This window comes from Lontra canadensis, unplaced genomic scaffold, assembly GCF_010015895.1.
Source record: "Lontra canadensis isolate GAN:19392208 unplaced genomic scaffold, GSC_riverotter_1.0 scaffold13, whole genome shotgun sequence".
Classification (NCBI taxonomy): domain Eukaryota; kingdom Metazoa; phylum Chordata; class Mammalia; order Carnivora; family Mustelidae; genus Lontra; species Lontra canadensis.
Window position 1 is genome coordinate 28,207,836 of NW_022631007.1, and position 246,184 is coordinate 28,454,019.

At 37.1% G+C, this 246,184-nt stretch overlaps 2 protein-coding genes and 2 long non-coding RNA genes across 21 annotated transcripts; 2 read left to right on the forward strand and 2 right to left on the reverse strand.

The window, feature by feature from the left end:
• The first annotated feature begins 27,983 nt into the window (after positions 1–27,983).
• Positions 27,984–75,828, forward strand: MARCHF7 (membrane associated ring-CH-type finger 7). 16 transcript variants are annotated; one of them, XR_004382682.1, is made up of 10 exons: positions 45,422–45,586; positions 53,800–53,995; positions 55,629–55,796; positions 58,398–59,505; positions 61,812–61,981; positions 68,190–68,299; positions 71,378–71,491; positions 73,077–73,125; positions 73,612–73,789; positions 75,664–75,695. XR_004382682.1 is itself a non-coding variant. In XM_032857910.1 (10 exons), the coding sequence occupies exons 1-10, from the start codon at positions 45,434–45,436 to the stop codon at positions 75,674–75,676; spliced, it is 2,106 nt and encodes a 701-aa protein (XP_032713801.1). In that variant the 5' UTR covers positions 45,422–45,433; the 3' UTR covers positions 75,677–75,792. The 16 variants fall into 16 exon arrangements, 13 of the variants coding, with proteins under 13 accessions (XP_032713795.1, XP_032713796.1, XP_032713801.1 ...); XM_032857910.1 differs by lacking the exon at positions 73,612–73,789 and adding an exon at positions 75,293–75,317 and having other exon boundaries at positions 75,664–75,792; XM_032857913.1 differs by having other exon boundaries at positions 73,735–73,789; positions 75,664–75,768.
• LOC116867901 lies at positions 56,145–78,489 on the reverse strand. The gene is made up of 3 exons (XR_004382685.1): positions 78,211–78,489; positions 68,611–68,614; positions 56,145–56,180 (listed from the first exon to the last, which is right to left on the reverse strand). It is a non-coding gene; the product is annotated as an uncharacterized LOC116867901 (long non-coding RNA).
• A 211-nt stretch (positions 78,490–78,700) lies between these two features.
• Positions 78,701–209,955, reverse strand: LOC116867898 (CD302 antigen). 3 transcript variants are annotated; one of them, XM_032857903.1, is made up of 39 exons: positions 209,797–209,954; positions 204,013–204,384; positions 197,836–198,006; positions 194,529–194,693; positions 186,923–187,033; positions 185,632–185,775; positions 183,029–183,220; positions 181,815–181,972; positions 180,091–180,201; positions 179,448–179,536; positions 179,135–179,304; positions 176,850–177,049; positions 175,036–175,178; positions 163,736–163,817; positions 162,618–162,686; positions 160,285–160,399; positions 155,545–155,580; positions 154,988–155,163; positions 154,403–154,470; positions 154,053–154,132; positions 153,296–153,435; positions 150,972–151,077; positions 150,582–150,742; positions 143,442–143,571; positions 142,103–142,329; positions 138,315–138,480; positions 136,651–136,815; positions 134,504–134,620; positions 129,146–129,340; positions 126,700–126,926; positions 125,136–125,304; positions 122,642–122,791; positions 119,733–119,855; positions 117,018–117,185; positions 93,502–93,612; positions 87,229–87,345; positions 85,996–86,169; positions 84,600–84,626; positions 78,701–79,990 (listed from the first exon to the last, which is right to left on the reverse strand). In XM_032857903.1, the coding sequence occupies exons 1-39, from the start codon at positions 209,888–209,890 to the stop codon at positions 79,788–79,790; spliced, it is 5,622 nt and encodes a 1,873-aa protein (XP_032713794.1). In that variant the 5' UTR covers positions 209,891–209,954; the 3' UTR covers positions 78,701–79,787. The 3 variants fall into 3 exon arrangements, with proteins under 3 accessions (XP_032713794.1, XP_032713793.1, XP_032713792.1); XM_032857901.1 differs by lacking the exons at positions 78,701–79,990; positions 84,600–84,626; positions 85,996–86,169; positions 87,229–87,345; positions 93,502–93,612 and adding an exon at positions 113,263–114,978 and having other exon boundaries at positions 209,797–209,955; XM_032857902.1 differs by lacking the exons at positions 117,018–117,185; positions 119,733–119,855; positions 122,642–122,791; ... (29 more) ...; positions 204,013–204,384; positions 209,797–209,954 and adding an exon at positions 106,649–106,777.
• Positions 209,956–223,138: 13,183 nt separating this feature from the next.
• LOC116867982 lies at positions 223,139–229,212 on the forward strand. Its single transcript, XR_004382707.1, has 3 exons — positions 223,139–223,149; positions 225,605–225,607; positions 229,009–229,212. It is a non-coding gene; the product is annotated as an uncharacterized LOC116867982 (long non-coding RNA).
• The last annotated feature ends 16,972 nt before the right edge of the window (positions 229,213–246,184 follow it).

A 246,184-nucleotide genomic window follows, 5' to 3' on the forward strand; every position in this document is an offset into this window, starting at 1 on the left:
TTATTGTCACATCTCTTTAATCTTTGATATGAAACAACTTCCTTATTCTTTTTCTTGACCTTGACATTTTTTAAGAGAACATCCATTTTTTGACAAATTGTCCCTCAGTCTGGGTTTGACTGATATTTCTTCATGTTTAAATTCAGGTTACATTTTTTTTTTAATAAGTTGGCTTGCATTTTATTTTCTCCTTAAAAATAACACACATATACACACAGAAGAAAGCAGATTCACTGAAGATGAGAGTGACATCCAGTCAATGCTCTTAGTAGGATGGGCCAGGGTTTCCACTTCTGTGGCCTGAATGAGAAATGTTTTGCATTTGTCTGGCTGTATCAATTTCACCATTTGGTGTTCCAGGTGAGTTGTTTAGTTTTGGTTTCCCTCAAAGAGCCCCCTTTGGAGTTCACTGTAAGGCCCACATGTGTTTGTTTCTGCTGCTGAGCTGGTCTGCTCAGATGACAATATGGCAAAGGCTTCCACATTTCCAGCTGCCCAGAGTTTCTTTTTTTGTTGTTGCTTGTTTTTATTTTAATTCCAGTATAGCTAACATACAGTACTATAGAAGTTTCAGATGTACAGTGCAGAGATTCAACAATTCTATACATAACTAAGTGCTCATCATGGTAAGTGTACTCTTTAATGCCCATCACCTACTTTCCCCATTCTCCCATACACCAGCCATCTGGGAATATCAGTTAGTTCTCCATAGTTAAGAGTTTGTTTCTTGGTTTGTCTCACTCTCTTTCCCTTGTTTGTTTTGCTTTTTAAATTCCATAAATAAGTGAAATCATATGGTATTTGCTTTTCTCTGACTGACTTATTTCACTTAGCACTGTACTCTCTAGCTCCATCCATGTAGGTACAAATGGCAAGATCTCATTCTTTTTTATGGCTGACTAATATTCTATGGTATGTACATACCACTTCTTTTTTCATCGATTGATGGCTACTTCCAAATTTTGGCTGTTGTAAGTAGTGCTGCAAAAAACATAGGTGTGCATATATCCCTTTGAATTGGTGTTTTTGTATATTTTGGGCAAGTATTTAGTAGTGTGATTACTGGATAATACAGTAGTTCCATTTTTAACTTTTTGAAAAACCTCCATACCATTTGCCACGGTGGCTATACCAGTTTACATTCTCACCAAGAGGGCAAGAAGATTCCTTTTTTCCCATATCCTCACCAAGACTTGCTGTTTCTCGTTTTTGATTCCACCCATTCTGACACGTGTGAGGTGATACCTCATTGTAGTTTTGATATGCATTTCTGTGATGATGAGTAATGTTGAGCATCTTTTCTTGTGTCTGATGGCCATCTGTACATCTTCTTTGGAGAAATGTCTCTTTGTATCTTTTTTGAAAAATTTCATTTAAATTCCAGTTAGTTAACATACAGTGTAATATTAGTTTCAGTTGTACAATTTAGTGATTCAACACTTACATACAACATCCAGTGCTCATCAAAAGTGCCCTCCTTAATCCCCATCATCCGTTTAACCCTTCCCCCAACCCCTCCCCTCTGGTAACCATCAGTTTGTGCTCTATAGTTAGGAGTCTCTTTCTTAGTTTGTCTTTCTCCCTTTTTCCTCATGATCATTTGTTTTGTTTCTTAAACTCCACGTATGCGCAAACTCATATGGTATTTTGTCTTCCTCTGATGTATTCTGCTTAGCATAATACTCTCTAGCTCCCTCAATGTCAATGCAAATGGCAAGATTTCATTCTTTTTTATGGCTAAATAATATTCTTGTGTGTGTGTGTGTGTGTGTATACTGCTCTATTTTTTTTTACAGATTTATTTACTTTAGAGAGAGAGAGAGAGAGCAAGTGAGCATGAGTGGGGGCAGGAGTAGAAGGAGAGAGAGAATCTCAAGCCCAATGCCCAATACAGAACTCGATCTCATGACTCTGGGATCATAACCTGAGCCGAAATCAAGACTCGATGCTTAACCAAATGAGCTGCCCAGGTGCCTCTGTACCATTTCTTTATCCATTCATCAGTGGATGGACATTTGGGATCTTTCCATAATCTGGCTATTGATGATAATGCTGCTATAAACATCAGGGTGCATATATCCCTTTGAATTAGTACTTTTGTATTCTCTGGGTAAGTAGTACAAGTGCCCAATCACAGGGTGGTTTTATTCTTAACTTTTTAAGGAACCTCCATACTGTTTACCAGAGTGGTTGTATCAGTTTACATTCCTATCAACAGTGTTAAGGGGGTTCCCCTTTCTCCACATCCTTGCCAACACTCGTGTTTCTTATGCTATTAATTTTAGCTATTCTGACCAGTGTGAGGCAATATCTCATTGTTGTTTTAATTTCTATTTCTCTGATGATGAGTGATGTTGAGCATCTTTTCATATATCTGTTGGTCATCTGTATGTCTTCTTTGGAGAAATGTCTCTTCATGTCATCTGTCCATTTTTTAATGGAATTATTTGTTTTTTGGGTGTTGAGCTGGGTAAGTTCTTTATATACTTTAGAAATTAAGCCTTTATCAGATATGTCATTTGCAAATCTTTTCCTGTTCTGTAGGTTATCTTTTAGTTTTGTTGATTGTTCCCTTCATTGTGCAGAAGATTTTTATTCTGATGTAGTCCCAATAGCTTATTTTTGCTTTTGTTTCCCTTGTCTTAGGAGACAATATCAGGCCTCAGAATAAAATCAACCCTGCTGACACCTTCAACTCACACTTCTAGCCTCCAGAAGTGTGAGAAATGAATTCCATTGTTTAAGTCACTCAGTCTGTGGTATTTATGATGGCAGCCCTAGTAAACTACTACATAAAATATACAATTAAATGGTTTTAGGTATATTCACATGTTTATGCAACCATCACCACTGTGTAATTCCAAAGCATTTTCATCACTCCAAAAATAAACCCTGTATCCGTCAGCTATCACTCCCAATTTCTGCTTTCCTCAGTCGCTGGCAACCACTAAATCTATTTTCTATCTCCTTACATGTTGATATCCATTTGTCCTAGCACCCATTCTTAAAAATACTTTTCTTTCCCTATTGAATTGTCTTGACATCCTTGGTGAAAATAAACTGACCATAAAGATGTTTTTGTTTTTTTGAGAGAGAGGCGGCAACTGTGCATGTGCACAAGTGGAGAGTGGGGAGGGGCAGAGAGAGAGGGAGAGGCTCCATAAGCAGGACGGAGTCCAACATGGGGCTTGATCTCATGACCCTGAGCCAAAATCAAGAGTTGGATGCTTAACTGATTGAGCCACCCAGGAACCTCTATTTTCTGTAGTTTCAATTCTTTTCTATGCATGTGATGTATTTCATGTCTATCTTTATGTTTGGGTTTTTTGCTTGTTTTTCTTTTTTGTGTGTGTTTTGTTTTGTTTTTGTGGAGGGTGAGGGGTAAAAGACATTTTCATTAACTCAAACAATTTTTATTCTCATTTCCTGTTTTCTTTTGAAATTAGTTTTATGTAAAGTTCACATTGCTGTCACCTCTATATTTCTGTGACTAGGACTGACCAGAGCAGTTTATAAGATTCCTGTATCTTATACCAGATAGAATGTTCTCTGCTTCTAGTAAAAAATTACTTCTTTACTGATTGGATTTGGAGGGCAGGCAATGTGAACATGTAAGGAGATAGAAAATAGATTTGTCCTTCTGTTTTTAAAAATAATCTTCTGGGGATGCTTGGGTGGCTCAGTCAGTTAAGCACCTGCCTTTCACTCGGGTCATGATCCCAAGGTGTTGGGATCAAGTGCTGCATCATTCTCCTTGTTCAAGGGGGAGCCTGTTTCTTCATCTGCCGGCCATTCCTCCCTGCTGTGTGCTAACAAGTAAATAAATAAAATCTTTAAAAAATTTTTTAAATAAAAATATTCTTCTGTCTGGGGTGCCTGGGTGGCTCAGTTGGTAAAGCATCCAACTCTCAGTTTTGTCTCAGGTCCTCCATCATGGCTCCTGAGATGGAGCCCCTCGTTGAGTTCTGTGCTCAGCAGGAAGTCTACTTAAGATTCTCTCCCTATGCCCCTTCCCCCACTGTGTTCTTTATCTCTCTCTAAATAAATGAATCTTAAAATACATTAAATATAAATGTAAATACATATGTGTGTGTGTGTGTGTGTGTGTATATATATATGCATATATATATCTCTTCTGTCTTACAGGATCATACATTTTTCTCTCATGCTTTATTTTTTTCCTTTTAACTGTTTACTTCCAAAAGGCATGTTTCCCTTCCTTTTTTACCATCCCCCCCCCCCAACTGCCTTTCTAATTGCTTCTGTGGGTCCTTAACAAACATGTCAGTCCCTTTCCTATAGTGTGCTCTGATCTATAAGCAAGCTTTTTTCAGAACTATAGTATTTAGGGAGGAACTCCTTTTCCTGAAAGTGATTTTAATCACTCTTATGCCTGTCACTAGCTCCTTCTCCTCTGCAATTTTATGCAGACCACCCTTGCTCCCTATCATGGCTTGCATAGGGGCGTGAATGATGGCTTGTTATGATTTGGTATACATTTTTCTATTTACAGATAACATGTAGTTTGAACACTCTCTTTGTTCTAGTTACGTTACAATGTGGGCTATGTCTAGTTTTATTTGTTCATCTTTATTGTTTTTTGGAGGATACATGGGAGATTCATTTGTTGTTGCATTTGTTGTTACTCCAGTTTTCTAGTTTTCAATATTTTTGCAAATATATTATTTGTTTTTCCTGGATGAAGAACTATCAAGCTCTTAATGGTTTGAGATAATGTTTACTCTAGTATCACAATAATACTGCTTGGAAGCAATACTACAACTGACTAATCACTGACTCAGTGGTATAGTATAAGGAGAATTATAATAAGATACTGTGCTCTTAACATGGCATTCAAATAATTCAGAAACCATGTGGTATGTAATTGGTAATGACAACTGTAGAAGAAACATTATTAACTAAAAGCAAAATAACGCAAGTCTTACATTCAAAAGGAGATACTTTCTTTTTTTTTAAGGTTCTCTTTCCACCAGGAAAATTATTTTTCTTTAAACAGTCAAGTTCAAAAATTAGTAGTTTATCATAATTTCTATATGAGAGTATCTTATTCATAGTCCATATTACTTCTGGCTTTTCTTTTCTTACTTATCAGAACATAGCCCATGTGAAAAATCTAATGACCATAATATTAAAAATAAAATGTCAAATGAAATTACTCTTCCCTTATATTTTAACGAATGTTTACCTATACTTAATAGAAATTAACCTAGAATTAGCTTTAGTAAAATACATTTTGTTTTAGTTGTTTCTTTAATTCTGTGACTTAGTATTTTGATTCTTGGAGCTACAATAGCATTCCTTAAGTGTTACTGCACTGATTTTATTTTATATGGAGCTAGAACTGACCACTGGGAATTTGGTGCTATTGGAATATAGGTTCTATCAGTTAAATAGTACATGATCTTAGGTAAATAACTTTGCCTTTTTCAGCTGCTGTTTTTTCATATGAAACATGTAATTAATTTGATAATATCTATTATGAAAGGTTGTGAAAGTTTTAGTCTTTCCAAAATACTTCTAAATATTTGAATGAAAAGACTCAATGCAAATTAACCAATAATTATCATTTGAGCTAGTGTCTACTCTGCTAACCACTGTTGCCAGAGCATGCATTGTGGTATCTTATGAAACTAAGTGTATAAAAAATCTACTATTCCCCTCAATATAAAACCATTTTACTAATAGGTATGGCTATATCTTATATATATATAAAATACATATTATATATACATATACATATACATACATTTCTTTCTATCAAATATCATGTACTACATAGTATTATAAAGTCTTCTCTTTTTATTATTTTTAAGATTTTATTTTTATTTATTTGACAGATAGAGATCACAAGTAGTCAGAGAGGCAGGCAGAGAGAGAGGAGGAAGCAGGCCCCTTGCCGAGGGGAAGATGGGGTGGGGGGGATCCCTGGGATCATGACCCGAGCCGAAGGCAGAGGCTTTAACCCACTGAGCCACCCAGGCGCCCCAGTCTTCTTTTAAAAAAAAAAACAAACTTTATTTTTGAGAGAGAGAGAGAAAGAGAGAACGAGCGCACAAGCGGGGGTGGGGGTGGGGAGGGGGCAGAGGAGAGGCAGACTCCCCTGCTGAGCAGGGAGCCTGATGCAGGACTGGATTCCAGGATCTTGGGATCATGGCTTGAGCCAAAGGCAGACACTTAACTGACTGAGCCACCCAGGCACCCAACAGTCTCTTTCTTCTTCTTTTTTTTTTTTTTTTAAAGATATTATTTATTTATTTGACAGATAGAGATCACAAGTAGGCAGAGAGGCAGACAGAGAGAGAGGAAGAGAAGCAGGCCTCCTGCTGAGCAGAGAGCCCGATGCGGGACTCGATCCCAGGACTCTGGGATCATGACCTGAGCCGAAAGCAGAGGCTTTAACCCACTGAGCCACCCAGGCGCCCCAGTCTCTTTCTTCTTAACATAAAAATATTTTAATAGGAGCTACTGCTACTTCATGTAATAAAAAGGTTTAGCCCTTCCTACCATATTTCTATATGATGGTGAGTTGACTTTTAATACTGCCCTGAATCAATGCTTTCTTTCTTCACAGTCCTCAGAGTTAAAATTTGTCTATTCGTTTTATAATACTATCCAAAAGCACTAACAATAATTTTAAAATTTCTATTGAGTATAATCATGTCTTATATAATTAAGTAGTACCTTTCAAATTTTTTACTTTAAATTCAATTTAATTAAGATATACTATATTATTAATTTCAAAGGTAGAATTTAGTGATTCATCAGTTGCATACAACACTCAGCACTTACTACTTCAAGTGCCCCATCACCCAGTCACTCCGTCCCCCCACCCATCTCCCTTCCAGTAACCCAATTTCTTTCCTATAGTTAAGAGTCAATAGTATCTTGGGTGCCTCGGTGGCTCAGTGGGTTAAGCCTCTGCCTTCGGCTCAAGTCATGATCTCAGGGTCCTGGGATCGAGGCCCGCATAGGGTTCTCCGCTCAGCGGGGAGTCTGCTTCTCCCTCTCTCTGCCTGCCTCTCTGCCTACTTGTGATCTCTATTTCAAATAAATAAATAAAATCTTAAAAAAAAAAGTCAATAGTATCTTAAACTAAAGATTTCTCAGCAACAATATTTATCCATCCAAAACGTATTTAGTGAATATGCACTACTACTAGATAGTTACTACTTAACTTCTTTAAGCAACTTACAAAAAACAAAATCCCTAAACTTTCCTGTTAGCTCATTTAACATTTTCTGAGTGCCCATAGTTTGCAAGGACTGTCTCCAATTATTCCAGATATTAGAAATAGCATGTGGTGACAAAGCAAGGAATATAGGATGGAGTTAGACATACCCAGTATACTCAGAAGGGACAAAGACACACAACCGAGTAACAATCTCCAGTATCCCTTATTAAACTGAGCATGCCATTCCAATGGACATTTTTGGATCATATAGATTAAATCAGTATTTCAGTTGTCTCAAGCATATCAAAGCTATTATTTAAAAAAAAAAAAAAAGCCATGGTTATGGGACACCTGGATGGCTCAGTCAGTTAAGGGTCTTTGTTCGACTCAGGTTCTGATTCCAGGGTTCTGGGATTGAGCCCCATATTGTGCTCCCTGCTCAGCAGAGAACCTGCTTCTCCCTCTCCCTGTGTCTCTCCCCCACAACCATGTGCTTAAAAAAAATCCATTGTTAGAAACAAACCCTGAATTTTCAGAGTCTATTCTTCATGGAGCATAGAATAGATGTCAGTGGATGAAAGAATAATATTTTGTTTTCGTGCTTTGATTAATCAGTCACCACAACTGCTTCTCACTTCTATTCGAATTCTATCCCTACTGCTGGGTCCAGTTGTAACACCACATCCACAAAGTCTACAATGGATTTTATTCATCCTGTATTGCAATGCATCCTATCAATTCAAAATCCTAGAACCTATGTATTGATCTTAGCTACTTCTCTCAACTATAGGAATCAAGAGTCCTGGGACTTTTACTCATATGGCATTACAATACAAACTCCTTACTGGTATAGAAAGTTAAACATGTAAAAAGCCTAAGAAATTGCTAAAAAAATTAAAATGTGAAGTAAAGAAAATGTGAACACCTTCAAATTTTTGAGTCTGAAATATATGAGTTGTCAATACTATTTTTCATTGCTAGTATAAATCACTTAATCAAGTTATCCTACAAAATTTTCAAAGTGTTTAAAATAGGAAACTATTTTAAGATACTTTTAAAATGTTAATGAAAAGCATACTGAATATGTATGTTAAATTGTGAAACCACAATGCAGCATAGGATATGAGCATAAAGTTTTCCGATACTGTGTCTTACCAACTGCCTTACCAACTGCCTCAAAATAATGAATTTATTTTAAATAGACCATAAATATAAGTAATCCCAGAGAGCTGTCTGTTCACCTTTTAGATAAATGTTCTTTTAAAAAGCTCTGAGAATTTGGCATTAATATTGTATTTCTATGTCATATCTTTAACATCTATGATAATTTGACATGTAGAAAGTTTTATTCATATATTTTGAAAAAAATTGTATTTTGCATTTAAATACAAGGAGTGGACATGCAGGTTTCCAGTTAAGGGAATATAGTCAATAGGATTATAATAGGGTTGTATGGTGACAAATAGTAGATACACTTGTGGTGAGCATAGCATAACATACAGAGCTATTGAATCATTATGTTGTACACCTGAAAGTAATGTAACATTGTGTGTCAACTATATTTCAATAAATAAATAATGAAAAATACTGTATTGTACAGTTCTCCCAGGAAGAAAGGAAAAGAAGCAATAGGGCTCTGAAAAAGATCAGTCTATAAGAATGGCTTTTTATATGAAATTTAGAGTATGAACTACATATTCAACGTAACTATTTAAAAGTCTTTTTCAAACCAGGTCCCTTTAAAATTTTAAATGTCAATTTCTTCCTTTTAAATTATAGCAAGATACTATAACTCGATGAGTTGTTATTCAAACACATAGACAATAAATATTTGAATAATGATTTGCTATGAAACTCAACAGTTTATTTGTAAATGGCAGTTTCTACCACAAACACAATCATTTAAATAATAAAGTCTGTTTGCAACAACATGGATGGAGCTAGAGACTATAATGCTAAGTAAAATAAATCAGTCAGAGAAAGAAAGTGATTTCACTCCTATGTGGAATTTAAGAAACAAAACAAAAAACAAAAAACAAACAAACAAAAAAGGCAGAGGAAAAAAGAGACAAGCCAAAAACCATTCTTAACTATAGAGAACAAACTGATGTTAACAGAAGGTTGGTGGGTGGGAGGATGAGTGAAATAGGTGAAGGGGATTAAGAGTACACTTGTCATGATGAGCACTGAGCAATGTATAGAATTGCTGAATCATTATATTGTACACCTGAAACGTCTATAACACTATGTTAATTATACCGGAATTAAAATGAAAAAAAAAATAACAAGTAATAAAGTCTGGCAACTCAAAGATTCTACTTGTGTTCCTAATTATCAGGCAACAATTCACAAAGTAATCATAAAAGAGTAAATTTTGTTAATGGTAAATTCCACTTAGAATGTTTTCATACTATTTATTTTCTATTACTATTATTCATTACTACTTATCTATACCATTTTATTTAGTTAGCTGGAGTTGCTATAACAAAAATACCATAGACTGGGTGCCTTAAACAACATACATTTCTCATAGTTCTGGAGGCTGGGAAGTGCAAGATGAACGTGCCTGGTGAAGCTCCGCTTCCTGGATTATAGACTGCTGCCTTGTCATCATGCATTCCATGGTTCCCTCCCTTCTTCTTCTTCTAAGGGCACTAATCCCATTATGAGGGTTCCACCATCATAACAGTCTAAACCTAATTATTTCCTGAAGTTTCTACCTCTTAATACCATCACATTAAAGATTAGGGTTTCAACAAATGATTTGGGAGGGAGGGCATGTTTATCTCAAGTCATAACACTAATGGACAGGATGAAAAATTTCTCAATCTCATAAGCGGGTGTAGTCTAATTTTTTTAGAAAAAGGATGTTCAGGAGCGCCTAGCTGGCTCAGTTGGTTAAGTCTCTACCTACAGCTCAGGTCATGATCCTGGAGTCCCTGGATTGAGCCCTGTGAAGGGCTCCCTGCTCTGCGCTAAGTCTGCTTTTGCCTCCCCTCCCCACTACCTACTCCTGCTGTCTCACTCTCTCTCTCCGTGTCAAATAAATAAATAAAAATTTTTTTAAAAAGATTGTATTTATTTATTTGACACGGAGAGAGAGAGAGATCTTTTTTAAAAAAGATTTTATTGTCTTACTGTTTCTCTACTAAGAACTCTTTTTAAATGTGTTTTGTTATTGTAGCACTTTTTACAACAAAACTCTACTTGACCAGTTCCAAACTGTAAAAACTGTATGAAGCTTCTCCTCCCAGTGGGTTTCTTATGTCTATGTGGACTCTCCTCTCTTGCAGTGTCCTGTAAATAAAGATTAAATTCCACCCTTTTCTTTAAAAAAAAAAAAGATTTTATTTATTTACTTGACATGGAGAGAGAGAGAGAGAAAGACAGTGAGAGAGTTCGGAACGCAAGCAGGGGGAGTGAGAGAGGGAGAAGCATGCTTTCCCACGGAGCAGGGAGCCTGATGGGGGGCTGGATTCCAGGACCCCGGGATCATGACCCAAGCTGAAGGCAGACACCCAATGACTGAGCCACCCAGGCATCCTAATAAATATAATATTAAAAAAAATGTTCAAATAGAATTTATATTATGTATACATATTGTGTTATGTAGACTTCGTGGTTAAATTAAACATGATCTAATTATGAAAAAAGTTAGAGCAAATTTAACTAGCAAACAAATTTTGATTAAGGCAGCACCTGGGTGGCTCTGTCACTTGGGAGATCAGATTCTTGATTTTGGCTCAGGTCATGATCTCAGGGTCATGAGATCGAGCCCTGCATCAGGCTCTGTGCATAGTGCAGAGTCTGCTTGAGATTCTCTCTCTTCCTTTCTCTCTGCCCTTCCCCTTGCTTGCACTCTCTCTCTGTAAAATAAATAAAATCTTAAAAAATAATGAAAAATACCAGAAAACTTCATTTTGATGTGAATAGACCAATGCTTAATTTTTTTTAAAAAAAGATTTTATTTATTTGAGAGAGTGAGAGAGAGGGCACAAGTAGGCAGAGCAGCAGAGAGAGAGGAAGAAGCAGGCTCCCCACCAAGCAAGGAGCCCAATATGGTACACAATCCCAAGACCCTGGGATCATGACCTGAGCTACAGGCAGATGCTTAACCAACCGAGCCCACAATACTTTATTTTTAATAAGAACTACAGATATCAAAAATTTCTAATCAATGGCAATCCAAAATATTATAAAGTATTCTATAAGTTAAATCTAAATGTGATTAATGTCATAATCAGCCACCAAAAGGCCAAAATTTATATATACATCCCACAGTGCAAATACTGTTTTTAAAAGATTTTCTTTATTTATTTGACAGAGAGAGATCACAAGTGGCTGAGAGGCAGGCAGAGAGAGAGGAAGGGAAGCAGGCTCCCCGCTGAGCAGAGAGCCCAATGTAGGACTCGATCCCAGGACCCTGAGATCATGACCTGAGCCGAAGGCAGCGGCTTAACCCACTGAGCCACGCAGACGCCCCCCACAGTGCAAATATTAAAAGAGAATGCATTCAGTTATAGAGACAATTCTACTAATCTTTAAAATCTACTAATTTTAAAAAATCATTTATTTAGTTATTTGAGAGTGAGTGAGAGTGAAAGAGATTAAAGAGGGAGAGGGAGAAGAAGACTGGCTGCTGAGCAGGGAGCCCGATGTGGGACTCGATCCCAGGACCTTGAGATCATGACCTGAGCCGAAGGCAGCAGCTTACCCAACTGTGCCACCCAGGTGTTCCAAGATTTTATTTTTAAGTAATTTCTACACCCATTGTGGGGTTTGAACTCACAACCTGGAGATCAAGAGTCACATGCTCTACCAGCTGAGCCAGCCCAGTGCCCCTGATTATGCCTTTTTAAATAAAACACCAAAGACATGGTCCATGAGAGAAATAATTGATAAGCTCAACATCATTAAAATTAAAAACTTTGGCTCTGTGAAAGATAGTGTCAAGACAGTGAGAAAGTCAAGCTACAGACTGGGAGAAAATATTTGCCAAAGACGTGTCTGATAAAGAGTTAGAGTCCTGCATTGGGCTCCTTGCTCAGCAGGGAGCATGCTTTTCTCTCTGCCTCTGCCTGCTTGTGCTCTCTGATGAATAAACCAACCAACAAACAAATAAATAAATAAATAAAAATAGATAGATAGATAGATAGATAGATAAAATCAATCTTAAAAAATAAAGGCAAAAAAAAAGAAAGGCATAACCATATCCATGGTCTCTAGGTTTTTTCCTGTTTTGTCTTCTATAGTTGTAGAGTCTTGCCATTTTATATTAGGCCTATGATCCATTTTTTTTTTAAAGAAGAGATTTTTTAAAAAGATTTTATTTATTTATTTGAGAGAGAGAGAATGAGAGAGAGAGAAAGCATGAGAAGTGGAGGGTAAGAGGGAGAAGGAAGCTCCTGCTCAACAGGGAGCCTGATGTGGGCCTCTAGGATCATGACCTGAGCCAAAGGCAGTCGCTTAACTAATGGAGCCACACAGGCGCCCAGTAAAGTGTGTATCTAGTTCCATTTTTTTTTTTTTTTTGGCATGTGGATATGGAGTCGTTCCAGCACTATTTTTGAGGCAACTATCTTTGTTCATTATATTGCCTTTGCAACTTTGTCAAAGATCAGTTGACTTATTTATGAGAATCTATTTCTGGGCTCTCTATTCTGTTCCACTGATCTATGTTTATTCCTTTGCTAATAAAACACTGCTCTGATTACTGTAGTTATATAGTAAGTCTAAAATTTTGCTTTTCTTCTCCAATACTACATTGGTTATTCTGAATTTTCTTTTTTTTTTTTTTTAAGATTTATTTGACAGAGAAAGACTGTGAGAGATAGAGGGAGAGAGCCTAAGCAGGGGAGAGGGGTAGAGGGAGAAGTAGGCTCTCCACTGGGCATGGAGCCCAATGCAGGGCTCAATCCCACGACCCAGAGATCATGACCTGAGCTGAAGACAGATGCTTAACCGACTGAGCCACCCAGGCACACTGTTCTGAATTTTCTGAATAAACTTCAGAATTAGTTTGTCAATGCCCATGAAATGACTTGCTGGAAATTTGGGGGGACAGCACTGAATTTATAGATCAAGTTGGAAAGAACTAACCTCTTGACAATACTGAATATTCCTATCTATCAACATGAGATCTTTCTCCATTTATTTAGTTCTTTGTTGATTTGTTGATCAGAATTTTAAAATATTCCTCATATAGAGCTTATATGTATTTTGTTAGAATTATATCCAAATATTTCTTTTGGAGAGTATTTCTTTTTGGAGATAATGTCAATGGCACTGAATTTTTAATTTTAAACTCCACGTTTTCAGTTATACTGGAAAGCAATAGACTCTTGTATAATAATCTTATATCCTGCAACCTTACTATAATCACGTATTAGCACCAGGAGGTTTTTTTGGTTCTTTCAGATTTTTTACATAGACAGCCATATCATCTGCAAATGAAGACAGTTTTATGTCTTTCTTAATCTATATACCTTTCCTTTTTTTTTTTTTTTTTCAAATTTCAGCTTTATTAAGGTATAACTGGCATATCATTGTAAAATATTTAAAGGATACATCTTGTTGACTTCGCATACATATACAGCATGAATCACTCTGTAAACCTTTTATTGCCTTACCACATTAGCAAGGAGTTCCAGAACAATGTTGAAAAGGAGAGGTAAGATGAGAAATCTTTGCATTGTATCTGTTCTTTGTGGGAGAGCTTCAAATTTCGCACCATTAAGAATGACATAAGCCGCAGATTTTTTGTATACTCTTTATCAAGTTGAGAATGTTCCTCTCTATTCCTAGTTTGTTGAGTCACAAATGGGTGTTGGATCTGGTTGAATGCTGCTTCTATATTCGATACATTCATGTGATTTTCTATTTTTAGCCTGTTGGTATGATGGATTGTATTAATTGATCTTTTATTTTTTTATTTTTTTAAAGATTTTATTTATTTATTTGACAAACAGATCACAAGTAGGCAGAGAGGCAGGCAGAGAGAGGGAGGGGGAAGCAGGCTCCCTGCTGAGCAGAGAGCCCGATGTAGGGCTTGATCCCAGGACCCTGAGATCATGACCTAAGCCGAAGTCAGAGGCTTTAACCCACTGAGCCACCCAGGTGCCCCTTAATTGATTTTTTAATGTTGAAACAGCCTTACATACCTGAGATAAACCCCACTTGATATATAATTCTTTTTATACATTTCTGGATTTGATTTAATATTTTGTCAAGGAGGGGCGCCTGGGTGGCTCAGTGGGTTAAAGCCTCTGCCTTCAGCTCAGGTCATGATCTCAGGGTCCTGGGATCGAGCCCCGCGTCGGGCTCTCTGCTCAGCGGGGAGCCTGCTTCCTCCTCTCTCTCTGCCTGCCTGTGATGCCTGCTTGTGATCTCTGTCTGTCAAGTAAATTAAAAAAAAAAAAAAATCTTTAAAAAAAAAATATTTTGTCAAGGATTTTGGCATTTATGCTCATAAAAAATACTGGTCTCATGTTTTATTTTCTTGTAAGTCTTTGTCTGGTTTTGGGTAGTGCTGGTTTCACAGAGCAAGTTAAGAAGTATTCCCTCTGCTTCTATCCTCTGAGACTGTAGACAACTGGTATAATTTCTCCTTTAGATATTTGGTACAATTCAATAGCGAACCCATTTGGGCCTGCTACTTACTCTTTTGGAAGGTTATGAATTATTGATTCAATTTCTCTAATAGATATAGGCCTATTCAAATCTATTTCCTTGTGTGTGTCTTAACAAATTGGGTCTTTAAAGGAATTGGTCCATTTCATCTAGGTCATCAAATCTGTGGGCATAGAGATCTTTATAGTATTCCTTTGCAATCCTTTCAATTTCCATGGAATCTGTAGTGATGTTCTCTCTTTCGTTTCTGACATTATTAATTTGTATCCTCTTTTTTTCCTTAGTTAACCTTAGCTAGAGATTTAGTGATTTTATTGAACTTCTCGAAGAACTGGCTTTTAGTTTTATTTTTTCTGTTGATTTCCTGGTTTCAGTTTCATTGATTTCTGTTCTAATACTTCTGCTTACTTTGGACTTAATTTTCTTTTTTTCCTAGTTTCCTAAGGTGGAAACTTATTGAATTTAGATCTTTTTTTTCCTAACATAGGTATTCAATACTATAATCTAAGCATTGCCTTGCTACTTCCCACAAATTTTGATTAAGCTGTATTTTCATATAGTTTAAAATTTTTTAAAAGGTTTTTTTTTTTTTTTTAAGATTTTTATTTATTTATTTGACAGAGAGAGAGACAGTGAGAGAGGGAACACAAGTGGGGGAGTGGGAGAGGGAGAAGCAGGCTTTCCTGCAGGGCAGGGAGCCTGATATGGCGCTCAATCCCAGAATCCTGGGATTATGATATGAGCTGCAGGCAGACGCTTAACAACTGAGCCACCCAGGCACCCCGTAAAATATTTAAAACTTTCTTTTGAGATTTCTTCTTCATTTTCTATGTTTAGAAGTATACTGCTTGATCTCCGTGTATTTCAAGATTTTCTAGTTATCTTTTTGTGGTTGATTGCTAGGTTAATTCTATTGTATCAGAGCAGACATTGTATTTCTATTTTAAAATTTGTTACTGTGTGTTTTATGTCCTAGAATGTGGTTTATCTTGGTGAATGTTCCATGTGAGTTTGAGAAAATATTCATTTTCCTGTTTTGGATAGAGTCTATATATGTCAATTATACCCTGTTGATTAAAAATGCTGCTGAGAATGTCCACAATAGCCAAACTATGGAAAGAAACTAGATGTCCATCAACAGATGAATGGATAAAGATGTGGTGTATATATATACAAAGGAATACTATGCAGCCATCAAAAGAAATGAAATCTTGCCATTTGTGTCAACATAGATGGAACTAGAAGGTATTATGCTTAGCGAAATGTCAATCAGAGAAAGGCAATTATCATATGATCTCCCTGATATGAGGAATTTGAGAGGCAATGTGAGGGGTTTGGGGGGGTAGGGAAGGAAAAAATGAAACAAGATGGGATCGGGAGGGAGACAAACCATAAGAGACTCTTAATCTCACAAAACAAACTCAGGGTTGCTGGGGGAAAAGGAGTTGGGGGAGGGTGGTTGGGTTATGGACACTGGGGAGGATATGTGCTATGGTGAGTGCTGTGAAGTGTGTAAACCTGGCAATTTACAGACCTATACCCCTGGGGCTAAAAAAAATTATATGTTAATTAAAAATTAAAAATTAAAGGGGCGCCTGGGTGGCTCAGTGGGTTGAGCTGCTGCCTTCGGCTCGGGTCATGGTCTCAAGTTCCTGGGATCGAGTCCTGCATCGGGCTCTCTGCTCAGCAGGGAGCCTGCTTCCCTCTCTCTCTCTCTGCCTGCCTCTCTGTCTAGTTGTGATCTCTCTCTGTCAAATAAATAAATAAATAAATCTTAAAAAAAAAAATTAAAAATTAAAAAAAAATGCTGCTGAGTTCAAATATGTCCTTACTGATTTTCTATCTGCTGGATCTATCCATTTTTGAGAGAGGAGTATGGAAGTCTCCAACTATGATAATGAATTCATTTAATTCTCTTTGCCTCATGTAGTTTGATGCTCTCTTGTTAGATGCACACATATTAAAAACTATTATGTCTTCTTGGAGAATTGACCCCTTTATCATCATGTAATCCTCCTCTTTATCCCCAGTAGCTTTCTTTACTTTGAAGTCTGCTTATAAATATAATACACATATATTTAAAATGAGTGTCTTGTCAAAAACATACAGTTGGATCTTGTTTTTCTATCCATTCTGATGATATCCTTTAACTGGTGCACTCAGACCACAGACATTCAACATTTGGATTAATATCTATTACATTTGTTACTATTTTCTATTTATTTCCCTTGTTCTCTGTTCTTATTGTCTTTCGCTGTTTTCTGCCTCTTTTAACTGAATGTTTTAACTGAATGTTTTACATAATTCTATTTTCTCTTTCTTAGCATATCAATTATTCTTTTGTTTTTGCTTTTTTTACTGGTTACCCCTAAAGTTTTCTTTTTTTTTTAGATTTTTATTTATTTATTTGACAGGCAGAGATCACAAGTAGGCAGAGAAACAGGCAGAGAGAGAAGAGGAAGCAGGCTCCCTGCTGAGCAGAGAGCCCAATGTGGGACTCGATCCCAGGACCCTGGGATCATGACCTGAGCCGAAGGCAGCGTTAACCCACTGAGCCACCCAGGTGCCCCTACCCCTACAGTTTTCAATATACATTTACAACTAACTTACTTTCATGTAACAATATACAACTTTAAAAGTAGTGTATCTCATCATAACAAAATAATCCTAATTCCTTCCTTCCAGCTCTTATACCATTGTTGTTATTCATTTTGCTTACATATAAGTACACAGAAGCACTTATTTACACATAGATAGATACATACATAAGTACACATAACAATATATTGTTGTTATTATTTTGAACAAATTGCTATTAGATTAAAAAGAAAAATAAAATTTCATATTTTACCTTCATTTTTCCTTCTTTGATGCTCTTTCTTTCTTCACATAGATATGAATTTCTGAACTATATTATTTTCCTTCTCTATAATGAATTCCTTTTAACATTTTTTGTAAGGCAGATCTATTATCAACAAATTTCTTCAACTTCTGTTTGTCAATTTCTCCTTCAGGTCTTGAAGGTAATTTTACATGGTATAGAATTCTGCATTAGTGGGTTTTTTTCTCTCAGTACTTTAAATATTTCAGTTGACACTCTTGCTTGCTGGTTTCTGAGGAGAAATTTGGTGTGATTCTTATCTTTGTTTCTTATCTTTGCCTCTGTGTTGTTCCTTTGGTTCCTATAAGGTGTTGTTTAACTCTGGCCTCTTTCAGGATTCTTTTATCTTTGATTTTCTTCAATTAGAAAGTGATCTGCTAAGTTGTAGTTTCCTTGGGCCTTTATCCTGCTTGGTGTTCTCTGAATTTCCTGGGTATCTTGTTTGGTGTCAATTTGGGGGAAATTTTCAGTCATTGCTTCAAATATTTCTTCTTTTCTTTTTGAGATGGTCCCATTATACCTATTTTGCACCGTTTCTAGTTGTTCCACAGTCCTTGGATATTGTGTTCTGGTTTTTTTTATACTTTTTGTTCTCTTTGATCTTTGGTTTTTAAGAGTTCTATTGTCATACACTCTAATTCAGAGATGCTTTCCTCAGCCATGTCCAGTGTACTAATAAACCCATCAGGGATGTTTTTCTTTTCTGTTACAGTGTTTTTTTTTCCTATCTAGCATTGTTTTTGTTGCTGTTCTTTCTTACTATTTCTATGTCTCTGCTTATTTTCCTTAGCCGCTTTTGTGTGTTGTCTAGTTTATTCATCAGAGCTTTTAGCATATTAATCAATCATAGTTGGGTTTTTGTTTTTTTTTTTTAAGAATTATAGTTGTTTTAGGTTCCTATTCTGTGAAGAACACAGGTTAAGAATCTCAAACTTCAGAAAATGTGCATGATGTGAAATCAGGTTGCTATGTTTAAAAAAATATATATATATATACGTATATATATACGTATATATATATATACGTATATATATACAACAACAAAATTCCACCCAACTCTGCTATGTCTGGTTCTGATGCTCTCTTTAAATTGTGTGGTTTTTGTTTTTTGTTGTTTGGAATGCCTTGTAATTTTTTCTTAACAGTCAGACATAATATGCTGGGGTAAAAGGAACTACTATAAATAAATCTTTAGTAACGTAATGGTGAGAGCAGGGAGGGGAAGCATTGTATAACGCCATGACTAGGTCTCAGTGTTTTAGTGAGCCAATGCCTATGGGCTGTGAACTTCAAAAGAGCTTTTCAGTTTTGTTTTGTTTTGTTTTGTTTTCTATTGCCTTAGGTGGGACAGGATGACTAGAGTTGGCTGGAGTGGGTATTTCTCTTCTTCTGCAAGTAAGGCTAAAGCTGGCTATAATGGGGTATTTCTCCTACTCAGATTAGTTAGGCTCTGATAATACCTCAGCAGGTTAGGTTTTGGTTAACTAGCTTTTCCTGAAGGCAGGGTTTGTTAGGAACACAGTGATCCGGTGTGTTTTCAAAATGGTTCCTTTTCCCCTTGCCAGAAGTCCAAGAGTTATTTATTTTGGGAATCTGTTCTAGCTCCTGAAGGTGAATCTTACAATATTGTCCAGCCTATGATTGGGTCTTCCTGGAGCTGTTATGTCTCAGAATTGTCTGCACTGAGCCTCCAGCAATTGCAACAATTACAGTTCAGGTTTTCCTACCCAGGCACCTGTTCCTGTGGTGGTTTCAGCTCCTGAGTCTTTACTCCTACAAGTCACAACTCATTATATTTGTCTAGTATCTCCCATCTTAGGGGTAGTGTTTGCCTTGTATCCTTCTCTCTCTTAAAAAAATTTAAGAAGAGCTGCTGATTTTTCAGTCTGTTCAGCCTTTTATTTGTTACAATGGAGTAGGGACTTCCAAATTCCTTCCACATGTAACCAAAAACTGGAACCATACTATTCCTTGATTTTTAACAGGAATACACGGTCCCATTCTTCAAGACTAAGGACCTGTGTCATTTGTTTTTTTCATAAATAAAGGTAATTTATTCATTTATCTATATGAGTTGACAGAATGCTAAGTTAAAAATGTTTTTTTTCAATTCAGGAAAAAAGGGAAATGCTCCCTTACTATGAGTTTAAAAATAAGAATGTAATGTTTAAAAGTTGAATCTGTATTTAAAAATTTATTTATATTTTATTCTTAAAATCATTTTTTCATCTACCTTATATTAATAAGGTTTTGTTCTTTTCCAAAACATTTTTCTGAATAAAATAAGTTAGAAACATTGCAAAGACAGTCTGTGCCAATTTTGTTATGGACAAAGCTTAAATTCTATACACGGTTTGGCTAGTAAGAAAACAAAAGTCTTCTAAATAGGGTGTAAAAACTTCCACTCAATATCTAAGAGTTGCTTTTTTCTCCCTTTAGCTGATTTAGAAGCAAATTCTGTTGCAGTAGTATATTTAGGTCGTTCCATACATTTTTTTTTCCATTAAATTAAATAAATGCTAGTAGCTTCCATGTGGCTTGATTCCAAGCATAGGTAAGACGAAACACTAAGAGTTTTTATTTCTGAACATTATCAGGAAAAATTATTAAATTTAAAGTCTTTATCAATTAGATACAATTTTCATCTGTCCAATTAATTTCTTAATGCTGTAATCTGATTAATGGCTTATTTATGCAGATTAAGGATTGATAATAAGTCCTATTAAAATCCTGATATATGACTTCATGAAAAAATTATATTTTAGAAATACTCCAGCAATTTGTAACATGATGACTAGTAGCAAAATTGACATACCAAGAAAACATTTGGTTATCAACCTAAAGAAATAATGTCTAAAACAAAACAGTCACATCAATATATTTATAAAACCATGAAGGGAAACCAAATATTCATTGAAGTTGTAGTTCATATTTTCATTCATATCTTAGGACCCTAATATGAAAACACATGTTCAAAACTTTCAATTGAAGAACTATTTGAGATGAAGTTCATAAGATTAAAAAATAACCCTAATAAATGGACTTTAAAACAATAAAATAATTACTTTTCCTGAAAAAAGCCTTTCCATAATTTAAGCACAATTAACCGTCTACAAACAAAAAAGTACTGAATTAGCATCTCCAAGAACTGAATTAAAATATGTTTTTAAAGTAGAGTGTTCTTTGGTTTAAAGAGAATAACATTCAAGCCACAACAAAAAACAACCACCACCAACAAAATGAGTACTCTGCTAAAGCTAAGAATTACAAACATTAACTATAAATGAAATCTTTAAAGCACTGCACTGTTATCATAACATTTATGATGACATAATATAGAAAAATTTTGGAATCTTCTGTATTGTTTAGGATACAAATAGCCCACTTGCTGTCAAGAATGGCCAATGCTACCTGGTGAAAACTGAGACTGGACTCTGGGATGGGAAACAAGGTTAAAAAGCTAAGTAGTATAGGGGCGCCTGGGTGGCTCAGTGGATTAAAGCCTCTGCCTTCAGCTCAGGTCATGATCCCAGGATCCTGGGATGAAGCTCCACCTTGGGCTCTCTGCTCAGCAGGGAGCCTGCTTCCTCCTCTCTCTCTGCCTGCCTCTCTGTCTACTTGTGATCTCTGTCTGTCAAGTAAATAAATAAAATCTTTAAAAAAAAGAAAAAGAAGCTAAGTAGTATAAATGTGTTTATGTGTATAGTTTTTTAAAAAATTATTGTGAAATACAAAAATATTGATAAGGTGTTTTTATATAACGAAGTATATTCAATGGCTTTAGCAAGTTGCTGAAAAAAGGAAATGAATAGCGGAAAAATACTAAGGTAATTTCCAGGTAGGTTAGTAGTATAACATGCATTGTCTATAATACAAAGCTAGTTAGGTATATTATTGGGTGATTCTGGAGGAAATAGAGTTACCATTTCTTATTGAATACTTGGGTGACCAAAATGCAGAACAGTATCAATATGTGAAAAGGATTCAAAAGGGACCTAAGCGATAGTTCTCTGCACAGTTTATAGTTCTGAATAGTTCAGTTTTCACAATAGGAAATCCAGAAATAAATCTGGTATAAATTTGAAAATTCAATGTGTGACTAATTCATACATATAGAGGATTATTTAAGAAATGCAAAACTGGGGACACCTGGGTGGCTCAGTGGGTTAAAGCCTCTGCTTTTGGCTCAGGTCATGATCTCAGGGTGCTGGGATCGAGCCCCGCGTCTCCCGCGACCCCCGCGACCCCCGCGTTGGGCTCTCTGCTCAGTGGGGAGCCTGCTTCCCTTCCTCTCTCTCTGCCTGCCTCTCTGCCAACTTGTGATCTCTATCAAATAAATAAATAAATAAAATCTTAAAAAAAAAAAAAGAAATGCAAAACTGGCTATCCATTGAATAGAACATAAAATTGTATCCTTTATCTTATTGCATATATAAATATTAATTTAATTAAACATAGTCTAGAAAATCTAGGATACTACATGATACAATCCAGGGATAGGTATTATTTTAAAAATAAGCTAGAAACCCAAAAGTTACGAAAGAAATCAGAGACACATTTTATCATATGAATGTATCTTTGGCAAAAGATACTAAATAACAAGTCAAGAAAAAGATGAGAGAGCTGAAAAAAACACTATGAAGACAGGACAGAGTGGTAATAGCTACCACAATGGAAAAGAAAGGATAAACAATATAAATAGGGATGTAGAAAAGAGGTACTTTTGGTTGAAAAAAGCAAGATGAATATGCATATTGAAACGATGCTATTTTATAAACTAAATGGTTAAAAAAAACTATGAAAAGTTCTCTGTGTGGAGAGAGAGAGAGACGGAGAAAGAGAGCATACCCGTACATGTGGGTTATAAAACTATTCTTCTATTTATTTATTTATTTAGGAAAAAGACTGCACATGAAATGGGTGGAGAGGGGCAAAGGAAGAGGGCGAGACAGAATCCCAAGCAGGCTCCATGCCCAGTGCAGAGCCCATCACTGGGCTTAGTCTCAGGATCCCGAAATCATGACCTGAGCTAAAAGCAAGAGTCGCACACTTAATCAACTGTGCCTCTAAAACTATTCTTTTAAGACTGTGTGATCATGCAGAAAAAAGTGCAGAAAGACACTAATTTTGTAAGGATATTTGTAGAGTAGTAATTAAGGCAGGAGAGCCATATTATTAAGTAATGGGGGAAAAAGAAAGAGAAAAGGCATGTACTAAATAGCTAGTATGCATACTCACATACTTACATTGATATAAAATCATACACATGAAAAAAAAATTAAGAAGGGGATAGTGACCAAACTTGCCAGAGGAAATACCCAAGGAATTTATATAAGTATTTGGATGCTCTTCTGCTTATAGTCTCATTAAATGTAAACTGAAGTAGCCATAGAGGCCAAATATTATCATTCTGATGTGTATGTGTTTAGCTTGACTGTTATTAAAGGAACAGTCAGCTCAATATAGTTTCACAGTTTACTGGAGAGGTCAGCAAACTTTCTGTAAAAAAACAAATAGTAAATATGCTAGGCTTTCTGGGCCATATTGTCTCTATCACAACTAGTCAACTCTGCCACTGTAGGATAAAAGCAGTCATAGGTGGTGATGGTTATTTTTAGGAGTTAACTTAGTGAATACAGAGTATCAAGTTATTTAATCAAACATTGATTTAGGCATTGTTGTGAAGAGATTTTATAAATGTGCTTAACATTTACAATATGTTGACTTTAAGGAGATTATCCTTGATAATATGATGGCCTCATCTAATCAGCCTTGAGAGCAAAAATAGCTTTTCTGGAGAAAAAATTCTGCCTCAAGGCTATACTTATCCCTGCTTGTTGGAGTTTCTGGCCTTCTGGTCTACCCTACAACTGTGGTAGCCAATTCTCTAGATACAGAGATAGGTAGTACTATTATGTACTATTTGTTCTGTTTCTCTGGCCAACCCTAATACATAGACAATATGTAAACATAGCCGGCCTGTGTTCCAATAAAACTTTTTACAATAATAGGGAGTGAACCAGATTTGGCTTGTATACTATATTTTCCCAACCCCCAGTACTATTAATAATAAAAGATACTTGCTTTTGTTTAAAACCATGTTTCAGGCAGTGTGAAATGTGCTTCACATATTAATTCCAAGTGTCTAATAAATTGGTTATTGCTTCTTATCAGCTCATATATTTTGGAGTAGCTATATGAGCAAAAATGATATTCCTAGAACCAGTGAGCTCTTGATCATGAGCTTAGGTATAAGAAAGGGTTTCTCAGAGAGGTGGGTTGTATCCACCCCCCCATTTTTTTCAGTGAGGGTTTTAAAATGGTACTCTCTTTACTTGTTTTTGTATTGTTTCATCTATTAGCTTTGGGGATTGAAAATTATTGCAGCAGAAATCAACCAACAGAGTGTCTTGGATGTTTATTTACTAAATGTGGTACCTTTTGATCAAACTCAAATTTCTAAGATTACCTTCAATTTAGGGAAAAATTAAAATTCATTAAATCACTAAATCAGGGGTTTATCATTTTTGGAATGAAAGGGATTCCTCACATCAAAGATTTAAAGCACAGAATCTTTAAGTAAGAAGAAGAGTCCTACGGGCGCCTGGGTGGCTCATTCGTTTAAGCATCTGCCTTCAGCCATGATCTCAGGGTCTTAGGTTGAGCCCCCTGTGGGGAATCTGCTTCTTCCTTTCCCTCTGACCCTCCTCCCAGCTTATGCTCTCAAATAAATACATAAAATCTAAAAAAAAAAAAAAAAAAAAAAAAAAAGAGGATGAGTTCTCAATCTATGATTGAATAATATTACATATTTAAAATTATCTATACCTTGGGGCACTGGGTGGCTCAGTCAGTGAAGCACTCAACTCTTGCTTCCAGTTCAGATCATGACTCGGTCGTGAGATCAAGGCCTGTGTCAGCTTCACTCAGTGTGGTCAGCTTGGGATTTTCTCCTTCCCCAACCCCATGCATGCTTGGGTGTTCTCTCTCACTCAAATAAATAAATACAATCTTAAAAAAATAAAATTACTCATAACTTTTTTAAAAAAGATTTTATTTATTTAACAGAGACACAGCGAGAGAGGGAACATAAGAAGGGGAGGGGTACAGGGGGAAGGAAACAGGCTCCCCACTGAGCAGGAAGCCTGAAGTGGGGTTCAATCCCAGGACCCTGTGATCATGGCTTGAGCTGAATGTAGACGTTTAACCGACTGAGCCACCCAGGTGCCCCAAATTACCCATAACTTTAAATAGTTGATTCCCAAATTGGTTGATGCTACAAGGCTTCCTTTCCAGGGATTAAGATTTCCATTTAAGAAGAAATTGGCATCCTTTCTCTTCAACTCAGGGACCTGCCTATAACCACTCTTTTCTCATCCCCAGTATTACCTCCTGTAACTCAAAAGTTTAAGAAATAACCTACATTTAAAAATGATTTGATTTATAAAAAGCAAACATGACCACACTTTTTCAAGATCACATTGTTTATTCAAAGTGAAGAGTATCTATAAGATTGCCCTCACATAGAGAAACTTCTTAGAAGGTTAGGTTGTAGAATGACAAAAAATGAACACTGGAACTTTTTTTTTTTTAATTTTTTTAAGATTTTATTTGTTTATTTGACAGAGATCACAAGTAGGCAGGGAGGCAGGCAGAGAGAGATGGGGAAGAAGCAGACCCCTGCCGAGCAGAGAGCCCGATGCGGGACTCGATCCCAGGACCCTGAGATCATGACCTGAGCTGAAGGCAGAGGCCTAACCCACTGAACCACCCAGGCACCCGACACTGGAACTTTTACATTCAATATCTGAAAGAGAATTTTCTAAGCTATTAGATAGTTGAAGAAATGTTTAATCATAAGAGGAAAGGGCTCTTATAACCATGACCAAATGACAAATTTATAAAGTAGAAGGAGGAAATTCATAATAGTAAATAAGAGCCTAATTAGAGAAGAAGCCAAGTTCAGAAATGGGAACCAATATGAGTGGTGTGGGCAAGTGAACCAAGATCTTTAGATACAAAAACGTATGTCAGAGTTGGTCCAAGGACAAAAACTTTAGCAAAGGAAGGTCAATTAGGAGAATTTTCTGGGGAAAACAAAAAAAAAGACAATTATGGAGTCTAAATTGGTCAAACAGTTCTGAATTCAAAAATTTTGCCTGTCAAATCATTTTGTACTGATTTTTAGTTCAGAAAATATAGTCACCATTGTAACTCATCTGCATCCACAATTTCCATCAAATTGTCTTTAACACAGGAAAATCTCAATGATTATTTCTTAATAATGATAATTACGTGGAAACTCAAATCAGAGAAGGTATTTTAAAAAACAATATCTAACCATTCTTAAGGAATAAAAACATAGTTATCAGTGATCTTTATCCAGTTACTAGGGTCGCTAAGAAATTAGAGTCTGGAAGGTATGTTTTGCACAGAAAATTGGTGCCACACTCACCTCCGCTGATATCATCAGTTCTGGGTGGGGAGGAAGCCATAATCTGCCAAAATCTGAACCATTCTTGCCAGGTTTGGGGGTTCTGTAGAGAAGTTACTGCTACCAGGTCTGACTGCCATAGCTCAGGAAAATGGTACAGCCATTCCTCTTAGCGTAGAAAATACTTGAGATGATGTTTAAGGGACCTATAAAACATTAAGCCCCAGAAACACAGTATTAGCAGTGGTTTAGACATGGAATACAATAGGTAATAGTTACGGAGTGCTTACTATGTTCCAGGAATTGATGACTATCTCATTTAATCCTTTCAACAACCCTATGGGGTACGAGCATTGTTATCAACCCCATTTTACAGAAACAAGTTTCAGCAAGGTTAAGGAATTGCTCAAGACAAGAAAGGTAGTAAGATTAAGAGGCACAACTAGGATTTGTACTCATGCAGTCTGGTGCTTCAGGTGTGTGTATCAATCAACAGCCACAAAGCTAGAGGTATATTCAAACAGGCTGAGGAAAAAAATGTGTTTCCTAAAAAGGACAAATTAATTTCCTCTAAAGTAACATACAAGGTGCTCTTTAATTCACATCCTGAAAAGATAGACTGGCATTTACCTTCCAACTTTAAATGGTAATAAGCTTTAAATTTTTAAAATTTACATTTTACAATTTATTTATAATAGTGAAGCATGGACAATCTGTAATCTCCCAGAGTGAAATGGGATAAGTGATAGTGCATTCCCTTCAGATGAAATGACAAAAAACAAACAAACAAACAAAAAAAACATATAAAACTCATACGTCATTAATTAGAATTACTTGAATGCAATGCATTGCTTAAAACCTAATAAAATAAGTCACTTTAAAAAATCAGGTGCCCTGAGTAAGCCTACAAGTTTCAGTAGCTTATCTTTACCGGTAAAGAACTCTACGTTTGATAAATTATTCAAAATACGCACAATATCACCTGAATCCACGTAGTATCTAAATCCACATAAATTATGGCTTTCTTCTCTTACTCCCTTTTATTTTTTACTAATCCTTTATATATTAAGTTTACCACACTTAGAGGTTTTTGGAAGTTTCGCCTAATTTTAACCAGACCATTTACCTCACAATTTTCTTCCAAGTGAATTTTTACTGCAAAATCTGTAGCTACACTATCAAAGATAGGTACCAGGATTTTAAAAGACTAACTGCAAAAGTACATCACCACCAAGACTTAATGACCACCAACAAGGAACGGTCCCGGAGAAACCGGCTCCTACCCTGAAAGGGGAGGGCTCGCAGACCACAAGCAGGGCGGGAAGGGAGCGGGAGGAGGGGAGGTCGGATGAAGCAGTGCTTAAGTCAATAAACATTCGCTGCGCCACTTACCAAGAGCCAAAAAAAAAAAAAAGAAAAGAAAAAGAAAAAAATAGCTGGGCGGTACTTCAAGCAGTGGGTCCTGCAGCTTTGCGGGAGGAGGCAAGAGCCTGTAGCGGGGACTCGGGCGCCTGGGAGCGGTAGGGCTGGACCAGAACCTCCAGCCAAGCAGGCGAGGGCGGCCAACCAGGGACAGGCCTCTAGCGCCCAGCTCCCGGCGTCCGCACCCTTACTGGCCCAGCCGCCAGCCCGCCAGCCGACCCGCCGCAGCTGCTTACCAGTGGCGCCTCGCTGTCCCCCCGGGGGCAGCCCTTCAACGGTTGCCGCAGTCAGAGCACCACCCCGCGGTAGGGTACGTCGAGCCAGCCCGCAGCTCTCGGGTCCCCGCAGCACCGCCCCTCTCGCGAGAAGTCGGCGGAGCCTGTGAAGTTGGGGGCGGGGGAGAAGAAGGGAGGGGCTTTCAACGGTGGAGGCTGGTTCTGCGCCGGATCCGGGCGAGGGGCGGGCGCCATTGTGTTTCTCTGCGGAGTGCTCTGGTTTATTTAGGGGCCCTGATCTCCGAGGAAGACGGCGGTGGTCGCTTCGAGCAGGACGCGCCCTGTACAGTGCCAGCTCGGGAGCAGGGGTAATAAGCTGCGGCGCCCGGGCTTCTCCCTCTGGGGGAGTCGGTTCTAACCAAGGCCGCGTGGGGGAGGGGAGGAAACGAAGTGCAGGCCTGGGGACGCGGAGGCTGCTTCCCTCGTCTTTAGTTGGGGCGGAGGAGCGTGATCGGCGCCGCGGTTACGGAGGGCGGCCGGGCGCAGGCCTCGACCGGTGGCCTTTTCGTCTCGTGGTGGAGTTTGTGACGGGTAGAGGGGCAGATTGTACGTCTTCCTGATGAACGTGTGGTCGGCGAGGGCAAGGGGTTTGGGTACTGCTTTGGCCTTTGGCGGCCTCCTCTTGGATGGGGGTAAGGAGGATCCTCCGGAACCCTGCGGGCTGGGAGTGTCACGAGTGAGGTATTTAGTGAGCGCCGTGTGGAGGGCGGGGAGAGTTGGGACTCCGCCAACTCGGTCTCCAGTTGAAGGGACTTTGCCAGCCCTTAAGTTGCGGTGAAGATTTGGTCATTGATCGCTCCATTTCTTGACTGTCGTGTTACTTTGGGAGTTTTGTGTCGTGGGAAATTGTATGTCCTTCAAATTGAAATAGTTGATGGTATATATATAAAACGGACCTGTTGGCCTAAGAAGTGAAAATCTGGAAGGCATCAGTTGTAGATATTCTCTCATTTTGATGGAACTGCGTAGTGAAGATGAACACGTACGGAGAAGCACCATAAAATACTACAATTTTTTTTTTTCTACGTGCACATGTAGATAGTAATAAATGGGGAAAATCTGTCCCGGTAGTGGATTCGTCACCACTAGTGTCGTTTGGCACTACTGAGAGTAAATGTGTCAAAGTGAAATTGAATTTAGTAAGGTTTTTTTTTTTTTTTTTTTGTAGGACTTTTTAGAGTTTTTTTTTTTTTTGTAAATTATTTTAAACTTCCCGAACTCCTTTCTCACTTTTCTGTCAAGAGCTAAGGTAAGGTTAAAAATGAATTTTTGACTTAAAAACCAAACAGTATACTTTTGTTAACAAGGCAAACACATGGTGTAACTAGATTTTTCAAGAGGATAAACATTTTGTTTCAGGAATGGGGATCAGTATTTCATTTACAGCTCTACAGCCTCTTGTGAAACAGTTGTGGTGTCTGAGGGATTTAGAGTCAGAAGATCTGGGTTTGGGTCTTAATTTTGCCATAATTATTTAACCTGTGTTTTCTTAGAAACATAGCACTTTTCCTTGAGTTGAGGTGGGAATTAGATTAGGTGAGGTAGCTGATAGTAGTCGAACACCTAGGGGAAGTAATGCTCTGGGAATGAATTTTTAATGGATATAAAACAATTGGAATTGATATCTGAAGTCCAGTTGTTTATATTCTGGTCAGAATAACATTAAAATTTTACTCTGCCTGTGGTACCCTTTCCCTCCAATAATGTAAGTTCCATACTACAAATGTTTTTAGATAAGAACTTTTAAAACTTTTCCTTTGCTGTAAATTTATGCCACAGATGTAAGCTTGTGGGTATGCATGGTCTTGACTTTTTTTCCAAAGTTGCATGCGGGTTCAGATGTCTTGAATAAGAATGATTAAAAATTCCTACTTACTTAAATACAGGTGATTACTCTTTTGCTGCACTGGCAAGAGAGCTTATTGTCCAAGATAAAGCACATAGATTCCCTTATATAGACATACACCTATGTTCTACATGAAGATGTCAGATAATCAACTGACACGTCATCCATGGCTCTCATACAGCCAATTTTTAATGAGCTCCATATCCATTTCACACAACTCTTCATCTCCTGTATGTTTAGGAGTTGCCCATGTTTTAATATTTTAGGAAAATAATAGTGCAGAATTATCAAATTATGTGAAACATTTTTTGATAATTTGTTATTCATTGTATTCTGGCTACTAGACCAAGGCTTCATGTTACAAGAATGCGCTTGACACAACATCTGCCTTCCACAACTCACAGTTCAGTCATGAGACTAATGTATAAACAACTACCACTATTATCACAGTGTAAGAACATAGTAGTACTGTGGGAGCACAAAAATTGAACAAAGGCTCAATCTTTGGGGAAATTTTTTACAGGAAGTGTTGCTTGAACTGAGATGTTAAGGTGACTAGCAGTTTGATAGGAAACTGCAAAGTCATGGTACGGTATTTTGTTTTAGGAATGGACAGTTTGTTACCATAACTGCAACAAATTAGAAGGTGACATGAAAGACCTACTGTTTCAGAAAGTGCTCTGTGCTGTGGGAATGGAGAGTTATTGTGTCCCTAAGCCCAATAAAAATGATTTTTAGATTATCTTTACTGACAGCATCCTTCTGTTACTGCAGATAATTAAGTGCCAGTAATGAAGAACAGTGGGAAATGCATATGTGGAATGCAGACTGAAATGCTTGCGTTAAACCTTATTTTTTTAAAAAACAAATTTAACTTAACTAGTGAATGTTTTAACTCTTACATTTAACAGAATTAACTGATCACATTAGGATTACAACATAAAATAGATTTTGAATTACTTGTAAGATCTATTTTAAATCACTAAAGCAAAATTCTGTTGTAATGATTTGTAATAACAAATCATTATTTTATAGAGACTCTATCTTTAATACAATTGCTAATAGTAAGGTGAACCCAAGGGTGGGTACAAAATTCTAATTTGAGCGTGGCTGGGGTTTAATTTTCATTGATCTTAACTTTTCTATTCTGGTCTGAACTCATGTGGTCAAAACTGGTTTTTCTTGCTCTCAAATACATTTCTTTGTGGCTCTACCAGTTAAACTACATGTTGAACATCTGGTTTTGAAATCACCTACTGCTCTACACCCAGTTTTGTCAACAGGTTTAGAAGAGGGCAAATTTTGAACCTTAAAAGCTAGGTTCTCACCTTTTATTAGGATCTTTGCACTTCAGTGTAAAGTGTTTCTCCCCTTCCAGAAAAAAAAAACTGTAACATGGTGTCCACTCTGAATGAAGATTGAAACTTGACATTTACAGATTAAGTATACTTCAGATGAGAACAGATTGTTTTATAAAGTAGCATAGACTTAATAGTCATATTTTCTCGTGAAGACATTAAACCTTTTTCTGATTATTATTTCAGGCATGGGTATATCTTTGTTTTAAGTATCTGTCATCTAAAAACGCAGAGGCTTGGGGCTCCTGGGTGGCTTAGTGGGTTAAAGCCTCTGCCTTCAGCTCAGATCATGATCCCAGGGTCCTGGGATTGAGCCCCACATTGGGCTCTCTGCTCAGTGGGGAGCCTGCTTCCCCTCCAATCCCCCAGCCTCTCAGCCTACTTGTGATCTCTGTCAAATAAATAAAATCTTTAAAATAAAAAAGAAACAAAAATGCAGAGGCAGTTTTTAAGAAGACTTTCTGTCTTCTAACATAGCTTCCACATCTCCGTATTCACTAGGATCAATAAAACACTCGCATTTCCCATTTAAGTATATATCTGTTTTTTCCTCCAGAAGCAAATTTTTTAAAGAAAAGGCTATAACAAATAGAGGTAAATAATGGAATTATGTTTACAATTCTGAAAGACTAGTGGCTATTAGAATACATAAGTATTTTGTCTGGTAACTCTGGCCTTTCATGCCATGAATTTATTGTATAGTAGTATCGTGCTCTTGATAATTCACTAACTTCAACTCCCTTAGATGTTTGACAAATTCTGAAATAGAATCCGATTTTTCATAGAAACTGGGTACATAAAGCGAAAAATTAAAACTAGGATGAGTTATGAAACTTGATTGCTTCGTAGGAAACCACCTCAAAACCTAGTGGATCAAAACTGCTGTTTACTATTACAATTCTGTGTACCTATTAATCAGTTCTGTTGGTTTTGCCAGGGTTCACCCATGGACCAGCATTCATCTGTAGGATTTCTCAGACTGGAAAGTCCAAGATGGTGTTACTCACATGTCTCATTGTTGGTATTCGTTGACATTTAGGCTTTACTCCATGTGGCCTAATGACACCTGGGTCCCAAGACAGCATTCCAAGAGAGTGAAAGTGGAAGTTACAAGACTTTTACAGCCTTTCAGATTGTACAGTGTCACTTAACACTTCATTCTCTTAGTCAAAGTAAATGTCACAAGACTAGCCCATATTCAAGGGGTGGGAAAAAGTAAGATTTTACCTCCAGCCACATCACAGTATAAAGAGGAATGTGTACTTGGATGGGAGAAATTTGGAGCCCTGTTTTGTAATTTACCACAAGTTGCTTAGAACAGTTTTTAGTCCAGGCAGTCTTACAGACGTCCTGATTGGGATTTGCTTTAAAATGGAGGATGATAAAATAGATTATAATATAGGTCAGATGTTGATAATTGTTGGAGACTGTCGATTGGTACATGGAGGTTTATTACTGTTTCTAGCATATGTTTGAAATTTTTTATAGTAAATTTTTTAAGGCATACTTGGGTATTTGAAACATTTTTGTGAGTGATTTTAACCTACTTAATATTTACTAGAATAGTACCTCTTTGTTTAATATTTATTTCTTTTGTGGTATGTGGACACTAAAGAGGGTAGACCAGTAGTACTGCAATTTAGGGACTTACTAGAAGTTCTTTATAGATTTTATTAGAAGTTATTGAGAAAACACGTCTTTTCATTTGCAAATAACTGTTTCCCTTAATTATAAAAGAAAGACCAGGGGCACCTGGGTGGCTCAGTGGGTTAAAGCCTCTGCTTTCGGCTCAGGTCATGATCCCAGCATCCTGGGATCGAACCCCGCAATGGGCTCTCTGCTTCGCAGGGAGCCTGCTTCCTCCTCTCTCTGCCTGCCTCTCTGCCTACTTGTGGTCTTTGTCTGTCGAATAAATAAATAAAATCTAAAAAAAAAAAAAAAAGGAACACCAAGTACATTAATGAAATTTTGGAAAACTGAATATAAAGCAGAAAACAAAACCCAACCAGAGAGAACAGTAAAATATTAATAATGCTTATTTTTCCCAATTTTTTTCATACACTTAAGTAGGCAAGGTATTTTTTTAGATAATAATCCTCCCATAATAGATCTGAATGACTTAAAAAATCTTTTTACTATGTGTTAAAGACAATTTTTAAAAATATTTTATTTATTTTAGAAAGGGAGGGAGAGAGTGCGGGGATGGGAAGGTGGGGGAACAGAGGGAGAGGGACAAGCCAACTCTGTGCTTAGTGCAGAGCCCTATGTCAGGTTCAATCCCAGGACCCTGTGATCCACGCAAGCTGAAATCAAGAGTGGAATGCTTAACTGACCGAGCCACCCAGGCCCAGCAAGACAATGTCTACTAAACTGTATGAAAATCTTTAATGGTGATAGCATTGCTTAATAGTAGCGAGTATTTCCTGAATACAATACTGTGTGCCAGCAAAGTTCATATTACACCTTTGAAGTTGGTACTATCATTATCACCCATCTTGTAGGTGAATAGATATTAGAGAAATTAAGCCTAGAGTCATACCAAGTAAAGGACAGATCTCATAGCTTGCATTCTTAAGCGTCAGTTTTGCAGATAGAAATGGGCTGGTGTGCTAAAAATTGTGCAATGCTTAATTTATCTTTCCTGGCCTCGGTTTCATATTTATTTCTGCTAATTAAATTAATTAATTAAAGGGAAAGTCTTAAGTGTGGGCCATACTATTTGTTACTGTAGATGGGCCTGGGGCCTTTTTTGTTAGTCTGGTTATTTGGTTTATGAATACTGTGTGATTCTTGACAGATCCTGAACAACACTGTTTAATGGAAGAGAGTGGTCTAGAGAGTAACGGGAAAGGATACACGTTGTTTGAGAGATCCCCTTATAAGCAGAATTAGCAAAAAACTTAACATTGTGCTGTCATTTTTCTGATCTTAGGAATTAATAAGCTTTTTAAATTTGGTAACCAAAAATCCAAGTCATACTTCTTAATCTGTGGTAGTGCCTTAAGAAAGCTTTACTGTTATGTAGGGAAATATGTAGTACTCCTTTAGTCTTAAGCGTTTCCTTATACTGCCTGAAGCTTTTCAGTTCACTTTTTCTTAGTGCCCCAGATCTACTCATTAGGCATAATCAGGGGAGAGTGACCTCCTTAGGCTGACCATACAGAAAGGGACAGTGTAATCAGAAGGCATGGAGGTAGCATACGTGTATGGGTAGATAATGTAAGTGATTGAAAATCCATTATCACCTCATCTTGCTCTCTGTTTTCAAAACGGTTTCCACCATGCTTCTAGGCCTCTTCTGTGTACTTCAGACTGTTTGTTTCTTTAAAACTCATGCTTCTCTGTGTTCTATTCTGCGAATTCCCTGCCAAAAAAGAAAAAAATGTTTGGTTTTCATCAGTATTCTGAATAATTCCTCCGCACCCCCCCATAGAATTCTTTTGTATTTGACGTATTGAATCTGCTTTCTTTCTTTCTTTCCTTTTTTTTTTTTTAAATTTTATTTATTTGTTTTGGGGGGGGCTTTAAGGGAGAGGCAGAAAAAGCAGGCTCCCTGCTGAGCAGCAAGCCCTATGCAGAACTCTATCCCAGAATGCTGGGATTATGACCTGAGTGGAAGGCAGACGCTTAACCTACTGAACCACCCAGAATCTGCTTTCTGTTTACTTTTGGAACCTCATTAATTTGCCTCAGAGCCAGTATATTTCTTCCTAATAACCTGTCCTTAATTGGGGACAAACTCGGGATTTTTTTCTTTGTTTTTAGCTGTTGGTATCTCAAAATCTGAGTAGTTTCTGAGCCTTATAGCCTGTAACATTAGGTTGTTCCCCATTATTCCACAAAGGTAATTAAAATTAGTTACTAACTTTATGTATTCTAAGAGATGCAGGAATATGTATATGAATCTGTTATTAAGGTTAGGCAAAACTAGATAAATGTTTCATTTTCGAAAACACTGTTTGTCAGGAATATTATTTCTGGGGTCCTAAAGGAAAAAAATAATAGACAAATTAGTGGTGGTAAAAGCTTCAGAACCATTGCCTTGTTAAAGTATAAACTCCTGAGCAAAGGACCCGAGATTGGCTTTATAATATGGGTCTGATTTTATGTATTCATTCCCTTCAGAGACGTTTCTGTTTCTCTCTCCCCTTCTGTGCCTTCAGTTTTACTCTGACACTCAGATTGTTTTCTTTTTTCCAGTTCTTTAACATGCTTTAGCAAGTTTATGCCTTATTCCTTTTTCTATTTTTATTCTTCAAAGGTCATCTCAGATGTTCCTTCCCCTGAAGTCTTGCATCTGGAACTTTGGCTATTCCAGTCAGTGCTCCCATGGCATTTTCAGGTTTTGGTTGTTTATAAATAAAATTTTCATAGGATTAAGAAACAGGAAAAAATAAAATAAATACAGTGGTGTATCTGATGTAGAAATTGGTGTAATTGCTAATTCTCTTTGGTAATTATTTTAGTTGGGCTTTCGAACTCTGATCCTTTTGTCGGTTTTGAAAAAAATTTCAGGCTGTATCTCTTCAATTTTTTTCTCTGTCCTGGTCCTTTCCTTCTGTAAATCCAACTAAATGTACAGTAGACTTCCTTATTCTTCTCTGTGTCTCTTAAGCCCTCCCTTCTGTATTTATTGCCATCTGTTCTTCCATGCTTCATTCTGGATAATTTTCCTTTTAGCTTATTTACCCTAGTTCTTCAGTTTTGCTTACTTTATTGTTAAATGGGTCAGTTTTCCATTTTGCTAACATTGGGGCCATATTTATGTAGTTTTGTTGACTCTTGTCTCTTGGCAGTGGGTTCATTTTTTTCCTTATATTTTTGTGTGTCTGATAATTTTTGGTTAGTTTTTAAAAAAAAAAAGTAGAGGCTGAGGTAAATAATATTTAAGCCTGGATATAGACATACTCTGCTTCTGTCAAATTGTTACTGTGATGGGTTGAGTTGGTTTCGTCTGTAGTTGAGCCAGGCTTAAACTTTATCATCACTTTACCTTCAGAGTTAGACTGCCATTACTTAGTGCTTAGCATTAGGCTGGGGTACTGGAGGATATCTTACAGTAGTATTCTTTCACTATCCTCAACTTCCTGCGGGCCCTGCGCATCTGTACGATAAAGGTTTTTGTCTCTCTCTCTCTCTCCCCCTGTCTGTTGTAACTTCCTCAGCAGTAGGCTGTCTTTGTTTCTTATTTGAAGCAAAAGCTCATGGTAAAAGGGGGTGTTCTCAGTTCTGTATATCTTTCTCCGGTCTTAGGATGGCTCTCTGTGCCTGGTCCTCAGAGGTGAGGCTGTCTCAAATTTCTGTTCTTCTACCTGCCTCTTGGAGTCCAGAGTGCATGCAGTCCCCTGCCATCCCCACGCTCCCCCCTGCACCCCAAAAGCAGCTAATCTCTGCCTTGTATTGATGGAAGATATTGGGCAAGCATTGATAGCCCTTCCTCAGTGGCCACAGACCTTTGCCTTGTATTAGTGTAGAGTCTGTGCTGGAAGTGGATTTCATACCTTCTTTCCTACCACAGCCAATCCCACCTTGTACTCTTGCAGGTTCTGGAGCATGGCTAACCTTCTTCAAATTCCCTTTTCTTAAGCAGAGGCAGGCCCTGCATGATCATACTATAGAGAATGAAGTTTTCAGCTCTTCTGTTTGTCCTCATTCTTTCTTACGAGTTCTCAATGGAGGCCTTTGGAAAAGACTCAACCTTGTGTCGGGGCTCCCAGAGTTCCTAAACTGTCTCACACTAGCAAATATTTTTACCTTTCGGTATTTAAGAATTTGATCAGTTTTGGCTGTTTCTTATCAGCCTTTCTGTGACCACCTTTGTTTTATTTCTTCTTGTGGAGGGGCTTACCGTTCTTTGTTGTTCAACTCATCTGTTGCCTTGTAGCCTCCACTCTGGTGGACTCGAGAAAAGTGATTTAATAGATTATCTGGCTTACCGTTGTTATGTTAGGAGTTAGAGTGATGTTCTCTTATATTTTTCTATGCATTAAGCAGAGAGGGGAATATTTAAGCCCAATTTTTGTTTGTTTTGTTTTGCTTGAAAATTCTCAAGCAAAGTTGGGAGACTAGTAAAAATCAGTATGCACATAGCCATGCCTTATGCATGTCTTGGACTTTGATTTCTTATGCAAGACTGGTAAAATTAAAATTTAAACTTTCTAGAAATTACAAGTGCTTCCAGGGCAGAAGTGGCTTTTGTATTTTCATATCTCTTAGAATCCCGTTTTCCCTTCATTACTGACCTAGTAATTCTTTATTGTCACTAAGCCTTCATTGCTTTTAAGAGGATGCTCTTTATATTTTAATCCAACATTTTTCATTGTTTTGAGGAAGGATTGCTTTGAGTAATCTGCTTTCAAGAACTTCAGGTTCTTTTCCATAGCATTTTGTGTATCTCTGTTATTTGTATCACAGTTACTTACGTACTTGTTTATTTTTATTTCACTCCCTCTACCCCTGAAATACGAGTTTCAGGAGATAGGTTTTATTATTATATTTTTAGAATTTAGCACCCCACCTGGTATATTGAAAGTACTCAGTAACTTTTAAAAGTTTTGTTTTTATTTTTTTGTTCTTGTTCTTGTTTTTGTTTTTTTTGGTGGTAATTAGGTGGAAACAGTAGGTTAGAGTTTTGGATGCTGGGCCAAAGAATTTAGATTTTTTCTATAGGTAAATACTAGGAAAAAAAGTTTGATTGGACATGGCATCATTGCTAGTAGGATGAAATAAAAAAGATGAAAATGTGAGTTCAGTTTAGATAGAGCCTAGCATGGTATTATTAAAGACTAACTATGTTGGTTTACCCACAGTAGTTCTGGTATCCAAGTAAAGTCTTCCTGAAAGCATTGTAAAATTCAGCTTTAATTTGTTTGTATTCCAGTATAAGTTGTGATACAGTTTTTCAGTTGCATTTAATATGTGATTATGAGATATTAATAATTGCAGATAACATCAGGCACAGAATTAGAGAATTTTACATGTCAGTTGATGATATAGAATTCCTTTAGGCTTTTTATCTGAACTGAGAGGAGGCTGAAGGCAAAATTATTTCCACAGTATAGATTTGAATTGTGCTGTTTATAGGTAGAACACTTTTTTTGTCTAAAGATCCTTTATCATGTTCAGCAGGTCACTGGAAAACATGAACTTGTTTTTTTTGTTTTTTTGGGGGGGTTTTTTAAAGATTTTATTTATTTGATAGAGAGAGAGAGATCACAAGTAGAGAGAGAGAGATCACAAGTAGAGAGAGAGGAGGAAGCAGGCTCCCTGCCTAGCAGAGAGCCTGATGTGGGACTCAATCCCAGGACCCTGAGATCATGACCTGAGCTGAAGGCAGAGGCTTAACCCACTGAGCCACCCAGGCAGCCCCCATGAACTTGTTTTAAAGAGTGCTTCAGAGATTTTCAGGAAGCCCAGCAGAATGAAATTATCTTTAGGCGGGGAAGAAGTGCCAGTTTTCCTAGTAGGTAACAAGTCACAGGTTTATGAGATGAACAGACTACATAAATTGTAGAGTTGGTATGAATATCTCTTTTCCATTCCTATTGCTTATGACAGTCATAATTAAAATGCCTCAAGGTGAGGAAGGTATTCTTAACAGGCAGGGTAAAATCACAACCACTTAGGTAAACTAGTAGTTAAATATCTGCTGCAGAGAATTTTTACCCAAGTGACCTCATTTCCAAAGCTGAAAAGATCACTGGAAGTCTCAAAGATTGATCAAAAGATTTTTGTAGCTTATTTTCTTCTTCCCACGCTCAAACCAAGTCTGAAGAATGGAAAATCAGCCCCTGGGAGACATCAGTGCCTCAGTTTACTCAGTTAGATATGTTGATAAGGAATAAGAACACCTAATTCCATCAGGTGGACCCCTGATGCATGAGGCTTAAAGAGAATACAAATGGTGTTGTAGAAATTTCACAGCAATCATGAATGCTGTATACAACTTCAGTGAGAAGGCATGGCAGACAGTCCCATAATCCCTTCTGCTCAAGCTCATGTTGCACTGTCCTGTGTGACTTAGAAAACACAAGTGCAAGGGTGCGTACGTGGCTCTGTCGGTTAAGCATTCAACTCTTGGTTTCGACTCATGAGTTGAGTATGGAGGCTACTTAAGATTCTTGCTCTCCCTCTCCCTTCCCCCCTGACTCCCAAAATAAGAAAAATTTAAAAATAAACCACAAGTTCAAGGATTAAATTACCAAGAATTTCAAGATGTCAGGAGCAAGCTTTCAGTCAAGTCCAGGGTCTTGTCCTGCATATGTCACACACCTGTGAAGCCAGCCAGTTCATCTAATTACCAAATAGCTGTCTAACTCAAGAATCAAATCTTAAGAAATTTAGATTTAAAGGCATACAGTGTTAGAAAAACAAAGAGACTATTATACTAACCATTGAGGAAAGATTACTTAGGAACTGTTTTGTACTGTACTCTTTAAGTCTTGGTTAAAAGTATTAAGCTTCAAATACCTTTTTCTGATAGTTCTTATACCTTTCTTTTACAGCACTTAGAACAATTTAAGTTACATGGTTATTTGTGTGGTTTGTTTGTTCGCTGCCTGACTACAATATTTTCCTAGTCATTATCTCAGTGTTTACATTCAGCACTGTCCTCTCATCTCCTCATGTTCAGTATTAATGTGCCTAGTACACACTAAACATGCAGGCTTGAAAAGATGCCTCCATAGTACTCTGTAAGTCTGGTAGCAGTCTTTCAAGGACTGCACATTTTATTTTTTTTCTACAGTTTTTTGTGCTTTTGACCTACAACTTATGCAACCAAATTATATAAGTTTTCTGGTAACACCTACATTGTCAGAATTCAATCAGTTTATGTAGAGGAGTTTCCAAAAATAGTTTCATAGAGTATAAATTCTATATCTCAGAGGACTCTGCCTCTTTGCCTTCTCACAAGAGATTATTTTGGGCAGATTTCCTACTAGGTTAGTTTCATTCTGCAAGTAAGTCTGCAAGTAAAAATTGAGTATAAATACAAAGTAAACTACAAGGTATGATTAAGAAGCATAATTGTTATAGAACCATCTCTAGGCCTGTACCTCTTAAAAAACATTTTGTCTTTCTGTTAATACCCTCATCACAAATTGTCCCTCGTTTAGTATTTTTTTTACCATCCTTTATTTAGTATTTTTATAGCCATCTTAATAAAATGGTAAACCTGCTACTTGTTGAATCATTTATGGGTTTTTGCATGTCAGTATTTAACCATTGATATTCTTATAACTGATGTATATACCTTCTTTGAATGTCCAATTCATAATTATTTCTTTACAATGAAGTCCTGTATGGATGTAGTATAAATGGTTTATTAAAAGCTGAAGATGGCCGGCGGGGGTGGGGGGTGCCTGGGTGGCTCAATCTGTTAAACAAATGCCTTCTGCTCAGGTCATGATCCCAGGGTCCTGGGATCAAGCCCCTCGTTGGGCTCCCTGTTTCTTCCTCTCCCTATGCCTGTAGCTCTGTCTACTTGTGCTCTCTTTCTGTCAAATAAATAAAAGCCTTTAAAATAAAAATTTTAAAAAATAAGTTAAGAAAAATTAAAAGCTGAAGAAAAGGGTGACTGGATGGCTTGTAGTTTAGGTGGCTGACTATTGATTTTCAGTCAGATCCTGACCTAAGGGTCTTGGGATCGAGCCCTGCATCTGGCTCTGTGCTCAGCGGGGAGTCCCCTTTGGGATTTTCCCTCTGCCCCAACCCCGCTTGCTTGCTCTCTTTCTTTAAAATAAATCAATCTTTAAAAAAAAAAAAAAAGGCTAGAAGGTAGAAAAGATTTATGTTAGGCAACTGTGTATGTTTTATCATCCAAACCAGGCCACTTTTTTTTTTTTTTTTAAGATTTTATTTACTTATTTTGACAGAGATCGCAAGTAGGCAGAGAGGCCGACAGTGAGAGGGGGAGGGGAAGCAGGATCCCTGCTGAGCAGAGAGCTCGATCCCAGGACCCTGAGACCATGACCTGAGCCGGAGGCAGAGGCTTAACCCACTGAGCCACTCAGGCCCCCAAGGGCTATTAATAATTGTCCTGGGATAATGAGCACAAATTAGGACTTTTCTGGAGATACTAGACAAACCAGGAGATACAGTCATCATATTTTATTTATTTATTTATTTATTTATGATCATCATATTTTAAAAAGGAAAAGAGGAGTACTTTGCCCCACCCTTCATTCCCAGTGTCTTTCCAAAGGTACTGACCCTCAACTTTGTAGCTGTTCTGGGATTTACCTTCACATTTCTAGAGAATGTTTATACGGTTTCATGATTTTTTATACCTGTTTTCCTTATTCATGCTTGTTGTTACTTCCCTAATCATCTCCATCCCATAGCATGTTTGTGGCAAAATTGTTGATTCAATACCTTATATTTACATTATTGTAACTAGTAAATATTCACCCACGGTTCACCCAGACACCCTGTTTCTTGAACAATAACTGTTTCCTAACAGAAAATTTTCATTTGTTCTTTGTACTTAGCAATTTTTCTTCCCCAGTTGTATCATGGTCTCTGCCACATATGCCAAATAGTATCCATAGGAGTCTCCCCCAACCACCCTCTAAACTTTGCTTTCATTATTCAGTCCTGCTGCTGTCTGGATCTTATGCTTCCTACCAACCTTTGGAACTATTTCCTGGGTTCTGTGTCTGGACTTGTCTTTCTTAACTGTTTCCTGGGTTCCATGTCTGTTTCTTCCATTCTTTAGACTCTTAATTTTGTAGGACATATTCTTCATTTGTCTTCCTTTGATATTTGTCTTGTTTTTTGATCTTTTTAAAAGATCTTACATGTCTGAAAATGTGTCCTATTCTCCACCTCACGTTTAATTGTTAGATTGGAATTCAAGGGTAAACATTTTTCTTAGTACTATGGGCATTGCTTCGTTGTCTTAAGAGTTTTTACAGTTGTCATTAAGAAGCCAGGGCAAGATCTTCTCTTCATTTTTGGTGTTGTAAAATTTCAAGATGTTAAATTGTGTTTAGTGTTGGTCTTTTTTTTCTTTGATCCTGCTGGATTCTCTAGAGCCCTTTCAATGTGGAGATTTATATTCTTCAGTTCTGGAAAGGTTCTTTTATTTCTTTAGTAGTTTTCTTTCCATTTTCTTTCTTCTCTATTAACTATGGCTAAAGTAAGATGATAATTCCCCTGGTTAATTTTATTTTAAAGTTGTATTTTCTACTTCTGAGAGGTTTCCTCAGTTTATTCTCAATAATTATGTTGAATCTCATTGTATCACAGTTTTTAAAAAGAGTATCCCATTTTCAGTGTCCACAAGCTCTTTATTATACTCCAGTTGTTTTCTTAAGCACCCTGTTATTTTATGAATGGATGTCTGTGATCTCTGAGGGTAGTAGTTAGCTATTTTCCCCAAATTTTCTTTATATTCCCTTTTTTCCTTTTTTTTTAATCCTGGTCTTTCATATCAGAGGATTTGATTGGATACTTAGTGATCCTTAATTAGAAGTTTTGTTTTGTTTTGAACATATAATGTATTTCCTTCTGTTTGAAGGAAATCCTAAAAAACTGATTAGAAAGCTCTTGGTGACTAGTGGACTTTGCTGTGGGGGAGGATGTTCCTGTGGCAGTCTAGCTTGGTAATTGGGAGCAGGCCAAATACCAGTGTCCAGAAATCTTGATCCATGTTTTTGTTTGGTGATCCAAGAGTAAAATCCCTTAATTTTATGGCAGCATTGTAGAAATAGGGCTGGGAAAAAGTTCTCAGGTCTCAACATTGAACATACAGATTTTATTTTTCACACTTAGCCCTGCAGATTTGATTATATACTTGGGTGGGATGGGTTACATCTGAAATCCTTATTCTGGAGAGAATAAATACTTTTGGAAAATTGAAACTAGGGGAAGAATTCGGGGGTTTATTGTTTGAACTACATATTTGATTTCAACTCACTTTTAATGCCATGCATCTTCTCTTTTATGGTGGTATCTGGTACCTTCAGGTCATGCTGCTTTTTTGTGTCCTAAGGCCAAATGCTTTGCTTTTGGTTTCTACCTCTAAGGGCCTAGGGTGTTTTATCTTCTCTGTTTAACTGTTGTGCCTTTACTCTTACTTTGGATTTTCCAAATACACATTGAAATCTCTTGCCTTCTGTGACCCCCTTTGGATTCATTACCTATCGTTTTACCAGGGTTTTGGAAAGGGGCAAAACAGGTACATAAGGATAATCTCTCATGTTTTAACTGGAAGTTCCACACAGACCTTTTTTGATAAGCTTGCTTTGATTTAATCATACTCATTGTAACTTTTACTGTGGTTTGTCATTAGTTGGACATTTTTAGTGGAATAATTTTAATTGATAATGAGTTTGTGTTATATCTTTTTCATGTTTATTGTATATCTCCTGCTGCAATATAGACCATATGTTTTAGTGTTTTTTTCCTCTCTTCAGTCTCTTTTCTGTTATTGCCTGATACCATGTTTTTAAAGTAAATATCATAACGAAAGAAAATTCTTTTGTAGTAACTTTTAAGGTAGAAAGTTGTGATTGATCCGAAGTTGGCAAGTTAATGAGGTTCCATGCCAAAAATAGATTAGGTATTTTTACTTTAAATGTTTAAATTTGAAATTTTTTTTATTTTTTCCTTTTTCTTTTGTGGGGAGCAGGGGTGGATGGTTGGGGTGGGAGGGACAGAGGGAGAGGAACAGAGCGAATCTCAGCAGGCTCCATGCTCGGTGCAGGGCCTGATGCAGGGCTCCATCTCACAATCCTGAGTTCATGACCTGAGCATAAATCAAGACGCAGATGCCTAACTGACTGAGCCACTGAGCAGCCCCTGAGGTGCCGCTAAATTTGAATGTTTTAATAAGGAACATATGCCTTATCCAAGTGGCATATCAGATAAGTGCATCTGTTTGTAGTTACTTTAATGTCATCCACTACCAGAACAAGAAGGAAATTTTTGACCCTTCTTGAAAGTGGGTAGGGAGAAGTTGAAGAGATTATTGTGATTTAAAGTTTTTTGATTATAAAAGTAATGTCTTCATAGCAGCACTGTTTGTAATAGCCTAAAATTGGAAACAGTTCAGTGTCCATCTGCAATATAATGGACAAATAATTTATGTGTATTGATAACAATGAAATACTATATAAACCAGTTAGAGTGAACTTACTACAGCTACATGCTACAGTACAAATGAATCTCACAAATACAACGTTGAGCAAATAAAACCAGACATAAGAGAGTACATGTTATATCATTCCTTTCATATACACACAGGTGTCCACCCCTATCCAAAAGTAGAGTATTTCTTTGAAACCTTTTGTAGGCTAGAATGATGTAAAGTGAAGAAGCAGTTATTCGTTTATATGGGAAAACTTTTGAGTTTTCCCTGACCCAAAAAATATCCTCTCTCAGACTTTTCTGTTACTGTACACCACATTGTGCTAATGGATACACAGTACGCATTGAGATAAAGCACAGAAGCTTGCAGACAGAGTTTAAAGTTATGGCGGCTTGATGCTGAGATGCGGAGTGTAGTTCCTGGGGAAGGAGGTTAGTGTTGGCACTTGCTACTCAGGGTATACACTGCCTCAGTGCTGCAAAACAAATGTTGTATGCTGTTTTTTCACTTTCCGTTCCCTTTTTATAAAAGCAAAAATTCTCTTTGGATTTCTTTTGCTTAGCAAAAATAGGTACTATATATAGGTCTTTCATATAAGTGACAGGGCATAATGTGGACTTTTGAAAAGTGGGAGGTACCTGTATATTTAAAAGATTACACGTAGCTATTGTGACTCTTGGTCGAGGTTGAGGAATGTTTATTAAAGAAAACTTAGAAATTTTCACTTTTGAGAAAGGGAGAGAAACAGATTATAGCATAAGTTAGAGTGTCTTAAAGTATGTACAGAATAGAAGCACACAAAGAAAAATGATTAGTGTTTTCATACCATGACTAGGAATTGAATGGGGAATGTACAGAGTTTCCATGTATGTACAGAGTCTGTGAAAGTGTTTTGTGATAAGGGGAGTGCGAATAGTATAGCTAATGCTCATGGTATGAGTATAAAGCACTAATAATAGATAAGGATAGCAAGACAGTCAAGAACAAATTTGTGTTGGATTCTGTAGAGACAAAATTGAATAAGGAAAAGAGCCCAGGCTTTGGAAACAACCTCAGTTCCTCATCCCTCTTTTATCAGTTTGCTTCGTTTTATGGGCAGTGGGAAGCCTTTGATGGACTTGAGACTTCTGCCTTAGAGAAGACAGGGTGTTGATAGTCTCATAATTCACCATGTCTGATATAGTTAATTTGCATGGTTAATTCTTGATTCGAGCTAATGATTAAGGAGGATTAAGTATCTAAGGTTTGCGTGTTTTCCCAAAGGCAATTAATCAAAATTTGCATTTCACAGGAAACCTCAAGAATGGATTCTAAACCGTCAAGGATTCCAAGAAGAATTTCAGTCCAACCCCCCACCTCTTTAAGTGCTAGGATGATGTCTGGAAGCAGAGGGAATAATTTAAATGATACCTATCACTCAAGAGACTCTTCATTTAGACTGGATTCTGAATATCAGGTAACATCTTAATTTGGAATATATGTACATAGTTTCTTTGAAAATACGTGGGGCCACATGGTTTTTAGATTTTAGGAAAGTAATGAGTATAGTTAATAAGACACTCAGATGGATCTGAGGCATCCTGTAATAAAATATAATATATCCACAGGAAAATGAATGATTATTCACACCAAGTAGCAAAAAAAAATAGTCTTTGTGGACTTCAAAATTATGAAGGAGGCATTGTGGTCTTAATGTAAATCATTATGCTGTATTTCAAAGACTTGGAAACCCATTTACTTAAAAAACATAAGTATCAGTTTAAGTATAAATTTGACGACATTAAACAATGTGGATGACTTGGTCAAAGGATAGAAAGTGCATCCTTTCTTAACATTGTACATATTCATCTGACTTTTTCTCTGCATGTACAAAGCAGCAGTGGAGTAATGATTGTTAAGGGTTTTTTTTTAGTATGGCTTCCAAATATTTTGCTTTTAGTGGCAGGTGATTATTAAATCGACAGACTGTCTTTTGTGAAGATGTATTACTAACAATCTTAGACATATTTTGGGGCTTTATTTTCATGGTTAATCTAATGAGTTTGCAGATTCATAATCTACATAAGCTACTCATATATTAGTTTCCTTTGGATTGATAGTACTTAGGGTTTTGAAATGGTTTATTAGTTATAAACATAACAGTTGTAGTAAAAAAACAGTATAAATCTCAGAGGCATGATTTCTAGGTTTAATGCAATTCCTATTGTTCATCTTTCAAATTTCAGGTTATTGCATTATTGACTAAAAAGCTAATTAAATCATATGTGATGTGGACAGGTCTGATGTAGGTAACTTGAATCTAAGAATCCTTTAGTGAGAATTTTCATTTAGGCATTTATAAATGTATATAACTTGATATTCTACTTGACAGTCATTTTAAAATGTTTCTATGCAGTAATAAGCATATTACAAAATATTCAGAGAAAAAACATTCCCTAAAATGCATATATTACATACTTCCTCGTTTTCTATGAACTATTACTGAGTCATTTTTTTTAATTTTTAATTTTTTATTAACATATAATGTATTATTAGCCTCAGGGGTACAGGTCTGTGAATCGCCAGGTTTACACACTTCACAGCACTCACTATAGCACATACCTTTCCCAGTTTACTGAGTCATTTTAAATGTTGGTTGATAATGTATTTTTTTTTTAATTCTGTTGATTGACAAAAGGACACTTGCCAGAGGTACAGAATCACGAAACTATATCCTGTAGAAAAGTTCTGGGTTACATGATTATGACTTATTAAGAGCACAGATTGGTTTTTCCCCCTATATTGTCTCCATAAAAAATTTATCTGCAGATCTTTTTCTAATTTTTTCACAGAGCTTTTTAGTGAGGAGCAGACTCTGAAACCAGACTATACTGCCTGGAGTGGAGTCCTGTTCCACTGCTTACTGTGTGAATGTGGGCAAGTTTCTTTATTAAGTCTTTCTTATTTTCTGTATTAGGTTGTTAGTGTTAGATGAATTATTACACTGAATGAGAATAGTGCCTGTCACATGATAAATACTATATAAATGTTAGCTGCTACATTTGTTTTTATTATAATTAATTATATTAGCTGCTAAAGGTCTTAGCTGTATTTAGAAAATTTATTGACATTCACTTTAAAAGACAAGTATTTTCAAGACTATTCCGTCCAGCTTTTTCTTAAAGTCCTAGATTACTTTAAAAATCTCCGTTTTCATTGTGAAAGTTAAACAAGTGCAAGCATAAAAAACCACTTAATGTCTTTTACTGATTCTTAATAAGATAAATCAGCATTGGAGTTTTTCTTAATGTTTTTCAGTTGCTTTAAATGGCATCCAATTTTTTTTAATGGATTATAGGAACATTTCCAATCTTAAATCAGTTACTTCTAGCTTGCTTTGCTCTTTAGTTTTGATTTAAAAACAAACTTCTGTGTTCTTGCACAAATTATTTTATATCTGTGTTTCTTCTGTAAAATGGTGGTAACAGCTTTTTACGTGGTTTTATTAAGATTTACTGAAAGAAATAACACATTAAAGCACCTAAAACAACTCTGCCTGGAACTTAGTAAGATGTGTGTAATGATGATTGTAATTGCTATTGTTATCATTATTTCCCGACTTTGTATTGGTCTTAATAGGTATCTTTAAGGTATAGTGTAGTATGTTGTCAGGATATTAAAATTACATATTATGTATTTAGTTTTATATAATATTCTTAATACTACTTAACAAAATGTATGTTTAATGAATGAGAACTTTAAATATCAAAGGGAATATTAAAAAAAAAAAATCGCTGTTTTCTCACAGCTGTTTGCAATATAACACTCCCCTTCTCTCTGAAGCTTCAGAAATGAGGGTCAGGACTAGGCATGCTCAATTTCAGTTATGTTAAGGATTAAATAATAGGGAAATACTTTATATAGCGCTTAATATTTTATGGAACATTTTTTGCTTTTAATTTTAGTTAATCAAGGATAATACTTGTGTCATTTTGAAGATAGGATCTGAAATCTGGGAAGAGAAGTGGTTTCCTTCAGTCACATGATTAATATATAAGTACCTGAGTTTAAGAATCTAAGACTTACGGATAGCATTGTTTCTTTGGGAAAATACAGATTCTGAGTTCCGAACAATTGATTTTCTGAAAATCTTTTGGTTCTCAGCCATTTGTAAGCTGGGCTGCCTCTGTTATTAATCTTGCTGGTATTTCTGTTGTTTTATCTTGGAAGTTTTTGTTAAAATTTGAATGGTTGAATACTCTGATCTTCTTATCTCTTTGTTAGCAGTAAGTAGAATTTTAAATATGTTTTAAAAGAGAATTTAATTCCTTTAATTCATATTGTTAAAAGTAAAAATTTGGGAGCATTCTGTGAATATGTAATTGTGTATATAAGTTTCATGTATATTTCTGTAACTTAGTTTAAGAGCTGCTAATCCCATTACACTTTTCCTTTCTTGCTTTGAGATTAATCACTTTTAATAAGAAATAATGAGAAGCTTTTTATTTATGTGTTTTCTAGTTTGTAGATCAACTTACAGAGTTCAGTACCATTTGCATATTTTACGTACTATATTATGTCAAAAATTAAAAGAACCGTTAGTCATTAACATGTTTATCTACTACAAGGTTAGCTTCCAAGGAACTAAATACATGCATGCATACATATAAATAAAATTAGATAAGAAAATTAGAATAGTTTTAAAATGGTATCAAGACAAATACAGATAAAGTACTGAGTGGGTCAAATTTATAATACTGATAAGCATTTATAAGCCCTGCAGTGTTTTAGAGTTAACTTGGGACTTTTGTTTTGGGTATCAGGAACATCACAGGGAAATAGAACCAGATCTAGAAGATGTTTTGTTCATAAGAAAAACCCAGTTCCTCCAAGAAAGCAGTGCTTGACAGTTTGGTCTGAAAGGGGACAGGGAATGATACAGTGAATATTGTCTTCAGTGTAGTATTAAAATTATTAGTATATTGCTAGTTTACTCAACTTGTTTCTTGGTAAATCTCAGCGTAAGCAAAGGACATGATGCCAAAGTGTACAGCTCAGTGAAAAACAGTTCTTTCAAGGAACAGTAGAGTGATCTGAATACCAGTTTTCTGGTAGTCTTCATTTATGTATTGGGGAGTTTTGAGTAATAAATGGACTCCAAATCCTTCTCTCTTGTGTATGTATAAGGTTTCTTACCTGGATTTGGGCATGAGTGAATTCATAAATCTTAAAATCCACTAATGTCTTTTTCTTTTTTTTTTTTGTTTTAATGAGAATTGAAAAGACTACTCATTCTGAAGAGAAAGTAGAAAATAGGACTTCACATTAGTGTGGCAGTGGATGCTCTAGCATGTGAATATTTAGAAGAGGTCAAAGTTCCATGGTGTTGCCTATGGCTAAGATAATTTTGGTCTGGAAAATTTTTGAAGCTGGGATTAGCAGTCATCACAGTCACAGCATTGACTCATTGAAATGAGCCAAAGAATAGCATTTCATTCTGGATTTGCCTCTGTTACTGTGTATTAAATGATTTCCAAATGATTAAGCATTGTCCAGTGGGTAGCATTGGTTGTATTTGCAGTAATTGTTAAGGTTCTTTTTTTAAGAATAGCTTTATTGAGTTAAAGGTCACATACCACATGACTCACCCATTTAAAGTATACAGTTTGGTGGTTTTCAGTACATTCACAGAGTTGTGCAAATCACTACCACGGTCAATTTTACAACCTTTTTATCACCTCAGGAAAAAACTCCAGAATCGTTAGCTATCACTGCACTGCCCCTCCCTCTCAGCACTAAAGCCAGTAGTCTACTTTTTGTCTCCGTAGAATTCCCTGTGTTGGACTTTCATTTACATTGGTAGAAACATAAACTGCAGTCTTTTGTATTAGCTTTTTTCACTTAACATGCTTTCAAGGTTCATCTGTGTATAGCATATATCAGTACCTTATTCCTTTCTACAGATGAACATAGTCCATTTAATTGGGTATGCCTTTTTTATGGGTGCATAATCCATTTTTTGAATATATCACATTTTGTTTATCCATTCATCCACTGATAAGATATTTGTGTTTACATCCTTTGGCTATTATGACTAATGGTGCTGTAAATACTTACATGCAGTTTTTATATGCAGTCTTACATTTTCAGTTACTTCAGTTTTATACCTAAAAGTAGAATTGTTCAGTCACGTCATATAACTTTGTGTTCAATTAATTGAGGAGCTGCCAGACTATTTTCCAAAACTATCTGGGCCATTTTATATTCCTACCAGCAATTCTGTGAGGGGGTTCTGATCTTGCCACATCCTTGCTTACATTTATCTTTACATTTTGATTCTAGTCCTCCTGTCATGGGTGTGAAATGTCTCATTGCAGCTTTGATTTAGATTTCCATGATAACTTGTGATTTTGAGCATCTTTTCATGTGCTAATTAGCTACTTTTATATCTTTGAAGAAATGTCTATTCAGATCCTTTGCTTATCTTTAAATTGGGCTATTTGTTGCTTTATCATTGAGTTGTAAAAAATTTTCATTTTAAATTCCACTTTTTCATTACTGGTATATGGGAAAGTGATGGCCTTTTTTTTTTTTTTTTTTTAAATATATTAACCTTGTGTCCTGTAACATTACTCTGATCCTTTATTGGTTTACGATGGATTTTTTTGTTGTTGTTGTTATTGTTGATTCTGTGAGATTTTCTACATAGGGGGTCCTCTGCAAATAAAGATAGTTTTATGTCTTTCTTCCCAATCTGTGTACATTTTATTTCCTTTTCTTGCATTATGCATTACTTAGAACTTCCAGTGCAGTGTTATAATGGAGTGGTATAAATAAGAACCAAGTAAGCCCAAAGTTAGTAGAATAATGGAAATTAAAAAGATCAGAATGTAAATAAATAGACTAAAAGACAATAGAAAAGATAGGTAAAACTAAGAGCTGGTTTTTTTTGTTTTGTTTTGTTTTAAAGCTAAACAAAATAGACTAACCTTTAGCTGGGTTCACTGAGAGGAGAATTCAAAATCAGAAATGAAATACACAATACCATAAAAATACAAAGGATCCTAAGGGACTGCTATGAACAGTTATATTCCAAAAACTGGACAACCTATAGAAATAAATTCCTGGTAACACACAACCCACTAAACCTGAATCATGAAGAAATAGAAAATCTGAGCATACCACTAATAAGTAAGGAGATTAAATCAGTAGTAGATAATAATTTTTTTACTATTTAACCTGTAACCCATGATACCATGATCTGAGCTGAAACCAAGAGTCAGATGCTCAACTGACTGAGGCACCCTGGTGCCCCTTTTGGGATTTTATGGAAGCTTCCTTACACAGTCAAATTGACTAAGTCATTGGCCATTGTCTTCAGCCCTTCCCTTTCTGTTCCCTGGAGTTTGAGGAGTGAGGTAGGACTGAAATCTTTCTTTCCCTAGAAAAAAATGAAAAGAAAAGAAAAATTCTTAGTTTATTCAGTTGTTAAAATAATTTAGAATGGTAAAAAGTAAATGATTCAGACCAAAGATACTTGAACAGTGAACCAAATTGATAGAAGCCAAAAAAGATTTTGGTTTTGAACTTAAGCCAGCAGAAATACTGGTCAGAACCTTTATTTTTCCTTTCCATATATTGATATTAACAAGCATTTTGTTTCTGGGATGACATATAGGCTGCATTTTAGAATTATGAGTCATGAAAATTATTTCCTGAAGAGTGAGTGTATCTTTTTTCTCATCAATAGCCAATGCCTGAAAACTGGATTGACTTTAGACCTTTTGTTCATTTCTCACTGTGTCTCTAAATTTGATGAGTTTTTGTCTTACAGTTACTCTCTTCCCATTACTTGTATCACAAGGACTTATTTCCGGCTATTTCAGTGACTTCCTGGTTGATTTTCTTTCTGTTCATTCCATTTTTTTCATCTCCCACAATGCTCTAAGGATCTTTCTAAGAAGTAGTTGATCTGATGGTATTTCCTCATTCAGTTTTTCCCAAAGTTATATTTACACAGTTTGTCTGGTCCATGCAAAACAAGAAAAATAAGGAAAAGATTTTGTACAAGTGAAGTTTATTCACTTGAAAGTCTCTTTTATTTTGTTAAATCCATCATGTTTTGGGAGCATATGAAATGCCCCTCTTAAAAACTGGGGATGGGATTAGATGGCATTTGGTAATTTTGATTTACTTGTCAAAAGTGGCAATTCTTGGGGCACCTGGGTGGCTCATTGGGTTAAAGCCTTTGCCTTCGGCTCAGGTCATGATGCCAGGGTCCTGGGATCAAGCCCGCATTGGGCTCTCTGCTCGGCGGGGAGACTGCCTCTACCCCCCGCTGCCTGCCTCTCTGCCTACCTAAGATTTCTGTCAAATAAATAAATAAATCTTAAAAAAAAAAAGTGGCAGTTCTTTCTAAATTATACATTAAAACAGTTTTTATTTTGGTCTCCAAACTTCAGAGGTCTTAGAATCACTGGCCTGTATCATATGGTACCTAATACCTTATGGCACATGTGATGGTTTGGTTTTGAAATACTTAATGAATTTCATCTCTTATGCTACCCCAGTTGATTGATTGAGGCTCTGTGAGGACTTGATGTAGAAGTCTTGTGTGATCAAGTTTGTACTAAGCTGAAGACACATTCCGTTAGCAGAATACCCTCTGTGCAAGGGATGAATGATATCCTGATCTGGTCCACTCCTCCTTATTCAGCTTTGCAGCTTCTGCTTTTCCATGTGTGCAAGGTTCATTCTGTAGAATTACCATGAACTAATGTAGTTCCCTGAAAGCATGCTGTATGCTTCTTGTAATTGAAGCATAAAAGAAAAAGACACTTTCAGCAATTATGGTTGAAATACTATGTTCTTACAACCTACATTTTTAAGGTAATGAACTAATCCTTACCCTTTTTATGCCTTATATTGAATAAACTGCTTAACCAATTAAAGAAATTAGGGGGAAGTAAAATAGTTTGTACATTCTGAGTGATTTTTGTGTTATGGATTGTTTGTGTGTATATACTTACATGTTAATGGAGAAAAACTTGAGCTAAGAGTTTTAATATGTACTGTGTTTAATATGTACTCATTTATCTGTTTCTTGCTTCACTGATAAAAAAACTTTCAGGTCAGAATTTTTTTCTAAATACCGTTTATTAGTGATGTATGAAGCGGGGAACATACTTCCCCTTCTGCCTGCTGCTCCCGCATTTGCTCAGTCTCTTTCTCTCTCTGACAGATAAAAAAATAAAATCTTTAAAAAAGAAAACAGAAAAATCTTGTTTTTATAGTAGTTTTCCTAATAAGTTTATATAATAGTATTCTTCTGGTGTTCTGTTCACTTCTAGGACTAGGAAACCAGTTCCACAGGAGTTGGAAATAGTAAACCAAGATAACAAAATGATTATAAGATTTTTGTTTTGCTCTTCAGTTTTTCCTGACCAGCTGTTTTATATATACAGTTACATGGAAGAATTAATCTAAATCAGATTGATTACCCAGCAAAGTCCAATTACAGTATAAAGTAAAGGGACACATGGGTAGGAGGGAACAAAGACTACAAAAAACCTACATGGTAGAAAAATTTGTGCTTATGAGGAATGAGTGAAATTGGGGATTAAATTTAATAGACCAAAAGCAAGCATTCTGTTCTTCCATCAAAACACTTTTATTTTTTTAAACTTACAGTCTACATCAGCATCAGCATCTGCATCACCATTTCAGTCTACATGGTATAGTGAATCTGAGATAACTCAGGGAGCACGATCAAGATCACAAAACCAGCAACGGGATCATGATTCAAAAAGACCTAAACTTTCCTGCACAAACTGTACATCTACCTCAGTTGGGAGAAATATTGGACATGGTTTAAATGCAGTATCAGGTAAAAATTAAATCTGTTTAAGAGTCACTATATATGCATTTTGGATTAAAGCCCTTTTTCCAAGACGTAGTATTAAGCAAGTAAAATACATGTAAGATAGTGGGTCAGATGTAGTCAAGTTTCTTAGGTCTTACCTTAAGTTAGTGCTACAACTGAAATAAACTCTTTCATTCTGGATTTTTATTCTAAATTTGATGCAAATATCCTACACAAACAGGATTAGCATATTTTGGTTAATTAGAATAGCTGATATGTCTGGTAATCAAATTGGTAAAAGTGACCTATATTTTGCTGGTTATTATGAGAAGTCAGTTTTTTAATTGTTATACTAGGAAAGCCAATTTTACTGATAAATATATTAATATTTCCTAACCTAAGCTTATCTTTTGTAAATGTTGTGGTCTATACTTACTTTTCAAAAAACAGAAATTCTTTAAACAAAAATAGTTGGTATTCTAGTAGGAGTTCTGTATAAGGATTCTGAAAGAATTCTAGCCATCTAACTAGCTATATGGCTATATAAGCCAGTTAACCATTCTGAAATTTAGATGTCTTATTGATAAAGTTCCATATATGGTATTTTGTACTCACAGACACACATTTGTTGCACAAATTGAAAAGCACTTTCTTTTCTGTAAGAGGTCAGGAGGCTCCCTTCTCACTTACACTCCTCTTCAAATGAAACACCAGGGAATGCCTGACATAGTTTTAAGGTGAGACAGAATTTGTGATGACACAGTTGGAAGATAAAATTCCTGAAATGCTTATGTATTATCAATCGAATTAGTGTAAGGATTCCTTTCTATTTTGATAGGCAGGACCGCCTTGGGAAAGACAATGCCCATCTGAAGAATATTAAGAGTAGTGTGATGGGTAAGAGCAGACTGTCCTTAACACTGTAGAGAAACACCTTTGTGCACAGATATTTTTGGTCCCTTCTACTCTGTGAAGGCATAGCATTACATACTTTGGGCCATTTCCCTTAATGAGGAGGAATCAATAAGGCTATTGGGACTAGGAAAGGAAGAACCAAAATTTTCAGGGTAAATAAGGGGGAAAGTTTTGAGACTTAAACCTTTAATTTATTTTGTTAGATATGATTTCATTTAAAAATTTAGATTATGATTGCAACAGTACTTCTTAGAATGAGAGTGAACCAAGTGTGATGTCAGTGGTAATATTTCTGATAAAATATCGTCAATGTCTGTAGTAAAACATTTTCCATTTTGAGATGGCTTGATTTGGATTTTGGCTGTTCTCTCCAAGATCACTTTCATTGACTTCAGGAAATTCTGCATCTTTGGCAAACTTCACATTTTTGTTCTGTAATCATTTTACATTATGCTTACATTGTGTGGTCAGATGTTCTAGAAAGTAACTGAGACATTGACATCACAGATGGTGTTAGGTTTTAGTGTTAGAGAAGAATGTGTTTGAGTAGGAAATAATATATGAGTGATGAGTTCACTGATGAATAATTTTATGTTTTGCTGAATTTGGCTTCTGATTGCAACTATGTAACCTTGAAGATTCCTATAATGGATCACAATAACCTCCCTGTGTAATACTGAAGATTTGTCATCAGAAACCTTGAAAGCTTTCTCTGAATTAAAATGTCTTCGATTATTTTAAGATTCTTCATGGAGACATAATCAGGTTCCCAGATCTTCATCAATGGTACTTGGATCATTTGGAACTGACTTAATGAGAGAGAGAAGAGATTTAGAGAGAAGAGCAGATTCTTCCATTAGTAATCTTATGGATTATAGTCACCGAAGTGGTGATTTCACAGCTTCGTCCTGTAAGTGTAAATTGTATTGTTATGTATAACTTATCTAATAATGTTATATTTCTCTCTTCGTGTAAGTCATTAAAATCATAGTACAAATAAGTACATGAAGTGCATCTTACGGAGAATTCAAAATAGCTTAGTATGTATTCTGGTACCTTATTTGTTATATATATGTATATATATATATATATATATATTTTTTTTTTTTTAAAGATTTTATTTATTTATTTGACAGGCAGAGATCACAAGTAGGCAGAGAAGCAGGCAGAGAGAGAGGGGGAAGCAGGCTCCCTGCTGAGCAGAGAGCCCGATGCGGGGCTCTATCCCAGGACCCTGAGATCATGACCTGAGCTGAAGGCAGAGGCTTTAACCCACTGAGCCACCCAGGCACCCCTATTTGTTATATTTTAAAAAATAAAAAGTTTAGGGGCGCCTGGGTGGCTCAGTGGGTTAAGCCTCTGCCTTCGGCTCACATCATGATCCCAGGGTCCTGGGATCGAGCCCCACATCAGGCTCTCTGCTCAGCGGGGAGTCATCTTCCCTGCCCCCTGCTTGCCGCCTTCTTACTTGTGATCTCTGTCAAATAAATAAATTCTTTACAATTAAATAAATAAATAAATAAATAAAATAAAAAATTTAAAACAGATGTAAATTCGTATCTGGGTTCTGTCTCCCGGTAATTTTCTTACTTGTGCTTTTCCTTTTAAGAATGCATATATTCTAAAGTAAACTAAATAATTTTTATATGCCCCAATATCATTTGTCTTGTACAGTTGAGCCTTGAACAGTGCAGGGGTGAGGGAACTGACCCCTATTTCCACCCGTCCTCCAGTATTGGTACTTGAAAAATCTGTGTATAACTTTTGAATCCCCCAAAACTTTAGTACTCAAACTGTACTGCTGACTGGAAGCCTTACCAAAAACATGAGCAGTTGACACATTTTTTTTTAATGTTATATGTATTATGTATGCATTCTTAAAGCTAGAAAAAATGTTAAGAAAATCATAAGGAAGAGACAATACATACATAATACCTACTGTGTTTACTGAAAAAAATCCACAAGTAAGTGGACCTGTACAGATCAAACCCATGTTGTCCAGGGGTTAACTATGTAGTGTAGTAACTACTTATAGTTAAATTCTGACCTAATTAAAGCTTGAAATCAACATTTTTTTGAAATCAACATTTTAAGGCATAATTTAGAATTACTTTTGTTTAATGTGAATGTGCCTTTTTCATTCACTTAAAATAAAGACCCACACTAGTTCTGTCAGAGTACATTAAGCTTAAGTTTTTCAAAATTAAATACCATAAAACAAAAATACTAGAAAAACAAAGTGCTTATTGAAGTTGACAGATCTAGCAGGCAAAAGTAGAGTTTGATTTACATAGAAGAAAATACATTTGTTCTTAAAAGGTGTAGGTTTTAGGGGCGCCTGGGTGGCTCAGTGGGTTAAAGCCTCTGCCTTCGGCTCAGGTCATGTTCCCAGCGTCCTGGGATCGAGCCCCGCATTGGGCTCTCTGCTCAACAGGGAGCCTGCTTCCTCCTCTCTCTCTCTCTCTGCCTGCCTCTCTGCCTACTTGTGATCTCTGTCTGTCAAATAAATAAATAAAAATCTTCAAAAAAATAAAATCTAAAAAAAAAGTGTAGGTTTTATTAAATAAGCTTATTGTGGCAAGCCTTTGCTTAAGACCAGTGAAAACATCTTTTTATTTGCTTGGGTTCAAATAGAGGAGCTGTAGTGTATAGTATCAATACCATCTATGATTGGAGGTCTACAAGTATAGGATAGAATAGATTGAGCCACTAACAGTTTATTCCTTCATGAGGCTCCATGTGCTAGTGCAGCAGCATTTTTTACTCTTAAGCTAAGTGTATGCATAAGTATTCTTTTATAAAGGGATGCAAAAGTATTTCTCATCCCATTTCAAGATTTGAACCACCAGTGGTATAGTTTTCAGAACTGCAGCTACCAGGACCCTATTCTAACTTAGAGCTCCCAGCAAGTATTTAGAAGTAGAGGTGTGTCTGATGAGTAACCAGAGATAACATCCACTGCTCTTATTTTGAAAGAAAAAAGATTGGAGAAAGTTTAGCTGTTAGCGGTTTGCCATAAAATTATAAGGATGATAAATATTTGTGTGAAATAAGTTTTATGCTTATTGCAGAGTAAGAAGAATTTCCAAAAACACTGTCTCCCTAGGATTATTTTGCCTTTATTTGTTAGAATCATTTATGGTGAATTATTTGTCCCATTTAAAATTTCTTGTCCATTTAGATACTATTTTACCATATCAATTTCTGATTAACAAATTGTGACTGTTATACCTTCAACAAGTTAGTAGATTTAGATGTTTGTTTCATAAGCTGTGACACACTTCTTTCTTTTCAGTTTGCAGTGTTGACTTAGCAGTAATACTGTATTTTATCAAAGGTATAGAAAGAGAAATATATGTTTTTTCCTATAATAGTTAAGATGTATATTTATAATATAGCAGTATTTGGTTTGAATCCAGTGTTTCAGTTTGCAGTAATTAATAAATGCAAATTTAATAATACTCCAATTTTATTTCATGTAATTGGTATCTTTCTTTTCTTTCAAAAATAGATGTTCAAGACAGAGTTCCTTCTTCATATTCACAGGGAGCAAGACCAAAAGATCACTCCATGAGCACTTTACAGTTGAATACATCATCTACAAACCACCAAATGCCTTCTGAACATCAGACCATAACATGTTCTAGGGACTCCAGTAGAAATTCTCTAAGATCAAATTTTTCTCCAAGAGAATTGGAATCTCCCCAAAGCAGTACACAACCTGGATTTTCTTATATTTCAAATAGAGATGAAACCTCAACCATAAGCAGTTCAGATAGGGTTGGTTCATCTCAAAGATCATTTCAAGAATCTTCTGACAATGAAGGTAGACGTTCAACCAGGAGATTGCTGTCGCGTATAGCTTCTAGTATGTCATCTACCTTTTTTTCACGAAGATCTAGCCAGGATTCCTTGAATACAAGGTCGTTGAGTTCTGAAAATTCCTGTGTGTCTCCAAGAATCTTGACAGCTTCACAGTCTCGTAGCAATGCAGCATCATCTTCTGATGTCCCTGATAATAGGGCATCTGAAGCTTCTCAGGGATTTCGATTTCTTAGGCGAAGATGGGGTTTGTCCTCTCTTAGCCAAAATCATAGCTCTGAGCCAGATTCAGAAAATTTTAACCAGGAACCTGAAGGTAGAAATACAGGACCATGGTTATCTTCCTCACTTAGAAATAGATGCACACCTTTGTTCTCTAGAAGGAGACGAGAGGGACGAGATGAATCTTCAAGGATACCTACCTCTGATATACCACCTAGATCTCATCATATGTTTAGAAGAGAATCAAATGAAGTGGTTCACCTTGAAGCACAGAGTGATCCTGTTGGGGCTACTGCCAGCAGATCACAGGCATCTGCGGCTTCGAGTAATGCTGCTACTGGTGGCTCCACATCAGATTCAGCCCACAGTGGAAGAAATACAGGAATAACGGGGATCCTTCCTGGTTCCTTATTTCGATTTGCAGTCCCCCCAGCACTTGGAAATAATTTAACCGACAATGTCATGATCACTGTAGATATTATTCCTTCAGGTTGGAGTTCATCTGATGGAAAAAGTGATAAAACTAAAAGTGCACCTTCAAGGGACCCAGAAAGACTGCAGAAAATAAAAGAGAGGTAAATTTGAATACCTGTCATAAGTTGATAAAGCAAAGAGCAGATTAGAGGAAGGAGTCCTTTTCTAAAATGGCTTCTCATAACATTGGTATCTAAGATTTCTTCTCCTTAAAATTTATATCCACTGAGATGTTAGGTTCTCAAAGGAAATGGATGAGAATAATGAAGGTAGACACTGGGAGTATAGATTGCATCAAGAAATTGTCTAAAGATTATTTTTAACCAGCTTTTGATAAAGATGGACAAAAGACAAAACTCTTAATCTCTTATCCTCTTTCTTGATAGACTGCTGCTAAATGGGATTGGTAAAGGGGCCTCAGTGGTCATGGATTATCAAAACAATCTGTCTAGCCTTTAGTAAGATTTATTTACCATTTATCTGTATTATCTCAGACTCTTTTTTGGAATGAGGTAAAAATCATTTACACAAATTATTTTATTTTTGAAGTCCAGGTATATACTGAATATTCTTTGTATATTATGAATATTTGATGGAAATACTAGTTTAAATTCAGGACTTAAAATCTTCTTATGCAAATGTATCTTTGTAACGTTGAAGATTGCTAAAAAATCTCTGGTAAGAGAGTAAAGATGAAAAATCAGAAATTTTAGTCCCAACTTGATTATTTTGTCATGTTATGTACTTCGTTTTTCAATCTGTTAAGATAATTTTTATAAAAAATAATTTTCCTGATAAAAACAGATTAGGATAGTACATGTAAAACACACTTATAAGAAGAAAAGACTTAGGTAAAGTGAAGGCTGTGGGGTATTCTGCGTTTTTGTTTTTTCTTGTTCATAAAGGCCTAATGTAACGGCATTGTTGGGAATCATAGTTGTTACTGTCGTTTTAGATTTCTTTTTTTTTTTTTTTTAAAGAACAAATACATTCAAATCTAAACCTCTGGGGATAAGGGGAGCCTAAGATGTTGGACATTAGGCCACTATATTCCCTTTTTTCTTTAAGTAGGACAAATTGTACCATGGGACTCTTCTCTTCCTGCACTTAAAATTTGCTGTTTTTCCTTGGAGAAAGATTCACTCACTGCCCTGATAGTGTTAGCTTTAATGTCATTATAGCAACTTCCTCTCATTACAAGCTGGCTGCTGAGGAATTCAGTAACCAGTGATATAAACAGAGAGCAAAGCAATAGTTTAGTAATTTCCAGAGAGAAATTAAGCCAGCACCACTCTGTCTGATTAGATAGTTTATAAAGCAGCATTTGTTGGTTATTTTATCATAGAGACTGTGTGTATTCCTTTATTACATATTTTGCTCATACCTGAAGATTTTAAGACACTTCACAGGTAAATGAATAAGAATCTAAAAAATCGAACCCCCCTCCAAGTAAAAAAAAAAAAAAAAATTGAAACTGTAAGCCAAAGAAGGTTAAATCTGAAGGTAAAACATAAATATTTATGGTTGAGGTTATTTCTCTGGTCCAGTCAGAGCATGATAGTCACCTAATTGTTGTACATCTAATCCTCTTTCCACATATCTTTTTCTAAACTCATTAGGAACCTGTATAATCCACTTGTATTTCAGTAGCAGTTTAAGCATTCAGTTGTGAGTACTCTTTCATTCCAGCAATAGACTAAGGTAATGGGGATTTTAACAAAAAATTATATATATACACACAAAGCTATCATCTTGCATTAAATTAAGCAGTACATGTTGGCCTATTAAATAAAGAACATAGGTTAATGGAAAGTCTTCACACTTTAAAAGCCTGCCCTATAAAAATCAGGATAATTGAATAACATTGCTGTGGGTGGGGGAAATGGAGAATTTAAAAACCTGTTGTCTTTTACTGTGATTAAATACAGAAAGTTTTATCAGTTTAAATATATGTGGTTCTGATAGCATGTAAATGAAAAAAACAAGTCATTATTTATTGACTTTTTTTGGGAGGTGGGGGAGAAAAGTGTTAAGTATGTAAGTATATTCCTTTATACTGTTGGAATCGAAGGTAGTCTGTGATACTATAGAAATTAAAATCTCTTAGGTATGTTTGTAAAGTGATCATGAAAAATAAGAAACTTAAAGTGTGATATCAAAGAGAAAATTACTTAAAGCATTTGAAGATAGTAGGATATACCCTGTTCTGTTTATCTTTAAAATATAATTTTCATTCTTACTGAACTGTTTTTTTTATGGTGGTCGCTGTTTTTTAAGGTTTTTGCTTTTTTCTACTCAGAACATGAGTAGAAATAACAAAGATGTTGTTCGAGATAGGTATGTTTGGAAATGACCGACCAGGATGAGTTATCATAGCTGTGTTTATGAAATGTTCCTTCTTTTCTAGCCTCCTTTTAGAGGATTCTGAAGAAGAAGAAGGTGACTTATGTAGAATTTGTCAGATGGCAGCTGCATCATCATCTAACTTGTTGATAGAGCCATGCAAGTGCACAGGAAGTTTGCAGTATGTCCACCAAGAGTGTATGAAAAAGTGGTTACAGGCCAAAATTAACTCTGGTGAGATTTATCTTTTTATGTATTTTATTTTCCAGTTTTTCTAAGAGATGTACATACAAATGTATTTTAGTTAGCAAATCTGATTATAATTCATTGTCAGAGTTACACTCTTTTCAAAAGAATGTTTTTGAAGCAAAAGCGTTAAAGAGCACTCATTAGGGGATGTCTGGGTGGCTCAGTGGGTTAAGCTGCTGCCTTAGCTCAGGTCATGATCCCAAGGTTCTGGGATCCAGCCCCGCATCGGGCTCTCTGCTCAGCAGGGAGCCTGCTTCTCTCTCTCTCTCTCTCTCTCTGCCTGCTTGTGATCTCTATCAAATAAATAAATAAAATCTTAAAAAAAAAAAAAAGAAGCGCACTCATTAGTTTTGCTTCGTAAATTTTTCATAGTGTTTCTTGTATTTTATTAACCCAACAAACTACTTTTTCATAGATGTTTGGTAACTATAATTGATTATCACAGTTGATCCTTATGTCATGTAAGATCTTTCTGAAGGGGGCACCTGGGTGGCTCAGTGGGTTAAAGCCTCTGCCTTCAGCTCAGGTCATGATCCCAGGGTCCTGGGATCAAGCCCCGCATCAGGCTCTCCACTCAGCGAGGAGCCTGCTTCCTCCTCTCTGTCTCTTCCTGTCTGTCTACTTGTGATCTCTGTCTGTCAAATAAATAAAAAAAATCTTTAAAAAAAAAAGATCTTTCTGAAGAAGTCATGCTTACTGTTTACCAGCTATGTGGCCTTGAGAAATACTTGTTTCTAATGCTGTTGTGGAGTAGTAATAAGGTTACTATAGGGATTCATTGTTAATTGAGTACCCATTAGGGAGCCAGGCACAGTTCTAGGTGTGGGATCTAGAATGGTAAACAGGACAGACAAGGCACTTGCTTTTGTGGTGGTATGGGGCGTTAAAGGGATGCCTTGATGAGGTGAGAATATTTAAACTGAACAAAGAGGAGCTAGCTGTTCCAAAATGAGGGCAAGAGCATTCCAGTTGAGGAAACTTCTAGTGTGAAAACTTTCAGGTGGTAGGTAATATGACAGGTGTATTTGAGGAACTGAATGAAATGCAGTGTGGCAGGAGTATAATTAGTGGACAAGGAGAGGGGTGATAGTTGAGATTAGAGAGATTAGCAGAGGTTATGTCATTTAAGACTTTTTTAAAACTAATGTCTGAAATTTAGATTTTTGTCTAAGTGTGATGGGAAGCCACTGAAAGGCAGGGGAGTGAAATGATTTTATTTGGCTGCTTTGTGGAGAATGGATTTTAGGGGGACAAGAATAGAGGCGGGGAGTTCATCCAGGAATCTATCTTACAAGAGACGGTGAGTGGAAATGGTTGGATTCTGGTGTGTTGGGAGGTAGATTCTGTATGACTTGCCAATAGATTGGATGTGGTGAAGGAGAAGGAACAGTTTGAGAAGTTTGTATTTTTTGTATTTTTGTGTCGAACAACTAAGTACATGGTGGGGCCATTTCCTGAACTTAAAGAGTAGGAGTGGAATAAGTGTGGGGCAGGAAATAAAGAATTCTGTTTTAGATGTAAACTGCTTATTAGAAAACCATCTGAAAATGTGATCTAGGCAGTTAGCTAGACAAACCTGTTGTTTCAGGAAATCATTAGTGCTGAAAGTTACATTTTGGGGAATTAGAGCATGTAAGTAGTAATTTTAAGCTATGGGATTAAATAAAGTCCCTAGACCAAGAATAGGTATCAAAGGAGTAAGGCCAGGACAGAGGCCTGAGGCACCCACGTATTTAGTGGGAGCAGAGGAGATCTGAGAAGCAGCCTCAGTCTGGTAGGAAGAAAACCAAGAAAATGCAGTGTTGTGTAAGCCAGAAGAAGAAAGTGTTCTAAAGAGGGTATGATCAGACATACCAAGTATCACAAAGAGATTCGAACAAAGAAATGGCAATTGGTAGCATGAATGTCCTTGGTGGTTTCAGTTTTTGTGGAGTGATGGAATCATGAGCATGATTAATAGAAAACAAGGTAAGACAGGAAACAGCCACATAGACCCCTCTTCCGGTAAGCTTTATTGTTAAGGAGACTGGTGATAAGGTGGAGGAATTAGGGAGTAAAATGGGGTCATAGGGTATGTTTTTGTTTCAGTTTCAAGTGGGAGATTTTAGGGCATGTTTTATTTTAATGAAAGATAAAATGGAAGGAAAAAGATTTTAGCCTTTAATAGGAAAAAAAATTACTTTGTATCTACAAGGCTGGTGTAGATATGAATGTTGATCAGTTTGTTGCTTTAATGAGAGGATACTTGCTTGAATTCCTGTATAATTGCTTCTGTTTTCTTAATAAAAGGAGGTAAGGTCTTTAGCTGATTGGAGGACAGGTAAAGAGATTTTGATGTGTAGGGAAAATAATACTTAAAAACATTTTTAGGGTTCTGGAAGTACTAGTGTCCATAAAAATCTGTGGCTGTGAATATGATTTAAAAGTGAGATGTACATTTTTTAGAAGCAGTTTTCAGATGGTTGGATATAGACAGGGATTTGGGGTCGCTGGTGTTGGGACTTTTGCTAGGCAAATATGATGAAGGGAGTTAAGGATATTCGTAAGGACATAGTTGTGATGGCCATGGAAATTAAAATCAAGAGGGGGAGTAAGGACATCAGAAAGTGGTGTAGGGTTAGAAGTCTTTGAGTCTCATTGACATTGAAGACAATTTGCCAGAGTAGGTAAACTGGACTGATGAGAAATTTTAGGTACACTGGAGTAAATGCCTAAAATACAGATTTAGGGGTAGTGCAGTAAACTATGATGATACAGTCAAGGATATGACCATAGTGGGTGGTGGGGTGGGGAAGGGTGATACTTAGAAGCATGGATATTGAGGAAGTGTGTGTGGATATTGAAATAGCCAAGAAGTAAGTTGATAAAGATGGAAAGCCAGGTGCTAAAGTTATTAATGAAAGAGGAGGGACTTAGAGTTTCAAAATAGCAATAGGTATGGGGTTATTTATTTCTACTTCTTGGTCCTGAGGTATAAAGGGTTGTGGGAAAAAAGTATGTAACAGTCTAGAAGGGCACTGTGATTTAGGTGTGAAGTTGAAGAGATTAATCCAAAAAGAGACTGGTTATGAGAGAAGTTTAGACCATGAGTACCAGAGAACATAGTAAAAATAACTAGTAGAGTGAGTAGGGTGGGAAATTAGATCAGATTAATAAATGGACACAGTATGAGATTGACAGTCTTGCAGTTGGTGACTTAGGAAAATCATTTGTGAGGTATGATGGCATTAATACTAATTTTAATAATCTTTTGAAAGAGTTGGGAAACCTGTTCAAGCTAGAGATTATGAGGCTCTTGGGAAAATTTTGTTTCTGTGTAGCTAGGTAGCCAAGGCCTCCTTGGGGTAGGGGGTTTATGTTTTGTTTTAAGGTAGTCTGATTGCAAAGCTGTAGGACAGATGAGTCTGATTTAGTAGCAGCCTTTTCTTAGCTGTATGGTGTTACAACAGCCTCTTGGCTTTGTTATCACTGCCCTAGGGCCTTACTAAGATGAAATGAGTGCTTGTCATGGAAGCATTGCTTCTTGACAGTCAGGACCCAGGAATGTTAGCCGTTACCAGAATGAAAAACAGTGTGATTCACCTTCTGATAATATTTGCAGTTAGATTGTTAGTGTTGTGTAGGCAGAAAAACAGATAATACAGTGTTAAGAACATTGGCATTTTGGAATTAGATGAGATTGGCATAATGGCTCTAACACTTACCTGGAAGATCTCGAGTAGGTTTTTTAACATTGGTTCTCAATGCTGGCTGCTGGTCACAATTAACCTAGTAGAGTTTTTAGATACAAAGATGCCTAGATCTAGTTTTAGACACTCTTAAGTAGTTCTGGGATTGGGCCTCAGTTCCATTATGAGTAGAACTAGTAGTATTTACCACACAGGGTTGTTGTGAAAGTCAAATGAGATGATGTTTATAGTTTCTCACAGTACTGGGCATGTGGCAAATACTCAATTTGATGGGTTTTATCAGGTTATAATGGTACTTTCTAAGATACGGTCAAATGAATATAAAGATCTCAAGATCTGAACCTTCCTGACAAATTTTCACAAGCCTTTCTCATACTTACATAAAGACCCGTCTGGTAGAAGATTCATTCTGGTAGAGATTGATAAAAACATTTATTAAGCAGCTGCCATGTGTGTACTGTTAAATTCTGCAGGATGTGCAGAGATGTATAAAGCAAGTTTATAGACATAAGAGTTTAGACAAATGCAGTCAGGGCCTACTGAATGAGGTGGAGTATACGTGGAAAGAGTCACTAAACAATGTAGGTATAAATGGACTTTTCCCAGCTACATATGACCTTTTTGAATGTTCTAGAAGCCTCTTAATTCCTAGAAGAGAAGAAACGAATCCCTAAGATGTGTAACAATTTGTACTACATGGTGTGTCTCCAAGGTCCATATTATATAATAATACTTTGCTTCTGAATCAGAAGATAGTTTTAGGAAATGTCTGCTAAATTTTATCTTTCACATTCTTTATATTCTCCTTCAGATCCTAATACGAACTTTCCCTGAATTTAGTTCAGTTAGTGGTACAATATTAATTTTTTTATTAAAATATTCCAGATGGCATTTTAATTTCAAAATCTTTAAGTATGTTAGACTCCTAAAATAGCAGCAACTGTCACAACTAGTTTTTATTCATGCCTTGAAATACTGTGAATATCTTTTGTAGTTTGACTACAGGACATTTTGAGACAACATATTACCTCATAATAGCACTCACTTTCTGTTAGGTATTTTCAAAAGAAAATGCATATAAATTACAATTGCTGTCTTGGACTTCATGCCAGATTTACTGTTTTAAGAGGTATAAGAGCTCCTTGAAGACAACAGGGTTTACTACCTTTTCCTTCTAAATCTTAGCACATAACAAAGACAACAAATGTTAGTTGAATTGAATCTAAACCTCTACCCTGTTAATCACATGACTTCTTAAACTTTTAGGACATCTTTTTCAGTTTAAAGCTCTATCTAAAAATAAAAATGGTGGGGTGGAGGTGTGAAAATGGCTATGTTTAATTAGACTATCACCTATTAGACCCAGAAGCTGAGGAGTAACCAATAACTGAATGCATATGGGATAGAAGGAGCTTTTTTTTTTCCTTTTAATTTTGATAAACTATATATATATAATTTTCCTTTTGACCATTATTAAGTGTACAGCTCAGTAACATTGAATACATTCAGAATGCTGTGTGACCATCACCACTACCCGCTTGAAAAATTTTATCATCACCCCAAACAAAAACTGTATCCATTAAGTAGCAAGTTCCACCTCTCCCTTCTCCTCAGTCCCTGGTAATTTACTCATTTTCTCTCTGAATTTGCTTGTTCTACATAATTCATATAAATAGAATCATATTATAATATTTGTCCTTTTTGTATCTGCTTTATTTTACTTAGCAAGTTTTCAGGGTTCATCGGTGTTGTAGCATGTATCAGAACTTCGTTCCTTTTATGGTTGAAAGGACAGAAGTGGATTCCTTTTTTCCCCTCATTAGGGAAGGTACATTTCTTAGCGCTCAAAAGGTCTATGTTGTCATATCAAAGATACTGGCCTGAGTATAGGGTAACTCACTGTTTGGGATACTGTATTACTTAAAATTGTTTTCATGGCATCCTGTCAAGGTACTTGAGGAAGTGGGAAGTACAGATGACATTCCATTGTCAGCTTCCCACCATCACGGGTGGGGATGTATGTGCATTTCTGGGAGGCAAAAAACAATAGAAACCTAAATATTGGGCTGGGCCTAAATACCGTAGATGAGGACCTGACAAGCACATCAGTGTTACCAATGTAGTCTTACTTCCTTTCTATATATTGATTATATATATTGATACATAGAATATATATCTTAATATGTAGAATGTATATATATTTTGATTATATATTGATATATAGAGTATATACTTATATTCTAAGCTTAAAACTTAACAAGGAGGGGTGCCTGCGTTGTTCAGTTGGTTAAGCAGCTGCTTTTGGCTCAGGTCATGATCTCAGTGTCCTGGGATCAACCCCCACATTGGTCTCCCTGCTCCATGGGGAGTCTGCTTTTCTCTCCGCCTCTTTTCCACCTCCCACCCTGCTCAGGCTCGCTCTCTCAAATAAAATCCTTTTCAAAAAGAACTTTACAAAGAAAAATGTTTGTGGAGACATAAACTTTTACTTTTGATTTTACCAGGTTCTTCGTTAGAGGCCGTAACCACCTGTGAACTCTGTAAAGAGAAGTTGCAGCTTAACCTGGAGGATTTTGATATTCATGAACTACATAGAGCTCATGCAAATGAACAAGTTAGTATATTTTGCCTAATTTGGTAAGTGTCTATTCTATGCTTAAAGGACAACTCTTGAAGAAAAGATTAAATCATGGTCAGAAAACCGACATTGAAATAATAATAGTAATGGTTTTAATAAAATTCTCTGTTACTACATTAGGTATTATATGATTTTATAATTTTGTATTATTTTCCCCCTAAGTTTTTAAAGCAAAAGGCAAATAACCAAGTCACACATTCTGGGTTTAAAGTAAAATTCATCATACGTCTTTTAAATAAACCTGAAAATAATAAAAGCTTAGGAAGTTAGTTCCAAAGTAGTAATACCAACCTTCTCTCCCCATAGCTGTCTCAGTTGTGAATGCCTCTTGAGTACTGGAAAATAGTTAAAACACCAGTCCCCACATCTGCATCCTAGTTCTATACTTTTTATGTTAGGAATAATTTTTTTTATGAACCTATCTGATGCCCCTTGTTCTTACTCCTGTCTGGTTCCCTCTACCCTTCCTATTCCCCGCTTCCCCCGCCCTCTTCCTACTCCTACCTTTATGTTGAACGAGTTATCTTACATGAAGTCATTTATTCCAAGTTCACATTGTTTCTTTCCTTCAGTATTGTATCGTTACAGTCATGCTGTTAATTATATAATGAATAATGTTGGGATTTCTCTGATCATATTAAGATTTGATTTCAAATATTTTCCTCTCATTTCTCAGATTTTTTTGGTATGTATTGATTACTCCTCCCCACCCCCACCCTCCATTGATTTGATCAGTCTTTTTTCTTGAAGCTTAGAGCTCAGTTTTTTCCCCTTTTTAAAGGAAAATTCAGGGGAAGAGGGAAGATGTTGGAAGAGATTACAAAGGATGGCTCTAGGGCCATATTATCCAAGTGTGCTTAGCATAGTTTTGATAAAAAGAGAGATGATGATGAGAGAATGCATGAATGCTTGAAAAAGCACTTTTTAAATGAAGGAGTAATGAGCACCTTCCCTCCCCCCCCTTTTTTTAATTGAAGTGAAGTTTATGTAACATAACCATTTTAAGGTAAACAGTTTATTGGTACAAGTACATTTGCAGTGCTGTGCTACCATCACCTCCACCTAGTTCCAGGACATTTTCATCTCTAAAAGAAAATCCTATACCCATTAAGCAGTTGCTCCTTCCCCCTTCTCCCATCCCCTGGCAACCACCAATCTGTGTTCTGTCTCTATGGATTATCTGTTTTGGATATTTCATATAAATGGAAACATGCAATATATGATCTTTTGTGGGCATGCTTCACTTTTTTAAATGTGGGAATATGGATACCCTTTGAAAATCTGGATAAAACCAGAAACACACCTTGCAAAATATACATATACACAAAATCTGTATATAATTTTAGGGATTCCCAGATCTCTTGAAGCTAATTGCTTACATCCAGGTTAAGAGTCACTGATTTAATGAATGAAACATTAGGCAGTTGCTGTAGTACAGATATTACTCTAATGTTAATTAAATTGTTTTCCCCTTAGTGAAGCATACTCTAAAACGTACTCCAAAAGGAGTATCAGTCTGAGTAATGCATTGTCTTAAATTCTTAAGACGTCTCTGTAGATAGCTGGACATTGGTATTTTATAGAATTGGGGGGGGAGTATGGAAAGGTGGAGTAATGCAAAGAATTTTGTGATTTTTTTTTTTTTTTTGTATTTTTGTTCTTGTTTTTTTTTATCTTCTCAAAATTAGTGTAGGTTTCAAAGGATGGCTTTCTCCTGCCATTCTTTCTTAGGTGCTCCATCATGTCTCTTGAAGGTGGCTTTGACTTTCATCATAGCTAGGAATGTTTTTATTGTTCTTCAAGAATTTTAATGACCCACTTTTTAAATAATTTAGAGGTGTTAGGAAATACTGGGTGGAGTCATTATAAAAATGACAGTCGTGATTAAGTTTCCTGGCTTTAACATCTTTGTTCTTTGTGAATCATGGATTCTAGTGGCCTGACAACTACCTTCATTTTAAGTACAGTTTAGTTTTTCATTATCCAGTGCCTTCATCTTTTTCAAGGTGATAACCATTAAACTCTTTTTTTAAATCTCCTAGATAACATGATTACCTTTTAAGTTAAAAATAGGCAGTTTTTTTTAATGAATACTGAAGTATTTAGCGAAACTTTTAATCAAAATTTGAAATTTGTTGAGTATTCTGAAGAATCTGTAATCAGTAACTCGCTCAGGTTCGTACTAAGACCATACAGTTCTTAATTTCAGATAACTTTATTATGAGAAAATGATGCAATTTACAAATAGTTCACTGTTTAACAATTACATAACAGTTTAGATTTTTAATAATATTATATTCATGTTTTGTATTCTTAACTTCAAAACAGCAGAACAGCTTTAAACCAAAGAACTGTTTTTGCCCACTGCAAATTTCTATGCAAAGGATATCTGGAAGTTACTTTACTATGTTGTTGTTTTTTTTTTTTTTTCTTAAGATTTTATTTATTTATTCATGAGAGACAGAGGGAGAAGTGTGGACTCTCGATCTCAGGACTCTGGAATCATAACCTGAGCTGAAGACAGAGAGATGCTTAACTGACTTAGCCACCCAGGCGCCCTACTCCCTTTTTTCTTAAGTTCATTTTTGTATTTGCTGTTGCCTTGAAGTTAGTTAAATTACATAAGAAACACTTGACCTCAGAATAGGATTTTAGTTATGTAATATATTGATATAGCTATAGATGAAATGCTAATTTTTAAGTAAACAGTTACAGCCATCTGTGCAAAGAAATCTATTTTGAGCTTTATAGGGAACCAGAGCATTTATTTTACCATCACATGATTTTTTTCCCCACTTTTATATAAATAATTACATAAAGGAAAACTATATGAGAATAAAGAACACCCATTTGAACACATTATATAACATTAGTAAAATTTTTCGAAACTACGAGGGATAGCGTTTTATTTCTTTTTTAATAGATGGCACTGTATCTCTTCCTGGAAACTGATTACAAATACATTTCCTCTAGTTTATCAGTATACTGAGTATCAAATCTCATTCTACTAATTTTTCATTCTCCATATTTTTCTCGTTTGCTTCCCTGTTAAAGGCTGAGTATGAGTTTATCAGCTCTGGTCTCTACCTAGTTGTGTTATTGCACTTGTGCGAACAAAGCTTTTCTGATATGATGGGAAATACAAATGAGCCAAGCACGCGTGTCCGAGTAAGTAATATTGGAGTGGGGGGGAAGGGTGCGATGCTGCAAGTGTTTGCTTTGGAAAGCACATTGTTTTATATGTTCACATTCTATTTTGGGGGGGGAGCTCTTATATTAAAATGTATCTTAAAAATAAAGATATTATAGATTTAATAGAAATTGCTGTCTTCCTTACTTCTGTATCAAATAGTCTAATTTTTTTCATTAAGCTTTTTGTAGAAGTAATTTTCTAGCTCTTGAAGGTAATTGGAATATATTTCAGTGAAAAACGGGGATGAATTGAAAACACCTAGAGGAAATGCTCTTTTTAATTTGGAAAGGAACATCCAACTCATTATTACAACTTAGAAACCTGACATTGTGAAATTGAACTTCAAAAACCAGGAGTTTGGGAAATTAACTTCAATTTCATTTGTTAGTATCCTATAAAAGATTGCCAGTATACTAATTTTTAAGCATTCATATTACAAACTACTGAAGATACGGACTATTGTGTGTTTACGCTTAATTTAACACTTGAGCTAGCTGTCTTTTAGGTGCTTATAAGTAAAATGATACTAGTTACCTCAGTGTACCATAGGAAATTTATACTCTGCTGCCTGGCCCATTTAATGTGGCAGGGGCTAGGGTCTACATCTCATTACTCTAGCATTGTGAACACTTCATACCTTAAAACATTGTTCATAAAGATATATTTCAGACTTTTTAAAGTAAATGTTCACTCTGAGGATTAAAAATAGATCCGAGTTTTTGGTGAAATGTAAATCTGCTTGTGAATAGATTTGGTGAAATGTAAAATCTGTTTTATTTTGAAAATTATCAAATAACCAATACATATACTGTTTCTAATTGGTTAAAAAAAATATTTTTCCGTAATCATTATGTGAACATTATTGTGCCTTTTGGACAGATTAGTATCATTGAGAAAAAAAAGAATGAGCTATCAAGAGCATTCAGAATTTGAGCAGAGCTCTCTTGATTTCTAAGGCCTTAAGAAATCATAGAACCTAAATTTAGTAAGTGCTATAAAACTATTTCTTAAAAGGTGACTTGTCAAAATGAATAAACCTTATATAATGCATATAATAAGATCTGTTGGATGCCTTTGCGAAAGATACAAGTTATATTAAAGGGGAAGTTTTCACCAGATTAAAATACTTCTGGAGCTATCAAATTTAGGCAGGAAAATACTGGTTATTGTTCTTGTTTTATTCTGTTTTTTTTTTTTTTTAATTGACCACTAAAAGTGAATTCATTTGTGTCCAAATTGTAATGGTTTTAATTTTTTTCTCCACAATTTTTTGAGGTGTTGCAAGAAGACAGAGTGCCATTGGATTAATTTATTGTATCTGTTTTCAGTTTCTACATGATTCATGATATCTACATGGCCATTTATATAATGATTATATACAACATTTAAAAGATAATATCCTAAGCTTGTAATTTGTGATGTGGGGGTAGAAAGACCCCTATTTAAAGGCTTAAAATGGTGTTTGACTTTCTTAAGTAGAAATGAATCTCCTATACTAATCTCTTTTTAGATACATTTGCAACATTTAAACTACTGTATTTCTTTCTGCATTGTTTCTAGTTTATTAACCTTGCAAGAACTCTTCAGGCACATATGGAAGATCTCGAAAGTAGGTGGAATTTCCCCTTCCCAGACTTGTTGAATTTACTTTTGCAAATTAAACCCACAGAACAAAACCTAATCGTATATTCTTTCTACCAAATTAGAGCTTTATTTAAAGGCTTAATAATAGCAAAATAATTGATTTGGGAAAGATGGGTAGAGCAACTGACAGTTTTTTAAAAGCATGTATTTTTTTAAATTCTATTTTAAGGTATAGGATGTATTTTAAGTATTTTATTTTAAATAAAATTTTATTTTTGAATGTCTTAGTTTTAGAACTTTTAATCAAAAAGAAAACATTCACTGGTCAAACCACACTTCTAAATCTGTTCAATTTTTGTGTGTGTCTATGAAGTTTTACTTGTTACTCAGCTTTGTTAGATCACTAAAGGTTTTCCCTGGATTTGTTTGTAGTTCTAGGAAAATAAGGGTGAAAGATTCCTAATTCTGAGTCTATAACAGAAGCCATAGTTTTTTTTTGCTCCTTGTTCAGGTCCTCATGGACCTTTAATAGGCAGCCAGCTCCGCCAGCAGCTCCAATTTAAGATCACGTTCCAGCATTAGGACTTCTGCCTGGGCTCCTATGTGAAGGCACTTAATGCCCAAATCTTTACAGGCATCTGCACAGCTTAACCTCAAAGTCCTACAACCTCCAGGGTGCTTCATATCAGGTGGGCACAGATATCAGTAGCTCTGAAACAATCCCTGAGAATCCAAGATTACTGTACCTATTGTACTTTTTCACCCAAAGCAACTGGCTCCCCACGGTCAGATTCCATTACACTCTTTGAAGTGCTTTAAAATATGTATTCTCCACTGGATTATCTTCTGTACTCATCTTCAAAACACTTGGAGTGTTACCTGTAGTGTGCATAATTTTTTTACCTTTAGGGTAAGCTCAGCATCCTTTAAAGTTTGGGAAGGACTTGGTCTTCATGGGAACCTTTTAATGCCTTGAATATTCTAAGACACTGATTTTTGTCATTAAGTCTGTATTAAGTTTTGAGGGGATTAGAGGTTAGAGGTTCCACCAGATACTGCATTTTCACATTTCAGTATTTGTGAAAATGGTATATAAAGGAGTAAATGGTATATAAAATGTGAATTCATTGGGTATAAATACTTTTTCTTTTATACCTTCTTAGTTTAGATCCCTTGTGTTGTCTAACACAACAATATCTTTTTTGGTAAATTATAATTAATACTTTGCCAGATGTGATGATAGTGATTTGTTTCACTGTATATTTTCCTCAGATTGCTTGTTTCATTTTTTTTTTAATTAACATTCTCATTTAGAATTTAGTTTCTTAAACATAGCAGTGTCTACTCCCAGCGTGTGAGAAAGATGGAGGTGAAATACACCCAAATTCAGCTGTGAGTGACAGATGTGGGTGCTGCAGACTTAATCCTAAGTACCAGGATTTTCATATGTTCTAAGAGCTAGTTCTGACTGAATTTTCTTCTCCTATGGCTTTAATCAAATAGAAAACATGAGAATTTCCCTGAAGAGCTGTTTTATTTTTTAGTTTGATATTTTCTGTGATACAGCATAAAACAACTGCAGGATCTACTCATTTGTGAGCTAAGTACATGCTTGATAGCATTTATTAAAAATGGACTTAAGATTTCTGCAAGATAGGTAGACTAAGGGAACTTTAAGTTTCATCCATACATGTAGCATAATTTTTTTGTCGATTCCATTTGTTGGGTACTCTTAAATATTGGGTCCAGTATTAATACAAGAAGAGTCTATGTTTAACCTTTCTGCCCTTGATATTAGGGGAAATGCTAGTTGGGTGTTTATTTTAGTGAACTTCCATTTTTCTGAACACACAGAACAGTTTATAGAATACATAGTTTTTTACTTATGTCCTTCCTATTGACATTCCAGGATGTATATTTTAAACTTCTGAGCTACTTAATAATAAATTGATGTCAGAAACATTGCGCAAGTGATGTTTCTGACAATGTGGAGGCATAGGAATAATCTCAACAAAAGGTTTTTATTGAATCCAATTATTTTAACTTGGGCTGTGTCTATATAAAGCTTTTTTGGCTAAATAGAGCTTTTCTTGGCATTGTATAGACACAGCTTTGATGTAAATTGGAAGAACACCCATAACCTATTCTGTGTACATTTTTTTTCATTCTCATCGGATGCATCAAACATGCAGCAGTAATAAACCAGATTCTTCTCAGGTGTGTGAGAGCACTTGCCTTAAGTTCATTTTTTCTCTGGTGTCTGTATCATTAGCTACTATGAACACAGATTGATCTCAGTTGTTTAGAAGATGTTTCTTGAAGCGCATTTTTAAGCATTTTCATTTTTATAAAAACTAACCTAACAAAAAGATGTGGGGGTGGGAACATTGTGGATGGTCATCGCCCACAGACCACCCCTAACCCTGTCATTTACCATTTTGACCAAACAGTATACTAAATTGGGATTTTTATTTTACAAGTCATTGCTATTCTGGCTTCATATTTACACTTCCATTCTCATCCCCTTAAAATCATTCTTGATCATCCTGTTTTCTTTCAACAGCTTCAGAGGATGATTCCGAAGAAGATGGAGACCATAACAGAACATTTGATATTGCCTAACTTCATATAAGACAAATGGATGATCTGTGAACAAGTGTTTATTAAAAGTGGCAATTAAGTATGAATTAATTTTGTGGGGGAATGCCTATTGAATACATTGACTATATATATACACACGTGTGTATATATATTTATAATGAATATATATACACACACACAGATGTCCTGTGTGTGTGTATGTGTGTGTGTGTATATTCATTCTCAAGTATTGTTGAATTAAAATTTTGCTGGACCTTTTAACATGGCCAGTGAATCTGATGTTTGTAAACTGGTAATCAAAAAGTATTTTTCTTTTAGGTGAGTGGGAAAGTGTTACCCTTGTTTTAGATATCTAAGCAATGCTGACGACTCTTTTGTGTTCTGATTACTGTAGTCATATTTATTAAAAAAAAAAAAAGGTTCATGTTTTAGTCTCTTGCTAGTGAAAAAAAGTGGGACAAAATGGGCTTTTGAAATAAAATGGCAAATGGCACCTAATTATTTTTCCTTTCAAAATGCCTTCTGTTGCAGTCTCATTTTCATAATCATTTGCTTCCAGTGTTTCTAAAAAATCAATTGGTGGATAAGGTATGAAAGCATTATATTAGGTTTCCAAATTTAATATGAATTCTAAATTCATTTAGCAATAAAATCTAATTTTTAAAAAGTATATAAATATGAAATATAAATGATGGATAAATTTTTGTATTGATTTGCAAAATGCAGATTATATTTGATAGGCCATAGTATGTAGATATTCCTTTTAGGAATATTTCAGCTATAAAATATATCAGAATTGCCCATCAAATGTTATTTGGAAAAAATTATTGCACTCTAAAGTTAATGGAGTATTTTTAAATCCCACACTTAAAGTTCAAAACACTGGTTTTCGATGTGTTTTTTAGTGTTGTCACTTCTTTATAGAAAAATATATAAGTAACCTGTTTGGATCCTGGTCATTTTTAACTGTTCCTTGGTAATTCTGAGCTTTTATTTAGTGACTTAATGTTTTTCACTACTTTTGGAGAACAGATGAACATTACCTATTCACCATGAATAGCTCTACACTGTGGTCATGAGTTGTGTATACTTTCATAACACTGTATATTTCCTCTGTCAACAAGTGTATCTCTTAGGATACACTTCTGAACACCTTCAGGTGGTTTTCAAATTAAATAAAGTCTTATGTTATGGCAACGAACTACATTTTCAGAACCTAAGTAGAAACCATGTAATTTCTCAAACGTGAATCAACAGTTTGCCCACACATAGTTTGTTGGTCTTAATGTAAAACCTTGGCTGGAAATAAAGTGCATACTGATTGATTTACTTTATAGTTTGAAATGTTTCCTTTTAAATTGGTGCTCAAAGTAGACGTCAAACCCTAGAGCCAAGAACTTTATTAAAAAGTAAAATACGGTTTCATACAAAAATATATAACTCTTTCTAAAACATTGCTCAGCTCAGCAGTTACCTTTGCATTGCCTTAAAGAAAAAATACAAAATTTAATAATGCCAGTTTGAATATCTGTCATCTGGGTCTTTAAGGATGCTTTGAGTTTGAAACAGTTTCACTTTGAATAGAACTCAGCATGAAAATTTAAGTATCTTCTGCTTAACCCACAAAACTTTTTATTTAAAAAATTAAGTAGTAGAAAACACTCCATTGGCATGCAGTTTATAGTTTTGTAATGACAGAGATACGCAGTGGCTTGAGCTTTTATAGTATTCTTGTCGATCCTTAGTACCACTATTTCATATTTCAGTATTGTAAAAGCTTCCAGTAATTGTGAATTAGAGGGAATAAGGAAAGTCTTTTCATTTTCATTGGTTATTACTTTTAAACCCTAAACAGAGACCATATCCCATTCACTACAAGAATGCAAATTCCTAGGAAAATGAAGTTAAAAGTAATACTCTCTCTAGATACTTGCCAAATGTAAGAATTTATATTGTCCTTATTAGCTAGAACCAAGATGTTCAGAAAGGCCGTTTATACCTTCTGAATATAAACAAGCACGTTTATGTTATTCTTAATGTGAAAAATACAGATTTGAATGATCCAGTTAGCTGTTGACCACCGAATAGATACAAGGGCCTGTTAACAGATGTTCTGATATATGAAGAAAATTAAGATTTAACACTTCAATACCAGGGATCTCTAAGAACTTACTTGAAAGATGAAATAAAATATGGAAATCAGGTTAAAGAGGCCATTTTGGAAGAGCTGCCACTGGGTAGAAGTTATCAAAATGAACAGAAGAAAATCAGTTGTATGGGAGTTAAGTAGGAAGAGGAGATTCTAGAGCAGCACTGTCCGATAAAACTTTGTGATAATAGAAATGTTCTATAATTTGTTTTGCCCAATACAGTAGCTACAGTGACTGCATGTGTTTTGAGCATTTGAAGTGTGCCTAGTGCAACTAGGGAACAACACTTAAACATTATATTTATTTAAATAGCCACATGGAGCTTATTGCTACCATATTGGGCATTGTAGAAATTTGACTATTAGAGGAAGTTTTAAGGAAGAGTTAAGATCACTCCCAGTTCTTAAAGGACTGGTAGAACTTGAATAGAAAAAGTAGGACTGGAATTGTCTGTTCACCATTTATACCACTCTTAATAGCTTATCAATAATAAAATAAGACAGTATCCAAGATCTCAGAAATTTAAAGCTCTTATAGAGTGTAATTGTTTTGTGTACTACAACTAGTGTAACATCTGCTTGTTCAGTACCACAGAGCCATAGTGTATGGTCCTGTCATCACTTCGTTTTTTCCTGTGTCAGTAACTAATAATAGTGCCATTGGTTGTGATGAAGGATGTTATTCATAGTGCCAGTGGAAACAGATGGCACAAGCTGGGACTTTGTTGCCATTGGTCAAGCATGAGAGAGAGTGTATCTCCCCAAAGTACTCCCCATAACTGGTGGCATGTGGGTTAGGGAGCGAGAGGACGACTTGGAGCTTTCAAATTTACAAATACAGTAAATCTGATTTTATGTGAACTCTGTATATTTTTTATCTTTTCAAATTTTTTAAGCTGTAAAGGATACTAAGGAAAATCACTCTCTCTTCAGCTTCATTTTCATTTTTTATCCCCAAAATGATTTACTCTTTTCACCTTTGTCTTAAGACGTATATTTTACTGAAGACTTTGAGTATCACCACTACAGTTGTGTGTAGTGTTTTTCTACAATTTTTGCTTACGTAGTTTTCATGTCATTGAATGGCTAGTTCATAGTAGTGGAGAGCATAATATACCTTGTATAGGAACAGTTCTGGTAGTAGGAGAAAAATCCTTAAATGGGCTCTGTGGTGAAAGTTAGCCTCACTGCCAGCCTCCTCCACATCTTCCTAGTATGGCTGTAATCTTATTGTTTCAAAAAATGTATTTCATTGATGTTCTAACCATTTGTGATCAGTGCTAAATACTATTTCTGGTCCAAAGTGATGTTCTAAAAGTGATGAAACTGTAAAGTTATGTGGAATAGGGGCTCCTTAAAATCTACAGTATTTTCTACATTTAACTCAAAAAGGGAGATAAAAATATTAAAAGAATTAACTGCCATAGTAAATGGCATGTGTGACATCTGAATGTACAGGATCTATTTAACAGTCTTTTATTTCCCATATCTTGTTTATTAATAAAGGAGCAAGACCTAGAAATTGGTAAAGACGTGGTGATTGGTAAAACTACAGCGGTACGTAGTTTTTGTTTTTTAATTCAACTGTAACCTATGGTGGTTCAACTAAATGGGAAGGAAGATAGAGGAGTAGACTGGGTTTTTATCTGTTTTACTACTTTGGCCTTTATTTAAATTTTTTTCAAGTGAAAGATGCATTTTAAGGAAGTGGTTAAAACTACTAAATTATATCTATGATAATTTTTTTTAAATTTTGTTCTTAGAAGAACCTAAAGATCAATTTTTGTCACAGTGATTACATGAGAATAATGAATGCTACTGGAATAAGGAAATACATCATAAAAACTATAATTTTTCATTGTCAAGTTTTACATTAAAGTCCTACACAGGAATTACTGTCAAAGTACTTGATGTCTTAATCTGAGATTTCCAAAATCTTAGTCAAATTGAACAGCATACTCGTTTTCTTCTGCAACTACCAAAACACAGTCGTCATTATAAGGTGATTGGGGTGCAGTTGAAAAAACTGTGGTGAAACCGGCATCCGAATTTCTTTTGTACAGGAACCAAACGATTGCTCCCAAAACTGTTAAAATTACTGTGCTAGCAATCACCAAAGCTGATATTAAAATGTGGTTATCTGAAAAGAAAAAGACAAAAAATATATATGGAAATCACTTACCGCTATTGCACTCGGAGAAGCACAAATACAGTTTCGTCACGTACATATTGCCTATTTTAAGGATTTTCCCACATTGATAAAAATAAAAATGAATTTATTGTTTCTTAGCTTGAACAACTGTCATTTCAAGATTTCAACTAAGTTTTACAATTGCCACTCTACTGTAAGATTCTAAAATGGAAATTATCCCCACTTGGTATACTACAGTTCTTTTTGTCTCTTCGTTTTTTACTTTCTGGTCTAAGACTTTATATTTAATGCTCTTTTCAAGGCTAGTTGTCTTGTGAGGTTTGTTTACATTAGTGAAGCTTATTGGTTCATCTGGTGTTTGGCATTTAAAATTTGTTCCACTGAAAAAACCAGGAATGGCAATAGAATATCCACCCCCCCTTTTTTAAAGATTTTCTTACATTTGAAAGTGCTTGAGTTGGGGAAGGGGCAGAGAGGGAGAAGCAGACTCCACAGTAAGCAGGAGATAAGGGGCTGTATCCCAGGACTCTGAGGTCATGACCACAGCCACCCAGCCACCCATTTTTTGTTTTAATTTAGTCAAGTATCTGTGTGTATTCCTTAATGATGTATAACCTTAACAGTTCTTGGCTGTTCAATACACTTGTAATCTTTCAGTCAGTCCGTTCAGGGAAATGAACTCCGTTTAGGAGTTATAGGAGATCAAAGCTTCGGGGGACGAAGGTATTGGTATTTAGTAGCATCCAAAGACCTCAAGTTATTTTCTTCTTACCGATGAGTTTTTACATTATGGTTATCTGAATGTACCTATATCCTTCCTTTGAGCTGTGCTTATAAAATGTAAAGCTTAGCGAAGAAAATCTGGCCAAAAGCTACTTGTTAAAGGGAGGGAGAGCCATTGATATTTTTAAAATATTGACAGTCTTCTTTAAAAAATAACACAGGAGGAGTCAGGTAAATAGCCACAGCTGAGTTCTCTCCTTTTTGGTCCTAAAACAATAAAAAGTTTGTAGTGGTCACAGTTTGTTAAGGTGTGGGTTGTATTCTTACTGGAGACCATCAGATGAAAAAAAAAATGTGTATCAAGAAAGTGAGGCACATAGTGGTTACACATTTTTGAAATGTTTGTACTTGATATATTCAGAGACCACTCTGGATCAAATGCTGCCGGATTGTTCAGCGGTTCCTGATGGGGTTTTGAGAACCACTTAGACCTACTGACTCTTTCCTACACATTTCAATCTGCATAAATCCTTTCCCCCTCCAAGTATACGTGTGCCTAGCTTAAAATTCATAGTTCTACAAGATAACGTAACCAAAACTATTGTGCTGCTCTTGCTTTACCACTGCTACTCACCCTGCATTCCCAATGCTGTTAACTTGTACTTGCCTTCATGCTTGTAAATAACGTGCTTACACGGCTTTTCTTGATTCAGTTTTTGTTTTTGTTTTTTTTTTTTAAGATTTTTATTTGACAGAGATCACAAGTAGGCAGAGAGAGAAGGGAAAGCAGGCTTCCCACTGAGCAGTGAGCTCGATGTGGGGCTCAATCCCAGGACCCTGAGATCATGACCGAGAGAAGGCAGAGGCTTAACCCACTGAGCCACCCAGGCGCCCCTCTTGATTCAAATTTTTTTAATGTAAAATACACATAACAAAATGTACCATTTTAACCAGTTTTTAAGTTGACAGTTTTATAGTTGACATTGTTACAGAACAACAGTCCACATTGTGCTGTGTCACCATTTATCCACAGACCTCTTCATCTTTCAAACCTGAGACTCTGTATCTTAAACAATAATGCCCCCTTCTTCCCTCCCCTCATCCCTGTCAACCAGCATTTTACCTTGTGTCTATGAGGTCAACTACTCCAGGTACTTCATATAATTGGAATTGTCCTTTTGTGACCAGCTTATTTTACTTAGCATCTGATGTCTTCCATTTTCGTGCATGTTGCAGGATGCATCAGAACTGCCTTTTTTAAGGCTAAATAATGTTCTGTAGTGTATATACACCATGTTTTGCTTATCCATTCATCTGTTGATGGACACTTGGGTTGGCAACTTCCACCTGTGACTGTTGTGAATAATGCTGCTCTGAATGTGTGTACAAATCTCTCTTTGATACCTCTTTTCATTTCTGGGTATATACACAGAAGTGGATCATAGGTATTTCTATTTTTAGTTTCTTGAGAAGCTACCATACTGTTGTTGCCTATGCCATTTTACATTCTTACCAGTAATGCACAAGTATTCCACTTTCTCCATATCCTTGTGATCACTTGTTTTTTTTATTTTCTTGCTTTGTTTTTTGCACATAGACAACCTAATGGCTATGAAGTGGTGCCTGCCTTGATTTTTTTAGGCAAGCTCTACATCCAGTGTAGTGCTTGAATGCACTACCTCAAGGATCAGATCCACATAATCTGCCAGCTGAGCCAGACATGCCCCTTTGCTCTTTTTTTATTTTTTTGATATTTTTTCCTCCTATGGAAGAGTGAGAACTTGATTCTCCATTATCTACATGAACTCTCAAACACTTCCATCATAGTTCTAGCAAGCCCCCAACTAAGAGAAAAAATAACTACGATATATGTGACACCTCATATCCAGAATTTTACAAAACTACCAATCAGAAAGGCAAAGCAATTAGAAATAAGGACAAAAAACGTGGAGGTATATCAAAAGAACACACTGCAATGTAAGTGTGTAAAAATGCTCAACATTATTCATCAGGGAAATGAAAATTTAAAAATGACAGATCACTACACATACATCTGAATGACTAAAATCAGGTTGAGTATCATGGGATGGATGTGTACAGCGAATAGAACTTGGATACACTGACAGTGGGAATGTAACAGTTAAGCCAGTTTAAAAAATTATTTGATGGTTCTAATAAAGCTAAACATGTTAGCTACCCTATGACCTTGCAATTCTACTCTTTGGAAAATACTCCAGGAGAGTGACAAGATAGGTCCAAATGAGAATGTTCATAGGCAGCTCTTAACATAGTGTCAAACAAGAAATGATTCAAATATATGTAACTAGAGATTGGGCAAATTGTGATAGATTTATAAAATACTATGCAACAGTAAAATGGGTGCAGTAGATACTCAACTTGGGTGAATCACTGAAAAAAAACAAAAAGAAGCTAGTAGAATTATATTTATGTTAACGGCAAGCAACTCTATGGTGAGAGAACTCAATAGTGGTTAAGTAGGAGACATGATGGTAGGGGGTACATGTATTGGGAAAGAGCATGAGGGAAATTTTTAATGTAACAGAAATGTACTGTTATCTTTTTTTTAATTTATTTGACAGAGATCACAAGTAGGCAGAGCGAGGAGGAAGCAGGTTCCCTGCCGAGCAGAGAGCCTGATGTGGGGCTGGATCCCAGGACCCCAGGATCATGACCTGAGCCACCCAGGCGCCCCAACAAATGTACTCTATCTTGATTTGAGAGGTAGATAGCCAGGTGTATACAGAGGCAACCATCAACCTGTACACTTAAGATCTGCATCTTACACCTCAAAATAGATTAAATGGGGTGCTTGGGTGGCTCCGTTGTGTCCGATTCATTTCGGCTCAGGTCACAATCTCGGTCATGAGATCGTGCCGTTTCTGACTCCACAACGGCCATGGAGCCTGTTAAGATTGTCTACCTCTCCCTCTTCCCGTTGCCCCTACTCCCCACCCCTGGTGCATGCACACACACATTTAAAAAAAAGATAGATTAAAAATTACACTACCAGTTGCCAAAAATCCACAAGTTTTGTAACACGTTTTTCTGCAAATGCAAAATGGTGCAATTCCTCTTAATATATTGATCCAAGTTCTATATCCATTTTCCACCCATTTACAGGGAATCTTATCTTTAGATAACATCTATTTGTGCAAGATAGATTGATGCATTGCAGCACTGTAATAGCACATGTTTGGAAACAAAGAGGTAAAAAGGGTCTGGAGCAGGTTAAATACGCATATCCATACAATGGAAAAGTATTCAGTTGTAAAGAAGGAAGTTCAATCTATAGGTAATGATACAAAGAGATACCTAAAAATATATTAGTGAATAAAAGGGGCAAAATAAGTCCTCTATCTCAGTTTCCTTATTTTGGCAAAAGAAGCAGACATTTAAAGAAGAAACTGAATGGGAGCCCAGTAAGGATAAAGTTAGAATAGGGTAGATGGGGGCAAGATGGGAGACAGACTTTTCAGTGTTTGCCTTATTTTAATTATGCTTTTTGACATACGTTAATATATTACCTGTTTTTAAAAATGCATTTAGTAAACCCTTAAGACAGATGCTGAATGAATTACAACCATGAGGTCAAATTTTGTTAAATAAAAGATTGCAGAGTGACTGCCTACAAAAACAAAATGGAATTCAATGGGAAATATTTTGGGGTGTTTAAAAAATTTATAACTTGCAGTTATATTTAGAATGTCAAGTCTTATTACTAGGCTGAGACCTTTTTAAATTCTTACAAAAATTGTTCTACTTTATGTTATACAATTAATTTTTAGGGGGTCTCTAATATTTTAACAGAATCTTTCATTTTTGGGAAAAATTTTAATAGAAGACCATTACTTACCTGATAAATATTTCTTTTCATATGGGACTAAAATACAAAAGAAAATAAAAGTTAATATTCAAGTATGCTTTATTCTAAGTTCACCTTTAAACACCTCCAGAATAGTTAAAAATGAACCCCTTATTTAATAGTTTAATATTATCCATATTTCTCTTGGTCAGTTGTGCTTTACATTTGAATAGAGTTTTTTTGTTTGTTTTTTAAAGAAGATATAGAGGTCTAACGTAATGCATTAGCTTGGCTGGTGGAAAAGGATTAGGTAACTCAAGAAGTGAGGTGAACAAGAGAGAATTTTGGTAGAGTCTGTAGAAAACAAAGCTAGTAAAATTAAAGTGTACACCTGTGACCTCATTAGTATAAATTTGTAAACCTTCTGATGTTTCAAAGTTTTAAAAAAAATCTGGCTTATAATAATGGTGCCCTGAGACTTCATATATGAAAAGATCCAACTTTTTAAAAATCCAATAAATACTGGAGGTTGAATTCAACTACCATAAAACTATGAGGAATTTAATATAGTCACTATAAACTGTAGTTAAGAACCCTGCTGAGACAAAAAAAAGAAAAAAATGTAAACTAAGATGTGATGTAAAGGGAAAAATAGCTTTGGTTTACAGAAGTAGAAGGGGGGAAATCCTAAAGAGGCAAAATGGGGAAATGGCCAGTGTGTCTCAGGCATCCTGAAATCTTATTTTGAAGTTTTAAGTGTTTTTAATGAGAAAACAGTTCTAAAACTTAGAACACTGATGTTTAACAATAATATCAAAATACTGTGGGACACAATAATTATGTTCATTAGAAAGCATTCTGATGGGGAGGAGGGGACCGCTGGAGCCGGGGGCGGGGGGTGATGGGTGGGTAGAGGGGCAGGGGCCAGATTCAGAGTTCACCCTTTGGGGAAAAGGAAAAAAGAAAAGCATTCTGATGGGTCAGAAGAAAAACTACACATTCGTCCAGAACAAATTATAAACTACAATGTGGTTTTTCTTCATTTGTCTAAACAAAGGATGACAGTACTTGTACAGCGTCAAACAAATTCTTTGTAAAGAATTGGAGTCAGGAGTCCGTATTCTTCACCATTTCTGTTTAATCAAACCAAATGCAAGGACGCTATGGTAATTCAAACAACAAAAGAAATTTTTAACCTCTTGCAGGCTCTTAAGTTTAGCAGATAGAATAAAGGTATGCCTGGTTCACATGATCTGGTCATACCTCTGAAATTTAAGAGAAATACATTTGACTTCTGGGAGACCTGACAGCAAACCATCCTAATATGTTCTGAAGTCTTTCTTACTCCCTCTAATTTACTGAGGCATACCTGGCTCAAAATTATTTTAAAACCAGCCCTACCTTCCCCACCCTCCAGGAATGGAAAAAAGTCTTCAGTTATACTTACTAGCTGCTTTACAAAGGGTTCCTCCCATAGAAGAAATTTCACAATTTCCTTTTTTCCATTCACCTGTCTTGGTGTGCAAAAAGGCACAGGTGTCAACTAGGTCCTCGCCATCTTCTTGGTCTGTCCACTTATCAAATGTCATATTTGACTTATCAAACCACTTGAAACTTGCATCTGTCAGTTAAGAGTATTTTCATTATTATGATAGTTTTAAACTTAGAGCCATAGAAAAGGGTCTAGGATTAAAGGTGGGAAGTTACTATGGTATGTCTGGTCAAAACTTGGTTGGAGGATTTGAATTAGGAAGAGTGTATCTTGTGTACAAGCAAATCAAAGGTTTGGTTCAAGGAGTGCCTGGGTGGCTCAGTCAAACATCTGCCTTCAGTTCAGGTCATGACCTCGGGGTCCTGGGATAGAGATCTGCATCAGGCTCCTTGCTCAACAGGGAATCTGCCTCTTCCTCTCTCCCTACCCCTACCCCTCGACCCCACTCAGGCTCTCACTCTTCCTCTCTCTCCTCTCTTTCAAGTAAAATCTTAACCAAAAAAAAAAAAAAAGTATTGGTTGAAGAAGGTTCCATGGATGAGTGTCTGGGTGGCTCAGTTGGTTATACATTTGACTCTTGATTTCAGCTCAGGTCATGATCTCAGTGTTGTCAGATCAAGCCATGTGTTGGCTCTGTGAGGGGGATGGAGCCTGCTGGGTTTTCTCTCTCCCCCTTCACCTTCTCTTAAAAAAAAAAAAAAAAAAAAAAAAGTTCTTGAAAAGAAAATAATATAGTAACATTTTCATGCGGAAATAGCCAAGAAAATTAAAATATTAATAGTAAACTTAGTAGTTTCATTTTATTATCTCTGAGCTTTCTGTTTTCTACAGGGACACTAAATACATACTATAACTCTGATAGTTCAGTTTAGCTTTATCCTGTTGCTGACACAAGCACTAATATTTATGACTCTACCATATTACAAAAATTTGAGCCTAGAACCATATTTTACTGCAAACAAAAGAATCAACTTTGATTCTTCTGTGTGAAACACACTGAGCTGCTCAGGGAAAAGCTGCAGTCAGTGCAGGTCAAGTACTGGGTACAGGATGCGCACTGAACATACTATACCCGGACACCACAGAAAACACCAACTTGAACTAGAGAACTAAAGAATCTCAAAGTCATCAATTTTAGTACCATTTTTTAAAAAAAAGTAATTTCCTACAAGGGTAAATATTACTTACCATCTGTGTCAAAAAACATGCCTAGTAGGATATCGTCTGGACCCTTCCATTGCTTTTTCAAAGTATCCAGTATAAAAGCATTTTCTTCTTCATTATGTATGCTTACCATGTCTGCTCCTGGAATTATTTTTAAAAGGGAAAAACAAAGCATGTTTCCAGAATCAATGAAAATCACATGAAGTATATAAGAATTATGCATTGTAATAATGCATAATTATAATATAATGCTCTTGTAATAACTACACTTTTATACCATTTTAAAATTTAGCTTGAGAATATGCACATTTCTGAAAATATGAGAAAAGTTAAAATGATGGCATGAATTGGGCAGAATCATTCTGTACTCCTGTTTCATTCACACAGAGTTGGTAGGTATTTTACAGATAAGGGAACAAAACCTCATGCAAAACTTGAGCAATAAACACATGTTCTGCATCTCTCAACTTTGCTTTTTCCCATGACTACTTCCCCTAGCACCCATGGTTTCTCCTGTCCTCACTTCACTACAGTAGGGAAGACAAGCTCTGACCATACCCAGGAAAATTGAAAAGTTCAAGGGCAACTTGCCAGAACAACTCCATGACTCTGTGAAGCTCAAGCACCAGTCTCTCTGTCCTGCCTCATTTAACGGCCTTCCCATGCCTGCTGCCCAAAAAGCCTTGTGCCTTCCTGTATTTGTGTGGTCCTTAAAAAAGTCCTGGCTTTGGGAAATGGACTGATAGAAGAGGTCCTCGTTCTCATTGGTTAGCTGATTTTTCCTGGGACTCTCATGATTCCAGAGTAAAGAGCAGCAGCCATCTATACTGTATGTCTCACATACATTCGCTGTTGTCCTCACAGTCTGTAAGCTACCTATCCATATAAGCACGCTATAAATATCAGGAGTAACTACTTTTCCGAGAGACATTGAACCCTATTTCTTAACCTAGACAAAGATTCTCTTGCAAATTAAAAAGCATTCCACTTTAAAAAAAAAAAAAGATTATATTTATTTATTTGACAGATCACAAGTAGGCAGAGAGGCAGGCAGAGAGAGAGAGGAGGAAGCAGGCTCCCCGCTGACAGCCCGATGCAAGGCTCAATCCCAGGACCCTGAGACCATGACCTGAGCTGAAGGCAGAGGCTTTAACCCACTGAGCCACTCAGTTGCCCCAACACATTCTACTTTCTATACTCCAACCAATACAACTACATGGAGAAGTGAAAAAATCTTGCACACTCTTAAATTACATACTTCCAAAATCATCCTGACTTCACAAGGGCTCCTGAAAATATGAGACTCTTAGTTCACCGGGAGCAAGCATCAGCATCACCTGGAGGGCTTGTTAAAACCGCTCTGCCACATCCAAAGTTTCAGGTTCAGCCAGTGTGAGATGGGGCCCGAGAATTTACATTCCTAACAGATTCCAGGTGATGCTGATGCTGCTGATCCAAGGACCACATTCTGAGGATTACAGGAGCTGAAATCCTAGTCTACTATATTTATGACATCACACTAAAGTTGATAATATTTTCCTAAGTTAACAAATGGAAAAGACAGAGCTCCTGTTACATACTGATATGGTTTAAAAAAAAAATTGTATTAGGTGACCACTTCTATATCTTTTAAAAGAGGCAGACAGAAAAATTTAACTACAGGGGAAGGAAAATTACTACAGGGCCAAAAAAATCTCCCCAATGTCATACTGTATTATTAAGAAAATCACAAACCAGCAGACTAAAGCTCCATTATAAACAAAGAAGCAAACACTTTAATAGAAGAAAAAAAATGGTTTCAAGACTGTAAAAAAGACAACCTCACAGAAGCAAATATAACACAAGAAATGTGTAAAAATGCAATCTCACTGGTAAATGAAAATAAGCAGACTTCCACGTTTACAGATTAAACAGTGCTGGCCTTGGGTATAACAAAACAGGAATTCAAAAGTGGTTAGGTGGAGTAAAAGTACGGCCTTTTTGGAAACAATTTGGCAAATGTGTCAAAAGTCCTAAAAACACATTAGTAGAGCCAGAAATCCTTCTTATCTATAGTTAGACACGTCATCCATTTCACCACTGGCCCTCTTTGACCCAGCAATCCTTAACAATTATGCTAAAACAATCGTAAGCTCTGTGCTCATTCATTAAACACAATTATTAATGGTCATCACATATTTCTGACAAAGACTGAAAATAATAGCCAATATTAGAGGATTGATTAAATCAGTTATGGAATTTCTATATACCAGATTAATGTACAGTTGTTAGGAAACATGCATTGTATTTTTACTGCCACTGATATTTTTAAGGGAAAATGCAGATCATAGGGCAGTTTGCCAAATATGATCCCTTTTCTTATGTATATTTTTTTAAAAGTCATTTGATATAAATTTGCCTGGGGGGAAAAGTCTAGGATACTTACCAAAATGTTAACAGTCATTACATTTCCTTAGAGTGGTGCAATTTAGGGTGATTTTGGTTTATTTTTAAGATTTATTCATTTATTTTAGAGGAAGAGAGAGTGCTGTGGGGAGGGGCAAACAGGGAGAGAAAGAATCTCTGGCAGACACCCCGCTGAGCAAGGAGCCTGACAGGCAGCTTGATCCCACAACCCTAAGATCACGACCTGAGTCAAAATCAAGATTTAGATGCCCAACCGAGCTACCCAGGCACCCCTGATTTTGTTTTATTTTTAAAATATCTGCACATGTTTTTCTCATTTTTTTTAGTGACCATGCATAAATTGTGCGATTACCATAAATCTTTAAAAGAAGAAAAATAAGATTGACCTTTAAAACACTTAATACTTTAATCCAAAGTTAGGATTCAAGGAGGTTCCCTGAGTCATTGCTCCATTTTTAAAAACTCTGTGATGGTTTTCTTATCATTTCCAGCTGCCTGTCTGTTGAATGTCATACAGACTTTTAATCTGTTTCACCCTGATACTTACTTGTACTTACTTGTGAAATGTGACCAGAATGCCACTCTAGAAAAATTCTCAAGGGAAGTATTTAACTAGGTTATAGTTTAGGCTTAAGTGTTCAGAGATGAGTTTTTCATCCTTTTCTTTGACCTTGTGGCAGCCAATGGAACTTTAATGATTCTTAACACTGTAATCTAATTAAATACTGTATAAACTTAAATTACTGTGTCAGGCAAATAAGACACACTTTCATTTTCTTTAACAAATGACAGCATAAGTCCCTGAAGAATGCATGTGCTCTAGAAAATTTTTTTTACAATGCATTACCAGTGACAGTACCTGCTGAGATGTAATTTGGGTCTTTAATTCTTTTTATAGCTAGTGACATAGCTCACAAATCACAAAAAGGAAAGATTAAAAATATTTTTTCTATTATAATGATAACATTATAAATTAAAGGTAAATGTTGCAAAATAAGAAAAATTTTAGTTTCTTACAATTTTTTTCCTCATTATGAATAATGAGAGGGTAATGTCAAGTAAATTTGCAAAAGCCCTGGGAATATTTCTAAATATAGCTCTCTACAGCCCAAAAGGTTAACAAGTCATTTGTTTTCTAAACCCCTAATGATAGGTTTAAGGATTTTGTACAGCTGGGAAGATTTTATAAATCCAAATGTAAATATTCTAGTATTCCTTATGCTTTTTGTTCTTCATAGCAAATCCTGAATTCATGTCCACCTACTACTCTAAACCAAAACAGTACTCTAGCCAAAAATAAATATGAGCATTATTAATTAATTTTAGCTAATTGCCTAATTCATCAAAGAAATGGATATTTCCAGAGTGGAAACGAATACAGAGGATTATCAAATAAATGGTAAGGTTAACAGAAACGTATGAGAAAGCTTAAAAAAATCTAATTAGTAAGACGAACTGAATTTATAAATTTTAACTGGGGAAAAGAGAGAGGTATTTTTTTAGACACAAGATAAATTTTATAAGCAAATTTGTACATAACAATTTAAAACCTCCAAATGGCTATCTTGCTTGAACAAGCAGCATTAATGGACTCCAAAACAAGTCACAAAGTTCCTGGGTGTTTCCAATTTTGTTTTGCTTTGTTTGCTAAAGAAAAATGGCAAATATGAAACAAAAGAAAAACACCTCACTACACACTGAGTTGTAGAAGTCGGCCAACAAGTATTAATTATACCTGTATATTGTAAGCAGTTGCTTACCTGCTTAAAAGAAGTATTAAAGCCAGTAAACCTTGTGCTTCATACAAGCTAATACGAGTACAGGAACGTGTCTCTTCTTGGTTCTCAACCTCCAATATAATTTCAATTATAAATCTATATTGAAATCTATACCTAAGAATACCTAATATAAGTGATTTTTTCAAGAGAGTAGAAAATTATTATGGGGGGAACCCCATTTTAAAAATCCCTATTATTTGCAGCACCTGGCTGGGTAAGCTGGTAAATCATGTGATTCTTGATCCCAGGGTTGTGAGTTCGAGCCCCACGTTAGGTGTAGAGATAACTTAAAAATAAAAGCTTTCCAAAAAAGTTCCTATTATTCAATTTCTTTAAAATGAAGCCATACTGGTAGATTGGAACTTTTGTCTTGTTCTTAAAGAATCAATATTCCACACCATTTGGCAGGTATGAGTTTCTCCAAGGGGAACAACATGTATTGAGTACTGTGTGGCACTTAATAGGATTAAACACTTCTTTGCTTACATTCATTCCTTCCATAATTATGATTTGATATTCTTCCAAAATGTCATACTGGTTGGTTGTCAGAAATTGTGGCTTTTTTTAGGTAAAGCGCATTTCTAAATGCTCGAGTTATTAATAAGTCTAAGGTAAAATTTAATGAAATGATCAAGAGATTTTAGATCTCATGCAGTAATAAAAAGCACTTCTAGAAAATCAAGGACTCTCCTATCACCATCAGAGAGATTTTCACTGAAAGAGATGTTATTTCACATCTTAGTTTCGGTTTGAACTTTTCTTTTCTTTTTTTTTTTTTTAAGATTTTATTTATTTGTTTAACAGAGAGAGATCACAAGTAGGCAGAGAGGCAGGCAGAGAGAGAGGAAGGGAAGCAGGCTCCCCGCTGAGCAGAGAGCCCGATGCAGGGCTGGATCCCAGGACCCTGAGATCATGACCTGAGCCGAAGGCAGCGGCTTAACCCACTGAGCCACCCAGGCGCCCCTCGGTTTGAACTTTTAAGAATCACAACAGTTGGGCGCGCCTGGATGGCTCTGGGTTAAGCCTCTGCCTTCAGCTCAGGTCATGGTCTCAGGGTCCTGGAATCCAGCCCGCATCGGGCTCTCTGCTCAGCGGGGAGCCTGCTTCCTCCTCTCTCTCTGCCTACCTCTCTGCCGACTTGTGATCTCTCTCTGTCAAATAAATAAATGAAATCTTTAAAAAAAAAAAAAAAAAGAATCACAACAGTTCGAGGCTTAACAGCCAAGGATGCACTTTCGGCCAAACAGCCAAATATATAAAGAGAACCCAGGCACACCTTTTTAAAAATGACATTTATAGGGGCGCCTGGGTGGCTCAGTTGGTTGAGTGTCTGCCCTTGGCTTGGGTCATGCTCCCAGGTCCCAGGTCCCAGGATCAGCAGAGGGCAGGCTGTCTGCTCAGCGGGGAGACTGCTGCTCCTGTTCCCCCTGCTTGTGCATGCAAGCAGGTTCACGTGCTCTCTCTCAAATAAATTTTTTAAATGTCATATTTATTTGAAATATTTAACAATGTAACGTTGTAAATATATTTTCCAGGGAACACTGAGTGTATCTGCTAGCAAACAGCCTTTTGCTCCTTTTTCTCCAACATACACTTCGTTATCACAGTTTCCCTTCATGGCCCCATCGGACTTCCAGCCACACTGCATACCCGAAACAGCACTCCCAAGGGCAGAATAGCCGCAGAGCGATTAACAACTACGGCCCTAAAATCTGATCCGGACCTGGTTTGAATCCTGGCTCTGCCAATTACTACCTGCATGACTTTGAACAAATAACTGAACTTCATTTCTCCCCTTGATCAAAGGAGGCTAATATAAACCACCTGGTAGGTATGTAGGGATACTCAAACCCACCGGGTGCCTGGCTCAGGAAGGATACTGCTGTTGCGAAGCTTCTATCACACAGCTCTGGACAGGACTGTCTAATAGCTATCTTCCAACTCAAAGCTTAAATATATACCCAACTCCACAGTGTGGCTGCTGCATTACATAGTAAGAATTGTTCATTTATTACAAGGACCCAGGTGTAAGTGAGATATGCCAAAACCATTTTTTTAAGAAATGAGTGAACACCATTTATGGCTGTGGAAAAAAGAAGAGTAAGCTCCTTACCATGGTCAGTACACTGATTTCTGACGTCCTCTATGCTTTCTACTTTGATGGCTTCTTTAAGAAAAACGTAACAACTGTCTTGGAACTGAACCCAGGCAGATGAAGGACAGTCTATGTGGGAAAAGAAACACTGTTAAATAACTTGGGAAGAATTCCGTGAATTCCTAAAGATACCAGATATTAAATTTTGAAAGAAAAAAAGAATTTAGACACAGAGCTCTGTTAAAGTAAGAAATTGACTAGTGTGATGGCAATTTACTTTTTCCATTCTACATTTGGGAAAAGAGAGATGTGCCAATGATTCTCTTCTGACTTGACAGAGCAAGGTTACAAGCCTTTAGGGTATTTATGAATTCAGACTTGTAAATTACAGCATTATTACCAAGGCAACAAACTATCAAGAAGGACAACCAATCGGAATTACAAGCTCTTTTTGAAGGTTATCTCTGCAGTATTTAGTAACAATTTCAAAAGTCTCAGGAGTTCTGCAAGAGCCTTTTTAAAAATTATACTTCGAAGAGCAGAGACAAGTTGCCAAATTATGAATATTCAGACAAGTTTTCATATTGCACAGGAAAACAAGATTGATGTTCTTATGAACGTTCTTAGTTTAAAACCTCATCCAAGCTGATTCTTTGAATTAGTTCTATGAAACAGAACCATATCTCTTCCTCGTAGTTATAAGTAGAATGACACCTCCTTCTTCTCTATCTTCATCTTTTTTTTGTTGTTGTTGTTCATTATAAATGTGTACATTTGTAAGCCATGGCTCTGAAATGCCATTAGTTAGCATGAGCTTACTTTCAAAAGTAAGCCTTGAAGAGCTTGATTTCACTGCCCAGAATGGAGAAAAAGGGAGGATTTTACTGAATTCCAGTGAATAAAAAGAGCTTAATCTAAATCCCTATTCCCTTAGGTCTACGTAGGGAAAATCACAATGACTTTTACCTAGCTTTATTTTAAGTTCTCTGTGTATTGTAATTTTAATATGAACAAGTAAAAGAATGCCCTACTATAAAGATCAGAATTTAACCATCAGCAATGTTAATCTAAACTCAACAACCTTGAGTTTACCAAACTCAGAACATGGCAGAGACCATTAGTTGTCCCCTACTTGAACCCAGCACTTTTTCTTCCCCTGGTGTATTTTTTCTATTTTATTTTATATTTTGGGGGGAGGTTTTTTGATCTCAGCTTCTCATATAGCACAGAATACATGTCCACCAAGCTAAATTGTTTTCCAGTCTTCCAGTAACTTCTGGATAATGAGCTGTGAGCTGAAGCAAACCATGCAAATTGCCTTTAAAAGGAAGGAGTATGTTCCCTGGATCATACATCCCCTTTCCCACTGGCCAAAATGTACTCAGCCATCTTTAATCATGTAAACAATGGAAACAGCCTAGGAATAACAGAGCAACAAGAAGGATCCTACACGGAACCATCATATCACACTCAGATTGTTATGAGAGAAAGAAATAAACTGTTTTGTCAAGTTGTCGTTAATTCAGGTCATTGTTACAGGAGGTGGGTCAACAACCTAATACTAGAGGCTACTTAAAACTGTCCCCATGGTGAGACCTGAATTTTCCCCGGCCTCATACTGCTACATTTAGTGGTTAAATCCTCCAAGGTTGGGGCTCAGTCCGTGGAACAATATAATTCCTGATCGCGGGATTATAGGTTCGAGCCCCACCTTTTATGTCGAGGATACTTAAAAATGAAAACTAAATCATGCAAGATGTACTAGCATGAGAGTAGGCATCTCAAGTTACAATTTATTTTGTATACAGGTTTTTTCCTTCCTGCTGTCCTAGAAGTACTTGGCATTACACATGTGACTACCTTGGCTTGAACTCTGGTTGGAATCTAGAACTCTCTCAGTGTGGCGGCTTAAAGGTAGTTGGTAGGGATATTCCAGGAGCATTTACTTAATAAAACACTAAGTTAAAAAAAAAAAAAAACCTGAGTGTAAAATATATGTGCAGTACAATCCCAGGAGTTAAAAAGCAAGGAAGTCCAGAAATGGTTAGGAGTTGGAGAGGCCAGACATGTCTGGAGGCACAGGGTTCAGGGAGGGTGAAAACAGGATGCGCAGGGCAGCTAGGGCCTCAGACTCTCTTCCTTAGAAACAGTACTCAGCCATCGTGCTTTCACCTGGGCTGCCCTCTCTGCAAATGTGGTCCTTACTCAGAGGAACTCTTAGATTTAACAAAGAAGTGAAATCATGGTATTTGTTTTTCTCTGTCTGACTTACGTCACTTAGCAGTGTACCCTCCAGGTCCATCCATGTTGTCATAAGGGGCAAGATCTCGGTATTTTATGGCTGAGCAATATTCCAGGGTGTGGTGACGTATTTATCTTTATTCACCTGTGGATGGACCCTTGGGCTGCAGCCATATCTTGGCTACTGTAAACTATGCTACAATAAACACAGGGATGCATACGCCTTTTCAAATTATCTTTTGTTTTGGGGGGCTAAATACCCAGTAGTGGAATTACTGAATCACAGGGTAGATCCATTTTTTATTTTTTGAGGAACCTTCATACTGCCTTCCACAGTGGCTGCACCAGTTTGCATTCCCACCAGCAGCTCATGAGGGTTCCCCTTTCTCCACATCCTCGCCAACACCTGTTATTCTCAAGGTATTTTTAAATTTCCTCTTTGGTGTCTTCACTGACCCACTGGTTGTTTAGTAGCATGTTGTTTAGCCTCTAAATGTTTGCAGGGTTTTCCCCCATTTTTTTCTTGTACTCGATATCTAGTTTCATACTAGATATTTGTTGGAAAATATGCTGATAGGATCTCAATCTTTTTAAATTTATCGAGACCTGTTTTGTGGCCTAACATGTGAACTATCCTGGAGAAAGTTCCACGTGCACTTGAAAAGAATGTCTATTCCGCTACTTGGTTCCTTATATGTCTGTTAAGTCCATCTGGTCTGATATGTTGGTTAAGGCTGCTGTTTCCTCATTGACGTTCTGTCTGGATATCTTTCTGTTGATGTAAGTGGGGTGTTAAAGTCCCCTCCTATTATTGTATTCCTGTCAATCTCTCCCTTCAGGTCTGTTAATATTTGCTTTATATATTTGGGTCCTCATATATTGGGTGGACAGATGTTTGTAATTGCTGTATTCTCTTGCTGGGTTGATCTCTCTATCATTATGTCATGACCTTGTCTCTTGTTATACTCTTTCTTTTAAAGACTGTTTGGTCTAATAGAAGTATTGCTACCCAGCTTTCTTTCCATTTGCATTTGCATATAATATCTTTTTCCATTCCTTCACTTTCAGTCTACATGTGTCTTTAGGTCTGAAGCGAATCTTCTAGGCAGCATGTAAATGGGTCTTGCTTTTGCTTTTGTTTAAGTAAGCTCTATGCCAGTGTAGGTCTTGCAATCACAGACCCAAGAACAAGAGTTGCATGCTTTACCAACTGAGCTGCCAGGCAGGCGCCCTGGTCTTGTATTTTTTTTTTTTTTTTTTAATCTAGTCAGTCACCCTGTATCTTTTGATTGGGGCATTTAGACCATTTACATTTAAAGCAGTTCTTGATAGCTCCGTACTTACTGCCATTTCTTTCATTGCTTTCCGGCTGCTTTCATAGTTCTCTCTGTTCCTTTCCTCTTCTCTTGCTCCTTCCCTTGTGACATGACTCTCTTTAATGTTGTGTTTGGATTCCTCTCTCTTTAATTTTTTGTGTACCTGTTCTAGGTTTTTGGTCTGTGGTTACCATGAGGCTCATATATAAGCATCCTATGTAAAAAGCAGTCTGTTTTAAGTTGATGGTCGCTTAAGTTGGAACACATTCTAAACACAATACATTTTTACTCCCCCCACCACATTTTATGTCTGACACCACGGGGTACAACTTTTTATTTTGTGTATCCCTTGACTGTGGATGTAACTAACTTTACTACTTCTGTCTTTTAACCTTCGTACCAGCTCTGAGTAGTAGTTGATCCCCTACCTTTACTCTGTATGTTTCCTTTTACCCATGAATTTTTTTCTTCATAATCTTACTTCTATTTGTGGCCTTTCCTCCTTAAAGAAGTCCCTTGAATGTTTCTCATAAGGCCAGTTCAGTGGTGGTGACCACATCTCGGCCCTTCCTACCCTTCTCAAAGTGGCTTTTCCCCCCATCTTTAGTCGGGGAAGAGCTGCTCTGCTAGTCTTCAGGTTGTTCGCAGAGATGGTTGACCTGCAAGTTGTTGTAGCCTTGCTGTGCCCATGGAAGGGGTTGAGCTCAGGATGCTCCTGCTCTGTATCTTGATCCCCCAGCCTCTGGTGTTTCTTTAAGTCTTTAAGTATCTATTAAAAACTCCCTCAGTTTTTGATTTTCTGCAAATATCTTTATACTGCCTTCATGTTTGAAGGATATTCTTGCAAATACAGAATTCTAGATTGTCAGCTTATTTTTTTATTTAAGATGAATTTTATAGTTTTGGGCTTCCATCATTCTTATTGAGAAATCAGCGGTCTGTCTGATGCCCTTTCTGGCTGCTTGCAAGATCTTGTCTTTGTATTTTAGCTGTTTGAAAGTGGTATGCTTAGTGTGTGTGTGTGTGTGTGTGTGTGTGTGTGTGTTTTAAATCCTGCTTCTAATTCAGTGCACTCATTGAATCTATGGCTTATTTTCATTGATCTCTTTTGGAAAGTTCTTGGCTGTTATTCCTTCAAATAACACTTCTACTCCATTTTCTCTCTCCTCCCTTTCTGGGCCTCAAATTATGTTTATGTCAGACTTCCCATCATGTCCTAAATATTCCCGTTGCTCCTTTCCATATTTTTAATACTTCTGGCTCTCCATACTATTATCTTGTTCTTTCTGGTTTACTAATCTACTCTTTAGGTTTTAATAAATCTGCTGTTATGCCCATCTATTGAGTTCATAATGTCAATGCTTCCTCAGTTACAGAATTCCAATTTGTTTGTATTTTTGTAGTTTCTGGACCACTGGTGAAGTTCTCAATTTTATTATCTATATTCTTGAACTTATTAGTTATTTTAAAGTCCATTTCTGATAACTTTAATTTCTGGATTGCCTTTGGTCTATTTTTGTTTCTCTTTTCCTTTGGCCTATTTGTTGTTATGCCTGGTATATGTTTGGTTCATTTTTAAATCAAGTACCAGACACTGTGTAGGAAAAAATGCAGAGGCTCTAGATGATGCTATTCTCCACTAGAAGGGACTCTGGTAGGAAGGTTGGGTATTGACAATTACCTTAACAGAGTTAAGGTTTGAGCTGACCTGAGGGGGTGTTAAAGCCTTTAGGAGGCTCAATATCCATGGATTCCAAAGAAAGCCTGGATACTAAGTACAGCCTCTCTTCTTTGGCAAGTTAAAACTCAAAATTCTGTCTCCTTAACACCAAGAGAATGCCCAAAACTCTGTTCTTCCTTTCACTGCCTAAGATTCTGGCAACTCTTCTAGGGGAAAAAGTTAATATACACAATGTTGGTCTCACCTCAACAAATGGCCATAGCAGCTCTCTGCTGCCAGCAAATATGATTTTTATGGAATTTTATCTAGAACTTCTAGTTGTTCTCCCCACCTGGTTATAGCCAGAAGCAGAGTTCCCTTTTTCACATCTTTGGACAAGTTATTAATAATTGTTCATCCATCTACCCATTTACTGACCAACTCCTTTATGTCAGATATAATGGTCAGTGCTAAGGGGTAAGAAGAAAGGGATATAAAGAGGAATGAGTCCTTCATGTAAAGTGCTCACTCTGATGGGAGAGTTAAATACATACACATAACAGATATTACAAAGGTATGATGGATAAAATACTACACAAGACAATAAAGAATAAATAACTTATAAAGTTAAGAAACACTTTTTCAGAAAGAAGGAAGTAATTTGAGCTACAACTTACAGGATAAAGGAGTTTGCCATATACAAAAGGAAAAAGGAAAAGAAATCCCAAAACAGGAGTACCACAGAAAGCACAATGATAAGCACCTAGTAAGGAGTCAACACATTAACTATTACCAGGTAGGAGGAAGGAGAAGAGGGAGGAGACTGCCTACTTCACTCATTTAGTATATGTGCAAGACATGATAGACAAACAGTCATTTCCAGAATGAAACTCAAATAGAAAGTCACAAGGGGAGATACTGTCAACTGCAAATTTTGATTTTCATCTTTTTTTTTCTTCTGTTTTCTTCTGATTCCTTTTGTTGCCTTTTCTTTATCCTTATAAAATTAAAAAAAAAATCTTAAAAGGAAACAGACTCCATTAGCATGTTTTATGATACCTAAAATGACTTTCCGTATCACTAGAAGTTCTTGAATCACAAGCTGACAAATGCCGTCATATTATTTCCAGTCAAAGCTACACATAATATTTTTTACTGATAATAAATAAGAATATAAAAAATAATTTTTGTAATATGCTTTATATGGAATAAACCAAGTCTATTCAATACACAAAAATATAATCAACACCAAATGAGGTCAATTTATAAATTACTTCTTTGTACACTTGTAGTTCCTATGTTTTATGAAAGCTCTAGAACTCTGCTTTCTAAACCACTTATTGGTTAAAGTATACTCTTACTTCACGGGCAGCTTGTGGGTCAGTTCTCTGTGGAGTGTCCAACCCTCATCTTCCTGGAGCCTCAGACTCCTCTGAACTTCGAACTTTCTGGACTTAGCATTACACCATGGATGAGAAACCTTTCTGGTTACAAGGAGTAAAGACCTGCTCAGGTTACCTCAAATGATAGACATTTACTATATGGATACATGGGATAACAAGACATCTGAAGACGCCATCTCAGCAAATAGGCCTCGTAAGGTTTTTATACTAGGAACTCCCTTGAGTGGCCGCCTAGCCTAGAATAATCATCCTTTGATTTAGGTAACTATCCCTCTTTTGATTAGTTGTGGCCCCGGCAGTGAGGGTAAGATGACACAAACCACGAGGACCTATGCATAAGAACCACAGGTAGCCATTATTCTTGGAAAAGGAGCTGTGTTGCCTTTGATAATCAACACACTTTTATATGGCACTGATCAAATCGCCCTCTATGACAGTTATCTGATATTTACCCAGTTTTTCCAACTGGATTGTTAACTGCATGACAACAGAGACCATTTCTTAAATCTCAGTGTACCCTCAATAATAACTATCATAGCACCTTACACATAATACAAGACAGCACACAGAGAACTAGAACAGGGCAGGGTTCTGGTAAGAACATTAAGCTGCAGAGAAGTCTGGCTCTGACCACATCATCCCAGATATGTTACTTAATCTCACTGTGCCCTAGTTTCCTTATTTGTAAAACAGGGATAATAACAGTATTTATTCTCACACAGGGTTGTTGTGAGAAAGGTGTTCTAGGTTCTAGATGACATAGTGAACAAAAAGAAAAAAAAAAAAAAACACCCTGCCATCCTGGAGCTTATATTCTAGTTGAGGCAGATACACAAAGGCAAGATATGTTAGATGATGTTTTATATTCAGATGATATACTAGTGATCTATTAATATGTAACAAACTAGCAACTCAAGACAACAAAAAAAACCTTTCATTATCTCACACAGTTTGTCTGGGTCAGGAATTTGGAAGCAGCTACCCAGCTGGGTGATTCCGGCTTGGGGTTTCTCATGAAGCTGCAGTCAAGCTCTTTGCCAGGGCTGCAGCCATCTGGAATCTGAACTGGGGTGGGAGGATAAGTCTCCCAAGAAGGCTGCTTCATACAGACAATGCGTTGGTGCTGGCTGTAGGTAAGAGGCCCAGATTCTCACCATGTGGACTTCTCCACAGGGTTGCTTGAGGGTCCCTATGACATGGCAGGTGGCTTCTCTCAGAGCAAATGATTCTAATCCAGCCTTCAGAGTCACACTGTTATTTCTGCAATATCCTACTGGTTACATAGGTCACGCCTATTTAGTGCTGGGGTGAGCTACACAAAACTACGAATACCAGCAGGAAAAAATCATTGGGGCCATCTTGGAGACAAGCAACCCAAGATGGTGATAAATACTGAGGAGAAAAGTTAAAACAGAGAAGCAAGACCCTGGGTGTAGGGTAGGGGTGACGGCTGCAATTATAGAAAGGTGTCTAAGAAAGAGCTCATCATCACGGTGACATATAAAAAGTCTGCATAAGCCGAAGGAGAAAAGCCATGTGGAAATCTGGGTCAGACAGGGAATAGCAAACGTGGGCCCCTGAGATGGGAACGAGGAGAAGGATGATGACGACGATGATGACAACAACTCAAAGACCACTGTTCAATAATTAAATAAGCAATATGTGGTAAGACAACAAAAGTAAGACTCTATAGGCAGAAGAATACAAAACAAACTGTTAATTTCACTACCTCAAAATTTCAACTGCCTTGTCCTTAGGTTCATTTCAGCATTTGCAGTGACCTCCAGTTAATTCACCACCAAACCCTCCTTCTCATGCTATCGGTCAGTGGGCGCCCCAGAAACCAGCTCTAAGTACTACTCAAGACATATATTTTTACTTTGAGAGGAAACGTGTTCAAGCAGAGGCTGGATACCTCTTGTGAGGAAAGCTGTTGAGGTTCATGCACTTCATGAGCAGAAAGCTAAGCTAAGCCTCCTTCGATGCGAAGTTCTCTCTGCTATAACCCCATTCTCATTAAAAACGTGTTTCCCCAAAATACTGCTGTAAGTTTTCAATTAGAGGTTCTATAATATCTTCTGTAAAAATATATTTCAACATATAAACTTCACACACACACACACACACACACACACACACACACACAAAGCCTGCCCACAATGCTCTCTGCGAAGTAAGTATGACTCTTACTTCTTCACAGCTGCCTGAAAGATAGGTAATTAATAATGCACCTAAGTAACTCTTTATGGATTTTGACTTTATAATTCTGTTTACTCAATATATATAGAAATTCAGGAGCCTGATGAAAATTTTAAAAGCTTGTACTTAAGATCCCTAAAGTTTCTATACAGATCCTCTGCCTAAAATTACCATGTGCTAAAGAATAAAATGGCATATCTACGAGGATATTTGGCATTACCGGTCAGTTCTAGCAGAACTCTCTGTTCCCTTATAATTTCTCAAGCAACCAGGCACAGCACAAGAGGAAGTGATCCTTGGGAGACACTTGTTCTGAATGTTAACAAAGTGAAGGCAAAGACTGCATTTTTTCCCCTGGTCAATAATAAAACCTTTGCCCCTCTCCCACTAAGATATGAGTCACAGTGACTTAGCTTCCGCAAGAACAACTGTGGCAGAGACAGACAAAGAGGACGAGCTGTTTATTATGTTTATTACGCAGGGAGGCAGGAGTGGGGCTCCAAGTCCCTGACTAATCTAGAGGGCCTGTGGCTGTACTCTGGGTTGCAAGATCTCCCTGAAGCACAAGAAAATTCAGACACTCTTGACATGCCATTCCCTCTCCACATCACCCTCCCCAACCCACATTCCCCGATGTCTACCTCCATCTTCTCCTCTCCTTCCCTTTGCAGAAGAGCTGTCATGAGATTTATTTATAGAATGGGAGTGCCAGTGTTACTCTGCACCTTTCTCCCTGGGCATCTCTGGTCCGTTTTCTTATAGATTCAGTCTCAAGATCTGCCCTCAAAATCCAAAATAATCCACAAAAGAAATAAATACTTAATAGGTATCATAAAAAACTGTGGACACTCACCCTGTTGCAAAACTAGTTTTCAACAGAGAAGCACATTTTTGAATACTTCTCAACAATGAAAGAAGTCCTGAAATAATACCTAACTGTAATTTCACTTTCTCATTAGAAGAAAAAGAAACATTTATTAATGTTTCAAAATTTACAAGAACTATCTGAGATAATTTCCTGTAAAACATCACTGTGCCATTTACAAGAATTAGAAAAAGTTAGGGACGCCTGGGTGGCTCAGTGGGTTGAGGTCTGTCTTCCACTCAGGTCCTGTCCTGGGATCCGGCACTGCATCAGGCTCGGCCAGGAGCCTACTTCTCCCTCTGCCTGCTGCTCCCCCTGCTTGTGCTCTGTCTCTCTCTCTCTCTGACAAATAAATAAAACTTTAAAAAACCAAAAAACAAAAAAAGAATTAGAAAAAGTCACATCAAAAGATTAAATGATTTGATGCTTTGAATTCAATTATGATATCAGTTCATGACAGAAGTAAAATAATTTGAAAGAAACTGAAATCCCATTATCCCCCTTATTTTAAAAATCATTCATTTAAAATTCGTGGTCCTTTTATTATAAATTACAATAAAGTGCAAAGATACAACTCAAAACAAAACAAAAATTCATAAGACTGTAAAGTCTCTGCTATTATGTATCTTCCTTCTGGTAAGCGGAAAGACAAGCAAGAAGATGACGAATAAACAAGATGCATTCAGACAGCATCGAGAGCTCTGAAGAAGATACAATATGGTCATGAGAATGTAGAGCATTCAGGAAGCCTGAGGAGGTGACATATGAACAGAGATTTGAATGATGTGGGTGGGGGCAGCCATGGCAAGGACAGGGGAAGGGGAGGACAATCTGGGCAGAAGAGCCTGCAGGTGGTTGAGTCCCTGGGGCCCAGTGTGGATAAACACCGACCGGCTAGAAGAGTGGTGAAAGACAACCTCAGCAAGGAAGGCGGGGCACCCTCATCCAGGGCTTGGAGGCTAAGGCAATTCAAAATCCGTATCCTAGATTCTGATCCACACGATGACCACAGAAAGAAGACTTACTTTGACCAAGCTTATATCCACTCATCTCATGCCACCCATGGGCGATCACCTACCCAGTAAACACAGTGATCAACTACTATGTGAAAAGGCACCATTACAGAAGAACTTTCGAAAAGGCATGCCACGGAACCTTACTTGGGAATTGGAACAATGGTTTGTTCATCGTGATTTTCAAGATAATGATTAAGAACATAAGATCATTTATACTAATGAACTCCAAAGTAACAGAGAACAGTTAACAATGATTTCCACGTCACCATTAAATCTACACTTCATGCAATACCATGGAAGCTTTGCTGTTAAGATCTTGCCACTCAGCTAATTTTGTGATAACCTTGAAAAACTCTTTCTTCACTTAGTTCTAAGTGTAATAGGATTCCTGATCTTGTCTAGGTAAGATACTGTAAAGTACTGTGATGAAATCATCAGCATGTATATGAATGTGCTCATTAACCAGAAATATCCAACCCACATAAAATGGCACTCACAATGTCTTCTAGTCACAATAATTATCCTTCATTTTGTATGAAGAGAACAAAAGGAAGGACACCAAGATTTAGCATGCCTACAATAGGTAAGAGCCAGAGTTCTCACTTAATGCTCGTTACAGTCCTACAGGGTATTATCTCCAAGTGCAATGAGTTAGGTAACTTTTTCAAAGCCATATGGTTTGTACCTAACCCCAAAGCTCATGTTCTTTCTAAATTAATCCTTAAAGCCTCCTGACTGATAGAAACTGGTTAATTACCTGCATTAATTTATTCAATATGTACTTCTTAAGCTCTTGAAAAGCCTGTTTAACTGTACTGGACTTATAAAAGGAAAAAGAACACAATTTTCCAAAGATAGCGTGACCCGTTTTACTGTTCAAAACAACTTCTCTCTGGGGCACCTGAGTGGCTCAGTGGATTAAAGCCTCTGCCTTCAGCTCAGGTCATGATCCCAGGGTTCTAGGATCAAGCCCTGCATCCACTCTCTGCTTGGTGGGAGCCTGTTCCCTGTACCCGCCCCACCGCCTGCTTGTGATCTCTGTCTGTCAAATAAATAAGTAAAAATCTTTAAAAAAGAAAACAAAAAAAACCAGCTTCTCTGAAAAAGAGAGATACCAACATCTAGAAATGATTTTTTTTTTTTTAATGTGACAAGAAAAGTAAATTTTGACTAACCTGAAGTCTGAAGGCATGGCAAACCCAGAAGGTGGGTTAAAGGACATTCAGATGTTACTGGCCAACATATGAGGGTGTGGATGGGGGGGGGGTGTCTCAAAACCATCCAGTCTTGTCTTAGACAAATCCAATACGCTCAGTATGAAGTGTGAAAATGAGCACATCTTGTGTGTGCTTCTTCATAGGCAGCAGATAGCATAACCAGTCATAAATAAATGCTGACCCACAAGGCCTTCCAGGAAAGGAGCTTTGAGTTAGGGAGCAAGTTCTGAGCTGCTTACTCTATCGACACCTCCAACAGAGACCCCTTACAATGTGCCTGCCTTGTCAGCAGGCTTCCAGTAGGAACTTATAAAATGACAGTGAAATTCAAGAGTGGGGGGGAACCCCCCCCAAACAAAAAACAAATCACTCGCATAAGCATTTTATTCAAACCCACACAAGTATTCACTGAGTTCTTGTTTATTCTGTTCTTTAATTCCTAGAATGGTTTAATGTTTTTGGATAGAAGTCTTTCCCCCATTCAGTATTTTGGACATGCGTGTACGAAAAAGTTGTTAAACAAAAAACCCACCCCACATATTCAATAGAATTGTCTATTTTCCTCAGGAGTCATTTGGGAAATGACTGACTAACCATGTGTAACTTTTTTCGGGTGACACTTGCATGACCGCAGAGCAGACTTAAAGGCTTTTTTAAATCACACGACTTAAGAGGAATCGAAGCTTCGCCTGCTCGCGTCCCACTTGGATCCAGGGGTTATTTGGCTGAACTGTTTTCCTGTTTCAACAACTCGAACGCCAAGCAGCGGGACAAACAGGGCGGCGAGCGCAGGAGGGCCCGCTTCCTCCCACCCCTGCCCCCGCCGCGCAAAGGGGAAATCTCCGCAGCCAACTTCCCCGCTCCTCATCTCGGCCCCCAATGGCCCGGAAACTGCCCCGGTGCGCGGCTCTGACTCCCTCTGCTCTCAACGAGCTCCCCGTCTGGAGACCGTCCCCGCGAGCGGGGTCTGCGCTGAGGCTGGGGGCACGGTGGGGGAGCCAGGGCGGGCTCGGGTCCTCGGCGACCCTTCCTGGGGCGCTCTGTCAGAACCCACTGCCCGGGGTGGCGCGCGGGGCGGGTGGTGGCCGGACGCAGGGCCCCGAGGGCGCACGGGGGTGGGCGCGCAGGGCAGGGCGAGACCCTGGGGCGGCCGTCGGCTGCGGAGTCACGCGGGGCAGGGCCTGAAGGCGACCGCTCGGGTCGGGCTCTGGGGCAGGGAGGGAGGAAACGCGGCCGGGGGCAGCTCACCCGCGACCGCGGCGGTGACCAGGCCCAGCAACGGCAGCAGGACAGCGAGCAGCGCGGTCCGGGGCATGACGGCGGCTGCGGACGCCAAGGGCGGCGCTCCTCGGAAGTGCCGGGCGCGGACCAACCCTCCCACGCGGCCGGGCCGGGGTGGGGGGGTGGGGGGGTGGTACGAGAGGGGCGGGAAGAGGAGGGGAGGGTACGTGAGGGGCGGGAAGGGGAGACCAGGGGGCCAGACCCGGGCTGACCTCCTCGCCCGCCCGCGGGCCGCCTCTTCCACGTCTCTCTCTGGTATTTGAAACTTGTCATTTGACCTGGCATAATTTCGGACTCTCAAAAATGGTACAAAAAGAGTCCGAAGAATTTCGTAACCCTTCGCTAGCTTCTCTAAACGTTAACACCCTGTAGAACTCCAGTAGAATGGTCAAAGCCGGGAAATTAGCCGTGAGGTGTCCCTCTGGTGGCCTTTTCTGTTCAAATCCAACCCATCGTTATACATGGCGCTGAGATGTCTTGTCTCCTGAGTGCCCTGTAATGGGAGACAGTTACTCTGTCATTGTCTGTCTTTCCGACATCTCGTTTGAAGAGTACTAGACGATCATTCTGATGAGGGAGCAGGAGTCTGGCTGAAAACAAAGCAAAAGCTGGCACCTTGCACCCCCTCTCCACCCGCTCCCCCCGGTAATATGTGTCACATTCCTCAGGCACCCCTGACTGCCATAAACGAGAAACAGAGTAACTTGCAGAGATCACAATCCTGCAAGACAGAGTCTCCCTTGGTTTACAAATGTCCTAGAGATTTACAACAAAGAAGGTACCCTATCAATAGCCCAATTTCCAGAGGCACATAACTCAGTTCCTCAAGCCTTAATGTCACCTTCCCCTCCATAAACAAAACTGAGGGAGGCTGAGGTAGAAGGAAAAGTAAATAAAGTTAAATTTCTTTTAAACCTAAATCTCACTAACAAGGACGCTTTGATAGCAGGAATGTAACATTCCACCAGGAGACTCCCAATTGTCTTTATGTTAGTGCCTCATCAGAGGGAAAGCAGCCTTGGCTTGATAGTAACCAGGCCTTCAATATCCTGACAGTCTTCTTTACCCCAATAGCCCTTCTGAACACCCCTTTGTCCTCACCTACCCGACTCCTGTGTATATAACCAGCCACTCCTCACAAACCCGGGGCAGCATCTCCGTCTGCCCACGGGTCCTGTCCCCGTGCTCTAATAAACCACATTTTTGCACCAAAGAGGTCTTAAGAATTCTTTCTTAGCCGTCGGCTCCGAACCTCACCCCACCGAACCTCACCTAGGTTCAAGAACTTCATCAATTCTGTAGAATGTCCTTCAGTTTTGGTTTGTCTTAGGTTTCCTCTTAAGGGAGATTGGAAGAACGGGATTCAGGTTTTTTGTTTGTTTGGCGAGAGTACCACAGAAGTGATGAGTCCTGCTCAGGAGAGACACCATGTCAATCTGTCTCACATTGGTGATGCTAATTTTGATCACTTGGCTCAAGTGTCTGTAAGATTCCTCCTTTGGGTCTAATGGTCAGAAACCTTTTCAAAGGCTCCTCCAGTTGGACTATGTCCCTTAGACAACATTGTTTTTTTTAAATATTTTATTTTATTTGAGAGGGTGAGAGAGAGTACCCACGAGCAGGGGTAGGGGCTGAGGAGAGGGAGAAGCAGATTACTTGCTGAGCCTGAGCCCCAAGTGGCTGGATCTGAGAACCCAGAGATCATGACCTGAGCTGAAGTCAGACACTGAACTGACCAAGCCACCCGAGTGCCATCCTCAGACAACTTCTGTTACCAGCATCCTGGATGAGGGATCTTTAAACTATGCTTGCACAGCCTTGAAGGAACCAATTCTGCCCATAGCTTGATCTTGACCTTCTAGCTTCCAGAAATGTCAGACAACAAAGTTCCGTTGTTTAAGGACCACCCCCCCCCCCAAAAAAACTATGCTTACTATATGTATAAAGTAGAAAACTGTAAATTGGGGATGACATCTGGAACCAGCCAACACAATGAACAAAACAGGACCAAGTAAGACCCTGACATAGTCTTATGTTATTTATTTATTTTTTTTTTAAAGATTTTAAAATTTATTTGACAGAGACACAGCAAAACAGGGAATACAAGCAGGGGGAGTGGGAGTGGGAGAAGCAGGCCTCCTGCTGAGCAGGGAGCCCAACATGGGGCTCAATCCCAGGACCCTGGGATCAGGACCTGAGCCAAAGGCAAATGCTTAGCAACTGAGCCACCCAGGCACCCACAAAGAGTGCTTTAAAATTGAGTCTAAATTCAACAATAAAAAACTAAAGAATTTAATTTCAAAATATGCAAATAATCTAAATAGATACCTCACCAAAGAAGATATATAGATAGCAAAAAGGATATGAAAACACTCAGCATCATATGTCACTAAGGAATTGCAAACTAAAACAAAAATGAGATACCACTATACACCTATTGGAATGGCTAAAATCCAAAGCACAATGCCAAATGTTGAAGATGAGGTGCAAAAGGAACTTTCATTCATTGCTGGTGGAAATGCAAAATGGTACAACCACTTCAGAAGACAGTTTGGCAGCTTCTTGCAAAATTAAATATATTTGTACCATATAATTCAACAATTGTGCTTTAGTATTTACCTGAACAAATTGCATAGGTATGTTTATAGTAGCTTTATTCACAGCTGATAAAACCTGAAAGCAACTAAGATGTCCTCCAATAGGTGATGGACAAACTGTGTTATCTTCATACAATGGGATATTATTCAGCATTAAAAAGAAATGAACTATCAAGTCATTAAAAGACAGGGAAGAACCTTAAATATATAGTATAGTATTATTAGCTATAATCACTATGTTGCACATTAGATCTCCCAAACTTAATCACCTTATAATTGGAACTTTGTACCCTTTGTCCAACATCTCCCCATTTCCCCCACCCCAAGCCCCTAGTAACCACAGCTCTATTCTGAGTTTGGCTGTTTTGGATTTCATATATAAATGATACCATATGGGATTTGTCTTTCTTTGTCTTACTTACATTTTTTTTGTATTGAGATATAAACTGACATATAACATTATGTTAATTTCAGGTATACAACATAATGACTTGATGTCTGAATATATTATGAAATGATCGCCATGAGTTTAGTTAACATTCATTGCCATTATAATTATAAATTTTTTTATTGGGGCACCTGGGTGGCTCAGTTGTTGGGTGTCTGCCTTCAGCTCAGGTCCTGATCCCAGGGTCCTGGGATTCAACCCTGTGTACGGCACCTTGAACAGCGGGAAGCCTGCTTCTCTCTCTCCCACTCCCCTGCTTGTGTTCCCTCTCTTGCTGGGTCTCTCTCTGTCAAATAAATAAATAAATAAAATCTTAAAAAGAAAAAAGAATTTTTTTCCTGAAAAATAAAGGAGTTTTTCTTGTGATGCTGACTTATTTCACTTAGTATAATGCTCTCAAGTTTCATCCATGTTGTCACAAAAGCAGGTTCCTTCTTTCTCATGACTAAATAATATTCCATCATGTGTGTATGTGGGAGATATAGGTATATATATAAATTTTTTTTATCCATGCATCCATTGACAAATACTTAGGTTGCTTTTATGCCTTGGCTATTGTAATTAATGCTGCAGTGAACATGGGAGTGCAGATATTTCTTCAAGATCTTGTTCTCATTTCTTTTGAATATACACCCAGAAGTAGGATTGCTGGATCATGTAATTCAAGCCCTAAAGTGGGGCTTGAACTCATGACCACAGCTTAAGAGTTGCATGCTCTACTGACCGAGCTAGCCAGGCACCCCTAGTGATTCTATGTTTAATATTTTGAGGATGGGGTCTTTTCTTTCTTCTTCACAGACCCCTGTTCCTCAACTTTACTGAAGTACCCAAGGACTGGTAGGGGAAACCAATCAATTTTCCTGATGGTTGTCAGTACAAATATATGGCTTTTCATTTTGTCTGGGCCCTGTACGCCTTTTCTGTGATCCTTTTATTTGTCTTGGTCATTGCCCTTCCCCATTCCTCTAATCAGGTATTTCAAATTTTTTATTTTTCTCTTCAAGCTGAGACCCAATTTGCTACTCATGTTTCTCAGCAGAACACCTTGCTTTCTACTCCGTAGAGACAGGAAGACCATCAGGTGTAGAAGAAAATCTTCAATACTCTCCCCTTCTCTTCCGTGCAGGTCTTCCCTGTGTGGCCTCAGAGAGGAAGGTAGGCTTCCCCAATGCATCCAAACTCAGTTCCTCTTTCTGTGGGCTTGGACCTGCCCTTTGCCTCCATTTTCCCCAGTATCTTCTTCCATGAATTCATCTCTCTCCCCTGCATCATTACCTTCTCTCAGTCCACTCTTCGGGGGTGTTTTGATTTGTTTTCTCTCCTCTCAGCTTCTGACACTGTGAACCTCTTTTCCCCTTTTTTGGAAAAAACCTTCTTCAACCTTCCTCCCTCTAGCTATGACCCAATCCCTGTCCTTTCCTTCTCCGCCATACTTTTTCACAACTTCACTTTCCCCATATCCTTGTTTCCCTTTCACTTCAAAGCTCACTCTGGATTCTGGCTCCACTAGCTACATTTCCACTAGCTTAGATCACTAATGGTTTCCTAATTTCCAGAGTCCAGTTTTATCGGACTTTGCTTTTCTGTTGTTGGTAATTGGAACAATGTTGACTTGATCTTACTGGGCATTAGCCAGGAAACCTAAGCCCTGGGGCTTCCTGGGGCTGATTGTCAGTGCACATAGGTTCTTGGGGAAGGTGCCTGGTCTGAGCATTGCTGAGATCCCTTTTGGCCTGAGATAGGGAGGAGGACAATATAACTTTCGTCCAAAACACCGAATGACACCTCTGTGTATTTCAGCAGGGGTGGGAAATATGGGATGAAGAGGAAGGGCTGATGAGGAAGACCAGTGAAGAGACTGGTGCAAATAATCCAGGAAAAATGATAAAGGCCTGAAATTAGTTGATAATGGAGATAGCCACTCTGAGAAGACTGAGGTAAAATTGACAGAATTGTTGGATTAAGGAGATGAGAAAGAGAATATTTGAGGACCAATTCTGGGATTCTAGCTTAGGAGAAGAGGGGTATGGTGTCTTCATATTGTTCGAAAGAGAATATAAGAAGTAGAACTGGTTGGTGGAAATGGAAAAAACTTTCTAAAATTCTGCTTGTGATTAATTTAGCTTGGAAAAAAGAAATATGTATATTAAATTTGTTGAAATGTAATATTGTAAGAATTTTTAAATTTAGAATATGCAGGGAAGTAGATATAACTTTGTATAGATCATGAGGTCTAGTAAAAAAAAGTCTTTGAGATCTAGTTAAAATTTTCTTCTTAAACAAGATAAAATTATTGTACTAATAACAATTAAGGCTCCACTTCTCCAAAAGGGTTTTAGGATTAAATGAACCTCAGATAAAGGAATCTGAATCTCTTTCCCTAGCATAAACTCAGCAGTGGCATGAGGATTGGGGGCTACCAAACTACTGCAGTCATTTGCAGAGGGGAGCTCCCAGATAATGGCAGCATCTTGCCCTAGGATCAGGGAGGGGAACATGCTGTGTGTGGGGGTGCAGGGAGGAAAAAGAGGGTGACTATTGGTATCACTTCTACATTTGTCCCCTGTACCTGATCATTAGGTATACTTACTTGCTTTTTTTAGGTACCTGGTTTTGAGAGCTCAATTTTGTTAGATCATGTGCGGGGGTCGGATTAGCTAGGGAAGACTGGGAAAGGCTGTCTTCGGTTCTTCTGACACATCCCCAACAGTGAAATGGGAAAAGAAACACAATATGAGCAGTTCTGGTCATGCTGAGAAGGACTGATGTAGATAGTCCAGTGGAAGTTAGAAATAGGAGTCTGGAACTGAATATGTGACCTATTGACTTAGAATGAGGTGACGAAAACCTTGGGTTAGGCAGTGGGGGTGGATCTCCTGAAGAAGCACCAAAAAGAAGAAGTAAGTGAGCCATAGTTGGAATTTCTGCTGATCTGTAGTTAAAAGACTTGCTAAGAATTGCTGAGTCAAATGATCTGAAAAAGAGACTCAAATCAAACATTCAGAGATATAGGATGATTATATTTTTTAAAAAATAATTTATTTATTTTGAGAGAGAGAGAGAGTAGGGGGAGGGGCAGAGGGAGAGGGAGAGAGAAACCCAAGCAGACTGTGCTGACAGCAGAGCCTGACGTGGGGCTCCATCTCACAACCCATCAGATCATGACCTGAGCCAAAACCGAGTCAGATGCTTAACTGACTGAGCAACCCAGGTACCCAGGTGCCCCTGATTGCATTTATTCTTTAAATAAAGGATACCTCTCATTACAACAACTGCACGCTTTATTTTTTGTTATACTATATGCCTAACATTATAAACCCCAACCTAGAGATATTTTTTTCTACAAGGATCAACAACACTTTTACTTAAAAAATAAAACAACTTGATTACAGCATCACTACTATATATAACTGTACTTTTCTTTTTTTAAAGATTTTATATTTTATTTTTTTATTTTTAAAAATATTTATTATTTTTTAAGTAATCTCTATACCCAGTATGGGGCTTGAACTGACAACCCCAAGATCAAGAGTTGCGGCCGAGCCAGTCAGGCACCTTGTTTCGGTGTACTTCTCACATCAAACTGATTTAGTTCTTTGAAGAAAATCTTTAACAACCAGAATTCTACAAATCACAGGGCAGAGGAATAGTCTAACAAAGTCAATAAAAATATTTCAGGATAACTGCATTATAGTTTTATACTACACTAGAACTGCCTTAGAAAATTATAAGTTTCTCATAGTATAAACACTCTAAATCTTAAAATAAATCTATGAATATTATGTAAAATATTGTAAAGTATAAATATAAACACTGAATAAACATTGACCATGTCCAGTGGAAACTATTATTAAAAATATATTCTTGGTGGTAAAATTTAAAGTGATAATCACAAAACAGTGTTTCCTTAATCATTTATCATCTAAAATATTTTCATAGTAATCACAAGGTTTAGAATTTTACAATAAAATTTTCATTTTTACAAATGCAAATATACAATTTCCTTCATAGACCCCTTTTTTCTAGCTCACAGAAAAAGGTAACAAAGTAACACAAATTTCTTAGTCAAAATTTGACATATATAAAGGATAAAAATTATGAAAATTTCAAGAACTTATATTGTTAGCTGGTTCCCTTTATGAGGAAGAACCTTTATGGTTCCCTTTAAGAGGAGAGAGTTATATGTTGTACATAAGAAAAGACAAAAGCACATTGCTACAGTATATCTAAATCAATCGACAAGCAATGTTCCCACACTTTAGGAAAATGTTAAGTACTAAATCTCCTTTAAAAGCCACTGTTTTATGAATAACTATGACAAAACAAAATATTTGCATTTAAACAATTTTGGTATGAAATATCTCTGGAACAGTATAAGAAGCATCTTTTCAAAAGCATTAATTTGCTCTGTTAAAAAGTAAGCATATCTCATTGTTTAATAATTTCTCCCAAATGCTACAAATGACTATTTTGAAATAATATTGATATTATTTACAGTTATGTTTTGACCTCGAGGTACAAATTTCCCATTAAGCTGGATTTTTTTTTTTTTTTAAATAAGCTCCACACCCAGCATGGAGCCCTATGCAGGGCTTGAACTCACAGCCTGAGATCAAGACCTGAGCTGAGATGAAGAGTTGGACACTTAACTGACTGAGCCACTGAGGCGCCCTAAGCTAAATATTCTTAAAAGCTAAAAGGTAGATTTGTAACCTAGTAACATGCCAATATTAAGTCTCTAAGCAGTTGTGCCATTCATATATACATTTCCTAATTACTAACTACATTCTTTCAGAGAAAATACCCATTACATCTGCTACCCTACAAATAATTTAGACTTTAGTTCCAGCTTTGGTTCTTTTCCATTCTATCAAAGTTCTCTATCCTATTAAGTAAGGTTTTAAACAGGGCACTTTGTGGATAATTCACTTTAGATACCAGCACAGCAATAAACAACCGAAAAAGTACTTAGGACTTCTACTTGAGAACAGAATAAATACTGACACTGGGAAAAACTGAAATGGCTCATTTTCCTTAACACATTAGTGCAAATTAGCAAACTTTTAGAAGAATTTAGTCATGGAAAGTGGGAAGCATAATCTCATCTTCATTCATTCCTTGTTCATACCGAACAGAAGAGAAGCCCACCCAGTGCAACCGGTTCCTTTGGAAGAGGAACCAAATCAGGGCGCTGACAAGAGCTAAGACACTTAGCACAGCAAATGTGATAGCTATTCCTCTGTAATCAGGGCCTAGAATAGAGAAAGGTTTGACATTAGAGGAGAGAATATAAAAGTCATCATTACTGATTTATACATTAGGCTGTGCATCACACGCGTGAACTCTGTACAAATTAGACACAATAAGCACATGACCGTTTCACAGCATTAAGACAGAAAGCAAACTGCATCATCACTCTAGTGTTTTCTTTTCAGATTTCACTCTTTTCTCTTTCATTTAAATCCTATTCATTGTTTTAGCAATTTTCTTCTAAAGAAGTTAAAAAAGATCTTTATTCTCACTTTACCCCATCACCCTTTCAAGAACATTACTCTCAGTATATTACCTTACTTTGATAGCAAATTGCTAAAAGTTGTGAATTTTTGTGTTTGACTTACGTAGGGCCAAATGAAGTGTTACTAGCTTTAAAGCAAATTTAAGGTTTTAGGATGACTTCATTCAGGGCCTAGCTATTCAGTTGCAAATGCTGTCCCAGACTCCTTCTTTGCATACTGCCCAGATGGGCTCATTTTGTCCCCTTGCTTTATTTTTTAAAAATTTTTTAAATATTTTATTTTTATTTATTTGACAGAGAGATCACAAGTAGGCAGAGAGGCAGGCAGAAAGAGAGGGGGAAACAGGCTCCCTGCTGAGCAGAGAGCCCGACATCCCAGGACCCCCAAGATCATGACCTGAGCCAAAGGCAGAGGCTTAACCCACTGAGCCACCCAGGGCGCCCCATGTCCCCTTCCTTTAAATACTATCTCTATGCTGACCTCTCTCCTCTCTCATATGTCTGACTGCATGCTAGACATTCCATATGAGTATCTCTTCTCCACATGGATAGCTCAGAGTGCCAAAGCAGAACTCTTGGTTTATGCATGGTAACCCTGCTCCCCAGCTCCCCCTCCACAATCTTCCAGTTGTTATCCATTTCACTCAGCAAAGAACCTGAACTCTTGTCCCTTGCTTCCAGAGCCCTAGGTGTCTGGTGCCTGCCTACCTTTCAGCTTTTCCTTGAGCACTCATCAAGCTCATTCTGCTCTAGGCTCTTTGTTCCAACTGGTAGCTCTACCTGGTGTATCTCTTCCCCTGATCTTTGTTTGGCTGGTCTTTCAGATCTCAGCTTCAGTGCCTCCTGTTCTTAGATGTCTTTCCTCATAACCTAATTAAAAGTAGCCATCCCCCTACCCAGCACACAAAATAGGGCATGAGGTATAGTAGATACTCCAAATACTTGCTGAATCAATGCATGAATACACACACACACACACACACACACTATAGATACCAATCATCTAGCATTGGGGTTTTACCTTTAATATTTATACACCAAAAGGACATTTTTATGCTAAATCTTCAAAAATGTTGCAGTGAAAAATTTAGAGCTCATTTCTCTAGAAATGAAATTAAGATGAGATTTTTATGGTTATTTTATATAACAATTCATGATGAAATCTAAGTTTAAATTATGACTTCCTATAGATGTTCCTTCCAGGAAATTTTTTAAAAAATTATTTTTATTAACATATATTGTATTATTTGTCCCAGGGGTATAGGTCTGTGAATCATCAGACTTACACAATTCATGGCACTCATCATAGCACATACCCTCCCTTCCAGGAAACTTTAAGTAATTAAATCCAGTTTTGCATTGTTGCTAAGTTAATCATGAGTTTTATGGGAACGACGAGAAAGGAAGCAAACTAACTGCAGAATTAGACCTTTGAGCTTTTACATATTTGACTGATAGAATCAAATACATCTTAAGAACATATTCAAAGAATTGAGTTCCCCAATACTCTGGTAGCTTTTATTTTTCTTAGGGAAGAATTACAAAAACTTTAGGCTATTTAGTAGTTTCATCTGGGAATCTTAGACACCTTGGCACTTCCATCTCTTACAATCTATTTTTCTGGCAAAGAATCTGCATGGCTTCATCATGTTTTTTGGATATATTGAAAGGACTAAATAAGGACTTTAGGACCAAGTCCAAAACTTTGCACATAATAGAGTTGCACATTTATTTCCTGACACGTTCTGCAAAAATAAGGACAGGTTCCATACTTACCCAGAGGAACTTTGCAGACAACTCTTCCGTAGCCATGTGAACATTCAACTTTTACCCAAGTTTCATTTGAAGCTAACAAAATGCTACATTTTCCACCACCACTCTTACTTTTATTTGCCCATTTGACAAATGTCACTTTTGATCCATCTAACCAATTCCAAGACTGATCTAAAGAAAGAAATTAAGTTTATTGCCTCTAAATTTCTTTTGTAAAATTTAAATTCAATTAGCCAACTTACCATACATCATTAGTCTCAGATGCAGTGTTCAACAATTTATCAGCTGCATATAAAAACCAGTGCTTATCACATCACATGCCCTCCTTAATGCCCACTACCCAATTACCTCATCCCCACACATGCTTCCCTTCCAGCAACCCTCCGTTTATTTCCTGTAGTTAACAGTCTCTCATGGTTTTTCTTCCTGTCTGATGACTTCTCATTCTGTTTTCCCTCTCTTCCCCTACAGTCCTCTGCCCTGTTTCTTATGTTCCATATATGAGTGAAGCTGTATGATAATTGTCTTTCTCCGATTGACTTATTTTGCTCAGCATAATACCCTCCAGTTTCAACCACATCAAGGTAAATGGTTAAGTATCCATACTTTCTGAAGGCTGAGTAATATTCCATTGTGTGTGTATGTGTGTATGACATTTGACATCTTCCTTATCCATTCATCTGTTGATGGACATCTCGGCTCTTTCTACAGTTTGGCTATTGTAGACATTGCTGCCATGAATATTTGGGTGTAGGTGCCCCTTCGGATCACTACATTTGTATCTTTGGGGTAAATACCTAATAGTGTAATTGCTGGGTTGTAAGGTAGTTTCCTCTAAATTTCTAAGGTAAAATGGCATGCGGATCATACAGCTCATTTACTTAGAACTATGTTATGCCACTATTTAAAATGAAACTTATTGAAAGTGAAAAAAATAAAAAAAATCAGTCCTTCAGTTGCACTTGTCACATTTCTTTCTTTTTTTTTTTTTAAGATTTTATTTATTTATTTGACAGACAGAGATCACAAGTAGGCGGAGAGGCAGGCAGAGAGAGAGGGGGAAGCAGGCTCCCTGCTGAGCAGAGAGTCTGGATGCGGGACTCGATCCCAGGACCCTGGGATCATGACCTGAGCTGAAGGCAGAGGCTTAACCCACTGAGCCACCCAGGTGCCTCACACTTGTCCCACTTCAAGTGCTCAATGGTCATATGTGGCTCGTTACTACTCTGTTACACAGCACAGATACAGAACATTTCCATCTTTGCAGAAAGTTCTATTAGATAGCACTGATATAAAATGTGGTATCTTGATTAAAGTACAGAATGCCTGCACTTTTATTGGGTGAGGGATAGATTTCTAAAGGCCTGAATCCCCATCAGCACCCTTACCCCCAACTTAGAAACTCGTATCATTAAAAACATTGTGGGGGAGTAAGGGTCAAGAGGGTTCAGGAGTGTCTCCCCACCATGACTCCATTTTTGTTTTCCAGCTGAGGTAGCACCACCTTGTGGTGATAGTGTAAACAAAATTTAGAATTCATTTAGATGGCCAATTTCGAATCCATTTCACTTTTTTTTTTTTTAAGATTTTTATTTATTTATTTGACACAGAGAGAGAGATCACAAGTAGGCAGAGAGGCAGGCAGAGAGGGGGAGGGGGAAGCAGGCTCCCTGCTGAGCAGAGAGCCTGATGCGGGGCTCGATCCCAGGATCCTGAGATCATGACCTGAGCTGAAGGCAGAGGCTTAACCCACTTAGCCACCCAGGCACCCCTCCATTTCACTTTTTGACAAGTACTTAGTATTTTGGGATTCACATTTATTTCATTTACTTAGAAATCAACTTGGCTTAAAATGTAAAACACACTTCCTATTTTTCTATTGAATTTGTGCTTTTAGTTCACTCTTTATCAATTCCAAGTTCACTCAAATATTTTATCCATTATTGCTTGGACTAATCCATCATTCCCTGAAAATTTGTTCCACAAATCTTTTTTAACCCATCTCCGCAATTTTGTTAAGCTTGTTTGAAAAACAAAGTCGCCATTAAGAATTGGTTTTTCTCTATGGTAAAAATGTTTCAAGAGGGAAGAGAACAACAAGAAGAGAAGCTTCTGAAAAACAGAGTTTTAAGCTACAAAAACACAGGCGATAGACCCTAGAACTCTAAGGGAAGTAAGTCATGAGTTCTTTGTGGGAGCATGGGGGCACAGATACTGCTGTAGGAAAAAGAAATATGTTGTTGATCCAAGTATCTTAAACCTCTAGACATCCCAATTGATTTTACCCGATTTTCTTTTTTTTTTTTTAAGATTTTATTTATTTATTTGACAGACAGAGATCACAAGTAGGCGGAGAGGCAGGCAGAGAGAGAGGGCGAAGCAGGCTCCCTGCTGAGCAGAGAGTCCGGATGCAGGGCTCGATCCCAGGACCCTGAGATCATGACCTGAGCCGAGGGCAGAGGCTTAACCCACTGAGCCACCCAGGCACCCCCGATTTTCTATTTCATTAGTATTTTCCATCATTACTAATAAGTTACTTGCATATTCATAGTCATTAAGAATTTATAAGTCTCCAAAACAGCCAGCAGACCTAAGCTTATTCATCAATAGGAAGCATTTCAATTAACCACCACCTGACATTCTTTAGCAAGGCTGACTTGGTATTAAGGACAATTTGGAACTCTCTTTGCACACTGTGCACACAAATATGTCACTTACCGGCAGAATATTGAGATAATCCAAGCCAAACTCTCATGGTAATATTATTATTTTCCCTCATCAGTCTGCTCACAAATTTATTCTCATCTTCATCCTCTATGGTAACGATAGTTGCAGAATGATCTGTTGAAGGAAAACAAACCCTAAACTAATTAGCTTTATGCAAACTAGGGAAGTGGCTTATTCTCAACCAGCCGTTTGAAAAAAAAAAAAAACACAAAAAACAACTACCATGATCGAGATCATTGAGAAATTCAAGCTTTACATAGAGAATATTTTGAAAATCTCATATTTGTGTCAGATTTTTTAAAAGTATAGCATTAATAGATTCCAGGAAATTAGAAATATTTCTAGATTGAAAGTTTACATAGAGAAACTTTTTTAAAAGATTTTATTTATTTATTTGACAGACAGAACACAAGTAGGCAGAGAGGCAGTCAGAGGGAAAGGGAAAAACAGGTTCACCGCTGAGCAGAGAGCCCGACGTAGGGCTCGATCCCAGGATCCTAGGATCATGACCTGAGCAGAGGCTTAACCGACTAAGCCACCCAGGCGCCCCTACATAGAGAAATTTTATGTTTCTTCAAAAAAGCCTGCCAGTGAGACCATTGTGTATGAATAGCTATATCATTGTAGAAAGATGTGTTTCAGCATGCTCTCCTCAACAACCATTTCTGTATAATAACTCAGCTTTAATTTTTTTCTGTTAAAATGAAAATGAAAGCAAATAGGTTGGGATATTGGGGAGCATTAGCCTTTCCTTTAATATTATCTTATACATAAGCATACTTGGTTATGCCCACTGTAAGTTCCTAAATATAGTATGGAATTGAATACTGTTGAAGCTTGATAAATTGCCCTAAACCCACAGAGAAAATAGTGTTATCACCATCATCAGGCAAGGGATAGAAATAAAATAATAACTAGACTTGCAAATCAATCCTAAGTGGAATCAAAAGTCTTCAGTAGTGGCAAGTCTATCCACACTTGAACTAAAGCATTTCTTTTGTGGTGGTGCCATTGGAAGAAGGGCAAAGGCAAGTCTTTATTCCTTTAGAGATGATCACAGTGTGCACATGCTTGTTTAATATATTATAATCCTGTGGGGAAGATATTATCACTATTTTACAGAGGAGAAAACAAAGGCTCAAGGAGATTAAGTAAATTGGTCAGGTTTATGCAGCTAGCCAGTTATAAAATTAGAAAGCCAATCTCAATCTTTTCCCATAATAAGAATAGTTTGCTCACTATTTGCAGGATACACTGCTACATTTGCATACATTATCTCATTTCATTCATTCCTACAACAACCCAACCTTTGAAATAAGTGCCATTTTCATTCTCACTGTTCAGATGAGAAGAGAGAAGCAATCATGTAACTTCCATAATACCACTCAGCTAGTAAGTATGGGAGTTGGGAGTTAAAACTTAGACCTGTCTGCCTCCAAGGCTGACTGACGTGCAAAGCCCCCACACTACAGTGACAGTAAATCTTTCTATTTTCTCCTGTAGGAGCAAGAGGCTTCTGACTTTCAGAATGTATATATAGCTCACAATAGTTCCCGTTGTGTGTGCGTGTGTGTGTGTGTATACATGTGTAACACATGAGAGTTCCCACACAAAAGTTTCTATCATGTACTTAGCAGTAACAAAGAGATTTTTAAATCAGCCAAATGTCTCCACAACAGTTAGCAAAATAAATGAGGTAAATGCCATCAGTCTGGCTAAATTGCTATTCAAGGATGCAGGTCTTCGAAATACTCTTGGTAGTCTCCCTAGAAGTCATTTCACAGTTTGTCTATAGGGTAAATTTATCATGGGAGAGATCCGGTTACTGCTGCCCTTTCTAAAATAGTTAAATCTACAATAGTTAAATCAGAGGATGTGGGCCATTTCTATTGCACAATGGAGGAACAACCCATGCTTCCTTGGTTACTCTGGTCAGGATAAGCTTACTTATTAATAATGAAGTAATGGGGAAATCTATAATTTTGTATTTAATACTTAACTTTTACAAAAAATTTGCTTCCTAATCCCTTCATCTAAACATATCTAGCTTTATTTAAAACCATTTCATTTGTCATTTTCACATAATGGATCTCTTAGCAATTTTTTATTCTACTTCTTTCCACTTACTTTTATTTTCCATGTACTTATTCTTACATTGGTTATTATAATGGCTATTCCAATATTCCACTTAACTCATATATCATAAAATACTTAACCATTTCCTTGTCACGAGGCAAGTAGGTTATAAAATGCTATTATAAATATTGAGTGTTTTAAAAATTTTTAAAAAGATTTATTTATTTGAAAGAGAGAGTGTGTGTGTTGGTGAGAAGAGGAAAAGGGGGAGGAAGAGAGAGAATCCCAAGCAGACTCCCACTGAGCCCAGAGCGCAACTCGGGGCTAGATCCCACAACCCTGAGATTATGACCTGAGCCAAAATCAAGAATCAAACAGAGAAAGACAACTATCATACTGTTTCACTTATTTGTAGAACATAAGGAAAAACATGGAGGACATTAGGAGAAGGTAAAAATGAAGGGGGGGAGATCAGAGGGGGAGATGAACGATGAGAAGACTATGGACTCTCTCAGGGTTTTAAAGGGGTAGAGGGATGGGTGAGCCTGCGATGGGTATTAAGGAGGTCACATATAGTATGGAGCACTGGGTGTTATACACAAACAATGAATCATGGAACATTATATAAAAAACTAACGATGTACCATATGGTGACTAACATAACATTTAAAAAAAAAAAAGAATCAGACACTTAGCTGATTGAGCCACCTGGGTGCCCCCAAAATATTTTTAAAAATATAATCATTATTTCAAATTATTTCCTTGGAAAAGACTCCAATGACTAAATTACTGAGTACAAGAAAAATCAATACATTGTAACTCACCAAGTTTTGAACAGAACTGTTTGGCTTCTGAGAAATTGTGCAATGCCTGGTCAGATGCGTAGCAGTGCTCCTTGTACTGGATCCATTGTGACTCATTCCCTTTTAATGTTGGACATCTTGAAGAGTATGTATGAGAGGACACCTCTTTAGCTATAAAAATGTTAGACATGACTGTAAAGATGCACAGAAAAAGTATCTGACTTAAAATCTCACTAACCACTATTTGAAACTGTGGTTCCTGTAGATAAGAAGCATTCAACTCAATACCCAATTAGAGAAAGCTGCAGCCTACACTCTAAGAGTATACATTCTCATTAGCTTTTTGCAATACCATTTTTAAAACTCAGAAAGTAGGAGAAAGAATTTAGACCTCTAAGATGCAATTACCCTAATGCAAAAACAACTGCAGAGGCAAAGACAGGCTTGGCAGGCCTGTAACTACTTTGAAATAATCCTTAAAATTGTTTCTTTCTTTGGATTCTTTTTATCTTGATAATATAAAACTAGTTTTACCTTGCCATATAAAAAACCACGCTTAAAATCATATCTACAAGTGAAAATTGGGTAATTTGTTTATAAAATATGTATGCATAGCACAATTTGTCTCCTACAGAGAGTAGCTATGTCTTTTGTACCCATTAAATAACTCCCCATTCCTGCCTGACCACAGAAACCACCACTCTACTTTCTATTTCTATCAATTTGATAGCTCTAGGCACCTCATATAATTGGAGTCATATGGTATTTGTCCTTTTGTGTCTGGCTTATTTTGCTTAGAATAATGTCCTCAAGATTCATCCATGCAGGTTGTATCATGTATTATGTGTCAGAATTTCCTTCTTTTTTAATGCTGAATAATATTCCATAGTATATATATAATACATTTTGCTATGCATTCATCTGTCAGTGGACAACTTGGGTTGCTTCTGCCTTTTGGCCATTGTGAATAACGATTCTGTGAACACGGTTGGACAAATATCTATTCTAGTCCCTCTTTCCATTTCTTTTGAGTATATACCCAGAAGTGGCTCAGGTCATGAGTCTGGGTCTTTTTTGGGCTCCCTGAGGAGCTGACCCTGCATCTCCCTCTCCCTCTGCTGCTCCCCCTGCACATGCTCTCTCTCTCTCTGTGTCAAATAAATAAATAAAATATTTTAAAAAATAAAATAAAATTTGCTCTTGTATTAGTTTCCCAGAGTGCCATAATAAATTACTATAAACCTGGTAGTTTAAAACAACAGACATTTATTCTCTCATAGCTCTGGAGGCAAGTCTAAAACTGAGGTGTCAGCAGGATTGGTTCCTTCTGGAGGCTCTGAGGGGGGATCTGTTTCAGGCCTCCTTGCTTCTGGTGGCTTGAAGCTGCATCACGGCAATTTCTGCTTCTGTCATCAAAGGGCTTTCTCCCTCTTTGTCTGTTTTTCTCCTCTTACAAGGACAGCCATCATGGGATTTACAGCTCATCCTAATCAAGCATTAGCATTACATGACCCCTCTTAACTATTACATCTGCAAAGGCTACTTCTAAGTACGGTTCTGGGTTGTCATGAATTCAGGGGGGATTCTATTCAACCCCGTACAGCACTGAATTTGTGTTTGTTTGTGTTGTCATTCTACTTGATCCTATGAAGTCTGTTTAGCTAACACAGCTGTCCTTTCCATTTTTGTATACTTTACCACATTTCTCATGTATTCCAATTGTTTTTCTAAAACATTACATCTACTTTCTGTACCTAACAAGTGAGAATGTCAGTTCTTGATTATCCGTTCATTCCTTATTCTCGCTATCATTCTCCCTTTCTTATAGTCACTTGTTTCTCTGGATAAGGTTTTAACATTTTTTTCTCTTGAATCTGTTTAATTCCAAGTGTTGACTCTTCTGTGGAGGATTCTTTGGAGCAGAAAGCATGGCAAGTGCTGAGAACTGCCACTGCCGCCATCTCTTGGCTTGTCCAGCAGGCCTCTGCAGCTCCTGGGGGGTCGTGGTTCTTAAGCTCTTCCTCAAGGCTCCACCTGTCAGGATAACCCTGACAGCCCCTGATGGAAGGGGCTTTTTCCTTAGATTTATAAGCGTCATGTAAGTTTGGAAAATGCTTAGTTACACAAAGTTAACCAGATTTCTTTACTATAGAAACTTCCAGAGCCATCAATATGGTAAATCAAACCTATGGTATTTCTCAAATTTATATGCTGCTGAACTCTTTTTTTAAAAGGAGCATTTCAGCCTTTGAAAACCATTGCTAATTAAAATTAAAATTCACAAATTCTAGAGTAATATGTACCCAGTGACAGAGGAATTGAAAGTCTTTGGAAACATACCCTGAATGGGTATATCATATTTGTTTTTCTTCACAAAGTATCAAAATTATTTTTATAGGATTTGTGAATAAACCTTATTTAAAAACTGACAAAAAATTCCTTTGAGTATTTAATCATGTGCACAAAACAAAATGTCATATTTTAATAAATATAGTTATTCAAAACCAAGTCTTACATTTTGTAGGTTTATAACAAATAGCACCATCACTAACAGACTTGCATTTTTCATGTCTCCAAATTCCTTTTGGATCCAAGACAACACAATTTCCAGCAGATAGTTTATCTTTCCATGGGATGTAGTCAAATGTACTGCCATCAGACCATTCAAAACTTGATTCATTTCCCTGTTTTAAGAATAATAGAGATAAAAAAAAAAAAACTTAGGACTTTTTAGCAGAAGAATTGATTTTTAAAAAAAGAATAATAGAGACAACCTGATTCCAGAGAAAAGAATGTTCAAAAAGAACATTAAGAAGAATACACACACACACACACACACACACACACACACATGCTTTAAGAAGTATTGGAATGGATTGTTAATTATTTGCTTATAATTGTTACAGGTCTGGACCTATTTGTAAAATCAGGGATTTACTTTTGATGCTTTGATTTGAGACATTTACTCTGGTGCAATTTATGTAGAAGTTTAAATTTACAGACAGAGTTACCATACTCTGTCTCCAGATTTATTATTTTTAAGGATGAGTTTATATAACACTTGAAATTAAATGACATGCAAATGGCTCCCATTTGTCAGAATTACAGATTTACAATCCTAACCTCCATATTATTCTGAGTATTGTTTTTTATGTTTTAGAGTTCTGCGGTTTGTGTCTCTGGCTACGTTTTTTCATACTATGAAATCCATCAAACAGCAGGGGACTGGAAGAAAAAAATATTTTCCAAGAAACTCATATGGGAAGACTACTTTTGGTTTTCCCCTGATTCTATAATCCTAATTTGTCATTCTTTCTTTCATGTTCTTCACTTTGTTCTAAAGATTATTTAAATTAGGCTTTGATTCTAATCTCAATAGATGCCTATTTTTGGAATACTGGACATTATATAGGTATATGAATACACTAATTAATAAGATTCAAATAGTGGCACAAAAGATATGTTTACTACCAAAACATTATTCTAAAATAGTGCAGTTTGTAGGGGGGAAAGTGAGAAGAAAATATGCATTTATTAGTCCTAATATTAAGAATTTTATTTGGCATCTTATATAAATTTATGTGTTAAAATTCACTATAATCTTATATTAAGGAAAATATTATCACCCCAGTTTTACAGATGAAGAAGAAATAACCTTGCAAAGGTTAAGTAACCTGCTCACAATTCCCGAACATGTAAATGGAAGACCCATCACCAGTACTAGAACTCAGGTTTTTCTGCTTCTGTGTTATTCCTGTTTTCCCTGATTTCCAACTGGTTCTCCCCAACTAGGTGACAGAGAGGTGATGTTGAGATATTCATCTCCTGGGTCCTTGGGATGGCCTGGCAGTGTGTAGGGCAGCTGCAATCCACCATTTGCCCTACTGCATTCTACATATATAATTTTCTATTTGCAAAAAGATAAAATTTTCTATTTTTAAAAAATAAGAAAGCACTACGCTATGCAAATTGAGTCCCAGTACTTAATCCGATGTCTTACTTTGAATTAATATATTATGCTCAAATTTCCAACCTTCTAACACATTTGGAAAATTTCTAGAAAATAAGACAAGACTTACATCGTGACTTGAGAGCCCAACCCATAGTGGAAATCCGTCACGTTTTACGATGTCTTCCAGAAAGAGCTGGCCATTTTGGTCATGAACACTTGCCAAATAACCTCCACTTTGAGAACACATGTTTAATGCTTCATACCATGTTACTTTTTTTTGAATAACGTTATAAATACCATCTTCATATGGAATAAACTGTGGCAGGGTAGCATTATATTCTTCCTTGTAGTCAACTACAACATTTAAATTAAAAGTATTAGTGGTATTATTTAAATTATTTAAAATACGTATTTTGGGTAAGACTGGAAATGCAATCATTTCTAAAGTTAAATAAAACTGGATTTCTTATTAATGTGGGAAATAAAATGCAGACTTTATTTTTCTTATAGCCACAACACATATAACAGGTTCTTAAATATTACAGTTGTCTGGTTGATTTAAGAAAGGTATAAACATTGTCTTTCATGTAAGCAGCTCACATAGGAATTGGGGACAGAAAACAACAATACCTGAAATGCAGGCCAGACAATTAACCATTATATGATATGCATGACTGAGTAGAGAAGGAGCGATTCCTCTGAAGTAAGAGAGTCAGAAAGTCTGCTTAACAAATTCGGTTTGCAGAGTTTAGGTTAGATGAAATTAGGACTAAAAAGAAGTAAGGTAACCAGAAGGTAAGCTAAAAACAAATGAAGAATAGCGTAACAGTAACAAAACCACAATGATGAGGGTACTTCAAAGAGGCACACGAACTAAGTGAAAGAACTCCCAACGGTCACAACTAGAACACTGGATTATAACCCAAAGTATAAAATATATAACCATGAACCCATACTGATATAAACAATTGACTGAACAAATTTAAAACTGGGAGAGAATAGACAAATCTCTTTTACAGTAGAATTCCAAATAATTTACATAGATATGCCCCCTCAGGAAGATGAATAACTCTTCAGTCTATGAGTGTGGGCTGATTATAGTGACTTCCTTATGAACAGTATGGTATGGAACTGGGGAAAAGAGTAACTTTGCAGTGGAGAAAGCTAACAACCATCATCTAGAGCCAGGTGATCCAGGTTAAAATCAACAGTGGTAAGTCGTGTTGGTGGCATATACCCTTCCTATAATGTGATAAAAATGACATTTTACCTCTGTGGTTTTTTTTCCTAAACCTCAAACTCACAACTGTAGTCTAATCATGAGAAAAACATCAGTCAACCCAAAGTGAGGCACGTTCCACAAATACATGACCTATGCTCCTGAAAACGTCAAGGTCATCAAAAGTAAGAAAAGTCTAAGAAATTTTCACATCCAAGAGAAACCTAAGGAGACAAAATGACTATATGTAATATAGTATTCCGGATAGCATCCTGAATAGAAAAGGGACATTAAGTAAAAAATAAAAATAATCTGAATAATGGACGGACTTCAGTGAATAGTAATCTATCATACTGGTTTATTAGTTGTGACAAATGTACCATAGTAATGTAAGATGTCATCAATAGGGGAAATTGGTTACGGTGTACATGGGAATTTTCTGTACTGTCTCTGTAACTTTTCTATAAATATAAAAATCATTCTAAAATAAAAATTTGTTAAAGAAGTAAAAAGAAAAAGGTGGAAGACTTTCGTCCATAAAAAAACATACTTAAGGTACAAATGAGGATCAGCATATACTGTACATGGGACAATTAAGAGATCAGCCTGACACAAAGAGAGCCTTATTGAACCAAGAATGGGGGAAGAAACGGGCTGGAAGAAAGCCTAGAATTTTAGAATAGACAGTTTTTCTAAGAAGTCTTAGAGGTTTACATGGACTCAAAGTAATTGGTAACAGGGAAACACTGGAGATTGCTGATTGAAATGATGCTCCAGAAAGTTATTCTGTGGCACTATGAAGGGAGATCTGGATGTGAGCAGAGGCCTTACATAGTGGCCATTATAACACTTTCTAAGCTATGAAAAATTTAAAACTGATATGCATTTAAAAATAGATTTACGCAAGGAATTAGGCAAACTTAAGAGACATTTATTTTTAGGCTAGAATGTCAAAACTTTACACTTTCTTATTTATAAAAATCTTATCCAGTCTTCAAGACCCAACCATGTCTTGCCTTGTCCTCAAAGCATTTCGTTTTTATTATTCCTGCTTTCACTGATCTCTTTTGACTTTCCAACAAACGTAAGCCTGTATCAAATAACCTAAAACTAACCTATGCAAAACAGAGCTAAAGAGTTAAATGCTATTTCCCCAACTACATTTTACTCCTTGATTTCAAGACCATGACACCATGGACTGTGTCTTTTCCTTCCTCTGTAACTTCTGTAGTAACTTTCATAGGACGGAAAATAGAGGAGGCACTAAAAAAATACAGTTGCATGATTCCCATTCATGGAGGTGATGGTCTTATGTTCTCTTTCCCTTGTGGAAAGTCTACATTAGCATACTTACCCATTTCAATTTTACAAGCAAGAATGCTGTTCTGGGTATAGTGAAGTATTTCTTCAATAATATTGAAGGTTTGAATATCCCAGAAGCCATCAGTACTCAAGCCAGCAAAAAACTTGTCATTTTTTATATCTGGTCTTCCTCCTCTCCAATTTGTGTATGACAGCATGGTCTTATCAGACCACAGAAGAGAATTATCTAGGGAAGAAACATTTTTTTCTATGTTTAGAGATTAAATGAAGACTTGAATTATACTTAATATTTCAAACTCAAATGATTTTCTTTCTTCTTTACTTAATTTCTAAAAAGCTATATGATTATGTATATTCTTTAAAATGTTTTCTGATTATAACAGTAAATCATGCTTATTTTTAATTTGGAAAGTGTAAATTATAAACATAAAAATTAAAATTTGCTTATAATTTCACCATCCTGGTAATAAGCTTTATGTTGTTATTTTTAAAGTCAAATTTTCATTTCTCCTGTATATATGTTTAATTATAATGAAAATGAATATAATTATTTTATTTAAAAATTAATACATTACAAAACTAGTAATAGAAATCCCTTCTCTGGACCTAAAACCATACATAATTGTCCATATTTATGCAAACCGATTTTAAGACTTTATTTATTTATTTGACACAGAGAGAGAGAGTAGGAAGCAGGCTCCCTGCTGAGCAGAGAGCCTGATGCAGGGCTCGATCGCAGGACCCTGAGATCATGACCTGAGCCGAAGGCAGAGGCTTAACCCACTGAGCCACCCAGGCACTCCAGTCAACTGATTTTTGACAAGGGTGCCAAGACAATTCGATACAAAAGAGTAGTCCCTAGGACAACAGGATATCTACATGCAAACATATATATATGATTTATATAAACTTAAATATACATATAAACGTATTTACATATGTACATATGTTAGAACCTTTCCTTTTACCATATATAAAATTAACTCAGAATAGATCTTATAGACCTAAAGGTAAAAGCTAAACCTATAAACCTATAAACACTTGCTCTTGCAAATAAATAAATAAAATCTTTTTTTTTTTTTTAAGATTTTATTTATTTGACAGAGAGAGATCACAAGTAGGCAGAGAGGCAGGCAGAGAGAGAGAGAGGGAAGCAGGCTCCCTACTGAGCGGAAAGCCCGATGTGGGACTCGATCCCAGGACCCTGAGATCATGACCTGAGCTGAAGGCAGCGGTTTAACCCACTGAGCCACCCAGGCGCCCCTAAATAAATAAAATCTTAAAAAAAGTTTTGTGTTACTAATTCTACTATCAAAGTGATGGTGGGGGACACTTGGTTGACTCAGTTAGTAGGGTTGTGACTCTCTATCTTGGGGTAGTGAGTCTGAGTTCCATGTTGGGTATAGAGCTTACTTAAAAAAAAATAAAGAAAGTGATGGGAGAAAATATTTACAAATAGTTTGACAAGGGACTTATATCCAGAATATGTAAAGAATGTTTAAAGAATGTTTATAACTCAACAATAAAAAAGACAAATAATTAAGAAAATGGGTAAATGATCTGAATAAAGTTTTTTCCAAAGATGATATACAAGCAGATAATAAGCACATAAAATTATGTTTAATATCTTTAGTCAACAGGGAAATGAAATAGAAGGGAAGTAAAAACCTCAATTAGATACCACTTCATAGCTACCAGGATGGCTACAATCAAAAAAAGAGATAAAAACAAGTGTTGGCATAGATGTGGAAAAAATTGGAAGGTATGGAAAATGGCATAGCAGTTTAGGAAAACAATCTGTTAGTTATTCAAAAGGTTAAAAAAAGACCCAGCAATTCCTCTCTTAGGTATATACCCAAGATAAATGAAAATATACATCCACACAGAAACCTGTATGTCAATGTTCATAGTGGCATTATTCACAACCAAAAAAGTGAAAAGAATCTAAATGTCTATCAACTGATGAATAGATAAGTAAAATATGGTATATCCACAGAGTATAATATTATTCAGCCATAAAAAGACAGATACTTGTTACAGTGTTACATGCATAAGGCATTATGCTAAGTAGAACAAGCCAGTCACAAAAAAATTCACATATTGTATGATCTCATTTATATGAAATGCCTGGAATAGGTAATCTGTAGAGACAGGAAATAGATCAGTAGTTGATCAGTAGATCAGTAGTTGGGAGTAGGGAGAAGGGATAGAGAATCAAGAGGGAGTGCTAATGGTATGATGTTTCTTTCTGGGGTAGTGATAGCTAAACAACTCTGTGACTATATTAAAAGTCAATAAATTGTATACCTTAAATGGCTGAATTGTGTGAGGGAATATATCAAAGTTTCTGAAAAATAAGTTGCTAGGCCTATTAAAATTATGAATTTGCATCAAGAGTGAAGTTACTATAAAGTATACATACCCATTGTTGTCCTGGTTATTTGTACCTTTCACTGATGGCCATCTTCTGAGGTGCTATACCTAAACATGTGTCTTGGGGCACCTGGGTGGCTCAGTTGGTTAAGCGACTGCCTTCGGCTCAGGTCATGATCTTGGAGTCCCAGGATCGAGCCCTGCACTGGACTCCCTGCTCAGCACGGAGTCTGCTTCTCCCTCTGACCCTTCCCCCTCTAGGGCTCACTCTCTCATTCTCTCTCTCGCAAATAAATAAAATCTTAAAAAAAATAAATAAACATGCCCCTGCTGCAAAGACACACTAGAAACACTGTACACGTGATCTGGTTCTTGCTCACTGCTTTATATCCACCTCATGTCTCCCAGGCCCTCCTTCCCTCTCCCCAAATGTTAAACTGACAATTTTCGGGCTAACATGATGGGTGATGGTGTATTCCTAAAACTGTTATACAAAAGGCCCACTTTTTCATTTGGCTTGAAGCATCTTTCAGTTGACAAGTGGCTTCTCTTAGTAGTTTCTGTAAAGAGTCTTACTTCTGAAAAGTCAGAACTTAAAAAAAAAAATCCTTTGTACCAGTGGTATTATAATTAAATATTATTTAAGTACACTGAAATAATTAAACAAATCTATGGATGTGAATTAAGCCAGTAAGAATTAGATTTAAACCAAATTTGCTATTTGCTTGAGACATCTTTCTTTCTTTTTTTAAAATTTATTTGTTTGACAGAGACAGATCACAAGTAGGCAGAGAGGCAGGCAGAGAGTGAGGTGGAAGCAGGGTCCCCGCCGAGCAGAGAGCCTGATGCGGGGCTCGATCCCAGGACCCTGAGATCACGACCTGAGCTGAAGGCAGAGGCTTAACCCACTGAGCCACTCAGGTGCCCTGAAACATCTTTCTATATCATGTGAATTCATGTCTATATACTTTAGTTGAAATTTTGTTACACATACAATTTTTTTTTTTTTAAAGATTTTATTTATTTATTTGACAGACGGAGATCACAAGCAGGCAGAGAGGCAGGCAGAGAGAGATGAGGAAGCAGGCCCTCAGGGAGCCTGATGCAGGGCTCGATCCCAGGACCCTGAGACCATGACCTGAATGGAAGGCAGAAGCTTTAACCCACTGAGCCACCCAGGTGCCCCTTACACATACAATTTATAAAATGAAGTTACAATGCTTAAAAGGAAGTCTATTCTGAAAATGTTTTTCAGAATACAGAATATTTTTCAGTTGTTTCTGACAATATAACTAACAGTATATCAGAAGGTAAAATTGAAATTTCTGTATCCTGGATGTGGTCTCCACTGGTCTCTTCGGGAACACTGTTTCCTCAGTCATTTCCAGGTAAAGCCAAGAAACTTTCCACCTACTTTCTCTCCATTTTTTTTTCCCCCTTCTTAGTTTTAAGAGTATTCAAGTGTCATTGGAGAAAGGATTTGGGACCTTAAGTCCCACTACGATGAACTCATTTTTGATTGGCAACCTAAGTCTTACCCATTGCCTGATAGCTTAATTTTTGTTAACTCATCTGTATGCCATAAATATTTAAGAAAAACTTTAGCAACTCTAAAAAATGAGTCAGGTTAGATAGCAAGGAGAAAGCTATATATATATTTTAAAGACTTTATTTATTTGAGAGGGAGCACAAGCAGGGGGAAAGGCAGAGGGAGAAGCAACTTTCCACTGACCAGGGAGCCAGATGTGATGCAGGGCTCTTTCCCACAACCCTGGGATCATGACCTGAGCCAAAGGCTGATGCTTAACCGACTAATCCACCTGGGTACACCAAGAAGGTTATTTTTAAAATGGACATATTTGAGTAATTTAGCTTCTGCCTTTGACTGTCATTGCCCTATGCCCCTTATTAACGCCCACCACCCTTTTTTGGCTAAATGTATGCTTTTGATGTGTGATGTTTCAGAGTGACTTTTTTCCTAAGTCCAAAACTTCTATGATTTTCAGGATATCTCTAATTGAGTATTTTTCTAAATTGGTCTTATTTCTGATATTATTAGGGTCTGTGTTTTAAAAAAATTTTTATAGCAGGGTGCCTGGGTAGCTTAGTTGGTGACTGACTCTTGACTTCAGCTCAGGTCATGATCTCAGGGTCGTGGGGTTGAGCCCCTGGGTGGGGCTCCCGCTTAGCAGGGAGTCTGCTGGAGATTCTCTCCCTCTCCTTCTCCCCTCCGCTGCCACTGTGTGTGCACGCGTACACGCTCTCTCTCCTCCCCCTCTAAAAGAAATGAATGAGTGAATCTTTCATAGCAATTATGCCTTGGACTTGTGGCATTTAGTCCCAATTTCAAATAATCTATCTCATTGTCAAACTGTTTCTCATTTTTCTAACTCATAGTCCAAGCCAACACTGTAAACCCAAAGGTGCAAGATTAATGGAAGTATAATTCCATTCTCATTTATCCCATATACATAGTAGAGATACAAGGTAAATATTAAAGATTTCTATGGCAGTGTGGTCATTTTTAGTTAGTCTTGAATAGGTAGGAGAGATAGTGGAGAAAGGAAATTATTTTCCACCATTTAACTCTAACCTTGGTGGTAAAGGCATTTTAATGGCAGATTTGAGATCTAAAAATTGTCTGGTATTTATAGATATTCTGCTGGGGTGCCTGGGTGGCTCAGTCATTAAGCGTCTGTCTTCAGCTTGGGTCATGATCCCAGGGTCCTGGGATCGAGCCCCACATCTGGCTCCCTGTGCAGCAGGAAGACTGTTTCTCCCTCTCACACTCTCCCTGTTTGTGTTCCCTCTCTTGCTTTCTCTCTCTCTGTCAAATAAATAAATAAAAATCTTTAAAAAAAAGAATGTATCAAAGAAAAGAAGTTCTGCTAAGTACATAATTATAATTTTGTATATTTGTAAACATATTTTGAAGACCTATATTTTTGTGGCTTGATAAATAGTGTATAAAGAAGTATGAATATAAATAGAGAAAATCAGTTGATTTACAACTTACTTTCGTAAGTTATACTTAACACGACCCATGAAGCCATATTATTGTAGTGCAGAAGTTGCTCAAGAACAAAGTTATTCTCTTTTTCATCTCGAATACTCAGAACATGTGATTTTGGATCTGTTAAATAAAAAACAGTCAATAATTTTAATACTTATCTAGAACACTTTATTTTGATAGATTTAGAAAGTTTTATTTCCCAGCTAAATCAACTCAAAAACAATATTGGAAAATAAGACAGACATGTAAATTAAACTATCTCATTGTACTGGGGCTCCTGAGTGGGTCAATCAGTTGAGCACCCAACTCTTGGTTTCAGCTCAGGTCATGATCTCAGGGTTGTAAGAACCAGTTCTCCCCAGGGCTCTGTGCTCAATGGGGAGTCTGCTTGAGAGTCTCTCCCTCTGCTCCACCCCCTGCTAGGTCTCTCTCTCTCAAATGAATAAATATATTAAAAAAATGATTTCATTGTATTAAAATGAATAGATTAATAAGTTTTCAGACACTTTGATGTTATTTTAGTTTTTATTTGTTTTGTTTTGTTTTGTTTTGTTTTGTTTTAAGAGAGATAGTGAGCACATGGGAAGGGAGGGACAGAGGAAGAGGCAGAGAAAGAATCTTAAGCAGGCTCCATGCTTAGCCCTTCATAAAGTTGATCTCACAACCCTGAAACCACAACCTGAGCCCAAATCAGGAGTCAGATGCTTAACCAACTGAGCCACTCAGGTGTCCCTAACATTTCGATGTTAAATTTGGTCTTAGAGAATAGTGTAAAACTAGCAGATGAATAGAGAATTTAAAACATTGATTCACTTCACTTTTCCCCATTTAAGGCTTATTTTGAATTGGCACAAATTTACCCATATTAATGATACACTTCCAAAGACAATAATAAACAAAACCTCTTGGATGATCTATAAGATAGATCTTCACTTTCCTTAGATATCGCTCTTTATATTAGGGTTAAAAAAGTTCAATATTTCCCAAAAAGCGTGCCTCAGGAAATTAGCAGGAGTTTCTCAGAAAAAGACTGGGTGGATAAAAGCATCACGAACATTGTTACATGAAGTTAAACTAGTTCATTTATGACAGTACTTCTTAAAGGATATGCTGATGTACATATGACAATGTCTAACCAGAAGCAATGGTGTATAATTTCTCAACCTTTTTCTTTTTGTAAGGATCCTTTTCGTAGACTACCTCTCAAGACTAGTTTCTAAACAGCACACTTTAGAGAATAATGGTTTGGTATTATCCAAAGGAGCTTCCCACAGTTCACAGGTCCACTGTTCAGAAGTCATAAGTCCTCAGTGGATCTCAGAGGGAATATCTGAAGAATCCCAAGAGTTGAAAGTGTGAAATACATATTTCTTTGAAGCAGAGCTGTTTCTTTGCTTTTGACTACCTATCTGAGCTTTCAACAACCCCAATTCACCTATTGTCACTTTGTCTACAGTCTAGCTTGGTTTAACATCCAGTTCTCTGCTTGCTAGAGTCATTTCTTTTTGCTTTTTAAGCAGAACTCATTTTGTTCATACATATAAAGACAGACTAGCTCTCTAATGGATGGGTAAAGAAGTAACTCTTATATTCTCCATTTTAACTAAACACAAATTTTTATACTTTTTTTATTCATAATGTAGAAATTAGGAGATGAATATTTTTGCAATCTAGTGCTAATTATAAATACTTATAACACACTTTTTTAAATTTTATTTTTTTATTTTCAGCATAACAGTATTCATTGTTTTTGCACCACACCCAGTGCTCCATGCAATTCGTGCCCTCTCTAATACCCACCACCTGGTTCCCCCAATCTCCCACCCCTCCGCCCCTTCAAAACCTTCGGATTGTTTTTCAGAGTCCATAGTCTCTCATGGTTTACCTCCCCTTCCAATTTCCCCCAACTCCCTTCTCCTCTCTAACTCCCCTTGTCCTCCATGCTATTTGTTATGCTCCACAAGTAAGTGAAACCATATGATAATTGACTCTCTCTGCTTGATTTATTTCACTCAGCATAATCTCTTCCAGTCCCGTCCATGTTGCTACAAAAGTTGGGTATTCATCCTTTCTGATGGAGGCATAATACTCCATAGTCTTATAACACACTTTTAATGAACATACATGTAATGGCTGCATAAGGTACTTACTCAATTTCTGGCATTTAGAATGAATTTCACCTGGTGTTGCAGTATATTCAGTCTTTGCTATTATGAAATTGTAGCAAGAGTTCTGAAATGGTATCCATGGAGTAAATAAAACAGGAGATGGACACTGAACATTCTCAACTGTTCTGACCTCCTTTTCAGTCTCATCTAAAAAAAAAAAAAAGGCAATGGTATGAATTCTAACTTTAGACATAAATGTTAAATCCTGTTCATGGTAATTAGGCTTGATTTGTAGGGAATATTCCAGAAGCCAATAAATAATCGCCTAATGATGCTTGTTCTGTTTATAGTCAAATATAATGTGACCTCTTAACTGGGTTTCTGTTGGAAGAAATTTATTTAACACAGTTTCCTTCCACTCACTCCTGCTGTGAAATGAGTGAAAGAATATAAAACACGAGTTGCTGTTAGGTTAAATGTAGTTTCTGCCTTTCTGTGTCACCAAACCTCAAATACAAGGGGCAACCTCAGAGACGATACAAAGATATTAATAACGGGCACCGACCTATAACTTTGGGAATTCATCTTTAAGTTTCTGTTTACCAATATCTTCTCTAATTTCAGAGGTACATTTTATTTTTTATTTATTTTTTTTAAAGGTACATTTTAATGAAATATGTGCTGTTCTAAGTTGTTGCTTTAAATGAAAGCAAATAGAAGTAGTTGAAAATCTGACATCTAGAAAATCTGGCTTTTTAAAAAATTTTATGAAAAAGCCATACATTTAAGAAGATGCAAACATAGATATGCTCTACTCGAAGCCAATCAAACAGATTTAATATGCAGTAGAGACCATTCAGAATCTCTCCCAGCTCACAACTCCCATCTGGAAAGTAGATGTATCTTCTTTCTACTGCAGATGCACAAATGTGGGCCCCTGGCAGTTGTATAACCACTATCTTCTGACTAGGCTAGAGATCGTAAACCTTACTCAGTTGAGTGCATCAGATTCTCTCTAAGAATTTGGAAAGTAGATTGCAGGGATAGTCAATTCATTTCCAGTTACAGCTATAATCAAAAGCTACAGAGCTGCTGTGTTTCAACATGTGCAGAGAGAAGCAGAAAGTACATGAAAAGAAGAGTACAAATCCACAGAGAGAAACAGAAGGGATAGGTGGGACACAGTATCTCTGGGTTCCTGATTCCATCCAGTTTCTGATTCCACTCTCATGAAGCTCAGCGATAACCTCATTTTTGAGGATCTAAATTTCCCTTTTGGCTTAAGCTAGCTTGAGCTGGTTACTGTTACTTACAAACACATGAATCTTAACAGTGACTCTTAAAAAGAAACTGTTGTTGATAAGAATTACCAAAAAAAATTCCCACAAATCAAGTTTCCTATAGAATATAAACATGAAATATATACAAAATGAGGGAAGTAGGGACTTAAAACTGAAAGACCAAGTAGCATTGTCAGCTGACAAAAATGAAGATAGAACATGTCTAAAATAAATCAATGACAAAGTACCCAACACATAATAATTCTCCTTTAATACAAATTTTCATGAAAAATTTTGTTATAAAAATGGATATGACTATAATTTCCGAACCAGATTTTACAAAACTACCCCCCCTAAATCTCACTATTCGTGAGACTGATAATAATTGAAGAGTTAAAATATTTAAAATACTTAAAATTAGCATACTTCCTGGATAGTAGCAAATAGCACCTGGTTGCGTATGATCACAATCAGATGTTTTCCAGAATCCATCAGTGTCTAATATTACACAGTCTTCAAGTTGCTCATTATTTTCAGCCCAGCGACTAAATGGAAGATGTTTTCTATCTGACCAGCCGAAGTTGAGTTCATCCTGTAAGCAGCAGAAATGTATTTCAAGTGGCAATACTCCGTGTTATCCATTTTCTATTATTTTTGTCCCTCATCAATCTAATGACTTTTAATTTTACCATATATATATATAGATTTATATATATAAAATATATATATATAAAATTTAAATATATATATTATATATATTTAAATTTTACTTTATATTTAACACATAGTTACATAGACTTACCATGCACCAGGCACGGTTGTAAGGGCTTTGCAAATATAGGTTTACTTAATCTTCATAACAACCATATGAGATAGGAACTATTGTACCCATTTCACAGATGAGAAACGGAAGGCATGTTGTGTGCGCAGTGCTGGGATTCTAATCCAGGCCATCAGACTCTAGAGCCTATGGTCTGAGCCGTTAGACTGGGCTGCCTCATACATAATTGGAACTATGGGTTGTTGGAAGTCAGAGAAACAACAACCTGCAGGAGTGGAAAGAACATGGGCCCTGGAGCTAAAGCATATCTAGTTTGGAATTCTCGTGCAGTCATGTATTAGTTTTTTATTTTACTTTGCCATGTTTCCATCCCCTCAGCTATTAAATGGATGTGACACTTAACCTCAGGGCTGGAATTAGTGGGGTGATGTGTAAAACACATAATGGCCAGCAGGTACACATGGCCACATAAATATTAGCTCCCTCCCTCTTAACCGTGACTCAGGCTGCTTTCACACTTGGGTTTATGGAGAAGCTTCCTCATTCACTCTATTTTATTATGCACTAAAAGACTGTGAACATCTGTCTGTCTTTACATTTTACCAAGGGCCTGACCACCCACCTATCCTGAGAGAGACTTTACAGAATAGGTACAAAGTCCAGGGGACAGACTGTGGGGATACTCACCTATCTGTGCTTCTCCAAGGTGCTGACCGAGCACCAGGCCTTGTACACTGACCCAATGACATAAGCTGTCCTGAGACCCAAGGCAATTTTACATCACTGGTTGATTTGGATATTGGGTAAAGGCCACACACAATATCCTTAGTGACCCATAAATAGCAAACATGTTTAAGCTTCAACACCAACAACTGTTTTCATTCTGAAATTGTTCTCTACCAGGGTTCCAGCTGTAACTTTGTGGCCAGTTAATTCCTAAGCCCCTGTGGCCTCAGATGTGGCCCTTTGGCCATGTGATGTTAGCATTACCCTGGATTCCTTCACCTCTGCTGCCTTCACAACTAACCCAGGTATCTGGTCCTTTGGAACTTCTTTCCTTGTAGATAAATCCCTGCACCCTCTATCTCTGCTGAATACCCTCTTTCTTTATTAAGACTGTAAGTATCTCTTAACTAAATTCTTGACCTTAATTGATCTTAATTAAAACCTATCTTTTCTACAGGAATAATGTCCTTTCAATGCCCACAGGGAAAGACTGTTTGTTTTTCCATTCTCAGATACCATCAGGCTATGAGAATGGGATATGTATTTTTATTTCCTTCAGTCATTTCCTTTAGGGTTTATGCAAACTCCCAGATTCCTTGCCTCTTTTTGACTTTCACTTATAACTTGGCCTCCTTATTCCTCCCTGACATTCACTAAGGTGATGCCCCACGTCTTGCTCTGTCCTCCTAGTCCTACCATTGACTTATGGCTCAGCAGTTCCCCAGCCTTCGTGACTTCCTCTATTTCTATGTACTTCCACTTCTACATACTTAAGTGACCTGCTCCTGCACACACACTCTGGACTTTATATAACCCAGAACTGCCTCAGGCATTAGTTCAGACCAGCATCAGCTCCTGCATGAATTTTTTTACAAGAAAGCTCGAGATTGCTCACTTCCTCACCTGCCCTCTGCCAATATAATTCTTCTTAGGTAAAAATCTGTTAATGTTACTACTATGTTTAAAATCTTTCAATACTCTTTCATTGCTTTCAATGTAAAGTTTTATTTGTATCCTGTCACGTTCCAAAGATTTAAGGCAGTTTATACAGATATGTAATAAACCTGTTAAAAGAGTGAAAGGAAAAAGAGAAACATAGGTGAAGACTGAAAATAGGGTAAGAGGGTGCCCGGGTGGCTCAGTTGGTTGAGCCTTACACACTTCAGCTCAGGTCATGATCCCAGAGTCCTGGGATCAAGTCCCATACTGGGCTCCTTGCTCACTGGGGAGTCGGCTCTTCCCTCTCCCTCTGCCTCTTCCCCCCAACCCCCTCTTGTGCCCTCTTCTTTTGCTCACTCACTCTCTCAAATAAGTAAATAATATATATTTTTTTAAGATTTTATTTATTTATAGGGGCACCTGGGTGGCTCAGTGGATTAAGCCTCTGCCTTCGGCTCAGGTCATGGTCTCCGGGCCCTGGGATGGAGCCCCACGTCAGGCTCTCTGCTCCGCGGTGAGCTTGCTTCCCCGTCTCTCTGCCTGACTCTTTGCCTACTTGTGATCTCTCTCTCTCTGTCAAATAAATCTTTTTTTTTAAAAGATTTTATTTATCTATTTGACAGAGAGAGAGAGCGAGAGAGGGAACACAAGCATGGGGAGTGGGAGAGGGAGAAGCAGGCTTCATGCTGAGCAGGGAGCCCGATGCAGGGCTCGATCGTAGGACCCTGGGATCACGACCTGAGCCGAAGGCAGCTGCTTAATGACTGAGCCCCCCAGGCACCCCAATAAATAAAATCTTAGAAGAGAAAATAAGATAAGAAACAATGTCAAAATCCTTAAGTGATGAAAAAAAGCTAAAAAATAGTATGATCCCAAATGTCTTAAAAATATACATGTGTATATAGGAAAAAGCTTGAGAGATACATACCAAATTATTAAATCATATTTATTACTAGGTACTGGAATTACAGGTGATTTTAATTTCCTTTTAAAAAAATTAACTGGGCACCTGGGTGGCCCAGTCAGTTGAGCGTCTGACTCTTGACTTCTGCCTAGGTCATGATCTTAGGGTTATGAGATGGAGCCCTATATTGGGCTCTGCACTTGGTGTGGACACTGTTTGGGATTCTCTCTCTTCCTGTCTCTCTGAGCTCTCAGTCCCCCGCTCTCCCTCGATTCAACTCTGATTTTTTTTTTTTTAAAGATTTTATTTGTTTATTTGACAGACAGAGATCACAAGTAGGCAGAGAAGCAGGCAGAGAGAGATAGGAGGAAACAGACTCTCTAGGCAGAGAAGCAGGCAGAGAGAGATAGGGGGAAACAGACTCTCTGCTGAGCAGAGAGCCTGATGCGGGGCTCGATCCCAGGACCTGGGATCATGACCTGAGCTGAAGGCAGAGGCTTTAACCCACTGAGCCACCCAGGCGCCCTCAACTCTGATTTTTAAATTCTTTTCTTCCTCTCTCCTTTGCATTCGCTGGAGAGGCAAGGCAGTTCCTGATTCCCACTCAGTCTTTAACTAGAATAAAAAGAAGTGTTCAGCTACACACGCCCACTTTAACTTTTTCTTCATCTAAACAATAAAGCACCACACCTTTCAAGAGTAGAAAGATGATGGCCACTAAAAATGACACATGTCATGAAATTTACGCACTGTAGTAAGACTTGACAATCTCCAGGTTCTTTCAGTTTGATATGAGAAATGCTGTGTACAACAAAAATTTCACATTCCATCACCCAATCTGGGCAGTTGGGACTGAAAACTTACGTCTTGACTGGAGAGTCCAATCCATAGAGAGGAGTTATGAAGAACACCCTGCACAGTTAGGAACGCCTGCTGGTAAGGGTCTGTGATGCTCACCAGCTGCATGTTATCCTTCTGACACTCCCTTAGAGCATCAAACCAAGTCATAGGCTTCAGGATGATTTTGTACAGATTATTTAGATACTTCACTGTGTCTGAAGTGTTCTGCACGGTCTGTTTGCTTTCAACTTCTATGTGTAAAAGGAAAAAAAAACACACAAAAAATCACCCACTCTGCAAGTCATGGGACATTTCCTCAAGGTTCTCCACAGTAAGTACTTCAGATATTACTTATCTATTCATTAGTTTTGGATTTTGGTTAGGCGAACTAGGTATGTCTGGCTGTATACCTTAGGTATATGTGTGAGCCACAACATTTGTTTTTAAAATTAGAATAAAATTCTGTTTTTGTTGATCTGATTTAGGAAGGAAAAAAAAGCTGTAAGTAAAAGTAGCCTGCCATAAGATTACCATTTCAGGTTGGTGTCAAATACCTCCTTTGTTTAAACTCCTTCAACAAGAGAAAGTGTTAGGTGTTCCCTTACAAAGTTTCCATCTGGGAGAGCTCCAATGAGAAAAATGTACAAAACAACCCACAAAAGGCTGTACTGAACTACTGCTTTACAGTACTTCTCTGAAGAAAGCAGTTACTAAATAGTATGAACAAATGATCATGGTTTAATTTAACAAAAATTTCTTTAGAAATACATGGATTATTTACTTGAGGTTTTCATTACATGACAACTTTTTTTAAATCATTTGTTAAAAACATTGTAATCAATGAAAACAATGTAATACCTTCTAAAAACATCTCTTTGAGAATATGGATGATTCTTATTTTTAGCACACATTTTATTTTTATTTGGATTATAGTGAGGTATACACAGTAATCCGTTTATAATGCTTCACACCTTTTTGTATGTGTGTGATAAACTTAATTGTGAATGTTTACCAAAGTCAATTAAAAACATTACACTTTTTCTCTTTTCTCCAAGATAGAAAGTAATAACTGAAAAATGTCAGAATAGAAAAAAGAACAAAATTCAACCATAACTTACTATAGACAACTCTTTTTAACAAATTCCATCTGATACTTAATTTTGATATTTAATTAAGTAAAGCAATGTTAATTGAAAAAAATCACATTCCATTTGAGATAACCAATATGGATTTAGCCATGTTGAAATTTTAAGGAAGCTATGTTTATAAATTAATATTAATTCATTTATAAGATTTTTGTGAAAAAATATTGCATATCTCTAACAGTATAAAGTACCATAGTTATCTAGATAATAATTTATACCTGAATATTTCTGACAGAGAGACAGAGTGTGGTGTTCACTGCAGGAAGTAAAATTCCATGTCCCAGTATAAGGCGACTTTTGGAGGTTGAGTATTAGTGCACAGTGGTATTGGGACTCTTCCTCAAAAATCTAAACAAAAAGGCAAACATGTACAAACAATCATGAAACTATAACTGTCTGAAGATCCTAGCAGGAGAACTTCATATTCCAAATTGGATTTTTCCTCCTGTAAAAAATTCCATTAAAGGGCGCCTGGGTGGCTCAGTGGGTTAAGCTGCTGTCTTTGGTTCAGGTCATGATCTCAGGGTCCTGGGATCGAGTCCCGCATCGGGCTCTCTGCTCAGCAGGGAGCCTGCTTCCCTCTCTCTCTCTGCCTGCTTCTCTGTCTACTTGTGATCTCTCTCTGTCAAATAAATAAATAAAAATCTTAAAAAAAAAAATTCCATTGAAGAGTTGAGCATGAGGGCGCCTAGGTGGCTCAGTGGGTTAAGCCTCTGCCTTCGGGTCCGGTCATGATCTCAGGGTCCTGGGATTGAGCCCCACATTGGGCTCTCTGCTTGGCGGGGGGCCTGCTTCCCCACCCCTCTCTGCCTGCCTCTCTACCTACTTGTGATCTCTCTCTCTCTCTCTGTCAAATAAATAAATAAAATCTTAAAAAAAAAATAAAAGAGTTGACCATGAAATCACAAGAAAACCTTCAAAAATTTCCAAATCATGGAAAAAGGGAAACTAACTTTAGAAATTATAAAACAGTGGCAATATTATTAAATATAAATCTTAAACAGATAAAGAAAAACTGGTAAAAGTAAGATGAAAACACGGTTATAGTAATATCTAGCTCTCTGCTATCATTCTTCACATTTCAAAGCAAAAAAGTAATGACTGTTAATTCAATTTATCAGATATTTATAAAAGTTTTATGATGACAAGCTGTAGATACTACACAATAGAGAACTCACCTTAAAGCTTTGATCCTACACTAGTCACTCTAAAAACATCTAGAAATAAAAGTATCTATTTAGAGTTCATTCCCTGACCACAAATCAGTAATACTAGATATAAAATTTATTCAAATTATATTGTTCCTACAGTTCTTGTATGTTTGAAACATATCACACACTTAGAAAAATAAGACAAGTAAGCTTATCCCAGGAGCTATAGATTAAAAAAAAAAAAAACACATACATACATACATGCTTCACAATAAACACTGATCCAAAAATGAAACAAAATAATTATAGTTAAGAATAATAAGGGGAAGATCATAAGGGATATGAGTATAACTTTTTATAGAGGCAGACATGTATTCTTCTTCTTAAGTTTTTTATTTGAGTATAGTTGACACACAATGTTACATTGCTTTCAGGTGTGCAACATAGTGATTCAGCTTCTCTGTATGCTATGCTATGCTGTGCTCACCCCAGTGTAGTTACAGGCAATCCAATTATAGTATCATTAACTATATTCTCCATGATGTGCCTTTTATTCCTGTGACTTATTCATTCTCTAACTGGAAGCCTGTACCTTCCACTCCCAGTTTGTACCTTCACCCAGTTTGCCCATCCCCCCACCCCCTTCCCTTTGACAGCCATAACTTTTCTCTGCATTTATAGGTTTGATTCTGCTTTTTGTTTGTTTATTCATTTGTTTTGTTTTTTCACATGAATGTTTTCCACATGAGTGAAATAAGATGGTATTCATCTTTTTCAGTCTGACTTATTTCACTTAGCATAATATAGCCAGGTCGATTCATGTTGTTGCAAATGGCAAGATCCCATATGTTTTTATGGTTGTGTAATATTTCTGTGTGTGTGTCTGTGTGTGTGTGTGTGTGTGTGTGTGTGTATACCACATTTTCCTTATCCATTCTCTATCGATTGATACTTAGTTGCCTCCACATCTTTGCTATTGTAAATAATGCTGCAGTAAACATAGGGGTACACACATTTTTTGAATTAGTGTTTTAATTTTCTCTGTGTAAATGCGCAGTAATGGAGTTATGCAAATATGTATTATTAAATATATTGTTTTTAAAAAGAAAGATGAACTAAGAATTGAACACAGGAGATTAGAAAATGAACAAAAAATATAACTCCAAAAAAAAAAAAACCAGGATAGAAAAATGTAGTAATATTTGTAAATACATCTCAAGCAAAAGAAGTAGAAAGAAGGTGGAGAAGAGGGAGGAGAAAACCAAGAGACACCAGTTTTGTAAAAATCTAAATAAGAAAAAATTAAAACACAACCAAAATAAGTTATGGAGATTTAGAAAGATAACAGCATGCACAATTTTATTTGAATAGATTTGAAAATCTAAAAGAGGGGTGCCTGGCTGGCTCAGTCAGAAGAGTGTGTGACTCTTGATCTTGGGGTCATGAGTTTGAACCCCATATGGGGTGTAGAGATTACTTAAATTAAAAAAAAAAAACACCTTAAAAAAGACCCGAAAATCCAAATGAAATGGGGAACTTATCTTGATAAGCACTAATTAGCATAACTGTTGTAAGGAGAAGCAGAAACGTCAAAATGTACTAGTAACTTCAGAGGAAATTGAAAATTAATACTAATAGTTCATTTTAAGAACTGTATGTGAGATAGCTAAAAGCTTTAAATGAATTATTTTATGTAATTCTCACATTGTGTTGTAGGTATAATAGTATAAAAATTTACCTATGAGAAACTGAGGCTTAAGAAAACTTAAGTGGACTTCTAAAGGCATACTAAATGGCTGAATGGAATTCAAACCCAGTCAATGTGATTTTGGCATTTAGGCATTCGAACACTGCACCAAATCCCTTGAGCATTAAAGAATGATCTCTGAAAAGGGTTCTAGCATCACATGACTTTGTAGGTAATTGCTTCAAACTTTCAGGGAAAGATAGTTCTCCAGGCTGAGTCATAATTTCAAGACACAAAGGCAGAAAGCTAGCCAGTTTATCTTCTAAAGCTAACATAATCAGAAAAAAGAAATCGGACAATATAGCATAAAAAATTAACTCTATGAACAGAGATTCCCAAATACAATTCTAATTAGTCCAATTCCGTACACTAGTAAGTTAATAATCCATTCAGAGCAAATAGATTTTATGATAAGATGAAGATGGTCTAATATAAATATATGACAATTTTAGCAGATGCTGGAAATAAGCTTTAGAAAAATCAGTATTTATTCCTGAATAAAAGCTCTAAATAAGCTAGTTACAGAATGATATAACTTAAACGGAGTTGGCATCGGGGCACCTGGGTGGCTCAGTCAGTTAAGAGTGGACTCTTGATCTCAGCTCAGATCTTGATCTCAGGGTCATGAGTTCAAGCCCCATGTTGGGCTCTGTGCTAGGTGTCGAGCCTACTTAAAAACAAAACAAAACAAAACAAAACCTAAAAAAAAAACAAACAAAAAACCCCAAAGAGTCAGCATCATATGTAACAATGAGAGACTGCAGACAGTCCTACAAAATCCAGATCATGTCTAGGATGGTGGTTATTCCTTCTGTTACTACCACAGTTCTGGAAGTCCTACCATAGGTAATAAAGCATAAACTGGTATTTGAAGATTATGATTATCTAATTAGGAAACCCCCAAAAATCTAGTGAAAAACTCTGAGAAGTAATAAGAGATTTTAAGTAAGATGGCCAATGAAATAAATACATAAAAATACTAAAACAATAACTTTCTACATGTCAGTGAGAAAATCAAGAAAAAACCTGCCACTCTTAAAAGCAGTGAGATATGGAGGGCTCTAAGGAAAGACCTGAATAAATGGATATACTATACCATATTCTTGAATTGAAAGATTGATAAAAAGATGTTAATTCTCCCTAAAATGTTGTTAAATTTTTATCAGAATTTTAAAAATTTGTTTTAGTTGGAGATTGACCAAATAATTATAGCTTGGAAGAATGGACAAGAATAGCTAAAACTATTTTTAAAGGTATATATAAAGGTAACTATTTTTAAAATATGTAAAATTATAGTATTTAGATCAATGTCATAGCTATATAAGAGTATAACTCATGCACACACACAATATATGATAAAGGAGGTATCCTATATTGCTTTTAACAAATGGAAGTATATGCAATAAGTGATGTTAGACAAGATTAGGGAAAAGCATTTAGTATTCACTGACAATATATACCATAAACCACAGCTGTATCATGCTGTCAGGAGACAAAGGCAAAGAAAATATACACATATATTTAACTAACATTTATATGATGAACTTTCTAACCTAAAAGAAATGGAGGAAAAAAGGAAAAAAAAAAACAGATTTGAACATAAACCTGTGCAAAAAATCAAAACCTATTTCTATAATATCTTCAGTATTCAGCATTCAAGAAAAAAAACCCTACAGGAATATTTATAATAAACACAAGAAACAGAGTAAGCAGGGTTTGATAAATATTGGCAAAGAATAAGAACATTCATACCTGATGAAATTCAAATTACTATTGAACTTACAGAAGTTTGTTTTCATTTGATATAGAGAAATATAAACAAAAACATGATTGATATATTTAAATTACCAAATTAGCAAAAATTTTTAAAAGACAATGATCCTTAGATGTAACATAGTAGAGACACTAAGAACACTGGTTCTGAAGACTCATGGACCTAGATTTAAATGCCAACTGCATGTGTGGCTGCATACCTGGGGGCAAGTTACATGACTCCTGTTTCTACATTTCTTAGAGGTGGAGTAACAGACCTTTTCACATCTACTGCGCAGATTAAATGAAATAATGCATATGATGCATTAGCAAAGTGCCTGACACATATTAGCTGCTCAACACGTGTTAGAAATTATTAATATGCTGGTATGGATAGAATGGCAATCCTAATATATTACTGACAAAAATATAAACTCATAAACCATTCTGGAAAGCATCTGGCGATCAAAGCTTTTAACTACTTATATCTTTTGGTTGGGCTATCGACTTCCCGAATCTATCTTAAAGAGGTAATCTGAACTATAACCAAAGATTATGCACAAAAATGTTCACTGTAGCACTATTTATGATTATGCAAAAATGGAAACAGCCTGAACACTCAGCACTGGTTAGATAAATGGTGGCATACCTATCAAGAAATACTGCATTAACTATTAAAATGCTTATTAAGTACATCTTTTAATGGTATAAGAAACTACTTATGATAGAATACTAAATGAGAAAAGCAGAATACAAGATCTTATCTATGTCAGAAAGATAATGTATGAAAAAGTCCTAGAAGAAATAATGCTGAAATACTTATTGTGATTTCCTAGATTAGGGTTCAAACATGGTTTGAGACTCCTTTAATTGACTCACATATGTGATAATGAAATAGGATAAAATAGGACAAGGAGAATAGACTAGATAGAGTAGAATAGAATAGAAAGAAAATATCAGTGTGCACACCCTGTAAGGGCAAGTATTGTTTCCTGAAACATCTGTTTCAATTGAATATTATATTTATATTCATGTACTAAATAGTAATTTAAATGTATTTCTTACTATGGGTTACAGTTACAAGTTTAAAAGCTACTGGCCTAGGGACACCTGGGTGGCTCAGTCAGTTAAGCAGCTGCCTTTGGCTCAGGTCATGATCCCAGGGTCCTAGGATCGAGTCCTGCATCGGGCTCCTTGCTCAGCAGACAGCCTGCTTCTCTCTCTGCCTCTGCCTGCTTGTGCTCTCTCTCTCTCTCTCTCTCTCTGACAAATAAATAAATAAAGAAAGAAAGAAATAAAATCTTTTTAAAAGCTACTGGCTAAGTGGGATCAGGGTTGATAGTTTTCTGTATTGTGCTAACTCTTCTATAACTCAAATTTTCTATAGTAACCAAGCATTATTTTAATATTTACTTTGTACATAATTATACATGACTCAGAGTTCTCTTTGCCACCAACATCTACCTTGAGCAAAGTTATACTGCATCAGGAAAATTGGCTGATTATTGTCTAGGGCATATCTTTGGAATCTGAATTTAAAGTTAATTTCATCTTTGCCATTGTGCAAAAGGTGGTCAGACAGAGCAGTGGGCAGCAGAATCACGGTTTAGGGTAGTTATTGTTAATATGATACTTTTCCCCCTTTCTTTATGTTTGGCTGTGAGGGAAAAATCATCACTAATCATCAATTTTGTACTATTGGCCTCAGGAGAGAGACTCACATCCCAAAATGTTAAGTAAAGCACTTTTATTTGCTTCTATTTGCATTTCACTACCTGATGGCTTTTTTGTGGTTGTGAAGTAAGTGCTATGGAGTCTGGAGCTGGTGTGAAAACCTGAGGCACCTGCTTGAATGCCAGGGAACTCCTGTGGTTCTTCTTGGGATAGTTTTCCTGAGATGGGAATCAGATGAGATACAAATCACCCAGTTAAAGCACACATTCTATAGTTCTTAGTATGTTCAATTGTGCAACCATCATCCCCAATCCTTCCTTGTACCTTAGCCTCTGGCAACCACTAATTTACATTTTATCTTTGAAGATGTGCCTGCTCTGAACATTGCGTTTAAGTGGATTCATAAAATAGACCCTTGTTCTTAGGAACAAGGAGACTTGGATATTTCTCAGAGCTATATAGATTTTTTTCTTTTTTAGAGAGAGAGAGCAAGTGTGTGCACACATATATGCATGAAAGCAGAAGTGGGGAGTGGGGGCAGAGGGAAAAGGAGAGAGAGAACCTTTTTTTAAAAAATTAACATATAATGTATTATTTGCCTCAGGGGTACAGGTCTGTGAATCATCAGTCTTAACACATTTCACAGCACTCACCATAGCACATACCCTCCCCAATGTCCATAACCCAACCACCCCATCTCTCCAACCCCTCTCCCCTCCAGCAGCCTTCAGTTTGTTTCCTGAGATTAAGAGTCGTCTCCCTCCCTAGTCCCATCTTGTTTCATTTATTTCCCTCCCTAACCCCCACAACCCCCTGCCCTGCCTCTCAAATTCCTCATATCAGAGAGATCATATGATAATTGTCTTTGGAGAGAGACAATCTTAAGCAGGCTCTGTGCCCAGCAAGAGCCCAAGGCAGGGGTGGATCTCACAACCCTGAGATCATGACCTGAGTTGAAATAAAGAGCCTAATGCTCAACTGACTGAGCACCCAGGTGCCCTGAGCTATATAGATTTCTGACTAAAAAAACTTACATGTGTTGGTATTTGCAGCCTCCCACCAACTAATAATGGGTGAAAGTTACTGTATGTCAGCTCTCGGTTATCCGTCCATTTGCTTATCCTTTCATAGGCGGTCCAGCGCAAACCAATCCATAAAGTAGCTTCCATTTCCGGAAGCAAGGATGTAATAAAATCTGTCAGAGAGAAATTTTTTTTTTTTAAAGCATTTGACTTATTCAAATTAAAGATACACTAAAAATGTCAATGAATACCTCTGGCTTACCTACAAAGAGATTCTTTCACTTATTCTGTAACAAAGTAGTTTAAGAAGATTTTTTTAATATGGTAATTCCCCAAAGCCTCTCAGAACTAACTTGGCCCCCAGATCAGAATAAAACATATTTTCAAAAATAATTCCATTACCTTGCTCTCTCTGGCTCAGCACTGAAGGAAGGGTACCACCATAGGTATGACAAGTATCACTCGCTTGGGAAAATGTGAGAGACTTTGGTTTGACTTTTAGAAAACACTGCAAACAAAACACATATATGAAGCATAAGATTCCAGACACAGGAAAGCTCACATAGGAAATAAACACCTCCTCTTTACGAGGGCTGCTAATTTTTGACCTGTGAGATATGTAAATCACAAAGTGGTACTATACGAATGCAGATCTACACCCTCAATATAAAAAACTAGAGATTGGTCTATTAGTCAAACTATTTTTTAAAAAAAATCTCCCATTTATTGAGTGCTTCCCATGTGCTAAACAGTAAGCATAATACTATCTCATTTAATTAATCTCACAACAAATGGGGAAACTGAGGCACAGGGCAGTGCAGTAACTTCACCCATAAGTGAAATAGTCAGACAGTGGTATGGTCAGCATTTAGATTCTGTTCCATCTGATTTCAAGGGCTGCACTGATAATCATCACCTCCTTATATAAAAACACATATTTTAAAAGAAATCATCCCCCTTGCTTTCTTTTTTCTTTTTTTATTATGTTCAGTTAGCCAGCATATAGTACATCATTAGTTTTTGATGTAGTGTTCAATGACTCATTAGTTGTGTTGACACCTGGTGCTCATCACCATACATGCCATCCTTAATACCCATTACCTGGCTACCCCATCTCCCCCACACTCATCCCCCTTTCTTTGGGCAGGATACTTTAATTCAAATTTACATCAACTATGTAAATTAATTTAGTCCCCGTATCTTTGGGGGAAAAAAAAGATTGTTCTAATTTTAAAAAGCCAAAATATGTCCTTACTATTTTAGCTCTGGTACAGATGCTTTCAGTCGTCATATCTTCCTTTCTCTTTTCGATGTGATGATCATGTTAGTGTGGAGTGGTACACCCTAAATAGTGTTCCTTGAACCATTCTACAAAATGCTTTTTTTCAGCCTCCTTAGACACTGGAGTGGCCAATGAGCTATATATGTCATTGGGTGGCTTCTAGAAACCTAGACAGAACACCCTGAACTTCAGCTTGGAAGTTTTATTATGTTGAAGATGACAGAGCAAAAAGACAAAAGGAGTTTGGATTTGAAGATATCCTGGAGCTTCCATCCCTGCCCCAACCTTCTTACTGTCAAACTTCTTTCATGTGAGAGAACAGACTTTTTTCCCACTTTTTTCTTTTTTTAAAAATTAACATATAATGTATTATTTGCCCCAGGAGTACAGGTCTGTGAATCGTCAGTCTTACACATTTCACATCACTCACCATAGCACATACCTTCCCCAATGTCCATAACCCAGCCACTCTATCCCTATCACCCCACCCCCCTAGCAACCCTCAGTTTGTTTCCTGAGATTAAGAGTCTCTTATGGTTTGTCTCCCTCCCCAGTCCCACCTTGTATCATTTTTGCCTTCCCTACCCCCAATGACCCCTCACCCTGTCTCTCAGATTCCTCATATCAGGGAGATCATATGATAATTGTCTTTCTCTGATTGACTTATTTTGATTAGCATAATACTTTCTATTTCCGTCCACGTCGTTGCAAGGGGTAAGATTTCCTTTCTCTTGATGGCTGCATAGTATTCCATTGTGTATATATACCACATTGTGTATATATACAACATTCATCTGTTGGTGGACATCCAGGTTCTTTCCATAGTTTGGCCATTGTGATGTTTTAACATAGTATAGCAATCTCTTACTTAGCAGCCAAATGCATTTCCAAAGAGATACATATACCAATATGGATTATGCTTTTCAAAGAGGCAGATATGGAAGGTAGCATTTCCCAAACCTATTTAATCATTGAACCCTTTTGGAGGCAAGATCAATGACGGATATTTTATTAGCATATGTGTAGTGTAGTACCTCAAAAAGTTTGGGAATTATTGGTCTAATTTAACTGGTAGATGCTGCTTGAATGCTTTCTTTCAAGTGGAAAATAGATCAGCCAGAAATTGTCAGTTTCCTTCATGCTAATAGTTTTAAAGTATTATAATTAATATAATAGATTTAAAGTATTATAATCCATTGACCAATTAACTTCAGCAATTTAAGTTTACTAGCACAGAATAGGAACATAGTTCTTTGAAAGACCTGTAGGCATTACTAACTTGAGAGTTGACTTGGTTTCTGGCACTCTAGGGGATCAGGCAAGTTACTGAGACACGCAGAGGCTATCTTAATGAAGTTATTTGATGGGCTGCGATTCTGCCACAGGCCACACAGCCATCATGAAAGCAATCATCATTTGTACAATGTAGCAATTCTCTCTTTACCTTATTCTGAAAAGTAATCCAATCCCCAGAGCACTGTATTTTAGCTGCAGAATCTGGACTGTATTTTTCTAATGAAGAGACATTATATTTTTCACAGATGAAGGGCAACTTGGTACCACAGTCTGTCGGTTTATTTAAGTCTGAGAAATGAAAAGCAAGATTACAGGGGTGAGAATTTTCCATTCAGCACATTTTAAAAACAATCCAGTAGTAAAGAAAATCTCTTTCAATTGATCTTTCCCAAACAGTTAAAATACATTCCTTTTCTTCTCTAGCCCTTTCTATCTTTTGTTATTACTCGTATCAGTAGGTTATAGCATATCAGCATTGCCTATAAAAATGCACACATTTGGTGGAAGGACCATAGTTACTTGTTAATGTAACTTAACATTAACTGTCAAACTTCTTTGATGGTGGGAGATAGGTTGAAAGCGAAAGTTAATGAAGGGGTAAGAGACCTAAACCATATTTAGAATTGCTACCTGTTTATCTTTGCAAATTTGTCTATATGCTTCTCAGTAATGAAAACGGTAAGTTTATTTCTACGTAATGGCTTTAGGATAAAGGAAGTCAAAATATTCATAGTGAAAAGCACTTTTATTTGCACTTGGAATTTGAGCCATGGCCATTAGCAATAAGTCAAAATAAGATGAAGCAACAAAAGATGTAATCAAAAGGAAAGCAAGGTTAAGCTGGTAATTGAATCTGAAGTTCACATATTACATAATCAACATTAAAGGATTTGGAATTAATTTACCGCTAAACCAAGTCTTGGCAGACATGCACAGGCATTCCTCCCGAAATGTTATAGGAAAGTGAGGCCATGGGTATCGTGAGCTGAAAGAAAAAGAGATTTCACAGCTCGTAACACAGTTACATGTTCTATTCTGTTTTTTTACTATAATTTTAATTCTAAATTTAATGTTATGCCATTACTTTATACCACTTATTTCTTGATGCTATTATGCAAAAGGACTTGGTTTCTGTGGTCCATGCAGCTTACGGATTAATGTTCAAAACATATTATAAATAGCATTTTCTAAAGGGGAATTTGGGATGGCTCCTTTCCAATGACTTTACAAAGGCAGCATCAATGGTGTCACATACTACATAGAATGACGATCTACTGGCTGCTCCGCAGTTCTCACCCACCACTTCTGTTCATCACCAGATATCTGAAAAACAAACCAACCAACCAACAAAATCACCCATCCTGTGTGTGCTGAGTTTTCTGGAAAAGTTTCATTTAAATGCCCAGTCCCACCATAACCACAACTGCTAACATTTACAGACATTCCATTACTTTGGTCTCTAAATTATAGGGTCCTTTCATCAAAGAAGTAGCTGAAAATTCTTTGTATAACAGTATGCGCTATTTTGCATAAGAAAATATGGTCACTGTAATTATAGGCATATGTTAATTGGATATTATATGTTAATTGGCTCGATCCCAGGACCCAGAGATCATGACCTGAGCCGAAGGCAGAGGCTTAACCCAGTGAGCCACCCAGGCACTCCTATGCAGTTCTATCTAACTTTTCTGACATGAAATGAATTTGGATGTTGTTAGGTAAATTTTACTTGACAGGAACATTTAACTTCTATAGATTTTGGTAAGATTTCTGAAATAATTTCTAATGGAACAAATATAAAAATAAGAAAAATATTTTAAAATATATTCTCTCAAATTACATTTGCTATTTTGTTTTTGATGGCTTTTAGTCCTGCAAGAGATGTCACTGTAGCCAGAGAGCTGTGATTGCTAGCACAGTACAGGACAGCTTCTTCATAGTTCAAGTGAGGATCAGCAACAAACCAATATTCACTCCCTTCAATTACAACTGGAGGTCCGTGAATTCCAGCACGCTCTAAAGACGAAGAAAAATAATGGAGTTACGCACAGATCAAACTGCACCCTCTCAGCATGAATTAGTGTTTGAAAATATTTATAAATAGTAATACATTAGATTTTTTACTTGCTCTGGCCAGGGCAGTGCTGCTTGCCAAGCACCAAGGATTTCTGAGCCAGTGAGAGAATTTGCCACCCTCCTGTACTCACAGAGGGGAACAAATCTAGGCCCAAAGCCTCATCCCCCACCAGCCAATTACCTTTCCAGCTCGGAGGTATTTCATCTCCCTTGAAGAGGTAATAGAGAAGCTGGCACTTAGGCCTGGGCTTCAGTAATTAACTAAGTACATTACTGAGAAGGTAGAGCAGCTTTGGCTAAGTTTCAGTTTTCTTAACTTACCTGGATTGTACCAGTCTGGTGTTTTTGGAATACGGCCTGTATAAGAAAGAAAGCAAAAGGCTCAAGATCAGTATCCAATTACAGATAATGTCATACTATAAGTAAGTGCCTTTAATCTAACTCAAGAGCACTTGCAGGATTGCTGAGTTCGACCATTTCTGGCCAAACCATTTTCTTTCATATGATGATTGCTTCGGTTTGAATTCGTGTGGCTTAAGCTAAAGCAGCGTCAGTGACAATAAAAAAGGTAGACCCGTTAACTATTAAAGTATTCCTAGCAGTTCTCTACCTTCTATCACAGAAGCCACAAAGGAAGACTAGATGGATAAAATATGGCTAATAATTAGAAAGTGTAAGTAAATCAGTATATTATCCACATTACATAGAAGCACTAAGGAGTAGGCACCAAGATAATCATCACTGCAGGATGAGGTTATTCAAAAACTACTTCTCCCTCTAATGCAATTTGAATAATTGTTCTAAAAACCTGGGTCGCTAGAGTTCATTGTCCCCCAGGGTATCTTTGTAAACAAGGGACAGTAATTGAGTATTGAAACTTTTGAGGAGGTGAGAGACAAACATGGAGAAAAATAATAAAAATCACCCAGAATTCCTGGTTGGACACAGAGAAAATATGGTACTTTATAAAGAATGATGGGCCTTGAAATTGGGTGGGTCAGGGTCCAAATGCCTCAGACCTTCACTGCTGTGGGACTTTGGATCAGCTGCTAAGGTCCCTGAGACTCAATTCTCTATTCTATTAAAAAAAAAACAAGACTCAGGGCACCTGGGTGACTCAGTGGGTTAAAGTCTCTGCCTTCGGCTCAGGTCATGATCCCAGGGTCCTGGGATCAAGCCCCGCATCGGGCTCTCTGCTCAGTGGGGAGCCTGCTTCCCCCTCTCTCTCTGCCTGCCTCTCTGCCTCTCTGTGAACTCTGTCAAATAAATAAATAAATAATTTTTTAAAAACAAACAAACAAACAAACAAAAAACAAGACTCCACCACCTATCTCACAATGACTGTGAAAATCACTTTAAGATGGTCTCTACAGAAGCACCCAGACAATTCCAGGGCTGAACGTCTCCCTGCAGGATGCTAGTTGCTTTCCTCTCCCTTTTCATTCTGGTTGTAGGTCACAGGGCTTTCAAGGCAAAGACATAGTTTGATGACTATTAGAAGTTACAGGGTAAAATAGCTATTCTTAATTTTGCTGTTGTATCTGGGCCTAATGCAGAGAAGATCCTACTCAGAGGACTGCCTGTATATCCAACATCTTGGTTTCTCTGTGTCAGTGCTTTGTATATGGGATAATTTCTATCAACAATGGGTTAAATCAATTAAAAATATGCATAGTTTCTTGTTTGTAATCTTGTCAAAAACTTTTGTTCAGACACATGAAAAAATGCCCAACATCAATTGGCATCAGGGAACTACAAATCAAAAACCACAATGAGATACCACCTCACACTGGTCAGAATGGCTAAAATTAACAAGACAACAAATGTTCGCAAGGATACAGAGAAAGAGGAAGCCTCATACACTGTTGGTCGGAAAGCAAACTGGTGCAGCAACTCTGGAAAATAGTATGGAGGTTCCTCAAAAAGTTAAAAATAGAACTACCCTAAGACCCACCAACTGCACTTTGGATAAATACAAAGGACACAAAAATAGTGATTCAAAGAAGCACACGCACCCCAATGTTTATAGCAGCAACGTCCACAATAGCCAAAATATGAAAAGAACACAGATACCCATAGATAGACGAATGGATAAAAAAGATGCCGTATGTATATATATGGTATAGGTATTGTATATATGGTATTTTATATATATTCCATATAATGGAACATCACTCAGCCATCAAAAAGAATGAAGTCTGGCCATTTGCAGCACCGTGGACCTAGTGTTCTTATGCTAAGTGAAAGAAGTCAGTCAGAGAAAGACAAATACTGTATGATTTCACTCATATGTGGAATTTAAGAAACAAAAGAGATGAACATAGGGGAAGGGATGGAAAAATAATATAAAAATAGAGTGCAAGGCAAACCATAAGAGATTCTTAACTATAAGGAACAAACAGAGTTGTTGGCGGGGAGGTGCGTGGGGGAGATGAGGTGACTGGCAACTGGGTGATGGGCATTAAGGAGGGCACTTGATGTAATGAGTACTAGGTGTTACGTGCAACTGAGGAATCACTAAATTCTACCCCTGAAACTAACATTACAGTATGTGCTAACTAAATTGAATTTAAATAAAAATTTTTAAAGAATCTGTTCATTTGTTTTTTGGAGGAAGCTATGTCTAACATTGAAATTTCTTTAAATTAGTGAGAAAAGCAGAGTGTAAGGCTTTGTTTGTTTGTTTGTTTGTTTTTTATGAGATTATGTATGTGTGTACAAGATACCAAGAAGTATAATAAAAGAATAGGTACATTTGGGTAGTGGCATTATAGGTGATTTTCCTAAAAACATTTTTATGAGCTTTATTTTTGATACTGTTTTTTCAATTAAAAAACAATATTTTAAAACTATGTATATCTATAGTGGTTATGGTTATTTAAAAAATTTTAGCTTGTCAAAATATCCCTTTTAGAGAAGAGGACTAATTAGAACCAAATGGATCAGGTAATAAGAAAGGCAAATACTCTGGTTTCTCTTCAGATCATATGAATCTTTTTTGCCTTTTTTTAAAAAGGCAAGAGCTAGAGAAAAGATATGGTGATTTAGGCTATTGAAGAAGTAAACTGCTTTCAAAAAGCCAGAAAAATACAGATTAATACAGAAATAATCCAGTTGAGCAGACTCTGGTGGCTCTACTAACTGATATGACACATTGTAACTTAGAATTTAGGGACTATCGAAGAGGAGTTTACATAACATTTAAATTGTAGATCCAACAATCAGTGATTGCTTCAAACCACAGTGAATAGGCTGAGACAGGAATTTCTTTAGTTTTGGAATTTTGTTTCTGCATGGGGAAAGCAGGGGTGTCATTATTTAGAAGATTTATTTATTTAGTTAATAGATTTATGCTTGCTAAGTTAGTTAATTTCTTTCTTTTTTGTTTAAAATAAAAAATACATAACAAGAAAAAAAGGACAACCACATGCTCTTTGGAATATTTCCTGTGGTTACTGGTTTGTAATTCCTATGGTTATGCTGGTGTGAACTCCTGGGTCTTCCCCACCACTTAAACAGGAGGCCTGGGGTTGGGGTAGCAACTATCAATTGAGGCACACTTTGGAGGGAGCAATGACACTCTCTGTGCCATGTTAGCAAACATCAAGCCTAATGGGAACATCACCATTACTGCTTCAAACCAGACAACTTATACAAATTAGTTACTTCCCTGCTTATTTAAAGGATACCCAAACTGGTTTCCCTTTATTCCTCTTAAAGGTTTAATCAAGTAATCAGAAATAACTAAAGTTATCAACACACACACACACACACACACACACACACACACGAGTTTCCTCTTTTATTAGTAGCCTACCAGTTGCCTTTGTGAAAGAGACTTTTCAGTTCCTGTACTGGATATCGTGTATTTCAAAGGCAATATGGTGATGGCCTTTTTAAATAAAAAGAACAATCTTCTAATAGGTAGGGGCATGAAGGAAACTTCTGGGTTCTTTAAGAGCTTAGAGGAGGATATACATTTTGTTTCAATGATCTACATTCAATTCAGAAATTTAGTTTAGAGCCTTCTGTGCAATTACCACTAATTAATTAATTAATTAACTAATTTTTAAAAGATTTTTTATTTATTTGCCAGAGAGAGAGAGAGAGAGAGAGAGAGCAAGTGAGTACACACAAGCAGGCAGAGAGGCAGGCAGAGGCAGCGAGAGAAGCAGGCTCCCCGCTGAGCAAGGAGCCTGATGCGGGACTCGATCCCAGGACACTGGGATCATGACCTGAGCCGAAGGCAGCGGCTTAACCCACTGAGCCACCCAGGCGTCCCGACCACTAATTAATTTAATATATCCAATAAAATTATTCAAAATGATTTTTAAGTTATTAAAAATAATTTGACTGTTAAAAATCTAAACATTTTCCTTTTTTCCTCAGTATTTCTTTAACATTTTCCTAGTAACAAGCTGAGTAAAAAGATATCTCTTTATTCTTCTTTCTCTTCTTTTTGTCACCAAGCCTCTACTATTAAGCGAATTGGTTTCCTGAATTTGAATTTGAATTTCATAAACTACTAGAGTTTGGGGGTTCAGTGCAAACTATTTCTACATGTTACAGAGACCTGCCAAATTTTGATTTCTTGACTTTTGCCTCATTCTTCCCAAGCTTATCTTCATTTTATCCTTCATTTTGCATCAAAATAAAAATTGAAGTGATTCCCTCCATTATGTATCTTCTTTTAGTTGAAATAACCTTTCATTATCTAATCTCTCTAAATTCATCTTAAATTTTATCTTCCATACAAATTCTTTCATGATCAAAGAGGAAAGTACCATCTAATAACCAGCCTTGTACTTGGGGTAGGAGTCAAGCAGGATGGAGCTTAATATACTAACTATAGTATATGTAGATATATATATCCATATATATATAGATATATAGATATCTACATGTATATATACATGTAGATATATATACATATATATAACTACATCTTCATAGGCTTTTTAAAGTTATAATTATAGACTAAAATGCTCTCTTAGGTACTTTAGGCTCAACATTTACAATGTTCATACGAGAAGATTGTGAAAAGGAATAACTACCACTTACCTTTTGGAATCTGGCATACCCATTCAAGTTTTGTATCACAAGCAAAAGGTCTTAAGTAAATAAATTCTCTGTCATCATAGAAATACCAGCTTCTTCGCCCTGGCCTCTGAATGACCTAAAGGAGGAAGAGGATTGCAGAATATTTTCAAGATGATGCAGCTTTATAAAACAGTAAAGTATAAGCCCTATGGTCTTTAATCTATTTTAGCCCTAGCACCTAAGATATTTGTTCAATGAATGAACACTGTTTAAATAGTTAACAGCCTCATCAAGAATCTTCAAAGGGGCTGATACAGCAAATATATCATAAGGTCATGTTTATATCCAAAATGTAAATTTTTTTTTCTCTTTTTGCTGATATGAAACTATAGATTGTATCTTTAAATTTCAGAAAGCTCAAGCTAAAAAAATGTTTACTTCAGTGGCTTCCCAACACCAGATTATGATGAAAGCAGATCTGTGAAAATGTGACATAACAGTCTGACATCAAGGGCCCAGGCTCCTGTTCTGGTGTTGCTCTGCACTGCTAGGATGTTAATTAACCTCCTCTATGTGATCTGAGATAGCTCTCTACAAACTCCAATTAGTAGGCAGGCAGGAGAGGAAATGGGAGGGCATGACCTGGGAGGAATCTCCCTCACTTTTTGGACTACTCTCTCTTAAGGTCAAGATTCTGGTGGGTACTAATGCAAGTGAGGGGAGATTCTCTTTCTAGGACACTGCCTGGCTAGCCTTGTTCCTGACATTGGCTGCATCAGTGTCTCTTTTATTTAGTTTTTTTTTGAGGTAGATTTTCTAATCTCTTTACATTTAAGAACTCTTATTTACATAGAACATGGTTTTTGCATCAGTGTTTGGAAACTTTACAAGCTTCTCTGAAGTTTTCACCTTTTCATGTGTTAAACTGAGAGTTCTATAAAAATGGCATGATACTATTCAGTTTATTATTAGAACAATTGCTTTGAAAATAGTGCTTTCCAGTGGCCTTCTCAGTTCTTTGTCTCAAGCTTCCTGCAGCATTTCTGGAAAATCACTCTCTTGAATCTCTTTCTTGGGCTTGCATAGCAAAGATACAATCTATATGTCTCCCTACTTCCTCATCTTACATTTTATGTGTTGACAGTTCTAAATCCACTTTTGGCCCTTTGCACTTTTTTTAAAAATACATTTTTCCTTCAACTCTGATCTTTTGATTTCAACTTACTATAGGATATTTCTTACTACTAGCTTGAATTCAAAATATCTAAACTAAAATGTTAATATTTTCTCCATAAACCAGTACCTTTTCTATTTCTATAAACACCTAGACATACTGCAGAGTAAACCCAGACACTTAGGTTTCAGTTCTATAACCATGTATACTTACTCAGAACCCAAATTTCTTCCTCAAAAGATGAGTATGAATGGTCCCTACCTCACAAGGTCACGTATTAAGTAAAATAAGTACGGAGCTCATGAGTTAACAAGTATTAGCTGATGCCACCATCATCACCATTACCAGTGGTAATTATCATTACCTCTCATAACACTCTTGTTCTTGCATAAAATTTATACTCCATCTCTCATAGCTCCTGCAATTGCTTGTTCACTTATCTCCCATTAGACGTAAGTTCTATGAGGACAACTCTTTCATACCTTATCTTTGGTGTATCCCCCAGAGCATCAAAAACTACTTAGACTACTTTATGGAATCAATAAGTTAATGAATTTTTCAAAGGAACATGCCTAACTGGTCTTTTACATCTTCTGGTCCTACTTGCTGCATCTTGAAATCTGACTTGAGATGGATCTTCTTCAGACCTTCCTTGGTTCACATCAGAAACCTTTTATAATGTTGTTGCCTACCACCAATGTAATTTCCTGTTTATTTTCAACCATGGCACCAAAGAAAACTTCTTGATCTGTATTCTGTTCTCCTCACTGCCTTAGTCTATTCCTTTCACTCTCTCTTTACTTGAGGCCACCTCCTCATGTCATCCCCCATTAGAAAGACTTACCCTAACCTACCTGTACAAAAGCACAGTACAATCCCACCTCCTTCTGGAAACAAGTCACAGGATTCACTTCCTCTTCTGAGTTTCATTAGCCCTCCTCAGCCCACTCATTTGGAGCCTATTACTGTACAGTGGTAAGAGCCACCTTTCTTGAATATGAATTTTCTCTTCTCAAATTAAGTCTAAGGTACCTTGAGGTGGGGCCATAGGTGTTCTTACATCCCATTACATCTAGTATTATGCTCCATACACAAAAGGCACTCTGTGGATCTGTTGCCTGACTGCATACAATGCCAAATTTATTTTTTAAATATGCAGATTTTCCAGCATTGGACTGACCTTGACAGCAGCACAGTCTCTGATATCATAATCCTGCTGAAACTCATTTTCCATAAGAATAGTAGACACCTTAAAAAACAAGAAAGGCTTGAGACCGTAAAACTGATGTACAAATATTTGCAATTTAGATGTAATTTAGGCAGCTCTAATAACTCAAACACATTCACATGCCACAGAAGGAAAACTTTTTCATCTTTTTTTCAGTATCAGAATGTTAAATTATGAGATGACTTAGAAAATATCATACTGTCATCAGTTTCCAAACAAAGGAAGCTACAGTTTCAGAAATGGAGGTTAATAGTGTATTAAGTTTGCAGCTGGAATCACAGAGAATAAGGAGCTTGCAAAAGAACTTTTTTTCTTTTTTTGGCATGGATTGAAATGCTAGTTATTCAATTAACTAATTTCAGATTTGCTCCCATTTGAAAATGAAAGCCAAGAAATTTTATATTTGGAAAGAATATACAATGAATTGACACAATGGTAATATGGAGTAAATATTTAATAAATTTGAGACTAATTTGCTCTTCTAAGTGTTACCTAAAACCTCTCTTTAGGATAATGTAAACATTTGAAATAGTATTTAAGGTCTTCTTGAGGTTTCCCCAAACAAATTATTTCTCCCAATAAAAATACATTCTTTTTTATGTAACTTTTATATTTTTAGATAATAAAAGTAAAAGCTTCTCATTGTGACAAAAGGAAATAAAAAACAGCACAAAGAAGAAGAAAAACACACTTTACTATCCAAAGATGCCACTATATCTATATATCCATATTTTTCTATTTTTAGGTCTATAGAGAAACTATCTATATGGTTATTTTTTAATTATAAAAAGTATTTATTTATTTATATACGTATGGTTATTTTTTAAAATAAAAGTAAGGCTCGTATCCTTTTTCCTCACTTCATATATGTGAATGTATTTTCATTTCAATAAAGATAGTTCTTCATAATTTTAATGGTTATATGGTTCTCTCTCTCTATATATAAATATATAATATATAAATAAATATAAATATATAAATAAATATATCTTTATAACCATAATATATTATGGTTATAAAGGTGCGGGTGTATGGAAACAAATAATCCCTACAAGAAAGTTTAAACTTACTGGTGTATGATCACTCCACTCCCAGGATCCTTGTAAATCTGGGCTTCTTTTATTCAAACCTATCCACAGCCAACGCTGGTCACTATGTAAAAAGGAAGTATTAAAAAACAATTTGAGCACAGATTTGGCAAAAATATATAGCAGTCACATGTCTAAAATGTTTAAGACATATAAGTTTGTCCTGTCACTAAATGAAAAGCACAATTTCAAGCTCTATTAAGATGCCTTCTGAAATAAAACCGAACTTTAAATATGAGATAGCTATGGAAAAAGTACCACACTTATTAAAACTAACTTTTGAGTCATGTTCTTTATATGAAAGGTAAAAATTATTCTGCTTTGAACTTGAGGGAAAAAAAGGTACATGATTATTCCAAATCTTTTACTGGAGACCTTCAATATTAGATAATGTTTTCCATATAGTCAAAGATAGCAGTGGCCTTTTTTAAAGTGTTTATCTATAACATAATCAAATATATATTTTTAATGCAAAACAAATCAGTTGGCTAAATTTTTATTAAATAAGATCAAGATTTTTAAAAAATTCTTTAATTTCCACAGTCTATTAAGTTTAAAGTAAACAAATATAAGTATTTTTTTTTAAAGATTTTATTTTTAAGGAATCTCTACACCCAAAATGGGACTCAAACTCACAACCCTAAGATCAAGAGTCACATGCTCTACCATCTGAGCCAGCCAGTTGCCACCCCCCCATTTTCTTAAAGATTAAATATCTTCTAAAAGCCAAATTCCATGGGTTATAGCAGAACAACATAATTAAACAGTTATTTAAGTGGTTATATTTAACATTCGTAACTATTATACTTCTATGTACAAGGCATTGAGCTAGGTGCCATGGTAATACAGAGAAGTACAAGACATAACATCTTTCCTCAAATGGCATATAAATTAGTCAGGGAGACAAGACATACATGAACAAAGAAAATAACTGTTTTGGGAAGATATCAAATGATGCAAAATTTGTGTAAATTTTAAACGTTACAAAAATTCAGAGAAAGAAGGTCATTGTGGACGGCAGGAAGTCAGGAAACATTTTCTGAGGCTAGTAGGACAATAGACAGTCATCAAAGGATGGCTAATATTTCTTTTAGAGTCATAATTCGAGTGTTTAACACATGCCAATTTTTGGTTTGACTGAGAAGAGGGACAGACATTCCAAGGAACGATCCATAGAATAACATAGAAGCAGAGACATATATTGTTAATATCCCCTTTCCTCAATTAAACTTATACTTTAGCTAGAAGATACTGCTAATATAAATAGAAGTGATATAAGCATAAAAACATTTTTTTCACCTCTAACTCCTTTTGAAAATATTCTCTAAAATGTTATGTTTTTTATGCTTTTTAAAAAAATTTATTTATTTATTTGAGAGACAGAGAGAGTGTAAGAGTGGAGAGGTCAGAGGGAGAGCAGACTCTCCGAGGTGGGACTCGATCCTGGGACTCCAGGATCATGACCTGAGCCAAAGGCGGTTGCTTAACCAACTGAGCCACCCAGGTGCTCCACACGTTTTAGGCTTTAAAAAAAAATTATTATTATGCTCAATTAGCCAGCATATAGTAAATGATTAGTTTTTGATGTAGTGCTCAATGATTACTTTTTAGGCTTTTTTTTTTTTTTTTTTTTTGACAGAGAGAGGGAGATCACAAGTAGGCAGAGAGGCAGGCAGAGAGAGAGTCAAGCAGGCTCCCTGCTGAGCAGATAGCCCGATGCGGGCCTCGATCCCAGGACCCTGAGATCATGACCTGAGCTGAAGGCAGAGGCTTAACCCATTGAGCCACTCAGGTGCCCTACTTTTTAGGCTTTTTAAGTGGACTTTTAAGGAGACACTTTTTAAGTAGACTATTATCCATGTAAATTGTTTTTTGGTGATGCTGATTACTTTCCAAATAATTTAACCTTCTGATTGCATGTAGTATGCCTGATCAGTATATATGAGTGTATATTACATATGCATAAATAGACACATATATAAGTGTTACATGCCTATAAATACAGCGCATATTAGAGAAGGGGTAAGTTCCAAACCTAAAATTAATCCTTACTCTCAAGCTCAATAGAATGTATGGTATATATGGAATGTATAGCTGAAAAATATGAGTCTGCATTTCAAAAAATTTGCTAGTGAGTCAAGGTTAGAGTAAACTTGATTTTTTTTTTTTTAAGATCTTATTTATTTATTTGACACAGAGAGCGATCACAAGTAGGCAGAGAGGCAGGCAGGCTCCCTGCTGAGCAGAGAGCCCGATGCAGGGCTCGATCCCAAGACCCTGGGATCATGACCTGAGCCAAAGGCAGGGGCTTAACCCACTGAGCCACCCAGGCGCTCCTTGATTTTTTTTTTTTTTTTAAGATTTTATTTATTTACTTGTGAGAGAGAGAGAGAGAGAGAGAAAGCACAAGCAGTGGGGAGCGGGAAGGCAGGCAGAGTGATAAGCAGACTCCATGTTGAGCAAGGAGCCCAATGCAGGACTCAATCCCAGGACCCTAGGATCATGACCTGAGCTGAAGGCAGATGTGCTATTGACTGAGCCACCCAGGCATCCTGAGCAAACTGAATTTTAAAGTAATTTCTCGTTTTAATAAAATAATTGATTTCCTTTACCTCTTTCCTCTATTCAACATTCCCCTATACTTAAATATAAAAAAATACTTTTCATCTTTTCAGTCTTAAGCTTTTCAACTTATCGCAATGGAATGAAGGCAATCCCCTTTCAGTCTTTATTGTTATACTGTTTTCTTTCACAGACAAAGACGACCAATTTGCAGATTTCAGATAATCCAGTGGACAATTAAGTCCAGTCTAAATTTAGCAGCTATAAGAGGAATTTGCAATTTGTGTCTTCAACTATTCAGAGCTTTCTAACAGGCCTCCAAATTTATCATACTTCCCAACTGCTGAATTTCTAAACCACAGGGTCTAGATAATTGCCATATACAGTATAATTAAAGTCAGATAGGTAAAATAAAGAGGAGGTTAATTTTTGTTTTCTCGTTCCTTTGAGATGTGAATTTATTTCTTTCAAATCTGTGCACATAATGTATTAGAGCCTGGGGAATTTGTGCACATTTTGTGTTTCCCTAAAGTAAGCCTTAGATAGCCTATCTTCTTTCTAAAACCAACAGTACAACCATGAAGATAGTCAAAGGTCATTTGTAACCTGCATTTACTGAATAGTCAGCTCCCACAGAAAGCCTTTTTAGAGACCTGTCTCTAATCTTTCTACCCAGTCCTCTTTTAGCTCCATCTCGGCTCACTTAGAAAACTCTGCTTTTCAAGCTCAGTTCTGCCTCCTTGGTGGCATCTCATAAAATAGTTTCCTAGAAAACACAATTTGCCTCATTGTCTACAATTTTTTAATCTTTACTACCTTCTGAGATTGAACTTCATTTTAATGCAGACATTTATAGTTTTTAGCTCCTAATTCAAGAGATTCATTAGTATGTTATAAATATAGAAAATAGTAGGTACTTGTGTTTTTTTTCTACGTGTGGCAAGAAGTGGAAAATATTTCCTCAATTCTAACTTATTTCTGATTTATCTATAGGCAGATAAAGAGAAGAAATTGAAAATCACATGACATTGCATACCTCTTATGTGGATTTAAAAAATTTGAGGGAAAAGATGGATCATAATTGGAGAATTAAATCAAATGGAAAATGTCTCTCTCTTTATAAATTTTTCTCCTACAAGCACTAAGTATATGGATTTAGGGTATTAGGTTAAGAAGACATTGCAGGAAAGGTTAATATGTGTATCTGTGTTAAAATTCATGCTCTCAATCAAATTTCCTGCTGCATCTGGTTTCTAAGGAAAACAGTATCTCAGCTATAAACTCCAATAAATACTATTTGATGAGGGCATTTAGTCTGCAAAGCCTTAGATTTATATCTAAATCCATTCATGCCACATCACAGGAGGTAGTACACACAGCAGCAACAGCATTGCAAACAAGGCTTTCTCCTTTAATCCTAAAACTATTTTTGTTCCACAATGGCTTTCCCTGGTGGGCTGCCATTAAGAGTTACAAGGATCTTAGAGCCATAATGACTTTGTACACCATGAATCCTTTTTACTGAAATACAAATAGAGACATGGAAATTAGATTGCAAGAAGTATAGCAGTAATCTGACTTAACTCCTTGGCATGCAATACACAATTTGGGCAATGGACATCTGAGAAAGGTCAATTCCTGCAATAAAAAAGTAAGGACTTCAAGGAGTTAGCTTTAGAATCATTTTCTGATATAAATGAGTTTATTTCCTACCTTCCCTTCAAGCCACGGTTACAATATTGGTTTTAGAATACATTGTCTTTCTAAGTATAGCATGGGCAAATGATCGCTTTACTAATGGAGCACCTAGTAAGCAGACAACAGTCTGCTTAATAACCCAGCATATATCAGCTGGTAGGTTAAGAGTACAAATAAAAAATGGTGCCTATGAATGAAAGGATTATGGTGTTTTGTTTTTTCTTTGCACTCTTTTGTTTTCAAAATTAAATATATATTACTTTCGTGATCAGAAAAGAAATGAAACATTGTTGTACATTCTTTGGAAAATAAACTATATGCATATTAGAAAATGGAAAGGATTTACATTAAATGCTAATTATGTTTATAACAGAGCTAAGATTTGAGGTGATTTTTGTTTTTTTCATTGTCACTTTTATATTCCCCAAATCTTTTTTTTTTTAAGATTTTATTTATTCATTTATTTGAGAGAGAGAGAGAGCACAAGCAAGCAGAGAGAGAGAGAGAGAGAGGAGGAAGCAGGCTTCCCGCTGAGCAGAGAGCCCGATGTGGGGCTCAATCCCAGGACCCTGAGATCATGACCTGAGCCGAAGGCAGAGGCTTTAACCCACTGAGCCACCCAGGCGCCCCCCGCCAAATCTTACATAATGAACTTGTATTAATTTCTTAATTGAAAGGAAAATCAGCATGTGTGATCAGAAACAAAGAAATAAATCAAGAAAATTCCTTCATTACCTCACACTCATTTTATTTTGTAGTGTAATATATATTACACTTATATGTATATAAAAGCTCTTAGTGATCATTTATATCACATATGATATTCTATTTTCCATCAATTGATTCCCACAAATACCTACAACCTCATCACTTAGTACTTATCTATGGCTCCCTGTTCCAGTTAAAGATTTCTAACCTCTTGCTTGGTATTAGCCAAAATCCATTTTGTTTATGTCAGTATTTTACTTAAAAATACTTTGGCCTAGACAGTTGGATGCTGTGTGTGTCAAGCTTGAGATCTAGGGGCCAGTAAAGTGCTTTGCTCAAAATTCTCACTTCAGGGAGCATCAGGAGGGTATCAGAGTATGTTCCAGAGGCAGCCACCACAAGGATGTCTGTTATCTAAAGCCACACCTGAGGTTTTGGTTATTAGCAGAGAGAATATCAGAAATAGGTACATATCAGCAAAAGTAGAAGCTTATTAATCAGCTTGATGTTTCACTCAATAGTGAAACTGAAATTATTTAAGATATGGGGAATAGCTAAATTATTTAGGGACACTCACACCCATCATGAAAGGTTACTACTTTCTGGTGAGGCTGGTAGCCAGTTACCATTAGAAATGAATCTGGGGCGGGGCGCCTGGGTGGCTCAGTGGGTTAAAGCCTCTGCTTTCGGCTCAGGTCATGATCCCAGGGTCCTGGGATCGAGCCCCGCATCGGGCTCTCTGCTCAGCAGGGAGCCTGCTTTCCTTCCTCTCTCTCTGCCTGCCTCTCTGCCTACTTGTGATCTCTGTCTGTCAAATAAATTAAAAAAAAAAAATTAAAAAAAAAAAAAAGAAATGGATCTGGGGCTTGATCTCTAAATTGTGCCATGTCTAGTCATGTAGAACATGTAATGGGAACAGAATCCTGCCTCAGGAATATTGTCAAATAAACCTAAAATGAACCTTCCTTGCAAAATGGTGGTTGGAACACCTAGGATAGACTGCTGGGATGTTGGAAGCTTATGAAACAGATTGTATGAAATAAGTATTGTGTCTACTTCAATGAATACTTAATAAATGTTTGTATATGTGGAAAGATTTGATCTGAATTTTCTATTCATTATAATCTACTCTCAAGGTTGTGGGGAGTAGCTAAGAAACACTAGCCTCAAAAGGAAATTAAGAGTTTGGGTATCCAAATTAGCTCAGGTTAGTGTGCAATGAAATCTTGTATAATAACTTCTAGGGCTAGAAATGAAGTCCAGAATGTCTGCACTTCTATGATAAATGCTTAATAAATGAGTATTTATGGAACACATGTACTATATTTTGGATCAAGTTTCCAGCACATTGTAGTGAGACTTCCCTTTTTTTAAATGAGAAAAACAATAATAGGTATATGAATGTAAATCTGGAAAATGTGGGAAAACGTTCAAACATTTCAAAAATCACTCAAAAATCTTATCTTCCAGAGGTAACAATGATTATCTTTCTTTGATGGATTTTTATAATCTACTTTTAAATGTAAATAGCATATTTTTTATTCTTTCATAATTTGCTTTTCCTCCCACTTAATATATTATAAATATTTGCATGTTATAATTTTAAAAAGTCTTAATGCTCAAGGTATAAATTCCAAAGATCAATAACAGTGATGATAATAGGAATCTTTACCTTTTTTCTGACTTTTACAGAAATGCATTTAACGTTTACTAATTAAATGTGATATGGCTATTGGTGAACTATCCTTCTATTCTTTTTTGGGTAAGATTTTATTTATTTATTTATTTATTTGAGAGAGAGAAAGTGAGAGAGCACACAAGCAGGGATTGGGGCAGAGGGAGAAGCAGGCTCCCTGCTGATCAAGAAACCTGATTGTGACCTGGGATCAAGGACCCTGGGATCAAGGCCTGAGTTGAGGGCAGACACTTAATCAACTGAGACACCCAAGTGCCCCTAACCATCTATTCTTACTTTACCAATAATTTGTACATTAATTATGTTAACTTTATGATCCATTTACATGGTAAACCAGGAATGAATAGTGAATTTTACCAGATGTATTTTTAGCACCCAGTAAGATGCTCATATGATATTTGACCTGATATACAGAGTTCCTAGCACTAACCCAAACTTGTATCCTTGGAAGAAATCCTACATGGTCAAGGTATGTTATTTTGATGTACTATAATGAAGTGGGTGAAGAAAGTGGGCTCTAATGGGTTCAAATATTGGATCCTTATTATTTATATAACTATGGGCAAGTTGTTTTACTTCTCTGTATCTGTTTTCTCATTTAGACAAAATAGGCATTGTAATAGTACCTACCTCATAGGTTGTTGTAAGGATTAAATGAGCTAATAGAAAACATTTAGGACATTATAAGCACTATGCCAGTGTTTGTTATTCTATCATTTATCAGTATTTACTTTTTCAAGTCTAGTCTTGAAGTTGGTCTGTAATTCTTTGTGCTCTTGTTGATGGGCTTTGATATCAGAATTAAACTAGTTTGTGAAATAAACCAGATGTCTATATCAGTTTCTATATAATGGAATACAAGCTCTTGCTTGTATTACTGAAATATAAGGTAATGATCTCTTCTTTAAAATGTGAAGAAATTCACATATAGAACCATATATTATACTTCCTATCTCTTTCTTGGAAGAATCCTTGTCAACTTTTTCCATTTCTTTCATGGATATTAAATTACTTGGTTGTTACTTATCACATCAATTGTATAGTAATTTGTATCTCTCTAGAAATTATTCATTTTAACAACTTCATTTGTAACAGCATAGAATTTTGCATGGTATTCTTACCAATTAAAAAATTTCTCCATGAAACAGGTGTTATAATTCCTTATTAAGTCTTCATTTTTAAGTATCTTTATATAAAATCTTTTAGGTTCTTTCTTATGGTTTTCTTGTATTTATGTTGAAATTTATTTTTACTATTAGGTGAATGCTTATTTCCATTATTTTTGTTTAATAATTAAAGCTCTTAGAGCTATTAAGGTACAACCAACTATAGCCTTGGCTATATCCCATGAATTTCAGAATGAGTGTTGTTATTATCATCTGTACAGTTTTGATTTATTTGCCAAAAAAGCTACTTAAAAACATTGAATTTATAAGTGGATAGGATTTGACTTCACTTCTTATGTACCTGTATAATTTCACCACTTTGGAATTTTAGATTTTCTTTTTAGCCTAATAGGTCAATTATTGTAAGTGATAACAGGCAAAGAGCCTGAAGAGAAAATATATATAGACTTTGTAATACATGAACAAAGAGGATATTGTTAAATCAATCTTAATTATACTATTTGTATATTATTTCCTTTTGTCTGTCTCACTGGTTGATGAATCAGGCAAGTGTTAAAGTCTCTCATTATTGTTATTTATTGAAAGATTTCACTAATATAATTAATATTTTTGTTTCATATATTTTGATGCCAATATTTTTAAAAGTGTAATGGTTCTTGACTATTATAATGTCATTATAGATTGTATCTTTATTCAATATGAAAGAGATATCATTTCCCCATATGGTACATTTTTACTTCACTTGTATTTTATCTAATATTAATACTGTGACTCCAGTTTTTGTTCACATTTGTACAATATTTTTGCTCATTCTCTTAATTTTCCCATTTTAGTTACTGTATTAAGTTTGTGATTATTAACTCAAATGTTCTTTAGGTTAAAATGGAACAAGAATATAACATAAGTAAAGTGGGTCAAGGAGTAAGAAATTAGAGACCACCACAAATTGTAGAGTGATGCCTTATTTTAGTGGGCCACTGGCTACTTGGGACTAACTAATTATTGCTACAATATGAAAATGTATCCTGTTGGTTTAATTTTTAAAGAAGTGTTAAAAATGTGGATTTTTATCAAAATTTCTCAACTTTGAGACACTTTGTAGCTTCTTCCTTCTAGGAAAAGAACATCATCATACTCTTTGGGCTGAATAGGTACTTACTGGCAAGGTTTGTTTGAGTTATCTTTCAACAGCATATAGTTGTATTTCATTATTGAAGAAATTCGCAGACTTAGACTTAAACATAGCTGATAATAGACAAATTTGGTTTTCTGCCATCTTGCTTTATATTGGATTTCATGCTTTGCTATTTCCTTTATAATTTACTACATAAACTTTTTTTCACCCATTACATATTCAGTAGATAAACATGCTCTGTTTTAAAAATGTATATAATCTGTGTTTCTAAATATGACTTCTTGGTAAATGAGGAATTTATTATACTTTCATTATTTACAACCATTTTATTTCTTTATATCCCAGTTTTTGTTTATAAACAGAGTTAAAAATCTGGTCTTATTAAAATATTCTAATGTTTCTCTTTCAGGATTTAGGATAATTTCTATTTTTATTATTATATATACATGTTGCATTATTTAGACTGGAGGAGTTTTACATTATATGTTCTTCCTCCCAATTCTTTTAAAATAAATTACCTATTCATGTGCTCTTGATTTTTAATTCATCTCTCAGCTGGAATGTGTCCTTGAATTTTTTTCAAGAAGGAAGCTATAGGGTTATATCAATTATAATCTTCACAAACAAAAAGCAATGTAATTGAGAACTAAAATTAATATATTGCAAACATTTTCCGCCTCAAAACTCTGTTTTTTTAAAAGATTTTATCCATTTACTTGATAGGAAGAGAGTGTGCACAAGCAGGGGGAGTGGGAGAAGGAGAAGCCGGCTCCCCAAGCTGGATGTAGGGCTCCATCCCAGGACCCTGGGATCATGACCTGAGCTGAAGGCAAATGCTTAACTGACTGAGCCACCTAGGAGCCCCAACCTCAAAACTCTTTAAACGTCAGTTTTTAAATGCCTCCTTAGACAACTATCATATGATCTCCCTGATATGAGGAAGGGGAGATGCAACGTGGGGGGTTTGGTGGGTAGGAAAAGAATAAATGAAACACGATGGGATAGGGAGGGAGACAAGCCATAAGAGACTCTTAATCTCACAAAACAAACTGAGGACTGGGGGAGGGGGTAAGGGAGAGGGTGATTGGGTTATGGACATTGGGGAGGGTATGTGCTATGGTGAGTGCTGTGAAGTGTGTAAACCTGGCGATTCACAGACCTGTACCTCTGGGGCTAATAATACATTATATGTTAATAAAAAATAAAAAAAATTAAATGCCTTCTTACATTTAATGTCCTAAAGAAGAAGACTACCTGGGTTTTGTGTTTTGTCACCTGTTTCGTTTATTTAATTTTTTTGCTGTTTTTCTTTCAGGCTTTTGTTTGAATCAAAATGGTAAGGAAAGTATTCACCAGGATATGTCTAAATGGTAATTTGTTTTCCATAATTTTGCCTGGTCTACCCTGAATCCTTGATTTACAGATTTGGGTCTTCTTTTCAGTTCATAAAAATGAGGGAAGAAAAAAAATAAATTTGTGAAGTTGAAGGCCCTCATACTCATGTATTCTCCCAAAGCTTCAGAGAAATTTTCTCCTATGATAGCATCACCTCATCCATCTTCCTCCACATTGTCCCTATAGACATCAGGAAAATCATTCAGGAATCCTCCCATCAAAACATCAAAATCACAAGGGCTTACTGATTCTGTCTCTGTAGCATCTCTATTACCTCCTTATTTTCATATTCTCCCTACCCATTCTCAAAGTAGTTTTCCACAAAAGGGCTGTAATATCCTTCTAATTACTTGCCCCGCATCTACTTACTATTTCTCTCTTTCTCCCTCTCTCTCTTTATATATACACACATATAAACACACTTTGTTGTTTTGCTTATCGACTAAAGGTCAAACTCCTTCCCTAACAAAGGATGCACCAACTTCATATCCATATCTCATTTTCTAGCTAATGGTATGACTCATTTCTCCCTGACCATATTTATACACTCTGGTCTCAGTACCTTAGCTAATGTTCTGTTTTCTCTGGCTCCTTCTCCTGGTCTTACCTTTCAAAATACTACCTTACCTTCTCAGAACCATCCTTCTTCATAACATTTTTCCCAATTATACCTCCCCAAAGCATTTCATCCATCTTTAGAAATCCCATGGTCCCTACTTATCTTTGTTCTAGATTTTCACCATACTCCTCTTATCCCCATTGTTGGACTTTATCATGCTAGATAAAGGATGGGGATTCAATCTCCCACACTATAAAAAAAACACTTTTTATAGTGTTTTGCACATAAAAAAAAAAAAACTGCTTAGCGCTGAATGACCCTTTTACAAAATAAAACATGTCAATTCTGAATACCTGGAGGACATCGAATTTAGCATAGAAGATCTCATTCTAAAAGTATTACCTGAACCGGTCCATTAAAAAGTGAAGAAATTCCTTTACTTCATCCATATGAGTGAAGCTAGGAAGGTGTCCTCCAAGAGCTTGGCAGAATCTCTCAGCTTCTTCCCAGTTCCTTTTTCTTACAACTCTTTCTATATGAAACAGCTTAACAAGACACAATGTTAATCTCTTTTCTGGCATAATCATAAAGTATTCATAATTTCAAAGTTTATTATGGTCAAATGTGTAGGTTTTTAAAGTGGGTTTATTTGAATTCAAATATAATTAACATACAGTGTTATATTAGTTTCAGGTGTACAACAGAATGATTCAACTATTCAATACATTACTCAGCGCTTACCATAAGTGTACTCGTTCATCCCCATCACCTATTTCACCCATCCCTCCACCCACTTCCCCTCAGTTTGTTCTCTACAGTTAAGAGTCTGGTTTTGGTTTTTCTTTTTTATTCCTTTGCTCATTTATTTTGTTTCTTAAATTCAAATGTGTAGGTCTCTGAAAGGGATTCTTACAGGTATATAATAAGGAAAATGTTTTTATTTTTACCTGTAATTAAAACAGGTGAAAAAAAACATATACCATGACACAAACAGGACCCGCTGAAAGTGTCAACTGAAGGCCAGCACAGGTGCCAGCTACTGCTGTCAGTAGAGTGAAAGAGTGACTTTCCTCACCTGGATGGGGAACTGCTCCAACAAGACACCTGCAATTCTCCTGCATTCCTAGGACCACCCAGTAAGGTTATAAAGGATACACATGAATACTTTGGGAGTAGACTTCTGCAGAGAAATGTGCTAAGAACATAATTATGGACATACTATACTAAGACCTGTACATGTACAGGCCTATTTTCTGATGAAGATGAATCAAAGGGTAATATTGACAGAGAGTGGCAAAACAAAACTTGCCACTTCAGACTCTTTGGTTTGTGATGACTAATTGTTTTCAAAAAAAGAAGAAGAAGAGATTATACAATGGTAGATCGAATTATTGATCCCAATTCTTCAGTTCCCTGTGATATAACTGTACATTCTTGCTATGGCCTCCTGGTGGGTGACATACACTCCTCTATACCTTGGTTTGGGGCCTGGCTATGTGACTTTGCTGTGATCAATGGCATATTAGAGGAGGTACAGTGAACAGAGGCCTGAAATGTGCTTACATGCTTAGGCTTGCCTCTCAGGCTCCGGCAGTTGACCGTGAGAAGAACAAGCCCCTGATAGCTACTGTCCCATCAGCCCGAGACCCAGTCAAAAGGAAGCACATCCAACTCACAGCCTGGAGCCCAGCAGAGCTGACCCACAGTTGAAAGCAGAGCTCACCATTTAAGCCTAAACTAAAACAATCAATCCTTATTTGACCCAGAGATCTGTGAACACGAGACGAAATGTTTGTTGTTACAGACACTGAATTTTGGGGGATGGTATGTAATAGTTTCTTTGTGGGAACAGCTGACTGATACAGGCCTGAAAAAAAATTTTTTTTTAATGTAAGAAGTGATAAAATTCTTCATTTGACAACAAGGATTAGAGGGATATGAGAATCATAAGCAAAGTATGTAGCATGTAGCTTACTTAACTTCTCAGAACAAAAGAACACTAAGAATGAGCCAGTTCTGGCTCTGGCATTGCTCTTTTGGGTAGGACATGAGTTCATGTGAGGATTAGTTGTCTCATGACAAAGGTTCAATGGCGTTCCCAAACATGCTGGTAGGTTACATATGTGCCTGAAGAGAAGCATAATTTCTACAAGCATATGGACTAGGATAGTAGAAAGATAACCTCATTAAAGAACTGAATGAGAATGTTACTTTACCTTATAACAAGAAAGACTTGAAGGGAAACTATCCCAGCCTTCAGGACAGGGGTCTTCAGGCTTGGGAGCTACTTCTTCAGGCTGAATGGGCCCACTTATTTTCTTGCAAACTGAAAGTGCTCTGAAGTTTCTGCAGTCTTTCACCTCCCACTTTCCAAGAGACTTTCCAGTAGCCATAGCCACACACCCGCCTGGAGAAGCTGGGGTTGAAACATTACATTTGAAAATTAAAGTCCAAACATTTTCTAGTGTCCTTACCCTTTATCTGGGCCAAGGTCTGGAGAAAGAATATAAAAGACAACAGAAGAAAGAAATGTGTGGTTCATAATAATGATGACGACAATGATGACCATGATGGTAATAAAGAGAAGTGTTTATTACTTGCCAGGTACTATTCTAACAGGATCAAATTAATCAGTCCTTACAACAGACCTCCAGAGTATCATACTAAGGTGCATTGAGGATTAGTGACTTGTCCAGGGTCACATGTTAGTTAAGTGGTTGATCAGAACTGGAACTCAGTTGGTCTGTATCTGCAGCTGTAGCCTAAATCACTAAGCTGCTCAGCATAGCCTAAGGGATTCATATTACCTTAACAACTTTAAACAGTTTTTAAGGAACTTAGTAACCCTCAAAATGAAACTCTTTCACATTCAGATCGAAAGGAAAAGGCAGTACAATAAAGAGAAGGAGGTGTATAGTAACACACATTTGTTTTCTACTTATTTTTTGGCTGCAAGAATTTTATTTATTCACAATATTAAGAGAAAGCTTATATTATCAGATCCATTTTTCAGATGAAGAAAAAGTGACTTGCCACAAGTGCCATGTTCCCTTTTATATTCTACCACACTGAATGAAATGGGCAAGAGACAAGAACATAGGTTGGAAAGTAATAAGGACAACTTCTGTTCCACCAAACAGACATGGTCTCATGTCTCATACATGGACAGCAACTGGAACAAAGGACTGGGAGAAAAATGCTATGTTGCCCTGGTGGGGTGTCTTATTTTCCCCCTGTTCTACCCCCGACCCATGCCTTGTCCATGATGGACCATGCTGGCTGAAGCAGGGAGTAATTATGGTAAAGAGAGCTCAGTGATAGTCTTTCTGACTATAGGACTGAGAGAATAGTCATTGTGGCTACTTTCTGAGCTCCTCTCCAACCACTGAGGCTTTTCTATGAAGAAGATGATATTGACTCTAAGATATCTGAATGTCTATAAAAGAAATCCCATATGTTTTGTATATTAGAACATTATAAACATTATAATCATATATATATTTAGAACATACATATAATTATCATCATATATAATTATAATTAAAACATTATAATCTAAGGCAAGATTTAACTAGGATTATCACCTGTATCCTCCATCTTCCACAAGTAAAAAGATGACTTTGTTATCAATACCATTCATATTTATGGTGGTGACCATCTATTTCAAATTTTGTGGGCATTCTCTATTTCAAATATTATGTTTCATTATGCACTCATATGTTCTAGTTACTGGGTTATAAAAAGTGGTCTTCATGATCACATGGTAAAGAAACAAGAAAATATAAATAATCCAAAGGAAGAAAAGTTGAATACTTTCTAACTCTAATGTAGTCTAACTCTGGTCTTATAGAAAGCCAAAATCCTTTACACAGCATTGGACTGAAATCACGGCATCCGGATTTTAGCGATTCAATAACCAGGCAACATTTGTCAAGTAAATCACCTTTCTGAGACTCAGTCTTTCAACTCTAAAATCAAAAGGGACTTCTGAGGTCTTTTTTGGTTCAAAATGTTCTAATTTGATGGCTAATTATGTTCAATGCTTTGAGCTGGTTGAAGAAAGATGAACTAACTTTCAGAATAAACCATACCTACAATATTGCCTCCTTAATTTTTACCCATTTGGAATAATAGAAATAAACACATTCAATTGTGAAGAAGTTAAGAAGCAGAGAGGTGAAAACGTAAAGCACTTCAAAATGAAGCTTCTAGATTCTGTTTGAGGCTTAGATGGAAAAGATAAAAAAAAAAAAACACCTCACATTGATGATTCTAGCTTTGTGCCATTAGAGGGTGGTTTCTGAGAACTGAGTTTTTAAACTCCTTTTTGGGGATTATTACCAAGGACTACTTAGGAAAACATAGTCACTGCTTCCATTTATGGTTCCTTAGACAGACTCTCATCCTGAAGATGATCATTTCCCTCACATTTCAAAGCTAAGTGAAGACCATACCTGGGAGGTATAATGCATTTCACAAATCATCATATTCCACTCCTTACCTGGCTCAAGAAAATTCCAGTTGGAAAAGGTTACAGCTTGCTTTACTCCACCAACACCTGTCCAGCTATACTCTCCATGTGAATCTATATCTCTCAGGCCAGTCCAGAAGTATTTTCCTGGAGATTTAGTATACTTTTTAATCATGTCATTCAAGTACTCTTGCTCAAATCTACAAAACAAGAGTTAGCAGGTGCTTTTATAGTGATTGAATTACTAGGTATATTGAAGATGCATCTTTTTCTTAGGAGACTTACTTAGTAAAGCTAACTCAGAGTTAAAAGCTCACAAGTACATGTTTCCTGATGGTCATACCTGCTAGTTATAGTCAGATTGCATTTGGTTCCAAAAGGGACTTCATCCTTATAAATCTTGTAACAGGTTTCTCCATGTCTTTTCCAGCCCTAAATCCAAGGAGAAGTATCACACTGTTCAGACTTAATGTCCCCCTCTAATAAGAAGGATTCTACTACACTGATAACAGCTCACATTTAGAGAAGTCAAGGACATGGCCTGTACATTCATACACATGATGAAGGTGGGTTACAACTCCATAGATAACTCCAACAGGATTGTGAGCCTGTGTCAGACAGGAGTGTCTTATTTCTCCTTACCTCCGGGACCTAGCTCCTCATAAGACTATAATGTTGTTGGTTGAACTATTTTTGGAGAGGGAAAAGATAAATGGGGGAAGTAAAGACATCAGCCTTAAGGATTATAATCACATAGATTTTTATAGAAATCATGAATAGGTAACTCTTTTTTCTATAATGTTTTTTCTTCTGTAAGAATGCTAATATGTAATGATTCACTGCTCTCTGATTTGCTCTAATGTAAATGAATAGAAGGCAGTCATTTCTTCTGTTTCCCAAGTCTGAATTGTTTCAGTCTCACCTATCATTCTTGACGAAGAAGGTGTAATTCTGCTTGGAAAAACTTACGCAGGGACTTTACATACCTCATCTGGAGGACACATCTTGTCAGATGTCGTATCATTCATTTGTTCTCCCTTTTTCTTACATACATATTTAAGTTTCTCTTCACACGACTGGACTTTCCACTGACCTAGCTTTTTAAAAATAGAAAAAAAAATTTTTCCACAGAGAAATTATTTGCCATATATTTAGAGTTGAACTCTGACTTATTTTAAATCAAGATAGTTTCTTCTAACAATACTGTGTGCAAGAGGCAAGGGGAGGGGAAGGGGAGAAAAGAGAAAATAAATGACTACATCTGTGAATATACTCCTAGAAAATACTACCCAACATGCCTGCAAGGTTGTGGCTCACCGCCTGTTATTTTAGCACCACCTCAATATCATAGTGGAGATGAATTCCATTTTCTTACAAGAGTAACAATAAAACCATTGAAGGACATTTAGTCCAGGAGTTGAAAAAAGAAGAACTCAGCCTACACATAGTTGACAGTGTTCAAGCCTTCTTCCACATGACATGGCCAATGTTTGCCCATTGATGAAAAACTTTTGGATATGTCAACCAACCATGCTATTTCAATCTCCTCATATATAACATAATCATGATAGTTAAAACAGTTACTCTCCAAGAATTCCAGAATCAAAAGTTCTTTCCACTCTATTTCAGCTTAGACTTCAAAGTTCTCTCTTCCAAATACGCTACTTAATATTAATTTTGCTTAAGTCACTCTGCTTTCTTCAAATTAAATTTCAACAAGTCAATTGTGATAAGGGTCAATTTTGAACACTGGAATGCTATCTAGGTATGTTATCAGTGTAGTCTTGTCTATGAAATCTCATTTCTATCTTTGACCTCTACCAAAAAAATTTTAAAAATCCTTTAAATAGAGCACCAAATATGACACCCTTCTAATTTCATCTTTGACACCTTTCTGGATATCTCTTTACCCTTGAAACACTCCTAAATACGCATAACATTTGCTACTTCCACTTAAGTCTCTCTAAAAGTCTGGGGGACACAAGCCCCCTAAATAATTAGGAGTCCCTAGGAAAATGATACAAACAAAATATAAAGGTAAACATGTCTTTTCTCTCAACATACAGTCTATTTTGGACTATTAACTAAAGCATGTTCAATAAATAGCTAAGCATTCCACATAAGAAAGATGTTCTCTGAAAAACATTAGACCTAATTTTAAATTAATTATTAATTAATTAATTAATTTTAAAAGATTTTTTTTTTTAAGTAATTTCTATATCTAATGTGGTGCTCAAACTCACAACCCAGTGATCAAGAGTCACACGCTCCATCGACTAAGCCAGCTAGGCACCCCTAGATCTAATTTTTAAACAAAAATATTTTTTCACTTCTTAAAGTAAGATTAATATAAAAATCTGAACATGAATTCAGAAGATGGGATTTTTCCCTTAAGCTGTGGCTATATGTTAAATATACTGTTGGTCCAGAGAGAAAGCAGCTTATTAGAACCAATCTGGCACAACAATTGAGTACTAACAGAATTTCCTTCATGTGTTTCAGACCATAGCAGATACTCTCAGACAGGAAGTGCATTGCTTATTTAGTTGTTTTATTTGCCTCCTTTTTTCTAGTAGCTTCCAGAAAGACAATCTACCGGGCTCTTACGTTTTATTTTCTTTCCAGGCTTAAACAAATATCCCAACCAAAGTCATTTTAACATTATTTGGTATACAATAAGAATATAAATAAGCCATAGAAAGTTTCCTACCTTTCCTAAATAGGAAACACAGTTGGGAGTCTTATTGTAGGGAACATTTGGCTCATTCTTACTCCAATATGTTAGAGTAACTTCAGTACCATCAGACCACTGAAATAAACTTGGAACATTTTTGTTCTTAAGACCTATCCATATTTCCTCTTCGGCATCTAAAAGAAAAATATTTTGTTTATTTGGTTTTACTCAATTACATAGTTCAATATGTACATTGTCACTGATTTTTACATTCTGATAATGGGTTTGTTTTTTTTTTAAAGATTTTATTTATTTATTTGACAGACAGAGATCACAAGTAGGCAGAGAAGCAGGCAGAGAGAGAGAGGAAGGGAAGCAGGCTCCCCGCTGAGCAGAGAGCCTGATGCGGGGCTCAATCCCAGGACCCTGAGACCATGACCTGAGCCGAAGGCAGAGGCTTAACCCACTGAGCCACCCAGGCGCCCCTGATAATGGGGTTTTAGGAGCCTCAATGGTTGTAATGAATCTATGAAAATACTGATAATTTAGGCAGGCCAGAAGTCAAGGGCTTTTCAGGGTACTTATGCAGTCAAGAGTTCATAGTGGAACAGCCAAGTTGTGATCTGCAGGTTAGGTGTTCCTGATTCCTGATTTAGATAAACTTTGCTTTATGGGGTATACAGGTTTCCTCTTGTCCACCCCTGCCCCGGGATGATGCTGCTGCCTTCACAGGGGAAAAAATACCATGCCGACACAGAATAGGTGTCTATTGTTAGCTATTATTATTAGTGAATCCTAGAAGGTGGATATGATACTGCGCATCTAGTGTATTTTTGTTCTTCAGTCTTTAGCTTTTAAATAACTACAAAAGTGAAATAATCATCACAAGCATCTGGAGCAACTTAAATAGGTTTTAGCTTATGAGATGAGGAAAATTATTCAATCACTGGCTATACTGTCAAATTGACAGCTACTAGCTATGTGTGGCTATTTGTAAATTAATTAAAATTAAATAAAAATAAAAATCAGTTCCTCAGTTACACTTCATGTCCTCACAAGCCCCAAACGGCTGGTGGCCGCAGTATTGGACAGTGCAGATTATAGAACATTTCCATCATCACAGAAAATTCTATTGGACAGTGCAAATCTGTAAGGACCAAACTGTAAGCTTTCATTCCTACCAAGAATCTAAAAATAGGGGCACTTTAGAACATTTCAAACCTCTCAAATAGGATATTTTAAAAACTTACCCCCATTATGGAGTTTTGTGACAACCACCTCCACATCTGCTAAAGAATGAATGCTGATGAGATTGCCATTCAAGGCTTTGCATTTTGTATGTGCCTTATCCCAGGAATCACTTTCATTTACCAGCAGATAGCAAAACCCATTATTTGACAGCCAGCCTGCATCACAGTGTGTGTCTGAATATGTCCAAACATCTGCAGGAAAAACAGCTATTTATATTCCAGTAAAGATACATCTATTTTGAATCAATAACATTGCAAATTCTTTCTTCTTAAATCATGAGGATTCTGGAAAGCTGGGGAATGGGATGTCAAATAGCACAGGGACATGAATTTATGTGGTGCTTCATTCTACATCTTAAGAGTGACTGCAGGGATACAGGTAATTATATGACTGTAATGTGATACAAACGTGCTACATGATTAGGCTCCAACTATTTGAGAAGGGACTGCCTTTAGTCCTAACAGACAGGAGGATGGTGTCAGGTAAGCCACTTGTTAACAAATCTCTTCCTTGGTTTGGGATTTGTTAGGTTCCCCTCCAGTCTCTGACTTTGAGAGGTTATGAAGTCCAGCCTCCTTTCATGTATGGTCGGATCAGCAAGGGGATGTGGTTTCATGCCTACTGTTGGATATGGGGCAGAGATTTAAGGAATAAGTAGAACATTTATAAACTCTATACAAAAGAGAAGACAGCAATGGAGGGAAAGAGCACAGGACCTCTCTGGACCTCTCCTTTCCTTCCCACTACTAGATCTACATCCTTATGCAATTAGTGATTCTTTGTTTTCACCACATTAAAACTCACTCAGATGATGGTCAAGAAAGACTGGAGAAAAAGACAGGTATAATACCATACAAAATACTTCTGTCCTTCTTAATAGATTAGAAATTAAGTCAATTACTCAGACTTCATGGATTCTGGACTGTTTGGAATACCTGATGCATGAAAACACAGCATCTTAAAAATGTGAACAGTTTGTTCTTCACTTAAAGATAAAACTCAGGTCCGGTTAGCTTCTCACATTTGCAAGGTAACTCAATTTTACATTTCTAAAATAGCACTTGCTATTATTATTATTATTATTTTATTTTATAATTATGATAAAGGAACAGAGGAAAAAAACACCCATAATTGAACTTAGGACAAACATTTTCCTAGTCTAGTTTTTGTCTCTATGAATACATATTTTTACAAGATTAAAATTATAAGTAGGCATATCATTTTGTTCTGCTCTTGTATCTGCCTGGCAGCACAGTTATTTTAATAAATGCATATTATTCGATCATGTGGAAACATCATATTTACTTAATAATTGCTACTACAGCATATTTATATCATCAATCACCCAGGTTTATTTTCATCTGTGCTATCTTTTCTATTATGCTTTTTGTTGTGTGGACTAAATTTGGTTTGAATCAACTTGGCAGATGAGTGTTCATTTTCCCCTATTGTTTTAATAAAACATCTCCTGACAGTCCTCATTCTATATATTTATTTTTTAGTCTTAAAAAAATAGCTTTATGCTACCATGTGGATAAGAAATTTTATTCCCTTCCCCCAACATTCTTTTTTTTTTTTTTAAAGATTTTATTTATTTATTTGACAGAGATCACAAGTAGTCACAGAGGCAGGCAGAGAGAGAGGAGGAAGCAGGCTCCCTGCTGAGCAGAGAGCCCGATGCGGGGCTCGATCCCAGGACCCTGGGATCATGACCTGAGCCGAAGGCAGAGGCTTTAACCCACTGAGCCACCCAGGCGCCCCCCCCAACATTCTTTAAACAAGACATTTTAAGCCCCCCTTTTTCCTTTCCAGTTTTGAGTACTAGTTTTTCTTATTCAGGAGGATTTAATCAAATATGAGGTATATGGTGAGGCTTGTGCCAGAAAGGGCACTCCTCTTATCCTTTCAAAGACTTCTGAAGTTTCTTTGTACCTCAGAAACTTCAACTGTTCCATGTTTCTCTTATCCCTGAAATCCCTTGGGGGAAAAAAAACCTTCCTTGTACGTGTTTTGTCCTTCTGTACCTTCCCTTTTCTACCTGATTTATCAACACAACAACCTAAAGGAGCAGCCTGGCAAAGAAGGACAGAACAGAGGTGGGCATCATTGAGAAGGAGCTAGAAACCCTAGAAGAGTTCCTCCAACCATCGTTTTTTACTTCTCAGAGGCAGGTCATACATAAGAGCTGAGTATGCATCAGCATCTCCAGGAAGGCTTCTTAAAACACAGGTTGTTGGGGCCCACAGAGTTTTTGATTCAGTAAATCTGGGGTGGGTTCTAAGAATGTGATTTGAAAAGGTACAGGTGATACTGATACTCTTGGTCTAGGAACCACACTCTGAGCACCATTGCTCTAAAGAAAAAAGAGCCACCTGTGGATAGAAACATATTTCTTACCTAGAATACCTCTGCCTTCTTGTGGGGCTTTACCAAACCAAAGCTTTAGGCATATAGAGTTAATAATATCCAGCCACAAGGTCTAAATGAAGTAGTTTTTGGCACTGGCATTGAAAAGGTAGAATTAGATATCTGAAATGGATTTACTCAACTTCACAAAACTATAATTTTAAGGCCAGCTTGCACAAGGAAATGAAAAAGATACCTGTTAACTCCTCTGTGTTATTTAATGGTTTCTTGCAGACATACGGCAATTGAGCTTCACAGGAAAAACTCTGCCATAGACCAGACATGGCATCCATCCTTGCACAGCTTGATCCGCCTATCATCGTAGGTGCGCTAGGCATATCTTAAACGGGAGAATTTTCAAAGAGTTTGAAGGAAAAGGTTAGGTCCAGAGTGGTGGTTAGAAAAAATAATTTGTATTCCTAATTTTTTGCTTTTATTGGAACTCATAAAATAGTTAAACCTTCTACTGAATTAAGATGTATAAGCCTCAATGGACACCCATATGCTTAAATATGTCTTCCTTTTAAAATACAGGATATAAGGCAAAATACTATGATACAGTATAGTTAATTGAAAAAACAAAACCAAAAATCAAAAACAAACATCTGCTCCCAATCAACTTCCATATCATATTCTGTGGACAATAGCTTCTAATCTGCTATTCTATATAATAAATAGGCTATATTATGGTTCTATAATGCCCTTAAGACCTTGAATTAAAGGTTAAATCATCTTTAAAGATTTTATTCTTTAAATAAGAGATAATAGAGAATAATAGAGAATTTATTCACTAATAATGAAATTTCATTAAACTGAAATGACCTATTGGTATTTTATTGCACTTAGCCCATTTTTCTTATATGTGTACAGGATATTTCGTACTGGAGCTGGTGTTAACTTTTAGGTTCTACCTTTGTCAGAAGCCTAAGATTTTATTTTTTTAAAAAAGGTATCTAAACTTCTTTTGGGGAGAAAAATCTTTTGGCTAAGTAGGATTTTGTTTGTTTTATCCACTATAAAATTTTCCTTAAGGTATTTATTTGTGTAATAAAATACACAATTATGTTGTTAGTACTTGAGCACTACTGTGGGAGACCCCAAGAGTTTTAAAATGAGAGCATACTTCTGAATGGAGTTAAGCTGCAGAAGAAACAACATGGGTTAGTCATAGACATGTCAAGTCACCTAAGGGACAAAGAACAGCTTCTAGGCCATGTGATGGGGCTTATTCTACTGTTACTTAGAAATGTTGGGTTGCCGTAAAGGTTAGAGACAAATGCTCAGTTATCCATGATATGGTTCAACTTGGCTATAATGGTATCATAATAAAGAAGGAATTAGGGAAAAAAATTCTTTTGAGAAGTAACCATAATAACAATTGTCAAGATTTGAAATTTTTATAAGCTGTCAAAGAGTGGGATGATTTTGTTTATTTACTTTTTTGAAGTTTTGCTCTGGGCATAGTAGGTAGAAGAGGGAGCAGTTACCTGGGTCCCAGTTGAGAAAGTTTAATGGCTTATGGTCTGACCATTCCCAGCCTCTAGCAGAGTATAGTTGATTTAAGCCAATCCAGAAAATTCTTGGAATGCCTTCTTTTTCTGTAAGAATAACATAATTTTAACAAGTGACAAAATTACCTAAATTGTTATCTAAGTCAAACTTAAGTTTCTACTAATACCAAAAATATTTAAAGGCCTTGATGGTAAGGCAGGAGTCCTTGTAGGAGGCTGTCTCTCCAACAAAGGTTAACTAAAGGCTGGTAAGTTAATTCATTTCTGCTTTCCTACTAGCTTGTCCCTTTCTTCTAAGGCAAGAACAGAATCTTCTCAGAATAGCTGTTTCACTATTTTTAACCTTTTGTACTGATACAGATGAAAACAGTTTCCATTATATATCTAGATTTTGAAGAACTGATTGTATTCCAGACTGACAGTTTAAATTCATTAAGCACATATTATTTAACTGGTACTAGGGAAAAAAAAAAACAAAACACAACAACAAAACACAAAGTCCCTGCCCCCATGATGATTTCAATTTAGTGAACAAAACAGATGTGAATCCCCTAAACGGTAAAGTGTTACCCATACTGCTTCAGAAATATGTACAGGAGCTGTTTGGTAGGCAATGGAATATACAGATTTAGAGTCCAAAGGAGATCTTTAGGATGGAGTCACAGAACAAGACACACACACACACAAACACTACAGGGGAACACATTCAAATTCATTATTTGGCAACCAGAAGCCATCAGCAAAAAAGTGAGAGAAAGATAGAGAAGCAGAGATAATTTAAATAGTGAGGTTAGCTGTGGATAAATGACACTCAGTATACACACGCCCACAAGCAATGGATGCAATTTTGCTTGCATGGGTCCATGTGTATTGGTAAACTGGATGAAAAGATTGTAAGGATTTTCATACCAGTATCAAGAAAGTCAACAAAATTATACAAGAGCCTGGTTAAGTCTTCATCAACAATGTCAAAAGAGAACTTGAAGATCCTGAGGGCCAGGTAGAACAGATAGAACAACTGATGAAATGGTCTACAGAAGACAAGGATGTTGCTGACAAATAGGAAGAGCTAACAGGCTGGAATCTCTACAAATTTGTTGAAATATTCTCAACAGTAAGACACTTGATAACAGTTTCTTAATTCCTCTCAGGGAATTATGTATGATGTATTATTAAATTATCTATATAACCTATCTCTCCCTAAATATAAAATATATTTATATTTATAATTATAATATTTATAAAATATTAATGTTTAAGATAACCTTTATATAAATTATAAAATATAATTTATAAGATTATAAAATATAATTTATAAGATTTTAAAATAATTAAATTTGTATTAATATGTTTTATATAATTTATGTGTAAATTATTTACATAAAAATTGTTCTTAAAATAAGGATATGTTTTCTATATGTAAATCATACAACTATATCTGGTATATATAATTTTGTTCCTTTATATATATCAGATATATCTATGTGATCTGCATATAGAAAACCATATCCATATTCTAAGGACTTTTTGAGGTTAATTTTGACTACATAAATGCCTGAACAGGTCACTCCACTAGAACTGACAACCAAGGAATGGAAAAGCCCCTCTGTGTAGAGCAGAAATAGAATCAGCAAAGATGGAAGGGGCCAAGAACAATACCCAGAGACCAATGTTAAAGGGATGGGCAGGAGTTTGGAAAGAGGGTGGTAGGGACAGAGGCCCAATTACCACTCCACTGAGGAACAGATGTGAATTTAGGAATGAAAGATACACAGTGTTTTCCAAGAGCTTGTCTGTGAAAGAAAGAGGCAAATATTCAGGATCTAGGAGAGAGATATAGCTACATCTGTATCTATATCTATATATCTACATCCATCTATCTATATTTTTTAATGGTAGAAATTTAAATAAGTTTATGGCCTGTTGGGGAAGAGTCAGTAGAGTGAGAGTCAATGAAAATATCAGAGAGAAGAAACAGCTGGTGTGGATGTGAAGCGCTTTGGAGAGGAGTTAACCTTGACAAAATGGAGGGATGACAGATACAGATAAATTTGCAAGTATGAGGAAGGGAAACTAAGGATTTGCTTCACTTTGCTCAAGGAAATAGATGGTAAGGATACTCTATGAGGAAGGAAAAGGTGGGTATTTGGGTTGATGGTTTGAGGAGACCGCTGAAGGGAACTTTGAATTCTCCTTTCTTCACCTTGTTAGCAGAAGTGCTGGCATACAAATTGAGGATTTAATCCAATGTAAATTTCTCATTAGTAAAAGCAGTTGATTCTCCAGCCTTCCTAAAGAAGTTCTGTAAACTTTGACATATTTATGGCATTCCAGACTCAACCATACAGGACATTCAGAATTCCCTTTATTAATTTTTAACTAGGGATACTATGGAGGGCCAAACTGTCCCACCCATCATCCCAAGTCCAATACCCTCCCTTCCGTGAAGACTTTTCAGATATCCCCAGTAGGACATCTGAATAATCCTATCACTTACCTGCATATGGTAAAAACACATTTATGAAGAAGCCCAATGAACTTTGGAAGCTGTTAGGTTTCTAATTTGTTTCATTACATTGTTCTATTGTGAGCCATACTGATGACTTATTCTTCAATAAAATCATAGGATTATAAAACAGGAATGTTCTTTATGTATTTTATGCAAGGTTAATATGAATGGGAAATGGATTCTAAATATCCAGGTTGGTCAAATATGAAAGTCAGGGATTTCTTTTTGGTGTGGACAATCTGAAGCTAGACTTTTTTTTCTACATACAATCCAAGCAAGAAACTGACCAGTTTGAGGCTTTGCTTACTTCCATTTTGCCATCAAGAAACTAGATGCTAGAATAAATGCATCTAAATTCTAGCTAGATGCTAGAATAAATTCCCATACCTTATCAAATCAAATAGGTGAGTTCACTGAAGTAGAATATTTGCCACTGTCCTTAAAACCTGTTCAGACTAGACCTTCTATTTCTATTCTTCTCCCCACAAGGGAGACTACAGGCCTGATAATGATCATTCATCTGGAATGAGACAGAGGAGAACTTCTAGCCAGTAGGGTCTCTCATTTATAATTATCTTAGCCTTAGGGCACCTGCAGAAGCCACTCAAAGTGAATAACCCCTCAGGCTTGAGGAAAATAAGGAAGAATGGAAATGTGCTATTCCTATCCCGGGGACTGTTGAGTCCTCTTTTGTAGCTCTGGGATGAATCTGTGGTTAGAAGTTTCCTGGGAAGGCCAGAGCCATGGAAAATCTAACTTCCAAAAAAAAAAAAAAAAAAATCCAGTGACTATAAGGAAACCAAATCCCTCATCTCCAAAGCCCCTGTATTAGTAAAACAAAATAAAAACAAAACTAAGTGCAGAGCAGGCAGAAAGAAAAAAGAAAGCTCTTTTAGATTGCATGGGGACTTATTTTCAACGGACTGTGTCTGCCTTTTTTTTTAGCAGTAGATTCCCTAGCCCCATCCAACCACTAGCTACCAAACCAGAGTCATTTGGGAATACATTCTCCATTTTGCTCTGCATATGTACAACTCTCATTTCCCCAAGTAGATCAAGCACCTGGATCACAAAATCTCTGTCTGATTCACTTTTTTGGCCTCACTCTCCTATCCCAATGCTTACCCATAGCAGTTTTCAGTGAGGAGAGAAACTTTAAGAAATTGTCAAGATTTGGATACTCTGAGTTTCACATGTTAAAGTACAGCTTGGGTCTTGGAAAACCAGCAATTATAATTAGGTTATAATAATTACGATATGCTTAAACAGCAGTCACAGTGAAAGGAGACAAGAACATTAGAAAGGGTGTATCTCTAAAATTATTGATATACATAAAATGTAGGGAGTGTCTGGGCTGGGGACAGCAGGATCATTTAATGTATTATCTTACTTTTATGAGTTATTAAAGAAAAATGATACATAAAGAAATCACAAAACATTCATTCCTCCAAATGCATCATTAGATTGTTAGGGTTTTGATAGTCACACTTGGACACTTTTATTCTTCACTGAAAACATCAGTTTTCAAATGTCAATATTCCAGGAGGCTTAAATTTATTGGCACTTTTCACTTTCAACAATATTTTTTTGTAAGGTTCAAGGAGTTCTAGAAAAGAATTCCACTGACAACCACTAGCCCATCAGGAATGGATAGATTTCCATTCCAGAGGTCTGATTATTCAAGTACCAAACAACATAGGAAAAAGGAAAAGTGTAAGTAAGAAAGGAGGACTGAAAAAAGGACTAGCTAGAAAGCATGACAAAAGACTAGTAGACTTTTAATGATGAAAAGAAAAAAAGAAAACTATGTAAGAGCAGAAAGTAGTATAGTAAAAATGTAAGGGCTCTGGAATCATATATGTTGGTATTTGAATCCCAATTCTGGTACTTCTCAGCGGTGTGACATTGGATACTTTATTTTTAAGCACCAATTTCCCATCAGTAAATGGGAAATACTTGTCTTATGACATTGTAATGATCATTAAATCATTTAATTTATCTGGAGATATTAAGGTTTTGCTATTAGTTTGAATTTATCGAATATTTATAATTATTACAAAACAGTGTGATAGGATTTATTGGAAATAGTCAGTAGGTACTTGTTTCATACATAGCAATAATACTTACAATTTTATGCAAAAGGAAAAAAAAACCCATGAGACCTACCTCTTCCTGTAAAGAACTTACTAGTCTTATAAAAAGGAAATACAGATACATGCCTGGATACAATTTGTTTTCAAGTCTCACTGATTATATTCAAAATTTGGCTCTGCTAATTACTTGTGGGTGACCTTGAACAAGTTACATTTTCTCTCTGATCCTGACATTCCTCATCTGCCAAGTGAGCATAGCAATCAAAATACCTATATCTTATAGTGCTGTTATATGGCATTAAATAAGACAATGTATGAAAAGCATTTAGTACTCAATCTGAAACATCATTGTCATATATTATGGTTATTTTGTCATTCAAATCATCAGAAACTCAATAACTTGGGTTTCTTGATTTTTTTAAAAAAGATTTATTTATTTTAGAGAGAGAAAGCAAGAGTGAGGGGAAGGGCAGAAGGAGGGGGATAGAGGCAGACATTTCACTGAGGGTGGAGCCTGATGCAGGGGTTGATCCCACAACCCTGACAGCATGACCTGAGTCAAAATTAAGAGTTGGTCAGTCAACCAACTGAGCCACGAGGTGCCCTGGGTTTCTTGATTTTTAAAAATAAAATAAAACCTTTCTGTTTATAAACTTCCTAGTAAAAAATGTGCAATACTCTGATGGAAAAAGATATATAATTTTACTGAATTTGTAAAAGATGTCACAAATAAGTAGTAGAAAGGCATACCATTTTCATGGATGAGAAGACTTAATAATATAGTGATGGCAGTGCCTCTTTAATTAATCTAAAATTCAGTGCAATTCCAAAGTCTCAACAAAGTTTTTCAATGAGATTAATAAGGTGATCCTTAAATTCATAGAAGAGAATAAGTGGTTAAAAAAAAGCCAAAGCAATTCAAGAAAAAATATGAGAGGACTTGCTCATCCATATTTTCCATACAGCTGGCATAATTAAAACAGTATGGAATAGACACACAGATAGACAAGTAGACCAAAGGAATAGGATGGAGAGCCTAGAAATAACCCACATGTAAGAGGGGAGTTTATATTTATTAAGGTGGCATAACAAATCTGAGGGAAAAATGTGAAATAAATAGCATTTGGTCAACTGACATCCATGCAGAGAAAGCATGGAAAAGATAGAGAAAGATAAATTAGATTCCCACCTCTAAAAATTTTATGCCAGATGGATTATGGATATGAAAAGCAGAATTATAAATGCTTGGAAGAAAAATGAGAGGATATATTTATCATATTAGGACTAAGAAAGAATTTGCTAAATAATATAAATAAGCACAAAACATTAAGGAAAAGATTGGCCAAATTAAAACTAATATATTTTTAAATAATAAGAAGCAACAAATGTAAAAAGACCAAAGCCTAGGAAAAGATTTTTGTAATCCTACAAGATTAGATAAGTATGTATAAAGAACTAAACAGATCAATAAGAAAAATTCAAACAACTCAATAGAAAACAGGCAAAGGATATCAACTTTATATCTGATTATAAGATATAAAGATTATAAACTGAAAATCTGAATGCCTAATAAACATGAGATACAAAACCACATGAATTATCAGGAAGATATAAAAGAAAATTAAATACCATTTCACACTCATCACATTGGCCAACTAAGTCTGATAACATCAAGTGCTAGTGGAATGTAAAAGAAGGCAGCCCTTTGGAAAACAATTTGGAATTTTTGGTTAGTGGTGAAGAGATGTGCGCCCCATGACTCAGCAATTCTTACTCGAGAGAAACTGTCATACATGTCTGCCCCAAGATACACATATGAGGATGTTCCTTGCAATAGCAAAAGCTGAAAATAATCTGTTTCTCAATAGGGGAATGGATAAGTTGTGATTTATTCATACAATGAAATACTTTACAGCAGCAGTTGACAATGGATAAACTTACAAAAGGGCACATAAGTATTTGTATCATATAAAAACAGAACAACATTATAATGAAAACATATATAGTATTTATACATATATATGTTATAAAAGTACTCAAAGAATAGTAATTTTGAGAGATGACATGGGGCTTTAATTATATTAACATTTTTTTTTTTTAAAGATTTTATTTATTTATTTGACAGACAGAGATCACAAGTAGGCAGAGAGGCAGGCAGAGAGAGAGAGAGGAGGAAGCAGGCTCTCCACAGAGCAGACAGCCCGATGCGGGGCTCGATCCCAGGACCCTGGGATCATGACCTGAGCCGAAGGCAGAGGCTTTAACCCACTGAGCCACCCAGGCGCCCCTATATTAACATTTTCTTTAAAGGGACGGAAGCAGGGAAGGACGGAGGGAATCAATCATATAAAGAAATATGACAAAATGTTAGTGCATAAAGAGTGTATAACATCAGGGTGGTGGTTACACGGGTCTCTTTCAGGTCTTTTCCTATTTCTGTATATATGTTTTCATAATTAAAAATTTAAGAATTCCCACCATCGTCACACAAATAAAATAAAACAAAATCCCATCCACTCAATGGGTCCACTGATTAAATCCACTTTAAGATTTCTTTGTCCTCTCCTTGCCTCTGAGGATGGCTCTCCTCTACTCAACAGGAGGACCTTTCCCTGAGGCCATGTACTGTGACTCAGCCACCTTCTTCAGCTTCCTTGATTTCTCTACTTTTCAATGTTCAAGGAGTTTAATGTTCACCTTTTAAAAAATTTCCTCAATAAGGCTTAGGGTAGCAATTTAATCTCACTACCTCACTCCATTTTCTGAATATTACCCTCTTTTCAGTCTCCAATATGAAATGCATTTTCAATGGATAGAATAGGATTATATTCATACCATTCTACCTGTAGGTTTCAGTGTTGACATTTAAGAGAAGATAGAAAAATATATACACTAAACAACATACTTGGATATGAAAACAGAGGTAGACAGATGGCATCTTTATAATCCCAGCGATTTGCTTTAGCTCATGTAGACCTACCTTTAAGATAAGTTAATTCAGCAGCACTGCTGATGCTCAGTAAGTCAGCGCCTTGATACTGACACGAAACATAAGCTTCCTTCCAAGAAAGAGCTGCCTGCGTGTTATATTGGTAGCAACTTCCAATCTGCTCATTCTTTTCCCAATTATCTTCACAGCCATTTTCTGTTGATAGAAAGATATGTTAGTGATCATAAAGTAAGGGCATAATGTTTTATATTACTAGCAATGTTTACTAATACTGAAACTCAATTTCCATACTCTTAGGATATACTAAAATTGAAGCTCATTGTTTGACTAGACCATATTTTGATTCTTTGGTTACACAAAGAAATTGAAGTCATGAGAACTAAATGATTTTGGCTGATTAAAGCGTCCACTTTCTTATCCTCTACTCTTCCTTTATTCCCTATCAATTACCATGCCATATTTTAGCCCATGCCTGCCCCCTGCTGAAATGTAGGAGTCTTCAAATGTATTCACATTGTCAACTCCTAAGCTGATAGAAAACAAGCTTACGTGGAAAAAAACAAAACAAAACAAAACAAAAAACAAGCTTACTTGAAGATGGTGGCAGACTGCAGAGGGGTTTGCTTACAGCCTGCAGTGAAACCACTGTGTATATGTGTGTGTATGTGTGTACGTGTGTGTGTGTGTGTGTACAGATATGCTGCTTAAACACCCAACATTTAGAACCCAAGTGATTGCCTTATTTGAAAAACTCAGTCCAAATTTCTCTTAATGTTTTAACAGATGATTTAATATATAACACATAATTAATATTTTATGATCAATATTGCAGATGTCTATGTTGACATATGTGTGCATATATATATATAGACATACATGTTTATTGCATAAAGTGCATATTATTTTCTTTAACAATTATCTAAAAAGCATGTATAATTTCAAAGACCCTTCAAGTTATTTCTTAGATGAGATACATAGGTCTTGACACAACTGGTTCAAAAATATACTTAGAGACTCCTGTGTACTCTCTAGAAGAGGAAATGCAATATACACTGTAGCAAGTGTGTCCCAGGTTCCACTCAGGGACTTTTCCAAAGGGCCTACCATAACCAGTCACACATCACATGTTAGACTCATGGCCTTTCAAGCTGGAAGGGCCCACTGAGATCCTCTTGTCTAATGCTTTCACTTCACAGATGGAAACAAAGATATAGAGGAGTTTGTGGCAGAGCTCTCATCAGAGCACTGGTCTCTAAATCTGGTCTTGTTGATCTCCTGAATGTCATACACTGCTTCTTCAGACACTTTTGAATGGACTAAATAGCAACAGAGGTGGATGTGACTTTGGTGAAAACAAAATACGTAGATTTGCTAGTATATTGCCTAAAGTTTCCTTATTACCACTGGGGTCTTATGCCTGTAAATCCAGAAGCTTCCAGTGGGATAGCAGTATGTTTGCTGTAAAATATAATGTATATGGTTTAGCAATCCTTGGCTTTGAGAAACTCACAGTCTTGCTTTTTCCCTAAAAATAACTGAGAGGTCTATGAATACTCCCATTCTTACCCCTACCACTCCCAAAGGAAGCTAAGGACACTGAGACCAATGACAGTCAAGGAAGCAAGGTAGAGTGGAATGAGTACATCATGGAATGAGGGTCAGGAATCCTGGAATCTCCATCAGACTCCATACTAATGTGGTCTGACCCTGACACGCCATGTCATCAATTTGCATCTGCTGCCCCCCACCTGAGCAATGAGGGTTTGCAACTGGATAACCTCCAAGCTCTATTTCACATCTAAAATTTTGGATCCAGTCTATAGTGAGGTTTAAATGAAATCAGTGCCTTGTTGACCAAACTCTGCCTGATATTAATTGTAGCTGAAGCAAATACTGGCTTTTATCTTTTGGTAGGTTCTGGGTGTTGAAAAGCCTGTGCCTCTACCTAGAACAGTAATTCTCAAAGTGTGGTCCCCAGACCAGCATCATCAGCATCACCTGGGAACTCAATGAACTGCAAATTCTTGGGGCTCACTCCAAATCTACTAAATTATAATTTCTGGAGGTGGGCCCCCAGAAATCTCTGTTCTAACAGACTTTCCAAGTGATTCTGCTGCAGAACCATTGGCTCAGGATAATCTCATCTAGTTGCTTAGACCTCTTCATTTTGAAGTTCAGCTTCCCTTAAGGAGGGATCAGCATTAGTAATACCACCAGATTGGCTACTGAATGAGGCATGATCTATATTTATTTGGGAAATCAGAACTGGATTTCCTAGATTTGAATCCTAGCTCTAAATTGTATTAGCTATGTGACCTGAGGCAAATAATAGAACTCCCCGGTGCCTCCCTTTGCTCATCTGTAAAATGGGGATAAATAGTGTTACCTACCTTATTAGGTTGTATGAAGATTGAATGGGTTAATATAGTTTGAGTGCTTAGAATAGTCCTTGGCACTTGGCAGGACCCTATAAGTATTAACTGTTATTACCTAGGTCTGGAGCTTTTACCTTTCTCTTTATTATACATTCTTTCAATCTACTGCCCAGTTAAAAATATTTCTGGAGCACTTACCACATGTCAGGTCCTATGACCTGTAACTCTCACCTGACTGGTATGAAAATATGTCTCAGTTATATACCAGATCATGATGCACTGCTACTTTGGTCTCTCTTTCTAAAGAACAGTGAAATATTTATCACACCCTGAGTAGTTTGCTTCTAGTAAGAAGCAATTAGAAAAAATGCTCTGCCCAACATAAAGAAATGGCAGGAGAACAGTGTCACCAATTTTGAGAAGACCAGGGATATAGGTCTCTTAGGTCCCTCTTCGCTTCAAGCCATAAATATACTTAAGTCTCTACCACTCTAACAGTTTTTCTTCAACCTACCTAGCCCCAAACCACCATCTTCACTCTCTTTCTATTCCATAAAACTTAGGAGGCTTTCTCTCCTTCTGTTGACACTTCTAGTCTACTATAGTCTGCCTTGTATGACCACTGGTCTTTTGAAACTGCTTTAGCAAATGTCAGCAGCAATTTCTTAATTGCTCATGCCTTTTCCACTTCTTCTTCCTGAGCCATCTGTGCTACAGAACACTCTCTCCTCCTTTGTCTTCCATGGCACCATCCTGTCTTGGTTCTTTCCTCGGCCTATTTCTGAAAGCAAGTTCATAGCGACACATTACTTCCTTCTCTCTCCTCAAATACATACCTTCTCTAGGATAATAATTGTTGCAGTCATTTTTTAGTTATCTTGGACTCTTCCTTCTCCCTTTTGCCTCACATAAATGGTTATCTATTTTCTTTCCATATATAAAGTCTGCTAGCCCATACATACCTGGTTGTAAGCAGAAGCCCCACCTTTGATCATATTCATAATCTAAGGTGGTTGCACACCATGGCCCACCATAATTTTCATCAAAAATGCACTCATGATGCCAGGTCCCATTAACTAAGAATGGAAATTCACAAGGTCTTCCATAGGAGTTCCCATTTCTGGTATAGATCTCTGTGGTGTGGGGAGGAAGTAGAGGAAAGGAAAATTAAAAACTGGACAATCACCTTCAGTTAACTGATTCCTAAATTTTCTGTGAAAGAAAGATTGCTGTTTTCACATAAGAGAATACAGTATCTAAGCGGGCTGCACGGTGTGAAAATTCAGAGCATGGATGCAGCATTCAGCTCCGAACTAAAATGCTGGCTCAACTGTGTGGCTGTGGACAAGCTCTCAGACTTCTATTAGCCTCAGTTTCTGTATTTGAAAGTTAGGAATGATAGTATCTAGCTCATAGGTTTGTTTAAGAGGATTCAATGAGATAATCCATGGAAAGCTTCACTTATAGTGGTGTGATGAAGAGCTAAATGGTCTTGGCTTGATCCAGCACGGATAAACTGATTACCATGGGTGGTAGAAGGCAGGGCTGCCCTGCCTGAGACTGAATTTACATTCTATTTTCTTTTCTTTAGTAAGAGTGGGGCCAGAAAAATACCTTGGAATCACTGAAGGTGGGTGTGGACTTTGGAATAAACTGTAGTTAGCCAGATGGACACATAGCCCCATTGTTCACAGATTGTTGATAGGATTGAGGTTGTGCATTTCGAGGAAGTGGGAGAAAGAACAGCTGGATCTCTGAGAAGGTTCTTGGAGAGGAGCAGGGCATGGTAATTCAGGTTATAAAAGAACCAGCTTTAGCTGGGCAGTCAAGGGACGAGCTGGTGGCCAGCAAGGTGGCAGAACTAGTTTTTCATTTAAAAAATTTCCCTGGTACGTGGAGAGGAGCTGAAAAATTATTCCGACCTCAAGCATGCCTAGAAATACTAAAGGAAGTGCTCAATACTTTTTCGGGTAACAGTTCTCTTGGAAAGGTGTTTTTATAGAACAGCTAACTGTGTAATTATTTTACACAGGATAGTTTACACAGGATAAAGGTTACCTTTATCCATATCCTTAGTTTGTTTAAAACCAAGGTCATTATCAGATCAAATAATGGCTATTAGGTAAAGCATAATGATCGGATCCTATCACCATTTATCAGGCTATTAGGGTCCATTAAAATGTCTCACAGCTTTGCTTAAAAGTGTGCTTAAGATGGTATTTGATTCCACATTCTGTATCATTCTCAAATGTTCATTTAACTGAAATATTATACTTAACAGTTTCAAATATATTAAGCAGCAGCAGAGCAGAAAGTAAGAATAATCTAGATGCTTTTATTTGCAAACTATCTTTTAAGGAATACTGGTTTTGTTTTCCTCTGACATAAATGATTTTAGACAGGATATTTCTGTTAAAGAGTAATTTGATCTTATATTTTATAGGGAAACTGCTTATTACCTATATTTCATTTTTTAAAATATTTTATTTATTTGTCAGAGAGAGAGAGCAAGCACAGGCAGGAGGAGCAGCAGGCAGAGCAGGCAGAGGGAGAAGCAAGCTCCCTGCCAAGCAAAGAGCCCAACGTAGGATTCGGTTCATGACCCTGGGATCATGACCTGAGTCAAGGCAGCTGCTTAACCGACTGAGCCACCCATGTGTCCCCCTATGTTTCATTTCTAATGATAACTAAGCTCCCAAAAGCTCATGACCACTTCTCTTCCCATATCATAGCATTTAAAAGGAGTCCCTGAGCCCGGCAACCATTACTTGAGGAACCATCAGTTTCTTCCTAAAAATCCTGTTTCTGTTATACTAAGTGCTTTCACATACATTTCTTTCACTTCCTCTTTACCATAAACCTGTAAGATTAATAGGGCAGGTATTACACTTTTTTGTGAAATCCCCATTTTTACAGTGACGTTAAGTAAGACATTCAGTAAACTGTAAGTGATAAGGATGAGAACTGGCTCTCTCCTTAGAGTACTTGACATGTTAAGGACAACTTGTGACTTTAATGGCTGCCTTCTCAGGTTTCAAGTTATGTTTCATAGCTCAAAGCTGAGCTTCAATTAAAAAGCTCACCTAGTCACAACATGCTTTGAAGAATGATAAGCATATAACCGCCACCACATCAGTAGCAGCTAAATTATGCTAACTATTCAGGAAGAATTTTATTCTCACACATTCTTCACTGCTACTGGACCTCTTAAATCCATGTGTTTCTCTAGGGAGACAGGCTTTTCCTGTCTTCTTCCATCTTCTTTCCATCTTCTGTGTGAATTTATGATGACAGCACTCTTAAAACAACAGCATATTCTGCAGTAGGTACAAATTGTGAGTTGAATCACTTACATGGAAAACTAACATTAATTTTTCCATTGAGGCAAAGTGGCTTCAGTGGTTAAAGAGGTGGGCAGGCTCCTAAGCGTTGTTCAAAATGTAGATAGTTCAGTCAATTTCCTCTGGACTTGCCAAATATTCATACTTGAAGAGTACGAGTGAGCTCAAGATATCTTAATGATTGATATAAATGCCTATCTGGATGCTAGTCAGAAGCAACCCCTTCGTAACATTTATACAACTGAAGTTTTCTCTGTGATGAATATGACTCACACAGGGTGGGGGCTGGAGAGAAAGGCAACCCAAAACACAATGACAAATAATTTTTCTTATATTAGAAGTAAAAAATATAGAGCAAAAATCAAGGGAGAAATTAAAAAAGCTGTATTTGGGGAATTCAATCACGGCTTTGATCGGTAGCTTTGCTCTAACAAGCTGGATAAACTTGGACTTCACTCTACTGGGACTCAGGTTATCTTATCTTTCTTATCTCTACACTGCTAGACAAAAGGTGGGGCAGGAACCAATACTTGGAGTCTGACACAAAGGGTCCCAGATAAAGTCCTTAAAACAGCAGTCTCTAGGAGCATCTGGGTGGCTCAGTGGGTTAAGCCTCTGCCTTCCGCTCAGGTCATGATCTCAGGGTCATAAGATCGAGCCCCAAATCGGGCTCTCTGCTTGGAGAGACGCCTGCTTCTCCCTCTCTCTCTGCCTGCCTCTCTGCCTGCTCGTGATCTCTCTCTCTCTCTGTCAAACAAATAAATGAAACCTTTAAAAAAGAACAAAACAGTAGTCTCTAATCTAAGAAGAGGAAGGGACTATTTAAATTTAAAAGAGTAAAACTGCCAGGACTTAATATGTGATTAAATGTAAATAATGAGAGAGGAAAGCAGGACACTCTAAGGTGACTTGTAGATTTCCTGTCATTCACCACTTAGATGGTACTAATCACCTGGAAAGAAATGGAGAAAAGGAGGCAGGTTTGACAGTGGCTTTTGCGCAAATTAAAACTTGAGGTATGTGGTGATGAATCAGAGCTGTGAGCCTTTTCTCAGAAATCTCTAAATTTCTTATTTGAAAATTCAGTTTTCCAAATATTGTATTCGGTAGGGTCAGGAAACACTTTCTGCCTGTGGGGTCTTGCTGTGGCATTGCTGTTTTGCTCTCTTTGGGGTGGTACCATAGGTAGATTCTTAGACTTTTTTGTGCTACTGATCATTTAGGCAGTTGTGCGAAATCAGAAGATCCCCTTGTTGGGAGAATATTACAAATGCATAAAATAAAAACCATAGGATTAGAAAGAAAACCAGTTAGACTGAAATTTGGGGGACTGAAGGAATTTACAATTACAACCACATCCCTTAAAAGAATTTGGGGCAGGAGACAGAAAGAGCCCTGCCAAGAAAATTATCCTTTCTGATCTTTGAACAAATACAATGAAACAAGTCAAATCCAGTTTAAAAGGCATTTTCCTTTCATTACTTGTTCTCTTAGCTGCCAAGTTAGAGAAAAACTTTCAAAGGGCAAAATGTAAACTTGCCATTAAGTGGTATCCAGAAAGCAATTGCTTCTTTTTTTTTCTTTCAAGGTTTTATTTAAATTCATTAGTTAACATATAGTGTATCATTAGTTTCAGAGGTAGAATTCAGTTTCATCACTAGTATTTAACACTCAGTGCTCATTAAAGCCCTCATTAAAGAGGGCAAATGGCCTCTTTAATGCCCATCTCCCCACCCACCTCCCCTCCAGCAACCCTCAGTTTTTTCCCTATAGTTTAAGAATCTCTTACAGTTTGCCTCCTACTCTGTTTTTAATCTTATTATTCCTTCCCCTATGTTCATCTGTTTTCTTTCTTAAATTCCACATATGAGTGAAATCATATGGTAATCTTTTTTGACTGACTTACTTTGCTTAGCATAATACATTCTGGTTCCATCCATATCATTGCAAATGGCATTCTTTTGATGGCTGAGTAGTATTCCATCGTATATATAGGAAGGAGCTGACTAGCATAAACAGACTTGTTCAACTACTCAAGAACTGAGGATTAAAGAAAAGGAAATCCCCATCTCTAATTCTCTAATCTAATATTTTCCCATAAGATTAGAACCTGACATCTCAGAAATGGATGCATCTTCAGTAGGAAATAGAAATAGTTACTGTATGAGAGAAATTTGTGCAGATAACTGGATCTCTAAGGGGCCAAATTTAGCTTAAATGAGCTTTGAGAGAAAAGAAAAATCTCTGTAAAGCTAAGTAAATTTACAAAGAAGAGCAAAGATGAGATAATAGTTAAGACTTAGAAAAGTGATTAAGTATATATTTATATATCAACGTTTCATGTAATTTCAGAGCAACATGATATAAAAGATTTGCTTGGGTGATAACTAATTACATTTAGAGGTTTAAAAAAATAAACCTATTCATTTTAAGTGAGCTCCCTGCTCATCATGGAGCTCAATTCATGGAGCCCAACGCAGGGCTTGAACTCATAATCCTGAGATCAAAACCTGAGATGAGATCGAGTTGTACACTTAACCAACTTAGCCACCCAGGAGCCCCACCTGACTTATTCTTTTTAAACTTGGAAATTTGTTATAATCTAGTTTCTAGACCCAGCATAAATTTCATGATCAGCTCCCTCATAGGCAATATTCGTATATAGTTGACCCTCAAATAACATGGGTTTGAACTGCAAAGGTCCATTTATATGTGGATTTTTTTCTATAAATACAGTACAGTACTGAAAATGTATTTTCTATTCTTTATGGGTTTTTTGTTTTGTTTTGTTTTGGTTTTTTTTGAGACAGAGAAAGAGAAGGCACACCCATGCGTATTTGAGTGGCAGGGGAGGGGCTGAGGGAAAGGGACAGAGAATCTTAAGCCAAGCTCCACGCTCAATGCACAGCCAGACCTAGGCCTCCATCTTACCACCAAGAGATCCTGACCTGAGCTGAAACCAAGAGTCAGACCCAGGCATCCCTCCTTATGATTTTCTTAATAGCATTTTCTTTCCTCTAGCTTATCTTATTTTAATACTACAGTATGTGATACATATAGCATACAAAATACATGTTAACCAACTGTTTACATTGTTCATAAGGCTTCCAGTTAACACTAGGCTGTTAGTAGTTAAGTTCTGGGTGAATCAAATTTTTAACTGCAGTGGGGGCAGTAACCCTAACCTTCACATTATTTAAGGGCCAGGTGGACTTATTTTTGAAAGCAATTGAGAAAAAAGTCCACTCTTAAAATTATAAATACAAACATCAAAGTGTGACAGACATGCCAAAAATAAAAATAAACTCACATGAGGTCTTCAAGTTTTTCCATTACATAAAAATCTGTAGACAAGGAGAAATACAATTTCCTTTATTTTTTTCTTTTTTTCTTCTTTTTATACTTTGAATAGGTTTGATTTTGTTAGGTCATTTGAATTTCATCCTGCATGAAGGAGTTCTTGTTACTCTAACGTCTTCTTTGCTCTGGAGTTCAGAATGTAATCACAGGAAATACATATGCTCATGTATCATAGAGATTCCAAATCCCAGGTTTACTACAGAGTGACTGTGTAACCTCTGACAAGGCACCCAACCCCTCCTAGCCTTACCTGTAAAAGGGGAAAAGTAGCACCAATCTCACATAGGCAGCTCAATGATAATGCACAGTGCCTGGTATTGAATGCTAGCTCACTGCCCTTACCAATGCATGACTTTATTTGTGATCAGTTGTGCATGTTCAATGTCACGTTTACCAAATACAACAGCAAATGAATCAAAGTTCCTCTCCAATACTCACCATGATAAGGCTGGTCACAGAGGTTTTCCTCTGTGCCTCCTTTCTTCCACACATCAGATGAATTTGTACTTGCTATAGCATGTCCATTCTTCAGAGCCAATCTGTACTGGGCAGCTCCATACAGAGAGTAGTGCTCACATTTCCACCACAGTAAGGCACTGGAGTCGCAGCTGAACATTCTCAAGGAATCTGTGGGTTTGGTAATATCTAGCCCAAGGCACTTCTGGGATTGCAAATGAAAGAGTCGATGCTGGGACACCCACTTCCATAACATGTCCCTACTTCCATCACAGTCTGTTGCTACTATCCAGTCATTCAGTGGCTTGATGCACTTGCCCATGTTTTCATTGACGATGGTGAATGGATCATTACCTGAGTCAAGACAGACAGTCAAAGAAGAAATTTTAGAATTCTCGACTATGTGGTTAGCCTTGGCCCCTGCTTGCTGAGGAGAGTCTGAGCACCACTGGACTATTCCCACCCTCCAACCTCTATAAACCGCAATGCCCTACACAAAGTCAGAGGACACTGGTATGGGTTAAGAGCATGAGCTAGTCTGCCAGGTTCATAGTCTGTCTCTGCTACATATTTCCCATGTGATCAGGGCAAGGTATTTAACCACTATGCCTATTTCTTCCTTTGTAAAATAGGACTTCATATGGAATGTTAAGTTAAAATGAGCTCATACCTCTAAAGCACTTAGAAGAGTATATATATGTATATATATGTTATTGTTATTCCATGAAATAACCCCCCCCTTTATTTAATGAGATGAAGAAGCTCCTTAGTTTTCTTCTTCCTTAGACAGCTGGTCAATGAAAAATATCCTGAACTTATTCAGGACCATAGTTCTGTCTTGCTTATGCTTTGGCTACTATGGCAGGGCAAATTATTACATGGCATTAATGTGGCTCAGAAGAGATGCGGAGACTTCTGAGGGCACCGAAGTAGAATAATGGGGTAAAGGGATGAGAAGAAATGAAGGTCTGGATACTAAGGATAGGAGAGAACTGTGTTCTCCACCACAGCACCTTCAGGAACATGATGGGAAGCCCGTGGGGAGGGGCTAGTGGGGGAGGCTGCTGACTCTGTGGATCACCTAGGGAGGTTGAACCTGAGCTCCAGAAATGACCTGAATACAGAATTCACCACAGTAGGTTTGGACAGTAGGAAACTCAGAAGCAATGAATGTAAGCTGAAAGCTAAAGGAGGACCTCCCTGAATATTTTCCTGGCAATTTCTCATGAATTAGAGAGACCTCAGTGATGACAGAAACTGAAGTTCTGCTAACTTGGTGGAATGGGGCTGCAGAAAATATTTATTTTGATTTTATAAAAACAAACTAATGCATTGTTATTGCACACCTGAGTTTGTGGAACAAGAGTCACATCTGTAACAAATTACAATTGAATAATTTGGCCAGTGCTTTTACAGAGAAGCATTTTTTTGAAGTCATAGCACAAAAGTCCATGTTGATGAGACAAAAACTGAAATATCTTAGGCAAATTTAAACAATCATTGCCAATAAACCAAAGGGTTCAGCAAAAGGCCCTGTAAAACTTTAGTTCCCAGAAGGCACTTTCATTTTGATGCCAGCTTCCAATCACTGATTTTACTGATGAAAGATACCTTTTCTAATAATAATTCACAGGCATTTAGAGTTAAAAATTCTCATGCTAAGGACTTGGGGGGAAATTTCATTATGTAAATAATAACTATAAAATTAAGTCAAGTTTCAGCTTGAACTTTAAAGAGAATTTTTGTTATTTTAAACAGCAGCAGCAGCAACAAGAGAAATAATAGGAACAACCACAAAATCCTGTATAACATTAAGTTACTTTTGCTCTCATATCTGTATTTTTAAATATTACATAGAACTGCAGCTAGGTGTCCTTGTCATAGCAGCTTCCATCCCTCACTCTTCCTTCCTCGACATCTCTCTGCCATTCTCTACATTATGGACACCATTTGGGAGGACAGTTAATAAGAAAAGGAAAACATACTATCTTAGATTATCACTCACTTTTATCACACAGTTTCTCCAATGCCCTCCCACATATTCAATATCCACTCAGACCCATGAGGGTCTTTCAAACTATCCTCTCTTTCCCAAACTATTCTCTCTCATTTCTCCAAAAATATCTTGCATTCCAAAGTATCAGCAATTACTGCAGAAAAAAAGAAGTTTGCTTCTGCAGGAGAATAGGCATCCACCACCCTTCCTGGAACTTTACCCTCCCTTGCCATGTGGTCTCATTGCTCTCTTTTCTGGGCACTTTGTTCTGTGCCCTTTGAACCCAGATAGGTGAACTGGGTTAGCAGCAACTTTGCTACCTTTGCAGTTCGGAGTTCCAGACTCCTCAAGTTGCCATTGCAGAATTCAATAGATTAGCCACAGCTGTTAGTATAGTGGAATAAGCAGTGAAATAAGGAGTTAGATGTCCTAGATTGAAGACCTACCTCAGCTACCAGTTAGCTGGGGACCTTAGGGAATTCACTTAATCTCTCCAGGGTCTTTGTATCTCCAAATATAAGATGAAAGCAGAGAAATATAAGATATCTACGCCATTTCCAGTACTCACATCCTGTGCTTCCACAAGATAACAGTTCTCCTAGCCTTGCAGGTTTTACCAGTCTTTGTAAGTTCATTGTATATTGTTCTTGAACAGATGTTCATAACTTTATTATGCCATGCTAATGCTAGTAGCATTTTAGGTCATTTGAATCCCATTAGTATCAAGCATGTGCACTTAGGTAACAGTGATGCTTTGTAAATACTTTTTATAGAAGAGAAAAAAAATTCACCCTTTCCCATTTACTATATGTTTTACGTCTAGGATACCCATAGACTTAAATAAACTTGTAGAAACTCTGAAAGACTACAGGAGAGATGTGGAGTAGCATGGAGAAGCTATGTTAAAGAGGAGTTGCCAAACTTACCTAATTGCAACATCTATGTTCATAAATACTTGCCTTATTCTAAATCTGTCTTTTAACCAAATTAAAATCAATATGTATTATTAATATGTATAATCAATGTTTGACATCTATAGTGGTCACTTAGCACAGACATTAATTATTGATATGATTTAAGGAAACTTGCCATTAGCCTTCATACATAATGTATGTCTAAGCTTTCATACATAATATGTAAGGTAGGGAGAGTCTTGTCTTCTCCTGATTTTCCCCCTCTCTTTCCATACTCTTAGCAAAAGCTATTCAGTCTGCCTCAGTCCTGTGACCCTATTGGGATGGTAGGGATTGCAGAGTGGGAAGGACTGAAAATAATCCCTTTTTAAAGAAAATTTTTTAAATAAGGGTATATAAAATATTTCAGAAATGTATTACACTTTGAAAAGGTAGTTACAGAGCAACTTATAAACAGGTTCTTTATTGATAACCTTATGTTGCACCTTGTTCATCTTACCTTATATTGGTCCTAAATGGAATTTTAATGTTTACCTCCACATACAATATTTGGGCAAATCTAAAAGGCAGAGGTTGATGAAAAGAAGCCTCATCATCCCTAGTAGCAATTTTTATATGCTTCATTTTATATAAATATTCTAGTGGTGTCTGAAAGGAAATAACCAAGTAACATTATCATATACTGAAAATGAATTTTTAGTATGCCGCATCCGTCAAAGGAAAACCATCTCCTATTGTCTAATCATTAGGTAACTTCTGTCTTTCCTAAACCAAAGAGCTTTGCACGTTCCAAAGAGAACTTGGACATCAACATTTTATAATCACAGGCAAATGGAGAGGGAGACGGAGGCAGAAGGATGAAGACTGCAGCGTTTTTAGTTTCAGGGGTACTTCTACAGCTCACAATGTTAAGCATTTTGTGGAGTCACCACCACATATGCAGAGTGTACAGGTGGAGTAGGAAAGAATCAGAATCTGGGTTTGCCAGTTCGAAAACAGATCCCAAAGTGACCTTGGGTTTATGACAATCTACTAGGAGATAGAAAGCTTTGGGGTTCAGATTGGGTGGTGTGGGCTGGTGAGAACCTAGGAGTGCCAGAAGGATTGTTTTACTTCAAGCTGTTAGCTCTCCAAGGAGGCAAAAAAGTAAACTAAGAAATTGGCATTTCCCCAAGGACACAGAGGAACTCCTTCAGCACCTGAGCAACCCAGACCATCTGCACAAACCTAGCTGCATACACGTGACAGAGTGCATGCCACTACCAGCATCATGAAGCTGACACACTGCCAAACAAGTACTGAAAGGGCTGGAGTTTCAAACTTCCAGTACTTCCACTGATGGGACCGCAGGTCTGTCTGAGGGTGTGTGTAAGCTGGCCAGAGCAGTTGCTAAGGGTGAGGAAGGATGCAGGAAAATCAAATACCTATGAGGACCTAGTGCAGGGAGAATGGAGTTAAGCTGGTGCTCTTTGCTTTTGGTTGATGAGAAAGGCCAGGGATTGCAGAGATTGCAAAAATTAAGGAAATCTTTAATTCCATGGGGGAGACAAAACAGTCAGACTAAAGCGGAAACAGATGGAAACCAAGACTTCAGTGACTGAAAGGTTAGTGTGTTTTGACTGTTAGTTATGGCAATGTAATTTTTCGCCCTGGATTGTGGGGTAGGTGGAATAGAACTCTCACAGCCAGTAAAAACTCCCTGTTGGGAGTTTCCAACAGGGAGGGTAAAAGAAGAACGGAGAAGGGTGAGCAGCCCAGACCATCTGCGCACTAAAAGATCCTTGATGTAGATAGGGTGATGTCACTCACACTCAGGGAAGCTTTTCCCCAACACTCTCTGAAAAAAGTCTAAATCTGGCAGTAACTTAGTTTAGCTGCCACAAGAAAATAAGAGCCACAGGGGGGAACCTACAGTTTTCAAAAAATTGCCTTGCCCATCTTTTACTTCCTCAAACAGGCAAGGTAACAGAAGTGGTAGGTGGTGAAGGCTCACTGACTGTCCCCCTGTGCAGCGCAACTAAGAAAGTCCTCAGGGAACCCTTTGCCAAGGCGAAAAGAAAGTAAAAGCAAACTCCGGTTGCTGCCAGGGGCCATGGTGAGGCTGGCACTACCCAGAGCATCAGCGAAGGGAGGGAGTCTATTCCTGGTCCTGCTTCCGCAGTTAGAGGCAGGAAGGTGGTCCTCGGGCAAGCGACCAGTGTTCCAACGTGTGGCCCTAGGCCTCGAGGGACTGTTCTGGAGCCGAGAAGCTTAGAAGAAAAGACCGCTGCTCAAGGCTTTCGGGGAGAGCATCATAACGGAATGATGATCATGGTCACTTTAGGAGACATAGCTCACGCGGACGTCTTTTTTGACGTGCACCTTTGGCAACGGTGCAGCGAAGTCGGGCAATCGTTAATCACCCTTGGCGCTGTGATTAGACAGTTCCTCTAGACACTGAGTGGCCAAGGTGGCCAAGAGACGAAGGAAGGGCGACACGGGCTAGTTGGAGTTTGAGGGGTGCTGAGGAGCCTTTTACTCCGGGGAAGCAAGACTTTAGTGGCGAGAGGGCCAGGAAGGGACAGGGGACCGGCGCAGAAGGCCGCGCGCCTTCTCTAAGGCGGCCTCTTCTTCTTCAGCTAGAAGAACGCCCTGCCCCTCCACGACCCACCCCGCCCTCCGCCCGGAGTCCGAGGGCCACGGAGTGCCTTCTCCCCAGACCTCCCCTTCGGCTGGGTCACTTGTTGGGCTCCAGACCCCCGAGGCAAGCAGAGGGGACGAGACCCGGAGCCCAGCCGGACACGAACTCAGAAAAGCCTGCAGACCCCACAACGTCGAGAGCCCCAGCCGCCGGCGGGCTGGCGCGCCCGCGGTTACCTGTACGACCAGAGGGCTCCGCCAGACCGAAGCTCCTGAGGAGCAGCACGAGGAGCTCCGCGGCGCGGCGAAGGGTCGTCCAGCGCCTCCTCATCCTGAGCCGGCCCAAGCTGTCCAACCCGGTCTTCAGGCGCACGCGGCACCCACCCCTCCCGGTGCGCCCAGCCTGCGCTTTTGCCGCCAGCCTCCCCGGGGGTCCTGCCCCGCCCCCCCGCCCTCGGCCAATCAGGCGGGACGGGGCGGGGCAAGGGCGTGGAATTAGTGGCGGGAAGACTGCCAGCTGACAGGCTCACCTTCTGGAGGATCGACCCGCGGAGAGGCGGGAATTGCGCGCGGAGCGAGAGAGCGGAGGTCGCGCAGACTACCGGGTTTGGGGGTCCTGGCTCCCGCCTCTTCGTCAGTAAAGTTGAGGGGACGCGGCACTTGCTGGGATGTGACAACACCCTGGTGGTGGGTTGGGTCTGTTTAGGACCTTGTTCTCTGTGTACTTCACCTCAGTGTGGGAGGACTTCATTGCCCGGCAGGGCGGGAAAGGCAACCACATCCTCTCGGTCCCCAAAGCGGAAGTCTGCACCCGTAGGGTTGCTCCTGCGGTCAAGCTAAAGAATCCAGGTGTCCTTGGTTGCGTCTTGTGTATTCGGAGAGCGCCAACAAAGGCGCAGTAATGGCACGCTGCAGTTTCACCGCAATTGTTACAAAGAATTACAAGCAAGAGCTATTTGAGTGACCCTACAATCAACACTTCCAACGATTTAGGCCTTATAACCATCTGATCTTCGCACGTAAGCTCTTTTCTTAATAATTAAATGAGAACCATCGTCATCATCATCATCATCATCATCATCTGTAGAAATGTACAAGTCTGCACCCCAAACCAGCAATGTGAGAGTCTCCCTCTCCCTGTGGGATCTGCAGTCATTATAAATAGGCTGACCTAAGTTGCCTGGGTGTGAATGTCCTCTAATTTCAAACCTCATAAAGGCACACGGTGTGTACCCAGAGTCACCTTCGTTGCTGTCCCCCAAGAGTGAATTCTTCCACAAGCAGAGGAGCATCTAGGTTACCTTTCCTGATTCCAACCACCAAGGCTTCGCTGATGGCTCCCAAATCTGCCTTGGTCGGTTCTCTCCCTACCTGGACGTTTTAGTTCAGTAGGTATATTAAGCACTTGCCATTATAGGGATGGGCACCTCCCAGGATAAGATAAAAAGACAACATCCCTGCCTGCTCACGTTTACTGAGTACTGGTGGAGATTAAGGTACACACAGTTTAACTCAGGGCAGAATGAATGGGGAGACTGGACAAAGCTTCCAGGAAGACAACACCCAAACTGGGCCTTGGGCAGTGGGTAGAAATTTGATCATGCACAGCTGCTTAGAGAAAAATAATGACAGAACGGCAGGAAATACAAAGCAGTATGAGAAGAGGTCAGTCCAGTATGGCCACCCTGCAGGGTGCATGTGTGTGCATGTGTGTGCGTGTGTGTGCGTGTGTTGAAGGTAGTTGTGGTGGAGGCTTTAGCGAAAATGACAACAGAGAGGTGAATTGTGGCTATTTTGTGAAGTGTTTTGAATATGATGTGAAAGACATTGGTTTGATTCTCTAGAACTGGCCAGTGGAAAGTTCTGAGTAAAACAATCTGCTACTGCTCCGATCCCCTTTGCATTTGTGACTGCTTGCCTTTCTGATCCTGCCCAGCCTGGAGCTAGTTGAGGGCAGGGGTCTTACCTTCTCATTATACCTTCCTATATTGAGCACCAGGCCTGACCTCAGAGTAAGCTCTCTATACATATGAATTTACTTAATTAATAAATTCCTGTAATCACCACCTTAGGGTAGGGCTACAAGAGCTCCTGCTTGCATTATGTTGCAATAATTTCTCAACCGACCTTCCTGCCAGCAATTTCCCTCTCAGGCAAAGGAATCTTTTTTTTTTTTTTTTAAGATTTTATTTATTTATTTGACAGACAGAGTTCACAAGTAGACAGAGAGGCAGGCAGAGAGAGAGGAAGGGAAGCAGGCTCCCTGCTCAGCAGAGAGCCTGATGCAGGGCTCGATGCGGGGCTCGATCCCAGGACCCTGGGATCATGACCTGAGCTGAAGGCAGAGGCTTTAACCCACTGAGCCACCCAGGTGCCCCCAGGCAAAGTAATCTTAAATACTGTTTGGAACATGTCACCTTTCTTCTACTCACATCCTTTCAGTCTAATTGGGAGTTCAGGGGGGATTTTGAACCCCTGAAATTACATACTGCTTTATGAATACACTTAAAAAAAATTTTTTTTTTGAGAAAGAGAAGAGGTCCAGGGCTTTCATGAGAGTCTCAAAGAAGCCCATAATACAAGAAGAAAACTTATGTAGGATAAAGAAAGCCTCTCTACAATTTGAACTTTTACTTTTAATTACCTTCCTATGTCATGCCTTGGTTCAAGCAACCTGTCTGATCTGTCTTGCCTTTTCCTATATCTGCCCATATATCCATATTTTCTCTAATCTAGAATGCCTCTTTTCCCTCTATCTTGTCTTAGTCCTTCCAGTTAAGACTCTGCTCAAATCTCATATTTTACATAAAATGTCTCTAAGAATCCCTAACCCTTGGGGTTCCAAACATCTAGATAAGGTTGTACACTGTGTTCACTTGGCATTTAACATGTATGCCTCCTGCTACTTGAGTAGTTGCCCCTTACTTGCGGTTTTGCTTTCTGTGGTTTCAGTTACCCTCAGTCAACCACAGTGCAGATGATCCTTCTTCTGATGGGTGGTCAAAAGGTCAATAATGGCCTAAAGCTATGTCACTACATCATTCAGCTCATTTCATCTTATCATGTAGTCATCTTATAAGTTCCTGTCATCACTAGGAGGATGAATATAGTATAATATCTTGAAAGTGAGAGAAAGAAGAGAGACGACATTCACGTAACTTTTATTGCAGTATGTTGTTATGTGTTCACTTTTTATTACTAGTTACTGTTGTTAATCTCTTAATCATACCTAATTTATAAATTAAGCTTTATCATTGTTATGTATAGGAAAAATATAGTATATATAAGGGGGTGGTCCCATCCTTGGTTTCAGGCATCTGTTGGGCTCTTAAGACACCTTCCCCATGGATAAGGGGGGGACTACTGTACTTTTTCTGTAGTTACATGTGCACTGATCTCCACCTAGGATATATGTCTTAAATAACTACTTATTGCCTATGGTGACAATAGCAACCTATGTACCCTTCAAGTGTCACCTTGAATGTTACTTCCTCAAGAAAATCTTTCTTGACTCTGCAGTCTAGGTCAACTTCCTCTGTGATAGGTTCTCAATGCATCCCATACTTTGTCTTGATAGTATTTAGCATAGCTGGATTAAACAATTATGTACTCACTCACTTGCGTAATGTCGATCTCCTTTTCCAGGCTGCAGGACACATGAAGGCAGTGTCTGTTTAGACACTTCTATGTTTCCAGTAACTGGACCATGATTTGCTCACTGAATGATTGAATAAATACATAGTAAGTGCCCCGTAAAGGATAAATAAATAAATAAATAAATACTTGGTAAATGCCTGGTGCAGGCAACAGGAGGTCTAGGCATTTTTAAAAGGGAAAAATCAGCTGGGTTGGATGGGTGGGAGGGTCTTCAAGCACCAGGATGAATGTCCTTGGATGAGTAACAGTCAGTAGATAGAGGTGCTGGGGAGGACACCACATGGCTGAGGCAATGATGCAAGCAAAATAACAGACATCTGCCAACCGCCAGGTGCCAGGCCGTTGTGCTGAGCATTTCCTGTGTGCTCTTGTATCTGATAATCAGCCTATGAATGAAATATAATCCTTATTTTATAGATGTGGAAACTGAGACAACATAAACAAGATTGATATAACTAGGCCAAGGTCAATAGATAAGTGAGAATACCAAAATGGAAATCTAACTATAGAACTTCCATGAATGTGTGAGAGTGTTAGTATTATTTTATTCCTAGTCTCAGTTAGGAAGGGGGAACATGGGCTTTTAGATTTCTAAAGTGAAGTTTTTAATTATAAAATGTATCATACCTATAAAAGAGTAGCTAGACTCTGGGCCTCTTGCTGATCGTGTCCACCTTACTCACACAGAGGTAACCCTTCCTCAGAGTTATCATTCCTTTCTTTATAGTCTCCCCATATATGATTCATTCCTTAAATCGTCTATACAACTTTGCAAGTCTTTGAATTTTATGTAAGTAGAATCATTTCACCTTTTGTGGGCACTTATCTTTTTTTGCTCAAAATCATGCCTGTGACATTCATCTGTATTGGTGTGTGTAGATACAGTTTGTTCATTTTTATGCAATGTTCCTTTATAAGAATAAAGCACACTTTATCCATTCTCTTGTTGGTGGACATTTGAGTAGGTTCCAGCTGGGTAATATGCTATAGTTAGCAAAGCTTCTGTGAACATTGTTGTATATGTCTCCTGGTGCACATGGCTAGATTTTCCTGAGAGTGTGTTCTTAGAAGTGGAATTCCTAGAGCATATGGTATGTTCAGCACCAACACCATTAGACAAGGCCAATGTGCTTTCTAGTTGGCGCTCCCAGTAGTATGTACAAACATTCCTGCTGCTGAATATCCTCAATGCTTGGCATCTTAATAGTTTTGGCAGGGAGCAAAATGCTATCTCATGGTAGTTTAAGGTTGGATTTTTCTGAGTACTAATGCCATTGAACGTGTTTTCCTATGTTTGTTTATTGGTTATTTGTATTTCCTTTTCCAATTTTCCTCGGGTTATTTGCCTGTTTTCTCTTAGATCAGCTTTCTGCCCTCCCCTGCTTTGAATCTCAAAGGCCTACTCTGCATCCTCAGGCTCCCTTTTTCACTGTGTTCTGGTTAGGTTCAGCCAATGAGAGTTACTGGCAGGAAATGGAAGCTTGGGAGGCGGAGAACCCAAGGTGTTTCTCTCCTCTATGCTTTGGGAGCATGTCAAGCAGTGACTGTGTCTCTTCTGTAGTTTTAGCTCATACTTGGCAGCCCCACCCTTTGTGGTCCAGTTCCTATCAGGCAACCGTGCTCTGCTTAGCATGTTTGGGTGGTTCCTTTTCCAAGGTTCTAGCTCCCACAGGGTAGACCAAGCTCCTATTTGAATAACACCAGTCCTTCTCTTTTCCTCAGGTCCCAGGGGTAGTAGTAGCTTCTTGTAATTGATAACCTCACTGGCACTTATTTTTAGGTCGTTCAGTATCTCTGTAAGATGTTATTTCATTATATTAAATGTCTTCTATTGAACTACCTCGCATGGGTTTCGTTCTCCTTACTGGACCTTGGTGATACTGATTTAACATACGAAAGAACCATACTTGAGACAGCATCTAAAACTGAGTAAGATGTGAACAAGAGAAATTACAAGTGGAGCATATTCAACTGCATGAGGAGTTGTGGCATAAAGAAAACCAGTATGGGGACACCTGGGTGGGTCAGTTGATTAAGCATCTGCCTTTGGCTCAGGTCATCATCCCAGGGTCCTGGAATCAAGTCCCACATTGGGCTCCTTTGCTCAGCAGAGAGCCTGCTTCTCCCTCTGCCGGCTGCTATCCCTGCTTCTGGTCTCTCTCCCTGACAAATAAATAAAATCTTTAAAAAAATAAAAAAGAAAGAGAGAAAGAAGGCCAGGTAGTGTGGGATGCATTTTAACTGCAATTTTGTTGATGCACACAGACGATCCCAGGTGTAGTAAGGAGGCCCCAGGAGGCCCAAGCAAGGGCTTGGACTAAGAATAAATTTTAAATAATTCCCATAGCACCGTGATAATAAAGATTTGTATTTATTCCTGGCTATAACTAAACTCATGAGGACTATAATCATGGATACAGACCCCAAAGGGCAAATATAAGGTTGTAATTCACCCACTTAAAAAACAAAAGACAAAATTAAACAACTGCTTTTATTAAAATAAACAACTTACTCGGCAGACGTTAAATTGTAGAATTCTCAGATGAGGAAATGTTCCATCAGTATGTCTACAGAACATTGACAGAAGGAACTGGAAAGGAGCCAATGTGTCTTACTCATTCACTTACTCAGCTTAACCTCACGCACAGACACCAAGGAACTATGGAATTACAGAGTTCACAGAGAATTTTGGAGTCCATCATCTGCCCTCCCATTTTATGGACAAGGAAACCGAAGTTCAGAGAGTTCAGTGACCTTTGTTGATATTAGGAGCACAAGAGAGGTTAGATGCGGACCCCTGAGATTCATGAGAAGACTCCCAAAACACCAGTGAGAGCACCTTAGGGCTATTTACCTGCCTCTGATAGAAGCAGGGGTGAAATTTTCTTGTGAGGTGATGATGCAAGGGTGGGTCATAGGTTAAGAGGACGCTGGTGTTGGTAAGACTTGTGTACTTGGTAGGAGAGTATTGCAAAGGTCTGTAATGTGTTTTGATCAAGAGTGCAACACCTTAAGCACGGTGGGAATTCCCTAGGAAACATTTTTGTCAAAGGTGTGTTCTCTGGAAAATAAGGAAATAATTGTAATGGTACAGATGATTTTATAGATGTGGGAAATGTGATGAAGGATTAAGTTTTGATATTGACGTGCATTCACTATGTTTTGGCAGGGAGGCAAGAATAATGGTGATATGTTTGCTTTTTACTTGTGTATTTGGAAGTTCTTTCCTCAGAATAACCAAATCCATTGCTAAAATCTGTTCTAAGAAAACAGCAGTACAAATGATAAATAACCTAAGCCCGGGAATCCTTGCTCCTCAGGGAAACTGGTCAGGTTTATACTTTAGAACAATTATTTTCCTGACTTTAGCAGAAGGTAGTGAAGAAACCAGAGTGTGATGTGACTCTCCTTCAAAGCTGACTCATAACTCAGGACCACCTAACTTGTTAGTTAAGGGTAAGGTTAAGATACCTTACCTTAATTAAGGTTACCTTAGTTTAGGTAAGAAAGCTGGCTGACTTTTATTTATTTATTTATTTATTGTTATTGGGTTTTTAAAAATCTTTTTTATTTTTTAATTTCTTTTCAGGATAACAGAATTCATTGTTTATGCATCATATCCAGTGCTCCATGCAATACATGCCTTCCGTAATACCCACCACTTGGCTCCCCCAACCTCCCACCCCCTGCCCCTTCAAAACCCTCAGGTTGTTGACTTTTAGAAACACTTAAGAAGTTTGATAGTGCGACTCCTAAGAAATTTTAGTACTGAGAGCTATGACACTATTTAGTACTGAGAGGTATTACTGTATTTACCAGTTTTATCATTATTCACCCTTTGTCAACTCACTATCTCCATGAGCAGATGGTCCAAACTTCTCCTTTCGAAGACCTAATTCCATCTCCTTATAGGCCTCCTCCAGGAAGCAAAATGTGCCTCTTACTTTGCTGGTAGGCTAGAGGCCATTTAATGTGAGTTCACCAGGTCTCTATTTTTCCTCTCTCTAACTCATCTTTATCTCAGCCTTGGAGGAAACGTCAGGCCTCTTTTTCTTAACATAACTTCTTTTGTGTTCCCAACCACATTCTTCCCCTGTATAGTATTTTTTAGTTTCTCCCTCTCCATGAATTACAAGAAGAGAGACTCTGAGCATGTTTTAAACTTCTTATTTTTATTTTTTCTTTTAAATTTTAGAAAGATTTTATTTATCTATGAGAGAGAGAGAGAGAGAACATGAGCAGAGGGAGAGGGAGAGAGAAATAGACTCTCGCTGAGCAGGGAGCCCAATGCAGGGCTTAATCCCAGAACCCTGGGATCATGACCTGAGCTGAAAGTAGAAGAAGCTTAACCAATTGAGCCACCCAAGTGCCCCCTATTTTTTTTTTTTTACTATAGAATATAAAAACTATACCCAGAGTAGAGAGCATAGTGTAATGAATTTACTGTTCCCATCACCTTCAACAGTTATCAATACATGATCAGTCTTCTTTCATCTCTGCTCTGACCCACTCTTTACTCCTTTCAGATTATTTTGAAGCAAATCTCAGACATCAAGTATTTCATCTGTAAATATGTCAGTATGCATCTCTAAAAGATAAGATCTTGTAAAGACATAACGACTATACATTATCTCACCTAAAAAACAATGACAAGAATTCTTTAATACTGTTTAATACCTAATTGGTGTTCACGTTTCCCCAATTATCTTATAAATGTTACTGTTTTGTTTTTATAATATGTTTGAATCAGGATCTAAATAAGGTTTTAACATTGATACTGGTTGAGATTTCTCTTAAGTATCTTTAAATCTCTAGGCACCCTGTCTTTCCATTCTTTTCCCCTTGTAATTGTGTGAGAAAAAGCTGACTTGTTTGTAGAATTTCCCAGAGTCTGGATTTTGATTATTGTATCACTGTTGTGTTAACATGTTCCATTATCCCTCATAACTCTTATACATTAGGAGTAGGCTTTATGAGACTCAGATTCAATATATTCTTGACAGTGCTATTTCATATGGGCTGTGCTCTCCTGTCAGGAGACCCATAATGTGATATTTTTTTTTCATTGTTTGGTGGTATTATCAGCCATTGATGATCATTACTGGGATCATTAAGAGTTAGGAAACAGATATTATATTCTAACATTTTTTCTTCATTTATTAGCTGGATGCTTCTATAAAAAATAACTTTCCCTTATCAACAGGTTGGTTACCCAGAGGTATAGATCATAAAGGAAACTCAATTCTTCCCTTTATTGATCAGTTTTGAAAGTATAAGGAAGTGGTTCATTCATAGCAGTTTCTAAAGGCAACCAATGAGATTTTATTTTTTTAATTATCATTTATTTTATTTGATATCTTCCGATCTTTCAATGTGCAGTTTCATTTATTATATTTATTGATGCTCCACTTTGGCTGGGGGAGACATCCATAAGAATCTTTCATGGTTTCCTTATGATCTAAAATAACAAGATGTCTCAGTCTCAACCTGTATGTTTCTTGTCCCAGACCTGGAATCAGCCACTTCTCTAAAGATGTTTGTTTCCTTTTAGTAGGAAATGGTAGAGACCCACAACTGGGTGCTAGGACTACTCTTTCTTGATAGGTTGGTCCTCATTTCCATCATGAGTTTTGAAACCAGACATGTGGATTTGAGTCCTCACCCCACCTCTTGCCAGCTGGGTTCTTAAGCAAGATACTTACTGCTGATGGTAGAAATGCTCTTTTATTTTTTTTTATTTTGAAATACAACATATATGAAAAAATATGTAAAGCATAAATGTGTAGTATAATAAATTACAAAGGGAATATCTATGTAACCACCACCTAGGCCAAAAATATGTAACCTTTCCACAGACAGTGTCTGTGTCCTTTTTTTTTTTTTTTTTTTATCACATATCCCTTGATCCTCTCTAGAGTCAGTCACTATTTATACTTTTATGGTTATAATGTCCTTACTTTACTTTATAATTGGATCTCTTACAAATAGACCCCTTAGGGTTGCCTGTTTTTGAACTACATATAGGTGGATTCATGATCTTTGTATTTTTTTGTATCTGATTTCTTTTGCTCAACACTGTACTTGTAAGATTTATTCACATTGTGTGTAGCTGTGTTTCTTTTCATTTTTGTTGTTATATATATCTCATTGTATGAACATACTGAAATTTGTTTATCCATTTGATGATTCCAGTTTTTGACAAATATAAATAAGGCACTTTGATCATTGTGCATATATTTTGATGTACAAATGCATGCATTCGTTTTGAGTATGTTCCAAGGAGTAGAATTGCTTGGTCACAGGGTATGTATATATTGGACTTTTAACAGATAACGCTGTACTATTGTCCAAAGTTGCTTTGCCAGTTTACTATGTAAGAAAAAGACTCAATTGGGCTTTCTGTTTCTCTTCTTAAAGACAAGAGAAAGAGCTAAGACTTGCAGGGGTTACTTTAACCTGTGTAGTGAAAAACCGCAGACACAGGAATAAGTCCTTGTAGTTTCCTCTTCCCTGCCTTTTGGAAATCGTATTGTTCTCTGAAATCTAGTTCAAAGAGGCCTCTTCCTTAAAGCCAAACCTGATTCCACCGGCTAGAATGAGAATGCTTGATAGGTTTTCCTTTGTATTATAATTATGTTCAGACTTATCATCCCCATTGGAGCAGACACCAAGTCTTAATGGTTTTTATTCCTTATTCTCTGGTACAATTCCTTTCAATGCAAAGAAAAGAAGCCTGTCAGGAAATTATGGATGATAATTCAAGAATAAAAACTAAAACCTTCATTTGGTTAGTAAAGGACACTGGTTTTTTTCCCTTCCTTTTTGTGGGTAGAGTGGACCACTATGTTTTGTGAGGTCACCACCAAAAAGTTTGGGTAGAATATTTATGGCTACTTCTATTTCCAGTTCCTTCAAAGGTGCCTTGTATGTTTTGTGATTTCATTCATTGTATGGCTGTTTTATGGTGTTCCTATTATATTGTGATGTCTATGTGTAAGTTAAATAGTTATTGAGTCAAAGGGATTTTTAAGTATTTTATTATTCTTACAGTAAAACAATATAGTCTGTAAATCACCTACCAGGTTGCTATATGCAATTTACAGAATGAAAGATAGACACCTAACAATTCAAAAATTAAAAAACATAATACAACCATAAATAAAGGTGTATACTTCCTACTTTGTAAATAGCTGTAATTGGTCTCTGCCCCATAGGTGGTTAGACTTCCCCTGTGAGTTAATAGAAAACCAAGGAAACACTGTTAAGGTTCTTAAATGTAGTTCAACTTCACATTGCTCTCAGTGGAAAGGGTTGATTTCTGGAGCCTTTGTGTGTGTGCACATGTGTGAGCAACATACGTGTGTATCTGTAGGTGTCTTTTCCCTATTGATACTGTCCTGCTAGGTTTGTATCTTATATCTTTGCTTTTCATATTTTAGATGCTGCTTTATGATTGCAAATGGCACATCATTTCCACACTGGGTACATAGAGCACTTTAAGTTCTCCGATTTAACATAGAGTTTGCAACTTTTGCTTTCACTTGTTATCCCTTTGCCGTATTTATGCCTAATAGGCATAACTCAGATGAATATGAGTGTACTCTGGCCTAAGCTTCTACTTCTCACCCTCAGAGAGGTGGCCATGGCCATGGCCAAAGCCCCTGTTAAAGGGCATACACAGGTTATGATCTTCTGTTCCACATGATCCTGTAACTCTGATCATAGCTGATTAGATCAAAGATGAACTCCTTCCTCAAAGACAGCCAGTCTTGAGGTGGCTTAGCAGAGTATGTAATAGCATTTTCTGAGTTGGGTTCCTCAGAAACAGGTCTTAGGATGATTCGTCTGAATGTGCCCTGGTGAAAATCTGCAAATAAATCTAAAATTTGTTTACTGTCACAGGACTCTTGAGATATGAAATGTTCTCAGGAAAAAGTAGAGTAGTGGGCACATGGGACAGGGAAGGAAAGTAAGACAGAGAGGATGGATATCAAGCAAAACCCCACAGAAGATAACTGTTGAAATTCTGCAGAGCAGATTGGAGAGAAGTGATCACAGCACAGACAAACCCATCGGGGTGTGGGAGCTGAGGTATTTATACTCCCATACTCATCTATCATTAGTTAAGGGCTGAGGTATATAAATTTCGAGGCACCGTCTGTTCTCTATGCATGCAGAAAAAATTGTCCTCATGCAGCCTGAATACAGCTCTTTGACAATGAGATACAGGTGTTGGTTGTTGAGAGTTGTTGAAAGCACCCCAGGAACGAAGTATACTAACATAGCACAGCCATTAAAGGGGATCTGCACAGAGCACTATCAATGGGCCTACAGGCCTGGTGTGAGAGTTTGCTAGACAGGGACTATTGTGATTCATGGAGCTAATTTGATCCTCTGTCTTAGGGATATGTATATGACATATATGGAGTCAGTAACAATTGAACAGGCAGCAGGATCCAGGAGCAAGAAGCAGGAGAACTGAAAAGAATAGAGACAAGTTTACAGAATTCATGCTCTTTGTGGGGGGGCATGTGCTCTGGTTTCACTCAGCTTTACTCTCATTTCCCTCAGGAAGTAGGTATTTCCTTATTCTATCATTGCTCTTTCTAATGACAGAATAACTTAAATATAAAAGAAAGATAACAGACATGACTCCCTCCAAAGAAACAGATGGCCAGATTCTTGGGTTCAACTACCTTATTATTCTGCTTCCTCTTTTCTCTCTTTTCCTCACTTATCCATATTGGGTGAGGTGTGGATTTCACTTGGGATGACTAACTAGATTATTACTGAACTCATCCTTCTATGATTTTCAGTATGAGTTGTTGGTTTCTCTGATGAATTAGTCTAGAAATTAAAGATGTGTTTGTAACATTTCTCTACCTCACCGGCTTCATGGTGGGCAGCAGGTAGTTGTTATAAACTGTGATTTGGCATTAATCCTTGGACTACAAATACCTCTGTCTCTCACACCCAGTCCCAAATTCCCCCATTTCTTATGCATTTGAGGTCAGCACATTGATTGGAGTTGTTAAAATGAAAATGTTTTCTGGAAATAACCCATATCAGTTAATAGTCTATCCACATTCATATGCTCATGGGCAGTGTTATAGCTAAAGAACTGCAAAACTGTACTTCTAACAGAACAACTATTTCTTACAATCTGAGATACCTCTCAAATCTGTCTCAGTAGTGTGACTTGCTAGAGAGAGAACTTAACCCAGATAAATACTAAATTAGCACAAGAACTGCCCACTTAGTAGTATTGAGGTCGCTCCCAGGCTTGGCAACTTTATTTCTGTGTCTGACATTTTAAGGAAACATAAGAGTAATAGTAGTACTGTTTCTGTAGATAATGGTTAGGTATAAATGAGATCAGGGAAGGGGAAAATGATTTACAAAGCTAGTATAATCTGTGGAAACAAAAATAAAAACTAAAACAAAGCAGTTCATCTTGAAGTTCTGTATATGTGGAGTGGAATTCAGAATGGCAGGTATTCATGTCTCCCTAAACCAAATAGCTGAACTCATGCCATTGCATATACTTTACCCAAGGCATCAACTTCCAATTGCAACAATATCTGGGAACTCTTGGGAGTAAGGATGACATGACTACATTCATTTTTTTAAAAGGCAATAATATTCATTAAATAACATTTATTAAGCACCTACTTTGTGCCTTACTTTTCTTAGGGCTTTAATAGTACCTACTACACTAAGGTATAGTGAGAATTAAATGAAGGAGACATTTAGATTAGCACCTGGAGTAGTTCTAGTGTGTAATAGCTGAAATTTATTATTAAAATTGTTGTGTACTAAAGTCACTATTGGAGATATAAAAAATGGACAAGATATGGTCCTTCTTTCCAAGGAGCTCCAAGCCTAATGGGAAATGAGACATGTGAAGAAGCATTTATGATTTGGTAGGATTTAGTGCAAAATAGAGACATGTTAATGCCAAGGTATTAGCTTAAAAGAGTGAACAGTTAATTTTGCATGAGTAGGTAATGAAGATTTTCCAGAGTTAGGAGGCCATGGAGTAACATTTGATATTGCGCTCTGATAGAGGCTGTCAAGTGAGAGTGAGTGGAGGGCCTTCTAGTAGTGAGACACAGTACAGTACATTTGGGAACTGGAGTGGATACCCAGGAGTGGAGCAAATTCTGTCTGCAGAAGATGATAACGGATGGTAAGGTGGAGCTATGTCAGAAAAAGTTTCTCTGTGTAACATTCAGGAGCCTAGACTTTATTGTCTGCACAATGAAGACCACTGAAAGGGTTTGACCAAAAACAACATCAAAAAAGATATAATCAGATTTACATTTTGAAGAGATGACAAGATGACTCTGGCAGCTGTGGACAAATTCCAAGTTGGTAAGACTAAACGATCTGTTAGGAAAGTCCACGCAAGAAACAGGAGAGTGTTAATGAGGACAGTAATGATGGGAATGGAGAGGAGATAAGAGATAAGGCAGCTCATACAGGGAGACAGAATATAATAAGCTGCTATTGAAAGGGTTAGAGATATCATTGTTATTTATGGGACAGTTAGGCCCTCCCAATTGTTCTAAAGAAACTTCTCATTTTAATGCCTGTCAGTCCATGTATTGAGATTCTTTGCATTCCTCTTCAAATTGTATACTGTAGTGTAGGGTTTTGTAATTTCCATCCAAATTCATCTCCATTTGAATTGTAAATATTGGAAGAGAAGAATAAATCAGCGATAAAGCAGCAATGGTCATTATGGGTTAACTAGTATTTGCTGTAGCTCCTCAACCCTGGAAAGTCTCAGAATGAATAATTTAGGGATATAGTCAAGGTAAAAATGTGAAATTCTGGAGGTATAAAGATAAAAATGGGATAGTGATGGTAATATGTAAGGATTATATTGATATATGTTAGTGAATTACTCTAATAGAATATTAGTACTATTTGGAAAGCTGTCAATGTCATCTCATATTTAAACTATTAAGTGCATATTTGAGCTGTGCATATCACTTGCATTCATTTCATGGCTAATCAATCCAGTCGGAAATTGTTTGCCAAATGGTAATGGGATTTTCTCTAACAGCCAGATACTTAAGTCACTACACACCAAATTATGGGATAAAAAAAATCAGTTCCACATCCCAGATAATTATTGGCTTAAAACAATATTGTGTTGAGTCCTGGCACATACCCTCTAACAGCAGATGTCTTTGTTTTGGACCATTTTGATGATCTTAGTAACTCTAGCATGATAAACTAATGATGCAAATTATTTTTCATTTTAATTTTACATTGTAGGTGGAACTATTGGCTTTCAATGTAACATATTTTCTGTTGCAGCCAAGGCCTAAATTAGAGTAATAACAATGGTGAAAGAGAGCAGGTGACATATTTTAGAGCTATTTGGAAGTGGAAAGCAGGAGTTGAAAGAATAAATTCCAGGCTTCTGAAGTGGGTGACTGGCAAATGATGGTGCCATTTGCTGTGATAAGGATGGCAGGAGGAGGGGGGAAGATTTAAGGAGAAAACAGACTCTGTTTTAGATTTGATGGATTTGAGAAATCCATGGTATGGATATGGAAAAAATTACTAATCCCTTAAATCTAGAGCTCAAGAGGGATCTATCTATGTTGGTGACAGAGATTTGAGAGTCATCAGTGTACAGGGAGTATATTAAGTTATATGAATGACTGAACAATGAAGAATTCTAAGGAATACTAACATGGAAGGACAAGAACAGGAGGAGAGGGAGAGAGAGGAGGCATGAAGACAGTCAAGAAGAAAAGGTAGAAGAGGGACACAATGAAAGAATATTACTTATAGAAAGATGGTTTAAATCAATGGTTTCCAAACTTTTTAAAGCATGTATTCAATTAGTAATTTTTTGAACAATCCCCATGTATATTTACTTATGGATTATATGCATATAACATTTCCATCTACTTAATATCTACTAATAGATAGACCCTAAGATAAAGACCTGAGCTGAAACAAAGAGTTGGACCCTTAACTGACTGGACCACCCAGGCATTCCAAAGTTGTTGTTGTTGTTGTTATTATTATTATTATTATTGTGTTTTTTGGCATATGAAAATTTACTATTGTCACAATTTTCATATGCCAAAAAAATACAAAAATAATAACAAGACAAAAAGCATTTTTTAAAAAGTCCAAAAAAATTTATATATCTAATTCTATTTAATTCTATTTTAATTCTATTTAGTTAATATACAGTGTTATATTATTTCATGTGTCAATATAGTGATTCAATAATTCCATACATCATCCAGTGCTCATCAATGACAAGTGCACTCCTTAATCCCCATAATCTATTTAATCCATCCCCACCCTCACCTACCTCCCCCCTGGTAACCTTTGGTTTGTTCTTGATAATTAAGAGTCTGTTTCATGATTTCTCTCTCTCTTTTCCCTTTGCTCATTTGTTTTGTTTCTTAAATTCTACATGAGTGAAATCATAGTAATTTGTCTTTCTCTGACTTAATTATTTCACTTAGCATTATATTATCTATGCAATCAAATGGCAAGATTTCATTCTTTTTTAATGGCTGAATAATATTCCATTGTGTGTATGTGTGTGTGTGTGTATCTGTATATCTATAGATAGGTACCACATAAAATTCATATTTTCCCCATTTTAATGTCTGTTCATCAGAGAGCTGAAATCACTGTCCACACTTACATGAACTTAGTCCAAACCAATCATATTGCCATTATTTGTAAGTTTAAATAAATGTTTAAGTAAATCTAAAAGTGTTCTTGTAATACATATTAACTGAACTTTTAAACTTTTTAAACTTTTTTTTTGAACTTTTTAAATGTTTTTGAACTTTTAAATGACAAGGAACCTGTGTCATATTTATCTGGCAGTGTTTTTCTTTCTATGCCTATGGTTCATGGAAGGAAATATAATGTACTTTATAAACAATAGAAGTTGTAATGTTCTCTTCTATCACCTACATCAATCATCCTGTATACCCTAGTTTGGAGATTGGCTTTAAATTAAAAGGTAAGGGTCAGTTGTGTGGAACATCTTAAACTGATCAAGTAAAATATTATCTTAAAAAATAGAAGAATGTTCATCACGTTTAACAACCAGGTCACTGGAGGCTTTGGTCAGGGCAGTATCAACAGTGGAAGAGGGACAGCCAGATCACAGTGGTTCAAGGAGCATTTAAAGCACACTCACTGTATGCCAGACACTATGCTATTTAAGCACTTCTCATATAAACCTGAGAAGTTATGATTATTTCTAATTTAAAAAAATAATCAGAGACTTGCAGAATCTAAGTGACATGTAGTAGGTCACATAGTTAAGTATGTAGTCCTAGCAAAATGTGAATCCATGTTGAGCATTTTAAAAGCTAAGCTCTTTAATATGCTATCATGTCTTCTGGCATGAGGTTAGTTAGTGGAGATAGAGACCAAGTGCAGACAACTACTCTTCCAGGTATCTAGTTATCTTGCCTATGAATAAGAACAGAAAGAAAGGGAAATAAATGGCCAAGTATAGGGCAAGAATTGAGCATTTTTATAAGGTGCAGGGAATGAGGCAGGAAAGAAAATTTGAAGCAATTAGTCAAGAGAGATAATAAGGATAACAAAATCCCTAAGGATCTGGAGTACGGGAGGGAAGTTCAGCCTTGAGCAGCAGAAGGTTGCCACCTCCTATTAAGGGAAGAAAAGTGGTAAGAACTGGAGTCAAGTGCAAAGAAGTATGCAGGTTTTGTGTGGGGAGGAGGAAGAAGAGGCATGGGAGATTCCGAGTTCACAAAATTTATTTTCTCTGCTGAACAGGAGACAAGGTCATTGCTTAGAGTGTTTGGAGGGTGGAGAAAAAAAAAGTAGCGGTCAGACCTGATAAGGCTATTACAAAGCTTTAAGCAGTAGCTGTGGGGAGCTGGTACAGTTTTGGAGTTTTCACTGACTTGCTATGTCCACTCTCTTAGTCCACTGACTTATAGAGAGACAGTGGTTGGAAGACAAGGAGGCAAGGGAGTCAAAGATTCCAAGAATGAAGAGGGAGCTGATAGACGAGAAAATTGAGATATCTGAGTCCTGGAAATCTCAATGAGGTTACTGGCTCTGCAGATATAGTGCCATAGCAGAGTGCTGAAGCTCAAAGAGAGAAGAGAGTTGGAACCTGGCTTTGAACCCTCACAGTGGGACACTTATCTCCCATCCTTCCAGTGACCATCCTTCTAAATGCTCTCCTTTTATGGCAGGACTGGAAATTTGAAAATTACATTTCTCAGTCTCCTTGTAGAGTTTAAGTTCAAAACCCTCCTCTGAGAGGCACTAGGTTGAGATTTGCAAAGTAGAAGAGGTGAAACCATTTTTCTTCAACTGCAGCTCCAGACAAGTACCTGAGAATCTGCAGATGGCAGACATCTCAGCAGCTGTGCCAGGATTTCCAAGTATCCTCCTGAGAACCACCTTCTTGGGTGCTGCAGAGGGCTGAGAACTTCAGTACACCTTTCAATACAACGCATGCATTTCTAAATTTCAGGGATTCTAGCAGTGTCTTTTCTCTCCTTTGCTCTCCTGGACCTTCAGAGATTGTATAATCTTCTGTTTCTTTAAAAAAATAAAATACCCTTTTACTTGTGTCTAGAGAGCTTTCTGTTTTCCTGACATAAACTCAGCTAGTATGCAACCCCCTGCCCAATTCTTCATGTAAGCTAGATTATGAACTTTTCCATGATCATATCAATATTTGTTAGGACTATCATATCTGTTTACTGGGATTCTTAGATGCAAGCAACATAAAGACTATATAGTTAAATTAAAAAGAGAATATGTTGAAAAGATTTCAAAGAGTTTGTGGAATTACTAGGAGGATGGGAGAACCAGGCTTTAGGAATGAATCTAGACAGTCTAGGGGAAACATAAAATTATGCCACAGAGACCAGTGCAGTGATGGCCACTGCAAAACTCAGAGGCAGGTTTGCCTACCTGTTGAATCCATGCCCCTCTGTCCTAGATATAAAGGTGTCAGGGAAAGCGAGAATCTGGACTTCCAGCTAATAGAGTGACAGCTCTGTCTCATAAGATGGAATAACCTCAAATAAGAGATTCAAAAGCTGCGAAGCCTCATAATTGATAAATATCTACTCTAACATCCAATCTTTTGTGTGTGCTATAGTTTAGATCTTCTGTTTTATCTGGTATACCCTCCAAATGTTCATTGTCCCTGCTATGTGTAATTATCCTTTAATGGCCTGCTTCCTCCTTGAAACCTTCCCAGCTGGAAGTGACTGCTTCCTGCCCTGACTTCCTACAACAATTTGTATCTTGTTTGGCCTTTTAAAATTCTAACTTGTTTTTATTGATATTTTCAGTTGAAAATATTAAAGTTACAGCATATATTTAAGGCTGAATGAACATTAGCGGGCATTTAATGTGACTAGCTCATCAGCTCCTTGAGAATCATCACTTGCCTTACCAATATTGTGTGTCCACAGTTCCCAGCATAATACTCACTTATGATAGGCACATCATAAATGTGAACTTGTGGTAAAGAAACCACACCAAGAGTTGCTTGTCCCCATTTCCATTTTCTCTTCTAGCTACCTCCCTCTGCCACCACCTGTTTGTGTTTGATGCCAGGCCCTCCCACATCCTCTAACATCTTATTTCACTCCTTTAATTTCTCTAGAATTTTCCATCACCCTCTTTTCAGATTTCTGCCCAGTGAAATATGCTCAAATACTCCCTGTTTTATAATAGCCTTTCTTGGTTATCTTGCCTTCCAGCTCTACACTTAAAAAAAAAAAAAAAGAATAGTTTATATGTAGCTTCCATGTTGTCACTTCACTCTTGTCTCTCTCTTCTTAAAGTCTGGCTTGTTTCCTCTTAAAGGTGCCTGAGCTGGGAACTGTTTGCCCGCATCCTCTTTGGCATCCCTGGTTGTTTGCCACCGTTGACCACGTGACCACTGCTCTCTCTTGTCCTTTGAGACTGCACTCCTGATTGCTCTGCTGCCTTTCCTCCCTGGTTGCTCTAGTGAACATTTGTCAGTTTGGGGGTGCTTAGCATCCTGAGCACTGTCTGTTCGGGGAAATCACTGTGGCAGGGGTGTGGAGGCAGGCAGAACCCACAGGTCGGTGGAGCTCTAACTCTCCTCTTCCTCCCTCCCCTGACCCAGCTGCTAGTGTGCTGGCTCATGGCCCATGCCCTGCCAGTCAGAGGCTCCTGTCCAGAACAGTCAGATATTATATTTCTGCAGCTGGAAGTAGCATGAAACGTCTCCTACCTAGAGCAATGGTGCAGCCTCAGCACTGCTGGACACGTCCTGCAGCCAGCACTGTGTTGATGTTCTCATCACTTACTCCTATGGCCTGTGGGAGCTTGTCCTGGCTAACAGCTGCTGGTCTCATGTGGTCCCTTCTTGTTTTCTGAGCCTGCTTCTCCCTTACCTGCTTTCTGAGAGCAAGCCCATATACCATCAGTAAACTTTTTTTCTGCTTGGGTAAGAGTTAGTTGGTTTGTGCGGTTTGCTCTCAAGATCCCTGGCTAGTATATTTCCTTTTCTTCCTCCCACTACCTAAGTGAAGGTATTCTTCCTGTCTCTTTCTGTGTCTGTCTTTTTTCACCATCCACACTATTGGCCTGGGTGTCAGTTAACACTTTTATGCCAATTTCTCCTAAATCTTTTTCCAGATTCTACTTCTCTCCTCAGCATTGATATAAGGGCGTGCTTCCAAATGCACACCCTCGCATATCCTTAAAATGCATAAAAATGAACAGCAGACTCACCAGCTTTTATGTTGCTTCTAAATCCATTTCTCCTCCAAATTTTTCTTTCTTGCTCAACACACAAACTGGATTTTTCTATCTATGCCATCCCTCACATCCCCAAACAAATAGTACCAAGTTCTTTTAATTTTTTTCAGGACCAGTACCTCATATTCTTCCTTTCCCTGCTACTTTCTTTAACTTTTGCCTGAACAGTTGACCTATGCTCCCTACTAAGCTCCTCTAGTTGTTCTCCTGAATCAACTTGACACATATTATCAGATTAAATTTCCTAAAACATAGTTCTGGTTATACCACCGTTTCTCCTGCCTCTTCATGCACCTTCGGTGCTTCCAGGCTAAAGTGAAAATTCTAGAACCTGACTCTCAAGCCACCCACAATCTGATCCTAACCTAATTCCCCTTATTTATACTATAAGTGGTTTTTTTTTTTTTTTAACATTTAATGACCCGTCGTCATTTTCCCACCTTGAAGCCTTATGTTTTCTTTACATCAGGTGTCTTTCTCTGTAGCTCAATCCAAGCACCAACTTAAGTACCAAATCAAATGCCATCTCCTCCAGGAAGTCCTCCTCCTGGTGCCCATATGAAGTGCTTCTCAACCTTTAATATGCATATGAGTCACCTGGGCATCTTGTTAGAATGCAGATTCTGATTCATTAAGTCTAGGATTTGATATTTCTTTTCTTTTCTTTCTTTTTTCTTTTCTTTTAGATTTTCTTTATTTACTTGACAGATAGAGATCACAAGTAGGCAGAGAGGCAGGCAGAGAGAGAGGAAGGGAAGCAGACTCCCTGATGAGCAGAGAGCCTGATGCGGGGCTCGATTCCAGGACCCTGGGATCATGACCTGAGCTGAAGGCAGAAGCTTAACCCACTGAGCCACCCAGGCGCCCCTAGGATTTGATATTTCTTACAAGTTCCTCCTTGATGTTGGAAGCTCCTGGGCCACTCTTGGAGTAACAAGGCCCTAGAGAGAAGCATGTTTTTTCACTAAATCGTAGGGCAAGATACCAGGGCGAGAGCTGTATATTATTCATTTACAATATTCCATCATCTTTAAAGTAGTCATTTTGCCTCCTCATCATTATGAGGCTCATCATTATTTTGGTTGAATACAGTGACTCAATCAATTTATTCTGACAGAATTAAATGTGCTCCTTGTATCATCTCCTTTTCTTTTCTACTCCATGGTTACCCTCACTTCTTAGTGTAACTGGATTTTACATGGACAGATCTATGGGAAGAAGAGAATGTCCCATATGTTACCTGCTATAGGTAAGGATGGTCCAGCCTCTTTAAGATAATGCTAATTTAATTGTTGTTATAGATCCATATCTTAAATGCCAACAACTGAATCTACTGTATCTGTCTGCTCCTGAGCTGCAAGGGAGCCTAGGGAGCGAGCCTGTCAGGAAAGGTGTTCAGAGATGATACGTGGCCAAAATATATGTCAACTATCAACTACACTAGTCTCCAAAACTCCATCAAAATGAACTTTGTGCCAGAATCTTTAGGCTAAGAGAAGCTACTCATTGCTGAATGTTTTAGGCACCAAATTTCAAGCCTTGCATCTACTGACAAGGAAAACCACCAGTTTAGAAAACCTTTTTCTTTGACTTGGGGAGGAGGATGGCAAAACAAAATACCAGGTATGATTTTGGGGCTGTATTGCTCTTTTGATCATAGGAAAAATCTGCCCCAGGATCCTAATATGAACAATTCAGTTAGATCCAATATTTCATTAAGAATGATATTGTTATAATATCATGGTAAATTCCATTTCTTATTGAGTCTGATGTATATCACTTCTGTGATGCCTAACATTGTCCGGTAGATTTAGGGCAGTAAGGACTTGGGCACCAAGAGGTAGATAGACAACATCTGTTTATTCAACTCTCTGAAATTTTATTTTCAAACAAACCAAAGGGTATTTCTCGGACCTCCCTCCTTTTCCCCAATGCACATATGTACTTCCATGTCAGCAATTAATCTTCCCAGCTTACCTGTACACCTGCTAGAAATAATGGTGCCAACTCTTATTTTCCTAATCATTCTGTCCCCCCCCATTTCCAATATTCTGTTAGAATGCCTTAGTAATGTAATAGTGATGATAGGCATCTTACATGTTGCCCAGTGTCCAAATTACTATGGTGGAAACATTAATTCTACATTTTGGGATATATGTGTATTTAAGAAGGAGAGAGAACCATTAGAAGTTATTGAGATTAACATTTATAGCAACTTCATAGATGTCAGTGAGTCTTGGGCTCTTCTGTGTAAATAATCTTCTGAGAACATTGTTTTTATTGTTGACACTTTTCTGCAGGTTTCTAAGACACACTTAAAACTCAAATTGTTCCCCTGAGTGTATTTTGTGAATCTGGCAGCATAATAAAAACTTTCTTTTGGAAGTCCCAGGATCAAAGTGATGAAAAAAAATTAAAGTTGTGGGGAAAAAATAATTTCTTTCTTTAACCTCTGAGGCTTCCTATTTCTTTTTTGAGAGAGATTTTATTCAGGAAGGGACTGTAATGTTACGATCTGATTGACAGTGATCCCAGATGCTCCAAACACTAGTGGAAAGTTTGGGGCAAATTCCTGACCCTTTCTGGTACTTCATTTCTCATTCTGATTTGAAAATAATAACCATGTCACCATCTTGTTTCCCAGTGCCAGTTGCTTTCCTCTTTCTTAGAGATGATTGGCATTTTCAGAAAAGTGTATTTTAGTGCTTGTTTTTCTCTTGGGTTCTAGAGTGGTTTTGTGTATACCAAACATCCACAAAAATTTCCATTTCTTTTTTGTCCCCAAACCCCCTGATCTGATGTGACCTTTTTGATGGGGGTTGGAAAGATGAAGGAGAATTGTAGAGGTTTTGGAAGCTTCACTCTGTGAATTAATACTTCTGCTTCAGCATAATGTTGGTATTTGATCAAACATAAAAAGCTTCAAGCTTTTAATGTCCTGCTGACACCAGTATCAACAAAGCATTGAAGCGGAAGCTTTCTGGTGGCTGATTAGAGGGAGATTTTATTTCACTAGCTTTAAGACTAAGTGTACCTTTTAGTAGATCTTTCTCAAGGATAAGCTACATCATGCATTATAAATCAAATTCAAGAGCTTTAATAAAGGACTCTTGATAATTTGGTAATATATTATCACTATGTTTTGGAAAGGCAATAAATGACTGCTTTTTATAGTGTAATTTAAAATAATAATATGGATTACAGTTGTGTTCAGTCATGAAATTATAATTTAACAGTTTGGGCTTATAATAACCCTTTTTCCCTTGACAGTGTCCACTCTTATTTTAGCACAAGAATGGCTTACTTGGGAATGATTTACTATGCTTGCTTTTAGAGTTTGGTAGGGCTGAACATGTGCTTAATTGGAATTTTATGTTGTTGTTTTGGAAAAGCTTCACACAAAAATGAAATTGAAAGCTGGAGAAAAAAGACTGCTAAAGTGTGAGCCACTCCGATGTCAAAAGTATGGCCCATGTTTGCAATCTTGCTATTTCAAGGCCTTCCAGGAAAGGAGTGGCTCATGAGATGTGGAGTTGAAGAGCGTTTAACAAAGGATCAATATTATAAAGGCATAGGAAGGTTAAAGGAAGCAACAAGGGACAGTGAATCACCCAGGAACTCCATGCAACAGGGAGCCGTTACTACCCGAGGCCTGAAGAAGCAAGCAGTTCTGCTGTTCCTGGCTCTGGAATACACAATAGTTGTGGAAGAGGAGAGGCAATGAAAGCCGTGGCCTCAGTAGAGGAATGTGGCCACTGTTAAGTTACTTTAAACCAAGAGGGAGCCAAGGTGATTAAAATTCAAACCTTTCTTCTTTCTTGCCTTCGAATTTCCTTTTGGAGTGTCCCATTGAGCTGGACCCAACAGAAGCTAGATGGCAAGGAAGTCCAAGAGATATAGGCTGAGGCACAGAGCAGGGTGAAGACAAGGCGTGGCATGGATTTGGAGAAATATCCAGCACATTTGGAAGACTGGAACAGAACTGATGTTAAGAGGTTGTATTTATATCTGATATGAATATGACCTATTAGAATTTATACTCAGTGGTCTTGCAGTTCCCGTTCTTTTGCTTCTCAGTCATTAATAATGAAAAAATCTTTGTCAAAGTTCTCTTTTTTTCCCTAGTGTTATGCGACTTTCAGAGCTGTTTGTTTGATATCTTTAATCAGTTTTGAATGCAGCTTACTAGCTTTTAATAGGAATGCATCAGTCTTTGGAAACATGGGACCAAACAGAAACAACCCAGTCTTGCTACTGTTCAGGACTGCAGGAGGAAGTCTTGCCATTCATAAGATTCATCAGAAAAAAGAAATGGTTAACTTTGCTTTTAATTGTTTGTCAGGTAATCTGTAGAGCTCCTCTGGGATTCCTATCTCCCCCACCTCCACTCCTTTCCTTCAGCTCCTTTCTACTCCTTTCCACTTTTAGAGCTCTCCTTGGGGCTCCTTCCCGGTTCCAGAGACCTGTTTGGATTCCAAAGCAGAGTAGCAACTATGTCTCACCTTCCAAGGTATCTGAGTTAGCTGAGAAACCGATTTGCCCATCTCTGATTTTATAGTCCAGTGGCATGGTCTCTTTGGTCCTGTCTACCATGCCCTCAACTCCTCTAACCTCCACTTTTCTTTTTCTTTTTTTTTTTTTTAAAGATTTTATTTATTTATCTGACAGACAGAGACCACAGGCAGGCAGAGAGGCAGGCAGAGAGAGGAAGTGAAGCAGGCTCCCTGCTGAGCAGAGAGCCCAATGCGGGGCTCGATCCCAAGATCCTGGGATCATGACCTGAGCCGAAGGCAGAGGCTTTAACCCACCGAGCCACCCAGGCGCCCCTCTAACCTCCACTTTTCTTATAGTGCCGTGGGTTAATCAAACAGCAGGCAGCACAAACTACTGACAAAAGCTAGAAACCAGGAATCAAGAGATCAGGTTCTGAATCCAACTTTGCCACAAACTAGCCATGTATTATTCGGTGGTCAAATTGAAGAATATTTCTAAGCCCATTTTCATCATCTGAAAAACAGGATGCATGACATCAATCTGTGATCCTCAAATACTACTGTGAAATAAATAGGATGAGAGCTGGTGGAAGATGCCTAGTTGTAGTCATAGAAAGTGGACGCTAAGTGGAGATGGGTTGGACCTTGAAGATCACGACTGTGTCCCAGGACCTGGTTCTTAATTTTAAATCACAGAAAGTCACTATTGTTTAGGACCAAGGAATGTAATGCCTTAGTTCCCCCTAACTAAACACCCACAGAAGCCAAGCTAGAGATTGTAATGCCAATCTAGGATTGTTCTGCCATCCAGGTAAGCACTGTGCATGTGTTCTTCCATCTTTGCACCAGGACGAGTTCCTTGGGTCAAGATCCCCTTCCCAATGAGATCACCCACACCAGAGCACCTCCAACAGTGACAATCTGGGGCCATCACTGCCCCTACAAAATCACACAGGAGACTGAAGTTGTTATCACAATGCTAGTGTATTAATTTACAATTAGAAATGTCAGATAAGTACTTGCAAAATGAGCACCTTCTTTTAGGTGCATGGGAATTTAATCACAGTCACAAGCCATTTCTTATATAATAGGCAACCCCTCTCCTAGAACCTAATATATTCAAAGTCTGGGAGATCAGACATCCTCTCCATACTTGGCAAGCCTACACTGAGGACCCAAATCCTAACTAGAGATTTTGGGCATAGAAATGGAATAAAGGAAGTTATGCTTATAGCACAAGGTAAGATGGTTTAATAAGATATCCATCTCACCCAGGGATGACTTTGTAACCCTAAAATTCTTGGGCCATTCCCTAAGAGCCTTGCCATTGGAAATGGAAATACACACTGTCCAATACACAAGTCCCTTTCCCTCTAAAACTGTTGAGGATGTCTTTCTGTGAGCCTGCTTCCACAGGGGAATAATACCCCTCCCTACTCCTTTCCTCAGAACCGTCTTGCTTTCTTTCCTCAGGCATGTCTAATCAAGTTACCATGTAGACAGGTAACCTGGGGAGCTATATTCTCTCTTGAAATGACTTGCTTATTTATGCTCAGATCCATTCTGTATGGATTTCAGAGTTAAGTTCTGAGGGAAATTCTTACTTCCTGTGTTTGCTGCAAACCTTAAACACTAATAACTGAAAAGCAGTTTATGACTTGGCTGCCATGCTGGGCCAGCCAAGCCCTCTGTGAAATGTGCTGTTCAAGCGGGATGTTAGGGGTCAAGGCTGTTGCTCCTACCGTTTCCTTCATAGGCTTCACATGAGTTGGTTGTGTTTGCTCCCAAATTTAATCATGCCAATTGGTACTAGGTATTGTAACTTTATAGTTTAGATAAATTTAAAAACATAAAACATGAGTATAAAAAGAAAATTCCTTTATGAAAACTCAGCTAAAATCTTTGAGAAGATTCAATACAGGAGGCGAATAGCTAATTGTGTTATTGAGCAAGACACCTATAAATATTGTGAAAGTTATAAAAATTTAGGGCTTTGCACTTAGATTGGCCTACAGCTATCTCTAAATTTGCACTGCACTGAGGACACTGAAACTGGAGAATATGGACAAAACCCTATGGGTATGCTTTATGCATGAGGCCAACAGAAAGCCATATTAAAATGAATGATACTGGCCGTATACCAAAAAATCTGTGAAAAATGTGTCTTCATGTATCCTAATAGAAAATAAAATGTTTTTTAAAAATATTTTATTTATTTATTTGACAGACAGAAATCACAAGTAGGCAGAGAGGCAGAAAATAAAATGTTTACACTAAGTATGCATCTATCAATTCCTATGGTTCCTTGCTCTGATATTTTTGATTCCCTGAGTCCCACCTGAGTTTAGATGAAAGTGCTTCCAGTGCAGTATGAGGAATAACAATAGTAAGATGATTATGATGGCTGACATCCATGAAAGTACACTTCTTAACAAATGTAGTTTATTATTAAAGTGTAACACTAAATTTACTTATTAATATGCAATTAAATTACAGATTATCTTCTAAAGCAATACATAAGCAAGTAGGCCTTCCTGCTCAATATTTCTCTTTTCTCTCTAAACTTCCCTTTGGAAGTGTAAGTTGTAGTATCGACTTGGAGTTTCTATTGTGAGTAACAATGTTACTAGCTCTCCTATCCTTCCCCGTGGCCAAGAGGCACCACTTCATTCGGAGGTGCCCCGTGTTGGGCAGTGTGAGTGGCACTGGTTTTTCTTTGCACTTTGAGGTGTCATCTGGAGGAAAACAGAGGTAAAACAATCTCTTGTCCCATCAAATAAGCTTTTGCTTAAGGACTCTGTGTACCTATGGCCTGGGTAAACACTATATTTATTTAGACATGTTAATTCTTTTAAAAAAATTTTAATTCCAGTTAATTAAATTCCAATTAACATACAGTATTATATTAATTTCAGGTGCACAATATCATGATTCAAGAATTCTATCCATTACTCAGTGCTCATCATGAAGAAGCGTACTCTTAATCCCTTCACCTATTTCACCCATCCTTTCACCCACCTCCCTTCTGGTAACCATCAGTTTGTGCTCTATACTTAAGATTCTGTTTTTGTTTTATTTATTTATTTAAGATTTCATCTATTTATTTGATGGAGAGAGAGATCACAAGTAGGCAGAGAGGAAGGCAGAGAGAGGAGGAAGCAGGCTCCCTGCCGAGCAGAGAGCCCGATACAGGCAGGGCTCAATCCCAGGACCCCGAGATCATGACCTGAGTCAAAGGCAGAGGCCTAACTCACTGAGCCACCCAGGCGCCCCTTGTTTTTGTTTTAAATCTCTCTCTCTCTCTCTTTTTGTTTCTTAAATTCCACACATGAGTGAAATCATATGGTATTTGTCTTTCTCTGACTGACTTCAGTTCGATTGTACTCTCTAGATCTATCCATGTTGTTGCAAATGCAAGATTTCATTCTTTTTTATGGCTCAGTAATATTCGTGTGTGTGTGTGTGTGTGTGTGTGTGTGTGTGTGTGTACACCACATCTTCTTTATCTATTCTTCAATTGATGGGTATTTCCATAATTTGGCTATTGTAAATAATACTGCAATAAACATAGCAGTGCATATATCTTTCCAGACATCCTCATTCTTGAACAGATTTCTCATAGTTTCCCCAGAACTGCATTTTGAATCAAGAACTCCAAAGTCCTTGGTGACAGCAATGTAATGTTTCCTTTTAAGTCCTTGCTCCTCCCTACCCTTTTAGTGAGTGTTTCCTGGTTCTTCCTTCTGGCTCTAGGTCTCACTCTCCCCTCAAACTCTCACTTTCCCCTCAAAATCAGTGGGCAAGAGTCCCACTGATTCCTATGTCTCTGAGTTGGGTTTCTATCTCCTACCGGCTCTCCTCTCTAAGCAGGTAAAAGTAAATTTTAAATAACCTCCTTGGAACATGACTTCATAAGTTGGGTCTTAAGAAGTTCAAGTTAATTCACAAAATGCCATGTGGAAACAATAGTAAATCACAATTTTAGAGTTAGGGGAGGGGCAAGAGAAAACATCCTCTAATATAAGTCCTTTAATAGTTTACCATATTAAATTCAAAGTATATTTATTTGAAGAATGCCTAGGAAAATATATAATGCTTGAATTTAATGTAAATGAGACACTTAATGGGAGATACTGAAAAGGACACTTAATATGCATTTTTAAAATCGATTTCCATTATTAAATAGAAGCTGAAACAAATTGAAAATAGCATGGATCAGGATTTTTTTTTTTTGCAACAAAATGGTATTGCTACTCATAATTACAAGAAATGGATGACAATATTTTAAATGAGTTAACTTTGGCCCACCATGCTCACTTCATGGTGTGAAGAAAACAGCACTTGAGTGATTTTTTTCCCCTTAATTTGTTCTAAATTACAGTAAAGTGCTCCACAAGAAGCAAGTGCTTGTGTTAATTAACTCTGAGTAAAGAAGGTCACTAGTATACATGGGACTCATTTTGTGGTTTTAGTTATGGATTTTCTTCTGCAATTACAATTCTTCATTAAGCATTATAAGCACATGTAGATTTGCAAATTTTTTATCTAGGATTTCAGATTTAGACACATTTGTTGATTTTTCTCTTTGAAATTTAAAATGTAACAGCAATAATGGAATTGACTTAAATGAAACATATGGTACAATGTATTTATAAGTATACCTAAAATATTGGCCATTTATGTAGACCTGAATATTACAGCTGAAAAAAAATTTTTTTTTGGTATTTTTAAAAGTTTTAATTCCAGTGTAGTTAACATACACTATTATATTAGTTTCAGGTATACAATATAATGATTGAGCAATTCTAACCAGTTACTCAGGACTCTTCAGTATATGTGTACTCTTAATCGCATTCACCTTTTTCACCCATCCCCCACCTACTTCCCCTCTGGCAACCATTAATTCTCTATAGTTAAGCATCTGGTTTTTGATTTGTTTCTTTTTTCTTAGTTTTGTTTCTTAAATTCCACATGAGTGAAATCATATGGTATTTGTTTTTCTCTGACTGATTTATTTCACTTAATGTAATATTCTCTAGATCCATCCATGTTGTTGCAAATTGCAAGATGTTATTCTTTTTTATGGCTGAGTAATATTCCAGTGTGCATATATACCACATTTTAATGCATTCATCTATTCCTGGACACTTAGGCTGTTTCCCTAGTTTAATTATTGTAAATAATATTGCAATAAACATAGGGGTTATAGCTGATTTTTTTTTTAATTTTTAAATTTTTTTGTAAACATATAATGTATTTTTAGCCCCAGGGGTACAGGCCTGTGAATCGCTAGGTTTACACACTTCACAGCACTCACCATAGCACATACCCTCCCCAATGTCCATAACCCCAACCCCCTCTCCCTACCCCCCTCCCTCTAGCTGAATTTTTTTTGACCACATGCACTATTGTGCTTCAAGTTTTACAACATAAAAAATGAACGAATCTGAGTTTTCAGTCAATTTATATTGAATTGTAAAATCAGATATAAAATTCTAAATGCTATAAATTCTTGTAAATAATCCAAGATACCCTAAGTTTTGTCAGGCTTTTGAGAACCATAAACCACTAAGTCAATATTTCTAAAATAGACTTTACTTTTAAATGTTTATTTCTAATTTTCAATGATAAAAGCTTTAGTTTTTTTTAGTGTAAGCCATGATTTTTATGCCTACAAATTATAAGAAGGCCATAGTATATGTTAGTTATTTTGTTTATGTAACACATGATATATAGATTTTTAAATTAAAATTGTTTATAGAATTTAATATTTGAATGCTGTGGTATGATTAGCACTGTATACTTACTTGCCTCCTCCAATCCACTTCTGTAATAACTTGGAATCACTATAAACAAGTTGGCTGTAAATGGATTTAGCCACAACATAAAGGTAGTATCTACCATTTTTGTGACTAACTTTTTTCCGAAGATTCCAAAGTTAGCTACGCGATAATTTGGGTTCGCCTTTTCTTCACTGTTAGTCCCAAACTGAAAACTTTTTTCCAACCTCAAAAAGATAGCAAAGAAAGCTATTTTATCTAAAATTTTCTATTTAGTAGGCATCATTCTCCATGTTAAGCCTCCTTCTCTGACAGAATTAGTGTCCTTTTATTTTTTTCTGATTTTGTTCCTCCTGTTATTATTTGTATCACATTGTATTGCACTTATTATTTACATATTCCTCTACCCTCGAGACCCTGTGAGAACAGAGACAATTTTATTCAGATTTCTAACACCAGAGACTAGGATTCTCTCTGGGCCATAGTAGGCTCTCAATAAACGTTTATTGATCAGAACAGCTTATCAATATGTTGAAGTACTGCCCAGATATAAAATAGTGCTTCCTAAGACATGTCCATCTATGTTGGTTTGCCCGTTTTAGGTTTTTAATTTTTTAGATCAGGGTCAGCGAACTTTTCGACTAAAGGGCTGGATGTTAAGTGTCATCAACTTTATGGGCCATTCAGTCTGGGTCACGACCACTGAGGTCTGCCGTTGCATCCTGGAAGTGGTCAGACATGGTGTGGAAATGAAGGAGAATGGCTGTGTTCTGATAACTTTGTTTACAAAAACAGGCAGCAGCCTGGGTTTAGCCTTGCCAACCTCTGCCCTCAGTCACTGTTTTGAGGGGTGGAGGAAGAGGGAATGGAAATGCCAGCCATGTATTGTAAATAATCACTACAGTCCAAGTGTCTTATAAATGTTGGCAATCAGTATTATGATGGACGTAACATTTTTGAAATATCCATCATTATGACAAAGCCGTGAGGTGTCGTGGATAAGCAGGAGTAAGAGAATGAGACATCCTGACAAGACCTGGGTCAGGAAAGAGTGTAGAGAAAAAAGAACAAAAAGCAAGTAAATGTGGCTGACAGCAAGATGTATGTCAGTGCAAAACCTTTGGTAGGAGGGCTGTTGGGCAGGTTGAAGAAAAGATGAATTCTGCTTGTTTTTCATTTGGGTCAGGAGAGAAGAAACATCAAACAGCAGTGGTCCTCAAATGTTTGTGTTTGCATCGTTCCTTTTATGACGTAGGGGCTTTGGAAGTGGTCAGTTATTTTGTAGAAGTTCCTCAACTTAGATTTGTATGGCATTTCTTTTATTAAATTAATATTATGCCTTATTGAAGAGGATACCAAAGAAGTCATGTGCCCTTCTGAGGGCATCATACTAGGGAGTACATGATGCTGGTATGGCCAGTTACTACTCATATTAGCTTTGATCACTTGAATAAAGTGGTTTCTTTACTGTAAAGGTAGTACTTTCCTATTATAATTAGTTACTGTCTTGGGGTGATACTTTAAGGCTATGCAAATTTCCTGTTTCTTCTCAAACGGTCACCCACTAATTTTAGCACCCACTGGTAAATCTTGCCTATATAAATTATTACTGTTGTGTTTGCCTAATGCTGATTTTTGTTTCTCTCATTCCTTCTACACTTATTAATTGTAATTCTTCTGTAGAAAAGAACTGCTATTTCTCCTCAGTTTATTTATTCATTCATTGTTTATTTTTTTATCAATACGGACTTATACATATTTATTCTTATACATAGAGTTATACATATTTATATACATATTGTTGGGTTATAATCCAATACGATCAATATTTTTCTGCTCAAATTGTTCAAATGTTGGCCATTGGGAGCTCCATCTTGTTAGTTTCTGTGTTCTTTGGACATGACCTCATCTTTTTGGGATCAATTTTTCACTTTCTGGGACCACAAGATAATCCACTTTTATCCTGCATTTTTACTGCCCCAGACCTGGAATCAGCCACTTCTCCAGGGAGCCCTAGTTCCTTTGATTGGAGATACCTTAACAACTTGAATTCCATCATAATCTACTTAAAAATAGAAATACACACAAACTCTTGGCAGTCAGAGATTTTGCATTGTTTTTTTTTCCTTAGTCTTGTATTTCCATTCCAATCCACCCACAGAATTTTATCCCAATGTAATATACTTATAATCTTGAAAATATTTTATCACCTTGTCATGTTAACCTATAGTAAAAATTATGAATATAAATTAAAATTATTTTTAAAATTCTCTGTGAACATAGGCTTTAAGTATTATACATTTTCTTCTATATTGAGCTGTCACTTCGATTTTTATTAGTACAGAGTTGATCAGAACAACATAAATACAATATAACAGTTAATAGTTTATATCAGACTAAAATGTTATAATGTATCTCTTAATGAAATGGATGTATCACAGATAAAATTAATTAATATTAATTTAAAATTGCTATAATGAGTCAGGATTTAACATGATTTCTATTATTATTATACTCAACTGTACATGCTAAGAAACTCTGGTAGAGATTGCTGGTGCTCATTGTAGTTGGTTATCTTCTCTTTCCTGAGCACACTGGAAGACCTCTCAGACTTTCTGCACTTAGGTTGGACATGTGACTAGTCTGGCCAATGATATGTGAGTGGAAGTGCCACGTAGGGACACAGAAACTTAAGAGTTCTCTACTCCTTTTTTGTGCCATAGTATCACTGAAAACCCCATATTCCTGAGGTAGGGACATGCAGCCTAGATCTAGGAGTTATTGTTTGGATGTGAACTCCCCTGAAGAACCAATGGAACCATAGCAGGCTTTGCATGACCAAAAAAATTAATTTTTGAGTTTTGTTTTGAGCCATTACCATTAGGGGGTTTATTTGTTTCTACAGCATGCCCTAACCTATCCTGACTAATGTAAAAACTTTCTTCATATAAATAAGTATATGGGAATGAAAGCGTGTTTGTTTTAGCAATGTAATTTCATTACTTGAATTATTTTCTTATTTGTGTCCAAAGTCACAGCGATTCTACATTAAAAATCACTTTTCATCATCTGACAACTGATAATTTGATTATGTCCTTCTTGAGTTTTGCTTAAAGCAAAGAACTGGAAACAATCAAGTTGCAAAAGGATTTGTTACCCAGTCATTAAAATGATTTACTTTGTCAGTTTCCTAGAAGTAAAATTAATAGACTTTACTAAGACTTTTCAAATGACTATTAATTATGTCTGTTACTCTTTCACTCATAGGCACCTCTTGTTTTATCTGATATACAAAGTAAGGTTGGGAAAAATGATATATTGTTATAGTTTTGTCAATACCATTTTCCTATTAAAATGTCTTTATCTTAATAACTGTTTTAATCATGACACTGGAGTTGCCAATTTAGTTTATTCAGGTAATGAAAAACATTCATCATAAAACTTAATAGGTAAGGCCAATCGTCATTGTCAAATCCTCAAGCAAAATAAGACAAGTAAATGATCAGAAAAAAATCCAATTTGGGTTTTCAATTCAATGAGCATGTTAATACTCACCTTCACTTAGAAATCTTCTAAGACAAATAAAGCACAGAGCTTTGCCTTAAGCTTTTCATTAGGATAAAGTAAGGTGTCAGGTTCTTATCAATATCTACACTTCCTTTGCTTTCACCAGAAGTTTCTCCAGAAATACCTTCTCTGATAATAGTTAGGGGCTGCACAAGATAGTCTTAAACAAAAAGTAGTAGTTATCATTTCTCTTGTTCCACTGTATAATGCATATTAACTTAGAATATCCTGATATGGAATATCTCATTCATCACTTCATCCTTCATCAAAAAATGTATGAACACAGGGAAAGACATGAGGCTCAACACTAGTTTTAGACTTCTTTTACTAAAAGAAGCTTCATTGACATCATGACTTTGAGTTTTTTTCCATGTTTGGTACCATGGAGAATTTTCCCAAGATCATACCAAGATTTGGAGTGAAAGTCATGGTTTTTTGTTTTTGTTTTTGTTTTTTAAGGTAGAGATAGGCATTTGTACAAGAGAGGTGGAAAAGAAGAACCAGCATGACACTATGATCTCACGTGTGTTCCCATGCAAGTTAGTTCTAACAAAGAATATATATGAAGGTCAAAGAGTCTGGAAACTAAGCTACTTAAAAAATATCCATGCCCTTCTGTTCCTTGGAAATCTTTATGTATCTTCAGGTATGTGTCCTTAGTATGGAGACTGTTAACTTAAACAATGCATTTCAATAGTCCCTGAAAGCTACATACTTAATCAAAGATAGGTCCCAAGTTAGCTTCTGTCAGGTAGAAGTAGGAGGTCCATTGGAGGACCCCAAGGCCCTCTAAGTTGGAGGCCCTCCTATATAGGAGATGCCTGGACCCATGAATGCAAAGTCCTACTGCAAACCCACTGTCGAAATATAAACCTTTGCTGTGTTCAGCCACTGAGATTTTGGGATTATTTGCTACAGCACTTGGCCTTTCCTAATAGAGTAGCTGATGATGCTAGATAGGTCTCACTACTGCAGAGGTGAAGTGGCCTTGTATAACTGAGTGTCCAGGTAGATAATTGAATGGGAGTCATAGCCAGTATATTGGGGATAGGGCAGTGACGGAGAGAGCCGGAAAGGAGCCAAATCAAAGAGAAGAGACTACAGGTTGCACCGACTACAGGCTTCATATCTGATGCCAGCAAAGTTCCTAGGAGTGGGGCCAGAGAGCTACCCTCAGTGGACGCAGATAACACACATTTATGGTGGCTTATCACCTTCTCTTCCCCAGTACTACAACAACACAAGTTCTCATATATCCAACACCATTTTGAGGAGGAAGAGGAAACTCCAAAAATCTGTTTATTTAGAGAGACCATCTATTCCATCCTTGAGAGGAAGTGGAACTTTCAACTGAAGAAGCATTTAAACTGAAAGAAGACTGTTAGAATTGGAAGAGCCCAAGATATCTTTAATTGAAAAATCCAAGATTTCCCATTACCCAGAGTCATGGATAATAACTGATTTATTTATTTATTTATTTATTTTTTGAGATGGGCACATTAATTATGTGTGGATGAGTTTGTGACCCTGATGGTTTTTTGCTTTTTATGCTATAGTTATGAAATCTAATTCAGATTAAAAATAGATGTGTGTGCAAAAAGTTTTTTAAAGTGCAGATCTATAAATAAAATAGAATATTTCAGTACTTTCTATTTCTGAAATTTCAGTAATGGGAAGGAGTGCATGATCCTGTGCATGGGGACAGATTCCCCAGAGATGTAGCTCAATACTAAAGAGCAAAGTACAAAGCATTGACAAACAGAGCAGTTTCTTTCTGCAAAACCACTTTATTAAAGACATACTTTGTCAAACTGTTATGTGTGACTCTTCCACTTCAATATACGTTGACTAGGAGGATAATTGATTAGCAGTTTTTACCAAGACCACTGAAAAGAATAGAACTTTAATTTCACTTGACAGATTGTTAAATTGGGCTTTTATGCCACCTGTTTAGTTCAAGCCAATTATTCTCATGAATTATAAATATATAACTGCTACATAATATAATATCTTTTAAAACATGAAGTCTCAAAACTTCAAAAAAAAATTATGGAAGTTGATTGTCCTAGTGTGTGAGCTACACACCTGGGGCAAAGAGCTGTATTGGAAGCTTTGTGGAAGCTTTTGGAAGCTGTATTAACTGTTTCAGGCCACGAAGACTCCCTTCTTAAGGTATGCTCATCAAATTCTGTTTCTAATGGTGATGGCTTTTCACTTAGAGATTCACTCATACTTTCTCCCAGAGCTCCACCTTGTGACTAGTGGCCATTAGTTTCAAGGCAGCTGGGTGTAATAATTAAAAATGCACACTCTGGGGAGGCCTTGAGATTCTTCCAG

Bases quoted from the DNA above. Each gene is read 5' to 3' on its own strand.
- MARCHF7 (XM_032857904.1), top strand. From the start codon at position 45,434: ATGGATTCTAAACCGTCAAGGATTCCAAGAAGAATTTCAGTCCAACCC. The intron at 55,797-58,397 runs GTAAGTGTAAAT...TTTCAAAAATAG, and splicing joins TGATTTCACAGCTTCGTCCT to ATGTTCAAGACAGAGTTCCT. The intron at 59,506-61,811 runs GTAAATTTGAAT...CTTCTTTTCTAG, and splicing joins CTGCAGAAAATAAAAGAGAG to CCTCCTTTTAGAGGATTCTG.
- LOC116867898 (XM_032857903.1), bottom strand. From the start codon at position 209,890: ATGAGGAGGCGCTGGACGACCCTTCGCCGCGCCGCGGAGCTCCTCGTG. The intron at 183,221-185,631 runs GTATCTTTTTCA...TTTTTCCTGCAG, and splicing joins TAACACAGAGGAGTTAACAG to ATGTTTGGACATATTCAGAC. The intron at 153,436-154,052 runs GTAAATTAATTC...TTCATTTCTCAG, and splicing joins TGCCAAGACTTGGTTTAGCG to ACTTAAATAAACCGACAGAC.